This window comes from Arvicanthis niloticus, chromosome 4 (genome assembly GCF_011762505.2).
Source record: "Arvicanthis niloticus isolate mArvNil1 chromosome 4, mArvNil1.pat.X, whole genome shotgun sequence".
NCBI lineage: Eukaryota > Metazoa > Chordata > Mammalia > Rodentia > Muridae > Arvicanthis > Arvicanthis niloticus.
The window spans coordinates 15,169,548-15,451,619 of record NC_047661.1 but is presented as its reverse complement, the minus strand read 5'-3'; the positions used below and the strand labels follow the sequence as shown (position 1 = coordinate 15,451,619).

The following is a 282,072-nucleotide window of genomic DNA, read 5'->3' as shown; positions in this document are numbered from 1 at the left end:
TTGAACACTTTAAACAGGTTTAAAAATCAAAATGCTTCCTCTGTCGTCTTCAGAGTCTTTGTTGGCTAACTAACTATCCTGGAGTTCGAGTATGGAAAATTGTTTACAACAGCCAATAGAGTGGTGACGCTTAAAAAGGATTTGCCATGCTGCTGTAAGTAGAAGCACAAAGCTTTTGGGTAATACAGGATTTACTATGGAATGTGTGTACATTGGCCTATGCAGGATTGAACTAAGCAAGGGACTGAGTCCAGATGGAAGAATAGTGCATATGTGAACTTCTCAAAATTAACATGTTAAATAGGGTGCTTTTTCTTTTCCCTCCTATAGAATTCTTTAGTTCTTAAATTATAAGGCCTTCTAGAGAATGTTAATTGATAATTTCAATGAATACTACCCAGAAAATAATAAATTTTAATATATTACATTGAAATATACAGTAGTGATGGATTTTGGTGTTTTCTCTTTTTGGTTTTTTAATCAGGAATACCAATTAGATTCTACCTAGAAAAATCATATTATTTGTAAGTTTTCTTTTTCAAAGCTTCTAGAAATTGAAAAGCAGTATATACAGTTGGTTTTCATTGTGATTATATTTTGTGAAGTCTCTGGAACTCTGGAGTAACAAATCCTGAACCACCACATCTAAGGGAAGTATCGGATAAAGTTTCTACAAGCCTCTATTATCAACATTTAATCAACCAATATTGTAAACTTGTTTTAGCTGTCTCTATTTAAAAGACATGTTAATATGTCGTTGATTCCTTAACATTGACAATAGAATATTAACTTCTGCCTGAATGAAGATTTCTAGTACATATTTCCTCCATGAATCAAATCACTGCATTTATGCCCTTGAGGAACATTAGATGGCATTTTAACTCTACCTTTAGTGACCATTTTAAGCAAAATCACAAACAAAAAAGCACAAATGTGAAAACAGACATTAAACAACAAAAAAGCAGTAAAAGAGCTAAAAGACAGCCTTGTCCAAGCACTGCCAAGATGTGTACTGTGAGCAATCGGGTTTTGCTGCTTAACACTTGGCCATCAAAGTACTGCAGGCATTTAAACAAGTTCTCAAATATGTATTCTCAGAACTTAGAATCCAAAAAAAAATGAAGATTGGCTGCACTTGAAGTTATGACATTTGATCTGTGGTGCTCAAGAGTCTTGCTGTATAGCTCTGACCAGCCTAGAACTCTACAGAAGCCAGACTAGCCTCAAACTCAGAGAGATTCTCCTGCCTCTGCTCCCAGAATAGAATTTATGGCCAAATCATGTTTCAATATTGAGTAATGTTTTAAATAAATAAATAGTTCCAAAAATAAATAGTTCCAAATTATATCATTGGTAAAATGCTTTTTCTCCATTACAGCAGTATTTCAGGGCTACCTGTTGATTCAGTACTACAGAGCACTTTTGTATGTCAGAATCTGCTGAGGCACTCTGAAGGAAAGTCCAGTCTGCCACCGTGGAGCAACAACCAGTGAGATGAGTTCTGCGTAATGGTTTGCCGAATGTGCTAGGTGTCTCTTAGTCCCAACTCCTCTTTTGTTGCTGCCCACTGAGGTGGGCCTGAGTGGAGATGAGCAGAAGGCTCCTGTCCCTTCTGGTATCTGAGTGGGTGTGGCCCAGAAATCAAATGATGACCTGTTTGTTTCCCATCATCTCCACAGTGAGGCTGCCCCAGCTGTCAAAGGTCACCACTTTCCCAAATTTTCCTTCCCTAACCTAAAGATGGTGTCTGTTCTGACGCTGCCTGCGTGCAGTTCTGAAAACTACAGTTCTTCCTCTGCCTGTTCCCACACTTGACAAAACCGCTAGTGTCTTCAAAGTATTGATACAAAGCTGTCTTCTATTAGAACCAGAGCCAGGCAACTACCTGCTTGTTAGGTCCTCATCATATTGAATATTAGAAAGGAACCCGGAAACTTTGAAAGCATGCCCTGTGCATTCTAACTGCCATCTCTGCAGGTAACTGCAGGGAGTTTCATTTGCATATTCTACCATCAGCTGTGCAAGTCTATATAAGTCGATGTACACTTGAACCTAGTTCGGAGTACCTTAGAAACTTAATCACATGGCTCTCCTACCCTGCTGTTTTCCATATGAAGAGTACATCTCTAAGTTTGCCATTTTAGAACTGGAGGAAGAAAACACTTTAAAAGATTTAATTCTGTGTGTTCGAGGATGCCAGGTGTGGGGTGCCTGTGGAGGCCAGAAGAGGGTGTCAGATCTGGAGCTCAAGTTACAAGCTGAGCTACCCAATGTGGGTGCTGAACTCAGGCGCACCACTGAGTTCCCAGCCCCTGTGATCTCTGCTATCATGATGTTAAAGGGAGAGGATGGGATATTTCTCTCCAACCAATTCATCATACTTTGGCCTCATTTTTATTTTAAGGGAATACCTAGACCACCTTTTTTGTACCATAGACCCTGTCTCAAAATAAGGTCGGTTTGTTTTTTTCATTTGTGTGTTTATTGTTTTTAAGAGTGTTGCATGTAGCCACAGGTGGCAAAGTATGGGCTTTGAATATGATTATGATCTAAGTAATTAGATTTGTCATCGTTCCATTCCAAAAGCCAACAGTACTTTATTTAATGTAACTTAATCCTTAATATTCACACAGAGTTTTGTGTGATACTAAGAGTATCTGTGGCTTGCCTGTGCTATCACATGCATGAATGCCAGCTCAGATGGGGGATATGGGAAGGCTTCCCCTGGGTGTTTCTGAAAGAATGAAATAGTAGTAGTATGTCAGAAACAGAGAAAATGCCTCAAGATGTGTATCTAGTTAGTGTTTCTAGTGCTGAAATGAAATGAAATAGGGAGGAGAAGGTTGGTTTTATCTTATAGAAACCCGTTACTGAGGGAAGCCAGGGACGGAATCTAGAGGCAGGAACTGAGGGGTCATGGCAGAATGCAGCTTACTGGCTTTCTCTCTTGCTCAGATTATTATGACATCATTTCCCCTTCCTCACTCCAGACCCTCCTCTATATCTCTCCTTATTCTTTTTTCAAATTCTTAGCCTCTGTTTTTATTAAATTTTGTTATATAAATACATAACATACATTAAGCCTGCTGTCTATATAATATTACTTGTATATATGATTTCAGGGCTGACCACTTGATATTGAATAACCAATTGATGTGTTCTTTGCTAGGGAAGACCAGACCTCAGCATACCTCAGTTGCCTGTAGTTCTTTGTGTAGGCTTGAGACCTTATGGTCTGTTCTCCTTGTTCAGTTCATGTTTAGACAGTCATATTTGTGAGACTCGATGGTGTAGCATCTGACCTTACTAGGAGATGCAATCTTACAGCCAACTCCTAGATCCTCCAGCTCTTAACAGTCTTTCCAACCCTCTTCTTCAGTGATCCCTGAGCTTTCCATTGGAGGAGATGTGCTGTAGATACAGTGTTGGGACTGGGCTCCACAGTTCTGCATTTTGATTGGTTTTTGTTTTTTGTAACGATCTCTGTCACAAAGAAGATTCCTTAGCTATGGGCATAAGGACAAATACTTAAGACTGCAGTTAGGTATTCTACTCCTTTATAAAGGCAGTGTGGGTTCTTTTCCAAGATCCGTGACTTCACTACCCTTAGGTAATTGGTTAGGTTTCTGGTACCAAGCATGATTTCCCTCTTCTTGAGGGGGTCTTACATCCACTTAGAGAGTGGTTGGTTACCTCCGAGATATGCCTACCACTGCTGCAGCCTTAAGTGCCCTGCCATCCATGCTGGTTACAGTGGTTCACAGGCATCATAACTGGGTAGGACTGTTGGTTGCTTCCCTCCTTTGGAAGCTTGCATGGCAACTTCTGGTACCATGAAAGTTAGTCCTCAGGGAGAAGTTATTCAGGTTGATTCCAGTTCAGGGGCCTCTGAGCCCTGTGTCTGAAGTGCATGCTGTCTCAGCAATAGGGACTTACCTTCCACCTCTGTTGGGGCGACTAAAAGTGATAGAAATAACTTATAATGTTATAACCTAAAGGTTTGTCTTTGAGAATAGGCTTAATGACAGGTTGTTAATCAGGGCTGTCTTTATTATGGGAACAGAGCCTAATAGCTGGTGAATCCTGATGAACAAACATTTACATCTTGGAATCCTGACTTTTACATATCTCTAACAGGCCTGGCTAGCACACTACTTACGTTTTTGGTATTTTGTAGCCAGTACTCCTTAAGCTAAGTTCCACTTGTATGACTTAATGTTTTCTAAGCAAATCTATTAGTCATTTATGACATGAATTTTATTTCTTTGAGTTTCTTGGAAATCTCCTCCGTCTGTAGCAATCATACATTCCACTCTGCACTCCCATCCCAAGACAAAGGTGCCCCAACTAAGCCTCACTTCCTCTGCAGTTCTTCAGTTCTAAGGACCCTGTGGACCTGAAAACAACAGTAGTTATGCTGCCTCCCATGAGTGAAGCTTATCCAGAAATAAACCGAGCACAAAGTGGAGCCAACAAGAGATCAGGAAGACACAAGGCGGAGAATCCGATCTTTGAGCCTTCAACTCTAGCTCTGCCCAAAGCCAACCTAGGCTTTTCAGTCGTGGAAGCCAAGGAATGGTTCATTGTTTTCAGAAGCTACTTTGAATGAAATTTCCATTTGGAACTAAAAGATGACTTGCATACACAGTAATAAGTACAAACTGAAAATTTTGTACAATCAAATTTTTATCTTAAACCTCACATGGTTATCCTAGAAATCCAGCTGTCTTGAGGACAATCTATTTTTGTTTTGTTTTGTTCTAATTGTGGTTTTTGACAAGTTTCACTCTCTAGCCATGACCCTTAACTAGCAATCCTGTCTGTCTCTCAAATGCTAGGATTACAGGCGTGGTGTGAATCCTGGAAAGGAAACAACACTAATTTTAGTAATCACTAGTTTATACATTCTAACTACAATAACTATTCTTGATTTTAAGACTTTTAAATATTATTACAGAAAATACTTGTAAGTGAAAAATAAACAGGAAACTCTTAACCATCCCTCTAGAGACAACCACATGTATTTTTAAATGCCTGTATTATGTGTGCCTGTGTTTTCACAAAGATGGGATGAGGCCATATTATGTCTACCTTACTCTTGGAGTACTGAAAAGTGATCTAGAAAAATGGCATGTAGGAAACCAGAACTTCAAGCTTTGAAATGTAAACTCAAATTAACTCTGAAATAAATACATGCCAAATATAGACTATTGCTACATTAGATAGCGTGTGTGTGTTAATCAGCCTAGAAGGATAGAAGAGGAACATTTTATGACTCACTCTTGAACACACATTTTGCTATTGTGGTATACTGCCAGGAACACACAAAGACGTGCAGTAGGTATGTTCTTTTGCAACTGAAGACGAGAGCTGTAGAAACTGACCAACATTTACAGGGTCCAGACAACACCTGTGAGACACCACAGCTGTGGACAGCTGTTGTGTGTTAGCAAAGCAAGACACAGCTGCATCTCTGCTTCTACTCTGTAGTTGCAAACACTCCACAAAGGTTTATAAAATTGCAACTATTTATTTCTAAATACCTTGGGAAGCCTAACAAGATTAATGGGTTTTATGACATGGTTTCATACTACTGCTCCTGGTTTGTCTACCGCTCTTGGTTTGGATTGTTTTTGGTTTTTTTTAAAGCTCTTTAGGAACTTCACCAGGTCATTTTAGGTATGATTTGTTAATATAAATATAGATAACCATTTTTCTAAGGCCTGCCTCAGCTGTATTCCAATGGCAGGTTGTACTTTCATAAGTATCATTTCATTCTAGGAATTTTTAAACTTCCTAGCTGATTTCTTCAGTGATCGATCCACTAGTCATGCAAAAGTAAATTGTTCAGTCATTAAGCATGTATGTAGTTTCTATTGGTCTCAGAATTTATCCCACTGCTCTTTAATGAGGTATAAGAAATTCTTTTGATTCTTTAGTATTTGTTAAAAACGTGTTCTGTAGATTAGGATTTCTCTATATTAGAGAAAGTTCCATGGGCTACTGAGAAAAATGTGTAGCACCGGATGTGTTAAGTGAAATATTCTGTAGATGCCTGTGAACGCCATTTGATCTGCGATGTAGTTTAACTCTGTCTTGTGAATATAGGGTGATCTATATTAAGATGAGAGTGGGTATTAAAACCATCTGCTATGACTGTATCAACACCTATCGTCACCTTTATGTATTCTTTGAATTGGGAGATCCAACACTGGGTATGTGTACACTTAAAATTATTATATCTTCTTGATAGGTTATTCTTTATTACTATGCAGTAGACGTTTCTCTTCTAAATTTTAGCCTGACATCTAATTTATAGATATAAGAGCAGCTGTCCCAGCTGTTTCCCTTTCATCTGCTTAGTGTAAGCCTTGGGTTCTCTATGTCTTTGTCAGTTGTCTCGTGTTCCGTGATTCTTGGAGATTGTGCAGTCATTTGGATTTTACTTTTAGTCTAGTTAGCTAACTATGTGTTTTGATTAGACAATTAAGATGGCTTTTATTTAAGGTTATTGTTGAGAGAATTTTGCTGATTTTTGTGATTTAGTTGGTTGGACTATTTCTCCTTTTTCCCTATGATGGGGTTTGCTGGTTTACTGGGTTGGATATTGTTAGCATTCTGTCTAAACTCCACCCCCACAGTTACCTGGCTACAGCCAAGTAGGCCTGGCCCACTATAAAAGGGGCTGCTCGCCCCCTCCTCTCTTTCTTGCTCTCTTGCTCTTGCTCTCTTTATCCCTCTGTCCCCTAGTCCCTTCCCCCTCCCTTCTCCCTCTCCCTATGTGCTTATGGCCAGCCTCTACTCCTCTGCTTCTCTACTCTCCCTCTCTCTCTTTCTCTCTTTCTGCCTCTACTACCCTCCTGGCTCCCCTCCCCATGCCCTGAATAAACTCTTTTCTATACTATACCAGTGTGTGACTGGTCCCTCGGGGGAAGAGATGCCTCTGCATGGGCCCGTTGAGACATCCCCTTCCCCCACACATCTCCACACACCCACAGAATGTACTTTATCTCTTTATTTTTTAAAAAACACATCAGATATAACTGATTCTTTTCTAATTCTGCATTGTTTGTCTTAGGAGATTGGTTTTCTCCTGCGTTCTCATGACTGACACTACCTCTGTGCTTAGTACTCCCTTAAACTCTTCCCTTAAACACTCCCTTAAACATCTTCGCAATGCCAACTAAGGTCATGAACTGTTTTAATCTGCGCTTGTCCTAAAATGTCTTTATTTCCTCACCAGTTTTAAAAGATAGCTTTGCTGGTTTTAGTATCTTGGCTGGAAATTATTTACTTTCAGGACTTAAAGTATTCACCAATGCTTTCCTGACTCTCAGGATTTTTGCTGTGGAGTTTACTGTCATTTTGCTGTGTTTGCCTTTGTGGATGAGTTGGTATTTTCCCTCAGACCTTTTTATATACTTTCATTTTTTAGGACTGCTTTGTAGAATCCGCATATTCACTGTAATGTGTTCATGTCTGTTGGAGATTCTAAATGTCTATTATGCTTTAATATCCATTTATTTCACTGGATTTGGGGAATTTTCTGCTCAGTTCATTGATTAGACTTTCTATGCTTGTAGGTGTGTGTGTGTGTGTGTGTGAGAGAGAGAGAGAGAGAGAGAGAGAGAGAGAGAGAATATGTATACACATACAAAGGTATGAGTGTTCATACATGGTGATACACTTGGGGTATGTATGAAAATGCATGTAGAAGCCTCAGGTGCCACCCACTCTTATATTTCCTTTGAGACAGGCTCCTTTATGGGCCTAGAACGTGCCAAGCAAGCCTGACTCGCTAGCCAACAAGTTCCTGGAACAGCTTGTCCCTCCCTCCTACAGCCGACTACTTAGCTTTGTCTATCAGCTTGGCACAGCCTGGAGGCATCTGAGAGGGGAGTACCTAGATTAGATTGGCCTGTGGACATGTCTTGATTGTAAATTGATACAGGGGCCCAGTTCACTGTGGACAGGACTGTTCTGGACATCTGGTTCTGAACTGTATAAGAAGACGTGCTGGGGAGCCAGAGCAATGATGGCTCGGTGATTAAGAGCACTTACTGTACTTCCAGTAAGAGGACCAGAGGACCAGAATTTGGTTCTTATCACCTCTATGGCAGCTCACAGCTCTCTGTATGTCTAGTTCCAGAGGTCCAATGTCCTGTTTTGGCCTCTGAGGAGGGCACAGGCACACATGTGATGCACATGCATGCATTCAGTCAAACATTGCCATGCATAAAATAAAAATCAATCTTAGAGTTAGAAAGAATGGGACTGAAACTGAGGATGACACAGTATCCTCCATGGCTCCTGCTGTACTATTGGCTTGGACATGAGTTCCTTAGTTGAAGGAAATGATGTGCTAAATAGGCCTGCCTTGGGCTCCTGCTTTAACTTCTCTCAGTACTAGACTATGACTTTTCCTCTCCTAAGTTGCTTTTGGTAACGGTGTTTGTCACAGTAAGAGAGATGAAACTAGAATATCAACACTGGGATTGCAAGAACACACTGACATGCCCAGCCTTGTTTATGAGCTCTAGAGATCAATTTTTTCCTCATGCTTATGAGGCAAACACTTAACCAACTAAACTATTCCCCTTCCCCAGACATACACACGTGCACACACAGGTGCACGCACACAAGCACACACTAGGACTATAAATGCCAAGCCACAGTTATATACTTGAATAATTTCCTGATAGCAGAGAACCAGCTCCTGACACATGGGAACAAAATCCCCACCCCTTTGACAGGTCATGTTCTCATTCTACCCTGTTCACCTTGAGAGGTATGATTGACAGATGCTAAGTCTTGTATGGCAGCTTGCTACTGGGAACCTGACTGGGACGGGGCTGGGATGAGGAGACAACAGACACACATACAGAAAAGCTAGGATCAGGTGGGCTGTGCTTACTCTAATGGAGGCACTTGCTCTGAAACCCAGGAACCCAACATTTATTATATACCGCATGAGGAGGTGGGGCTAGCCAGTCTCAGTGGGAGGTCTCTGGAGGGGAGCAGTCTCAGCTGTGACTTTTCCTGAGTAGGAAGCTGTGGTCTACACACTGGTTACACGTTTATACACTGGTCTTGACTAATGGCCAATTGTTTGTCAGTAATACTTAGACTAAAGGAAGGCTTTGTCATTTCTACAGATATGAAACATTAAGGTTATTGATTGTGCCCATGTCAACAGTACATATTCTCTCAGGACCTCATCCACTCCCCACAGACAGAGACAAAGGGGTATTAGTTAGACTCCCAGTATAGCCCACAGGTTGATTTTTCAGGATACAGTTTCAGCTCTGAAACACCAAGGCACAAAGTGTCCTGGGAGAGATGCTAGGAGACCACCCTTTCCTTTCTTCATTCAGCCAGTACTGATTGAACCTCTGTTGTGATCTGAACCATAAAGCTAGAAACATGCATGTCGCATGTAATTTTAAAAACCCTGATTGCTATGGCTAGACTATAAGCGACTCACCTGCCATCTAGTCAGCCCCCATGGCTAGCTAACACTTGCCTGAGATCCTGATTATGCTCTGAGAACAGCCACCGCCTGCATTCCCAAGAGTGCCACCCATTCCCACAGGCCCAGCTCCCACAGCTAGCTGGCCCATCAACCTTCCCTCCTGAGAGCCTGGAGCTACCACTCGAACTCCACGGACTGACCGCCCCTGGTCTCCTGCAGTTTTATACCCTTTCTCTTGCCCAACTGAATTATAGTGAATGGAAAACACCAGACAATCTTCATATTTTAAAATCAGCCAGATGACACAACCTCTGGGCTCACAATCTATTGTTCTAAACTGATCAGCTATTCTATATTAGAATTCATCCAGCGGTGGAGGCAGCCACCGGTTGTAATAGCCCCCAAGGCCCACATGGTGTCTTGTTTCTCCCTTCAAAGCCTGGCCCAAAAGCCCTTTCTCTATCTCTTCTCCTCTTCCTCCTGGAACCTGGAAAACCGGCCTCTATATCTTCCCCCAACAATTGGCTTCTGCCGTTTTTTTTATTTATCCAATCAAGAGACAATTACGGAACTTCTGCCTATGCATGAGACTTTGTAGTCTCTAAAGCCAGACAGCAATCCGGGAAGGAGCAGGAGCAACAACCTCGTGTGCCAACAAAACAGCTGTCTTTTGCCCAGAAAGCTGTCATCCCTGTCATCTGAAAGCTCTTCTTGTTAAGGACACGGTAAGTCAAGTGCAGAGCGCAGCCCTGAGTACGGTGGTGCCTTTGAGAAAGAAGAGGAACATGAAGGAGATCTTGGACAGGCGGGAGAGAACTCTGAGTAGCTTCTTAGCTGCTGCTACTCCTGACGCCCTATGCTTCCTTCTTAGAAGTGACAGGAACACTTTCCCAAGCTTGGAATGTTGCCTTCCAGGCAGGAGTTTACAAGCCCAAGTGAAAGACACCCAAGAGTTGTTATAACAGAAAGCAAAGGTACAGAAGAGTAAAGCAGACGGGCCTCTTGGCTTGAGAGGCTCCAGCAGAGTCTTATATCTGGGACATTATCAGATAACAATTGGTTTGTCTCTTAAATATCTAGGGTTTTATCACCATTAAAGTTAAGCATGTGTAAAACAAAGTCAGAACTTCAGAATAGACATCTGTTTACCTTCCTTCTGCCACATTAAAAAAAAAAGAAAGGGCAAGAGGAAGCACAGAAGATAATGTTCTGTGTGGCTGAGAATAACCCCTTCTCCTTCCTGCCGGTGGGGGGGGGGGGTGTGGTACAGCATCTAATTACCGAATTTTTAAAAATTTCCAACGGATGTGTTCCAGGACTTGTACAACTCAATGTCTCCAGTAGAGTGCATCAGTCTCTTCACACAGACAAAGGCAACCAGAAGCCCACAGTGAAAGGGGCTGGCTGTACTGTGTACAGCTCGTTTTCTGTTGTCTTCTGACATCCTGCTGCTAGCCCAGCTTAAATGGGCAGTTAATTAAGAAATGCTACTTAATATTTGTGTGGTGTTTGTTTTATCTTGTTCAAAGTAAAGCATTTAGAACATCTCATTGATTTTTGTTCTTCATTATAATTTTAAGTATATGACACATATATTGCTTTTAATATGTATTTTATGTTATTACATTTATTTGGTTTATTCATGTGAAGTGGGGTGTGCACATGGCAAGGCATGTGTATGATGGTCAGAGAACAACATTCAGGAATCAGTTCTCTCCTTCTACTTGAGTCCCAGGGAATGAGGTTGGGGTTCCAGGCTTCTCTGCAAGCACCTCTCCCCATGGAACCATTTCACTAGCCTTAAAGAAACTCTTAGGGTAAGTTTGGCAAATTTAGGTAAACATGCACAAATAATATTCATAGTATGATGGTTTGTATATGCTCGGCCCAGGGATTGGCACTATTTGGAGGTGGCCTTTTTGGAGTAGGTGTGTCACTGTTGGGGCAGATTTTATTTTATTTGTTTATTTATTTATTTATTTTAGTCTTTTATGTCATTATCAAAAGGTTTTCTTCTTTTAAAATAAAGGTGCTAAGTCTAAGATTTCTTTGAGCAAAGCAAAACAAAGAAAACAATACACACGATCTAGGACAGTGAGCTTACAAAATGATGCAGCATACTTAGGCACACGGAGTAACCCGGAAGTTCAGCTCAGAGAATCTGAAAAAGGATGGAGACCGTGACGGAACACCAAGCTCTTTACTTCAATAGCTACTTCTAATGTCACAGGAGAAACTGGACAGGAATGAACGCCATTGAGCAAACACAGAGACAGAAATCCCGCTGGCTCCTTCTTCCCCAGGTTCAGGAGACCTTAAGCTCTTGTTTCGCTGAGCGGAGTGGCTTCTGAAAGGAGGGGGCTCTCTAGGTAGGCGGTTCCTGCACAGGGCTTTCCTGTGACCAGGTCGATAACTCGGCCGACTTTGAAGAGGATCTCAGCCAGTTTGTGTTTCACGTGCTTTGATCATGGGACGGGCAAAGCTCTGAGGAGCACGATGTCCCCGACGCTGCACTGCTGAAGGGCATCGTGAGCAGAGTAGGTTTTCCGCTTATTAAAGTACATCAGTAAGTAGGGATCCAACACAAGTCTGGTCGCTCTTACTCTAGCAGTTTTTACCATTGCTGTACCAATCACCTTCCCCACAACCCATTTGGCGTGGACGGATGAACGGACTATTGACATTATGTGTCTGTGAGCACCTCTGGAGTCTACCACTCGGACCAAGTGGGGCAGATTTTAATACCCTTGTTCTAGCTGCCTAGAAGTGAGTATTCTGCTAGCAGCCTTCAGATGAAGATGGAGAACTCTCAGCTCTTCCTACACCATGCCTGCCTGGATGCTGCCATGTTCCTGCCTTGATGGTAATGGACTGAACCTCTGAACCTGTAAGCCAGCCCCAATTAAATATTGTCCTTGTAAGAGTTGCCTTGGTCATGGTGTCTGCTCACAGTAGTAAAACCCTAACTAAGACACATAGCTTCAGTGAGTTATCACAAACACATCAGCAAGACTTTGTCTGCCCTCCCAGTCTCCCACTGCCCTGTCCCCACCACACTGACTTTTGAAATCATGAATAATGATTGCCTCTCTCTGAACTTAGTACAAATGGGATTGTTTTAAGTAAACCATGTGTACTTTTGCTCTTGTTTGGTTTTGGTTTTGTGATGCTAGAATTTGACCCTAGCAACTTGTGCATGGTATGCTCTGAGCTCCATCCCACCCCTCCATGCCCCCAGGAGATTGAACCTAGGACCTCTTGATGCTAGTCAAACATTCTACTGCTCAACTACCTCCCCACCCCCTTTTGCACACTTTTGACTTTTAGTATTATAAGATCTATACTGTGTGTAGAAGCATTTCCCTCATTATCTTGGTACTGAAAATTACCACTTCCTATATGAAAGAGAACTACACAGATGGGTATTCGAGTCCTCACAGACTGGGGCTCCACTTAAACCTCCATTTCCTTATTTCCCCCATTCACAAGAGCGTATAGAGCCTCCACTGTCTGCGGAGGGTCTGATTCCATTTTAAGTCTGCTCACTTGCACAGGTGTCTGTAGCACGTGAAGAGCAGCTCCATCATCACAGAGTCGGGGGATGAACAGGAATGGAGACAACGAGCTCAGTCTTCAGAGTGTCTGAAGTTGGGTCCTCAGATTCGGCATAAACTTTTAGTTACAGTACCAAGGCACAATCCACAAAAGAAAATTTTGATAAGGTGGATGTATTGGTTAATTTTCCCCTTATGTTATGAGATAAATAACAAAAGTGGGTTAAAGAGGGAAGGGCTTATCCTGGCTCACAGTTCGAAAGGTCCTCTGTGGTGGGGCATTATAGTAGTAGCAACTTGAGGCAGCTGGTCACGTCACTTCTGCAGTCAGAAAGCTGAGAGAATGAATGGTGGTGCTCCTTCTCATTCATCCCAGGACCGCGGCTGTGGAATAGTGCATGCCCACTGTGAGGTGGGTCTTCCCTCACAGACACGCCCAAGAGCTTGTGTCCTGGCTTCTTTCAAGTCACTGGCTGCTATTAACCATCACAGTGGGCCTCATTCCACCAAAAACTCCTCTACAGAAGGCCACTGTTAAAGGATAAAACCCCAACCCACGGCCTGGGAGAAAATGTTTGCCAAGTTTCATCTATACAGGGCTTGATCACAAATAAACAAGGAACCCTTAACACTGAACAGTACAAAAAGAGAAATGGACACCTCAGCAAGCAGAACATAGAGTCTAGACTTATATTTTTTCAAAGCCTTCTTTAATAAGTGCACTTAAATGCTTTAACCTCCCTTCTAGCCCACCACCCACCAGAGGTAGTGGGAAGGAAAGGTTAATAGGGCAAAGGAGGGCGTGGACCTGATTAGAAATAGACCTTTGGAACAAATATGCATTGTCAGGATATCAGTTTAGTTTACACAAATAATCAGTGGCAGCTTGATCCACTCGAAAACACCATTCACGAATCAGCAACGACAGGTCAGTCCAGAAGAAATGGCGAGGTTCTTGCTAATCATCCTGAGCCTGAGGAACCAGCAAGAAGCTGCCTAAACACCACTAAAAGTTGTTTGGTAGTGTTTCTCTCTATGAAGTCACAGCAAACGATGACCAGCTGTGGGTAGTTGGCTGGGAACGCTCTGGGTTCCTCCAGCTGGAAGTTAGGCTGTGGCTCACTAAAGGCCTCTCCACGGCTCCTTACAGTGCAGCCCCAAACACGAAAAGTCCATGGGTTTTTACAGGCTTTAATGTCATGGTGGATGGTGGATGGATCTGGATGCACCGCCCCCGCCCCCGCCCCCCCCCAAAACCCAGGGCAGTCCTGAGTTAAATAGCAGGGAGAGAGGGGGTGGGGCTGGGGAAGAATGCTTAATTGACTCCACCTCTGGCCTTCAGGTACTTCATTAGTATGTAAATCTCTCTAGGGCCCAAGGCCTGTTCCTCCTGACTGTTGGCCATAGACCTCTCTGTGGGAGTGCTTGTGGAGGGCTGGAGCTAAATGAAAAGAACCAGGGCCTGGGAGCAGAGCTGAACTCCTGCTGTCCAATAAAGGTTCCGGGGTTCCCAGCTCGTTCTCAACCAAGCACCCAGCTGCTTCTCACAGCCCACAGCCCCACAACCAGCAAAGACTGGTAAGGCAAACAAATACCACAAAGCACCATCATCATCATCAAAGACCAGCATCAGCAAAGCCCAAAGATGACCAGCAAAAAATGGCAAGACGAACCAATGCCATACAGCTTTGTCCACTGTCTGTTGGGTTATATTTATACCCTTTCCAAACATCATGTGTTCTCCCAAGCATCTGCTCTAGCAAAATATCACATGCCCTTTTTCTGGGCTGCTTTCAGAAAAACGCCATGTGTCTGTTTTCAGCAAAACATCCTCCCACAAGTTTGCTTCACCAAAATCATTCTCTCATAAGACAGTTTCCAGGAAAACATCACATGGCACAACTGAGTCTCTAAAGAACTCAGAAATTTCCACTTCAATAGAGATGCCAAATAAGCACTGAAAAGATATCCCCATTATATGATGTCACAAAGAAAGTGAGATAGAGTCTCGTCTATTAGTTATTAGTGTCAGCTTTGCGTGGCACAATGAAATACCTGCAACAGCTGGCTTACAAAGACAAAGGGCTTAACTCAGGGTTCTGGAGCTTCCAGCTCATAGCTAAGTGAATGTCACTCTGGTCTCTGCAGAGGATGCCACATTGGTGTAGGAGCATAGCATCATGCCCAGCCTTTTACACGGCTGTTTGGGATCCAGACTCAAGTGTCTGACCTTGTGTATCAGGTGCTTTGCCAACTGAGCCGTCTCTGCAGACCCATTACCAATAGTTTTAGCAGTTTGGGAAAGCACATAACTAAAGCACATAAGTGCTGCTATTGTAGAATGGCTTATCATGGAAAGTTCTTTGATAAAGCTAACTTAAAACGAGGGTCTGGTGCTGCCTGGAACCCTTAGAAACCAGGGAAGCTTCAGAAATTGAGGCTGACAGAATAGGGCCAGAAAACACAAACTGGAAATGAGAACACCAGAGAGGGGCTGCTGAGCCTCGAGGAGCTCCATTCTGGGGTATAAATCATTTACCTGCTCACATGAACCAGTTGTGCCTAACAAATACAGCTGCCTGGCAACCTTAGTGATTAGTTGTTTCAGACACAGATATGACTGTAGACTGTGGTTATGTGAGAACAAAATTTGAAAGCAGCATTGTAACAATAACAAAAATTCATGGTCAGCAAAGACCACCAACAATTTGTTAAATATAGTCATAATAAAAATATTAAGCCCCTGCAGGGGCAGGGTGACAAAAAATAAAGGCATGCAAGGGCGTGCCCAGACAAGTCCAAACAAGCCCAAGTGAGTAATGGGCTATCTGGTGTTTACTTCTCTCTCCCTCCCTTTTCTGGGAGGTCCTAGTTTCTACAAGTTCTGCCAGTTCTGCAAGTTGCTGATGTTTGAAATATCCAATCATGTGTAAGCGCGCGAAAATGCCTTCCTCCCCCCACCCCATGCTATAAAAGACCCTTTAACCCACCACACGTGGCCAAAAACCCTGCTCTTGGAGCTAAAGAGCATGTCGTTTTTGACCGCCGGCTCCTCCCCTAATAAACCTCTGCTGATTGCATCCAGGTATGGTTTCTTGTGATTTTGGGGGGGTCGCGATTCCGGAGGCTTGAGGAAGGGTCTCCCGAGTATGGGGGTCTTCATTTGGGGGCTCGTCCTGGATATGCGACCACCTTAATCCAAGAACCACGCTGGGAGGTAAAGGGACACCGCGGTTTTTTCTGTCTGGTTGTTGTGTGACCTTTTGTCTAAATCGTCTGATTTCTCGTGTGCTAGGGTTGCCTAAATCGTGTGCTGTTTTGTCTAGGTTTGTTTAAGTTATTTGGTTTCTAAGTTGTTTGTGCCCGTCTGTCTGAATTATTTGGTTTCTGAAAAGTGCACTTCGGTTTGGACTGGCAGCTGTTTCTGTCTCGTGAGGGGCAGTAAACCATTTTTGTTTCGAGAGGAGACAAATGAGTGATTAGCAGACGTGCTGGAGAGTCACTAGCTGCTGCACCCCCAGAGACGTTTGGGGGTTCATCTAGGTGCCGGGGAGGACGTGGAATCCCTCTAGGCTGGCACAGGTTTGCATCTAGGTGCCGGAGAGGATGTGGAATCCCTCTTGGCTGGCACTGGCGATTGAGACGGGTTTTTTTTGTTAGTCTTTTTGTGTGTTAACAATGAAACTAGAGAGAAAAGGTCAGAAATGGCCACCGTGGTTGTTATGCTCTCATGGCAGTGTGTCTATTTTTGGTTTGTTCATTGCTGGCGTGTTAGAAATCTGGTAGACTTGGTCCAACATAGGCTGACCAAGTTGTCTGAATCTGTTAAATCTGAATCTGTGAAGACTGACCGCGTTGTCTGGTTATTGGAGTCTTACTTGGAAGACGAGAGGCCTTCCAGAAGGTCAGGAGATCTGACCGTTGGATTTCAGGGGGAAGGCGAGAGGCCTTCCAGAAGGTCAGGGGATCTGACTGTTGGATTTCAGGGGGAAGGCAAGAGGCCTTCCAGAAGGTCAGGGGATCTGACCGTCGGGTTTCAAGAGCCTGAGCGCTCCTACTTGGGGAGAAGATGCGGAATCCTTATCCATCTGGGGTCGTAACAAAATGTGGTTAAGTGTTATTTGTGCCACCCGTGGCAGGGGTGAGCTATCTGTGTTTTATGTACCACCCGTGAGAGGGGTGAGCTATTTGTGTTTTTTTTGTTTTTTTATATGTGTGTGTCTTTTCTTGGCAAATCATCTGTGTGTTAGCTGTTAATCTACTGTGTTAAACATCTTGAGTTAAAAATAGGTAACATGATTGCCGGCAGAGAGAGAAATGAAGCCGCCGGTACAAGAATACAACTGCAGAAAGGCGGGCAGGTCCTTTAATAAGGGGCAGCTACCTCGGTTCGTGCTTGCGGTTCGTGTTCCTACAGCCCGCCTACCGCATGTAGGGTATGCTTCAGGTAACAGCACATGGAGGGTGGCCTCACCCAGCCCGCTCACCCAGCCCGCACTTGGCGGGCGACAACTCGTGGTTCCCCAGCACAGCAACAGCATGCAACAGTTACCTAGTTTAGTATTCCTGGCTGTACTGGGTACCTTGAGGTCACTAGTGCAGAAAGCAGAAAAAAAAAAAAGGGGGGGGGGGGCAGCAGTTTTTTAGCTTCTGTAATGAAAAAGTTAATAATGATTTTTCCCAGTTTTATAAATAAAGGAGTGCTTTTTTCTAAAATTACAGCTTAAAAATTATAGGCTGCCCTGAGTCAGAAATATATATATATATATATATATATATATATATATATATATATGCTTCAGTTTTGATAAATTTTCTAGCCATTACTGTTTGAGTCAATTTCATTATTTATATGAGATTTTCATTAAGATTTGGTTCAAAGATAAGAGTTTTGACGATATAAAATTAAAGAAGTGGTAAAGATTTGTGCTCTTACGTTAGACATAAAAATATTTACTTTGTTGTTCTTGTATATCACTTCTACCAAAGTTTCTATTTTGTTAAAAGTTAAATTCAAATAAGTGTCAAATGTAACTCAAGTTGCCTTTTAAAAATTGTTAATAACTGTATAAACCTTTAACATCTTAATAATCCTTGCTGTGAAATGCTATAGATAAGGCTATTCATTCTGATTTGGTTTCTTTCTTAGAGCTTCAGAGGTGAACTCACATTACACCTGTGGACAAGGTACTGTTTGCAGACTGAATTAGGTTATGGTCTCTAGTGTGATGTGAACAGCAGTCATGCAGCCTCACAAATGCATCAGTCTACACAGAGTTCAAAGCAATAAATAAGGTAAAAGCCTTGCTTTCACAAGACCTTTGCAGGTTCTGGTCTTCAGATTGGGGACCCCGTCAATTGATCAGGCCGTGGTCAGCAGCAGGTCAATTTAGAGCAGATGTGACTGAGACCTCCATGTGACAGAAGGTAAGGGACACCCAGAGGCCCACGCCAGATTCCGCTGATAGGTCTTGAGAGAGAAGATTATATGAGACCCCACTAAGTTTGATCAGGACACATGAGGTTAAGCAGAGATCAGATAAGTTACCCACAGCCTTTCTAGACTAGCTCATAGAGACATTCTGTCAGTGTAGACAAGGCTCCAGAGGCTACAGAGACTACAAGATAAGTCATTGAAAGATTTAGGAAATATACTACATATTAAAATAATTGATGGTAATAGCAAGTGAGAGAAGATTTAAAAAAAAAAATAGAGAAGAAGACTAGAGAAGATTTAATATAAGTCTAGAAAAAAAGAGTAGAGAAGAAGAATAGAGATAAGTTGCTGTGAGTCCAGAGGAATAGAGAGAAATAGAGGAGACTAGAGAGAGGTGAAGAAAGAAAAAGGTGACAGGAAAGAATTTACAGAAAGCAGAAAAAAGGGATTCCAATCAAAGAGAGATAAAACTCTTTGAAAAAGACCAGTGTGCGCATTGCAAGTAAAGGAGCCAGCTTCAGGGTCCAAGAGGGCTCTAACAAATAGAAGCAAGGGCCAGAAAATCCCAGGCCTCGAAAAACACCCCAAGTGGCGAAGATAACAGCTCTGTGTGAAGACGGCTATTGAGATAGACGGGGCAGCTTGGAGCCACCCAACCTTTGATAGACACAGGGGCTTCCTCCAGGCCAATGGGTCAAAAGGTATTCATGGGCTACCCGAAAATGGTGGACTAAGAGATGGGCTGGGTATCCCATTCATTTATGGTCATCCTAGACTGTTCCTACCCTCTGTCGGGTTGAGACTTACTCCCCAGGATTGGGGCCCAGACAGGCTGCAACTAACTGACAAGAACTCACGGGTAGAGGAAAGGCTCCTCCTACTGACTCCAGCCGGGAGCCGAGGTAACGTGCTTTACAGACGGGAGCAGTTTTCTCCATGCTGGTCAGAGACAAGCCAGCGCTACTGTGGTGGACACATGCCATCTGGACTGACTCCCCACCCCTGAGATCATCGGTGCAGAGAACAACCTTGGAACTTGGGGCTGACAAGAAAGCCAACATCTGCATGGACAACAGGTATGCTTTTGCCACAGCCCATGTCTGCAGGACTACATACCAAGAGAGGAAACCCTGATGAAGCCGGCAACTGTGAGTACTCGTTGCCCAGGACACCAAAAGAGAGGAGACTCAGTGGCCTGAGGCAATAACCGGACATATCAAGTGTCTTGTTCCAGCCTGTTCCAGTTGTGGGCCTAAGAGATGGCCTCACTTAAAGCACAGAGTAAGAAAAAGAACTCAGATTGCTAGCCATCCTGCCAGATACTATCTAGAGAAAAAGAGACAATGGTGCACACAAGAAGGGAGAACTATACTCCCCAGAAAGCAAAGGATTTACCAGGCTAAATACACAGATGGACTCTTAAGATATGAGTACAACCAAGTAGCCAAGAGACTTAAAGCGTATAAGGGACCTTAGGTTCTGAGCCAGAGAAATAATAAGACTTAGAGTAAATAAGAAATACCTAGGAGAAAACAGCCTAGAATAGGGACCTTCCCGAGGTTTCAAGTGTCCTAGGTAATTAGATCAGAGAGCAGTTTTAAGGTAAGTCAGGAATTGTCAGAGATATTAGAAGATCCACTGTTTATACTGTCTCCAAAGCTCAGGACAGGTAGAGAGAATATACAGAACCCTAAAATTAAACTACCCTTGGGAACTGGCGCTGGCTAGAGTGTCCCTTGTCCTTGCTCCATACCCAGAATGCCCATTTTGTGTGAGAAATGATTTTTCAGGCTACTAAAAGACTGTTCCTGGTGCTGTGGACCATCCGTCCTCCTTGAAGTTCACCATCACCACCTGTGACTGATGCCAACTGGAGAAGATCCAGATGCCTGAACAACCCCCTACTCTTTGGCTCCAGGTCTTCTGCTATTCTACAAGGCTAAAGAAGCAGCAGGCCTTGACTCCTGAGACCACCCCAGAGGCACAGGGAAAATGCTGCCTTGGAGGGTGGGACTTAGTGTGTGTACACCCAAGGTTAAATGACAGCTTGTGATTATATGCCACAAAATATAGAAAAGTCAGAAGACAACTTTAAAAGTGTGTTACAAAGAAAAAAAGTGTTTTGAGACCCCTAGTCAGTAAAATGGAGCCCAAGGAGTCCTGATAACAGATACTTAGTGCCTAAAAATAATAAATGGTGAGTTTACAGTCCAAGATTAACCCTTTATATATCTACTTCTGTCTTTGATGAGGTCAAAGATTATTGTGTACTTGTCTAGCTAGTCTCCTAGGTTTATTACCACCCTGAAGACACCTTTAAATGTGAGTTTGAGATACGCCTAGACACTTCTGCAGAGAGCCTATTTCTTTGACCCTAGCTATCATACTGAGACTTGGAGTGGCCGCAGGAATGAAAACAGGTACTACTACACTAATACAGACACCCTGTTATTTCCAATAGCTAAGAGCTGCCATTGATATAGATTTGAGAGCCTTAGAACAATCAGTACTTCCCTTTCAGATATTGTTCTGCAGAACAGAAAAAGATTAGACTTGCTGTTTCTTAAAGATAGAGGACTATATGCAGCCCTCAAAGAAGATTATTGTTTTTATGCTGATCACACTGGGATAGTCTAAGGCTCAATGCAGAGACTTAGAGAAAGATTAGACCAGAGACAGAAAGATAGAGAGACACAACAAAGTTAGTTCAATAAGTGCCCTTGAGGTTGATGACCCTACTCTCTGCTGTGGCCGGTCTCTTGATAATAATTATTTTTTTACTTTTGGTTTTAGGCCCATGTGTCATAATTAGATTGCTAGCTTTTGTTAAAACTAAAATAGATACTGTTCAATTAATGATGTTAAGACAAAGAGATGAGATTATAAGAAACAAGATAGAAGATACTGATCGTTAACTTTAAGATTAAAGTTATTCCAAACTAAAGGAGTAGGGAATGTGAGAACAAAATTTGAAAGCAGCATTGTAACAATAACAAAAATTCATGGTCAGCAAAGACCACCAACAATTTGTTAAATATAGTCATAATAAAAATATTAAGCCCCTGCAGGGGCAGGGTGACAAAAAATAAAGGCATGCAAGGGCGTGCCCAGACAAGTCCAAACAAGCCCAAGTGAGTAATGGGCTATCTGGTGTTTACTTCTCTCTCCCTCCCTTTTCTGGGAGGTCCTAGTTTCTACAAGTTCTGCCAGTTCTGCAAGTTGCTGATGTTTGAAATATCCAATCATGTGTAAGCGCGCGAAAATGCCTTCCTCCCCCCACCCCATGCTATAAAAGACCCTTTAACCCACCACACGTGGCCAAAAACCCTGCTCTTGGAGCTAAAGAGCATGTCGTTTTTGACCGCCGGCTCCTCCCCTAATAAACCTCTGCTGATTGCATCCAGGTATGGTTTCTTGTGATTTTGGGGGGGTCGCGATTCCGGAGGCTTGAGGAAGGGTCTCCCGAGTATGGGGGTCTTCATTTACATGTAATAATGATGTCACTTAAATTGCATCTGGCACTTGGGAAAACATCCAAATCCCTTGCGGTATCATTATCCACAGCCACTGTGTATCCATTCTACTTACAAAGAACGTGCTAACTTACAGAAAGAAAGAGTAGAGCTTTGGGTTCAGACATCACTAGATGCAGAGCCCTGCCTCACCCACCTCCATCTGGAAGGCACTTTGCCTGGAAAGGGCAGGGTGCTACACACACACACACACACACACAGAGCCCCTATGCTGTGTTTTAGTATCGTCTTGGACCATCTGGCTGCTCTTAGAATTACCCAAAGTCTTGTGAAAGCCAGCTTCTCACAAGGCTTTAGTAAGGTTTCTTTTATGAAAGTGGGTGCTCTTGCATTTGGTGCATAGATGTTCAGAATTGAGAGTTCATGTTGGTTGACTTTTCCTTTGACGAGTATGAAATGTCCTTCCTTATCCTTATTGATAGCTTTAAGTTTGAAAGTTGATTTTATTTGATATTAGAATGGCTACTCCAGCTTGTTTCTTAGGACCATTTGCTTGAAAAATTGTCTTCCAGCCTTTTACTCTAAGGTAGTGTCTGTCTTTGTCACTGAGGTGGGTTTCTTGTATGCAGCAAAATGCTGGGTCCTGTTTACGTATCCAGTCCATTAGTCTATGTCTTTTTATTGGGGAATTGAGTCCATTGATGATAAGAAATACTAAGGAGAGGAGATTGTTGCTTCCTGTTATTTTTGTTAATAGCAGAGGCATTGTTTGTGTGGCTATCTTCTTTTGGATTTGTTGGAAGAGGGTTACTTTCTTGCTCTTTCTAGGGTATAATTTCCCTCCTTGTATTGGAGCTTTCCTGCTATTATCCTTTGTAATGCTGGGTTTGTGGAAAGATATTGTGTAAATTTGGTTTTGTCGTGGAATATCTTGGTTTCTTCATCTATGGTAATTGAGAGTTTTGCTGGGTATAGTAGCCTGGGCTGGCATTTGTGTTCTCTTAGGGTCTGTATGACATCTGTCCAGCATCTTCTAGCTTTTATAGTATCTGGTGAGAAGTCTGGTATAATTCTGATAGGTCTGCCTTTATATGTTACTTGGCCTGTTCCCCTTACTGCATTTAATATTCTTTCTTTGTTTTGAGCACTTGGTGTTTTGATTATTATGTGACGGGAGGTATTTCTTTTCTGGTCTAGTCTATTTCGCATTCTGTAGGCTTCTTATATGTTTATGGGCATCTCATCCTTTAGGTTAGGGAAGTTTTTCTCTATGATTCTTGTACTGTTGAAGATATTTATTGGCCCTTTAAGTTGGGAATCTTCACTCTCTTCTATACCTATTATCCTTAGGTTTGGTCTTCTCATTGTGTCCTGGATTTCCTGGATGTTTTGGGTTAGGAGCTTTTTGCATTTTGCGTTTTCATTTTCTCTGGTATCTTCTGCACCTGAGATTCTCTCTTCTAACTCTTGTATTCTGTTGGTGATGCTTGCGTCTATGATTCCTGATATCTTTCCTAGGTTTTCTATCTCCAGGGTAGTCTTCCTTTGTGATTTCTTGATTGTTTCTACTTCCATTTTTATGTCCTGGATGGTTTTGTTCAATTGCTTCACCTGTTTGGTTGTGTTCTCTTGTAATTCTTTGAGGGACTTTTGTGTTTCCTCTTTAAGGGCTTCTACCTGTTTACCTGTGTTCTTCTCAATTTTTTTGAGAGTGTTATTTATGTCCTTTTTAAAGTCTTCTATCATCATCATTAGAAGTGATTTTAAATCTGACTGTTGCTTTCCTGGTGATATGGGGAATTCAGGACTTTCTAGTGTGGGAAAACTAGGTTCTGATGATGCCATGATGCCAAGTACCCTGGATTGCTGATGCTTATGTTCTTGAGCTTGCCTTTTGCCATCTGGATCTCCTTAGTGCTACCTGCCCTGTCTCTGACTGGAGCCTGACTTTCCTATTATCTTGGTTGTATCAGAACTGTGTGGGGTGGGTGTTTCTACCGGGGTTAGAGCTGGGGCCCAAGATCTGCTCAGTGCTTGGGCACAGACCAGAAGGAACCAGTGCTCCAGGCCAGGAGTGAATTCCTGGGTCCCGGTGGGTCCCAGTTACTCCCTGTTTGGAGTAGGTGTTGCTGTCTCCTTACCTGAGATACTGCCCGGGTTAGAGCTCCTGGGAGCCCCACTTCCTCTCGGTTTTGTGAGGTTGCTGGCAGAGCTGCCGCCCAGCATCTGCTCAGTGCTCAGGCGCAGACCAGAAGGCCCTCACAAGTCTTAAAGGTGTGTGTGTGTGTGTGTGTGTGTGTGTGTGTGTGTGTGTGTGTGTGTGTAATTCCTTCTTACTGAAATGGGTGAAGCTCCAGTTTCTCCCACATCCTCACCGGTGCTTCTTTTCTCTACATTCTTCATTACAATTATCCCAGCCAGGGTTGATGTCCACTATTTGCAGCTAAGGTAAGCATGAATAATCTCAAAATACAAGAATGCTAAGCATTTCACATAACAATCCATCCCCCTCCCCCCATTGTTTATAACACTTCAACCTTAGGCAAAGATCACATCTATTCTTTGACAGTTTCATACATACATATAATGCTGTCTGCTCACACTTGCCCTCCATTCCCTTGTTACCCAGACTAACCCCACCTCCTCCCAACAATTCCCCCTCCAATTTTCATGTCTTTTTGTTTTGTGACTCCCTCAGTTTTGTAGCAAGGGTCACCCACACGAATATGGGTATGGAGCCATCCACTGGAGTATGGACAACTCAGCAGGAGTTACACCTCTAAATACACTGACTCTTTCTCTCCACGGCATCCGTCAGCAGCCAGCAGTCCCCTAGGAAGGAACATGGTACCAAAAGCCCATCCATTATTTTTTTAAGTCTAGGAACTACTTTTTGACACATCAGTGCCTCAAGAAGTCACTATTGTATAACCACAGAAGATGGAGCCTACACACCACAGGAAACTGTCCTCAGTTAAAATGACTAGTTCCTGATTATATCTGGGCACTATTTACAAATCTTAGCACCAAAAGTTTACACCCAAATCAAATCACAAGCCCTGGGGTATTAACATATCTTAGGGAAGACTCTGGAGCCCAGACTACTAGGAGGCAACCGGTAGATAAACACCCCACTTCTTCTCTTAGGAAAGTACTTTTCAAAAATACATTTATCTCTTTCTTAAGTAGAGAAAATTCATATAGCATAAAACTTACCTTGAAGTGTTGACATTGTCTTAACACATATCCACACAATTATATGATTACTATCACTCTGAACTAGCAAACAACAACAGCCGAAAGCCTGCTGCCCACAGAGACTGCTCCTGTACTTTGGATGGGTTGTGCATGCTGGAAATCTCACATAGATGGAGCCGTGTGTTATGTGGCACTTTAGGCTTTCTTACTTCACTTCCCACGCTGTCTCTCATCACATTGATAATACCTCATATCATCAATGCCTTCCTTTGTACCACTGAATCATATTTCAGAACTACGTGGACATTTTACATTCCACTCACTCGTCAGCTCATAACATTTGGAGTTTCCCACTTCTGATAACTCTGAGTAAGGCTGCCATGAACGTTCTGGCACAAGTTTTTCTGTGGACACACGTCCCCAGTTCTCTCAAATATGTGGAACTAGGAATGACTTTGCCAGATCATAGCTGGGTGTGTCTGCTTGGTTTTCTGAAAGTGGGAAACTGTTCCCCAAAACAGCTCTGTAGTTTTCATTACTACCAGTGAGGAGTGAGAGGTCTAGCACCTCCACATTCTCAATACCACTTCTCATAATACTTTTATTTTTATTATTTTTATTTCTCTCTCTCTCTCTCTCTCTCTCTCTCTCTCTCTCTCTCTCTCTCTCTCTCTCTCCTCTTTCTTATTAAGACAAGGTCTCCCTATGCAGTCCTGGCTGGCTTCAAACTCACTGTGTAGACCTGTGTAGAATACCAGGCTGCCATGAAATTCACTGAAACCCATATCTTTGCCTCCTGAGTGCTGTGATTAAAACTGTATGTCACCACAGCCAGAAGCATTATAAAAACAAAACAAAAAAAAACCAACCCTCTCTTTATTATACAGTAGGTGAGAAATAATTTCTGAGTCTTATGCTTGGTGTAAATAAAAGGTTACATTCTGGCTCTCATAGCCATCAAGACTGAATCTGGGAACTGAGGAAAAATGAGACAAGAAAGGCATCAACTAGTGTGCCTACAATGGTCCATTCCATTCCAAGATGGTCAACATTCCATCTTGACCTTTACTTACTAAAGTTTATTTCAAGCATCTGGTTGTAGTAGTGGAAGATAAGAGATTTTATCTTCTGAGACAAGAACACAGAGTTTACAATTCTATACACACCTTAAGCTTGGGGTGAGAGGGCCTAGTTACCAGGAACAAGGAAGTTTCCTTTGCAAAAATTAGCATTGTAAAACAGAGTCTTCCTGAAAACACCTGGATGAATATATAGAAATGAAGGTTAAAAAAAAAAAAAACAGCTGGGGAACTGCAGGGTTCCTCTCTCGCCAGGCTGTGTGTAGTTGGCTGGGAACGCCCTGGGTTCCTCCAGCTGGAAGTTAGGCCTGGCTGCTCACTGAAGGCCTCTCCACAGTTCTTCACTGCACGGCCCCAACACACGAGAAAGTCCTTGGGTTTCCAAAACCGGTTTATTGGCATGGCAGATGGTGGATGGATCTGGATGTGCACCCCCTAAAACCCAGGGTGGACCTGAGTTAAATAGGGAGGGGAAGAGGGGGGAGGGGCTGGGGAGGAATGCTTTATTGGCTCCACCCTCTGGCCTTCAGGTACCTCATTAGTACATAAATCTCTCTAGGGCCTGTTTATCATGCCCTTCACCTGTGTATGTGACTGAAGGGTGACTGTTGAATGGAGATTAGACATCCTGTCAGGCCAGACATAGAAAGAAAGCCCTCTCCCAAGAAATTCACAATAAAAGTTATATTTCAATGGTCATAAAATTAAAATTTTCAAAATTCCACAAAAAAAAAAAAAAATAGACTCTTGCCTTTGGGGAAGGGGGGTGGGGTGGGGAGGAACAGGAAAATCAAACTCTATGCCACAGGAAGGGACCATGGTGATACAGTTAATCATTCCCAACCAAAATTCAGCCAAGATTGCTGGTTATGCTTAGACCCAGAGGCTCTGTACTTCATGTGGGTAGGGACTACACAGACTGACAGTCCGTTGACTGGCAAAAGTCATTGTGATTTTGGGCAGCCCACATTAACATTAGAGGACCTAACCTAGGCACTCCCCTTATACTGGTACCCATTACTCTGCATTATGGGTTAATTCACCTGAATAACAGCAACATTTCAAACCCCTGAGACTGTAAGGTGGGTGTGTACTAATGTTTTGACCTTACATGACTCTTCTGATGCTTTTCAAACTAAGTAGAGAGGTTGATTAGAACCTAGAGATACTAAAAGTTTGTTTCTGAATTAAAGCAGCAGTTATATTCCCTTACAGAAATGGTTCTACAAATGGGGACTATGTATGACTTTTGGGGAAAAAAAAAAAAAAAAACAAACACCTGTTGTTTCTATGCTAATTGATCAGTACTTAGAAAAATCTTGCCATGGTTAAGGAAACCCTCAAAACAGAGACAAAGAAATTAATCAAATAATTGGCACCAGTCTCTGTCTACCTAGACAACTACTCTGCTAACAGTACTTGACTGGACCCTTAATTTTCATTCTGATTGGATGGCAGGGCCCTCATCTTAACCTACGTAGTCAATTATGTGTCTGCTCAGTAAAATTATGGTCCTTGGGACCAACTACGCCTCTTTAGAGCAGGATGAGTCCGTGATTTGACTCAGTCAATAAGACCAGTAGGAAATTGTAACAGGGCTCCAGAACTTAGTAGACCCCTTAGCAGAACCTCAGCATAACTAACTCCATGAGGGAAGTGCCATTCAGGCTATAAACTCAGCACATAGACAGCACTGTCAGCCAAAAATGAAAACACAGACTCAATCATCCAAAGTTCTAGGAGTGTACTAACCCTGCTTTTTGGGTCTATAGTTTTGCTTCTGACTAACTGTTCCTGTTAACTGAAGTATGTCAACCCAAAACATGGTTTTTGTGCTTTAAAGCTCACCCTGAGAAGGGCTTGGTGCTCCACTGTGATCCCCATGTAGTCACTGGCCAGCTGATGAAGACTTTCTATTGGTTTAAAGCCATATCTGAATAGCCTTCTCTGGCAAATACCACACAAAAATATGGTAAGTTTTCAAGGCATAAGAATAACTACAGATGAGGTGGAATTTTAGGAGGAAAGGTTTAAGGCAAATTTATGTAAATTGGATACAAACCCTTACCACACAAGTTAGCTTTTTGGACTTCCACAAACACTCCAGGCTTTTGTAAGTCTCAGTCCATGCTGTTTGTCTGCCAACCAACTACACATGCTCTTGCTTTCTTTCAGTTTTAATTTAGATGTCACTTCTTCTTTTAAGTTATTCTCAAGTGAGTTTAATCAGGGAAATCCAGGAGTGATATGGGAGCTGGAGGCTTCTAGATCCTGTCCACCATCTTACTAAGTGTATAACCTGAGCATTAAGCCAATGCACAGAAGGGCAGACACTAGAGAGCATTAAGAGAAGACTTCTGAGAACTTCTCTGAAATCTCTGAGTCAAACTGTACCAAACTCTGTCACTTCCTTCCTAGTTTACTGCTGTGTAGAAACAGCAAGATTACTCTAGAAACATTGTTTTCAGTATATAAACACTGTTTATATACTGAAAACACTGTTTATAACAGCAAGATTACTCTAGAAACACTGTTTTCAGTATATAAACACTGTTTTCCCATACCTAGGTTTGTGATGTTCCTTGAAAAGAAGCTAGTGTTTTTAGTTTTCTTTACTGTCATAACATATTAGCACTAGATCAACGGATTTATTTATGTAATTATTTTAAAATATTTACTATTATGCCAACCAGAACAGGTAAGAGGCCCACCTGGCCTCAGAACCTTTCCATGCCCCTGGTTCAGGAGAGACCCAAGCCACGGACTCTTCCATACAGACCTCACCCCCAGCTTATCATTTGCCTCTGATGTCATGCCCCTGCCCCTACATGGACAGATAACCACTGCTCAAGTAAAAGCCATGCCAGTCAGAAGAACGAAGATCCACTGCTAGACCACCACTAGCTAACAGAATTCCAGCCCTCAACTCTAAAGGATCAGATTGACCTGATGGACCAGAGGTCACTCTAGCCACTTGAAATACAGACCACAAAGACCAAAAGACCAAAGAAGAAACAGAAACCAAGGAACTAAACACCTATGCAACAAAAACAAACTCATAAATCAGCTCCTAGATCTGTATTCATCCAAAAGTCAGATGCCTAGACACCAGTGTAAGAACACAATCAACAATAGCCAGGGCAATATGGCACCACCAGAGCCCAGTTACATCCTACTACAGCAAGCCCAGAATATTCCAACACAGCTGAAGCACAAGAAAATGATCTTAAAACCAATTTTATAAAGATGATAGAGGTTCTTAAAGAGAAAATTAGTAACTCCCTTAAGGAAATCCAAACAACAAAAAACAAAAACAAACAAAAAATGCAAAACACAATTGGAGACCATGAATAAATCCCTTAAAGAAAGCCAAGAAAAAACAAACAGGTGAAGGAAATGAATGAAATTGTTCAAGACATGAAAATGGAAATACAAGCAATAAAGAAAACACAAACTGAGGGAATTCTGGACAGGGAAAACCAAGGAAAGAAAATAGGAACTACAGATGCAAGTATCGCCAAAGAATACAAAAGACATGAAAGACAGAATCTCAGGCATAGAAAACATAATTGAAGAAACTGATACATCAGTAAAAGAAAATGTTAAATCTAAATGTTCCAGGAAATGTAGGACAATATGAAAAGATTAAACCTAAGATTAATAGGAATAGAAAGAGAAGATTCTGAGCTCAACAACCCAGAAAATATCTCCAATGAAGTCATAGAAGAAAAATCTCTTACCTAAAGAAGGAGATGCCTATATAAAACACAAGAAGATTATAGAATGTCAAATAGATTGGACCAGAAAAGAAAGTCCCCCTGCCACATAGTAATCAAACCACTAAACATACAGAACAACAACAACAAAAAGAATATTAAAAACTGCAAGGGGGAAAAGCCAAGTAACATAAATGTTAAACTTATTAGAATTATACCTGACTTCTGAATAGAGACTCTGAAAGCCAGAAAGGCATAAATAAATGTGTTGCAGACTCTAAGAGACCACAGATGCCAGTACAGACTACTATACGCAGCAAAATTTTCACTCACCATAGATGGAGAAAACAAGATATACAGTGACAAAGTCAAACTTAAACAATATCTATCCACAAATCAAGCCCTATAGAAGGTACTAGAAGGCAACTCCAACCCAAGGAGGTTAACTAGACCCATGAACACACAGGCAATAAGTAATCTCATATCAGCATAATAAAGAAGGGAAACATGCACTTACACATGCATGCACACACTATCACCACCACCACCAACAAAAACAAAACTAACAGAATTAACAACCATCGGTCATTAATACCTCTCAATATTAATGAACTCAGTTTCCCACTGAAAAGGCACAGGCTAACAAACAGAATGGATGTGAAAACAGAATCCATTCCCCTGCACACAAAAAACTCACTTCAACATTAAAGATAGTCATTACTTCAGAGTAAAGAGTTGGAAAACTATTTCCCAAGCAAATGGACCCAAGAAACAGGCTAGTGTAATCCATCCTAATACCGAACAAAGTAGACTTTCAACCAAAATTAATTCAAGGAGATGGGGAAGGACACTTCATACTTATCAAAGGAAAAATCTACCAAGATGATCTCTCAATTCTGAACATCTATGCCCAAAACATAAGGGAATCCACATATGTAAAAGGAACATTACTAAAACTTAAATGGCACATTGAACCCTATGCATTAATAGGGGGAGATTTCAATACTTCATTCTCATCAGTGGACAGGTCATCCAGACAAAAACTAATCAGGGAAATAATGGAGCTAACAGATATTATGAATCAAATGAACAAAACACAAAAGAATATACCTTATTCTCAGCATTTCACAGAACTTTCTCCAAACTGACCACACACTCAGTCACAAAGCAAGTCTCAACAGACACAAGAAAATTGAAATAACTCCCTGTATCCTCTCAGACCACCACAGATTAAAACTGGGCCTCAATAACAATGGAATCAACAGAAAACCTACAAACTCATGGAAACTAAACAACTCTCTACTGAATGACTACTGTGTCAAGACAGAAATAAAGAAAGAAATTAAAGCCTTTCTAGAATTCAGTGAAAATGAAGGCATAGCATACCCAAACTTAGGGGACACAATGAACGCAGTGATAGCAGGAAAGCTCATAGCATTAAGAACCTTCATATCGGCTCATATTGGAGCCGATAAGAGACATTGGAGAGATCTCATACTAGCAGCTTAATCACTAACCTGAAAGCTCTAGAGCAAAAAGAAGCACACACACTCAAGAGGAGTGATAATAACTCAGATCTGAAATGAATAAGATAGAAACAAAGAGAACAATGCTGTAGTTGGTGTCATCTGTAACCTTGTGATTTTCCACTCAGCCTCTGTTCCCTGAAATAACAACTCTGAGACTTCTTATATATGAATAAATACCTAGGCAAATAGCGTGCCTTGTTCCCTGACTAGTTCATAACTTAATTACTCATTTATTCTAATCTAAGTCATGACACATGGCTGGTTACCTGGTCCTCACTTTATTGTGACCATCTCCACCATCGTACAGAGCCAATTTTCTGTGCCCCCTTCTCTCTCTCTCTCTCTCTCTCTCTCTCTCTCTCTCTCTCTCTCTCTCTCTCTGTCTCTCTCCCCCAGGTGTCCCACCTTCTAATCCTGCCTCAGCTCATTGACTATAGTTTTTTTTTTCTTTTTTAATGACAAGTGATGCTTCTGTACTGTGCAAAAGATTATCTCAACACAATACAAAGAATAAATGAAACAAAGAGTTGGTTCTTTGGGAAAATCAACAAGATAGACAAACCCTTATAAAAACTAAGAGGTAGAGAGAGGATATTTAAATTAATAAAATCAGAAACAAAATAGGGACATAACAACGAACACTAAGGAAATCCAAAGAGTTGCTAGGTCATACTTCTAAAACTGTACTCCAAAAAAATTGGAAAGCCTAAAAGAAATAAACTATTTTCTTGATAGATACCACTTACCAAAGTTAAATCATTATATTATATAAACAATTTAAATAGACCTATAACCATTAAGGAAATAGAAGCCATCATTAAAACTCTTCCAATCAAAAACAAAACAAAACAAAACAAACAAAAAAAAAAAGACACCCAGGGCCAGATAGCTTCAGTGAAAAGTTCTACCAGACTTTTCAAAGAAGAGCAAATACCAATAGTCCTTAAATTATTCCACAAAATAGAAACAGAAATACCAAATTCATTTTATGAGGCAATCGTCACCTTGATACCCAAACCACACAAAGACTCAGCAAAGAAAGAATTGCAGATCAATTTCTGTCATGAACATTAATGCAAAAATACTCAAATATTGAATCCAAGAACACATCCAAAAGGTTATTCACCATAATCAAGTAGAGTTCATCTCAGTGATATAGGGAACACACAAAAATCTGCCAGTGTAATCCACCATATAAGCAAACTGGAAGAAAAAAAGAAACATGTGATCATCTCATTGGATTCTGAAGAAGCCTTTGACAAAACCAACACTCCTTCACGATAAAAGTCTGGGACTCAGCACAAACCTAAACACAATAAAGGCAATTTACAGCAAGCCTATAACCAACATCAAATTAAATGGAGAAAAACTCAAAACAATTCCACAAAAATCTGGAACAAGACTATGCTGCCCACTTTCTCCATATTCAATATAGTACTTGAAATTCTAAGTAGAGGAATAAGACAACTAAAGATCAAAGGAATAAAGTTGAAAAGGGAGAAGTCAAAGTATTGCTATTTGCAGATGACATGATAGTATACATATGGACCCCAAACATTCCACCAGGGAATTCATAGAACTGACAAACACCTTCAATAAAGTGGCTGGATACAAGATTAATTAAAAAAAAAAATCAGTAGCCCTCCTATATGCAAATGACAAACAGCTTGAGAAAGAAATTGGGGAAACAACACCCTTCACTATAGCCACAAGTAATGTAAAATATCTTGGGGTAACGCTATTCAAGCAAGTAAAAGACCTGTATTACAAGAACTTCAAGCCTTTGAAGAAAGAAATTAAAGAATATATCAGAAGATAGTAAGATCTCCCATGCTCATGGATTGGTAAGGTTAACATAGTAAAAAAAAAAAAAAAATGATCATTTTACCAAAATCAATCTCAGATTCAATGCAGTTCCCCTTAAAATTCCAACACAATTCTATACAGAGCAATACTCAAGTTCATGTGAAAAAACAAAAAACTCATGATATCTAAAACTATCCTACACAACAAAAGAACTTTCAGAGGCATCACTACCCTAGAATTCAAGCTCTACTACAGAGCTGTAGTAATAAAAACTGCATAGTATTGGCATAAACATAGACAGGTTGATCAATGGAATTGAGCCAAAGACCCACGTGTACATACACTCACCTATAGACACCTGTTTTTGTTGATGATGTTTTTATAAAGAAGCCAGAATTATACAATGGGGAAAAATATCTTCAACAAATGGTGCTGGTCTAATTGGATGTCTGCATGTAGGAGAATGCAAATAGATCTATATCCATCTATCTATCACCCTGTACAAAACTCAAGTCCAAATGGAGCAAGGACCTCAAGATAAAACAAGAATATACTGGCCGGGCAGTGGTGGAGCACGCCTATAATCCCAGCACTTGGGAGGCAGAGGCAGGAGAATTTCTGAGTTCGAGGACAGCCTGGTCTACAGAGTGAGTTCCAGGACAGCCAGGGCTATACAGAGAAACCCTGTCTTGAAAAACCAAAAAAAAAAAAACAAGAATACACTGAACCTGCTTCAACATAGAACCAGAAACACTGATACTTGATAAAAGAAAAAGTGGGTAATAGCCTTGAACAGTTGGCACAGGAGACAGCTTCCTGATCAGTACACCAATAGTACAGTTACTAAGACTGATAATAAATAAATGGGACCTCATGAAACAGAAAAGTTTCTGTAAGGCAAGGACACCATTGAAAGGACAAAATGGCAGCCTACAGAAAGGGAAAAGAGTTTTACAAACTCCACATCTGACAAAGGACTTACTTTCAAAATATATAGAGAACTCAAGAAACTAGACATCAACAATCCAAATAATTCCATTTAAAATGGGGTTCAGAACTAAACAGAGAATTCTCAACAGAGGAATCTAAAATGGCTGAGAAGCACTTCACTTCTTTGGTCATGGAGGAAATGAAAATGGAAATGGCTCTGAGATTCCACTGGAGTGGTGAGCATGGAATGGCCTGTTTGAATGGCTAATATGGAAAACTCATGTGATGGCTCATGCTGCCAAGGATGTGGAGCGAGGGGACACTCCTCCATTGCTGGTGGGAGTGCAAACTTGTACAACCACTTTGGAAAGCAATATGGTGCTTTCTCAGGAAATTGAGAATCCATGTACCTCAAGTCCTATCTGTACCACTCTTGGGTATATACCTAAAGGATGATCTACCCTACCACAGGCCACTTGCTCAAGTATGTTCACAGCAGTTTTATTCATAACAACCAGAAACTAGAAACAAGATGTCCTCAACCAAAAGTGTGATGCATTTACACAATGGAATATTACTTAGCTGTTAAAATGTAACATTATGAAATTTGCAGGCAAATGGATGGAACTAGAAAAAATAATCATCCTGAGTGAGGTAAGCCAGACCCAGAAAGACAAACATGTATGCACTCACTTATAAGTAGACATTAGCTGTAAAATAAAGGATAGTCATGCTACAGTCCACAGATCAAGAACAAGAGGGCTAAGTAAGCAAGAGGGCTCCAGGAGGGATGCATGAATCTCCCTGGGAAGGAGAAACAGAACAGATATCTCAGGTGGGCACAGGACCAGGAGGAATCAGATGGGGAAAGATGGAGAAAGAGAATCCTGAAGACACAGCATTTCAAGGGTGAGGAAGTAACCAGGTGCAAGGGAAACCCCAGGATATATGACTTTCCCAGAAAGTCTTTGAACTTTGATGGACGTTGATGGATTAGGTCTTTGCTTTTATTTTTGGCAGATAGTACTGTCTAAATGCTAAGTTTTACGACCTGAATGGCATTGCTATCATGGAGTCAGTTGTGCTAAGGTTGAGGCCTACTAAGTTATGTGGCCCTACTAAGTTACATTCCCCGTAGTTCTTAGTGAATGAATGATCCAAATCATGGACTCATCCTATTTTGGTTTAAGATGTGGAGCTTCGATATTAATTCAATCAGACTAAAGGCCCAGCCAGGACTGATAGCACAGTACTCAGCCAAGGAGGACCAAGAGAACAGAGGTTGGTGCCAACTCCTTCCCCAAATAGAACAAGAGTTTTTCTCATTACTTTTTATCAATTAGCATAGAAATAACATATTTATCCCAAAGCCATACATAATTTTCTTTATCTCATGAGAAGTCTAAACATCTCCAATTATGTAGAACCGTTTCTTTTTCTTTTCTTTCTTTCTTTTTTTTTTTTTTTTTTTTTTTTTTTTTTTTTTTTTAGGGGGGGTCGTTTCCAGACAGGGTTTCTCTGTGTAGCCCTGGCTGTCCTGGAACTCACTCTGCAGACCAGGCTGACCTCGAACCCAGAAATCCGCCTGCCTCTGCTTTCCAAGTGCTGGGATTAAAGGCGTGCGCCACCACTGCCCAGCTGTTATAGGACCATTTCTACAATGGAATCTAACTGTTGTTTTAATCCAGAAAGAGAATTCTAATACCTCTAAACCCTGATCAACCTGTCTATTTAGTTTGGAAAGCATTAGAAGAGGCACCTTCTGGCTGGAGAGATGGCTCAGTGGTTAAGAGCATTGGCTGCTCTGCCAGAGGTCCTGAGTTCGATTCCCAGCAACCACATGGTAGCTCACATCCATCAGTAATGTGATTCGATGCACTCTTCTAGTGTGTGTCTGGAGATAGCTGCAGTGTGTACTCATATAAGTAGAAGAGGCACCTTCAGTCAAACCATTAGTACATGCCCACCAAGTAGTCTCAGGGCTTTGGTCATATTGCTGTTATTCAGGTGAATTAACCTGTAAGGCAGATTATTGGGCATTAGAATGAGTGGAAGTGCCTAGGTTAAAAGTTTGGATACTAGCCCCTTGTACGTTCTCAGTCAGAGTGAGTTTTATCAGTCATCGTGCTGACAGTTTGATTAGTGCCTAACCCTAAGTGGTAAGAGGGCCATGGGTATAAGCATAAGCAGCAATTCTGGCCAGTTACTGCCTGGGAATGACTAAGTGGTGGACCTTGTCAAGAGTGGAAAAGAAGGATGGGGAATCCCTCTGCTGCCTGACAGTGGGAGATGGGACTTTGGCAGTGGGTGTGTCAGATGCTTTGGAAAGGAGAAGTTGGTCAGAACTTTGACACCGGTATAATATTTTTATTAGTGACCTGGAGTGGCAGGGTTTGTTTTGTTTTGTTTGGGGGTAGGTATTAAACCTATACCCAGGGTCCATTCTTGTGGCATAGATCCAACTCCTAGGGTTTTTTTTTTTTTTTCCCCATTTCCCAGAGGCCAGAATCTTTCTTCATGACTTTTAATTTTATCAATGTGAGTTACATTTTTAAATGTGCATTTCTTGGGTGGAGCATTCTTTCTATATATGTGTGTTTTCTTCTGTGCATTTCCAGGGAGACTCTGTTTCACAACCCCAGTTTTGGCAATGGAAACTCTCTTGTTCTTGGCAACTAGGGCATGCATAGAATTGTAAACTCTGTATTCCTACCTCAAAAGATAAACTCCCATACCCCCTTTCTCCAATACAATCAGACACTAAAGTGAACATCAGTATAGGCCTCTAGTCATGTTAGCTATCACCTCCCCTATAGATAGAGGGGAGTTTTTCCTCAGTTCCCAGGTCCAGGCCTGAGAGCAATGGGGATTAGACCATGACCCTGTATTCATAACAAACACAAGACTCAGAAGGAGGTAAAGAGGCAAGGACTGGAGGGGCCCGAGGCTGTATGAAACCTTAATGTTTATGGGGCCATAGTCTGGGAGACAGTCCATTTGGCAGCAGATTCTGTGTCTTCTGCTTTCTTGACCTGCTGTGGTGGATCCATGGTGTAATACCAGTCACCTTCACTGCCATAGGAGTGGAGAGAGTCACCCTGTAGGGTCTTTTCCAAGTCTGCTCCAGTGCCCTTTTGACTACTCTCTTGATCAAGACAGTATCACTGGGCTTGAACAAGAGGAAACTGGTCATGGATTCAGAGGTCAGCTGGGCCTCTGGGATAGTCCAGTGAATTAACTGTCCAAGGAAATTAACAGCATATACACTGTCTGAGAAAAGATTAAATGGTCCATTGGCTTCCTTTAAAGCTAAATAGATATAATATCATTCCTTATGTTGGGGGAGTGATGGGACAACTCTCTGACTCGGATAATGGGGGATTCATTCCCCGAGGAGTAGTGTATTACTGCCTTAGTTCCCTTCTTTTCTCCATTAGTAAATACCTGAGGGGGTCTTAGTGATGAGCTGCTTTGAAAGTGGGGGGAGAGCCACCACAACAGTGGTAGGGTGAAACCCGACTTTCATTAGAGTAATGATTATCCATTTATCCTGGGAATCCTCTATGCTAATTTTTTAATATTTATTTATTTTATGTATATGAATACACTGTAGCTGTCCTCAGACACAGCAGAAAAGGGCATCGGACCCCATTACAGATAGCTGTGAGCCACCATGTGGTTGCCAGCAATTGAACTCAATACCTTTGGAAGAGCAGCCAGTGCTCTTAATCTCTGAGCCATCTCTCCAGCTATCCCGAGAATCCTATTATGCTAATTGTAACGCAGGCGTGACTTGAGTAGCCATTGAATGTCAGAGAGAAAAGGCGGTGACACGGTATCTTTTCCCAAGGCTTGCGGGGCTCTATCCCTGCCATTTCTAATCGTAATAGCGAGTTCATCAGGCTCAGAATTTTAGATCCACAGCACACTGGGATCTGGAGCCATTCCAGTGCTCCCTGGGGGCTGATACAGTACCCTCAGGAGAGAAGGGGAGGAGTTAAAAAGAAGATGTTACACAGGCATTGGTGGACACGTCTTATAGGGCTGCTTTAATGGCGCCTAAAACCTCAAGTGGTTCAAAGGAGAGCGCTCACAGGGAGGAGGGGGGTTTTTAATCACCTTTTAGGAGACCAAAGAAAGGCTATAGGGTACTGGTGGGGAGGGAAAGCCACAAAGCCAATTAAGTTTTCCCAAAAAGCTTTGGAGGGAGGTGAGAGATAAGGTTTGAAGGAAGGAAGGGGTGGGTTTAAGAGAGTGTATTGAGGTGAGGGAAAATTCTCTTCCCAAGAATGTGATGCATGGAATAAGCTGTATTTTGTGAGGAGCTATTTTTAAATCCTAGGGAGAATATGGAAAGTATAATTGGAAGGGGAAGGTGGAAGAGTCTCCTCACCCCAAGATATTAGTCATATAATAATAAATGTGGAGACATGGCCTTCTGGCAGATAGTGGGACTGTTTGCCGTGCCTTAGGGGAGGAATGATCACTCATATCATAAGACCAGCCCAGAGTCGTTCATGGGGGTGGGGGGGAGGGTATTGGGAACACAAACTAGTGGCAATCCGTTGGGTAGAAAGAAAAAGCAATCTTTAACATCTATTGCTAAGAGATGGATGTTGACAGGAATGGCAGAGATAAGGACTAGCCCCCTTTGGGGGGGACCCTAAACCCACATGGTTTTATTAATTGCACTTAAATCTTGTAGCTCTCCTTTATAGTGAACACAGAAGGGTTCCATGTGCAGGAAGGGCAGATATGGTGAAGCCAGAGCTTTGACTAACTGTGTGAGCTCTTCAAGTTTCTCCCTTGATAGAGGCCACTATTCAACCCAGATGGGCTCATTGGTAAGCCAGTCAAGGCAGGGAGTACTATATTTAACAGTGGCCCTTGTAGGGTAACCTGGGGAAGGATTTTTTTTTAAGTTTTTATGAGTTTAATTATTACTATGGGTATAATCATTTACTCTACTGTAATTTGGCTAACTAGTGAGAGTAACTTTCAGAGCCTCCAGGATATCTCTTCCTAGATGACTGGTGGTGATGCTGGCCAGAAAAGGGTGTATCACACCTGTAGACCCATCAGGGTCCTTTCCTTTGTAGGCTTGTTTGGTGGTAAAGTCATGAGAGCATCCTCCTATGCCTAGAAGCTGAGGCCCCAGATTTGTTCCCAATCTTGTGGGATCTCTTCTTGTCTTAAAATGGTTTTATGTGCTCCAGTATCAGTGAGCCATTTCAATGATTTGTCACATACTTTCAAGGTAATCTTCAGGTAGGAGCCTTCTGAGATGCTAGAAAACCCATAAAGCCTCTATCAGAGCAGTTTTCTGTCTTACTGCTGGGGCTGAGGGCTGTCCCATTTTAAACTGAAAGGTTCCAGTTGCTTGCCTTCCTTGTCATAATGGGAGCAACACTCTGTCTCACTATGGCATTGAGGAGAAACTGTTTTTGGGGTGGTGGAGGAGGCCCCTTAGGGCACTCACCTTCCTGGTGTCTCTTTGTTTCACATTTACAGCAAAACTTTTCTGTTTTATCGCTGCAGCAAAGGCCTGGGCAATGGAAGCAGCCTGAAGGATGATGTCTTAACATTCTGAGTGGCCACAATCCAGTGTTCATCATTGAGGCCTTGACTGGTGAGCTTGCACTAAGTAGTCATACCCTCCCAAATGATGTGTTAAAGGGCTTTGTCTGCAGGGTCAGAAATTTTTCTTTATAAACTTATTTTAGTTCTAAGAATAAAGTCAGAGAAAGTCTTTCAGTTTTTGGTAGAGGAAAAACAAGTATGTGAACTGGAAGGTGGAGTGATTCTGTCCCAGGCTTGAAGTGTGCAGAGGCATCCTGCTGGCTGGGCTGCCTGCTGGGCTCCTGTGGAAAAAGCTCCCTGGGCTCAAAAGCTTATCATAGACCCTTATGGTATCATCTCTTTGTCTCTGATTCCACCTCACCTGCTGGAGGCATTTGTCTCTGTAGAGAACCTCTCAGTGTCAGAAAAGCAGGCTGGCTAGAGAGACACAGCAGATATCTCACCAATCCTGGGACATGTTTAAAATGGAGATTTGGCTTTGGAGAAGAAATTTAGTCCAAGGGATGTAGTCCTCCTTTACTGTCTACCTGAGCTTGTTTAAGTCTCAAGCCTGGTAAGGATACCAATTTAGGGGCTTAGTCTGGGTGGGGTGGACATTAACTGGAAATGCCTTGGTCTCTGGACCCACAATGGAGTTCTGGAGGTCAAAAAGCTGCTGGGTAGTGGAAGGAGAGATGGAGAGAGGACTGTCCTGTAGTGTAATGTCCCCTCCTTCTACTGTTTCTCTTCCTGTACCCCGTCCCACTTTTACTTTCTCATCATTTGTGTGTGTGTGTGTGTGTGTGTGTACGCCTGCATGTTCTTGTATGTGTGTGCATGTATGTGTGTCTGTATATGTTTATGTGTGTACACACCTGGATGCTTCTATATGTGTGTGCATGTGTGTGTGTGTGTCTGTGTGCAGACAGAGGCCTGAGTTTAGTATAAGGGGTCATTCCTTGGGTACCATTCACTCTATACTTTGAAATAGGGTGTCTCACTGACTGGAAACTCACACAGCAAGCTAGACTGGCAGGTTGGATGGCACCAAGAATCCACCTTCCTGGTGCTGGCATTTCAAGTTCATGCCACTATACCCAGCTTTTTAAGCATGCATCCTGGGGCCCAGGCTTCGTGCTTATACTGCAAGCACTTTAGTGGCTGGGACAATGTGATTATCTGTCTCTCTATGTCTGGCTTATTTCACTTAACATGATCACTTCTGTGTCCACCGTTCCCCAAAATGCAGTGTTGTCTAAATACCAGAGCCATTTCTTGGAAAATGTCTCCACAAACCAGTCTCAGGAAATGTTTGACAAAACAGTTAGCCCCTGAAAAGCCTTTATCTTTTAGAGACACATAGTGCAATCATTAGTGGAGTTGGCTTCAGAACAAAGTACAAGGGAGGAAGTGTGTTGCATGGAGCTGAAATGAGCAGGTGGTGAGCTCACTGCTGGAACTGGAGGAGGGAGCACTAGTCCTAATGTACACTCTGTTTGCACATTTAAAATTTCCGTAATGGAAACAGGTAAGAGATAACGGCTTCTTACATTTTATCAAACATCATGGGGAGACATTTAATGGCTGAAATAATTGCCTAACTTTAGTAAGTCAATGTAGGTTTATGAGTATGGATGAGTTATTTTGAGTCAAAAAATGAGGAGAGAAAGAGAGAGAGAAAGAGAGAGAGAGAGAGAGAGAGAGAGAGAGAGAGAGAGAGAGAGAAAGAGTGCTGGGTATTAGATCTGCTGACTGCCTTGAAACTATACTATTCCTTTTCTCAAAGGGGTAAAGAAACACACAGAAATATTGAGGACACTTCCAAAAACTTGAACTAAGGTACTAATCAGTATCTCTTCTGAAGGAATAGTTTAACTTACTAAATAATGACTGTGGCTTCTTGGGCTGGAGGTGAGCAACTGGTTTAACTTGTCTTCAAAGTTCATATGTTAATTTCACAGCATGATCACTGGTGTTGTGTCATGGGACAGAAAGCAGAGCAAACCTGAGGGGAAAAAAAACCATGGATGGATAGAATTTTCTTTGGAGTGTCTTCATTTGGGTGTTCAGCCCTCTCTTAGGTCAGCACTGCATGGTGGGAAGACCACATACTGAAGCCAAAAAGGAACTTGACTTCCATCTCAAGTAGAAACTGGTGGTTTTCTCTTGCTTCCTGCTCTGATGACAAACTGAAGACAGACACTAGTGAATGGGGCAAGCTTACCCAAGATCAGCTTCAGGAAAACAGAACAAACAGTTCTGTCCCAAACTGCCAACTGGGCAGAGGGTAGGTAGGAAATTTTAAGCACTGAGGCATTGAGGGCTGGAATGGTTAAACTCAACAGCTTGAGTAGATCTAGAATGCCACAGAAACACGCTCCTGGTGTTGCCAGATGGTTCAACCGAATAAGGAAAGCCTGCCATCAATATGGGCAGTCCGGCTCCACCAGCTGCCACCCGGCTTTCAGTTCACCCTGCTTCCTGACTTCGAGCACAATAAGATTAGCTATCACCCCCTCCCTCCCAATGTCAAGTTCTCCCTAGTGTGATGAAATGTATTCTCAGAACCGAGAGCCAAAATCAACCTTTCCTCCCTTAAGTCACTGCTGACTGGTGTTTTGCCACAAAACAGTAAGGACAGATAACCATTTACAGGACAAGGAGTGGAAAATGCTTCCCACCCACGCTCATACACCAAATAAAAAGCTAAAAATAGCTGGGCATTGGTGGCACATGCCTCTAATCTCAGCACTCTGGAGGCAGAGGCAGGAGGATCTTTGAAAGTTAGAGACGAGCTTGGTGGTCTACAAGGTGAGTTCCAGGACAGCCAGGACACAGACTCATTCAGAGACACTTGTCTCAAAAAAAAAAAAAAGTTAAAAATAATTGAAGTGTGTGCTTTTCCTTATCTTAAGCTCCCTAATGTTGCTTCAGTCTTACTGAACTTCTGAATTTCTTATCTGTTCAGGATAGTGAAGGATCCAGCTTTCCCTGAGCTCAGGTTGGTAGGCAGGAAGGAAACTCCTCAGGCTACTGGTGGCAAGCTGGGCTGGGCTTGCCTCTCCACACACTGAACTGGTGAGTGAGCCTTACCGGTTCAAGGCCTCTGTGTTCCTAGAACCTATGCCCTTCTATGAAGCTCTCTCTGCAGCTACCCACTCGGTTCAAAGCCTCATTTTTTTTCTCTCACTTACCTGGTTTACAGCAAAGGCTGGACTGCTCACATCTGTGCCCAATCCTCCACGGTCTCTTTTCTTCACCAAAGCTGGAGGAATGTTCTAGTTGATACCATCTGTAACCTCATTTTTTTCCACCAGTCCTCTTTGTTTCCAGAAATGATGACCCTGAGACTAAATATTATGAACAAAGGCCTAGGCTATAAGCATGGGCCTGTTTCTCCAACTGGCTCATATATTAATATCTCATATATTCTATTCTAGGAATGTCACATGGTTGGTTACCTGATCCTCAGTTTCATGAGTCTATCTCCATCAGCGTTGGTAGGTGAATCCCCCATGTCTGGCTCTATCCCAGCATGTTCTCTCTCTCTCTCTCTCTCTCTCTCTCTCTCTCTCTCTCTCTCTCTCTCTCTCTCTCTCTCTCTCTCTCTGCCAGATGTCCAACCTTCTAATTCTGCCTCAGCTCTTTGACCATAGGCTTTTTTTTTTTTATTGACTGGCAAAGCCTCCATTCGTTATACAAAAGATTCCCTCAGCAGAATGTTTTTCTGATTTACTCTTGTCAAACTTTAACATACTCACAAAACCGTGTAAAGAACTCACATGTACCCACAACCCAGCTTTAACAGCCATCTGTGAATGAATGACCCACTCTGTTTCACATAGAACCCACTTGGTTTATCTGATTTTTTTTTTTTTTTTATGATTTGAAGTTAGTCCCACGAATCAATTGTCTAAGGAATGAAACTGGAAAATGAATATTGTCCGGTCCAAAGGAGAGTCCTCCCTCCCACATTCTGGTGATTAGACAGAAGCCAGCATTCCTTCAGAATTGTGAGGCTCGTTCCTCTCTAACAAAGGAGTCACTTTCCTTACCACTGGCAGAGGGACAAGTGCCCATCTGTGGTGCCTATCAGCGAACCAAAGTACATGCTGGCCTCCAGGCTCCCTCAGGATCACAAGCACCTGGTACAAGTTCCAGAGCCTATGCTAACATCCTAGCTCTCCCTACCTGCTCGTGTACCCCACACTTCACTATCACAGGAACTTGCCCTGCCCCCAGCTACTCATTTCTCTGCTATAACCCTGCTATTCTGGCTATCCTTGAACTCTTGTGCCCCTCTCTTGGTCCTTTCTTTGTCTCTTCCTCTTTACTCCCCCGACCTTCTCCTTGTTAGCCCCCTTATTGCAAGGCCTAGTCTAATGTCCATATTCAGTGTACTACTTTTTCTCTCTGCTCTGGATTCTTCCAGATGCTTCTGGATGTTCTCTCCTTCATACTTACAATAAAAACCTTCCCCTCAACCATATCTTGGAATGAGTCCTGTCCCCAGTTTATAAAAATATGTGATGTGGAATTCTGCTGGAGGAAAATTTGGTAGAGGGGGGAAACTAGATACCAATGATTAATGATAAATCACTTTTATATGCCACATACTATGTATCATGGGCTTTTTAATGATAGCTTTTGATTTACAAAGCCTAATTTCCCAGACGTATGCAAGGTTATTGGCTAACATAACCAGCCAAGACAAAACTCAAGCCTGTCATTTCTGATGCTTGGGGAAACCCCTCTCCCTTCAATGGCACCCTTTGAGGTAAGGTGCCTAGGATAATTGTTAGCCTTGTCTTCTGAAAGAACAGTGTATCTGCTGCTACAGTGTTCATTGCATGGAACTATCCTGACCGTGAGTTAAACAGGAAGGAGTGGTGAGGTTTTTTTTTTTTTTTCCCCCCTGTAAGGAGAAGCCTGTGAATAGCATATCAGGGCGGGTAAAGTCCCTTTTCTTTCTGTGGAGTGTTGCTGTTGGTCTAAGGTTACTGTCTCACTGCTACCTCACAGCAAGAGGGAAAGTCGAGGAGAGAAGAGGAGGTCCATCATGAAAGCCAGGCTTCCCAGGACTTCCTTCTGCGTGTCCTGGGCCAGAATCACATTGATTGTGCTCTCTCCAGCAATGCCATCTGTTACACTTTAGCTTGGTGAATTACCTCCCTGAAGGAGAGTAGGACTTTCCAAGAAGTTAAGGTGGGCAATTATTGAGACAGTGTGTGTCTCTTGTAGACATCTGACAATGGAGAGGTCGGAAAGTTGGGACGAAAACCTCTGATGTAGATTTCTAGGAGCTCTGGGATTCTTCCTCAGTTCATTTTTTTATTCCTGTGATAAAGTACCTCACAAAAACAGCTTCAGGCAGGAAGGGCCTCACAATTCAGGCTACAGTGCCTCATGGCCACCAAGGCAGGTGGCAGGAGAGAAGTCAGCTGCAGTCAGGAAACAGAGAGAAAAGCTCCGCTCAATTTCTCCCTTTCATTCAATTCAAGACTCCAGCCGCAAGGATGGTGTTACCCACATTCAAGGTAGGTCTTCTCACCTTCATGAAGTGTCACCGAAAATGGCCTCCCAGATACATCCAGAGGTACGTTTCCATGGTGACTCCAAACCAATCAAGTTGGAGGACAGGTTATCCATCACGGCACTTTTCTGGACGAATTCTGTCAAAAAGGAAGCAGAAGAGGCCCTTGGGCTCACCTTCAGTTCCATTTTCACAAAATAGAAGAAAGTAGGAGCAATGGGTCTGCCAAAATCTCACCCACAGCTCCTCAGACAGGAGCCTTCTGGGAAGAAATCTGGTATGTAGTTCGTCCTAACACTTCTAGATGGGAAAGGTCTCAGGACAACTATTAATAATACATTTGAGGATGGAGGGAGACGAGTGGGCATGTGGGGATACTTGGGATTTCTAGGAGCATGTGAAGACCAGCTCAACCTCCTGGACCACTGAGAAAGGACACTGGGAGAGTGTAGGCTGGCTCCTAGGAACTACTCTTCCAGCCCTCCGCTAGCAAGGCACCACTCTACAGATGGATTGCATTGCCTGCTCTGTCAAGCCTAACTAACGGGCAAGGTTGTTGTACAGTTAGTTTAGAGAGATGTATGGCTGGCCCTGTTTGATGTCCACACTCCACAGACAGTGGCTACTGTTTTCCTTAGGCCCATGAACTGACTGCACACCTACTATTCTCCCTCCCTCTCTGCAAAAGGGAGCCCCTAGACATTTCTGGCGCTCTCCCATCTCTGCTGTGGGGTGTGGGGGGGGGGGGGAGCTCTGGGCTGAAGCACCTCACAGCCTCACTTGACTTCATCATTTTTCCGTTTTTTTTCCAGGATGTTTCCTCTTTGCTGGGAGGTAGGCACATCCCAATTCCCCTTACAACCTACATTTAACACCCAGGGGGCCTTTATTACCCTGTCAGGCCATTTCTGAGTTCCTGGCAAGGTCGGTTCAGCCCCACTGGGAGGTAGAAAGGCCTAGACTACAATTCTACTCACGGCACCCCTTGCATATGTTAAATGTTTAAATAACTAACAAGCCATAGGCTCTCAACAAGTATTTATTGAATTAACACTGGCCATCAAAGAAAGAAATGCAATGTATGTTATTGCAGATTTTGATTTTGAAAAATCAGAATTTATGGCGCACTAAGGCAACTGCTTAGTCTTAGGCTCAAGTCTTGTGGCCTTGGGAACATACTCATCTGCAGACAGTTGACAAAAGGTAAACTTGAGAAACTGGCTGCAGAGCAAGAGGTGGTGACAAAACAGCATGTTGGGTGCCTCTCAGGCTGGGCTTGGATCCTTAAAGCGTGACAACCAGGAAAGAGTCGTCCCCCACTGCAACTCCTGAAATCTTCTGCCCACTCAATCGGTCAACTCGGTCGCCTCTCGTCGCCCAACCCGCAGGGGGCGTCCTACGGACTGTCAGTTCGGGAGTGCCTGCTTTCAAGCAATTGGAAGCCAGAGGCTGTTTTTTTTCCAGTATGAACCAGATGGGTGGCCACAGTGTGGACTCAGGCACCTGACCCTGAGCACTCCCGGCTAGGCTAGGCTATAAAAGAAAAGAGCATCCGGATTACTCGAGCAGTAATCGAGGACAGGAGGCGGGGCGGGGCGAGCGGAGGTGAGCCTCGCGTGGCCCCGCCCCTCTCCCCGCCCCTTGAGAGAGGGCTCTCACCTGGGGCGGGCGGAGCGTGGGTGGGCGGGGCGAGCGGAGGTGAGCGACGCGCGGCCCCGCCCTTCGGGCAGTCACGGAGGTTGGCTTCTTCAAGCCACTCTCGCTACGCGAGGGCTGAGGAGTGCTAGCTGAGGTGAGCGCACGACCCGTGGAGGCCACTGGCCTGTCGCGTCGCGACGAGGCTTCCCTTCCTAAGGACTCGGGGTGACGCCGCATAGCGGAGCGCTAAGCCCTGCTGACGTCTGAGGGGCAGTGTCCCGCGGGCGCCCGGTCCCCACGCAGCGGTTCCGAGCCTTCTGCAGCAGGCAGAGGGGTAAGATGGGTGTGTGACGTTCGGACTTCCCGGCACATGCCGGGCGGTTGGACCCTGCCCGGGCGCACCGGATCACAGCTGCTCTGCAGGGCTGTCGGTCGGTCGGTACTGGAGCGGGGCGGCTGGCTCGGGGACCCGCCCTGGGGAGCGGGGCTTAAGCAACTTCTGTCTTTTTTTTTTCCTGTGGTGGCCAAACAGTGGCAACCCACCACGTCCCTATTCCCCCTGCGGAGGCCACCACACCCACCTGGCTACAAGGAAGGATAAGGAAATATGCCCGTTTCGTCCCCAACTTGTGCAAATGATCTGATTAGGGCGTTGTTCCTCAGATCCCAGAGGTAGATCATACCCACGGTGACAGAGGACACGCGGAAAGTGGTGCTTTGGATTTCTGAATGTATACTAGCACATATTGACATGGCCCATACCTAGTTTCCTTGTAAGTCAAGTTTTTAAAAGTTAACAGGTTGGCTCCTATGAACATTTCAGGTAAAACGAGAGCCCTAGCAGAGCAAAACTTGTGGAACTTGACTGTGCCCTGGGTTTGGAATGTTCTGGAATTTGAGGAGACATTTTTAATTTTTGAAAGGGTATTATAATTTACGTTTTACCATTTTAAAACGTTCCTCTCTGTGTGACTTGTCTGCGTAGTCTGTGTTCTGTCTTCCCGTGTGCACACATGTGAAAGAGGACAACTTTCAGGAATAGTCTCCTCGTGTGTTAGTATCTCAGGTGTTCCAGCTTATGGCAAGAGTCCTTAGCCCCTGAGCCATTTTTGGCTGGCTCCATAATTACATTATTTAAAAGGTGATCTTTTAGAATTACTGACTGAAGTGGAAATATAAATTGAGAATTTGTTTCATTTTGGGGGTGCTGGAGCACACTGAGCCATGAGAGACTGACAGCCAAAGATGGATGTTAGGCATGCAAGTCCTTACCCTGCCTATTTTTGCATTCATTTGCTATTTCCCTTTAAAAGTTGCAACACTACCTTTTTTCCCCCAGAAGGTGAGTCACCACAGGTGATTCTAGTTCCAAAGCCTATCATGTATAATTATTTTTCATAAGTCGGATATGAATACTATCTCATCAGACTGATCAGAAAAGATCACAGTCTCTGCCTCTCTCTCTCTCTCTCTCTCTCTCTCTCTCTCTCTCTCTCTCTCTCTCTCACACACACACACACACACACACACACACACACACTCACTCACACACACAAGAAGGCACAAGTGTATGTTAAGTGGATCAAGTTGATGCATGTGGGTGCTGGCTCAGCTTTTTACACACACACACACACACACTGAACAAACGTAGGGGTTAGGTTGCCTCCTGTCAGGCAGTTTTGTATCAAATGTGTTAGCATTTTTTCCAATGACTCAAATCCCTTCTAAGTTATACTCAGCAGAAAAACAGGCCCAGGCTTCCGGTGTGGCTCAACAGTAGAGCATTGCCTGACATGCTCCAGAGCCTGGGTTGCGTCTCCAGGACCCCTCCGCTCCCCAAAAGAGACCAGAGTAGTGAACATCCATGTGGTCAGCTTGTATTGTCATATTCACTTCTGTAATGTTCTGTATGTCAAAGTTTATTCAGTGATAAAGACAGCATGAGATGAGTAGGGATATACTTAATCGTTGACAAAGATCTGAACTGTTTTTTCATATTCCACTCTGCTTCCAGGATTATGAAACAAATATTCATCAAAGAGTGACTCCTTCAGTGCTGCATGGTCCTGGCCATGCTTTTCTTTTTATCTGTGTGGAGAGATATTTGTGTTTGTCTAACTTAGTTCCTTTTTCTTGGGTTTTATCCTGTAATTCTTAATGTGTTCTCTCATGTTTGCCTGGTAGATTGTGAAAGTTTAAGATTCCAAGAGGGAAGGGCTAAAGTTTGATAAACAAAGAAGGGGATACAGGCTCCTGAAAGATAAACCTATGGTCTAAGAAACTTCAGTAACTAAGTATGACTGAACATAATATTCCTTTTTATTTAAGAAAAGCACTACATAACACTCTGCCTGTGACAACTGACAGCTGAAGTGTTAGAAAAATTACCTCAAAGGGAAATATGAGACAGCTTATTCTTGAGTCAAAATGAATGACTATGGCCTAAGAGCACAGATTCAGGTTGGCCCAAATAACACATTCTAATGTGAAAATTGTCTCATAATGATTTTTATAGTTATAGAACCAAAAAAGTCATAAATTAAACCATTAAAAAATATACATTGATGGAAACATGAGGAAGGCCATCACAACAAAGAGGCCAAAGCCTTGCTGTGGGCCTCAGATCCTGTCTGAATGTCCGTAACTCTCGGGTGGTGGAAGCTAGTGGTCCTACTAAGTTCATGCATGCCAAAGGACTTTACTTGATAGTCACAAAGATCTTGGGTCAGACAAAACTGGGCAATGAGCAGTTGCTAAGCAGACTAAAGATAGCACAAAATGGTTTGGTTCTCCATGTACAACATTCTAACTCTCCATAGTTCCAGAGCTCTAGTCAGTTAAAACATATATCTCCACAGTCCCAGAGTTCTAGTCAATTAAACCATATACATGTATAGTGGGGTGCTTGTTTTCCTTCTGGGAATTTTTTCCACAGTACCTCAGTAAAATTGTTTGGTGTCTGATTCAGTTTTCATTTTATGAGTAAAATATGCAATGGTTGCCAGACCACAAACCCACTACCTTAGTTTCTGAGAAATTAGGAAAGCATTGGTAGATTTCCTTTACAGTTTTGTCAAAATGAGGTGGGAGGTGTGTTTCATTTTTCACCTCCACTGTTGTGGCCATCTCACAGTTTCTAGACAGCTAGGATGTAAAGGCTGGAACATATGGACATTAGCCATAAGCTAACTAATTCTTTTCCTGAAGGTAAGGAGACCTGGGCCTCATTGTCTCTGTCCTCTGTTTCCTGGCTGATGAAAATGGGTACTTAAAGGATCCCCATCTTTTTTAAAGAAAAGAGTTTCCGTGGTTTTGTGAGGTAACATCATTACCCATTTCAGGCCTGTCAGAATTCTTTGCCAATGGGCTTATTTCTTTGATACAGAGAAACTTTTTTAAAAAACTGTACACAGTTGCTCAAGACAGTTTATCGACAGGTGAATGGATTAACAAATTATATTCACACAAAGGAAAATATCGATATATAATACTAAATAATGTTTATAATATAGATAAATCTTAAAGCATTATGCTAAGTGAATTAACTCACACACAAACACCTACATTTTTAAAAATGTTTTTATTCTGGGAGAATTTCATATATTTTGACCATATTCTCCCTTGCCTCACTCCTCACCTTCACCTCCCTACCCTCCCAACTTCTAGTTCTCTTCTTCCTCCTCTTCTTCCTCTCCCTTCTCCTCCTCCTCATCATCATTCTCCTCTTTCCCCTTCTCCCTTCTTTCTTTTCTGCTCTCTGTCCTCCTCCTTTGTCTCCTCCCTTTTCTTCCTCCTTCACTTCCTCCCTTTCCCCTCCCCCTAACCAGTCCAATTTATGTTAACCTAACTACCCTTGGGTATGGGCTCTGCCCCATAATGTGGTTGACCTACCAGGAGTCACACAATTAAAGAAAACTGACTCCCTCTCCCAGAAGCTACCAAATGCTAGTGGCTCATCACCTAGTAGTGGGATTTTATGCTCTCCTCTCCTTCCTCCATGCAGGAAGGTTTTCTGGCTTGAGCTTGTGTAGTCTTGTGCGTATTGTCACAAATGCTATGAATCACGTGTTATCGTCCTGTGGAATCTTGAAAACACTCTTAGCCACCACCTTTGGTGCTCACAGTCCTTCTGCCCCGTCTTCTTTGAAGATCCCTGGTCCTTGAGGGAAAGAGTTTGATATAAATATCTCATTTATAGCTGAGCACTTCAGTGTATCTTATTCTCTTCATGTTAACAGTTGCAGATCTCTGTATTAACTGCCATCTATTGCAAGAAGCTTCTCTGAAGAGGGTTGAGAGATGCAATAATCTGTGGGTGTAGCCGTAAGTTATTAGGAGTTGTTTTAACACTGAGTCCATTTGGCAAAATAATAGATAGCATCAGGTTCTCACCTAGCACCTATCAAGCCACAGGTTCTGGGCCCAATTAACAGTGCCAGGACCACATGGTCCATCTCGTGGAGTGGCCCTTAGATACAATTATACAGTGGTTGGTCACTCCCATAACTGCTACTCAGTGGGCAAATCTTGTCAGACAGTTTATTATTGTAGTTTTTAGGGAGCATAGCTGGATGAGCTTGAACCTCTGGTAGTATGCATAGTACTCTCTAGCTGTATGAAAGCTAGCCAGTTGGGGTGAAGTTTCCAGTTGAGTACCAGCTGGATTTCCCCATGTTCTATGACTTAGCACATAGTAGCGTTTTCAGCAATAGGGCCTTGAGTCAATTTCTGAAGAGTAGACACGTGCATTGGCAGTAGCCTGGACTGTTTGGGGATCTATGGAACTCCATTGGCCAGTTCAGAGTAGCCTTCTGTATCTTTTCCTTGGAGATCATCAAGCTTAGGATCCTTAAATCCTGTTAAACACACTAATGTTTTAAAAGAAAAAGATGACAGCAGTCTGATAACCTGGGGACACAAGTGTCTCCCTAGCATGAAATCACTTACATGGCTATTCCAAATTAGTTTTCTCCCTAATCCTCTAAAATAAGAAGGAGAGAAAGTTGCCAAGTCTCTAAGTGACCAGGGAGTGGCCTGCTGCTTCCTCTTTTCTGATAGAGGATATTGCTAAAAGCCATTATAAGGAATTACCACAAATGTGACACCATCTTTTACCCCAATTTGTGTGGCTAAAGGGGATAAAACATTAGAAAGGCAGATTGTTCCCTTGTTGGCCTAGAAATGAGAGGAGAGGCATGGCATTCTTGTCAGCAGCATGCTACATTTCTGTGTTTCAATACATAACTCTCAGCTGCCCACATCACCCCTCCTGTGAGTGTGTAGAGGGGTATTTTGGCTTTCAACTAAGGGTGACATTGACGTCTAAGAGAGCCTAAAGTTAGCTTCAAGTCATTTTTTTTAAAGATTTATTTTTATTTCTGCATAGATGTGTATCTCTCTCTGTCTCTCTCTCTGTCTCTCTGTCTCTCTCTGTCTCTCTCTGTCTCTCTCTGTCTCTTCTCTGTCTCTGTCTCTGTCTCTCTCTCTCTCTGTGTGTGTGTGTGTGTGTGTGTGTGTGTGTGTTATGTGGGGGTGCCTGAAGTGTCTAGAAGAGGGTGTTGGATCTCCTGGAACTGGAATTATAGATGTTTGTGAGCTCCATAAGGATGCTGGGAATCAAGCTTGAGTCTTCTGGCAGAACAGTGAGTACTTTAAACCTCTGGGCCAGCTCTACAGCTCTCGTTTTTGTTGTTGTTGTTATTTTTCTGATAAAGGGTCCATGGAGTCCAGGCTAACCTCAAACTCTGCAGGTACCTGAGATGACCTTGAAGGCCTGCCACACTTGCCTCCTGCTATGATTCCCACTGTCACTTTTATCCGGTTCTGCATGGTAGGCAAGAACTCTACCAACGGGACTCTGTTCTCAGCTTCTCAGGTCACTGGAAGAAGTAATTTTTAACTAAGAGCCCATGTTGTTCTTTTTATTTATTATATGCTTTTTTTTTAATTTGTGAGACAGAGTTTTGCTCTGTAGTCCAGGACCTTAGTGTGTATCCCAAGCTAGCCCCAAGCTTGTGTGTAACACTCCTTCCTCAGCCTGCTGAGAGCTGGGATTACAGGCATCGGTCATCTCACCTGGCTTCACATATGTTGTTTGGGAGAGCAGTGGGGTGATTACGTGTATATACAATGGTGTGCTCACCCGTTCATGTCTCTGGAGGCCAGAGGTTGATGTCAGTCATCTCCCTCCATCACTCTCTGGCTTGTTTTGAAAGAAATGATCTTGCTGAACTTGAAGCTCACCATTTCAGCTAGGCTAGCAAGCTAGAAAGCCCCCAGAACCTACCCATTTCTGTCCCAGCTTCAGTGCTGGCTTACAGTCGCACCCAGCCACACCTGGCTTGGCTTTTTTATAGGTATTCTGGGGATCTGCACCTGCTTCCTCATATTTACCCACTGATTCATGCAACCATGCCTCTTACAAACTTGTTTAATTCTCACAAATCTGTCCTACATTGGGTATCACAAACCATGATACCCTTTGGCAGAAGGGAATCGTGCTTGAAAGACGTACTAGTTAGCTTTATGGCCTGTAATTAATGAAGTCGTGTGACTAAAGTTTCAGGGCTGAAACCTGAGCTCAGCAGTTAGGTTTAACACCCCGACCCCCACGCACACACATACACATTCCAATACTACAATTATTAAAAAGCAAGAAGTGGTAAAATAACAGAAAAGGGGGATTTAGGCATCATTTTGGGAAAGGGGGCAAAAGGGTCCAGCAGCCCCAAGTTCATCTTCAGGGAACCATGAACTTTTAGGGTTAAGTGGAGAAGGGATTGGAGCAAAGGGTAAAAGATATGAAAGCATTGCTAAGCCGTCCTGATCAAGGTGTGGTTGACCAGTGTCTCGTCTGGTTCTGCAATGTGGTTCAAAGGACTTGCTATCACTCTTGTTGCTTTAGGGGAGCAGTCTGCTTCCTACAGGGTGATTACTTTTGATCCCAGAGGAGCCTCCCTCTATAGAGACATTGTTTTCAGCTGAGGGTAGTCTGTCATGTGAGGCTTCCCTGTTCCTGGGTGTCTTCAGTCTTGAAGGGAATGAGCTAGGTTAGATGAACGGCTGCTCCTAGAGTAAGTTACATGCATGTGCAGAGTCAAGCTAGTGTTCAAGCCAAAGCAAAGGAGGTCTGGTGCCTGGCTTTCAGCCTGCATTTAGTTACTCTGCAAGTCTTGGTTCCTTTTATCAAAAGTAGAATCTAACTACCTTCTCTGAGAGAAGTGAGGTCCACATTATTCCAGCCTCTCTTCAGTGCCACCCATATTCCATAATCTTCATTATGCACTAGCTGTAATCTAGGTGCTAGCTCAATACTCACCACACTTCTATGGTGACACACTGGGCACATGAATCATAGTCAACCAACAGAAATGTCTTTTTAGACCAGCACAGAGTTAAAAAAGAAAACTGAGCCTGCACTGAACGATCAGATTTGGACTCAAGAGATGGCAGCTCTGAAGGCTAAGGTGGAAGGATCTTGGTTAGGCCCTCCATCTCAAAATGTAGTAATTATATGTAACGATGAGGTGGCGTTACAGCAGATTAAGTGTGGAGCACATGACTAGGATCTCGGCAACTCTGGAGACTAAGGCAGAAGAGTAAACAAATGCAAGGCCAGCCTGGGCCATTTGGCAAAACCCTATCTCAGACAAATAAGTACAGGGGCTGGAGGCAATGGCAGAGCACTTGTCTAGCATCCTCCAGGTTCCACTATAAGACATTGTTTTTATTGTTTGCATGGATGTGCATGTGATGTGTGTGTGTGTGTGTGTGTGTGTTCATGTGTGTATATGCATGTTTTCATGTGTAGGGGCATACTGTGTAATGATGACTGGGCATGCATGTGATGTCAGGACTGATCCTCAATCATTCTTCCACCTTATTTATTAATCAGGGTCTCTCAGGCAAACACAGAACTCCCCCATGTGGCTAATGTAGCTAACCAGGTTGCTCTGGGAATCCCCCGTCCCCACCCTCTAAGGCTGGAGCTGCACGCCAGCTGCCATGCCACCCATTTTTTTATGTGGCTTCTAGAGATTCACACTCTAGTCCTGCTTCTCACTCAGGAAGTGCTTTAACCACTGAGCCATTTCCCCAGCCCTCAGGCGCCAGAAAAAAAAAAATTAAAGGGCCAACCAAAGACAAGTTCAGAGGCTCTTGCCCTTTGAGAATGTGAAAAGGCTTGTGTTTTATACTGCGTGTGCCTGTGTCAAGAGAACATTAGGTTGTTGTGCTGGCTGGCTTTATGTCAACTTGTTGGAAGCTCAAGTCATTTGTAAAGAAGAAACCTTAACTGAAAAAAAAAGCCCCCACCAGATTGGCCTGTGGGCAAGACAGAGGTGTACTTTCTTAACTAGAGATTGATGTGGGAGGTCCCAGCTTTCTGTGAGTGGTGCCAGCTCTGGGCTGTTCAAGAGAACAAGCTGAGCCAGCCAGTAAGCAGCATTCCTCCATGGTCTCTGCTTTAGTTTCTGCCTGATTTCTCTGGATGACTGACTGACTACAAGCTATGAACTGGAATCAACCCTTTCTTCCCGGAGTTGCTTTGGCCATGGTGTTTATCCCATCAAGAGCCCTAACAAGAACAGTGGTCATTTTCTCATACTCATGCTTTTCTGGTTTGCACAACATTTTAGTTTTGCAGAGGTGTAGTCAGTGTTGGAAGCCTCAGAGTGGGAAAGGAGTGGTCACAGTAGCTCATCAGAACCTCCTTGTAAGTTAGAAGGTAGGCTTGTATGCCTTGGGAGATGCAGCTTGAGTTTGGGAGCAACATGGATGCTGAGACTGGGTTCCAGAGTTGCCCTGAACTAGATTCCAGGCATGCCGAGGGACTGCCAGGATTTGCCTTCTCCCTATATCTACTCTGCCCACCTGACTCCTGCTAACTTCGAGTCTGCTTCTATATGATGCTTAGGCATGGCTTCTCAGAAAGCTCAGCTTGAATGAGGAACTGAAGCACTTTCCTAAAGCCCAGTCTTCAAGATGCTTCAATTTCCTCAATTTGAAACTTTCTGTTAAGGGTCATGGGGTTGATGTTCTCATCTCTGCTGAATCCGCAGTTGCATCACAATTAATGTTTGGTTGAGAAAATGGTTTCCTACCTCAGAGTCCTTGGGTCCACAGGCCTGGGCACCCACAGATGAGTCTGTAGAATGGTTTGGGGGGAAACAAGGTGCTGCTTTGAGGACTTTGTCAGTAGACTGTCACTGTAGGTGTGTCCTAGTGGATAAGCAAGAGCTGCAAATGGAATGCCTCGCTTAGGCCTAAAGACATAAGCCTATAGATGTGAGTTCATCTTATAAACACAGACGTTTTGTAAATGGCAGGCCAGCAGGCTTCTGGTGGACCTTTCTAGAATTCTACAATTCAGCTTTGACTGTGTACTCTGTTATGATCTTATTGCCCAGATAAAAGAGGGCTGACTGACCATTGGCTTGAGCAAACAAAAGCAAGACAGAACAGTCTGGAGCAAGAACAAGGTGTGTGGGGACTGAGTAACATTGCCTTACTGTGTTTAGCCTCTCCACATCATTCCTCTCTATAAAACAGAGATAACAATACTGCTCACCGGGCTGGTGAGATGGCTCAGTGGTTAAGAGCACTGACTGCTCTTCCAGAGGTCATGAGTTCAATTCCCAGCAACCACATGGTGGCTCACAACCATCCATAATGAGATCTGATGCCCTCATATGGGTGTCTGAAGACAGCTACAGTGTACTTACACAAAATAAATAAATAAATTCTGTTAAAAAGAAAAAAAAAAAAAACAATACTGCTCACCTTGGAGATGAGCCGCATATGGAGTGCATATATTGTGCTCACAGGGGTAAGAGATTCCCTGTTGTTCTCGACAATGGAGGTTTCCTGTTACTATTGATGACTGAGCCTGCATGGCATATTTACCCTGAGTCTTAATTAGAGTTTCCATTGCTATGAAGAGATATCATGACCGAGGCAACTCTTATAAAAGAAAACATTTATTTGGGGCTGGCTTACAGTTTCAGAAGTTTAGCCCATTATCATCATGGCAGGAAGCATGGCAGCATGCGGCAGACATGGTGCTGGAGAAGGAACTAGGAGTTGTACATTATGATCCGCCTGTCACCAGGAAAGACTGGGTCACACTGAGCAGAGCTTGAGAATATATATTACCTCAAATCTCACCTACACAGTGACATACTTATTCTAAGAAGGCCACACCCCCTAATAGTGCCACTTCCCATGGCCATATTGAAACCACCACACTTGGTGTAGACTTTGTCCACCCCATAATGCTAGAAGGAAGACAGAAAATTACAAATGCTATCCATCTCTGACCTCTCTTTCTAGGGGGATCTGTGGGCTGCCCTATGACCTGGTTCTCCCTGACAAATGGTGTGTGTGCTTCATGTGTTGACAGCTTTGAAATGGGTAAGAACTACACCTGGGTCCTTGACTCTGAACTCAGACCCCTGGCTCTGTTATTTGGGAATGAAAATCCTCTCTGACTATGAAAGTCATGGAACACCCTAACCCCACCCACAAACATGCATTCATGAGGATGTAAATGCTCCCTAATCCCCACTGTGGAAGTGCAGGCTGTCAATAGAGAGCAAGAGCTGGACACAGGAGCCTCTGGCGTACTCCTGCCTGGCAGGGCCTTACGGGTTGAGTTGTCTGGGTTGCTGGTGACTCCTATACCAGCTGGGGCTACACATACTTCACAGGTGTCATGAGGGCCAAGAGCATTCTATGAAATCCTGACATGGTCACAGTGAAGACCCCATTCATGCCTCTGTCAATGAGAAAACCCAATTCTTGCCTCAAAGGGAACAAGAGAGAGTTTATTCTGGAGTCAGATATGAATGATTTGTTTTTTGGGAACACAAATTCTGTGTTCCAGTGTGAAAGCAGCTTTATGAAGCTTTTATAGTAACAGAACAAAGGAAGCCAGAAACCAAGATTCCTTTCAAATACTTGAGTGGCTGTCAGGTAGGTGGGGAGAACTCTGTCATTATCAGCATCTGCTATCAGATCCTGTCACCATCCGAGGCCCTTTATTGCTGAAAACTCCAGGTCTGTTCATACATTCCAAGGTATTGTTTTCTGTTAGTCACAGGATGTTAGACCAGACATAGAGGTAGACAAGGAATGGCTATTTAGGGGCTAAAGATAGCCCCACATAATTGTAATTAGTTCTGGGTCTGCAGCATTCCAACATGTCCACAACACTAATCAGTCCCACAGGCTCTGTAGACAGCTTGTTCCCAGAAGTCCTTGTTCACTGTCTGTCGCAGGAACTCTGGAACAGTTGTGCAATTTACTTTTTAACTCAGAAAAGTATTACATTATTAACTAATATTTATACTTTAAGTATTAAACATTTTTCTATCCTCTTAGAAGGCTGTCTGGTTTGACCGTCATCCAGTAATGGGGCTCTGCGAGCATCTGTCACTGTTGCCTTTGGGTGTCCGTAAAGAGGGAGAGGAGAGAGGAAAGTGAACTGAGTTTCTGGTGAGAAGTAACCCTAGAAATGGGCACACAAACTGGGGACAATCTTCTCTATCAGAGATAGTGGTGTGAGTGCCCATTCCTTATGTCTTTGAGGAGTCCATGAGGAGTGCCTGCTTCTGGGGACTGAAGATCTTGCCAGCTCAGAGGCTAGAAGCATTGTGTGAATGGAGGAACAGCTGGCTCGCTCCAGTCAGCAGAGCCCTTCCCTTCACAGCTGGTGCCCCGGCCCAGTCAGCAAATGCTGAGGGAGGAAAGAGGCATGTTCTGAAACTCAGCAGTGCCTCAAGGTCAGACCCAGAGCATCGGCCATGCAGCACATCTCACTAAGCCTTGGCCTTTGCCCCGAACCCAGCCAGCTGATCTAGGAAGCAATCCTCCTCCTCAGTTAACAGAACCAAACCCGCTCCTATCTTCCCAAGCTTTGAATGATTTCTCTTCTCTCCCCCTACCCTGCCACACTCCAGGGGTATCCTTGTCTCCCAATCCTAACCCTGCTCTCCTTCAATTCTTTACTATTCTATAAATTTAAAAAGAGGTGATATTTATTTATTTATTTATTTATTTATTTATTTGTAAAATGCTTCATGAATTGGTGTCATCCTTGTACAGGGACCATGCTAAGCTCTGCCCTTCCAGTTTTAGTGTATATGCTGTTGAACGGAGACTTTACACCTTATGTGATGATTAGATGTAGGGATGCCTAGGGATTACCGAAGCGTGTCTCTGCTGTGACTGTGTTTCCAGAGATGACTGGCATGTGGGAGAGCAACCAAGTATGGGCTCGGGGACCAGGAAGATCAAGAGCTAAAGAACAGGGAACCCATCAGTGGCCTCCTATATTATTGTCATCATTTTGTATGTGTGTGTGTGCATGAGTGCCCATGTTCGTGTGTGTGTGTGTGTGTGTGTGTGTGTGTGTGTGTGTGTGTGTTTGTGTGTGTGGTGTGAGTATATGAGTGCCAGGGAGCATGTATAGAAGTCAGAGGACTAGAAAGCCAGTTCTGGGATTTGAACTCAGATCGTCAGATTTGTATACCAAATACCTTTACACTCAGAACCATCTCTTTCCTGCTAATTTTGTCCAGCAACAAAGTCTGACCAATACACATGCCTTACCCTCCCCCACGCAGGGATCCACAAATACTAACATTTTGGTGTATTTACTTCTTCATTTTCTTTTGTTTTGAGACACTTTCACTCTGGAACCCATGTGAGCCTCAGGCTCAACCTTATGCTTTCACATCTGCCTCCGGAGTCCTGGGATTGCAGGTATAATCCAGCTCTCCCCTAAGCTTAGTGCATTTAACGTTTTACAGACAATGCTAGCATTTTAACCTAGTTGTCATGCTGTGACTAAAGTTTACCATTTTGCTTTCCCATGCCTTTGTAAATGGTAATAGTATCATGTTCTTCCACCAATTTTCAATCATTCTTTTAAAAACATAGAGGACTGGGGTTGTAGCATAGCAGCAGAGGTGTCTCCGCATGTGCAAAGCCCTAGGTTTGAGCCCCAGAACTAAAATAATAATAAAATAAAAATCAGTTAACTAGGCCATTGCTCATTTTTATTGTAAATTATTCTGTATTGGATGTAATAAACCTTTGATCCAATTTCACAGTATTCATGATGGGATGCCATAAAAACCATTAGAATCAAAGTTTCTGAAGAAAGAAGTTTTCTTCATTATTAGAAAAGTATTGTTAATTATGGCAAATGTAAGATGGTGTAAAAAATAAATGTGTACCTGTGCTCTCCCACCTGGAGGTGGCTGTCATCAGTATGTGGCAGGGGAGCCTTACCTGAGAACTTGCTGGAGTGTGGGCTTCTGGTACAAACTCAACATATACTGAATCATGACTCTTCACTTGACTACGCCATGTTCAAGCCTGAGGATTATGGTGTGCACAGCTATGATCCTACCAGTGGGATAGGCCTTTCCTCTCAAAGATTTATACAAATATCTTTATTGTCTGGGACTCTAGGGGAATTCTGTCACCCCTGCCTATGAGTGGCCCTGCTCTTCATGGCTTTGTCTTTTGTCACTGAACACCATGTGACAGTGCTTTCCTGTTCGTCCACTTTCCCCCAGAGCATGCATCTCATGGCTTCAGGGACTGTGTCATAGTTCATTGACTGACTCCTCTTGTTATCAGGTTGTTTTGATTCTTTGCAGGGAGGGTGTTTTATGGCTGTTGGAAATACACCAGAATGAGTGGGTCACATTTGTTACAAAGAGGTTTCTTACTTTCTTCTTTTTAGTTAATTCTTGGAATGCTGCTATTAGGCCAAAAATACGACTGCTTTAATATGTGCCCCAGGTGTGCAAAATGCTCCCACACTAGCCTAGGCCTGTGTGACATGCTCTATGGCAAATGTTACAGCAGAGCCTATGACCTCTACTTTCCAGAGCTGCCTCATTCAAAGGTGATCGGAGGAGGGGACATATGTGTCAGAGGAATAGGCAGTTGCCTGTGGTGGCTGAGTCCTTGCCTGGCTGAGTCTTAAGTGGTAATAGATACCACTGACTAGGAAGTGGCCTCCTTCACGGTGTGTGTGCTGTGTGCACAGTTTAGACTTTACTCTCATGTCCTGAGGTGCAGGAGTAAACCTTGCCTACAGTAGTTATAGATGTGAGTTACTCTGTCATCCGCAAATCTGTAGGACGTGATTGGGACCAGACTTGGTTTTGCTTCATAAAGCTCAGACTGTTGGGTTATAGAACACAGATTCTTGTTTAAAGTAAATTTTATTCTCGAAGGTGTCCTAAGATTTTGTGTGTGTGTGTGTGTGTGCGATAAAGAAAAAGTGAGCTGTCAGATCTACAAATGTGATTCAGTTAGAGTTTGAACTTCAGTGCATGCAGAGAGAGGGGGGAAGGGGAGGAAGAGTGTTATGCTTTTTGAAATTCATGTCTGTGGCTGTGGAGTGTACCTGTGGGTCAGTCACAACCCCTTTGGGGGGTCAAATGAGCTTTTCACAGGGTCACCTAAGACCATAGGAAAACTCAGATATTTACATTACAATCCATAACAGTAGCAAAATTATAGTTATGAAGTAGCAACAAAAATAATCTTATGGTTGGGGTCACCACAAGGTATTAAAGGGTCATAGCATTAAGAAGGTTGAGAATCATGGCCTATCACTTCCTGCCTTATTCTCCTGATTCACTGAACCTAGAGATAGGTTAGGAGCCAGTAAACCCTGAGCAAACATCCCACAGTACTGCCCTTACAGATGTGGACACACCCAGTGTTTTACATGTTGGCTCAGGGTTTGAACTTGGGTCTTTATGGTTGATCAGCATCTGTTCTTAGGTCTTTCCCACTGAGCCAACCATCTCTACATCACTTAAGTAGTTTTTACGGACAGTTGATATTGTGTTCCGTGAATAGATCATAATTTGTTCATTTGTCTTTTGTGACCCTTTTAAGAAGCTATTATGAGTAAAGCCGCTGTGAACGTTCTTGGATAAATCTTTAAAACTGGTCTTATTAAGATACAATTTATATGCCATTAAAACCCACTCATTGTAAGTTCACAAATCTGTGTTTTCCAAAGGTTTGAACAGCTGTCACCATAATCCAGTTCTGGAAATTCCTATTGTCCACAAAATTTCACCATGTCAGCTAGTCAGCTCCTAGCCTGAAACAGCCAGTGATCTGTTTTGGCTAAATGGAATCTCAGAATACGGTTTTGGGGATTTGGCTTCTTTTGGTAACAGAGCATGTGAAGATGAGGGTGTTCATGGAGGCCAGAGGACAATCTCTGGTGCTCTTTTCAGGAGCTGTCCACTTTGGTTGTTTCAAGACATGCGTTTTTTTGTTGGCCTAGGAATAATCCCACCTTCACCTCTCTAGCTGGGTTGCAAACACTCATTACCAGGCCTGGCTTTTTTGTGTGGTTCTGGGGCAGAACTCAAGTCTCCTTGCTTACATAGCAAGTACTTTATTAGTGGAGACATCTCCCCAGGGTTTACCTCTTAACACCAGATTTTGAGATTAAGCTGTGTTGGAGAGTTTGTCAGTAATGGGCCATTCCTTTGTATTGTTAAAGGATTTGCTCTTTTGAAATGACATAATTTCATGTCTATTTTTGAACTGAAAGGCATTTGAATTGTTTCAGTTTTGGTTTTGGTTATTTATATAGTTTTGGTTATTACAAATGGTGCTTCTGGAAGAGATAAAATGCTGCTCTGTGTATGTGTTTGTATAGATTCCATTTCTATGTCTCTTGGGTAAGTTTCTAAGAGTGTGCTGTAGAATCACGTTTATGTCTAACTTTTAAGAACCTGACAAACTATTTCCCCAAAGTGTCTGCATAGTGCTAGAGTCCAAGAAACACTGTATAGGGATTTGATTTCTCTGCTGTCTCAGCAATATCCAGTGTTGTCCATCTGTATTACAGTCTCTCTCAGTTACTGTTCTATTGCTGTTCTGAGACTCCATAGTTAAGGCAACTTACAGAAAACAGCATTTAATGGCGCTTACAGGTTCAGAGGGTGAGTCCATGACCATCATGATGAGAGGCAGGAGAGCAGGCAGGCAGGCAGGCAGGATACTTGAGCAGTAGGTGAGAGCTTGCATATTGAGGCAAAAACCACAAGACAGAAGAGAGCTAACTGGGAATGGCTTGGCCTTTTGAAACCTCAAAGTCTGCTCCCAGTGGCACACCTCCTCCAACAAGATCACATATCCTAATCCTTTCCAGAAAGTTCTGCCAGATGGAGACCAAACATATGAGCCTATAGGGGCTATTATTCAAACCACCACACATCCATTCTCTTGAGTGTGTGATAGTGTAGCATTACAGTTTTAATTGGCAGTTTCATAAAGATGAATCATGGGAGGACATTTTTATCTGGTTATTAATCATTTTATGTGGTAAAATGGCTATCTAAATCTTTTGCCAGTCCCTTAAAAATATTTTTAACTAAAATATAATTACATCACTTCCTGTTGCCTCCCTCTACCTGTCTCATTCCTCCCAGCTCCTTCTTAAATTTGTGGTCTCTTTTCCTTTAATTAATTACACACACACAAGAGTACAGGAGGTGGGAGAGGGGAACCTGCTGAGCCATTTAGTGTTGCTTGTTTGTGCATGTGTTTAGGGCTGACCACTTAGCATTGGACAAGCATTTAGGAAACACATCCCTGAGGAAAACTAATCCTTCCTCTCTCAGAAGTTATAGATCTTCATCTATTGTTGGGCTCTCAGAGACTTCCCCCATCCCCATCAGAGACTTTCCACATCACCATGTCAGCTGGTGGTATCACCGTTCAGGTCTTGTTTAAGCAGCCATATTGTGATTTCATGGGTGTAGCTCCGTGTCCTATCTAGAAGACACAGGATTTCAGCAGACTTCCTAGTTCTCGGCACTTACATTCTTTCTGCACCATCATCTGGGACGTTCCCTGGCCTTAGGTAGAAGAGCTGTGTTGTAGTTGTATTGGTTAGCATTGAACACCCCACGGCCAATTGTTTTCTGCATTTGACCAGTTGTGGATTTCTATAATGGTCTCCTTCTGCTTTGTAAAGAAGCTTCTTTGATGAGGAGAGGGGTGAGAGGTACACTTACCTGTGGGTATAAGTTTAAGTGTTTGGGATCAAGTTAGGAATTATATTGGTTTAGAAAGTGGTACTAGTAGATTCTCCTTTAAGGTCCATGTCACTAGCCGTGGGTGGTTGGCTGGGTTTCTAGTAACAGGCATGGTTTCCTTCCTGTTGATCAAGCCTAATACCCAGCTAGACAATCTTTGTTGCTGCCAAGATTCACTATTGCACCTTTAGGGGTATCTCTGATGGTCATTGTAGTGATTCATAAGCATTCTTCCCTTGGCAGCTTCCATAGCACTTCTGGGCTCAATGAAGACTAGTCCTCAGGGAGGAAGCCTTCGGGTCAGATCCAGCTTAAATCCTCTGAATCCTGTGCTCTAAAGTGATTGTTATCTTCGGCAAAAGGAACTTACCTTCGATTCTGGGAGACAACCAAGGGCAACAGCAATAACATACGTTGTTTGGGGAAATCTTTTGAACTCTTCTGACCAATGCTCAAAAGGAAGATTCTCATGCCTGGTATAGTTACATGGTCTATGGCTCTTGGGAAGAGCATGTAGCTTACAGGGGTGTGTGTGTGTGTGTGTGTGTGTGTGTGTGTGTGTGTATCACTTTGTCTTAGTTACTATTCTATTGCTGTAAAGAGACACCATGACCAAGACAAGTCTTATAAAAGAAAGCATTTAATTGAGGTTCTTAGTCCATTATCATCATGGCCGGAAGCACAAAATTATGGTACTGTAGGAATAGCTAAGAACTTTACATCCTCAGCCACTGGCAGGAAGCAGGCAGAGAGGGAGAGGGAGAGGGAGAGGGAGAGGGAGAGGGAGAGGGAGAGGGAGAGGGAGAGGGAGAGGGAGAGGGAGAGGGAGAGGGAGAGGGAGAGGGAGAGGGAGAGGGAGAGGGAGAGGGAGAGGGAGAGGGAGAGGGAGAGGGAGAGGGAGAGGGAGAAACAGAGAGAGAGAAACAGAGAGAGAAACACAGAGAGAGAAACAGAGAGAGAGAAAAAGAGAGAGAAAAAGAGAGAGAAAAAGAGAGAGAGAAACAGAGAGATAGAGACAGAGACAGAGAGAGCTCAAAGCCCTCCCCAGTGACACACCTCCTTCAACAAGGTGACTCCCACTCCAACACTACACCTTCTAATCCTTCCTAAACAGAAATGTATGAGCCTATTGGAACCATTCTCCTTCAAGCCACCACACACTTATATGTACTATATATAAAATAATGTTCCCAATGGCTATTACAAACATTTCCCATGTTGTTATCCTCCCCCTCCCTCCCTCCTTCTATACTGAACCCCCATTTCCCTGTTTGATGTTTCTCTTTCTGTTCCCCCTTTAAATCACCGGTGCCCTCTATTCTGGTCTCTCTCGAGCTCCTTCTCTACCCCGAAGGTCCATTTCTCACTTCCCTGGCTTCTGTAGTTATTCTAGGCTGTATATTCACATCTGAAGAGTTCAAGCTGGGAGCCCCAGATGAGAGAGAACTCCCAGCATTTGTCATCTTGGATCTGGGTGACCTCAGTCACTGTAATATTTTCTAGTTCATCCCTTTGCCTGTAAAGTTTATAATTTCCTTTTCTTTACTCTGAATGGCGTTCTACTATGCATATGTACAAAGTTTCATTATCCAGTCATCAATTGAAGGGCATTTAGGTTTTCAGTCTTCTAAGCTATTATGAATGCAGTGGCTTCATTGTCTCTGGACCTATGGTAAGGGTAAAAGAGCACAGTGGAGCAAAGCCCTTCGCCTTATGGCAGCCAGGCAGCAGAGAGAAAGGAGGCAGCTGAGGACAAAATAGACCCTTCAATCCCAGTGGCCCACTTTCTTGAAACAGTCCATACCTTCCTCAGTTTCTGTCACCTCAGTTTCAGTAACACCATCAGATATGAATCCATCAGTGGATTAATCTATCGATGATATCAGAGCCCTCCTAATGCAGTCAATTCCCACAATCCCACCAGACCCGGCATTCATAACATGAACCTTCAGGGGGACATTTCAGAGTCAAACCCTAAAATAAAGCGCCTGTTGGACCTCTTGTCTTGCTCGTCTTTGGTATTACTGATTTTTAATTCGGCCATTCTGGGGAATGGGAAGGTGCACAACATTGTGGTTTTGGCTTTTCTTAGTGACTGATGCAGAGAGCTTCTAGATGCTGCTGGGTGTTTATGTATTTTCTCCTCCAACTGTCTTTTAAGTTTTGCAACTTCTGTTGTGAGTTCACTTTTTGCTGTTGATCCAGAACATTCTATATACATAGTGTGGCCATGTGTCATTTGTTAGATATATGTGTTGGAAATATTTTTCTCTGTTGTTCTTTTTTTTCCTCTTTCAATGTTCTATGATTAGATTTTTATTTTAATGAGTTTTTAGTTTCTGTGCTTGTAAGTGCATTTTAAAGAATTTTTCTCTTTTTTTACCTGTTCTAAAGGCTGCAGAGATAATCCTCCTGGCAGAGGAGTAAACAGAGATGTTCATTACTTAACTCCTCCACGAAGAGGAGCTGAAGATGCACAATTGTGTCCAGAGGTGAGTGATCACTGGGCTCCCGTGAGAATCTGAGACCTGGGACAACAGCAGAGGAAGGGAAACAGAATTGTGATGCCTGCCAGCCCACAGCCACAGATAGAGAGGACAAGCCTCCCTGTAAGGGTGACAGGCCCAGCACACTGCCAATGTGTGTGCTGGTAATTTTTGATCCTGGAAGTTTTCATAATGTTCATGTTTGCAGCTCACTGACATTAGAAACCTGGAATCTGTAAGTATCACCTCCTTTCAGAAAAGGAGTTCACACATCCTGTTAACTGCCACGCCTGCCCTCAGGACACTGTTCCTAAAGCCAGCTTGAGAAGCTGGTGTGGGAGACACAGTCCTCACTCCACAGACATTCACCATGCCCCGAATTGTAGGGACAGGCACAGTGACACAGAGAACAGTGTCACCTTCTTGAATCAAGAGATCAGGGTGATTTCCCTTTGAGAAAGTCTGGCTGCTAGGACCATGACAGCCACATGCATGTAGGCTCAGTGAAGACTCTTGAAGTTCCTGCCACAATACAAGTGCCTCGTCCTCATCACTGTGCCATACCTGCTCTGCTCACAGAAGACTCGGTGGGTTTCTACTTCAGTACAGCACACGCTCTACTCACTGTGCATAGAGTCATTAATCATAACCAAAGACAATACAGGATACCATTCTGTGGCGGCCATCTAGAATGAAAACCAGCATTGCACCAGTACTTCAAGACACATCTTCACGAGAAAGCTGCCTAGTAAGAAAATTACTTCATCAAAATGATAGAGCTATCTGAGCCATCAAATGTGTAGGAATATAAAGACTGATGCCTCTCAAAGAAAATCCTAACTATGGCAGTAAGTTCCAAATAAACTAAAGGGGTAAATGCCTGGTAGAGAAATGGAATGATTATTTCTGGGCAGAGGAAGGAACCAGTGGAAAGGGGCAGAAGAAGCTATTCCAGGGGTAACTATGAACCAATAAAGGACCAAGGTCTCCAAGTGAAACCCATTCTTTTATTATACCAATTTACAAAGAAGCATTTGAAAGATAAAGGGATGATTATATTTTTAAAAGTGAGATCCAATAAAATACAGAGAGATGAAATTAAAGCAAACAATATTCTCTTTAATACTATGAGTAAGAAATTCCATAGAGAAGTATTTTGAAAAAGAACCAGACAGCAATCTGGGGTTAAAGAAACAAGGTAAATTAAATTTAAAAAATACAGTTGGTAGCCTCAACAAACAATATAGATAAAGCAGAAGAAAAACTATCTGAATTTATGACCTTATCCCATCTCCCCACATTCCGTATTCCAGGAGCAGCAAGCTGGCACACCGCATTCCCATCCAGGCTGATGATCCAGCCTGATTCGTATAGCTCTCACTCCTTGTCGCGGTCAGTGCTTATTGCGGTGAAGAGACACCATGCCCACGTGACCACTATGACCGCTCTTAGAAAACATTTACATTTAACTGAGGCTTAGTTTCAGAGGTGGAGTCCATGACCATCATGGCAGGGAGTGTGGTGGTAGGCAGGCTTGCTTGGTGCAGGAGCAGCAGGTAAGAGTTTACATCCCAGTCTTTTTCTCCAAAGAGAGAAAGAGACAGGCTGGGCCTGATTTGGGCTTTTGAAACCTTGAAGCCCACTCACATTGACCCACTCCCTCCAACAGGGCCACACCTCTTAATCCTTTCAGATAGTGCCATTCCCTGATGACCAAACATTCAAATCTGTGAGCCTATGAGGGCCATTCTCATTCAAACCACCATACTCCTTGTGAAACAAAACAAAACAAAACAAAACAAAAAAACAAAAAACAAAAAAAACAAAACTCCTCTTTGTAGAAATCAGAGACCATCACTGAAAACTACAGTTGGTCAAAATGAAGAAAACAACTAACCATGGGGTGCCCAGCCCCAACTGATAACATCTACAAGTCCTGCACCTAAGGCTCAGGAAACAAAATCGGAGACGGGTAGAAAGACTGTGAGAGCCTGAGACTCAGGAAGTCTGCTGTGAGAGTGTGTCTTCTAGAAGTGACAGGGAAGCCACACCCAGGTCACCTCAGCAATACAGCTGCTGAAACAAGACTCGAACAATGAGAACGCGAGACACTCTAACATCCATTGAACAATCTCCTGTAGCCCCACCCCTAGACAAAGAACCACAGGTAAATAAGGACTATGGTAATCTTCCCCAGGCATGAGCCCCCTAACGGGTTATCCCATACCAAGTGGACAGGTCTGAAATGGTAAATATACAGCCAACATTAGATGGACTCAGCAGGTTATATTTATATGTTTATGCATTGTCTTCATGTGTAACAATAATAAAGAAAAAGAGACCATGAATTTGAGCGGAAATAAGCAGGAACATAGGGGTTGAAAGGGGAAAGGAAGAAATGATGTAATTGTATTTTAATTCAATTTGTTTTAAATTTAAGAATAATATTTGAACTTGAAAACAGGCATTTTGAAAGCTCAGTGAGGGAAAGAATGTGAAACAAAATATTCAGAGCCAGGCAGTGGTGGCACATGCCTTTAATCTCAGTACTTGGAAGAGGTAGACAGATCTCTGAGTTCAAGGCCACCTTGGTCTACAGAGCCTGAGGGCCAGCAAAATGACTCAGTGGCCACCTGAGTTCAACTGCTAGGACACACATGACAGAAAGAGAAAACCAACTCTCGGAAGGTGACATTTAATCTACACACACAACATGGCACATGCATGCCCACATATAACACACTTATATGTGGGCATATAAATAAGTGTATGTTAAAGCCGACTTGAACTTGACGCATCCAGTATGCACCATGCTATGATACCTGTGTTAAAAGCATATGTAAATATATTTATTCTTACTTTGAGAACAGATACTGAGAAGAAAACCAGAGAGAGTTACTAAATCTGTCAGCAGTTACCGGGCAGAAGCTAGTTACAGGAGGAAAGGTAGACTTGGTTCCGCTTCAGAGATGCTCAGTCCATCACAGGAGGGAGGGCCAGGTGGCATTCATGAAGGCAGAAAGACATGGTCAAGTCTCACATCTCAGGGCAATCAGGACACAGCATGGCTGGAGGGTGAGCTATAATGATAAAGGCCCACCTCTAGTATCCTGCTAGTGACCACCTAGCTCTCCCTTCATAAGGCTCCATAGCAAACCCCATCTCCTCCAATAATACCCCAGCCTGGGGAAGCAGTCACAGAAAAATGCAAGCTCATAGGAGGTAATTCCAGAATGAACCATAACATTTGCTTTACTGCATTCTACATAATGTACCTACTTCTGTATCATAATGCCCCCTTTCTGTGAGTCTGGTCATGGTTTCCCCTCTCTCAGCTCTTAAAAGATTCTCCCAGTCTCCCTCCCATTGAAATTCATCATATCTTAAGCCTTTTAATCTTTCATACTGTTGTCTTAATTTACTGAAGAAACAAGCTGTCCCATGAGCTGGCTTTGTCTTGATTTTCCTGCTTCTCATGGGATGTTTTCTTCCCTGTCCTGATTTTATGGTGAGCTATCGCTGAGTTTAAAGGCTTTGTTGGGTTATAATTTCTCGGCAAGTCTATGTAGTGGGAATGATGGGATCTTCCCCACTCCTTTGGAAGAGATGATGACCAGTGGCTTGTCTTGGTTTAAGATGTTACTTTTCAATTTTATCATTGCTTTATTTTGTCATTGCTCATCTCTGCCTCTTACTGCTTTATCCCCAGGGGGTGCAGGTAGTTCAGGAGAGGTAGCAAAAAAATAGGCCTCTCGCAGGATTTCCCCACGTAAGAAGAATCAACAGCTTGATTCTTTAGTATGTCCTCCAGTGTCACAGTAAGATTTGCTTCCTCATTTTTTTCTGTGCGTGTGCGTGCACACCTGTGTGGAGGAGACTAGTCTTCAGGAAAGACTGTGCTCATGGAATCACCCCACACTTTCTCTGAAAATCAATTGACCACAACTTTTTGGGTCTATTTCTGAATTCTTTTCTTTACCATTGACATATGGGAATATCTTTATGCTAATACCGTGCTGTTTTAACTTCCATATCTTTACAGCAAGTCTCAATTCGGGTTATATAAAATGTTATGAAAAATCGTTCCTGTCATCATTTTCATTCTCCCAGGACATATGTCTTTCTAGATAAACCATAAGTCAGTGTGTCAGTTTCTACAAGATTAGCTTTTTAGTCTTTTAGTCTCTTTCTCTTTTCACTGATTCAGGATTTCTCTTCTATAGTAACTGGCTTTTCAGAATATTGTGCTTTTATGTGCTTTGTCTATTGTACCCTTAGGTTTTCCTCTTTTTTTCTTGCTATCGTAGATTCATTTCCTTTCCAGTACTTTGTTGTAGTACATATAAATATAACTGTTAATTGGTCTGTTTTATTTTGGCTTCCTTTGAACACGGTCGTGTTACCCATGAGTAAAGATACTTTCACTTAGTCTATATTCCTTTCCTCTGCTTGCCTGTCACATGGGTGAGGATCCCCAGTGAAACACTGGGAGTGGACATCCAGCCTGATCTAGGGGAAATGGCTTCTCTTTGATCACTAAGCATGAGGTTATGTCTGTCTTACATCTTGCTTGTCTGGTTAGGGAAGTTTCAGTCTCTTGCTTGTAAGCTTTTATCTTGTTTGGTTTTGTGAAACACTTTCTGCATTTGCTCAGTTCATCTTGAGATTTCCTCTTCCCTCTGCTAACATGGTAAGTTGCTAGGTTTTTTTAAACTAAGTCTGCACTGGTTGTAATAGGATTTTTGTATGTTTGTGGACCCCCATTGCTTATGTTTTCTTAAAGGGTTTTCCTCCCATATTTATAAAGTATGTTGGTTTATGATATGCTTTCCTTAAACTACCTTTGGTTTTGATGTTAGGGTAATTCTGGTCTTGTGACATGAGCTAAGGTCTGTACTAAGTTTAGTACTTTATTCTTTGTGAATTTTATATCATACTTCAATTCCACTCATCTCCCTATTTCTCCATATTAGCCCTGTGCCCTTGCAACCTCCCCCAAAGGAAAAAAAATTAAAATCTCACTGAAGCTGTGGTGTATCCAGGTGTGTCACACAGTATACACTTTTGCCCAAACAGATTTACTTGCAAATGTTCATTGCAATGAGTTGCTGGTCTGGTTTGAGGTCTCTGGCTTCTGCTACACCATCAATACTAGATCCTCAAAGGGACTCCTCCTGGCTATCCTCTTGTTCACCTGTGTCATGGAGACCTTACACCTTTGGATCTATAGGACCAGCCCCTTCATGTGTTCCAGCAGACCATAGATGTAAATATTGGGGTGGACCCACCCAAAGGCCTGGGTGGTAGCTGAGTTCATCAGCTTGACAGCATACCAGAGCTAGGTCTCTTGCTTTGCCCCGGCATGGAGTAGAGCCAGCTCTCCTGCTTGCAGCATCCAGACCAGATCTCCCTACGTACACACCATCTGAGTCAGCTAGCCTGCATCAGAGTTAGGTCTCCAGCACTGTCCCAGTGAAGGGCGGGGCCAGCTCAGCTCTGTGCAGCCTTCAGACCTAAAGATGGTCCCAGGCAGCAGCCGAGACCAGAAACGTCCCACGTGGCCTTTGGTGGTAACATGGGCCAGGAGCGTTGACACAGACCCCTGCTGCTGCAGGGCCATGGTCCCAGACATGGCCCTCAGCAGCAGCATAGGCTGGGATATCACTATGGCCTCAGGTGGCAGCACAGCCTCCGCACGTCAGACTGTTCCTACCACCTTCACGTGTCTTCTGCCCGCCCAGGCCTTTGGGTCAGTACTTTATTCATAATGTTTGGTGGAAACAGTCAGAATTATAATTTCTTTCTATGTGTATGGATGTTTTTGCTTGTATTGTTTATGTGCACCACAGTTGTGCCTAGTGTGTGCAGAGGCTGGAAGAGGGCATTGGGTCCCTTGGAGCTAGAGTTACAGAAGTTCATGAGCCACTATGTGGGTGCTGGGAAACAAACCCAGGTCCTCTGCAAGAGCAGCAACTGCTCTTACCTGCTGAGCCATCTTTCCAGCCAGAGGCCGATTTCTTTAGTGGAGATATTTAACATTGTTTTGTGAATGAAATTTGCTAGTATCCATAAACTATTTCATCACAGATGTTTAAATTATTGGAAAAATAGTTCCAAATAACCCTTAATTACATTTTACCGGTTATAGACTCGTCAGTACGGTCCTGTCTTTGCTAATACTTAATACCGTCTTCCTTACATTGTTCAGTTTTTCATTGCTACTGCCACCCTCCAACCAAAACAGCCAGTTTGCCTTACTAATTGCTCTGTTTGGTTTGGTTTGTCTGTTTCCTGCAACCCATGCTGTACAGTCTTACTGGCTCCACCTCCTGAGCATCAGATGTGCCCTGGCTCCACCTCCTGAGTGTCACGTGTGAGTCACAGTGCCCTGGCTCCACCTCCCGAGTGTCACGTGTGAGTCACAGTGCCCTGGCTCCACCTCCAGAGTGTCACGTGTGAGTCACAGTGCCCTGGCTCCACCTCCCGGAGTGTCACGTGTGAGTCACAGTGCCCTGGCTCCACCTCCTGAGTGTCATGTGTGAGTCACAGTGCCCTGGCTCCACCTCCCGAGTGTCACGTGTGAGTCACTGAGCTCAGCTCTGTTGCGGTTTCTCGTTCTGCTCTTTATTATGTCCTTCCTCCAACCCCTTTTAGGTCTAAGTCACTCTCATTTCTTGGAGTTTAAAATCCCTATCACTGAATTGAGATATTGGTTTTCTATATGAATAAATATATTCGAGTCAGAAGAAAACCTAAAAGGTTCCAGAATCCCAAAATTAAAACCAAATAATTTTAACCAGTTTCCTTAGATTTCTGTTGCTGCTTTCCATAGTTAGTTTCTTCTACAGCTTTTCTGCTGTGAAGTAAACAACATGTGAGGTTAAAACATTTCAAAGGACACAGAACACTGGGGAATTGTACTACATACATACATACATACATACATACATACGTGTGTGTGTGTATATAAACGTGTGTACATGCGTGTAGGTGTGTAGGTATAGGGTAATCTGAGGAAATGGTCTGGGGGTTATTAACAGGTAATATGGGCTATTGGAGGACTAAATAAAGTGGGTAATTTTCATTGTGTGTATTTCAGTTTTGTACCTAATCATTTATAACAATTTTCAAACCACTATTTGTCTATCATGCAAGAACTTCATCTTAAAAGGGTTTGCATCTATGTTTTGGAAGAATAGTTGTCTTAACCAACAGCTAATGGCAGTCTCCACAAGTAATAGCAGTGACAGGATTTCTCACATTTGGATTGTACCTGTGTTTAAAGGCTCTTTCGTGTATAGACAGGGCCCCTTCATTTCCACTTGTGATTTGGGTCATAATTATGTGCTATATGTTTAGAATTGATCTTAGGACTTAGGTATGTGCAATCTTGACAAGGCCCAGTATAATGTTCTGTAGTATTATTGAATCAACTCTGGTGTGGGGTTGCTTCCCACCTCAATGGTTTACGTTCCCAAATGAAGCACACAGCACACACAGCCTTTATATTTAATATGCTTTAAGCAGCACAATAGCTGGACAACTGTCTACCCTCCATGCTGCTAAGATCTACCTTGAAGTCTGACATCCAGAAACCCTAAATCCTGCCTTCCCCCCGCCCCCCTTCCCCAGCTACTGGCTGCTGGCATCTTTATTACCAATCAGAACCATCTTGGGGCAGGTTCCCAGAAACTCTGTGCAGACCAGCTCCTACAAACTATTTTGGGGGACACAAATTAGCATTAGAATTGAAGAAGCTCCAGTGCTCTTCACAGGCTCTTCCCTGCAGCAGGCTCACACAGACAGACGGCATACTGACTCGTTTCCTGTGCCTGAACTTACCCGTTTTACTCTCCAAGTCTTATGAACGGACAGAGTTTGCCAGAAGCCATGTGGTAGGTGTGATATCTAGGCAGAGCAAATGCAGAGAAGAATTTAGGTATCTGATGTTAAGCTAGACACTAAAGCACCTGTGAAACAGTGGAAACTTGCTCAATTTGTTCTGTTTGGGAAAATGTAGTGATTTTTTTTAACTTAAAATATTATTTAGCATATAAGTATTAGGAGATCCTTAAACTATGAACTACAGGTTTAGACACTGGGAAAACTGCAATATACTACAAGAGTTCTTTAAACAGATGCTGTGTTAATTGTGCCCAACTCTCAGCGTTCTCTGGTGGACTATCATAAGAACAGCCCTCCTCAGTGCTTCTCAGAGAGACTGAGATGGTAAGCAGTTGGGCTGGCTCTGGTCCCAAAGGCTTGTTCTCTCTGCAGGGATGCATAGATGCTGTTTACGAAATGGGTCTTAATCATAGTAACCATTGCTTCCTGTCACAGAGCTCACACACTCATTTTGGTATATAGTGAAGTGACACTCGAGGACCTGACAATGATGCCACTGAAGGCCATAAAATGAAAAGAAGCTCGTCAAGAGAGACTAAGTGTAACAAGCTGTAAGAAGGCTGGGTGTGGTGTGCACACCTTTAATCCCAGCACTCAGGAGGCAGGGGCAGGTGCATCTCTGAGTTCTGTGCTAGGCTGGTCTATAGAGTGAGTTCTGGGACGTCCAGGGCTACATGGTGAGGCCCTATCTGAAAACAAGAAGATATATATAGATAGGAAAGCACAGAAGGGATCTGCCCATGCTCCCATGTTGGGCCAGATCTCAAAGCAATCGTGGTCTGGAAAGGCCTTTCACGGTGTGCTCTCTAAGTTACACTTGAGGCACATGGATCCAGCAAAGGACATTATTCTGTACACATGTGAATCCCTGTGGACACTTCAAGGGAAATTCTGGACAGGTAGATTGTAAGATGATTTCACCTCGTCTGGGAGCCTATTTAAAGGAGAATATATTGGAATTTTAAATATTTGTACTAGATTGTGGGAGAAGGGCCTACATATATAAAATCCTCTAAGAAAGGCCCCGTCTTAGAAAGCCCTGATTTCTGCAGCCACGCTCAGAAGCACTGTAGAGTGCCCCCTTGCCCAGCCCCTTTAACTGCTCTTCCGGCCTCCAGTTGCCTATCTTCCCTGGGTCTGAATTTTCTTTCAGTTGTATGGTTCGTCCACATACTCTGCTTCGGCTCTCCTTCCATTCCCCTTCCAAGCAGTTCTGTGAGAACCAATCCTTTCTTTACCTTTCCGAACCCCTGGGAAGCACCAGGTCCTCCAGACATTAGCCAGCTCTTTCTGGCCTTCCTGCTGCTTCCCCACGTGAGGGAGGAGCCAAATGGAACTGGGATGGGGGGGGGGGGGCACACCTTCAGGGCTGCTTCTTAGCTTTGCTAATTTCATCCTGGATAAGCGATGTAAGCAATGGAATCATGGAAGACAAAGCACGGCATTCTCTTGCTTCTTTTACTCCAGATGCATACTTTTAAAGCTGGATTTAAAAAAAAAAAAAACATTTGTTTTGGGAGGGGACATATCCTATGTCTGGAGGTCAGAGGACATCCTGAAAGTCAGTTTTCTCTTTCTACCATACAGATTTGTGGGTTCACCTCGGGTCATCACGTGTCAGCAGACACCTTTACCTACTGAACCATCTCATCAGCCCTGGAGTTTTATGATTTCTTTTTAGTCGTGTGTTTGTACACACGACTATAGCAGCCTGTAGGAACCAGAGGCATAGGCTTCCTACTGTAAGCCATCCAGCACAGTGCCGGGAAACAATCTTCAACAGTATGTGATCCTTACCACTGAGCCAGTCCCTGACCCAGGAGTTTTATAAACATGACCCCTCAGGATTTTCCTCCCTCACCTCCATTTTAACCAACGTTGGCATGTTTAAGTGCCAGTTTGTCTCTTGGTCCAAGGAGGGCTTTGTGCGATCTGTCCTTCCATGCAGGCTTCCTTATCCAGACCACCACCCATCAGGCGTGTGCTGACAGTCAGGTGGCAGCTACATTTCTTTGTCCTTGTATACCAGATCCTGAATGGAACTTTTTCAGAGAGAGTCAAGTTAAACTCAAGTGAGCATAGGAAGAAGAGACCTTGGGTGAGGGAATGCTTGCTCCTTTTGTTTCTTTTATACCTAGAGCTGTAAAATGCTGTATTTTATCACAATTTTTAACCTTCATATAAATAAAGTATATACCTTAATAGGCTGATGGCACAACAGCCTGATGACCCTGAGGAGGAATGATCTACATCGGACAGACTGACAGCCGCCTCACAGTGGCTTCTTTGTCCTCGGTCTCATTAATCACTTTAAGTTATTTGATCATCAGGCAACTGAGTTGTCATTTTTCTTTGTAGTTTACAAAACACTACTAGTGATAACTAGTAGTTACAGAAACACTACTAGTGCTAACTACCATATCATTTTTCTTGTCTACCATTTTAGTATTTTATGAATATGTAATTTCACATGAATTTGATAATGTATCACTGTTACTGTTCTAACATTTTTCTTTGAGAATCACATCCAGTGCATTTGATCATTTCCCTCCCCATCTCCCTATCCACACAACTTCACATGTGTGTCTTCTTTCCCTCCCTCCCTCCCTCCCTCCCTCCTCTCTTTCTCTTCCCCACCTCCTGCTATTAATTAAAAATTTAAAAAAAAAAAAAAACCTTGAATTAGTTGGTGTGGGCCAACTAGTTCTGGGCATGAGTCTTGCCTTGGACTACTGTAGTGTATCAGGTATCATTTCACAAAGGAAAATGGACTTTCCCTCTCCGGTCACCAATAAAGTGAAGGTAGCTCCTCAACTAGAATTGAGCCTTAGTGGCCACCTTCCCTCCTCCGTCCTGGGATTTAGTGTACAGATCTTGTCGGTGTCATCACAAGCTATGAGCTAATTTGTGCATCTGTCCAATGGTGTCTAGAAAACAGTTTCCTTGAAATCATTCACTGGCTCTGGCTCATAAAAATCTTTCTGGAATCTCCTGCCTTTCTTGACTTCTTCCTCTCTGACCTCTTTCTCACTTGCCAGGGTGAGACAGGGTTTCTCTCTGTATAACCCTGGCTGTCCTGGAACTCACTCTGTAGACCAGGCTGGCCTTGAACTCAGAAATCCACCTGCTTCTGCCTTCCAAGTGCTGGGATTAAAGGCGTGCACCACCACTGCCCAGCAGTTGAGAGATTTTTAATTACTGCTTCTATCTCATTAGATGTTATAGATCTATTTCAATTTTAACTTTGATAAGTTATATACATACAGAAAGTCATTCATTTCTTTTAGGTTTTCAACTTGGTATAATATAGATTTCCAAAGCATGTACTTATGATTCTGTGAATTTCCTCAGTGTCTGTTGTGATAGACAACACATCTCATATAATTTGGATCTTCTCTCTTTTGGTTAATTTGGCTAAAGGTTTGTCAGTACTGTTAATTTTTTGAAAGAACTTATCTTTTCATTAATTCTGTGTAATATTTTTTGTTTCTACTTCATTAATTCCTGCTCTGAGTTTATTTCTTCCTGTTTACTCCTTTTGGGTGTTGTTTGTTCTTGTTTTTTTTGTTTGTTTGTTTTTTGTTTGTTTGTTTTTGGAGACAGGGTTTCTCTGTGTAGCCCTGGCTGTCCTGGAACTCACTCTGTAGACCAGGCTGGCCTCGAACTCAGAAATCTGCCTGCCTCTGCCTCCCAAGTGCTGGGATTAAAGGCATGCGCCACCACCACCCAGCCTTGTATTTCTAAAGCTTTCAAGTATACTGTTAGGTTATTAATATGAGATCTCTGGAGTCCTCGCTAGGGCTTTTATGTAGACCAGGCGAGCCTTGAACTCAAGAGCTCCACTTTACTGTGACTCCTGGGAGCTGGGATTCTATACACATATTAGTATGCCTGTAAGTTGAACAACATTGTACCTTGCAACTCACATAAAATATTGTAAAATTTATTATTACTTTAATGTGTGAAAAATTCCAACAAGCATAGAAAAATTGCTTTTCACTAGGAAACTAAACCTTCCTATCTGAACAAGCTTTTTAAATATTGGTTTTGTATAGGGATCAAACCCAGAGCAGTGAGCATATGAGGGAGATGCACTACCACTGGGCTACATCCCAGCCCTCTTAATGTGTTTTGAATGGCTTCATGGAGCACATCTTAACATGCCTACCATGTGCTAGTTTAACCCATCTGATTGTTGACATTCCTTAGATTTGTTGCTAGAAATTGGTTGTTCTTGCTAGCGTGTGTGTGTGTGGGGGGGGCATTTTGAGGGGATGGGATGCCAGGGATCAAACCCAGGAACAGTTTGCATATGCTAGGCAATTAACTAACCCACCCAATCTTATTTTCTTGAAAGGCTGTTTCTGGAATCTCCTGCCTTGCTTGACTTCTTCCTCTCTGACTTCTTTCTCACTTGCCAGTGCATTTGATGCCTAGGCTTCAGCGCTCTCTCCTTTGCTGTCATATTTAGTTCACAGGTACCCATGCTCAGTCCTGTTCTTCCCTGGATTCTCTCTCCAGTTACCATATCTAAACAAGCATATCCCAAAGAGCAATCTTGCTGTTTCTTTTTCAAATGGGCTCCCACTATTCTCAACCCAGCTGTGGTTTTGTTTTGTTTGTTTGATTGGGTTTTTTTATTCTTATTTTTTGAGCTCCAGAGAATGCTAGGCAGAAAAATGTGAAAATGGCTTTCAAAGTGGCCCCTAAACATAACCCTTAAATTTCACCTTTAAATTTCAAAACCTGTATTCCACCTAATTGGAAACCTAAAAGAAATGGATGAATATCTGTATGTATACACCCTATCAAAGTTAAAATTGAAATCAATCCATAACATCTAATGAGACAGAAGCAGTAATTAAAAATCTCTCAACTAACTTTAAAATATTTTGTCAAAAGAATGAAAAAAAAAAGGTTGTCTGGAGCTATTGGTAACTGCCCTGAGCGTCACTATCTAGCCTGCTTCTTCTAATTTGTTTTGGCTGAAGTAAATACAAATATCTCTTGTATAAGTTGTTAAAAACCATAGTTAATATAGAATTTACACTTTTATGTAATATTTCACTGTAGAGATGTCAGAGTTCTGGACTGTTTGGGGCTCAAAAACTGATCCCATGTTTGATCTCGTTCTCTTAGTCATAGTGTTAGAAGAAGGAAGATCATATTATCCATGTACCCATCTACCAGCTAGGAATGCTTCATTCCCCTGAGAGTCATGAACTTGTGCAAGTGGAGACACAGGCGAAGTTCTAAAGTAGAGAGACACTGTAGTAACGCCAAGGTTTTTCTTCTTTTTACAGGGAAAGAAAACAAAGGGAAGCTGTTTCTTACTTTGTGCATCATCAGGTCGTCTTGAAATTTAACTAAAAATATGACAGCTCTTTCTTCAAAGAACTGCTCTTTTCAATACCAACCACATCAGTCTCAGCAGCCCCTCGATGCCTCCTGTCTGTTGTTCTTGATCATACTTGCGAAAGTGTTATTAAATATCCTCATCCTAAGAGTGAAAAGGAAAGACACCTGTTGGACTTTTATGGAGTATTTCTGCTTTTCAGTTGCATTTGTTGATCTCCTGCTGCTGGCAAACATCTCCATTCTGACCTACTTCAGGGACTTCGTAGTTCTAGGTATTAGGTTTACTAAATACCACATCTGTCTGCTCACACAAATCACTTCCTTCGCTTATGGCTTCTTGCATTATCCAGTCTGCTCACTGGCTTGTATAGACTACTGGTATAATCTGTCCAGAGCCACCAAGCATCCATCTAGGTGGCAAAAGTTACTTTATTTCTTGACAGTCATTTTAACTTGGATCTCAGTCCTTGCTTACGTTTTGGGTGATCCGACCATCTCAGTAAGCCTAAAGACACACAGGGCTAATGTGTACCAGTGTCCCTCCTATGTCAGCACTCAGAGTCACTGGCTGTCACTGTCTATGCTGATGGTTTTATTTGTGGCCTTTCTGATTTCATGGCAAGAAGTTGTTGCCTTGTTACAGGCTATGAGGATAACATCCTATAAGAAGAAGGCCGTCCTCTATTTTCCTTTCCCACCCCACTTCCGTTACACTGTGAGCTCCAGAGAAGTGCTCTTGCCCAGGCTCATCGTGTGCTTTCTTGGTACCTGGTTTCCCTTTGTAGCACTTCAGGTCCTCATCCTCTCGCTCAGAGTTCAGATCCCGGCATACATCGACATGAACGTCCCCTGGCTGTACTTTGTCAACAGTTTTCTCATTGCCGCAGTTTATTGGTTTAACAGCCACAAGCTTTATTTAAGAGGCAGCACATTACCTGTGGATCCTTTCATCAACTGGAAATGCTGCTTTGTTCCAGTCCATAGACTTAAGCAAGTGGAGAGGCCCATGTCCATCATCGTCTGCTAACATCTGTGCTGGAGGACCTCCAGAAGCTCCAAGATCAACCTTACAAGGACAAAGGTGGCTCAGGACATGGGACTGAAGCTCTTGTTCCCCTTTTATCTTTTCAGCACAGCCTCTGTGGGGCGGATATCAAATAGTGCTAAGGACACATGAACACAGCAGAATTTTTATGTCTGCTCGCCAACATTGTGTATTTGCTATTAATCCAAAAGTAAAATAAACACATTAACATGCGGCCAGTTTTATGTTTTACTCCAAAAAAATACCCTACTAGGTGCAAAATGTTAAATACATTTGAGATTCTATTTGCCAACTTTTTAAGATCCGAGCTTAAATATTTTATAAACCTTAGAACAAAATAAAAAACATGATTTGGTATAAATAAAATTTATGGGGGAGATTAGCTCATTTTAAATACAGCTAAAGTATTTTATTACAAATATTCCTGCAGAGTTTCAGCTATGGAGCTGGGAACCGTGAGGGCTCTTGCCTCGACACGCCAATTGCTTGTTCGCTTCCAGCATGTGCTTATCAGATCACAATCATGTTAGCAACATGCACTAGAAGCAGCCTTGGGCTGTTGAGATTTAGGGCTGGATAATCAATCCTGTCTTGTATGGATAACCCTACACATTGTGTAGATACCAGTGACATCTTCCCCAGAAGTGGCAATCAAAAACATCTCCACATATTCCCAACACTCCTCTGGGCACAACTCCTACCTACACTCCCCAGGGGCGGGGGGGTGGGGAGAAAACCTGAGCAAAGCACTATGAGCCAGACTAATCTGAGCCTACTTTATGAATTAAGCTACACAGCTATCTTGGCTGGTATTTACAAATAGTAACATGTGTTGCAAGAACCACTGCTAGCATTCCTAAAATGAGCAGCTTGTAGGCTGGGGCTGTCGCTCATCCGTGGACCGCTTCCCAGCATGCACAAAGTCCCAGCACCACAGAGACTGAATGCAGTAACTTATGCCTATAATCCTGTACTTAGGAGGTGTAAACAGGAAAATCAGAAATTCAAAGTTATCATTGGTTACCTTGAGGTCAGCCTGGGCTACATGGGATCAAGATGGCCCCAAGATGACTTACCTTTTAACATCACAACTCATGTATCCATTTATGTATATACTTAGGTGTAAAGTGTGTAACAGATTTAGTTTTAAAGAGTAGTTGTGACCTATCAAGGTCATAATCTGCAGAAGGATCACATCCTACATCTGTGGCACATCGCCATGGGAACGCAGGTCTGTGTGCCTGGCGCTGCGGAGGCATCTGTATGTGGAGTCTCTGCTGCGTTCTGCTCACATCCTCTTGCAGCTTAAGAAAATTAAAGCAACAAAGTTAAGCAGCCTGCCCCAGCTCACTCAGATGCTGGCTCTGGAGTCCCACTCCTTCCACTCTGCTACACAGTCATCAGTCCCACCACTGTTTCTCAAGACAATGGCATCTTAAGGAACATCTTAAGGAATTGAAATCCCGATTCCTTGAGCATGCAGATCTTCAGGTTAGCACCACCTACCCAGAGAGACAAGATGGCCATGCTGCTGGATAACCAGGAATTCTCTGAGTGAGCTGCAAGCACAGGTTAAGCATTCCAGGTCTAAAATGCTTTTGGATAAGGGATAATCAATATTGTCTGAAAATGTAGGTCTCAGACATTCCAGATGACACCTAACTCAAGCCATTCTAAGGAAAAGGGTACTGGGACAACAACATGGTAAAATAAACTAGGAGACTCTCTGGGGTGTCAAGTGTCATTTGCTAACACAAGAGAGCATTCTGGCTGCCAACAAGCCAAGCTTTTAGTATCCCAATTTAAAGCTCCAACCTTCAGATATAAACCCTAGGACATGATTGGCCTGACCTGAGTCATATGCTCTGTGGCCAGTGATGCTGCCAGGAGACACTGGAAGGAAGGAAGCTTAATCATTAGGCCGTGAGGCACAGTATTTAAAATGTTTAAAAATTAGGTCTTAAGTTTTAGAAAGGAATAAAAAATTATATTGTTCTGTTTTTAAAATGCAAATAGAGATACAACTATATCTAAAGCCAGCACACCTGATTTGTGCGGCAAGCCCTCCACTGACCGAGAAGCTCAGTAGATGCACCTAGGTTGCAGTGAGCACTGCAGGTGCTTGTGCAATTCAGATGTCCAGAGCCAGCCCTTTAATTCACTGGTGTACATTTCCCTCTCCATGTTTTGTTTTGTTTTTTTTTTTTTTTTTTTGCCTTCCAAATGGCCATAACATGAGAATAAAACATACTTAGCTATACTGAACTCAATATACTCTTTGTAGATTAGACAGCAAGAAATTTATAGACAGTTCAGCCCTCCGTTAAGATCTTTATTAGATTCCCCTGTCTCTCAAAAGCATAAAGAAATAAAAATTCAATAACCAGTCAGGCTTTTATTTGTAAAGAACTGAAGTTACAGTTGATCTACAATATATTATTGTAATATAAACAACATAAATAAAAGATCCTGTAGGCCCACCGCTAGCCGTCTGCCCAGACCCACTCGAAGCCATGTTACAATACTCTATGTGAAAGTGTGCAGGTAACAAAGGTGCAATCCAAGCAAGGTTAAGCAGCAGAGGATAAGGTGCTTCCATTAGCAGTTAACATCGCCAGCAAACGTCTGATGCTCCTTTAATTTCACTGACTAGACACACAGAGGAAGTCTAAAATTCACACACATGCTACTTAATATGAAAGTGCTTTCTCTTTTCTTAAAAAAATACATCAAATGAACACTTTTTACATAGATAATGGTGTGCTCTTATAATGCAAAATTAACTTCATTTTCAGGTTATACACTGTAAAACTGTAGCTATGGACGCCAGTCTAGGAACTCTATGCTAAGGCTGCTAGAACTACATCATTTCCTGTGAGGAGCGCTCTAATACAACACCCAATGTAAGACACATCTATTATAACCCTAATATTTGCTTTCTCTAAGATTAACACATGTTTTCTTTCCCCCTTGGTGATGCTTTTTTCCTTCGTGAATCATCTTTTGAGATTTTTTTTTAATTATAAAACTTTGATTTTAGAACAATAGTCAAAACCAAAAGGAAGATTTTTTTAAAAATGGATTTAAAACATTAAAAAATACAGTTAATCCCAGCAACCTGCCTTTGTGAAACAAATCTTAAGTGGTGAAAAGGGAAAGCATTCTAACCAAATCAGAGGCCTGAAGCAGCAGCCCCCTGTGCATGGCTGTCTGCAGTGTACAGCTCGCATTCTAACCAAATCAGAGACCTGAAGTCAGCAGCCCCCTGTGCATGGCTGTCTGCAGTGTACAGCCCACATTTCTAGCACAGTCCCTGCACTTTCCAAGAACTTCTGAATTTTGATGTTTAATCCCCTACTGTACAAACCAAGACCCATCTTCTGAATGAGGTGATTGGAAGTTTACTCCATCAATGTGGGAGTCATACACAAAAATTACACTCTGTATTCTTAAGTTCTAAGAATACAGACACAAGAACAGCATAAATCAACAGAAATCTAATCAGCACAGGATATTTTACAACTTAGGTATACTTTCAAAAACTTAAAAAAAAAAACCTTAAAAGTAATCAGAATCATGGGACAATTTACAAAGACCAGATTAGTGGGCTATTTAGATAATTGTAACTTAAAAAAAAAAACTCAATTTGAAAGCATCTATTATAAATTGTAATTTAACACTTTATTTGGGCATTTCCCCACTTTAAAAACCTATAGTTATGATACATAAAAGTTTTTAAAATATATTTTTATATCTTTATAGAGAATGTGAGTAACAACTGATGTTAGCATTTAAAGCAAGAATTACAACCTGATTAACAAGAACCACAGAGTGACACAGGGAATTCACCCCCATTAAAAGTGACTCTTACTCCATCTTCACTTCTTAAATACTTGCCAGCACAAGCAGGATCTGCTTTTTGGTGGTGGTAGTAGTGGCTTTTGAGACAGGGTTTCTTTATGTAGCCTGGCTCTGTAGGAACTTGCTCTGTAGACCAGGCTGGCCTCAAACTCACAGAGATCTATCTATCTGCCTGCTTCTGCCTCCCAAGGCTGGGATCAAAGATGTGAGCCTAGCTAGGAACTGCCTTCTGTCGCCAGGTCTGCATTTCCTTTCTGGGTCTTCCTTGTCTTTGAGAGGTGGCTGTCTCTAACACACTGCAGTACAGTCAGTTCTGTGGAGAAGGAGATGATTGTTTTGGAAAACTGTTCCACTATCAATACTGGATATAAACTTTTGCAACTAAAAATGCACAATGATTCCACATGGGCTTCTTGCATCTGCCACCCACACACCACATACAGGGGCGGTCCTGACTGCCTGTCACAACAGTCTCACAGTCGGTCATGGCAGCCAGTCTGACTGTTGTTAACAGTCAAGGAGATGGCCCACAGATGGAAGTGTGAGAGTAGCAGTATGATTTGGCCCTTGGATATTATTAAACCCCAGTTCCCAGACAGCAGGGCAGTCCTGGTTAATTAATTACCATTAATTACTGGTTGTAATTACATACATGCTTAAGCAGCACAGAATTTATTTGGGAAGACTGTTAATTTTTTGAATGTATATTCCATACATAAGCCAAGTGTTCAGATAGTTTACAAATGAATGAGGAAGTGCATGAGTACAGATATTCACTTGTCATTCGGTCAGCCCAGTGGTAATCCCAATTATGTACCTCAGGACTGTAACTTTAAAGCTCGGGCCGAATGTTTCTTCAAAAACACTTTAAGCCAGAAAAAAAAAAAAAAAAAAAAAAAAAAAAAAATTAGCCTATTTAGTAGTGCAGTATCACACTGTACACTGAAATAAGATTAAAAGCCAAATAGCTGCCCAGCGTGTCCCAGGGCTGGCCTGCCATCTGGAGTAACACCAAGTCTCCCAGGCTCGCCGTTTCCTCTCCACTCAGCACAGTAATGCAGCAAGTGTATTTATCTGTTATCACTGAAGAAAGGTTGTAATTTGCTCACTTTTTAATACTACCAGAACATTTAACACAAACATTATGTATAAGGATTTAAACACTGTACATATTTCGTTTACTTGAGGCAAGATTTAAAAAGTCCCTTCCTTCTTCAGTGGGTTCATGTTCCCTTCAATGATGTTCTAATTCCCACTACTCGTTCACCACTGTCAGAGAAAGGTCCGCAAAGCACTGCTGTATTCCATTAAGCCAAACAGCAATAGGTACTATGAGTATCTAAGATGATGACTGGAACTAAGCTAGACAGTATAAAGGACTTAGCTACATCCCTCTTACATTTCATTAAACCATGCCATGCTAGCATAATGATGTTTTAGATTTATACTGATTTTAAATTAAAATTCATTCATTACATACTACTTTAAATTTTCACATTCTAAAGATTTATGCCCAATATCAGGAATATCGTAGACAGCAGTATGTTAACACTTGAACAGCAACAGAAAGACCTCTGCCTAAAACACAAAGTGTTATAGAGAAGCTCATTTTGTGCCTAACGTTATATTTAAATTGTACTTTTAAATAAAATGTCCACAAGCTATCAAAGGAGAAAGAAAATAAAACCCTGTGGAAATAATTTCCCTTAGCTATGGCGCTTGCCAGAGCGCGTGCTGATGACACTGCTGTAGAGGAGCTGTGTGTCGACAGAGAACCAGGGCCTCCTGAGGTTTTTCTCTAGAACATGGTGGTAATAATTGTAGATAAACTGATATCTTGTAACTTTCAAAAAGAAAAAAAAAGTTTTGTCTTAGTATAACGTTAAAGTAGACGTTGGCTCTATAATCTCAATCAGCTGAGTGCACAAGTGATAAGGCCTTACCATTTAAGGCTACTTTTTAAAATGTCAATATCATTTTTAACATTTTAAACTGGAAAACAGCTTTTATTTCAACTAGAAACTATTTGGCAATGCATTTTATAATCTAACACCAGAAATACCTTCCCAGAGGATTCCTTAAGGGGCTGGTTCAATGAGTTCCAGTTAAGTTTGAATAATACAACACATGTACTCTTCTTAGTACTGGTGTGTGCTCATCTGAAGTCCAAACCCGTGTCTGAGATGAAATAAAACACTGAACGGAGTGATGATATCAGTACTGATGACTGCTGAGTTCAAGCAGGTCATGTCACGAGCCATTCTGCTTACACCAAGACAAGAGGCAGGCTTGTGCTGACTAGAGCCCACCAGTCAGGAGAAAATTGCAGCTGCAGCCAGCAGGGCTCAGAATGGAACACAGCATGTCCTAGAGTGTCTTCCTTTCCTTATGACTGACTAGCTGCAAGACTGTGGAAGTGCCTCTGTATTCTGGCCACTCAATCAATCATAACAAACTCTTACATTTTGACAGATTCTCTCCCTCTGACTGATTATCATCTTCAAAAATCCAGTCATGCTCAACTTGGGCACTTGTGGTACTATTAATATCAGCACTCCTCAGAGCAGGGTCAGGTGATAAAGAGAAATAACTAATTTGATTACAGCCAAATCTTGACAATTTAAAACCACAGGGGCTAGGTTTGGCATGGTGGCACAGACCTTAAAATCCAGCACTTGAGAGGTCAGAGGATCACAATTCCAGGTTAGTCTAGGCAAACAAGCAAAAAATACAGTATGCAATCTCAGAGGTGGAGTGTGAGTTCCTGACTCAGTCCCTAGTAGCAACAACCAAAACAACGAACACACCTTATCCAACCATCCATCACCAAGGACTATGCTAAGCTACTAAGGACCACCGTTGTGATAAATGTCAGTTAGCTAGCAATATCATCTTCTCATCTGTTTCTTACTCTACAAGGTGCCCCCCCCCCCCAAAAAAAAAAACCTTTAAGAAACAAGTCACACAGTTACACATATGGTACACAAGAAACTAGGAAACAATTTGCATAGATAGACAAGACTTTCATTGAAATACAACTGGTGAAGTTATAAAGGTCTGCCCCATTACAACAGCCTGAAGATCTCCAAGCCAGGATACTACCCAACCCCAAGTAAAGAACTAAGAAGAAAATCTGTAGTTGACTGGAGGTGGGATTGGAGCAAGACGAGACTCAGTGAGGAAATAACGTGAGGCCATCCCATGCCAACTAACAGTACCAGTCAGCAGCAAGTGTTGCTGGCATTCCCCAAGTCTTCAAACTATACCATTTAGCCAGCCTCTCTAGTTGAAAACATTTCTGAAATGCTTTAGGAGTATTAGCAGTCAGAGACTTCATATACTGGACAGAGCTGCTGAGACACACAACCTAACAAGCTTGTGAAAAAAACAAGTCCTGTGAAAGATTTCAATCCAACATGTGTTTATAAATAGGCATGTGACCGAATTCTGCACTTAATATCTAAAGACTGACTGTGAATAGTTATCCAAAGGCATGGTAATAATACAGTTTCACACACCAGCCTTCCAACACAAGAAACAAAGGGGAAAGCAGCAGGATTCCTAAACCACAGAAAATCTCTTCTATGTATTCAGGTAAATCATGAGTTGTAATCTCCAGAGTGCAGAAGTGTGTTCAGGGTTGCACGGGGGAACTGAGCGAGTAGGAGGTCCATCTACTCTGCCATTCTCTAGCTACTTCACTAACATGCTCCCCTTTTGTTCTGGCATCTCTACTCCCAGGTGACAGTCCTTTAAGCTAGACTTCACAGTTCTGCAAAAGTGACTATGCCCATCAGTCACTGTCACTGAAGGTGTCAGGTATGGAGGCAGCACTCCCTGCTATGCTGATGAAGCTATGTCACTGTGCCTTATATGTATCTATGCAAAGTGTCTAAGTATTGTCATATAAAGTAACTTTTACAAGCCAGCTGTTTATTTTCCTAAAAACACAGAATTTAAAACAAATAACATGTGAAAAGCGTGTCCCACAGTAGTTGAAGGGTTTCAAATCAGGAAAGGCAAACTCAGGAAGCAAAAATAGGAAGAAGCCATGTTCCCTTCCTGCTTGTCTTTTTTTTTTTTTCCTCCAAGAAAGTTCTTAAGTGCTTAGTAATACAAAAGGAACTGAAGTCAGCGTTCTTCCTGCCAATGTCACACTCAACAGCCTGATGCTTGGGAGACGAAGAAACATGGTGTGTGTCCCCATTCCATGTAATTGAATTTTCAAGTTAGCATGATTGAAAATTACCTAGACAGAAGTACCTGCAGCAATGGGAGAACTACCAAACACCAAATGAGCCACTTCTAAATAAACCCACTTATAAGAAAAAAGTGTGTTTGCTAGTTAAATTTAAGTGCAGACAACAGAAGATCTGGACCACTTCTAAGATGAAGGAGAAGAAGGCATTCTCCAAAGAGAAGCCCTTGTGTGAACTGTTTAGGGTGCTTAAGGACAGTGCCAGGCACAGGGTTCTCATAAGCACACAGTGGGCAAGTGCAGAGTCAATGCCTTAAAGGCTACACGTAGGCATTTGTGGGAGGGAAGCATTATTGCTGGAGCTCTACGGGACAACCCTGTATTCACTGTGGGTCACTACAGCACAGTTTTAATCCCAGACCTCCTTCGGCACAGCAGGCAATCTCTTAGTGCTTCTTAGCCTCTGCTAGGAGAATGAGGACCGTCCGTGACAACTCCGCCAGGATGACTCAGTACTGATAGATGCAGATGACTGTACCTGCCTTCCTTGAAACATTAATAACCAAAGGTAATACAAAGAAATATGTAACGTAGACTATACTACTGTAGCTGAAACAGGAGCCTCAGCTACTCACACATTGTGGTCTACACAGGACTACTAGTGAACAACTCTTACAACTAACTACTGTATCAACAACCGCACAAAGCATACATTCAAACAAGAGGCATCTAAAGATTAAAAAAATTATCTGCTATATTTCTGTATAAAAATAACCAACATTTTCTAATGTACACAAAGCCAAAAGATAAATTTATCTGTGATGTCTCTGTGACATCTTTTAGTCTTCTGTAACTCAACACCATCTCTGAAAAGTGCTGTAAAGATGACTGAGTTCAGACTCCTGCTGTCTCTTCTGTCTGTGCCAAGGACATGTACATTCTCTTCAGTTGTTCAGATTTTGCAAACATGTAGTAAAGATCGAGAAAGCAAACAAAGTCAGCAAGTCTTTTGATGCCCAGCACTGTAAAGACTTCAGAGCATCCACAGACAAATGTGGCTTAATGTCCTAACAGAAAACTGCTGAATGAAAACTTCTGATTAAGAGAAATCACTTTAAGTACTTTGTGGGAAGAATCCACAGCCTTGTAAGGGAGAAAGAAATACGCACACTAGGCAGACTCAGCAGGGCTGCTTCATGGAAGGGACCCCATCTCCACGGCTCTCGGCTGCCGGAGAAGGCTCCAAGGCATGACTGCGCCTAGCACCTTCTCAGTGCACACAACAGTCAGGAAGAGGTGACCATGGGCCAATACCACACCAGAGTCACATGGTCTATGAGTTAGCCTAGTTCTATAGCCCAAGTTTATGGATTTCCTTTTCTTTCTAGTATACAGTAAAACTAAACCCTACTTCTACAGAACTCTGGTGCCACTGGCTAATCCTTCACTGCACATCCCTCCTCGACATAGCCCATCTTTAAGTATGTCCCTGCAGGTGAAAAGAGTAACATGCAGCTCTTTGCTCACCCAGACTTCTCAACCATGGAACCACTGGCATCTGTAACACGTCACTCTTGGTGACAGGGACATCCTATGTGCTGCAGGATATTCAGCAACATCTCTGCTGGCTGCCACACCTCAGTCCTGTAACAACCCTCGCCAAAACTCAACCCCAAGCTGTAGCAACCAGAATGTGTCTAGATATCGCCAATTGTCCCCTGGAGGACAAGTTCTCCACTGAGAACAATTGCTCTTAATGTACAGACCAGGAGGAAAACTGTCAGTCATGCCAACCTGGGTAAAGGCTAGACTAAGAAACTCTTGAGAACTTCAAAAATACTGCTTGTGCTAAAACACAATCCCTTTTCACAGCCAAAGCATTTGTCTGGAAGATACGCTTTTTAAAACAGACTGGTATTTCATTGCATTCAATTCTGTCAATGGGTTCCTAAATTATCCTATATCTCTATGACAACATTTAGAAAACTAACAGGGTAGAAAAACATATAAGAAAAGAGAATTAAAGGAGGGGGAGTGTAAATCAATAATTATTTTAAAAGGATTCCTTTATATTAATGATAAACATTACCTTTAAAAAATTATCTAGTATAACATGTTTCTTTGAAAAATATGGGCCTCTGTAACAAGTCTTTCAGTGTAGCATGTAACTGGTAAAATTAATGTCACTGATGTTCGCTAATTATGAAAACGCACGATGAGTTAGGACATCTGAAGAGAAATGTCGGCACTGGCCATGGCTGTCCTAATGCACTCGGCCTTCCCCCATCAGTCTGATATTCTCAGTCCAACGAGGCTTTATCTTCACCTAGTAAGAGGAATGGACTGAGAGGCACAAAGCCTCACTCTTGTTAAGAGTCCTTCAGAGAGTTGATTCGTGCACAAATCTTCAAGGCTGGGCCCAGCTTCATGTTCATTGCACTCATGAGATGGTCTTCTTTTAGCAAGAGCAGGGCCTGTCCATCAATCTCTTGTGCCCTGAACTCATCTGCAACATCCTGGCAGCCTAGAATTCCATGAGAAGACAGAGGTACACACAATTAGATGGAGTTCTGTTGTCACTGGGTGTGAGAGCTTGCAACACAGGCTGAGAAGCCAATGTGCTACAAGGCCTGGGGTTCACCCTTGAAGAAGTCAAAACCCAGGAGTTTACTTGGTCATCTTGCTCTAAAAACATTACACAAATAATAGCAAGAGGGATCAGATAACATAGCATATTTCCCATTCAAAAGAACTGCATTACTAGGTCTTACACCTCATGGACTCATCTTTGCATAGCATAATTCCACCAACAGATAGAGAGGAATAAAATGTTTTGCTGTATTTGCTCTCTCTCTCCCAGCTTGAATCCTGGTCTCCCCGTGTGACTCTGCCCGAGTCTTGTGGGAAAAAAAAATGTTTTGCTGTAAGTAATAATCTGAAAATATTTTCTCAAATTTCAAATTAAACTTTTATTACCACCCATTAATTCTCTGAATTTGCATAACCTCAGGTACATCTGAAAGTATTTTCACTGTTCCCTTGGGACAGAACAAATCACCCAGGTCTGCTGGATTAACATGTTAGAATGCTGCTGACATACGTCATACTGTTCAACTTCAAACATCAACTTCAAAGCTTAATATCACTAGACTTATTTCTATTTTTCATTTCTGTTTTGTAACAGTAATGTAGCCCAGGGTGGTCTTAAACTTATTCTTCTATTTTCCCAGTACATGCTGCGATTACAGTAAAGTACCGTAATCCACACACAGCCTTCTTTAAGTGGCGCTGGGAACAGAACCCAGAGCCCTAAGGACTGCAGGCAATGCTCTCCTCCTGAACACATCACTCCTCACCTTAACTTCTGGTAAGAAAACAAGTTGCCATTGTTATTACAAAGCTGCAGGGCAGCCTCCTGCAAGTAGACAGAGTCATTTCCCTATCATGGTAAAGAAACCTCAAAGTTAGGTAATGAACTACGAAGTCCAAGGAAGGGATAATGCAAGAACATGAAGCTTCCTTACAAATAGGAAAGTTATAAAAGCTAGCTTAAGAACAGCACCTAACAGCTTTAAGGGTTTTTTGGTTTTTTTTTTTTTTTTTTTGGTTATATTCAAATCAGTATTCCACAGGAATCAGATGCGGAGAGATAGAAGCGGCTAACCTGTACCCTGGAATACAGCAGTTTTACCAGGATGAGTCTCCTTTCCATTGTAAACTCCCTCTGGCTTGTGTTAAGATAACAAGGCTCAAGCCCAGGAGCATCTTGAAGCACTACAGTGTGGCACCATCCGACTACAAAGGCTAAGTGAAGAAATGAGAAACTGAAGAAACGTAAGGCATTATGGAGACATGATGGGACAGTGTGACGATGGAGAGCATCCTGTGGCTGACACCCTTCAGTGGTGTGCTCCATTGTGGCCAACACTTTCCTTAGTGTCCCTCAGTGACTCCATTCTTTTCTCTTCACTGCCTTCTGACACAGCAGCTTTTCAGTGTCTCTATTCTGGTAATTTCTCAGACTTTCAAGAATTTATATTTCAAAATCTTGTATAAAGTTTATATGGCTTTGCCCATGTACCACACATAAGAAACCATATGGATGAAACAGGATTACTCACCATTAAAAAAGCCCTTTTTCTTTTCCCAGAAGTAGCTCTCAACAAAACTGACTAATCTTGCATCTAGTTGTGACTTCATCCTTCTTTTATGGAAGAACTAACGTTCTTCTTTCCAGTCTTATTTATAAGAACTCAGGAAAGGAAAGAAGAGAGAGAGAAAGGATAGGGCTTACTTAGATTCGGAAAGCAGGAGAGCAGGTAGTAAGGGCCACAGGAGCTGCACATAGGATAGAAGAAGGAGCTCCCTTGAGGAAATACCCAGCATGCTCTCTTGTTTCTCCTGACTGAGATTCCCTTTCAGATGTAAACAGCAAGAAAATTGGCAAAATATCTCTAAAGTGTATTGGGAAACAGAATGATTAAATAGTATACATTACTGTCATATTTTTGGATCCTGATTTTCTCAAGCCAAACACAAAAAAGTATCATTATATTAGGACAGAAAGGGCGGGGACAAGCAAGTATACATCTAGAAACTTACTGGGGGGGGGGGGACCAGATTTTTTTTGTTTGTTTAAGTATTCAAAATACCCTGAGCAGGAGCTCTGTGAGTTCCTGACATCCCACCTGCCTGCCTGCCTGCCTGCCTGCCTGCACCCAAGCACTGATACACAGGTAAAGCAGCAGGGAGCGAGCACCCAGGCCAGGGCATACACAGCTCTTGGAAAGGTGCTGCCTTTGCCCTCCACCCCCCTCCCTGCCTAAAACCTCCAGTGTCCACAGTCACTTTGCCCACTTTGAAATCCAAATCAAAACATTTTATGTACAAACTGACTTCACTAAAGCTACAGAAAAGACACTAAGTGCCACTCAATACAGCAGAGTAATCTCATCCCCAAAGACAGCACAAAGCTGTACTTTAAGGGGGAATTCCTCTTTGGCCTTCCTACAGAGAGAAACCTATGGAGACAAAGGTCAATACAGAATAGTCTTTCCAAAAGGGCAGTTCACTGAGGGTGCTAAAGAAGATGACCTGCAACTGTTGGAAACAGAAGTGTTCTTGTGGAAAGTGTTTACTGCACACAAGGCTGTGTTCCTTTTCCATCTGGGAACAGCTCTGAGACGAGAGTTTGCTACTTGGAGGCTTTAACATAGTCCCAAAGGGACGTTAACATGACACCAAAATAACAGGACCCAGCAGGAAAGAGAGGCACCCTAACTACAAGACAGCACATCCTATCTGGAAGAAACATGTAAGAGAACAGAAAATGGATCAACTAGTTCCTACTGAGAAAAGCTTGCAGAGAGACTACTCAGAAAAAAGAAATAAGTCAGAAAGTTATTTAAAAATGCCAGAGAAGCAGAAAGAATGGTAAACTCATTTTTCTCGTGTAAGATTTACCTTGAACTATAGAGCATTACTCTGAGGAAAACCTTTAGAAAGGTAGTAACGGAATTCACAAATAGGATGATTTCATCAGCAAAAATAAGTAGAGCCAATCAAGTCTTTCTCTTTGTAATGACATATTATGTTCTTCAATGCAGATGAACTCAGTGAGCCAAGAATGTCCAGTTTTGGGAATGGGTGTTGACCTCAAATGAAGGAAGAGCAAGACACAGTCCATGAGACCTGATCTACTAAAGCAGTCAGAGGAGGCACAGACACAGTCCATGAGACCTGATCTACTAAAGCAGTCAGAGGAGGCACAGACACAGTCCATGAGACCTCGGATCTACTAAAGCAGTCAGAGGAGGCACAGACACAGTCCATGAGACCTGATCTACTAAAGCAGTGCAGAGGAGGCCCAAGCACCTGGATGCCAGGAAACTCCATAAACAACAGCTCTTGAAGTGACCCAGCTCAGCAGTAAGGGAGCCGTGCTGGTTATCTGGGACAACTAATTGCATCAGGTCTAAAACAACTCCCCTGCCCAAAAGAAAAGACATCTCTGCCCCAGTCAGAACCCACAGAGGCAAAACGCAAAGCCTCAGGTGATCAGTTTGGACTTCAGTGTTAATCTCAAGACCACTATGCTGGTCTGAAACTAAAGTTTAGTTTTGTTTACTTAAATATTAAAACAATCATCAGTGAAGGTTCACCACCCTAACCTTCGCTAAGAGACCAAGTTTAGAGTCTAAACATACTGGTCTGCTATTAACATACACTTTGGTTTTCTTACGCAGGTGCTTACAAACTTACATGAAACATTCTTCCTTTAAACATTTCTCTCTTCCTATAAACAGGACTGTACCCTGGGTTTGTTAAAAATTAGCATTTAGAAAAGCTATGATACAATAATAAAATTTCAGAGTTCAGTAAGTGAAGTAAAATTTGTAACAGCAATTTTTAAACTACTATTTCTAGATGTATTCCTTCAACTCTAACTTTGCTTCTAAAATGTTGGTTACCTTCACAGGAAGACAGTGACATCTCAATAGTTAGCTCAATTTAAAATCACTTTAAAAGTGTCTAATGAATAGCCCAAGTGAGATGTATGCCTTTAAGTCAACTCACAACACCACCAGAACGAAACGTGGCTTTAAAATCTCATTTTCTAGGTTTATAATACCAGTGTTTTACAAATTAAATAAACAAAACAAACAAAAAACCAATGTCCTAACATACATTTAGTGTGGATCTCACTGCAAGCAAAGGCCCCATTCTCTTTGGCTGCCAACCCCTTAAAGGAATGCAGATACAAAAAAAAAACCTGTTGCTTAAAAAAAAGAAAAAAGGAAGCTGAAGCCGGTGAGAACAAGAGAGAGAAGTGAAAGCATAAGGCTACCCTCAGCATTAGAATGAATACGGCTTTCTAAGAAGAAACCAAAAGTTTACCCTATTCTACAGTATTGACTAGCTTTCAAAAATAAATATGCACAATATGGCCTTCCTTGTCTCAGTTTCAAAAGGAGTTAGCTGAAGAAATACAACAGCAAAGCAGAGAGGGGAAGTGTCTGCTTCACAATGCTGACTCCAAAGAGTCAGGCAGAGAAGACAGCACCCTAACACCCACCTGCTGTGGTGCCCCAGAAGAAGCAGGACTAGTCAGTCTTCACTCGTGTTAGGGGTATGAAAGAATACACAGTCATGCTGAGAGAACAAGAAAGAGGAAGACAACCGCACTTCAAAAGCAATCATCCTTTAATTTTCACATGCGCTGTTTCTCTAGCCTTTACTGCCAAAGGTGTGGATAGATTTAACATCATTTTCTTGTGAAGGCACAAGAAAAATTTCCAGGCTCGTGTGGTGAGTTACATACCAGGCAAAGAATGGATGAAGGCCCAGACATCATCAACCGTCCATATGGAGGGCTCTGTCTGTGTGACTGGGAGCAAGTCACTGTTCTCCGGCATCTTCCTAATCCTCACATCACGAAGCTCACGTTCTCTTTCACGCTCACTCTGCCTGCGCAGACGGGTCGTCATAGCAGAGGGCACAGGATCTTCATGAGGGGCCAAGTCTTCTTCTGCAGATGGATAAGTAATTGGAAGCTGGAAAATGTAGTACAAGTAAAATACAGCATTGCACTTCCCTTGCATTTCTGAAAAGGACATTGTACATTGAAGCAAGCTTTCTACAGACCTGCCTAAGGATATGTTCTCTTGCTGCCCCTTCAGGACCACTTGGACGACGGCCCCGATGCCCAAGACTTTGATTATCAGGTTTACGATTCCAACGACTAAGTGCAAATTTTTTAGAACAGCTAACGTTGTACCTAAGAAATTCAAGAGAGAAAAAGTAAGCAATATATGGGACAGTCCATAGTGTTTAACTGTAACTGTAAAGTACAATTATGACACAATAAGTACTAGGTAGTTATTATCCAGTACTAGCACCTCACACCATACATCCAACTTAATGAATGGATTTACTTATGCTTCAGGTCAAAAATGGCCTCTGTGTATATCATAAAATATCCCTTAACCTAACACTAGATACCTATAACAAGGTAATGATATTTTCTCCTGATTATACAAGAATAATGCGAAACCTGCAAAATGCAGAAAATAATTTGCAAAGCAGCAAGAAAGTTCATCATTCCAGAAGAGATACTTTATTATTATTATTATTATTTTTTTTTTTTTTTTTTTTTTTTTTGGTTTTTCAAGACAGGGTTTCTCTGTGTAGCCCTGGCTATCCTGGAACTCACTCTGTAGACCAGGCTGGCCTCGAACTCAGAAATCCGCCTGCCTCTGCCTCCCAAGTGCTGAAGAGATACTTTATAATAAATAATTCCAATGCTTATTTAAACTATAGTTCAAGTAATATATTTAGAGTTTTGTTTTGTCTCATTCTTTTGAGTGTGTGTGGAAAGGAGTATGCAGATGTGCATCACAGACATAGTAGCACATATGTGTGCAGATGTGCATCACAGATACAGTAGCACATATGTGTGCAGATGTGCATCACATAGTAGCACATGTGTGCAGATGTGCATCACTGACATAGTAGCACATGTGTGTGCAGATGTGCATCACAGACATAGTAGCACATGTATGCAGATGTGCATCACAGACATAGTAGCACATATGTGTGCAGATGTGCATCACAGATACAGTAGCACATATGTGTGCAGATGTGCATCACATAGTAGCACATGTGTGCAGATGTGCATCACAGACATAATAGCACATGTGTATGCAGATGTGCATCACAGATACAGTAGCACATATGTGTGCAGATGTGCATCACAGACATAGTAGCACATATGTGTGCAGATGTGCATCACAGACATAATAGCACATGTGTATGCAGATGTGCATCACAGATACAGTAGCACACATGTGTGCAGATGTGCAACACAGACACAGTAGCACATATGTGTGCAGATGTGCATCATAGACATAGTAGCACATATGTGTGCAGATGTGCATCACAGACATAGTAGCACATATGTGTGCAGACGCATGTTCACATGTGGAGACCAGGGCTTGGTTCTCAGCACACAATGGAGGCTCACAACCATCTGAAACCCCCATTGCAGGGATCCAATGTCTTCTCTTCTGCCTTCCACATCAGGCACACACATGGTGCACATATATTCTTGGAGGCAAAACACTCACACACATTAATTTTGTTACTGATAACTATTCTAGAATAATACAAGTAATTTTGTTTACCTATGTTTTATGAATATATCAGAGATAGAAATAAAGAATACGATGAGAACTAATAGACTATTTCTCCTCTAAAAATGCAAATGTGCCGAGAGCTACTAAAATACCTGACACTCCTGCTGTGTTCATTATGGGCTTACCTGTGGGCTTGGCAATGTTTTGATTTCTAATTAGTACATCAGGTGACCAAACTTACTACTGGGGAAAAGAGAGAACTAGTTTTAAGCCTGACTAGTCCTTACATAGTTACATAGTTAACTCTCCAAGACTGATAGCTAAGTGGCCAGGTAAAGAACAGCAGTGACTCAGTGACCTAACAGCCTCTCAGCCATGCTTCACTGCTGTGCTAGGGCCCCAGTCCTCTAAGGAGGATCATCTGAAGTATACTATGTGCCTAACCAGTCATCATCTCTGGGAGAAGGGTAATGAGAGGTAGTATTAAGTGTCCTGATATATTCTAAATAGTCAAGAGGTTGAGAATATCCTCAAAGACAATTTCCCAAACTCCCAAGTATTTTAACCAGCATTAGAAAACTACTTTTCTTTGATGTGTTTTATGCAAACTAAAATTCAAGTTAAACATAAATCCAAATAATCCAATTATAGACCTGCCACTACTCATGAATAAACATTTGAATAATGGACTGAAACAGTGAGCTCACTTTTGAAGGAAACTTACTTCTATTCTACTCACTAAAGGTAAGCTCAACTAACTAGTTCTGCAGCAACTATACAAAATGATATGTTCAAGCAAGAAATTCACTGGCTTCTTAAGGAGAATATAAATTTCCAAATAATCAACCTAAACACACCCACATCTTCCAAAAGAGCATCAGGTATTCCTAACTGCTAGGCTATCTCTCCAGCTCCTATATTAATCTTTATAGACTAGTATTCTCTCTAGTCATGCTGGTACCTGGCTATGATCCCAGCACCTGAGAGGCAAAAACAGGAGGATCACAGAATGCTAGAGACCAGCCTGGGCCACATAAATCCAGGCCAAGGAAGGCTATACATCAAGATCCTACATAGAAATAATTTATAATTATAAATAGTAATGACCGTAAGACTAAGATTCTGTAACATACTAATCATGCTACAGGAGAGATTCTGCATATCACATTCTTGCACCAGATGACTGCTGCTTCGTTGCACGATATTATGAAACTACATTATTATAAAACTTACTAAGGAGCAAACTCTAGTAATGACATAGCAGACAGAGTGCTGCAGATGGCACCTAACCTTCCCTGTGTCGTCAGACCTCACTCTTACCTATGCTCAACTGTAACCTGTCTTGACTTTCTGCAGAAATTACTAAGCAAATCCAAGCACACCAACATACCTTTTGGCACAAGACATTGTACAGAATCGTTTGGACCGTAAAAATTCATTAGGATATCCCATTTTTCCACAGAATTCACACTTGAGTAACTCGCTATCCATTTCTTCCAATGTCTCTAAAAACGGAGGGAAAAAAGTCAAACATTTGAGTGTGTCAAAATTTCTTTCGGCCTAATTCTAGTTATGTAACACAGTCAGACCAATATGTCTTCAGCTTTTTTGAATTCAGAGCTACTTGGCTAGGTTCTTACTAATTCCTTGTTTCTACATAAACATTATGGGTTTTCCTATATAGTAAGTATACTTATATAAGTAAGTATACATTAGTTTTGCCAAGAGTCCAGCATGTCTAAAATGTACAAACAACAAGTTATGATTTATAATCACTGAGAAATCCAGGTAAGTGCCATATACCCACTGCCTACCAGATGGTGCATTGCAGATAGCAGACTCGAGATACGCTATGAAGATTTAGAGCACAGAAACCCTGTAAATCCCTAATGGAGAGGAGATGGCTTCAAAGTGTAGAAACTTATATTTATTTTATTGGCACACATAAAATATTTAACTAAGGAACCTGTGGTGTATAACCAATATTATAAAGATAAGTATAACCAATTTACAAAACTTCCTTTTAATATTAAATACAATTAATTCTGCTTTTAAATCTCAAACAGACTCATAAGTCCAATTACTGGTGTGTTTTCTATGGTGTTCCCTACTAAGTAAGAATCTAACCCCAACCCCAACCCTCGCCTTCACTCTTCTCGCCTGCTTCAGGAATACCACCTAAAGCTCAATCTGCAGCACCTTCCCAAAGAACTGAAGCAAGTAGAGAAACAACTGGCTCTGGGAGGGCTCCAAGTACGTCATCTCTACTGATGAAATCACAGGGCAGGAAGAAGTGGCCTTCTTGGTTTGTATTTTGTAGCAGGAAATCAGACTTAGGGCTTCTCGCATCCTAGGCAAATGGTCTACATCTTCAGCCCAGGAGTAGCCATTTAAAGGAAGCTCTCTACCTCGCTATGTTTGCAAGTATGTATGTAAGCAGGTATGTGTGTGTATTCAACTACCTTGGTCTGTATTCAAGGATATTTAGTTACAATGTGGATACAACTGTAAAAAGTAAAATAAAAATGCCTCCTTCACAGGGTCCCAGTTGTAGAGCTATTGTCAGCAGATAGTTTCTGGAGAAGGAGAGTCATTTTCCCTTAGGTTTGTGGCCCCTAGTAAGATGTCCATGCTCCAGTGGACCCCAAACCCATGCACAGACTGGTAGCAGTAACTGAACTCAGTGGAGGTGGGGCACAAAAGTGGGAGAAGAAAATGTCAGGAAGCTGTCTGGGAAAAGCTGAAGGGGACCACGCAGAGTGCATTTAATCAAAACTCATATACATGTATGATCTTTTAAAGAACAAATTTAAATGTAGTTTCTAAAAAATGAAAAATTCTGCCCCTTCCTAGAAACCTAGAGATGGCTTCAACAAAGTAGCTTGTCAGTCCTAACCTGTACTGTTTGGAAAGCCTGGACCAGAGACAGAACTCACTCAACCACTACCACTGACAGAACTACCATAAGACCATCTGAAAGTTGCTCAAAGCTTTGCTTCAGAGACTTTTAAAAAATTAACACAACTGTGTAAAATACCTGATAACATGCTACTACTGTTGCTGTTGAGAAAAGGAAAAAAAAAAAAATCAAACAGACGCTGTTTAAGAACAACATATCCGTCAAGCAGAACACCAGTTTATTCTTCATAAAGAAGTAACAATTGTGAATGTCTACTCTAACCTGGGCTAGTGGTGCAGGCCTGTAACCCCAGCTACATGGGAAGCTGAGGCAGGAAGGTGTCAAGTCAAGGCCTACCTGAACAACTTCATGAAACCCTATCTCCCCAAATTAAAATACAAAAAGACTAGGGATAAAACTAAGCTGTTAGGTACCTGCCTAGCACATGTAAGCCCCAGGTTCCAACCCCAATACTGGTAGAGAATAATAATTCCTATCCAAATGTTTGGGTATATTTTTAACATTTGGGAACAAAAGCATAAAAAAACAAATAAACAAGATAAACCTATCTAGGTGTAGCTAACAACAACGGGCTTCTACCTACAGACACTTGGTCATTCTTCACTTCCTCCCAGAGACAAATCCTAGAAGCATAGCCACTCAGGGTGAAAACTATTTTCTGCCCTAGGTGTGCTTGACCTCTGACCCCTGACCCCTGAGATGTGTAAGAAGAAATCCCGGCAAATCCAGACAACACTTTTCTCTGTCTCCCCAGTGTGAGTATGACTGAAAGTGGTCTATACCGGAACTGCACTGACAGAAGGCATAGAGCTAGGATGCCCACCATCACCTAGCATCAGACTGAAGATTTGTGGACTATGTCAGAGAAATCACACCTGTATCATAATACATGCAACCCTCCAGTTTCTTTGTGTAAAGCATCCCAACAGACTTGAGATCACAGGAGGATCAGCAGCAAAGAGGGGAAATTACCTGAAAACTATGATCAATGCAATGATTTACCAGGGAAGATAACACACTATTTTGATAAATTACAAGCTATTATTTTAAAATTCTGAGCCAGGCAGTGGTGGCGCACGCCTTTAATCCCAGCACTTGGGAGGCAGAGGCAGGCGGATTTCTGAGTTCGAGGCCAGCCTGGTCTACAGAGTGAGTTCCAGGTCAGCCAAGGCTACACAGAGAAACCCTGTCTCGAAAAAACCAAAAAAGAAAAAAAAAAAAAAATTCTGATTATAGAGCCAGTCTAAATAAAACAACAGTTGATGCTTGTGCTGGTTAGTTCTTGTCAGCTTGACACAAAATTGAGGGTTTGGGCTACCTGAGCCCTTTGAAGCCTATGACATCATGGTAAGTCTCAGACATCAGACATGAGCCCAGCACTGCTGGAGTCTGGTTTTGTTTTGATCTGTTACTATGTCCTGGTTCTTCCCTTCTAGAATCAAAGAGAAGGTAACTCATTTTAAATTTTATAAGAGCCCATAGATGAGACTTTGGACTTCTGAAGTACTGAAATATTTAAAGACTGCAGGACCTTATACACAGTTGGACTATGTTTTATACTGTGCTATTAACATGGGATCTTGGGGATGAACAAAAAAGAAAAGGTTACAATAGAATGAGTGCTTGTGAGAAGTTACCAAGGGGTCAACTGTACTATTTTTTTGTCAATGTGACAGAAACTAGAGTCCTTTAGGAAGAAGGAATTCAAACGAGGAACTTCCTTCATCAGACTGGCCAGTGGACACATCTGTAGGACATTTTTTAAATTAAAGATTGACCTGGGAGGGTCCAGCTCACTGTGGGCAGTGTGTGCCCTCCTGCTCCTGGGTTTTATACAAGAAAGCAAGCTGAGCAAGGTCTGGGGAGCAGGTCACCAATCAGTGTCTTTCATGGCTCTGTTTCAGTTCCTGCCTCAGAACTTCCCTTGATAATGGATTGATAATTGTAAGGCAACTAAGCCTGCCAAGCTGGTTTTGGTCAGTGTTTATCACCATAACAGAGAAGCAAATGTGGACAATCCTTTACAAAGAGATTTATACGTAACATGAATTTTAATAGTTTGCCTACCTTAAAAAAAAATGAGTGTTTTTATACTGAAATTATATATTCAAAAGCCAAAGCTACTAAGTGAATGATCTCACCATTTTACTCTGTGTTGTACTGCATGAACACTGTGTACACTGTAATAAAAATGCTGAAATGACAAAACGGCCTTGGAAAGTTAAAACTATCAAGTACTTATAAATTCTCTATACTATTTCTAGATCTTCCTGCCCCTCCTGTGGCAGCCTGTCCTGCTAAACTGTTTACTGCTTTGATCTCTCCTTCCTCTTTATACTCTGACTACAGATATCAACTATATGCCAACTTCTAAACACACCCAACAGAGAGATGGCCAGCAAAATTCCAAAGCCCTTTCAGTTTCTGACAACTGCCAAAAAGCTTCAGTAAAGTTCCCTCAGGTCCAAGGTCTTCATCCCAGGTCCTGAGGCCCTGACTCTAGCTGTCTTCCACGGTTCCTCATGTTCATCCCGGGTCCTGCGGCCCTGACTCCAGCTGTCTTCCTCAGTTCCTCACGAATGCCCTTTGTGCACCATTCATGTCCTAATCAGAGCTGGTTTTCGTATTATCTTAAGTCTATGCTCGCCTCATTGTTTCTTTTAAGGCAAAATGTAGTTCAAACCTCATCAATGTAAGAAATTCACCAAACTCTAAATAATTTCAGCCAGTTCTGTGTTCTTCTTGTCTGGACATTCACTGAAAATTGAACACTTGCTGTTCTGTAATTCCTTAGTTCCCAAGTAATCACAAAGCTCCGTAAAGGAGAGAGGGCATGCTTTCACTTCTTCCCGTGTGTGCCCTCCATGTGCCAGCACACTAGCAATGTTAGGTGTTGTCCATTATGAGCTACAACTATCATGAAACATGTTATAAAACCTCCCAGATTCCCATGTTCCTCAGGTGTGTTCACCAGTGTGATATGATAAACACATTTTAGCATGGAACCTTCATTTACACATGTTTTACAGATAAGAGGAAGAAAAAAGAATACCTAAACATTCTTCTTTAATCTTTTTCATCTTCGATAAGTGTCCTCACATATAATCACATGTAGAACTAAAAACATGTATCTGAAAATTAAATGAAATTTAATCCTAACAATGAAAGCCACCATAGTGACCTTGTTTGGCTCCTGATTTTAATCAAATAACTGTGACAGAACATGCTTCGGGTAAATGAGAAAATATGGATATGGATCAGGTATTATACCAAAGAATTAATTTTGCTATTTATGTTAGAACATAGCTGCTTTTAAGATGTCCCACTGTCTTGGTGAAATAAAATGACAACAGTTCAGAGAAGACAGAGGACAAAGGTGGGAGGGAGGAAAGCAAAGGATGCATGAGGGACCGTGGTAGAGCAACTGAGCCGGGCCACAGCACTGCATGGTGTGAGCCTGGTGACCACGGCTCAGCAGACTGCTCTCTACAGGTATCTGCGGAATGTCTCATGGTTAACAACCTTTTACATCAGAAAGAACCAAACTGAACTTGAAATAATAAAATATTATTTGACTTTTACTATTACAGGCTTGGTTGTTCAAATAAGAAGTAAAAATGATGAATACTTTGCAAAAGTTTATAAGATACCAACTATGACAGGTGCCATCCTTTAAGAGCCAAAGGGAATGTGGGTATTTGCTAACTCGCCATTTTGCTAAACTTAGCAATGTATAGAGATACACAATATAGTAACACAAACTCAATAAATATTTGTAAAAGAATAAATTAATTTTAGACATACTAAGGATAATTACTAAGAGAAAGATGTTAATGAGCTCACTATTCTAAGTCCTGATTAAATACATCAAACAAAGCAACAGCAACTGTAGGACTATGATGAAAACTATCAAGAACAATCTCTCATGAAGAGCCTCCTACATGATACAGCCAGTTTGGTTTGTTGGATAATTATTTTAACCACATTCGGAGCCTCATTAAAAACAAAACAAGAAACACAGTACAGGCATTTGCTGACTTTAAACAGGAAACTCAAGGCAGAGAACATCATTTTTGTACCAAACTGTGTTTGTTTTCCCTCAGTCATTTTATCACTTCAACTTAGAAGGAACATTCAGTATTAAAAATAGTCAGTTGAGGAGGAGTCTTTGACAGTAAGGAGATTAACAGTACTTTTCTCTTAAACAGATGTCATCATCTATTGACTGAAGAGAATATCCTTAATGTAATTGGAATATCCAACTGTTTACAATAAAGACATCACCCTTGCAGGATATTTGATCACACTGTGAACCCTGAGGTTGTGAACTAGAAAAACCTGTTTCTTGTTGTGGTGTGGCTCAACCCCAGCACACACCTCAACCTAAGAACTTCCTATAAACAAGAGCGAAATAAAGTCAAGATAGGTCAAGAGGTGGAGCAAGCAACTAGTTGACAGAGAATGGACATAAGAGAGCCCGGGAAAGGGAAAAGAGGGTCTTTGAATTGAAGTGTATTCAAGATAACATGGAAGAGGAGGAAGAGGAAGAAGAGGAGGAGGAGTTGTTTCCTTCTGAGACACTGGTGGAGTAGGAAAGTTACCTGGGTGCTTTCTCTGCCTCTTTGAGCTAGTGGGCTTTTACCAAAGCATCTGGCTCCTAAGTCTTCATTTGGTAAATCAGATTATTTGGGATTTTGTTTTAAAAACAACATTTTGGCACTCAAAATGTGAAGCTTGAACCCATGACCCTGAGATTAAGAGTCTATGCTTTACACAACCCACACATGCTTGTCAAAGAAAAACCTAAAACTTTCATCTCATATCAGACATCACAGTAAGAACAAGTCTAAAACTAAATACACAGATGTTCTTTATTTTTAAGCAAATTCAATAAAATATTCATGTTACTTAGGTCTGCTTTTTAAAAGCAAGAATTGGTTGTCCTGACTCAAAAAATGTTAAAATACTTTCATATATGATAGAACTTGCCCTACCTAGAAATCAAATCAACACCAATGTTGTTGGTTTTGTTGTTGTTGTTTAATTATAAGACTAATTGCTTGCCCGTTATTCTAGTCAAATACATACAGTGAGTATGCAGACAAATCTGAATTCTTTCCAAGTGAAAATCTATGGAGACTAAAGAGCCACACCCATTTCGAGAAGCAAAAGCAAGGTTAAATAAAAGGGTTTAGGAGATCCACAGACCTTCAGCAATCATGTCTTCCATCTCTGTGTCAGATGAGTTATCTGCATGCTTTGTGTTATTCTCTAACTCTGGCTGAACACACACAGAGTTTACCACCTGATTATCCAAAAGAGGCCTTTTTTTCACAGGTTGTTCTATCAGCAATGATGAACGACTCACCTTTAAATGAAAAAGAGAATAAAAAATAATATCTAAAAATAATTCAGAAATAAATTAGTTTAATTTTAAAATGACCCCTTTGGAATGAATGGTATCATTTACTTAACCGGTGAGCAGATCCTAGTCATTAAAGGGACAGATTATCCCTCAAGTAAAAGATCGTCTATACACACACACTACTGCTAGCCAGTAGAATATATGCTGCAGGCTCTGTCAAATAGACTGTACTGCTGCTTTAGGCATGGAGCTTTAAAGAAGTCTTACAACCTAATGACTCTGCATTTGTAACATTAAAAGAGAAGTGATCGGATTAGCCCGCACCAAGGGAAAGCAAAGGCCCTGACTCTCAGTATACTTGGGACTTGAAGGGAAGGCAGTTGCTGTTTGAATTGATTTATTTTGCAGTTAAAGGAATTGAATCCAGGGTCTTGCACTGACCTATACCCTCATCTGTTGCCTTAGAACATTTTCAAGCTCACTTCTCACTAGGCAGATCCTCTTGCTCAGCCTCTGTCCAATGGTGGGATTCTACTCCTATGCAACATCCATGCCCGGCCTAATGCTTCACAATACTATTCAGTTCAGCAACGATCTCTTTTTCCCAGTGCCTTGAACACATAGACTAGCACTCTAATTTATGGCTGTATCCACAGACATTTTGTAATTTGGTGGTGAAGATCGGGATCACTCATGAGTGTGTTCATACTTGCATAGGGAATACTTTACCTACAAGCTGAGCCTTCTCCCCAATTCACATTGCCCCCAGACTTTTGTTTCCTATATTTTTTCTGTATTAATTGATTTTGAGAGATAATATAGCTAAGTTATCCAGACTGGCCTTGAACTTGAAATCCAACATCAACAGCATAAGTAACTAAGGTTACAGGCATGTGCCACTAGGCCCAACTTAACATTTTACAATTTCTATTATTTTGATGATGATGGTGGTGGTGGTGGTGGTGGTGGTGATGTGTGTGTGTATGTATGCATGTGATATGTGAAGGGGAAAGCATGCACTACAGCACACATGTGGACAGCAGGGAACAACCTTATAGAGTTAAGTATGCTGTTTTCTACCTTTATGTGAGTTACATGGACTAAACTCAAGTTGCCAAGTTAGCATGGAAATGGCCTTTACCTGTTATGCCATCTTGCTGGTGGCTTTTAAAAGTACAAGAACACTAAACAGACTGGACCAGAAAACAAAACCCCTTTGGCACATAAAAATCAAAACACTAAGTGTACAGAACAACAAAAGAATATTAAAAGCTGCAAGGGAAAAAGACTAAGTAACATATGAAGGCAGACCTATTAGAATAACACCTGAATTCTCATTGGAGACTCTAAAAGCCAGAAGGGTCTGGACAGAGAGGCTGCAGACTCTACAAAGAGCAAAGATGCCAACACAGTCTTCTACACCCAGCAAAACTTTCAATCACAATAGGTAGAGAAAAATAAGACAACCCATTATAAAACCAAATGTAAGCAATATCTATCTACAAATCCAGCCCTACAGAAGGTGCTAGAAGGAGGATTTCAATCTAAAGTGGTTAAAACACAGACAAGGAAACACAAGGAATAAATTATCCCAGACCAGCAAATCAAAAGAGCCAGCCTGCCCCTCCCTCCCTCCCTCTTTCTTTCTCTCATTCTCTCTTTCACACACAACAACAACAGCAAAATAACAGGAATCAACATTGTTCATTGATATCTCTCAATATCAAAGGTCTCAGATTTCATAATAAAAAGACACAGACAAAACATATTAGAAAACAGGATCTACCCTTCTTCTGCTGCATCCATGGAACATACCTTAATATCAGCAATAGACATCACCTTAGGGTAAAGGATGGAAAATACATTCCAAGCAAATGCATGTAGAAAGCAGCATTTTAATATCTCACAAAATAGACTTCAAACCAAAACTAGTCAGAAGAAATACTGAGAGATACTATATACACAGAGGAAACTCTACTAAGAGGGCATTGCAACTCTTAACATCTATGCATATGAAAAATGAGGGCAACTAGGTTTATAAAAGAAACCCTACTACAGCTTAAATCAAGTATCGCCTGTCACACACTGAAGTGGGAGACTTCAACACTACCTTCCAATGAGTGGACAGGTCATCCAGACAAGAACTACACAAGGAAAACGCTGGAGCTGACTGAAGCCATATACCTCAGGGACCTAACAGATACTTATAGAACATTCCATCTAAACACAAAAGACTGCACCTTCTTCTTCTTAGCACCTTATGGAATTTTCTCTAAAACTGGAGATACAGTCAGACATAAAGCAAGTCTCAACAAATACAGGAAAATTGAAAAAATTCCCTGCATTTGACCACCACAGGATAAATAGTGTCTACATTACAAAACAAAAAACAAAACACAGAGAGATCCATTAAACTCAGGGCTGGAATCAGTAAGATAAAAGCAAACAAAAATACAAAAAATAAATAAATAAACAAAGAGTTGATTCTTTGCAAAAATGAGTAAAACTGACAAACCCTTATCCAAATGAACTAAAAGGTAGAAAAAGAAGTTCTAATTTAACAAAGTAGAGATGAAAAGAGGGACATACCCAGAGACACCAAGGAAATCCAGAGAATCATGAGGAAGGCTTTAAAAACCTATACTCCATCAAATAGGAAAATCTAAAATGGATGGTTTTCTTGATACAAAACACTTACCAAAGTTAAATAAAGATGAGGTAAGCAATTTAAACCTATAACCGCTAGTGAATTAGAAGGAGTAATTAAAAGTCCACCAATCAATGTAAGCCCAGGGCAAGAATACTACCAGACTTTCAAAGATTTAATGCCAATACTCATCAAATTATTCTACAACATAGAAACGGCGTTACACAACTCATTTTATAATGCTACAGTCACCTTGATACCTAAACCACATAAAGGCCCAATAAAGAAAGAAAATTACAGACCAATTTCCCTTATAAATATAGATGCAGAAATTATCAATAAAATGATTGCAAACAGAATCCAAGAACACATCAAAAAGATCATCAACCATGATCAATCAGACATCATCCCAGAGATGCAGAGATAGTTCAACATATATAGTTCAATAAATTTAACCCACTATATAAACAAACAGACAAAACCATATGATCATCTTATTAAATGCAGAAAAGACCTTTAACAAAATCTAGCACCCCTTCATGATTAAAGGTCTTGAGATATTAGGGATACAAAAATGATACCTAAATATAATAAAGGCAGTTTACAGCAAGACCACAATCAATATCAACTTAAATGGAGAGAAATCAAAATCAATTCTAAAATCAAAAACATGACAAGTTTGTCTACTCTCTCCATACTATACAATATAATTGAAGTCTTGAAGTCTTACCTAGAACAATAAGACAACTAAAGGATATCAAGAGGATACAAACAGGACAGGAAAAAATCAAAGTATCTTTATTGGCAGATGTATATACATACAGATATTATACAAAAGTGACCCTAAACATTCCAGCAGGGAACTTCTACAGCTGATAAACACTTTCTACAAAGTAGCTACATACAAAATTATCTCACAAAAATCAGTAGCCCTCCTATATACAAATGACAAACAGGCTGTGAAAGGAATTAGGAAAACAATACCCTTCACAATAGCCACAAATAGTATAAAACACCTTGGAGAAACTCTAACCAAACAAGTGAAAGACCTGTAGGACAAAATATCAAGCCTTTGAAGAAGATATCAGAAGATGAAGCTCTCCTATGCTCATGGATCAGTAGGATTAACATAGGAAAAATGGCCATCTTACCACAATCTAAAGATTCAATGTAATTCCCATCAAAATCCCAACACAATGTTTTTTAACAGACCTTGAAAGAAAAATACTCAACCTCATATGGAAAAACAAAAACCTCGGGGTATCTTTCACGTCCTACACAATAAGAGAACTTCTGGAAGTATCCCCATCCCCCATCTCAAGCTTGACTCCAGAGCTACAGTGATAAAAATGCATGGTTACTGGCATAAAAACAGATAGGGTGGGGCGGGAGAGATGGCTCAGTGGTTAAGAGCTCTGAACTCAATTCCCAGCAACCACATGGTGGCTCACAACCATCTGCAATGGAAAATGATGTCTCCTACTGGTGTCTCTGAAGAGAACTACACTGTATTCACTATATACATAAACAAACAAACAAAAAAAAAAACCAAACAGGTTGATCAATGGAATAGACTCAAAGACCCAGATATAAATCCACACATCTATGAACATCTGTGGTTTTTTACAAAGAAGCCAGAATTATACAATGGAAAAATAAAGCATCTTCAACAAATGGTACTAGTCTAACTGGATGACTGCATATAGAAGAATGCAAATAGATCTCTGCACAAAACCCAAGTCCAAGTGGATCAAAGACCTCAACACAAAATCAGATACACTGAACCTGAGAGAAGATTAATGGGGAATAGTCTTGAACACACTGGCACAGGAGACAACTTCCTGAGCAGAATACCAATAGCACAGGAGATCAACAATTAATAAATAAAACCTCATGAAACTGAAAAGCTTCTGTAAGACAAAAGTCACCTTTAATAGGACAAAAATGACAGCCTACAGAATGGAAAAGATTTTAACCAACCTCACATCTAACAAAGGCTAATATTCAAAATATATAAAGAACTCAAAAAACTAGACACCAATTGCAGGGCAGTAGTGGCACATGCCTTTAATCCCAAGCACTTGGGAGGCAGAGGCAGGCGGATTTCGGAGTTTGAGGCCAGCCTGGTCTACACAGTGAGTTCCAGGACAGCCAGGGCTACAACAGAGAAACCCTGTCTCGAAAAACAAAAACAAAAACAAAAACAAAACAAACAAAAAAAGAAAAAAGAAAAGAAAGAAACTAGACACCAACAAATAAAAAAGTTTAATTTTAAAAATGGTGTACAGATCTAAACAGAGAATTCTCAACAGAGGAATCTCAAATGGCCGAGAAGCACTTCAAGAAATGTTCAACATCCTTAGTCACTGGGAAAATGCAAATCAAAATGACTCTTATACCTGTCAGAATGGCTAAGATCAAAAACACTAGTGACACTTCATGCTAGTGAGGATGTGGAGCAAGGGGACACTCCTCCACTGCTGGTGGGAATGCAAACTTGTACAGCCACTTTAGAAAGCAATTAGGCAGTTTCTCGGAAAACCGGAAATAGATCTACCTCAAAACCCAGCTATGCTGCTCCTGGGCATATACCCAAAAGATGTGCCACTATACCACAAGAACATTAGCTCAACCATGTACACTGCAGCTATATTCATAATAACCAGAAAGTAGAAACAAACTAGATGTTCCTCAACCAAAGAATGGTTAAAGAAAATGTGATACATTTACACAATGGAGTATTACTCAGCTGTTCAAAAAAAAAATTAATAACATGAAATTTGCATGCAAATGGAAGGTACTGTTGGGAACAACCAAAAGAGACTTATTCTCAGCACTACCACTTCATTGTTAGACTCCATTTAATCATAGGAAGAAACTAAATTCAAGGTCTCAGGTCCAAGAGAAGCTGGGGACTTTCCAACAGCTAAGTTTCTGTTGTAAGAAAACAGTTGTCTAAGTCCAGGTAGCTCAAGGACAACTTGTAAGCAGCCATCTGTCTGAGTCCAGACATCTCAAGGGCAACTTCTCCATCTTGATGGCACGGTCACACAAGCTCATGCTCCCAGACCACTTGATTGGTGAAAACTCCCGTGCTCCACCCTTTATATCACAATGTGACTGGACAATACTACAGCCCACCCTGCTCCCCTGCTTCAGTCTCTAATCCTTTAAACATGCTGTGCAGCATTTCTACAGGTTACAGTTTAGCTCCTGGGTCTGGTCTGCGGCCAAATTTTTGTCACCTTCATTGAGCTGGCATTTGAGTTATGTTGGAGTTATATTAGATTAAAGCAAACCCCACACACTATAGAACTAGAAAAATTCACCCTGAGTAACCAGACCCAGAAAAAGAAACACGGCATGTACCATAGTGTTCATCAGCTGTAAAGTAAAGGGTAACCATGCTCTAATCCACAGACCCAGGGAGGCTAACTACCAAGGGGGTTCAAGGCGGGAGCACATGACTCTCTCTAGAAAAGGAAACTAGAAGACTGCAGGTAGCCTACAGACAGAAAAAGGAGGGGCAAGGTGGGGGGAAGAGGGAGGGAGAGACGACTAACATTGGGCGGCATTTCTGGGGTGAGGTAGAAACCTAGTGCAATGGAAACTCCCAAGAATCTACAAGGGTGACCCTAGCTAAGACTTCTATTAAGAGGGATACAGAGCCTGAACCTCCCAACCTATAACCAGACAAGACTTCCAGTGAAGAGTCAGCCACAAAACCTATAATCTGTCCTGCCTACGAGGTGTGCTGTGTTAAAAGTGGCACAGAAACTGGGAAAGTGGACGACCAAAAACCAGTTCAACTTGAAACCTGTGCTATGAGAAGGAGCCTACCCCCAACACTGCCTGGATGACCAGGAACTAATAGCTCACACACCTAGGATAGAACCAAACATGATTGGGAAAAAAAAAATGTCAATAAAATGATTCCTAATAACAGTCCTAGTAAACAGGAGCCTAGCACTCTTCATCCAGCAACTGATGGAGACAGGCACAAAGACGCACAGCCAAACATCAGGTGGGAGTGCAGAATCTGTGGAAGAGGAAGGATGGAAGGACCCAGAGGGGTCAAGGACACCACGAAAACAAACAAACAAACAAACAAACAAACACAGAGTCAACTAACCTGGTCTCATAAGGGTTCATAGAGACTGCACTGATTCAAGGAGCTTACATGGGCCTGACCTAGGTAGGTCCTCTGCATATATGTTACAGTTGTGTAGCTTGGTCTTCTTGTGGGACTCCTAACAGTGGGAGCAGGGGCTGCCTCTGACTCCTTTGCTTTTGGAACCCTTTCCTCCTCCTGGGTTACCTAGTCTAGCCTTAATACAAGGTGAGGTACCTAGTCTTACTGCAACTTGATATGCTATGTTTGTTTGATATCCCTGGGAGGACTGCTCTTTTCTGAAAGGAAACAGGAGGAGTGGGTAGGGGTGGAGGTGGAGGACTGTAAGGGGAGAAGGGAGGAGAAAACGAGGTCAGGATGTAATATATGAAAGGAGAATAAACAAACAAACGTAAGTAGAAGAAACAGTGAAGCTGTAATTGACACTACAATGGTGACAATCAGTAATAGCTATGGCTGGTAAATGCTAGGTACACTAACATACTTAGTTCTGACACACCCTAAAAGCATCTCCATCAGACAGATAAGCAAAATTAAGATCAAAAATGGCTAGTACAAAATGTCTCAGGCCAAGCAGTGGTGGCACATGCCTTTAAACCCAACACTTGGGAGGCAGAGGCAGGTGGATCTCTGTAAGTTCAAATTCAGCCTGATCTACAGAAAAAGTTCCAGGACAGCCAGGGCCACACAGAGAAACCCTGTCATGAAAAACCAAAGGGGATGAAAAAGTCTCAGAACCTTTATAGAGAAATACATAAAAGATTTGACAGTTAAAATTCTACATTTAAAAACAAATCAATCTTTAAATTTAAAATTATAAGCATTTTCTTATAGAATGATAGTAGAAAAAAATTTTAAGATAGTGTTGTGTGACTAAAAATAATTTTAAAAACACAAATAAGCTTCGTACTTACAGGAAACGGCTCCAGTCCCTCCTGAATCACAAAACCTTCTATAACATGGGTCAGAATCTGCGGTTTGACAATAGCCTGTGGAGGCTTGTTTTCCAGGCTGGGAGTGCTGCTGGCCAGAGAGGGGCTGCTGCTCCGGGCCGAGGCTGCAGGCATTAAGAGTGGAGGTGCAGGAGCAGAGACATGGGTGGGGTCTGACGGAGACTTGATCACCGAAGCACTGACTGAAGCCACAGCAGGCAACTCCACTTGCTCTGAAAGAAAAGGGATTTCATAGTTAGCCATTGCCCTACAGACATGAAAGGGCTTAGGAGTGAGCACAGGACTGCATAACTACTATTCTCCAAGAACATCATGCTGCTGTCTCACTTCGTCTGTACACTATCCCCATTCTATAGACATATGCTAATATGCTCAAAATTATCACCTACACATTTTTAATGTCCCCATAAAATCTGCAAATGCCCTAAATATCATCTCAAGAATAACTACAAGAATTGTCAATTGAGTTTGTCTGCTTTTAAGCTACAGAGATAATAAATGTCTCACATTTCTGTTTATTCCACATAATTCAGATGGACATATATTCACTTAAAAAATTCAAAAGGACCCCCAAATCCATAGAAGTAGGAGTTTCAGTGATTTGGGCTATAGCCTCAAAGCAGGAAGCTCTTCCGAACCCTCTCAGAAGGCATGTTGCTCTCTTTCAACTTCGTGTTGCTGAGTGTGCTGACTGGGGAAATGCCGAATGCCACATAGAGCACATAGCAAGCCCAAGTAAGGTTCCGCTGAAAATGTCTACTGAAAGGAGTCACTACTCACAGCAGCATCAGTCCTTGACTGTCAGTGCTAACGCAGAGAGGTGAAACAGCTAACATGTAGGCATATTAGTGAGAACAGAATTCTGAAGAAAGCAGAAGGCATGCTGCAAAGTCACTTCCTGACCTCTCGGTTGTCTGATGTCATGGTCAACGCTTTCATGTTGTACCTCATTTGCTGCTGAGATTCGAGGCACCTGCCATCCTGCCTGGGGCTTTTTATATGGTGCTAGGGACTGAAACCAAAGCTCTGTGAGCATCAAGTACGCTATCAATTGAGTTACATACCCAGCCCCTAACATAATCTCCTGCCAGTCTAATTTATACTAATTGTGTGCGCACATGTGTGTGCAAGCACATACATAAAGACACATGTGATGGTCAGAGGACAACCCAGGATGTGGATCTCTGACTCTACTTATTTTTAGACAGATGTTTTTGTTATTTGCTGATACATACATCAGGCTATCTGGCCCTCAAGTTTCTGGATACTCTCCTGTCTCAACACTCCTCTAACTATGGGAACATGGGATTATAGGTATATGCTATTATGCCTAGCTTTATGTGGACTCTGGGGAGTGCTTTACATACTGGGCCATCTCCCCAGTCTCTTATTCTATGAGTACACTATCTTCAGACTGCTATCTTCAGACACACCAGGAGAGGGCATGGGATCCCATTACAGATGGCTGTAAGCCACCATGTGGTTGCTAGGAATTGAACTCATGACCTCCAGAAGAGCAGTCAGTGCTCTTAGCCGCTGAGCCATCTCTCCAGCCCTATTCTAATTTTTAAATAAGAAATAGCTAACACAGGAATGTGAATAGGCACATGAAACACATCTGTATAAGCCACTAATAATTATAATGCTTAAAACATCATGTTTTCTTTGGGTGGTGCTAAAAGTTTTATAAACCAGTAACTTTCCACTGCTATTAAACAATTTTCCAAGAAAACAAGCAATTTTTATTCTTTAATAAGACAATATTCTTCATACATTTTAAATTTTTAAATATAATCTATCTTTTGCTACAGTTAACAATAGTATACGTTAGTTTAATGCTATCTCTAAAAAAGGAAAAGTCTTATTACTGACATCTATCAAATAGAATCTTGTATACTTTGTACCTCCTCACCTAACAATGGGTGTTCAGCTGTCAGGTCCTCTCCTCTCCCCACAGTGATCGCTGCTGGAGACAAGGTGGGGGGTGGGGGGGTCCGGTCCATCCTTGCACACTCATCGGACTCCTCTGGCATTTCCTCCTCACACACGTCTTCTACTTGATAAACCTGCAATGACAAGCCATACTACCTTGAAATATTTCCAAAAATACATTTAATGTAAAAATACATTAAAGTTTTAATTCTAAATGCATTAAATTTAAAAGCAAAGCAAACGACAATGCTGACAACTTGAAAGGAGAACTCTGGAAGTTTGGAAGCACTCATAAGAATGTTTTATAAGACCTTGTAGTGTGTCACTGAAAGCAAGCTGTGGGCCAGCTAGGTAAGCTTTCCAAAATGATACTGGCCACATCTGAACAAATTTTTTTCGAATGAAAAAAAGGTATATTGCTTTACCTAATCAAATAACTATTTCAAAAATACCATTGCTTTTGTTCATTTCTACCTGTCATGAATCAAATAGGTAATAGTGCTTTTTACACTCCAAGTAAACTTCCAAAATAATGTATGTCAGGCCAATACACTGCCAAGGAAATTATATATATTACTCATTATTATAGACTAAGTTATGAAAATTACTGTCTATGAAACCGCAGGAAAGCCAGCAATGATATTTTTATTCCCTTTCTGTTGTATTTAGGAATCAAGTGAACGCTTAGAAGCTAGTATGATATATGCAGAAAACATCTTTCTCTAACACAGTACACACACCCTAAGCTATACAGACTCTATTTTGGGTTCCCATGGGAAGGTTTAGTCCCTTTTATCCAAGTATAAAGATTTCCTGAAGTACTGTGACATCAAAATCATGGAGAGGGAGCCATGAAATTACAACAAAATGACTCAGCTAATACTTTGTTAAACCTAAGGAGTAAGTTTCAGAGTGCTTCTGGGAATTAGCAGATGAAGGACTCTGACGGCTCGGTATTTATGAAAGATGACCCTCTACTAACACAAAGCTGGAGAGCAGCTCATGTCTTTTCGTGTGCCAAAGCTTTCACCTTAATTTACAAAGGATGAGGATTTCTTTAAAAAAAGATTTAACTAATTAAAATGGCAATAAAGCTTAACAAAATTAAAAAAAAAAAACCTGAACACTCATAAAATAAAATAACTTCAAGTGACATCCAATATTATATTTTTAGTTAAATTGCTGAAAAAAGTTTGATAATTTTAGGTATCTAGAATTTAATATGGAAATATTCAGGATTTCTGAATCTGGCATAAACCATGTAAAGTACTATGGAGTTTCATTTATGAAGATATACATGACAATAAGTAATACTAGTTTAAAAACAAACACTAACTCTAAGCATCTATTTAGAATAAAGTAAAACATCTGTCCAGGAATGGTGGCACAGCCTTGTAATTCTAGCATTTAGAAGCCTGGAACAAAATACTGAGCTCACAGCCAGGCTGGGCACACAGCAAGACCCCATGGAAACAACAGCAAAAAAAAAAAACAAACATGAGCCCCCATCACAAAAAAAAAAAATCTTTCTAAAATTCCACTAGAGTCATTTTATATTTAACATAATATCTTGAACTATTATCCAAATTAAGTTCTAAATAGGCAACATTTTTTTTTTTGTAAGACACTTTTTCACAACCCAGAAACTAGAAAATGGTTTCATCACAAGTGGAAGCAGTCACTGTCACTTTTATACCACACAGTGGATGGTCACTAGTGTCTGTCTGTTCATGGTAACAGCAGTGCTTGATATGAGGGTAAAGGTCAGCATAGGATAAGTCACTGCTCCAAATGTCTAGGGGTTAACAAAGATGACAATCAGCAAACATAAAGTAGACGTTCCTGGTACTGACTGGTAGCACAGTGCCAGCTCACAGGAGGGGTAGCAGAGCTGCTGGGGAAGCAGACAGCCGCTTTATTAAGCAGTCCAGTTTAAGCCATTACATTCCCTTTGATAGACTACACAGTCCCTACAAAGAACATGACTACTAAGCTGCCACAGCTCTCTCCACCCTTGACCCTGCCATGCACTGCTAAACAGCTACTTACAGTATCTTTTAAGCAATCAAAGCTTGACCATGAACAGAATTATGGTTTTTGAAAAGTATTTTTTTTTTAAATAAAAGGCTTCATGAATAGCATTGTTTTTCAAATTTCCATCAAGGAACACTATAAAATAGTTAACATTCTTAAGATGGGCTTAAATATAGAGATCTCTTCACAGTCTCCACATAGAAGAAAACAAGTTAACAGGTAAATAAAGTAGGCAAAAGAAATTTGTCACACACATCTGGGACAATCAGCCCAAACACCATCTAAACACAACAACCAAAGTACTAAGAAAGGCAGGTAACTGGAGGTTTTGCTCACAAGATCATCACAAACCACCTGCACGAGTTCTATTTATCTCAGAACTATAACTATTGTAAACATAACGAAGACCACCAAACTTAACTCAGTAAAGTCCATATTCCTATCTGTCTCCCTTTCCTAAATAAACTGAGGAACATTTGTTTATTAGTTCTAAATTATCTACCCTCAACAGGTCTTATTTATACCTAAATCTCAACTTAAAATATATATATCTTTTTTAGAAATATCTTTTCTGGAAATATACTGACTTAGTTTGATAATTCACATTTTTCATTCAAATGTTTATATCTTCTTATTGGAAAGAAATAAGTACTTGAAATAATAAAGGGTGGTTTTGATGAATTAAAAAAAAAAAACTTTTGTAACAACAACAACAAAACAGCCGCTTAATCAACAGCTGATGTGAAAAGAATGGAAAGGAAACTAGCAGGCAGACAGCAACGGAGGAACTTTCCATAAATGACAGTGGCCTTGCTTTCAAAACAGGGGGCAAAATCAGCAAAATAAATCCAATCATATTTCTAACTTAATATTTAAAGTTTTTTATTTTTTGGCAATTCTACCCTAAATATGTTAACCCAAAGTCCTCTTATAAAAAAAAATTTAAAAAATATGGATTATAGAAACTTTCTTATTTACTCGTTGAAAACCAAACACTGGATTAAATGTTGAGAAAATTAAATTATATTTGATTCTTTTGAAAGTACTATATTTTTTCTATATATTTCCTCATTTTTCATGGTTTTGTTTTGGCAGTGCTGGGGATGAACCAGGGCCTGACGCATGCTAAACAGGCCTTCTACCACTGAGCTACATCCTTACAGCAAAACCTGTAGTTAAGTGCTCTAAAAACTCATCAAAAGAAAATACAGAGGCGTAATTAAATGGTTAGCTTCTCTAATACTTGTTTCTCTGAGCTCTGGCTTTCCAGGGTAGTAACAGGTAGGACTGAGCAGCAGCTCTGAGCTCATTAACATCACTTAGGATAGAACTGAGTCTATGAGTCAAATGTCTCAACTAGTGAAGACAGTGTACCTCCTTTCCTTCCTGAGATCACCATTATTTAAATCTACTCTGTGGGAACTCTGAAACCAGGGCTGCTTCTGAACTCACTGGACAGCTCAGGATGACCCAAACTTATGATCTTCTCACTGCAGCTTCCCAAGAATTGGGATAACAAGAGCATCAAACCATGTCTGACACTGAGTGATTTTCAAAGTTTGACACAAAACTTCCTTTTAGAAATTTTTTTTTCTCAGTGAGAGATTGAATTTAGTCATTTTGATTAAACTCATAAAGAACTTATCTCAATTTTTCTATAAACCATCTTCTAAGTTTTAGTAAGTCCTTCAGAGAAAATTTTGAAAAAGAAAAATACTTTCAAGGTACATTTTAGGCACCATGTGGCCGTTTCTAGATGTCCATCCTGACACACTCTCTGAAACCCCATCACTCAAAACTTTTACTCCATGTGTTACACTTCTTTCATTCTTGGTAGCAAAGTCAGAAACTCAAGCTTTTAGCCTTTTAACTGAGAACTAATTTAAGTATATATTTTCTCTTAGTAGAATAGAAATTTTAAAGCCAATTGAGTTTTACAAAGTTGAACTCTACTGTAGAATAAAGTTCTTAACAGTTTTAATTACAAAACATAATTTCATCAGAAAAGTTACATCATACAATCATACCTCTTACATCACAGAAAAGATGCTCAAGGCCCAGGACTTCTGAGTGCATACAACTAAACGGTCAGCTAGAGAAACCATGGCGTTTAAGAACAGACAAGCCAACAGAAGGAAGGGGGCTATGAAGGATAATCACCTTAAGAGAAAAAACTTTGTGCAGATGACACTGGTTCAAATGCATTCCCTTGGGGAAAAAAAAATCAACTCTGTAAAGATAGCAGATGGGTTTGTTTAAATAGTAATAAATTAACGAGGGACTTTAATAACCATCACAAATTTAAAGCATGCAACCATACCACAACAAATGACAGTTTTTCCTTTGCTTATACAATACATTGTCAGAATCTGACACAGGAAAAATACAAGCTTAAAAAATCATAGGCATTGAGACTTAGCAGTATAGCATAGTGTGGGAGAAACAGATTTACGTTCAGTTCAGCAAGAAAGTCAAAGAGCTGCCGAGGGCTTACCACTGGTGGATCAACAGGTGCCGGCGGCTGCACTTGGAGATTTACCGCAACAGTCTGTGGAGGAGGAAGAGTCTGAAATGGCAACTGGACCAAAGCTTCTGCAGCAGGTAGCTCCTCTTCTGACACCAAAGCATTCTGCACCAAAACCTGGCCCTGGGATAGAATTTCAGGCTGCACTTGTAAAGACTGCATAGACTGCAAGGGCAGTGGTGGGATCTGAGCTGGAGGAGATGCCGACATCTGTGGAGGGGTTGCGATCGGGATTGGAGATGACTGTAGGGTTGAATATTGCTGGTGTGATGTTGGGGACACTATCTGCTGACCAGGGGACACCAAGGCAGACTGCTGGACAGGGCCAATGTGTACAACAGGGGATGCTGGAAGTGGAAGATGGGATGGAAGATTCAGCTGTGCTGTGGACTGTACCTGATCAGCAGTAGCCTGCTGCAAATTTGGCCCTGTTTGAAGAGCTGAAGACACAAGAGGGTGTGGCTGGATAAGTGCTTGTGGATGGATAATTATAGTAGGAGACTGACTTGGGGAATGAGGTGGGGGAGGAGACACCACTACAGACTGCTGTGCAGACTGTGCCTGATTAGGAGACACAGTTAAAGGTGGGGGATGGCTCTGAATTGGGGAGCAATGCTGTGACTGGGCATTACTGGGAGCCGGAGAAAGGCCATGGTTTGGGAGTGGGATACAGTGCTGGGATGGGGGAGGCTCTTGACTTGGACTCTGAAGGGTGATTGGCTGAATTTGCTGTTGTTGCTGTTGTAATATCAGCTGATGATGGGAAACTTTAGAAGGTGGTGAATGAAGAGGAATCTGTTGATGTTTGATTAAAGAATGAGGCTGAATTGGAGAATATGAAGCTGTGAGAGAAAAAAATGACAATTAGTACTGATTTCAAAACAAAATAGTTTTACATAAACCTAAAGGAGGAAACTTTGCACATCAGAGTCATAATCACTAGCAGTCTACTGTAAGTCTTTCAGGCATGAATAATTTGAAATTCTGTGACAACATATTTTCCCTGCAAGGCTAAAAATACTAGATGAAGTGAACTATATTGTGAAATGCTGAAGGGAAAACAACCTAACCACATATGTACAATCGCATATGTACAATCGCATATGTACAATCACATATGTGCAATCACATGTGTACAATCACATATGTGCAATCACATGTGTACAATTACATACGTAGGCCTGCATTTGTTCTACTCCTCCTGTCATCAGAGCAGCTTCATTAGCTTTGAGCACTTAGGTCTATGCACTGGAGTCTGTCTCTTCTCTGCAGGAGAAGGATCATCATTCAACAAGTACAGTACACATAAGGGTGACTTCAAGACCAAAGATCTCATCCTATCTATGACAAAACATGTCTCAAACTAATAGCAAAATCAGTTAACTAGAAAGCTTCCCAAGTAAGCATTTCAGCTCAGATAAAGTCTTAATTGTTTGATCAGAAAGAAAACTGTCTCACATAAAACTCCAATTCAGCAAAACACATGACTGAACCTTATAGTGCTCAAGCCAGTCCAAATCTCAGTGAGCAATCTATTTCTCGCAGAGAAGGAAGAAATGAGATCATGCTACCTAAGTGAGGATGGTGTTTATCCCTTTCCACTCAGTGGAAATCCCAGAATGAAGGATAAGGTGACTGGTATCAGATCTCCTCCACAGAGATGCTCACAACAGTGATACCTTTAGACAGGGTCACCCTCAGTTGTGAAAGGTCACCACCATGATGCCTCTTTACAGAGTAGAAGCTAATGAAACCCTACCTATCTAGAACTGGAAACTGAATGTACTGGAAGATAAACAATTGCTTCATACTGCACAAGAGTAAACCCATCTAAGCTGGGCGTGGCAGGCACACCCTTAATCCTAGCGCTGCGAAGTCGAAGGTGCACAGATTTCTGACTTAGAGGCCAGCTTGATCTAATAGCAAGTTCCAGGCCATTGAGGGCTATAAGGAAACTCCGTGTCAAAGTCTCTACCCGCCCCGCCCCCAAACAAAATAGTCATCTATATCAAATATAAAAACAGAATTTTTTAATCCTGCAATGAAAATATAAATGTTATATAACAACTTACATCATTTTATTTATATTCATCATTTTATTATTTTATTTATATTCATATTATTTTGTCATTTTATTTATATTCATATTTATATTCACCATTTTATATTCATTTAAGACAACAGCATTATATAAACTTCTAATAACTTTTTTTGTTAAACATTTTTATAGTTGATTAAAATTTAGAATTTAGAGATCAGACTGAAAAGACTTCTCAACAGTTAGGAACACTGGCTGTTCTTTCAAAGGACCCAAATTTGGCTCCCAGCACCCACACAGCTACTCATAACTACCTATAACTCCAGTCCCAGGGGATCCAGTGCCCTCTTCTGCCTTCCTCAGTTACCAGGAACATGTGAGGTACACACATACACAGCCAAAAATCATATAAAATGATTTGTTTAAAAACTATAGCAGTCCTTTAAAGAAATTAGCATCTAATTAATATCTCAAAAAGTATTTAGAAATGTCAATAGATATCTCCTAATTATTTTTAGACAGAGGACTGAGGTTACAGCTCAGTGTTAGAACAGATGCTTAGAATGCCTATGTCACAGATTCAAATCAACAACTGAAAAAAATTGGTCTAAAATTTAATCTACAAATATTTTCACATAATTCAAACTAAGACGGTCAGCCCTTTACCAATGTGGTGACAGCTCTGCTACACAGTATTCAAAAGAGAACAGTGAATGAAATCCTGCAGTTCTCTAAGTGCTCTCAAGTCTCTCATCAATACACATACAACGGCTGTGGAGGAAGTGGCTTCCTCCTTCTTTCAGATAAGGAAATAGATCTTTTTGCCTCCCTTTAAAAGACAAAGTCATAATTTAATTTTATCACCTTTCCCAAACACTTTATTTTTAATTATGTGTCCATGTGTGGTGTGTGCACCTGAGTGTGAGTTACTGGGAAGGCCTGAAGACGGCATCAAGAATCTCTGGAGCTGGAGCTACAGATGGCTGTGAACCATCCGCCATGGGGTCTAGGAACAGATGTCTAGTCCTTGTAAGAACAATCATAATTAACTACTAAGTGTCTCCAACCTCATATGGATCATGCTCCTGAACACAGGTAATGCATCCACTAGAATAAACGTTTTGTGATCTAGTAGGTAATCAATCTGGTATTTTAGTAAAGTAAAAGTCTATTATTCATCTAAATTAAAATCTTCTCAGATCAAAAGTCAGAGTGCAGGGACAATCCTAAAATAGAGGACAAGGATTGTGAACGAGGAAAGCTGACCATGTCTAGAAAGCTGTGCTTTACTGGTGACTTTCTCCAACTTTAATGAACACTTTATTATTGACAGAGTGGCCTAATACTTAAAAGATTAATGACTGACATAATTGCTCATTATTTACAATAATATATCATTTTATTCAGTAATTACTACAACTCCATGAAGTATACATGGTACTAAACTAATCCAATATTTGCCAGATTAACTAAAATCACATATCAAGTCCTGAGTCCAGGGCTATATTGTAAACTGTTTATTCCCCTTTCCCCAAATTCACATGTTGAAACCAAACCCACAAAGTGGCAATATTTAGAGATGGAGAGGCCAGGAAATTAAGGTCACAAGAGATCCTGGGAGTAAGGCCGTAACACAGCAGAGATTTGTATACCAATAAAAAGAGATCCAGGGCTGACAATGTGACTCAACAGGTAAAGCCACTTGCTGCCAACCCTGATGACCTGGTTCAATCCCTGGGACCCACACAGCAGAAGGCAAGATCCAACTCCTACATGTTGTCCTCTGACCTCGACATGCACTCTGAAATGCTTGTGCTGCCTACACTACCCTACATACAAAATAAGCAAGTAACCCCCAAACAAAGTTTATACAGAAGTAGCAGAGAGACCCCCCTCAACACTGTACACTCACAGGAAAGTCCATGTGAGGACAAAGAAGTGACAAGGCAAAAAGACACTCTAGTTCAGACTTTGACCTGGGACCTCCAGGGTACCTAGATAAACCAATAGAGGACTTTTTCACTAAATGTTGAATTACTGTCTAAACGGGAAAAAAAAAGATTAAAAAAAAAAGACAAAAAAGCACTCTTAAAAACTGCTTAAATGTGAACTTTTACATATATATATATATTTTTGATGCTACCCACATCCACTTGGGTCTTCCTTTTTTTTTTTATTGAATATTTTATTTACATTTCAGATGTTATCCCCTTACTCCATTACCCCCGACCCCGGCACAGGAAACCCCTATCCCCTCCTCCCTCCTCCTGCTTCTATGAGGATGTACCCCTACCTAACCCCACAATCCCACCTCCCCACCCTCAAGTTCCCCCACACTCAGCATCGAGCCTTCATGGGACCAAGGATCTCCTCTCTCACTTTTGCAAAACAAGGCCATTCTCCCCTACATATACAGCTGGACTCATGTGTCCCTCCCTATGTGCTCCCAGGCTGGTAGTTTAGACCCTGGGAGCTCTAGTTGGTTGTTATTGTTGCTCTCCTCATGGGGCTGCAAACCCTTTCAGCTCCTCCAGCTCCTTCTAATTCCTCCATTGGAAGCCCCTTGATCAGTTCAATGGTTAGCTGTGAGCATCCACCTCTGAATATGTCAGACTCGGGCAGACCTCTGAGGAGGCAGCTATATCAGGCTCCTGTCAGCATGCACTTCCTGGCATCCACACCAGCGACTACCTTTGGTGACTGCACATGGGATGGATACCCAGGTGGAATGGTCTCCAGTCTGCCCCTCCTTCAGTTTCTGTCCCACACTTGTCTCCATATTTGCTCCCTTGAGTATTTTGTTACTCCTTCTAAGAAGGACCAAAGCACCTACACTTTGGTCTTCCTTCTTCATGAGCTTCATGTGGTCTGTGAGTTGAATCTTGGCTATTTCAAGCTTCTGGGCTAGTAACCAATTATCAGTGAGTGAATACCATGTATGTTCTTTTGTGATTGGGTTACCACACTCAGGATATTTTCTAGTTCCATCCATGTGCCTAAGAATTTCTCAAATTCAGTGTTTTTAATAGCTGAGTAATACTCCATTCTGTAAATGTACCACATTTTCTGTATTCATTCCTCTGCTGAAAGACATCTGGGTTCTTTCCAGCTTCTGACTATTATAAATAAGGCTGCTATGAACATAGAGGGGCATTTGTCCTTGTTATATGTTGGAGCATCTTCTGGGTATATGCCCAGGAGTGGTATAGCTGGGTCCTTAGGTAATGCTATGTCCAGTTTTCTAAGGAACCAACAGACTGATTTCCAGAGTGGTGGTACCAGCTTGCAATCCCACCAACAATGGAGGAGTGTTCCTCTTTCTCCATATTCTTACCAGTATCTATTATCATCTGAGTTTTTGATCTTAGCCATTCTGACTGGTGTGAGATGGTATCTCAGGGTTGTTTTGATTTGCATTTCCCCAATGACTAAGAATATTGAACATTTCTTTAGGTGCTTCTCGGCCATTCAAGTTTCCTCAGTTAAGAATTCTTTGTTTAGCTCTGTACCCCATTTTTAATAGGATTATTTGATTGTCTGAAGTCTAATTTCTTCAGTTCTTTGTATATATTGGATATTAGCCCTCTATCGGATGTAGGACTGGTAAAGATCTTTTCCCAATCTGTTGGTTGTCGTTTTGTCCTATTGACAGTGTCCTTTGCCTTATAGAAGTTTTGCAATTTTATGAGGTCCCATTTGTCAATTCTTGATCTTAGAGCATAAGCCATTGGTGTTCTGTTCAGGAACTTTTCCCCTGTGCTCAGGTATTCAAGGGTGTTCCCCACCGTCTCTTCTATTAGTTTCAGTGTATCTGGTTTTATGTGAAGGCCCTTTAACCACCTGGACTTGACCTTTGTACTAGGAGATAAGAATGGATTGATTTGCATTGTTCTATTTGCTGACCTCCAGTTGAACCAGCACTATTTGTTGAAAATGCTGTCCTTTTCCCACTGGACAGTTTTAGCTCCTTTGTCAAAGATCAAATGATCATAGGTGTGTGAGTACATTTCTGGATCTTCGATTCTATTCCATTGATCAACTTGCCTGTCTCTATACCAATACCATGCAGTTTTTATCACTATTGGTCTGAATTACAGCTTGAGGTCAGGGATAGTGATTCCTCTAGAAGTTTTTATTGTTGAGAATAGTTCTAGCTATCCTAGAATTTTTGTTATGCCAAATGAATTTGCAAATTGCTCTTTCTATCTCTATGAAGAATTGATTAAGAATTTTGATGGGGACTACATTGAATTTGTACATTGCTTTTGGCAAGATGGTCATTTTTACTATATTAATCCTGCCAATCCACAAGCATGGGAGATCTTTCCATCTTCTAAGATCTTCTTTGATTTCTTTCTTCAGAGACTTGAAGTTCTTGTCATACAGATCTTTCACTTGCTTGGTTAGATTCACTCCAAGGTATTTTATATTATTTGTGACTATTGTGAGGGGTGTCATCTCAATTTCTTTCTCAGGCTGTTTATCCTTCAAGTAAAATAAGGCTACTGATTTGTTTGAGTTGATTTTATATCCAGCCATTTTACTGAAGTTGTTGATCAGGTTTAGGAGTTCTCTGGTGGAAGTTTTAGGGTCACTTAAGTATACTATCCTATCATCTGCAAATAGTGAAATTTTGACTTCTTCCTTTCGTATTTGTATCACTTTGACTTCCTTTTGTTGTTTAATTGCTGTGGCTAGGACTTTCAGTACTATATTGAATAGATAGGGTGAGAGTGGGCAGCCTTGTCTAGTCCCTGATCTTAGTGGGATTGCCTCAAGTTTCTCTCCATTTAGTTTGATGTTGGCTACTGGCTTGCTGTATATTGCATTTACTATGTTTAGGTATGGGCCTTGAATTCCTGATCTTTCCAAGACTTTTAACATAAAGGGATGTTGAATTTTGTCAAATGCTTTCTCAGCATCTAGTGAGAGGATCATGTAGTTTTTTCCTTTGAGTTTGTTTATATAGTGAATTACATTGATGGATTTGCAAATACTGAACCATCCCTGCATTCCTGGGATAAAGCCTACTTGGTAACAATGGATGACTGTTTTGATGTGTTCTTGGATTCGGTCTGCAAGTATTTTATTGAGTATTTTTGCATCAATATTCGTAAGAGAGACTGGTCTGAAGTTTTCTCTCCTTGTTGGGTCTTTGTGAGGTTTAGGTATGAGTGTAATTTTGGCTACATAGAAAAAATTGGGTATTGTTCCTTCTGTTTCTATTTTCTGAAATAGTTTGAAGAGCACTGGTATTAGGTCTTTCTTCCTTGAAGGTCTGATAGAATTCTGCACTAAAACCATCTGGTCCTGGGCTTTTTTTGATGGGGAGACTTTTAATGACTGTTGCTATTTCTTCTGGGATTATGGGACTATTTAGATGGTTTATCTGCTCCTGATTTAACTTTGGTACCTGGTATCTGTCTAGAAAATTGTCCATTTCATCCAGATTTTCCAATTTTGTTGAGTATAGGCCTTTGAAATATAGGATCTGATTATTTTTTTTTAATTTCCTCAGTTTCTGCTGTTATGTCTCCCTTTTCAGTTCTGATTTTATCAATTTGGATACTGTCTCTGTGCCCTCTGGTTAGTCTGGCTAAGGGTTTATCTATCTTGTTGATTTTCTCAAAGAACCACCTCCTGGTTTTGTTGATATTTTCTATAGTTCTTTTTGTTTCTACTTGGTTGATTTCATCCCTGAGTTTATTATTTCCTGCCTTCTACTCCTCTTGGGTGTATTTGCTTCTTTTTGTTCTAAAGCTTTCTCAAGTGTGCTGTCAAGTTGTTAGTGTATGCTCTTTCCAGTTTCTTTTTGTAGGCACTTAGAGCTATGAGTTTTCTTCTTAGCACTGCTTTCATTGTGTCCACAAGTTTTGGTATGTTGTGTCCTCATTTTCATTAAATTCTACAAAGTCTTTAATTTCTATCTTCATTTTTTTCCTTGACCAAGTCATCATTGAGTAGAGCGTTGTTCAGTTTCCACATGTATGCGGGCTTTCCACATACATTGTTTTTGTTATTATTGAAGACCAGCCTTAGTCCATGGTGATCTGATAGGATGCAAGGGATTATTTCAATATATTTGTATCTGTTGAGGCTTGTTTTGTGACCAATTATATGGTCTATTTTGGAGAAGGTACCATGAGGTGCTGAGAAAAGAGTGTATTCTTTTGTTTTAGGATGAAATGTACTGTAGATATCTGTTAAATCCATTTGGTTCATAACTTCTGTTAATTTCACTGTGTCTCTGTTTAGTTTCTGTTTCCATGATCTGTCCATTGGTGAGAGTGGGGTGTTGAAATCCCCCACTATTATTGTCTGAGGTGCAATGTGTGCTTTGAGCTTTAGCAAAGTTTCTTTTATGTATGTGAGTGCCCCTGCATTTGGAGCATAGATGTTCAGAATTGAGAGTTCATGTTGGTAGATTTTTCCTTTGATGAGTATGAAGTGTCCTTCCTTATCGTTTTTGATTACTTTGGCTTGAAAGTTGATTTTATTTGATATTAGAATGGCTACTCCAGCTTGTTTCTTGAGACCATTTGCTTGGAAAATTGTTTTCCATCCTTTTACTCTGAGGTAGTGTCTGCCTTTGTCACTGAGGTGTGTTTCCTGCATGCAGCAAAATTCTGGGTCCTGTTTATGTATCCAGTCTGATAGTCTATGTCTTTTTATTGGAGAATTGAGTCCATTGATATTAAGAGATATTAAAAAAATGATTTTTGCTTCCTGTTATTTTTGTTATTAGAGGTAGAAATATGTTTGTGTAGCTATCTCCTTTTGGGTTTATTGGAAGATTACTTTCTTGCTTTTTCTAGGTTGTAGTTTCTCTCCTCATGTTGGAGTTTCCCATCAATTATCCTTTGAAGTGCTGGATTTGTGGGAAGATAGTGTGTAAATCTGGTTTTGTCATGGAATATCTTGGTTTCTCCATCTATAGTGACCGACAGTTTTGCTGGGTATAGTAGTCTGGGCTGGCATTTGTGTTCTCTCAGGGTATGATAATGATATCAGTCCAGGATGTTCTGGCTTTTATAGTCTCTGGTGATAAGGCTGGTGTAATTTGTTGTTTTTTGTTTTGTTTTGTTTTGTTTTGTTTTGTTTTGTTTTTTTGGTTTTTGGTTTTTGGTTTTTGGAGACAAGGTTTCCAGGACCTTGGCTGTCCTGGAACTTACTCTGTAATCCAGGCTGTCCTCCAACTCAAAAAATCCACATGCCTCTGCCTCCCAAGTGCTGGGATTAAAGTTGTGCACCACCACAGCCTGGTGGCTGGTGTAATTCTTATAGGTCTGCCTTTCTATGTTACTTGACCTTTTTCCCTTACTGCTTTTAGTATTTTTTCTTTGTTTTGTGCATTTGATGTTTTGATTATTATGTGACGGGAGGTATTTCTTTTCTGGTCTAGTCTATTTCTTTTCTGGTCTAGTCTATTTGGAGTTCTGTAGGCTTCTTATATGCTTACGGACATCTCTTTCTTTAGGTTAGAACAGTTTTCCTCTATAATTTTGTTGAAGATATTTACTGGCACTTTAAGCTGGGAGTCTTCACCCTCATCTATGCCTATCATCCTGAGGTTTGGTCTTCTCATTGTGTCCTGCATTTCCTGAATGTTTTGGGTTAGGAGCTTTTGGCATTTTGTATTTTCTTTGACAACTGTGTCTGTGTTTTCCATAGTATCTTCTGCACATGAGATTCTGTCTTCTATGTCTTATATTCTGTTGGTGATGCTTGCATCTATGACTCCTGATCTCTTTCCTAGGTTTTCTATCTCCAGGGTAGTCTCCCTTTGAGATTTCTTTATTGTTTCTACTTCCATTTTTAGATCCTGGATGGTTTTGTTTAATTCCTTCACCTGTTTGTTTGTGTTTTCTTGCAATTCTTTAAGGGATTTTTATGTTTCCTCTTTAAGGGCTTCTACCCGTTTACCTGCGTTCTCCTGTATTTCTTTAAGGGAGTTATTTATGTCCTTCTTAAAGTCCTCTATCATCATCATGAGAAGTGATTTTAATTCTGAATTCTGCTTTTCCGGTGTGATGGTGTGTCCAGGACTTGCTATGGTGGGAGAACTGGATTCTGATGATGCCAAGTAACTTTGGTTTCTGTTGCTTATGTTCTAGTGCTTGCCTTTCACCATCTGGTCAACTCTAATGCTACCTACACTCACTGTCTCTGGCTGGAGCCTGTCTTTCCAGTTATCTTACTTATGTCAGAACTCTTCAGGGTCCAGATGTCTCTGTGATCCTATGATCCTGAGCTCCTGAGTGGAAGAGCTCCTGGGACTCAGGCCACCTCTGGAATCCTGAAATCCTGCTGCTCTGAGTGTAGTGGCTCCTCTAGAATGGCTCAGGATATAGTGTCTTCACAGGAACAGACCAGCTAGGTGTCTGCCCCAGCCAAAAGGACCAAGTGAGGGGCAGAAGGGGAGTGGTATTCTGGAGAGGCAGGGTTTGGGTAACTGAAGGATCCTGGGCACCCCAGTTACCTTTATATATTAAAAAACAAAACTATCAGAATTATCAGTTGGGCTGATATCAGAGGATGAGACCGAAGATCTGTCATGAGTTCAAGACCAGCCTGAGCTACTTCTAAATAAATAAATAAATAAATAGAATTACTAACAAGGAAAGGCTTCTACTCTTAAGGACAAATGGTAAAGAAAATCAAGTGATTTTTACACCCTAAAAATACATGCAAGAAAACAGTAACCATGTCTACTATAGTAACTATTAGGCAACTATATTAGAATACAAATAGAGGGTTTAGTCTTTTTCTCTATTTAAAATGACTGTTGGCATAGTTCTAGCTAAAGAAAAAAATAAGATGGCAGGTCTCACTAGAAACTATACCCTCAAGTACCCAGTCACTTCAGGCTGAGGAGGCCAATGGTACTCCCCACTGGCTCTCACAGTCCTTTTGATGTTACTTTGAGGCTGACAATACTCCAGACAATGCTCTGCAAAAACCCAATTATCTGGTCATAGAGACAACACAGACAGGACATAGAGATTTATAAAAATGAAAACACATCTAATTACAGCATGAAAGGATTTGTTAGCAAAGTTTATCGTACATATCTAAGATTTAAGCACTGTGATAACTAAATAACGCTAATGGGAATCACTGTGTGATAATTTCTAAAGTGTAAGTGTGGAAAACTGAGTGGCTGATTCACCAAATACATAGCTGCCTACCTTTCACAGACAAATGAGTATAAAGCACAACTTAGTGCTATCAAAACTAAAAGGTGAAGCTGAAAGAAGATTATGACATAATCAAGTAGTGTGCTAAAAATCAATGCTATCACAGCAGAAATGCTCAAATCACTACTGGACCACCTGCAAGAAATTTGCTATCTAGTAAGGAAGCTTGAGTTCAGGAAGCATATAAACAAGGCCTGTTGTGAAAGTTCAGAGTCAGGACACATTTCAACTTAGAGAAATCAGACGATTGAGATTTGGTGAAAGAAAGAACACTGACAATAATAACACAGAAGAAATATGAAAAGAAGTTAAAGCGATATAACTCCATATTAGAACACTTGTGTAGAATGCATGTGAGACTCTAGATTCAATCCCAGTACCAAACACAGAGAGTCTAGATGGGGAAAGAAGTAGATTTCAACAGTATAGAACAAAAAACAGGGACCTGCCTCTAGAAAGCCCAAGGTTTTGACTTTATGAACTAGGAAGCAGGGTTACCTGCAGAAGAGACCATAATAGCCTGGTAAGAGTGGAAAGATGAAGTCCCACACTGGTGGTGGTGGTAGATGAGGGGTTGAAAATCATGTCCTTATTTGCAAAATCTTTTGTTTTGAAAAGTAACAAATTATTCCTACTAATGACTTACACAAAATACACTTAATTTTTTTCTAAAAACTTTTTAAAAATGTTCTACTAAAGCTAAGACATACTTTTTTAAGAGCTAAAAGGTTTTACTGACTTAAAGGGAGACCAGCACAACATAAAGATGTTAGTCAAGTGGCAAGTAACAGCAATGGCAGACCATCTTCTCAGCTGTCATAATCTGTTTTAGCTACTAGGCATTCTTCGTGTTGTTCTCAAGCTACTCAATGAGGTCTTCTTTAGCTGACAAACCTTCTCGTTTTAAAGTGCTTCAACAGTGTCAGTCTTACTCAGGTAGCAGACACCCTTTGCTATGAGACAGCTCCTTTCCAAGACCATTTACCCACCTGGTGCTATTAACTGGTGAATGCTTGATGTCCGTGTGACGGCTGTGCTCCGAGATTCCAGACCTGGGCTTCCTCCCTTCTTGCTCTCTGGAGAAGGGTCTCGTTGGCTGATTTTAGAACTGGTCACTGTTGTTTTATTATGGCAAATTGTCAAGGACTGGGTTTGACCAGTGCTTTTTGGTGGGCCATTCTGTGAGCTAGATAAGACACCCAGCTTCTGGCTGCGTAATGTTAAATTCTGAACCTAAGAACCACATAACAAAAAGTAAAGATAAAAACAGATGGCTTTAGCTCATATGGGAAACATTATAACAATTACAGCAATGACTATTATGCCTCTTACACAAGGAGAGCCAAGCTCCTTCGACAACTCACTGATCCCTAGGGAAAGGAGAGCTGCCCATCTAAGTGAGCATCTTAAATGTTATGTGGCAGGTTTTAAAGGTCCTAAGGGCAGGTATGGGCCGGTGTGAGTGATGAAGAGCAGGAGGATGGGAAGAACAAGAGGGGCTAAATGAAAACCAAACAAAGACTGAGGGGAGGGCTGTCAGCAATGATCTGTAACTGTGAAGAGAGAGCTCTGCAAGCCGCTGCACTGAAAGTGACTAACCGTGTTAGGGCAGTGCTGCCAGACTCCTGACTCATCCAATCAGCTACTCCATCGTGATACTCATGGGAAGCATATCAGGAACTTAAATGTAAATAAGGTTACAGATCATTCCTGAGAACTGGCTTTTCTGAGCTGAAATATGATACATAGCTCTGAAAGGGGTCTGTGTGTCCTGCCTACACCAGGGCCATTCTAACCACTGTAAACTGACAGGCTTATCCCATTTCATCTCGTTTGAGCTTATACCGTTCTCAACAGAAAAGCAGAAAATGCTTCACCAAAAGCTGCATGGCTTCTTCCTATCTGGAACACCCACCAAATACAGTTAATGCTAGCAATGGTCCTCGGAGAGTCAAAGGAAGTTCCAACATAGACATGCTGCTGAGTTGTACCGTCTGCCGTCTCGGTGTCCTGACTCTATACCCACCTTAGCTAGTACTCAAGGCTATAATCCCTGTCAAATGCCAAACAGTGTCAACAGAAGGCAAATAAATGTTCATGACAGGCAAGCTTCAACCAATTCTGTAGCTACAGTTAATTTGAAGAAATGAAGTACCTCTCCATTCAACATCACAAAAGACACATGTATTAAAAGCTTGGTGCCGTATGCATGTGTTTGGAGGCAGCTCCTTTGGGAATGATGGAGGAGAACGCTACCTTCCTCAGTGCTTACTCAGCAAAAGGACTTACAAATTTGAATAGACTATTAGGAGGCAGATCTGTAAAAGAGGACATCTGGGGCCTTGGTCCTTTCCTGCCACCTTCTCTGCCTGTCTGCCAAAAAGTAAACAAGTTGGTCTACCATACACTCCCTGACATGACAGTCTGTCTCTTTGGCCCACACACTCCCTGCCATGATGCTCTGCCTCTATGCCCCAGAAAAGGATAGCAAGGGCCCACCATGAACTGAAACCACAGGACAAAAGAAATTTCCCTCCTTTTATATTGTTTCTCCTAGGTTAGTAGTCATGGCAACAAAAACTGACTAATACTACCATCGGAAAAACTTTCTGAGTGAGAGCATACTGAGCTTCTCAGATGTTCCTCACATATTTCCCATTGTGTGCCAACATATATTAATAAACATTAGTATTAAAGTTTTTCACAGAAGTAAAATGTACTGTATTCCTTGGGTTGCCAATCAGAAGCTCATGATGTAAGCCCGATCACACTGAACCCACTTTCTCTTCTCCAGTCTACAGTTCTCATGTCCCGGCCAAACTGCTTTCACTGTGCTGTAAATGCACCATGTACATCCTTCATTTGTTCTTGCCCTGCTTGTTGAAATGTCATTCTTTCCCAAGCCCTTATTCCTAGTCCAATAATGCCCTTCCCTCTCTCAGAAGAGCTTCCTGAAGTCCTTTGTGAGAACTCTCTTTCCTCCACTCCAGGATGTTCCCACAATGTCTAGCTGGTGTGTGCATTACTGGTGGGAGTATCTGTGAATGGTGAGACTTGAGCTAACAGGCTCTTATCCTCAGCGATGACATTTCCACTCCTCGTCATTCAGAACCACAAAAACGGGACAATTCCTAAGTCTGGGATATTCTCTTACATCTGATTTTGAAATACACATCATATAACTATTTGAAAGGTCCATTTAAGTTTCTTATGCTAACACTAAAATTTGTTCATATTTACTAACAAACTCCATCAAGTGTCTGGGTGGAGGTACATTAAAATGTCTCTGGGAGAACAGGGATGTAGCTAGGTGGGAGAGCCTTTTTCTAGTATGTCCAGTATTACAAGAAGAAAAAACAACTGTATCAAGGATAGTGGGTCCTAGCACACAGAAGGTAGAAGCAGGAGGATCACAAACAAGTTCAAGGCCAGCCTAAGATACATCATTAATTCCAGCACAATCTTGGCCACATAGCAAGACCTTGTCTCCAAAACTATGTAAATAAATAAATAAATAACTAAAAAAATAAACTCTTCCAGGAAAGGCTACATAATAGAGAATATAACATTTTCCACGAATGATCCATGCAGTAGACCATATGATAATGACAACCAGGAATAAATAACCTGGAAATCTTGAACGAGTCCTTCAGAATAAAAAGTGTGTAAGCAGTAAATGGAGACTTAACACCTGCACTGCCCCCCCCTTCCTGCCCTCCCCCCAATTTCTCTAACACTCTTGCTGTTTCCTGCAATCCTGGAAGAGAGTATACTTTTCTCCACAGTTAAGTAAGATATTGTCAATATGAACTTTTAGACTTTAACTAACCAGCTGCCATCCTCACTCATGTATCAACTTGATATAACTAAATTACAACATAGAAACCAAAGGTAATGTTTATTTACTGTTGGGGAATTACGATTCCTTTGACATTATCACTTTTGAGGGGGGAAAAAAATCCATGCTAAGACCCTGGCTTTAATTTTCATTCCCCCTGAACCAAGCCTATGACATTATAAAAACCTTCTGACATTGAGCATGAGGTTTTTGTTCCTAACTTCACTCTAACATTTTATGATATATAATGAATATATCACTGCCAAAATAGTCTTAAAATCCTTTAAACTTGAATCAAACACTGCAGACATTGTCATGGCGTCCTGTCTCTGCACAAGAGACGGGGAGTCAGTGTCACGCTGTTCACAGTAGAGCTTTAGCTCCCAGGTTTTTAATCAATGAGATCACGTCTCTTCACATCAGCATTCCCCACAGTGCCCTTTCCTAAGGACGATTTCTTACTCTTCTACACACGCCTTTGTGACAGTCATAGTGGTGCACACCTTGAATCTGAGCACTCCAGAGCAAAGCAGCTGGATCTGAGGCCAGCCTGATCGATATATTTTTCCAGGTCAGCTAGAAGTACACAATGAGACTAGGCCATATGTATGTGTATATATACATACATACATACATACACATACATACATACATACATGTGTGTGTATTTCACTGAGGAAAAATTAACTGATATACTGACTTTTGTAGTTTAAATTAGATTATTAAACTACAAATCTTTTTAAAAACTAGAAAGTTTGAAAAGCAACAGTACTGAACCTGGAATTACACCTTCACTGGGTCAGCATCACCAACCAACCACTGCCAGCCTCAAGAGCATAGTATTCACAGAAAAATGCCTAAAGACCAATACTCCTCCAGTTCTCCTGAAAGCCTTAACTAAATCAGACCTCACAGAGCCACTCAGATACGTCACATCCAAGTGTACCAGAAGACAACTTTCATAAACTATATTAGCTGAATTAAAGATTTGTAAGAACATTTTCAGCACGAAAAATAGGTAAGCAAATTGTGCTCCAGACTACATTAAACAGTCATAATCTCCTAAGCAAGTGGTTTAGTGTAGAAACTATAAATCATTTAAGTAGTTATGTTCCTCTCTTCATTTCTAGCCTCTTGAAAACTAAAAACCAAATGTGTGATTTGTCTTCAGGCAATGTCAAATAAAAACAGTAATCAGTAGATATGATATTCTTGTTATGTGGCAGGCAGTGTGCTAAGTAGTTTTACAAGGGGCCTCATTTGTTCCTCGTAACAAGCAAAGTATCACTTCCAGTGTAAGTAAAAAAATTGGCCAGGCAGTGGTGGCGCACACCTTTAATCCCAGCACTTGGGAAGTAGGGGCAGGCGGATTTCTGAGTTCGAGGCCAGCCTGGTCTACAGAGTGAGTTCCAGGATAGCCAAGGCTATACAGAGAAACCCTGTCTCGAAAAAAAAAAAAAAAAAAAAAATGGAGCTTAGCATCTACTGATTGCTACTTATCAGGAGCAAGTTAGGAAAACTGTGGTCACACACTTTACAACTAATGCATGAAAATTAGTTTTTATTATTAAATGTGTTAGTTAATACACAAAGAGGTTCTCAAAAAAAAAAAAAAAAAAGTAAAATAAATAAATCACACAATACTGTTACTACCTCATTTCTTACATTTTACCAGAAACTAAAACATGAAATGAAAACACAGTGCAGCAGGGACAGTGACTCAAGCCTGTAACCCCAGCACTGGGACAGACACTGAGACAAGAACACTGCCTTGAGTTCAAGGTCTGCAGCCTGCATCAAGTGCCAGGCCAGCCAAGAGTACACAGCAAAACCCTGTCAAAAGAGAAAACTGAAAACACACCCCAAATGAACAAAAGATATTATAAATATGTAATTAAATAAGAGGCCAAAAATGACACGATATGAGTCTGCCATTAAGTCCAAAAATAGCATCACATAAAATCTACTCAATTGTTTTAACTGAAAGTTTACTGAATCTAAATAACTTTATGGAGTTTATTGAGGTAGCACGTACAATGGGTGCAGCTGTTCCATGAGTTCTGACAGCAAGTATACACCACATAACCACCGTCCCACCAACACACAAAACATCCTCCTCCATCTTTCCGCTCTGCCTCGAACACCGTTAATCTCATGTTTTCACTATGGAAAATTTCCCCTATTCTGGAAATTTAAAAATACAGAATCCCAGGTGCATTTCTTGTGTCTGGCTTCATGCCAACCACGCTGTTAAGTGTTTACCTGTGACTTGCTCCTCTCACCTGTGAGTATGGTCCCACTGTATGAATACGACACCATCTGCTTACACATTTGGCATTTAAAGACTATTTAGCTGTCATAAACTATTGTAGCTCACCAGTCCTTTCAGACATGCAGGTGAGTGTGTAATAATGCTCATTATGGTTCTGATTTGCATATATATAATGATCTATGATGTTGAACATGTTTTCCATGTGCCCATTTTTTGTTTGGGGTTGTTGTTGATGAGACAGAGTCTTACTTACTGGTTCTGGTCATTGTGAAATTCACTACATAGACCAGGTTGGCCTCAAACTCATGGAGACCTATTTGCCTCCTAAGTGCTGGGATTAAAGCTGTGTGCCATGCCTGGCCTATATATCATCTTTTTAAAAAAAACTATCTCTTCAAATCTTTTGTCCAAACTAACCTCATAATCAATCATTAACTATAGGCTTTTTAAAGATATTCTAGGTACACTCTCTGGTCAGATACATTTATTGTAAGTAGTTTTCCCATCCTGCAACCTGGGTACTTATTTTTTTGTAATGATTCTGTAAAGACTGTTTAGTTTTAATAAAATCCAATTCATCACTATTTCTGTTTCTAGTTAAACTCTTTTGTCCCCTAAGAAAGCCTTGCCTACCCTAGGCTTGCAGAGATGCTGTCCAGAGTTAAGTTTTTACTTTTATCTTTAGGTTTATATTCTACTTTTAGTTTATTTTTGTGAATAAGATACAAGTTAATATTCAGTTTTCCATACTATCAAATAATGAAATATTCTACTTACGTTTTTAACTTAAATTTTGCCTGATTTAATGCATTTTTAAACTTAAAACTATCATCCATTTTGGCTTATGTTTTATATAACTGCTTACAAAGAAATCTACAAAAAATATATAATTCCCATAAAAAAGGAATCTAGTATACAATAAAAGTAAAAATATAATGTGATTAATAAAACTCTCATTAACTTTGGTGAACACCTAATAACCTAAATCTCTGTTCAATTACATTGTCAATTCTATAAAACAATCATGTTCTCAAAGCTCTCGGTGTCATATGAATTTCACCTGAAAGGCATGGCCATGCCCTCTGCAGCAGAGGCTGAACTGAGAGTGCAGTGCCCGTCCCTCCGAGGAGACACAGCCCTCAGGGCACACTGTGAAGCCAGACAGTCTCACCTGAGCAGCTGCAGACTGACAGGAAGGTGACGGTGACGACGAGACAACAGGGATGTCAGACTGTACAGCAGCCACAGTGGTAGCAGGTGTGAAAATCAGCTGTACAGACAGAAAACCAAAAGTAACAGCCTGAGACTAAAGAACATGTCCCACACACAATGTGCAGCAAGCAGGCAAGACACTGAACCCTGTGACAAAGAGACAATGCCAGTTAGGACTACCTCCTAAGCAAAAGGCTTCACATGACAAAGAGAAGGTTGTGATCAAAGAGCTCAAAAGAACCATCGACAGCTTTAAATAGTTCACAATTCTGAGAGTAGGAAAAAAGTCTACTCAAAGAAAAAAAAATGTGTTTTGAAGATATAAAATTCTCAAACCAATTTGTTCCAAATAAAAGCTCCTATCCCAGGATTCCTAAGATGTTAAGTGAAAATAAAACTATGTTAGGATCTAGGTTAATTTCTGGTAAGAAACAGGAAAAGAAACACCAAAAAGTCTCTTCAGTCCACACAGATAACAATGCCACATACTATACTACAATTTCTCCACTACAAGGGACCTAGCTATAGAACAAAGTAAGGTTGCTCTTGATTAAAACTGTCTGTAAAAGGCTATTTATTCTAAATGTAAATGTAGGGTAGTTTTCAGAGTGCTTAGATACACTATTCTAAAGTCATTCCAGGAAATACTCACCTTACTGCTACTTAAACTAAAGTCAATGAGGAATATTTTCTAATCTTGAATATTTACGAGTGGGTATTAAATATACAACACTTGCTTTCACTGTGACTCTCATGCATGTATATACATAATGATCATAGTCACTATCCCTGTCCCATTCCCCTCCACCACTCCTGAGCCCCTTCTTTCCTCTAGATCTTTTACTTTAATTCTTTACTCGCCTACTGAGTCTAAGTAAATTCACCCACAAATGTTCTTATTTTCAGAGCATGCAGTCTCAAATCACTCCACTCCAAAAGGAATATGTTCCATTAGACTGAGTTATATGAATTGCCCATTTTAAAGGTCAAAATCATCACACACACACACACACACACACACAAAATCAAATGGTTCAACATAATTTTAAACCATATTATGAAACACAGTATTAAGGAGAAAAACAACCACAAGAGAAACATGATGTGTACCCCACAATCCATGGGCAGAATAAGAGCTGTGCCCCATCACTTCCCACCAAAAATACCACTGGGAACTTCCCAGCCAACTCCAAATGAAGACCTGGGATCAGATGTATATCCAGTTCATTGGCCAGAAACCTGTATATTAGGGAGGCTGAAGATGCTGAATATCGATAGGATGCTTGCCTGGTATGCCTGAAACCCTGGGTTCAATCTCTAATACTGTGAAATTAACTAATACATATATATATGGCTTATATAAAAACACATATATATGCTAAAACATTTGTCTAACTTTGTCTACATTCCTTCTAAAAAGTTCAACAATTAAATCAGGAAATCAGTAGGAAACTAATTATAATCAATTAACATTTCTATATTAATAAAAAAATTTGAATTACACATAAAATACAATATCACAGAATCTGAGACAATAATAACCAAAGCTATGAATTATCTGAAAAACTGTCAAACTCCAATCCAGATTCAAGAAGGTCCGAGGACAAATCCCTACTTATAGTTAAAAACTAAGGTTTTAATATTTCCAACTATTTCCTCAAATTTTCAATGTCAGCAGAATAAATGATTTTATATATACCTATAAGTACTAAAACTATAAAATTATTAAAAGCGCTTCAATTGTTGAAATGGCAAGAAAGTTTTTAAAATCAGTTACTAAGTATTAAAAAATATTTTTACCAAAAAGGCCTACAATTCAAAGTGGAATTTTTATACAAATTTTAAATGTACAAAGGCTGAGCATATGCGCACACACTTACTTGTTACACACACACTTACTTGTTAAATACTGCTCAAGTATTTAAAATGCCTCATTGCATCAAGTCCAGAAACACTGAACCCTCCAGTAGTTAGACTCTGAAAAGCTGGTGTTTTGTATCTTACCATTTGAGCTCGGAGATACATTTGAGCTTGGCTGGCCGTTAAGGTGGGAGAGGTACTCCCTAGGAGCATAGTCTGCTGGGTAATACTGCCGCTGGTAGAACTGGAAGTCTGGGAACGGTTCATCAGCTGAGCAGGTGTAGGAGAAGTGGAGAGGTTGATCTAAGGAAGATAACGTAACAGGTCAGATGCTTCCATGTTTTGCCTCTGTGTTCTTCAACCTCACCAAGCTGAAGCAGGCAGTCAGTAGTTGAAGCCTCAAAGAGGGGCTCTGATCTTTAACAGAACCCTTTACTTTGGGCAACTATTTTCATAGAAGCAAAAAACAACAGACTGCTTAGTAACTGGAACAACTCTTTAACATATCCACATTTCAGTAAGACTTCTAGCATCTTAATATCTCATTACTACTACCTCCCCGAAATTAGGGCTAATGTTCAATTATTTTAATATACTACAGAGTAAACAACTTTAAAATTCTAATTTTAATATACTATTTTCTCACACTCATATTTTAAGGAGCTCCTGAAGTGAATAAAAATTAAAATACAAATAATCCATTCCTATATAGAAACCATACAGGTAACATAAAATTAGTGTAGTGTTTTCTCAAAACAGAAGAAAATGTAATTGCTACCTGTCAAACAGATGGAAAAATCCTGAATATTGGCTACAAAATTAATGTATAAATACTTTAAAGTTTAGAGTCACTCCTTAAGAATTAATTAGAAAGATGTGGTAACTCATATAATCCAGTACTCAAAAGGCTGAGAAAAGAGGCTCATGGATTAAATGCCAGCTGTGGGCTGTGGAATAGGTTCTAGGCCAACCTAGGGTATATGAGATCTGGTCTAAACAAAAAAAGGAAAAAAGAAAAATTACTATATGGCTGAGAGGGTGGCACAAGCCTGTAATCCAAGCACAAGAAATGCTGAGGCAGGAGAATTGTTAGTTGATGGTGAGTCTGAGCTATGCTACACTTCAAGTTGCTAGATAGCCTGAGTTGATTACATATTATTATATAATAAGATACTAGCTCAAAAAAAGTAAAGACTAATGTGCAGTCTAGTAAATTCCTGGAAATACATTAGACACTAGCCAACTTGCTTGGATCTGTAAAGGGGAAATGGAATGGGGAGGTTGAGAAGCAGAGAGAGACATATCCCCCTTTTCATCTTTCCAATTCACAACTATGTTCATGTATCAGTCATTCTTAATAGTTTCAAACAGAATATAACTCAACCTCACCTTAAATCCTTTTTGTGGAACAAAGCAAAAATAAAATTAAGAAATATTAGACTTCTGATTCAGGAAGTGAATACACATCCATGTGCTCAAAGACACTCTCAATGCCTCCTCAATATGAAGATGAGAGTGGAGTTAAGGTAACCAAGGGGCAGGGGAGGAACTGCCCAGGTATCAGTACGAAACCCAAACCCAAGAAGTAAGCAACAACTGACACCAAGGCCCCTCTGTATCTATGATGCCCACATGGATAGAAGGCCCACATTTGGCCTGCTATACTGTAAAGCTGGAAGTGAGAGCCTATTTTTTGAGACAAGATCCTGAAACAGGCTAATCAATTTGTAAAAAGCTGAGAGGCAGCTATGAAGCTGTTACCAACTGCCCTGACATACTGGAAGGCTGGAGGGAGACACCTCTACAATCAGAATTTCAGGTGTGCCATGGGTGGTCATAATATCCAAATTCACACTCCCTGCATAGCTCTTGAACACAGTCCAGTTATTAACATTTGATGAAACAAAATGGTGAAGCAGGCTTTCCAGAAATCTTCCACCAGAGGAAACATCAACTTGAAGTATCTACACCTGAAATTCCTTTCATGAGGCCAAGGATATCAGATTCTTGTTAAAATAATTATAAAAGCTATGAAGTAGAAATTTTCAGGCATACTAAGGATTCAAGTTTATTACCAATGTCTCACTACAAGTAATCCATCAGAAAGTATCCCACCAAACAAAGTGGTCACCATAATGTCCTACCACTATTTATTTGTCTGTATCCTCAGTGTGCTCTAAAATCTGTTTTCTTTCGCTTTTTGGTACCCAATACTGTGCCTGACAGTACATCAACATTAAAAAGTTCTGAAACATGGGCTGGAGAAATGGTTCTGACAGTAAAGTGCTCATCACACAGAAGGAGGACCTGAGCTTGGTCCCTGTGCCAACATAATGGTGGGGCACAGTGGCACTCATCCATAACCTCAGCACTGGGAAGGCAGAGACACGAGGACCCTGGGCTTGCTGGATGGCCACTCCAAAGTAGGCAAGGAGCTCCAGGTTCAATTAGTAACCCTGTCTCAAAAAAACTAAAATGCAATACAACTACAGCAGACACCCTACGTGGACGTCAGTCTTCCACATGCGCACAAGTACACAAGTACACACGTACACACACACACACACAAGTACTGAACCACACTTTCCTCATGAGGGTGGAAGACTAACACAGAATCTAACACAATAATGGGTGCCTGAAACTAGGCTGTTTCAGAATGAGCTCTGAAAACGTTTTTTTTTCTAAACACTAACATCCCATATAAAACTAATGTATCTATCACAATCTCCTCAAATTCTTTGCTGTTCACCACCATGCCAGTTGTGGAAAGGAAGTCAATTACTACTTGATTATATGCTATTAAGATACTTGCTATGTCTATATTCAAAGGAATATACTGTCCATGAAGGAAGGGTCTGTAACTCGTGTACACCTTCAGGGAAACCAGCACAATGTTTAACAATAAAAAAACTGTCTCCTTTCCCATAGCCACCATGCCAAAATCTCATTATTAGCTCAGGTTCAGACACTATTCTACTGACAATTTCAGGCAATTGAACTGTATCCTAAAAGGATTCTGTTTACAGATGACCTTCTAACAACAGGTTTTTTTGGTTTTTGTTTTTTTGGTTTTTTTTTTTTTTTTTTTTTTTTTTTTAATTATATTACAGGCTGTTGTGGGGCATGCCTTTAATTCTAGCATTTGGGAGGTAGAGGCAGGCTAGCCTGGTCTACAGACCTAGTTCTAGGATAGCCAAGGGCTATACAGAAAAATCCTGTCTCAAAGAAGAAAAAAAAAACCCACCCTTTATTAAAATTATCTGTTGCATATTCTAGCCGATGCTCATCCTGCAACATCAGTCACACATATTTTATTACACATGTAAACTATTCAAGAAACTCTCAAAGAGTTATAAATTAACATCTAAGTCACTAGTGTTCAAACTGTTTAACAAACCCTCTCTTCAAATACATTATTACTGAATAATTCAAAAACTGATTTGTCTGGCCAACTTTAAGTTGCAAAGCCTCTTCCATCTTAGTCTGCCACAACAGAAAACCACAACCTGACAACTCAAGCAACAGAATCATAGGGCAGGCCTGTGTTCAGTGGTAGATCTGCACTCAGCCTGTGTGAGGGCCTGCATTCAATTCCCAGCATCACAAACTTTAAAAATGGACATTGATTTTTCACAGTTGAGAGGAGTGAGTGAGTACAAGCCCAAATTTCCAGTGTGGGGTCTCTTCCTGGCTAACAACCCACTACCTTCTCCTAATCCTCCCATGCTGGAGAGATCACTGAGAACTTCTCTTCGATAGACATCGGTCCTCTCAGAGGAGGACCCCACCCTTAGGATCTCCTTTAACTTTAAATCAGTTCACTTACAAAATCTATTTCTAGTATAGTAACAGGGATTAGGTTTTCAACATATGAATTTTGGGGAGACACAATTCAGACCATATCATCATTTACTGAATCTTCTCTCTTTATTCTAAATATAGATATATCTGGATGAAAAGCTAGAAGTCTAAATAGACAACATCAGAAAAGCTTGGAGTGCAGGCAACCTAATGGCTTGCTTGCCCTAAGTTACATCATTGGCCACTTACAGAATTTAACATGAAAATATGCATGCAATCAAGCTCTCAGAATACATCATAATAGCAGTGATATCACTGGATATTCTCATAACTTAAATTCTTTTTTAAAAGATGTTTTAATTATGTATCTATATAGAGGAAGGGGATTGCAGGCGAGCCCAGTGCCTACAGAAGCCAAAAGAAGGCATCGGGTCCCTGTGCCCAGGAGGACCCAACCAACAGGAGAACTCAGTCATGGCTCTGTGTACTTTTTGTTTCATTTTGCTTTCTTTGGTAATTTTTTTTTTTATTACTGATCTTGTGCTTGTTTGATTTTCATTTTTGTATTTTTTTACTTCTTGTTTTGGGGGGTTTGTTTGTTTGACTTGGGTTTTTTTGGAGGGGAAGAGAGAATATAAAGTTAAATGACTGGAAAGTAGGGGAGAGCCTATGAGGAGTTGTAAAGGGGAAAAACATGCTCAAAGACCTCAACATAAAACCAGACACACAGGCTGCAGAGATGGCCAGCGGTTAAGAGCACTGACTGAACTTCCAGAGGTCCTGAGTTCAATTCCCAGTAACCACATAGCTCACAACCATCTGTAATGGGATTTGATGCCCTCTTCTGGTGTGTCTGAAGACAGCAACAGTGTACTTATATATAAAATAAATAAATCATCAAAAAACAAACAAATAATAACAACAAAAACAGACACACTGAACCTGATAGAAGAGAAAGTGTGGAGCTGCCTTGAACACACTGGCACAGGAAGAGTTTCTGAACAGAACACCAATAGCTCAGACACTAACATCAACAATTAACAACTGGGACGTCAGGAAACTGAAAAGCTTCCGTAAGGCAAAGGACACTGTCAATTAGACAAAATAGCAGCCCACAGAATGGGAAAAGATTTTTACCAACTCCACATCCAATAGAGGACTACTGTCTAAATATACAAAGAACTCAAGAAACTAGATGTCTAAAATGGGGTTACAGACAATTCTCTACAGAGAATTCTCTATAGAATCTCAAATGGCTGAGAAACACTTAAAGAAATGTTTAACAGCCTCAGCCACCAGGGAAATGCAAATCAAAACTACTTTGAGATTTCCTCTTACATCTATCAGGATGGCTAAGATAATAATACAATACTAACAGCTCGTGCTGGTGAGCATGTGGAACAAGGGAAAACCTCCTCCACTGCTGGTGGCAGTGTAAACCTGTAAAGCCACTTTGGAAATCAATATGGCGGTTCCTCAGAAGATTTGGGAATAGATCTACCTCAAGACACAGGTAAAAAGAGAACAGTATGTGTGTGTATTCATAGAGTATTAATTTTTTTTTCAGTAAGAAAAAATACTTTTTAATTATACATATGTACAGCGAGTGCTCTTAACCACTGAGACATCTCTCCAGCTCCCATAAATGTAGATTTAATCCAAAACATTATTTGTTTGGGGGAGGATGGTTCTTCTAGTCCTAGGGGTTGAACACAGAGCCTCAAGCATACTAGCCAAGTATTACCACTCAGCTATGCAGTTACTTATGGTGCTGTGTACATGTAATTCTAGCACTTGCAAGTGGAAGCTCCTCCTTAGCCAATGACAAAGACCAGCCTAAGCTAAAGGCCTTGTCTCAAACAAATAAAATTCTGAACTAAGTTATCTTGTGAATGGTCATATTCATCTTTCTATGAATAAAGAACCTTTTGTATTTTAGAAATGTAAACCATTTTAACATACGTGCAAATTTACTTCTATTTTGTTGGTTTTATTCTGATTTTGGCAGCAGAGTCTATTATTGATTTAATTTTCATTTCAGCAATCCAAATTTAGTTAAATCTTGCCCCTGTTCTACCGAAGGGCTAATGACAGCAGCCTGTAGGCTCCATTGCAGTTACTTTTACAATGATCATAAGGCCAGCACAGGAAGGAGTAAAATAGTCTAAAGTTCAGTATTCTGTGCCACAGATAGAGACAGCTGCAAGCCATCAAGTGGGTGCTGGGAACCAAAGCTGGCCAGGTCCTCTGTAAGAGCAATAAATTCTCTTAACCACAGAATCAACTCTCCAGAAAACTAAGTATATGCTGCCTAAAGCACACACTTTAGCAAACACACACCCTTACATAAATACAAGTTCATCTTCAACTCCATAAACCTACAGACTAAATTTCACTGGAGTTAACTTTGCAGAAAAAAACTAACTAAAAAGACTTTGTTAGGAAAACTCAATGGTTTTCAAGTACAGAACGTTTGCCAAGCAGAAGACATTTTCAGTTGTTATGTTGGGAAGGAGGAAGCCACAGGACGCTGCTGTTATCTAGCTGGGAAAAGGACGGTATGCTATGTCCTGTAATGCCAGTCTCTGACAGCCCCTGACAACAGAGACCTATCTGGCTCATACTATTTTTGATTAAAAGTTTAAGAATGACCTGCATTGTACTGATTAAACTTGTAGAATTTAATAGCTTTCCTGTGGCTTCATAAAAAATGACCTTGTTCTTAGAAAATATATTAAAGTATTTAAGAATATACCTCAACTGACTTCTAAATAGCTCAAAAAAATGTGTGTATACACAGAAAGACAATGTTATGTGCACAAACAAAATCAGTGAACCTGAGTAGACAATATACAGAATTTTTTTATTACTGTTTTAATTTGAATTATATCAAACTAAAAAGTTGACATGTGCTAACATGTCTATACAGATTTCTCTTATCTAAAAAATAATACATATTTTGGGGGAGGGGGTCTATGCTCTTGTTCTCAATTCTATGATCTGTTCCTAGAGCTGGTATCTTATGACCTGGTTTCTGGGTGATACACTGTGTTAGTTGGGGTTTCTACTGCTGTGAAGAGACACCATGACCATAGCAACTCTTATAAAGGAAAACATTAAATTGGGGCTGGCTTACAGGTTCAGAGGTAGTCCATTATCATCATAACAGGAAGTATAGCAGACAGACCTGGTGCTGGAGAAGGAACTTCGAGTTCCACATCCTGATCCACAGGCAACAGGAGACTGCTCCACTATGCCCAACATATATAAGACCTCAAAGCCCACCTCCACAGTAACAAGCATCTTCCAATAAGGCCACACCTCCTAACAGTGCCGCCACACTCTATGGGCCAGGCATTCAAACACATGAGTCTTTGGGAGCTGTTTCCATTCAAACCACCACCTAATACAGAAAAACGGCGCTCTCTCTTTTATTTCTTTCTCAAAATAAACTGCCCCCCCAATCTCAAATGGAAACTTGGAAGTTTATTCCAAACTACAAACTACTCAAAAGTATCTTTCTTGCTTTGCTTTGCTTTGTGTGTGTGTGTGTGTGTGTGTGTGTGTGTGTGTGTGTGTGTTTATTGTTTGTTGTTTTTAAGTCATTCAAAGATATGACATACTTCAGGCTTTCAATAAATTCTGAAACTAAAAAAAAAAAGAATTGAGAATCACAAGACATTAAACATACTCAGTGGGAAAGATGTGTAAAAATACAAAAAAAGCTTTCTTAACATTCAGATTCTCAAGAGCTGGAAAGACAAGTCAATGGCTGGATGGACTACTATAACAGAAAACTAGAATGTTTAAAACTAAATTCCCAACACCTACAGTGGGCAGCGCACAGCCACCTGTAACTTTAATTCCTGATGGAATTGATATTTCCAGCCTCCTTAAATCTGCATATACAGGCTAGAGAGATGGCTCAGTGATTAAAGCCACTGACTTCTCTTCCAGAGGAGTGGGGCTCAAATCCCAGCATCCACATGGCAGCTCACAACTGTCTGTAACTCCAAGATCTGACATTCTCACACAGACATACATGCAGGCAAAACACCAATGCTCATAAAATACAGATAAATAAAATTTTAAAAAGATTTTTTAAACCTGCATAGCACAGACGAACACATAATAAAAATAAAAATAAACCTTTTTAAAAACCTCAGATTTTTAAAAGTTTAATTACTCCTATTTCCAGGCACTCGTTAACTGAACAGAAGCTTTATATAACAAGTTTACTTTTGGAAAACAACAATTAAAATTTTTAAATCCAGGAGAAATTTTAGTATACTTACAGATGTCTGGGACATACTTGACTGTTGTGTAACACTGCCTGTGGGGGATGTAGATGGTCTTCCACTGGACAAACTTGCCTAAAATAATAGAACTATTGTAATATGTCTGTAAAAACATTAGGTTGAAAACTTCCTTGAGCGATCAGAACCTTGACAGAGACAGCTTGTTGACAAACATCTTTATCTCCCTTATGTTTCGAGTGCTTGACAGTCAATAGAAAACATGGCAGGGGAAAAGAAATCAAAATCAAAAACCACTTTTTTGAGCCACAATAATTTAAGAGTACAATAAAAATTCTAAAGTTATGTATGAAACAAATCACTTTATAGACAACATGGCTTGATCCTGGCTTTTTTTTTTTTTTTAAAAAAAAAAAAAAAAAACAAAGCTGAAAGGTTTAAAACAAAGCCCTCCCCTCCCCTGCACTGGCTACTCTTATGTCTACATTTCTATATGTACTTTTTGTTACTGTATGCACATGCTTCACTGAATACATGTGGGTCCCAGGGATCAAACTCAGTCCATCAGATCTGTTGGCACACTTAGCAGCAGGAGCCTTGACCCTCTGAGCATCTCACTGACCCCATTCTTCTTTTATTAGCTGCACTCTCATAATGCAATTATGCTGGTAAACTGTAACATGTTATTTGAGCTCACTGAGCAGCTGGTAGTAGACATGGGATTGACACCTACACACACACACCTCAGCTCCAAGCACGTTTATTTTGTCAAGTGTCTACTGAGATACCTTGCCTGGGAATGCACTAGACCCCACTAGCTCTGTGACACAGGAATAAAGCAGAATTGCCCAAAAATAAAAATATCATGTCCTGGAAAACAGCTAAAAACAGCTAGAAAACATTCCTATCTGATATTATTATTGTCTAACCCATGAAATACAGGTGCCTGTACTTGGGCTAGAAAGATGGCTCAATGGTTAAGTTGGATTCCCAGCATCCATGGCAACTGGCTCACAGGTGCTCCAGGAGATCCAATGTTCTCTTCCGGCCTCCACAAGCTCTAGTACACAGGTGTGCATACAAACACACATACATACACATAAGTAAATAACAAAATATTTAAGTAAGTAAATAATAAAAGGGAAAGGCTGAAAGTTCAGCCTTGCGGGGGTAGGTATAGATGGAGCTCAACCATGCAGAGAAAGCTCACTTGAAAACTCTAGATAACTGACTCAGTTCGCTGTTGGTTTTTGGCTGGGGAATTAAGCACCAATTTGATCATTTTACCTCTAAACATTGCCATGCATTCTATGACTTGAAAGCTTCACCCAAAGGGATACAGCTTCAGCTGGGCATGTCCACTGGAAACAAGAGCTAGCTAACTTAACAAGGCTTTCCCAGTAGGGTTCCTGCCCCACATTTGCAAGCCTCTGGTTGGATGGTATCACTTTTCCCAGTTTTTTGTGCTGATCTTTGGAAACCTTATCCAGGATACTCATCCAGGAACTCCAACCAACTGCCTCAATGGGCTTGGACTGCTGTCTGTTTTGACTACCTGATTTGATGTTTTTCTTTCTATTAATTTATTCATTTACTTTCACTTGCTATGTACTTAATAAACTCATTCATTCAAAACAAAAAATATGCTTGGTGGTGGTGGCATATGCCTTTAAATCCCAGCACTCAGAAGGCAGAGGCAGGTGGATCTCTGTGAGTTTAAGACCAGTCTGGTCTATAGAGTGAGTGCCAGGACAGCCAGAAGAGAGACCCTAGCTCAAAAAATTAAAAGTAACAAGACAAGAAAAAAAAAAAAAAAGACAGACTATGGTAGATCATTCTCCAGGCTGTAAAAAAAAAAATTTGAGGTTTGTCTGTTGCTATGTATTGTAATGGTAAATATTGACCCTCAAGGATTAGTTTCCCCCAGGCATGAGGACATCCTCACATACACCATGTGATACTAAGTAGCCTTGCTCCTTAATTAAAAGTGTTGGTAGAATAAAGGGCAGAAGAGAGGTAGCAAGGTTTCAGTTCCCAGGGTTGGGGCAGGAGGTAGGACCAGGAGAGAAGGGAGAAGGGGAGACAGAAGATGCCCTGGGGTAGGTGAATCAAGAAAATGAGGCAAAGAGGGCTAGCCAGTTGGAGCAAGAGTGCCCCAGGAAGAATGTAGCTAGTAAGAGCTCGGGATTATTAGCAGGGAAGTAGACATAAAAGCACAAAGGGTAGATACCTGTCCAATTCTAGTGCTGATTAAAGCTTATCATAAGTATAGAGGCCTTGTGTCTTTTATGGGAAGTGGATGATCTAAGGCAGGGCAGAACCCCCCCCCCCCCCCACTGAGATTAATTATTACCACAACAAAACACTCACCTCAGTCTCACTCTTCAGTTACCTTTGAAGTGGGGCTGCCTACTCCATCAGGGAAATGAAACTAAGGGGGGGGGGGGTGGATGGGGCGCGCAGGGGGATGGCTGTGGGTAAGAACTTGCTCTGTAAGCCTGCTCAGAGTCTGCTGCACCCCTAGCATTCCTATGAAAAGCCACGCAAAGCTAAAGTTTCACCTTAAGCAGAGCACTGAAGGACAAAGACAGGGAGGTCCTACAAGCCGAGCTGCATCAGTCAGCTTCTGCCTCCTGACACACCCTGTTTTCAAGGCAACCAGGAGGGAGAGCTGCAGAGAAAGACCATGAAGAAAGACAACTGGCATCCTGCCCTGGCCTCTACATGTGCACACATGGGAACACACATTCACACACACATGTAATCACACACAACATAGCAAAACCATTAATAATTTTGTTTTAAAAAGAAAAAAAAGCAGGCTGGTGGCAGTGCACACCTTTAATTCCAGCACTCCGGAGGCAGAGGCAGGCAGATCTCCGAGTTCAAGGCCAGCCTGGTCTACAGAGTAAGTTCCAGGACAGCCAGGACTGAAACTTGAGCTATTTCAATAGCCAATGGGTTTCCATTGCCTTAAATCATAAACATAACTATTACTTAAAATATTTTTTAATTCTCTATTGAAGTTGGCATATTGGTACACACCTCTAATACCAGAATTTGCAAGGTAGAAACGGGTGAATCTCCATGAGACTGAGGCCAGCCTGGTCTAGATAGTAAAGTCTAGGCCAGCTAGAACTAATAAGAAGACCCTATCTTTCTTAAATAAATAAACAAATAGTACACTATTAAAAAGAAGCAAGAGCTAGTATCTATAAATAACAGAAATACATTTTTTCAGGTTCTGCAAATTAAGATTATTTTCTGGTCAGATTTAAGATTAACAACTAAATCTCACAAAAACTTTAAACAATATTAATTAAAATTGCTTTTTCTTCTTTCTTTCTTTTTTTTTTTTTTTTTTTTTTCTTGGACCTGGCTGTCCTGGAACTTGCTCTGTAGACCAGGCTGGCCTCAAACTCACAAAGATCTGTCTGCCTCTGCTTCCCAAGTGCTGGAATTAAAGACCTGCACCACCAGTGGGCTGAAAATATTTTGTTTTTTAAACAAAAACATTAATCATAAAATCAAGTTATTGATAGGTCTAATTTCAGATTTTAGAAAGGCACACACACACACACACCCGTGTGCCACCATGTGGCACCTCTAAAACTCAGGCGTTGACAAGTGTAGAAGAATGAACAACCCTATTTCATCAACCATTTGTAATTTTATCCCACTTGATGTTCTTTATGAAGATACACTACCTATGTAAGAAAAAAACTTTCTTTTGGTTTAAAATATGTAATTCATGTAACCTTAAATATTCAATGTTGTACCTAAAATTTTGGAGACAAAAGTACACCACATACAGAGCATTTACCCAACTTAAATAAAGAACAACACAGCAACACGTCTACTCTCTTCCTGGTGAGCTTGTATGTGTCAGCCTACGACCCATCTCCTCAGGGACAACAAGCACAGGACTCCAAGAGCCAAGAGCTCCCCGAGAAGCCCGCCTACAGCCGTGCAGTAACCCTTGTGTGACACACACCGACCCGTCCCCTCGCTCTCACCTGGACGGCGGCGAGGCTCTGGAGCTGGGAGCTGCTGAGGTGCTGCTGCTGAAGAGCGGCCGTGTGCAGCATCAGGTGCTGCTGCTGGGCCGCGTACATCTGCTGCAGGTACTGAGCCGCCGAGCTGGGGGGGCGGTGCAAGGCCTGCTGAATTACCTGTGATAAGGGAAGAGAGCCTACGTCAAACCATCCTCTCAAAACTTTACCATGCACCATTACAAACGGTAATACAGACAAATGCAATGACCACCAGCCACAAGTCTAGCAGGTACATAAAAGTGGCTAGGGGAAAGAGTGGGTTTTAACTTTAAACTAAAGTTGAATTTTAAATTTAATGTAAATTGCTACAGGTATACCTACTGTATTATACAATGCAGATATTAAGCTATATAGTAAGTACCAAATACATCACAAAGTGAAGAAAATCATTTTGAATAAGATACTACTTAGGGCCGGGTGGTGGTGGCGCACGCCTTTAATCCTAGCAAGGCAGAGGCAGGCGGATTTCTGAGTTCGAGGCCAGCCTGGTCTACAGAGTGAGTTCCAGGACAGCCAGGACTACACAGAGAAACCCTGTCTCGAAAAAACAAAAAAAAAAAAAAGATAGTATTTAGGAGCTAATAAGGCAAGGCTATTGGAGATGACTGTCAGTGTTTGGCTTGTCCTTTCTACATATGTCTGAAAGTTCTACACTGTGTATTATATTAAACGTTATATAGAAGTAAAGAGGTATTTCTCTTTGAAAATGATTCAATAATTTTTAAATTTCTAAAAAATTATCTGATTCTTTGTTTCCACATAGGAATACTCTTAATTGTTTTTAAAATGTATGTATTTATTTGTGTACTGGTATACCATGACATGTGTGTGTGAGGCCAGAAGACAACTTTTAGGAGTTGGTTCTCTCCTTTTACCACGTGGGCTCTGGAACACAAACTCACAAAGCCAGGCTGGAAGACAAACATCTTTACCTGCTGAGCCACCCTGCCAGCTCCTGGGACTTCAGTGAACTATTTTAAAAACTCCTAGAGTTGGGGAGTTGGTTAAGGACCTAAGCAGGATTCCAGCACCCATGTGGCAGTTCACGACTGCATGTAATTGCAGTTCCAGGGCACTGGATGCCATCTTCTGGCCTCTGTAGGCAAGCAGCATACACATGGTACACATACATACAGGCAAAAAAACACATTAAAATACATAGAGAACTGGAGAGCTGGATCAGCTGTTGAGAATATTTGCTCTTCCAGAGGATCGAGATTCAGTTTCCAGCACCTACATGGCTCACAACCATCCATAGCTCCAGTTCTAGAGGACTAGACGCCCTCTGCTGGCCTTCATGGATACTGCATCCATTTGGCTCCAGAACTTTTTTGATAAAATAGAGTAATTTTTAAATAAACTCAAAAATCATTAATTATAGTGAGTAATTATTAATAGGTGTAGAATCTGAGCCTAAATAGAGAGATCAATATTTCTAGAAAGACAATAGAAAACTCCTCCCTCTATCTGTTCAAATCAAGTCAAAGTGTCTGAGCGTGCCACTGTGACTGCAGCAGCACAGAACGCTAATCTCAGCATCACACCAGAGTTTTAAACATTCTAATATGGTAGGTATAATAAGTCAGGGTGACTGACATAACGCCATGCATCCCTTTACTCAGAGTTCCATGAGTTACTGTTCACTCGCAAGTGTTCCTCTCTTTCCAGCTACAGAACTGTTCCTGTTCTCTTCTCACAGATTTCCAGTTGATTCCTCATAGCAAAGACGATGGATGAAACCCTGAATGACTCAGACTACACTATTCCTCTTTGGTCACATAAATCCATATATGATCTAACTCCATAGCAAGAGAATAGTGGACTCAAGGCTTTTCTGTCAGCATAGTAATTTCCTGTGTCAGCAGGATCTCCTGTTCTCTACCAGATACCTGGCAAACCAGATACCTGGCACTGAAATTACAAGCTAAGGGCACAATATAGCATTCTTACTTTGTTTCTCTATTGAAACCAGGGTAAAGAAAATCCACTTGACTAAAAAAACAAAGTCTGAAAGTTAAAGAAATACTTAAGTGGTTCAATGAACATAGCTTTGAAAATATTTTAAATGGGAAAATTCAATGACCTACAATAACTAGAGTTAAGGCTTCTAATGAGACATATCGGCACCTGCAATGTCTCTAGTAACATTACATTTTTTAGTTTATCCAGCGTAAGTGAAAGTGGAAAATAAATGGCATAGTCAAATATCACCCTATCTGTATGTTCTTCAAGATAATATTCTTCCTGTGCACTCAAGTCTGCATTTCTGCTGAGCTGACAAGGTCTCCCCTCCAGCAGTTCTCCACAGTGACTTCAGAACTGAATTCTAAACCACAGAAGAGTGACATAGATTTTACACTGAATATTTACCATGAGGAAAAAAGCACAAGGATGGGTGTAGTACAAAGAGTGAAGAATGAAATAATAAAATAATATTTGGATCCCAGTCTTTAAAATGGGGATGAGAGGCTGGAAAGATGGCTCAGCAGTCAAGAGCACTGGCTCTTGGTACTCCCAAAGTACCCAGGTTCAGTTCGCAGCACCCACATAACAACTCACAACTGTCTGTAATTCCAGTTTCAGGGGATCTGACAACCACACAGAGACATACATGTAAGCAGAAAAATCAATGTACATAAAATAAAAATAAATAAATCATTTAAAAAAAAAACTTTTAAAATGCAATTACAAGCCTGGAGGTAGTGATGTACACCTTTTGTCTCCAGCACTTGAGACTAAAGGCAGAGGCAGGCGGATCTCTGAGTTCAAGATCTAGGACAACCAGGGCTACACAGAAAAATCCTGTTTTAAAAAGAAACCAAACAAAACAAAATGCAATTATAAGAAATGAGAATTCTAAAAAGTGAAGGCAAATAAGCATATAGCAGCAAGAACTCAGAGTAGTTACTGGAAAAAGCAGAAGTCAGAACACCTATCAGCAATGTGAATTTGGAAATATTATTTAGCTTATTTAAAACACTGGTTTTCCTATTTGTAAAATCCCTACTGTACAGAGGTCTGGGAGGATTAAACAAAATAATCTACATAAAGAAAGCATTCATTAAATGCCTGGCACATAAAAATTGTTCAATGGATCTACTGTCATTTATAGAGGCCAGTAATGTCTCCCACACAATTCTGGACACTTCTTTTAATTCTTACAGTAACTGATCAAAAGCACACAGTGTTATCCACATTTTACTGTTGCCTGGGACTTCTTTCACCCAAGGGCACACAGAAACAAATAATGACAACTGAATTCAAACAAAGAGCGATCAGACCGCAACACGCATGTCTTTCTACAACAATGCCATGTTGTCTCTATTAGTATAAAGTTCAACTAAATCAATTTTACTTTCTCAACCAAGTGACTATACTAAAACCTTTCAAACTATTCTCTTCCCTCTCTACCCCAAGAGGCTGTAGAACCTTCCTGCTTACTGTTCTTATTCCACTTGAATGTGCAAAGTTTTCTGTAAATGTATATGTTGTACTCAAATATAAAGTAAGTCAGAAAAGCAGCTGTTCTAAATATCCCACCAGTAATATCTTCACTCTTAAAGCTGTATTTAGAGGCATTCAATCATAATTTTCCTGGCACATAATCTTATAAGCTTCCTGTTGACAACTATAAGTCCCCTGAATAGTATAATTATTAAATAACTTTATTGGTTTTTCAAAAATTAATGCTTTCTTTCTTTTACTTGATTTTTCACAACGCTAGAGATCAAACACAGACCAGCAAACATTCAACCACTGAGCTCCATTCCCAGCCTGAACTTTTACAATCCTATTATCCGAGGATATAAATCAACACATACAGCAGACTCGGGCACAAAACAACATGCCATCTTTGGCCTTAACTCCCCATGCGTGTGGCTGAAATACCTGAACAGCATGTCGGTCTGACCCACTATACACAGAGATCTGTGGCTGCTGCATTCGGGAGGAGGACGTGGTGATGGTGGTGGTGGTGGTGCTGCTGGCTGTTGTTGACACAGACGTTCCGGAGCCCGGCTCACTATCCATAGCTGTACTGTGGTCCTTAAACCTGGTAGATAACACAAACGATCAGTACTGGGGAAAACTGCTACCTGTGAGCTTTGATGAATACTCGCTACAAAGAAATGTTCAGTTAAGAGCCTAAAGTTCTAGGAAGGCCTCAATAAACAAAGCTAGCACTCAATCAGCAAACAGAAGAGAAACATACTACATACTTCCCTTACAGATACTTGATAGTTACTATCTGTTAATCTGAATTCAAATGACTGAGACAGTAACTGAGATGAACCCTAGATTGAAGTTTATGTTTGCATGATTGAAAACGGGCAGGTTTAAGCAACGTGGAAGTGGGCACGGGGTCCTACTCCTACCAAGAAGCTATCTGCAACTGATGCTCATTGACAATGTGAAAAATCAATTTTCTCCAATGAAATCTCACTAGTTATATCAACCCACACTTCAGGACAACTCCCACACTTAGAAATAATTAACCAAAACAAACTGAACTAAATAGTATTTCTGTAGACTTTTTGCTTCATTTTGCTTTGTTTTTTGACAATTTTCTTTTGCTTATTTATTTGGATTTTTGTTTTTAATGGAGTTTTCATGGGGAGGTGTTTCTGGGATTCTCTTTTCCTTTTCTTTTCTTTTCCTCTCCAAGACAGGGTTTCTCTGTGTAGCCCTTGCTGTTCTGAAACATGTTCTGTAGACCAGGCTAGCCTCAAACTCAAAGATCTGCCTGCCTCTGCCTCCTGAGATTAAAGATGTGGGCTGTCATCACCACCACTAAGGTCTTTCTGTAGTTTTGTTTTTATTTTTATACTTTCTTCTTTGTTTAAAAAAAGAGAAATGGAACTTAAAGTTGGGTAGGTAGGGAGGTAGAGAAGAAATTGTGGGAGAAAAAAATAACCAAAATATGTTATATGAAAAAAATTTTTCAATAAAAAAAAAGACAAATTTAAAACCAAAAGATAAAAGAGTAAGAGAATATTAAGGGGTGGGGCTTAAGCAATATTAGAATTCTTTGCTTATTTTTGTGCTCTTGGGTATATGGGGGGAAGAGAGTATGTGTGTGTACCTGTGTGCCCTTTGTACATACATATAGGGAATTAGGGACAGTTCCTAACTACCATGTGGGTGTGGGGAATTGAACCCAGGTCCTCTGCAAGAACAAATGCACCTGAGAGGCATCTCTCCACCCCTCAAAGTCAATCTTAGAAGATTCCTAAGGACTAGCTTCCTACTTTACCTGTAGCTACTATACAGTTATTTAAGTAAACCTGGTATAGTGGCACATATACATTCCAGCACTTTCAGAAGGTTATCCTTGGCTACATATTAAGTGAGAGGCCAGCCTGGGCTACACAACATCCTTGTCTCTAGAAATTAATTAATTAATTAAGAAATAAAAATCAAAAATAAGATCCTAACATGTGAGTGGGCCTAAAGAGATAGTTCAAACGGTTGAGAGCATTGGCTGTTCTTGCAAAGGACCTGGGTTTGATGCCCAGCACCCACACAACCCTCCAAAGCCCAGTCCCAGGGGCTCAGATGCCTTCTTCTGGCTTCCGAGGGACTGAGCACACACTATGCACACACATATATGCAGCTACCTATACATAAGAAATTTTACATTTTTTTTTCAATTTTCAGTAGCTCTTATTAATCTACACCATTGTTCTTTTTTTCTTTTTTTTTAATTTTATTTTATATTTTATTTACATTTAAGATGGCATCCCCTTTCCACATTTCCCCTCCCTAGAAAACCCCTGTCCCATGCCCTCCCTTTCCTTTTTGCTTTTATACAATTTTTTTTAAATGATAATCAAAGGATTTATAAGTTTGGTAATGCTCAATCAGAAGCGTAACCCAATACCCAACCTAGATATAAAAACTATCTTTGACTGGTGGAGACATGTGAACATCTGCCTCCATGCCCCCTCTCTCTTTCTCACTCTCATCACCTAGCTTCTCCTCTCCTTCATCTTCTCTCCTTACTCCATCTCTTCCTCTCAATACTCCTTCCCACTTAGCTCCTCCTACATATCACTCTTCCTGTTAAAGTAGAACTTTTCTCTCAAAATACAATTAGAGCATACTTATTCCTAATTGTACCAGTGAGGTACAAGATAGTCCTAATACCCAGTCCATCATTTTGTTGACTAACCAGAACCTCTGCCATCTCTCCTAACTAAAACACTTAGTTTTGATCCTGGCTTTTTTTTTTTTTTTTTTTTTTTTTGGCTTTAGAATGAATGTCAGCTGAGCCACTGTTCTTACTAACTCTAGTAACACAAGTTTAGCTTAATAACAGATTAGTCCACTTAAGGAAATAAAGTAGGAAATAAAAGCAACTTCTTACATCTTTACAAAAATCTTTTTTTCCCCCATAGAAAATTGCTCTAAATTTGGGGGTGTGGAATATAAATTTATTCAGTTTCCTATGTACAATTAATAAAGTACATTTTTAACCAAACTTTCTAATCTTTTCTCTCCAACATTATGATATTATGTCATTTATGTTGTGGTTCCCCCATTAATAAATCTATACTTTAATAAAGTCAAGCCTCTAAGGTCAATTCTAAAGGCTTCCATGCTGTTACAAACTAAAACCACAGTAGTTGTCACCCCAGGATCAGAAATCCACATGAGATTTTACTAGGTTCCTCCTTCCTTGTCTTTTTCTCCTGAGAAATAAAAGTTGAACCACCTGACATTCCCACCTTTGACAAGACTATAACAAGAACGTTTACTTTTCTTTCTAAAAAAAAAAAAAAAAAAAAAAAAAAAAAAAAAAAAAACAGGTTAACACTATGTAGCTCAGGCTGGCCTCAACGAGACTCAGGAGTCTCCAGCCCACCACCCCTGAATTAACATCTCCAATTTACAAGGGAGAAAGGTGAAAGCAAAAACAGATGGGACCATTAACTTCTTTTACTAGACGCTGAATTCATACATTATTAGATTTTTTTCTGCTATTCTTTTTATTTCCTTCCAAACAGCAAACCACAGTATCACATTACCTGCTCCTATTTCCTTCCAAACAGCAAACCACATTACCTGCTCCGTATTACACACAAGCAGCAATAAGGTCAAAATCTTGATGAAACTACTGTGTGTCATAACACTTTCGTTCCGTGTACCAATGACATCCAAGATACCACCGTAAACCCTGGTCTTTCAAAATCTTACGCTGCTCAGCTGTGCTCTCCAAGCCCACAGGCGGCGGCGGCGGCGGCGACAAGTAGTTCTGACTAACCAAAAATGGTCAAGGAACCTAGACATTAATTCTAAACATTGGTTGAGTGCAACTGGCCCAACCATCGCTTTACATTTCCAGGCCTGGTTCCAGAAGAACACTTCGGGGAGTGCAGGGGCTTGGCGTGGAAATACTTGCCGCGTTCAGCTCTGGCACGCCAGAGGCCTACCCGGGAACCTGAAGTTTCAAGTCGCTCGCGGAGCATAGCATCACTGCGCTACCCAAGAAGGCGGCCCTCCGGGGAGGGAGCCCGAGCCCGGAGGGGGACTGCAAGGAAAGGCCGGGGGTGGCTCGGCCTCGCGGGCCGCGGCCGCTGTCCGGACGCCTCCCCGCGCTCCCGCCGCACGCACGCACGGACGGACGGACGGACGGACGGCTACGGGCCCGCAGGAGCCAGCGCGGAGGCCTGGCGGCGCCTGCCCAGCCCAGCACACCTCGGCGGGGCCCGCGGCTGGAATGACAGCCCCGGGCAAGCGCCGCAGGGCTCGTGTCCGGGGAGAGCCCGGAGGCCCGGGTTCCCCGGGGTAGCTGTGCGCTTAGGACCACGCAGCCCCGGGACCGGACCTCGCCGCACGCACTCCCGAGGGGAGGCTGACTGGACCAGCCATCCTCCTCCCCCTAGCCGGGCTTCTCCACCACGCCGTGGCTCCCGCCTCTCCTCGGCCCTGCACTGCCAGCCTCGGAGTCCTAAGAGCTCCCTCAGGGGAACGTGTCGCAGCCCTCACAGGCCCCCCCTGTTACGACATCAGTCACCAGCAAGTCACTCACTCCGCTTCCGCCATCTTCTCTCCTCCATCACTAACACGGGGTGCGCATGCGCCTCCTCTTCCCCTCCCACCCCACCCCCCCATCGCCAGAGCGGAGGGGAGGGATGGGGGGGGCGAGGTCACGTGAGGCCAGCGACTGCCAGGCTCCCTCCCACCTCAGCTCTCCATGAGAGGTGGCCAGTGTTTCCCTAAGTGGCCCTTCCCAGGCACCCTCTATTTCTATGGCTCGGAATCTTTGTCTTAGCCTGGGGTCTGCGACAAAAATAGAAAAAGTTCTGCTTAGCGCCGGAAATGTAGAAGTTGCTAGAATACTTTCAGAAACGTGCATCAAGTCTTAGGTTCAATACCCAGTACCACATAAACCAGGCATGGCTGGGTCTTTGGAAAATGTGAACAGGAGAATAAGAATTTTAAATCATCCTAGGCTATCTAATGTAAAACCCCAAAACCGGGGCGACATTGTTATTAAGTCCCCATACCTTACAAGGGTAAGTTTCTGTTTCCTAAGCCTAAGGTATCCTGAAACCATGTTTTTCAACCTATGCTGAATTTGTAACCCCCTGATGTATACCCACACCTTTACCTCGCTAAACTCCTGAACACCTATGATGACTCCCCTTCCACATCGTGTATTCTTACCCTTGTATATCTCACAGGCAGCCTTGAGCCCTGAGTCCTCCACTCTTCTGTCCTGGTGCTAACAGCCAGTTATCTCAACAGCTGTTATCTGTCAACCCTAACCCTTCCCCCACAAAAGAGACCTCAAAAGCCAGTGAGAGGCTGCTCCCTCAAATCCCAATTTAGGGTGAGGCAGCCTTTTAGCCAGTCTAAATAAAGCTTGCTTCATCAGACAGTCGTGGGAATGGTTTTTTCCTCAGGTCTAACAATAGAAATTTTAAGGCTAGCCTGGGATGTGTAAGACTGTGTTTCAAAAAAAAAGAAAGCAAAAATTGACTACAACCACAAAACATTAAAGATATGTGTCCAAAGTAGTCTTAATCTGAAGAGTGGATTTTGTAGACACCCATACACAGTATGACTTTGCTTCATAGATCCAAGTAAATCTTTGCTGCTCTTGACAGAAAAAGAAGCAATAGTGCATGTAAACAATGCCTCCTGTTTCCTGAGATGAAGTACACTAATCTCAGCGTCTTAGGGTTCCATTGTTGTGATGAAACATCATCCCCAAAGCAGGTCAATGGGGAAAGGGTTTATTTGGCTTATACTTCTACAACACAAATCACCAAAGGAAGTTAGAACAGGAATTCAAGCAGAGCAGGAACCTGGAGACAGGAAATGATGCAGAGGCCGTGGAGGAGGGCTGCTTACTGGCTTGTTCAGTCTGCTTTCCTATAGAACCAGGACCACCTGCCCAGGGCTGGCCCCAACCACAGCGGGCTGGGCCTGCCTATACTGATCACTAATTAAGAAAACGCCCTACAAGCTGATATTATGAAGATATTTTCTCAGTTGGAGCTCCCTCCTCTCCAATGACTTGTGTCAAGTTGACATAAAACTAGATGATACCACTGACCCCTTCTGCAATTTGACACAGAAACACATCGCTGTGAAGCCACAGCTCTTCCTTTCTTTTCCATCCCTGAGATCACACATAAAGACATCGCAATACAAAACATTTGTGGAACTTAAAAAGTCCCATGACCTTTAAAAATTCAAACGCTTACAAATCCAGGCTCTTTAAAATACCCAGTCTCTTTTAAAATCCAAAGTCTTTTAAAATTCGAATGTCTCTCAACTATGGGCTCCTATTAAAATCAGAAATAAGTTTAAAACCTCCTTACTTCAAGAAGGAAGAACCAGAGCACATTCACAATCAAATCAACCAAAAGCAAACTCCAACTGTATAAATAATACAGTGTCTGATGCCTGGGAGCCACTCACACTCTTCTACGTTCCTCCTGAGGGTTTGGGTCAAGTCTCTGGCTCCAGCAGCAGCACAATCTGTTTTCCAGTATCCGGCTGACTCCGAGGCTGCTGCTGTTCTTGCTGATCATCTCATGGTACTGGCATCTCCAAATGCTGGCATCTTCTACCACAACTGGCCTGCACTTTCACCAACAGCCTCTCTGAGGCTCTCTTAGTGCCAAGCCTCAACTTTTCTGCATGACCCCTTCAGACCTGCTGAGGCTGCACCTTCACCAATGGCCTCTCCCTGTGTCCTGACCCCATCCTGCCTCAAAACCAGTACCACCTGGGTAAACCCTACACTACCAAGTTCAGCTGTCCACATGAGGCACAACCCTTGTGACTTCTATGTATGTGAAAGCAAGGGGATTTCTTAGAGTGGCTTACAGGCTGTGGTCCAACAATGCTGTCTACCAACAGAGATTCCAAGAACCCAGTAGTTGTTCAGTCCACCAGGCTTGATGTCTCAACTGATCACCAGTATACACTGGAATCCCAAAGAAGTAGGCTCTAATGCCGGTGAAGGAATGGACTGGCCAACCAGACTGAGGACAAAGCAAGCAAAGAACTTCCTTTGTCCTTGTCCTTTATATAGACTTCCAGCAGAGGGTGTGGCCCAGATTAAAAGTGGATCTTCCCACCTCAAAGTTCCAGATTAAAAGTGGGTCTTCCCACCTCAAAAGGTTTAATTAAGAAAAGAATAATCCCACAAAGGTGTGAGCAGCCACTGGGTTTTAGTTCATTCCAGATGTGGCTAAGCTGACAACCGAGAGTAGCCAAAATACTCACTGACTGAGAAGCACAGTCCTACTATAAACCCATCTTAAAGCACGACATGGTTGAATGTGAATGATATTTAACCTCAGAAGGGGGAATATCATTTCCTGTGTGGGCTCAAAATGTCCTTTTTCATCCTTTTCAAATCTGATAGCAATTTTTAAAAATCATTTTGTGTCTGTCTCAGGTCTACTAAAACTCCTTAAGACCTTTTGGAAATCTTTATATACTAGTTAAGGGGCATGAATAACTGTATATTGGAGTGAATGCCCCATAAAATGTCATATAAGTTCGAATAAAAGCATATGGACTTGCCTTCTCTTACTTGAAAGGAACGTGCCGTCACCAAACACTTTTACTAAATCAGATACTATAGAAACTGGAAATGTCTCTATAGCCTGCTACCTCTCACCTGCTCTTGTGAATGACCAGCCTGTCGGTCACATGCTTCTTCTCAATCTTATCTTCCTCTGCATACATGTGGGTGGCAGTACAGACAGTTAGCTGTGTCTCTTCAGGTGCTGAATAATGACAGCACAGAGCAATGAAGCTGCAAGGGCACTTAGACGTCATGTGATCCATTAGAGCAAGGATCCATGGGAAGAGCAGAATTTGTACAGCTATCTTCCTCACCCCCTTCGAAGGTGTTTTTCACATGTGCCATGAGACCGCAGTGCAAGTAGGTAAAGTTCTCAAGGGGCTCTTGAAGATGCTGTGAGGCCTTGTTTCTACTCAGTCTTTTTACGTGGTGTGCATTTATCACTGTGGCTTCCCAGAAGCAGAGCTTAAGAATGAAGCCAATTTCAGTTCTTAATCTGCTGTACCATCACCTGTGAACCCCAGAAATTCATTCTGCTCCACCCTCAACTGATATGCTCAGCCCTGTCTCCACCACCATTGGCACAATGAATTTACCAAAATGCAAATCAGTTGTCATTTTATACCACCTCCACCACCACCAGTATGGTAGCTATAATTGTCTACCTGACACAACCTAAATTGTGGTAAGAGAGCCTTCAGTAAGGAATTGTCTACTTTAGGTTGGCCTGTGGGTATGTCTGTGGGCTGTCCTAATTAAATTAATTGATGTGGAAAGCCCCAGCCCACTGTGGGCAGCACCATTCCCTAGGCAAGAACTCCTGAACTATATGGAAAAACTAAGCTGAGTGCAAGGAAGCTAGTAGGTGTGTGTTTACTTCTCTTGGCTCTCGACTGTAGATATGGTACAACTAGTTGTTTGATATACTGCCTTGACTTACCTATAATGACAGATTATAACCTTGAGTTGTAAGCTAAAATAAGCCCCTTTCTCCATTAAGTATTTTACCATAGCAATGGAAAGGAAACATTCACCAGCCTAGACCAGGCCACCATTCTCTTTCTCTGAGACCACAGGAATCTATCTATACCTGGCAGGTCGCCCTGCTTAAATCCTTGTTCCTCTGCAGCAGCTCAAAGATGAAACTACAATGTGGCACTGCCCTGCTAAGATTCAACAAGGGTCTTTCTAGCCTGCTCCTCAGTCTGAGCCTTGTGCTTCACCACTGCCTTGTGATGTTGTGATGTGAATGCTTGCATTCTCTCTCTCTCTCTCTCTCTCTCTCTCTCTCTCTCTCTCTCTCTCTCTCTCTCTCTCTCTCTCTCTCCCAGTCAGGACCTTCACACTTCTGCCATGATATTCCACCTCACCACAGACCTGAAAGCATATGTCCCAAGTAAGCGTAGTCTGAAAGGTCTGAAACCACAAGCCACTTCCTCCTTTATAAGTTATTTATCTCGTCTACTTTGTTAGAGTAACAGAAAACTGGCTTAACCAGATTATTCATTCGACAACAGATTTTTGGGCCCAAGGTAGTTTTGTTAGAGCCCAGAAGCAAAGTACTCTTTGTAACAGGAATGGAATATGTTCCAGGAAACTCAATATTTGGAAAAGGGTAGCTGGGCGTGGCATTCCCAGAACTCACGAAGTAGAAGTGGAAGGACCAGAAATTCAAGGTCATCTTCAGCCAGCATGTATTAAAAAAAAAAAAAATAAAAGTAAAGGTCTGGAGAGATAGCTTGACAGTTAGGATCACTGACTGCTCTTCCAGAGGTCCTGAGTTCAATTCCCAGCCACCACATGGTGGCTCACAACCGTTTGTAGCAGGACTGACGTCCTCTTCTGTTGTGTCTGAAGACAGCTACAGCATACTTATGTATACATACAATAAATAAATCCTTAAAAAATAAAAATTTAAATAAAATAAAAATTTAAACAAATAAACAAAAATGCCAGGCACTGGCTTGTACTCAGCAAGGTTAAGAAAGCATATCCTCTCATGAGGTCACACAGAAACAGTTAGTTCATTCTACCTCTTCAGCTTTCATGTAAAGAATCAACTCTCTATTCCTCCCCCAAATGTCAGCTGATTTCTGCATCTCTCAGGAATTAATCCTAAAAGACCTTTTCTAACATAGTCTTTTTATTCAAAAACATCTTCCAGTGTCTGCCTCTTGCTACCTTAGACTTCAGTCTCGTCAGATTTCTCACCATTCAGACACAAAGAACACCTTCCCATTAGGCTACCTTTACGGCTACCGTCAGTTCCTCCGAAATTAGCAATAAGAAAATAATGAAGAGGGTCTTTCCCCTGCAGGCCGACAGCTATCATCGTGAAGGTCAAGCTGTGCAGTTTCAGCAGGCGTAAGATCTACCCTGGACATGGGCGGTGCTACACCAGGACCGACTAGATGGTTTTCCAGTTTCGCAATGCAAAACGTGAGTCTGCATTTATTTCCAAAAGGAATCCTCGACAGATAAACTGGACTGTCCTCTACAGAAGAAAACACAAGAAAGGACAGTCAGAAGAAATTCAAAAGAAAAGAACTGCTGTGCAGTTAAATTCCGGCGAGCCGTCCCTGGTGCATCTCTTGCTGATATAATTGCCAAGAGGAATCAGAAACCAGAAGTTAGGAAAACTCAGCAAGCGCAAGCTATAAGGGCTGCCAAAGAAGCAAAAACAAACAAACAAACAAAGCAAAAAAAAGCTAAGCAAGCATCAAAGAAGACAGCAATGGCTGCTGCCAGGGACGCTTCAAAGGTAGCACCTAACCAAAAGCTTGTGAGGCCTTCGGAAGTCTCTGCTCCCAAATTGGTGAGAAACGCTAATTTGGTAGATCAGAGTTTAAAATAAAGACCTGTCTCCAACTCAAAAAGAAAAAAAGAAAAGAAAAAGAAAAAAAAATACTGAAGAGGAAACGGCAACTTGTGTTGAACTCCCATTGAGTATTCTACATGTGCCATACCATCTAAGGTACACAGCAGTCCGTGAAGTAGACCTTAGTCTTCATCTTGCAAAGGAGGGTAGTTACGATAGCAAGATCAAGTCCTCTGAACAAGGCCACAGTTACTCAATGGCAGGACTGGCATGCATGTTTTTTCTTTCAAATTTATTTTATTAATTATTTGTGTGTGCACACATGCACATGATGCATGTGAGTGTGAGCTCACAGATGCCATGAACTGCATGTGGAGGTCAGAGGTTAACCCTCAGCTCTCAGTTCTTTCCTACCATTGTGGGGTCCAGGGATCAGACTTAGGCTGACCCTGACCTCTCACCCGTGCTCCAACGCAGATTGACCCACTTTCTCCGCCTACCGGCTTCTTTCGGTATTGCGTTTCAAAGTCTTCTTTAGATCTCCCAGACTCCCAGATGGAATCAGCTGCTTCTGTAGTATTCAATACTTATAGTAAGCACCAAGTGTTTTTTTTTTTTTTAATTGAGATATAGTTCACATAACATAAAATTTATTTATTTAAAGTATATGCTCAAGTGTGTATACGTGAGTATATATACACACTGTTGTATAAACATTAACATTTTGTAATTTCAAAATTTTGTTATCATGCCCCCACAAGTGACCACATGGTGATTATGTAACCTTCTTCTCTCCACCTTTCCTGCTACTTCAGGTAACAACTAACATGCTTTCTGTCTCTATGGAATGCCTATTCTGAACATTTAATATAAAAAAGGATTATATAATATATAGCCTAGGACGTAAGATCTCTTTGATGTGATGTTTTTAAGATTTGTGTACTGTTAATGTGTATCAGCGATTCATTCCTTTTGCTATTATATAGATGTACTAGATTTTTTTTGTTTATCTATTCATCACTTGAAGAACATTTGGGGTTTTGTTATTATTTTTGTTGTTTGGAGGTTTGGAAGCCTTGTATATATGTGAGCAAGCAGCCTTCCAAGGCTGGAATTACAGGGGGCTATCATGCCTACCTGGCATTTACATGGACACAGGGAACCCAAACTCTGGCTCTCCTGCCTGCATAGCAAGCTGCTTAATCACCGAGATATCTCCCAGCCTCAACTTTTTTTTTATTGCTTTTCTTTTTCTATTTATCTTGTGTGAGCTTTCCACACGTCTGGTGGTCAGTGGACAGTTTGCACAAATTGATTCTGTCTTTCCACCTGAGGGTCTCGGGGATCTGGTGCGTGTCCTCAGACATGGTCGCAAGTATCTAAACTGGAGAAACAATTTCTCCCACCCTCTTCTTTTATTATAGCTCAAACTTGTGGGTGTGGCGAGAAAAAAAATCATCGGGATTTTACTAGCATTTCGCTGATAACTAATGGATTTTCCTTTATGCACTTGCTTTTTTGAGAACTGTCTGTTCAAATCCTTTGTCCCTAAGTTTGTTTTTCAATTGGTTGGTTTTGTTGCTGTTTCTTTGTTCATTTGTTTCTGGCTCTTCTAGACAGGGTTTCTCTGTGTGCTCCTGGCTGTCCTAGAACTCACCCTGTAGACCAGGCTGGCCTCGAACTCAGAGATCTGCCTGCCTCTGCTGGGGTTAAAGGCGCTCACCACCAAGCCCAGGCCTTCTGGCTTCTTTTGTTTCTTATGTTTTGGAATCATATCTAAGAAATCATTCTCTACTTCAAGATCATAAAGACGACCTACATTCTCTCCTAAGTATTTTATAATGTTAACTCCTACATCTAGGTCTTTGACCTGTTTTAAATTAATTTTTATTAACAGTGTATAAAGAGTTCTAGCTTCGCTCCTTGGTGTGTGGATGGCTAGCTGATTGTCTCCGAATCATTTGTCTAAAAGCAACAGTGAAACTCGTCTTTCCCTCACTGAATTGCCTTGAACTTTATCAAATGCTTTTGAGCAGATATTGACAGAGCTTTTCTACTGTGAGCTACTGAAGAGTAAGGTTTATGTTTTCCTGCCTTGATCTCTACCGCAGAAATGTGTGTGTGTGTGTGTGTGTGTGTGTGTGTGTGTGTGTGTGTTCAATAAAGGTACTCGATGGGTAAGAGGCTGACTCAGTATTTTTATTGCCAACCAATAAAGACTAAGCTATGCGAGAAAGGCTTTAAACAGGAGCTGAAAGTTAATTGAATTTCTCAAATCAGAGGTTCCCAGTGTGGGAGGAGGGAATCTGAATCTTATAATTCTAGACTGTCGTGGGTCCTGGAGATCATGAATCCTGCCTTCTGCTGGGGAAAAGCATGGTTGAAAAGTTAATTACAGCCCTTACCCTATCAGGTGTGAAATGAGGGTCCTGGCTGTTTTTGAACTTAGGTCGGTACCACTGCATTTCAGCAAGGGCTCTGGCTCTTTCAGTTAGCTCCCAATAAGGTGTTTGAAAGGGGGTTTTTATGTTTGTCCCAAAGAACATTTCTTCTAAACGAAACAGACTGCTTCTGTTTCAGGCCACACAAACCTATCTTCTGAGATTACTTATCAAAGTGTTTCTGTTTCATTTTTCTTTTTTAATTCTCTAACCTAGCGATGTGTAATCCCCTCTCCCTTTCTACATAGATTAATGTATGACTTGGTGTCAGGCTATTGCTTTGGACTGTTACATAATCTCAACTGTTGTTTTGATGTGTGACCTTTCCAAGGGGACTGCATCAACTAGGGGGAAACATTGTTTTTCAGTTTAGTAAAAGAAGGTTGTATCTCTGACAGAGAGCCAATATCCAAAAAATGAATAAAGAACTCAAGAAGTTAGATACCAACAATATAAATAGTCCAATTTAAAAATGGGATACAGAGTTAAACAGAGAATTTTCAACAGAAGCATCTCAAATGGCCAAGAAGTACTTAAAGAGATGTTCAAAGACCTTCGTCTTCAGGGAACTCAAAATCAAAACAACTCTGAGGTTCCATCTTAAACTCATCAGAATGGCTAAGATCAAAAACTCAAATGATAGCGCATGCTGCCAAGCATGTGGAGGAAGGAAAACACGCCTTCATTGCTGGTGGGAGTGCAAACTTGGACAACCACTTTGGAAATCAATTTGGTGGTTTCTCAGAAAACTGGGAATAGTTCTACCTCAAGACCCAGATATACCATCCCTGGGCATATATCCAAAAGATTCTCCAACATTACAGAAAGACCTTTGCTCAGCTATGTTCATAGCAGCTTTATTCATAATAGCCAGACACTAGAAACAACCAAGATGTCCCTCAACTGAAGAATGGATAGAGAAAAGGTGGTATAGCTACACAATGGAATACTAGTCAGCTATTAAAAAAAAAAAAAAAAAAAAAAAAAAAAAAAAAAAAAAAGACATGACTTCTTCCTTTCCTATTTGTATCCCTTTGACTTCCTTTTGTTGTCTAATTGCTATGGTTAGGACTTCCAGTACTATATTGAATAGGTAGGGTGAGAGTGGGCAGCCTTGTCTAGTCCCTGATCTTAGTGGGATTGCTTCATGGTTCTCTCCATTTAGTTTGATGTTGGCTACTGGTTTGCTGTATATTGCTTTTACTATGTTTAGGTATGGGCCTTGAATTCCTGATCTTTCTAAGACTTTTAACATGAAGGGATGTTGAATTTTGTCAAATGCTTTCTCAGCATCTAGTGAGATGATCATGTGGGGTTTTTTTGTTGTGTTTATTTAGTAGATTACATTGATGGATTTCCGAATATTGAACCATCCCTGCATCCCTGGGATAAAGCCTACTTGATCATTATGAATGATCATTTTCATGTGTTCTTAGATTCAGTTTGCGAGAATTTTACTGAGTATTTTTGCATCGATGTTCATAAGGGAAATTGTTCTGAAGTTCTCTTTCTTTGTTGGGTCTTTGTATGGTTTAGGTATGAGCATAATTATGACTTCATAGAAAGAATTGGGAAGTGTTCCTTCTGTTTTTATTTTGTGGAATAGTTTGAAGAGTATTGGTATTAAGTCTTCTTTGAACATCTAATAGAATTCTGCATTAAACCCATCTGGTTCTGGGCTTTTGTTGTTGTTGTTGTTGTTGGAAGACTTTTAATGACTACTTCTATTTCTTTTGGGGTTATGGGACTGTTTAGATGGTTTATCTGATCCTGATTTAACTTTGGTACCTGGTATCTGTCTAGAAATTTGTCCACTTCATCCAGATTTTCCAGTTATGTTGAGTATAAGCTTAGTAGTAGGATCTGAATTGCAGATGATATGGTAGTATACTTAAGTGACCCCAAAAATTCCACCAGAGAACTCCTAAACCTGATAAACAACTTCAGCAAACTGGCTGGACATAAAATTAACTCAAACAAATCAGTAGCCTTTCTATACTCAGAGGATAAATGGGCTGAGAAAGAAATTAGGGAAATGACACCCTTCACAATAGTCACTTTATAAAATATCTTGGAGTGAATCTAACCAAGCAAGTGAAAGATCTGTATGACAAGAACTTCAAGTCTCTGAAGAAAGAAATCAAAGAACATCTCAGAAGATGGAAAGATCTCCCATGTTCATGGATTGGCAGGATAAATACAGTAAAAATGGTCATCTTGCCAAAAGCAATCTACAGACTCAATGCAATCCCCATCAAAATCCCAACTCAATTCTTCACAAAGTTAGAAAGAGCAATTTGCAAATTCATTTGAAATAACAACAACAACAACAACAACAAAAAACAGGATAGCAAAAACTATTCTCAACAGTAAAAGAATATCTAGGGAAATCACCATCCTTGACCTCAAGCTGTATTACAGATCAATAGTGAAAAAAAAAAAACACAAAAAACTGCATGGTATTGGTACAGAGACAGGCAGGAAAATCAATGGAATAGAACTGAAGACCCAGAAATGAACTCACACACCTATGGTCAGTTGATCTTTGACAAAGAACTTAAAGCCATTCAGTGGAAAAAAGACATCATTTTCTTTTCCTTTTTTTGTTTTGTTTTGTTTTATTTTGTTTTCCTAGCCAGGGTTTCTTTGTATAGACCTGGCTGTCCTGGAACTCACTCTGTAGACCAGGTTGGCCTTGAACTCAAGAAATCCACCTGCCTCTGCCTCCCAAGTGCTGGGATTAAAGATATGCACCGTCACTGCCCGGCTAAGACATCATTCTCAACAAATGGTGCTGGTTCAACTGGAGGTCAGCATGCAGAAGAATGCAAATCGATCCATTCTTGTCTCCTTGTACAAAACTCAAGTCCAAGTAGATAAAGGACCTTCACATAAAACCAGATACACTGAAACTAACAGAAGAGAAGGTGGGGAAGACCCTTGAATACCTGGGCACAGGGGAAAAGTTCCTGAACAGAACACCAATGGCTTATGCTCTAAGATCAACAATCGACAAATGGGACCTCATAAAATTGCAAAGCTTCTGTAAGGCAAAGGACATTGTCAATAGGATAAAATGGCAACCAACAGATTGGGAAAAGATCTTTATTAATCCTACATCCAATAGATGGCTAATATCCAATATATATAAAGAACTCAAGAAGTTAGACTCCAGAGAACCAAATAATCCTATTAAAAATGGAGAACAAAGTTAAACAGAAAATTCTCAACTGAGGAAACTCGAATGGCCAAGAAGCACCTAAAGAAATGTTCAACCTCCTTATTCATCAGGGAAATGCAAATCAAAACAACCCTGAGATACCACCTCACAACAATCAGATTGGCTAAGATCAAAAACCCAGGTGACAGCAGATGCTGGTAAGGATGTGGAGAAAGAGGAACACTCCTCCATTGTTGGTGGGATTGCAAGCTGGTACAACCACTCTGGAAATCAGTCTGGCAGTTCCTCAGAAAATTGGACATAGTACTATCTAAGGACTCAGCTATACCATTCCTGGGCATATACCCAGAAGATGCTCCAACGTGTAACAAGGACATATGCTCCACTATGTTCATAGCAGTCCTATTTATAACAGCCAGAAGCTGGAAACAACTCATATGTCCCTCAACAGAGGAATGGATACAGAAAATGTGGTACATTTACACAATGGAGTATTACTCACCTATTAAAAACAATGACATCATGAAATGGGTGGAACTTGAAAATATCATCCTGAGTGAGGTAACTCAATCACAAAGACACACAGATGGTATGCACTCACTGGTTAGTGAATATTAGCCCAAATGCTTGGAATACCCAAGATACAATTCACAGGCCACATGAAGCCCAAGAGAAGAAGAAAGACCTAAGTGAGGATGCTTCAGTGCTTCTTAGAAGGGGGAACAAAATACTCACAAGAGAAAATATGGAGACAAAGTGTGGAGCAGAGACTGAAGGAAAGGCCATCCAGAGACTGCCCCACCTGAGGATACATCCCATATACAGTAGGCAAACCTGGACGCTATTGTGGATGACAGGAAGTGCTTGCTGACAGGAGCCTGACTATCTCCTGAGAGGCTCTGCCGGAGCCTGACAAAAACAGAGGCTGAGGCTTGCAGCCAACCATTGGACTGAGCAAAAGGTCCCTGATGGAGGAGTCGGAGAAGGGACTGAAGGAGCTGAGGGGGGTTGCAACTCCATAAGGGGAGCAACAGTGTCAACCAGCCAGACCCCCCCCGTCCCCAGAGCTCCTGGGGACTGGAATGCCAACCAAAGAATACACATGGAGGGACCCAAGGCTCTGGCCTCATATGTGGCAGAGGGTGGCCTTGTTGAACATCAGTAGGAGGATTGACCCTTGAATGTGAGGGGGTTCAGTGCCCAAGTGTAGGGGAATGCCAGGGTGGGAAGGTGGGAATGAGTGAGTGGGTGGGTGGGTGGGTGGGGGGAGCACCCTCATAGAGTCAGGGGGAAGGAGGATGGGATAGGGGGTTTCTGGAGGGGAGACCTGGAAGGGGGATAACATTTAAAATGTAAATAAAAAAAATATCCAATTAAAACAATTCTCATATATCTGAAATTCAATAAAGAATTTACAGGGGGAAAAAAAAGACATGAAATTTGCAAGCAAATGGATGGATCTTGAGACTATCATCCTGAGTGAGGTAACCCAGTCCCTAAAGGACATGCGTGGTATGTAGTCACTTATGAGTAGATATTAGCCATAAAATACAGGAGACCCGTATTATAATCCACAGACCCAAATTAGATAAAGGCACAAGCAAGGATGCTTGAATATCAGTTAGAAGGGAGATAAAATAGTCACAAGAGGCAAATGGAAGGAGGGAACTGGGAGAGAGCGGGATGGGGAGGGGAATCGAGGATTCAGGACCAGGTGTGGGGAAGGACAGGCGAGATGGCCAGATGACCATGAGAATGAATGGAAAGCAGCAATGGACAGGTGTGAGGGGGCATCTCATCCTGGAGATCCCCCCACCTCCTCACCCCGTCCACTGTTGATTTCCATTCATTCTCATGGCTGCAAAGAATACACATGGGCTGGACCTAGCCCCCACCCCTCCCTGCTCCACATGTGTTACAGATGTGCAGCTTGGTCTTCATGTGGGTCCCAAACAACTGGAACAGGGGGCTATCCCAAAAGCTGTTGCCTGGACCTGGAATATCTTCTTCTAGCCAGGCAGTCTCATCTGGCCTCAGAGGATGCTCCGAGCCCTGAACCTTACAGAGACTTGTGAATAAGTAAAAATAAATTTTAAAAAAATCATATAATATAAAAAATTGTATCTAGTGAACATACAGTAACTTAATTTACTTATTTATTTATAGAGTCTTACTACGTAGATCAGTCTGGCCTCAAATGCACTGATATCTGCCAGGAACTGATATTTCTTGATATTATCTGTGCATTTAAACAATTCCTTTTTTAAAGTATGAAATTCAACTAAGGATATAGACAAAAAAAAAAAAAAAAAAAAAAAAAAAAAAAAAGCATATAGACCATAGCATAAGCAAGGCCCTGGGTTCAATTCCCAGCACAGGGAAGAAGGAAGGAAGGAAGGAAGGAAGGAAGGAAGGAAGGAAGGAAGGAAGGAAGGAAGGAAGGAAGGGAGGGGAAGGGAAGAGAGGAAGGCTACCTGCCTTAAGTTCCATTTTTCCCACCTGAGCACAGGAAAGGCTTCTAAGTTTCTAAGTTTACAGCTGTTCTTCCCTAAATGGCCTATTTTCTGCTCTCAGAAGCTGACCAGAGTCTAAATTTCAAATTTATGCCATTTTTACTTCTTTATTTTTTTCTTCTGTTTGTTTGTTGTTTTTAAAAGACAGGGTTTCTCTGTATAGCCATGGCTGTCCTGGAACTCACTCTGTTAGACCAGGCTAGCCTCCAACTTAAGACATTAGCCTATCTTTGCCTCCTGAGAGCAGGATCTAAAGGCCCGTATAGCCACGCCCTGCTTACTGTTACTTCTTTACATTATTTAGTTTCTGTTTTCAAAGCCATGAAGATAAGAGCTTATGTATTTAACTATGTTTAAACTGTATTGAAGAATACACTATTTTATAAAAGATCAGCCATCTGGCAGCTCTGGACTTTATAGGTGGATCTTTTTTAAAATCCTTCAGACTGTAATGTGTAGACGGGCAAATTAGCATCAGGTGAAACTGGTCTGAAGTGGAGAGTTTGAGACCCAGCTCTAAACCCTCTACACTGAGATGCACAATAACGTTGAAGAAGTGACCTAAATAATACAAAATAACTTCCAGCTTGTTTGAAAGACCCCAAACAGGCTGGGAGGCAGCTCAGACAATAAAGTAGTTGTCTTGCAAGCATGAAGTTCAATACTCAGAACCAATATAAAAAAGCCAGACACAGTGGCAGGACACACTTGTAATCCTAATTCTGGGAAGATGGAAACCATCAGATCCCTGGGATTTATAGGACAGCTAGCCTAGACTATTGGCAAGTTCCACTGAAAATCCTTGTCTCCAGAAAGAAGGTTGAAGGTGAAGGTTGCCCTGAGGACAAGCTCTTGAGGGCATCATTTTACCTCCCTGTGCACAGGAGCACACACACAGAGAGAGAGAGAGAGAGAGAGAGAGAGAGAGAGAGAGAGAGAGAGAGAGAGAGAGAGAGAGAGAGAGATCTGCAGACTCTACATAAGGTAAATAAAGAAAGTGAGTTAGGTAAAATTCTCCATTCTCAGTGGGATCTGCCTGTGTGTCTTGATTCAGCCGGTCTACTATCCCAGAGAAAAGGACTATCAGCTCTCTTTTAGTCAACATTTTTAATTAGCTTAGACAGGCCTGGTGAATGGTCACAGCCAAGTTGGCTCTCCACAATCCTTAAGGTAGGAGGAGAGAATTGACTCCCACAGCCTGTCCTCTGATCTGCACGTGCACACAAACACTCATGAGCCAGCCCCAAGGACATGAGAGCCGGAGAGCTCACCCTGATGGTGTGGGCACAGGAGAGCTGACAGGCTGACAGGCTGACTGGCTCAGCTACTTCTCAGGCCCAGATCCAGGGCTCTGAGTTGGCCTACCCCAACGTCTGTCCCATCTGTGATCTGATGGAGCTCCTGAAGGGGTCTGTCCTGCAGACCAAAAGCTGCAGGATCTGCACGACACAGAGACACAACAGGACATCCTAGAGGAATCCCAGAGTCCCAGTGAAGATCCAGTATTGATAGTGTAGCAGAAGCCAGAGGCCTCATACCAGACCAATGACTCATGCAATGAAGATTTGCAAGTAAAGCTATTTGGACAAAAGGGCATACTGTGGGACACACTTGACATACCACAGCTTCCATAGCGAGATCTTGTTTGTTTGATTTTTTTTTTTTTAATTTTCTTTTTGTTTTCTTTTGGGGGTCAGGTTTCCAAGGTGGAGGGCAAATATGAAGGGCCAGGGAGATGAGTGGGATTGGGGTACATGATGTGAAATTCACAGAGGATCAATAAAAAGTTAAAACATAATACAATGCAGTTTTTTATTATGAGGAAAGCAGAAAGTTTTATTTGTAAAATTTACATTTGTCTTATTTGTGTGTGCGTGTGTGGGGGTGCCTTCATGTGACCGTGAGAAGCAGCTTATGGTAGTTGGTTCTCTTCTACCACGTGGGTCCCAAGCTTGGCGCAGGTGCCTTAACCTATTCAACCATCTCACTGGTCCTAAATAGTTCCCTTTGTTAATGGCAGATACCCACAGCTCTTTGTTAATATTCAGAAATATCACTGAGAGGCCAAATCTTTTAAATTTAGACTCCATTTTAGAGAATTTGAACTCAGACAAACTAACAGGCCAGTACCTAACAGCATTAGTTTCCAAGTTACCCCAGCCCCCCAAAAAACTCCAGCCTAGCTCCAGTCTCTAGGCTAACCCCAAACAAAACCAGTGTCTCCAGGTTATTCCCCCAAAGAAATCTGCACCCCAGGTTACAAGCCTGCCCCCTGCCTAACGACCACCAATGCAGAGGAAAATAGAAATGAAGTTTATGATTTGATTCCCAACACCAGCCAATTATATTAGAGGCCATAATAGCTTTCCAATTACATGCTTGCACACCCACCTCCTGCTTGCTGCTTTCTATAAAGCCTTGCCCCAATAGATGTTTGGGGCTCCTCTCCACCAAAAACTGTCCTGTGTATTGGTGGTGAGCTGAGAGGCCCAAGCTAGCTCTAATAAAAAGACCCTGTTGTGATTTACATCAGATTGGCTCCTGTCTGTTTTGGGGGGGCTCACTAACACTTTGCTGGCATTACATCACAGTAGTGATATTTTTTTCTGCTTGGTTTGTGGATTTCAGCTATTATCAGAAATTGCTTATGTGAACCTCCTCCATCAGATCAGCAGAAATTGCTTATGTGAACCTCCCTCATCAGATCAGCAGAAATTGCTTATGTGAACCTCCCCCATCAGATCAGCAAGCCCACATGTTTGCATCCACTGTATGCAGGACAGTTGGTGGCTTGAACATGCTTGCCGCATGTAACCTTGCCTGCTGTGCCACAGACTCAGCCTATCCAAACTCACTTCAGTAACTGTACCTTTGCATATGATAACCCAAGGTTCATGTAGTAAAGACAGGTGATGATTTTTCACACCAGGTACCAGCAACAAAATGATGCTTTCAGCTCAGGGTGCACCCATGGACCTTCTAGAAAAGCAAGTGCATTCCCCCTAATAAATCTTTCATATGTAGTGGGTTTTCTAAAGTTACCTCCAACAAAGCAGATTTTAGCAACTATTCTCAATGGTGCCTTCTCTCTCTCTTTCTTGTTTGAATCTCTACATGTGCATGTGAGTGTGTGCATGCATGTTCACAGGTATGTGAAGTCTTGTCCTAATTCTTCTGGTTAGTGTTTCTAGTTTTCTCTCTGTGTAGCTTGCTAGTTTTATTTACATTTTTCAGCATGTAATGTTTTCATAAGGATTTTTTTAATGTTATGTGTATGTGTATATGCCTGAATGTACGTATGTATGTATACTAGGTACATTCGGGTGTCCACAATCATCAGATGCCCTGGACCTGGGTTACAGACAGTAGTAACTGGATCACAGGCAGTTGTGAGCTGTGTTGTGTGGGTGCTAGGAACTCAACCTGAGTCCTCTACAAATACAATGATTCACTGAGCCATCTCTCCTACCCCTACTACCTCATTTTGTTTTTGAAACAGAGTTCTATGTAGCTTAGGATGGCCTCAAATTTCCTATGTAGCCAAGGCTGACCTTTAACTTCTGATCCTCCTGCCTCTCTCTCCCAAGTGCTGAGATTACTGGCCTTCTCCACCACACTCAGTTTACTTGGTGCTAAGGGTCTGTAACAGTTAATCTCAGTTGTCAACTTGGCAGGATCTGAAACCACTTGGGGTTGGAGTTCCACTGGAGGGTGAGCCTGCATGGGTTTTTCTTTATCGGCTTTATTTTGGTGGGAAGACAAAGCTGAAATATAGGTGGCACCATTTCAGAGGCTGAGTCCACGGTTGAGTAAGGAGAGAGAGAAAGATGGAGGAGGGAGCCCGGCATCCATGCCGCTCTGCTTTCTGACTGTATGGCTAGCCACCTGGAGCTCCTGCTGCTGTGGCTCCCCCAAAATGGAACTACTAGCCAGGATGATCCCTTTCTCGCCTAAGTTTATTTTGTCAGAATATTTTATCATAGCAACCCAAAAAGAAATTCAGATAGGCTCTAATCCAGGAGACCCTATACGCTAGGCAAGCACTCTACCAGAGAGCTACCTCCCCAGTTCCATCCCCAGCCCAGCATGGACACTGTTTATGGGAGAGCTTAGCCTTCTGCTTTCCTTAGAGTTCTACTGCTGTGAAGAGACACCATGACCACGGCAACTTTTACAAAGGAAAATGTTTAACTGAGGCTGGCTTACAGTTCAGAGGTTTAGTCATGGCAGGAAACATGGCAATTTGCAGGCAGACGTGGTGCAGAAGGAGCTGGGAGTTCTACATCTTGATCTGTAGACAGTAGGGAGAGAGCTGACTTGAGCTTCTTAGAACTCAAAGCTTCAAAGCCAGCCCCCACAGTGACACACTTCCTTCTGCAAGGCCACACCTTATAATAGTACCACTCCCTATTGACCAAGCATCCAAATCAGCACACCTTCAAACCAATCTCTTTTTCTTTGAAGGTTCCTAAGCCCCCTCTACTTTCTTTTTGTAGTCCAAATGGTGACCGCAGCATCCACACTGTAATTCAAAATAGATTAATTTTGTGTAGCCTTCACACACAAAGCAGGTCTTAATTTGAGGGGCTGAGAGATCCGAGAGCTGGCTAGACACAGCCTCCAGTAGGAGGCCCGATAATTTTCTAAGTGTCAACAAGGTAGCACTTCTGCTCCATGAGACACCTAGAGAAAATGGCAGCTTGCTTCAAAAGGCTGAGTGTGCAGCTCTGGGTTGATTTAATTATAGGCTCCTTCCTAGTGGGTTATTTTCTGGAGTAGGAAGCTGTTCAGTAACAGTCACAAGCTTGAGTCGCGGGGTGAAAAGCAGAGTGTTCGGGTGGCGCGGGTGACCTTATCTCCCAGTGCCCTTGCACTGGTGCTGTGTAGGAGGCAAGCAGCCAGAAAACATCCTGGACTGGGAACTTCTCCTCTTCCTCAATTTATCTTGGGCCAGAAATAGAGGATGGTTTAGTCTCACTCAAGATAGGTAGAAGATCAATATGGAAACACTGCAGTCTAAAAGGAAGCGAGCAGAGGTGACAGAGAGCTGAGCCAGTCTTCTGGGAGAAGTCCAGCGGCTTCGGCTTCATCAGGGAGCTTCCCTGAGGCTGGCTGGGTCAACGCTGCAGGAACAGAGACTTTATCAGGGGATGTTTACATTTTGAGTGCTGTAGGGTATCTTCAAGGAAAGGTCTGCTTTCCTACACTGGAAGGTACCTTGTATTTTAAGTTAGTAATAGTATAGTTGATGTGCAAATATCATTAAATAATACTAAGCAGTGCAACTTCTCTGGGCTCTAAGGGTGTAGATTATTGGTTCAGCATGGGCTTAGCGTGCGTAAGGTACCGAGTATTCCAATTCAAAGGGAAAAAAAAACTTTCAGAGGAAATTTCTGTATTTTGACAGAAGCTCTTGAGGCATGGCACCTAAAAAATTATTTTATTCTTAAGTGTGTGTGTATGTGTGAGTGTGTGTGTGTATGTGTGTGTGCATGTGCATGTGCGTGTGCGTGTATGTGTGAGTGTGCGTGTGTGTATGTGTGTGTGCATGTGCGTGTGCGTGTATGTGTGAGTGTGCGTGTGTGTATGTGTGTGTGCATGTGCGTGTGCGTGTACGTGTGTGTGTGTGTGTGTGTGCACACACTCATGCATAAATTCAGTATCCACAGAATCTAGGAGAGGGTGTTAGGTCTCCAGAAGCTGGAGTCACAGGAAGTTATGACTTACCAGAAGTGGATTCTGGGAATTGAACATGGGTCCTCTGTAAGAACAGCAACCACTCCTAACTACTGAGCCCCCTCTCCAGCTCCAACATATCATTTTAGAGTCAACTTTGTGCCATTGGTCTAACTAGAAACAAATATGTTGTTTGGTTCTCAAAGAAGCTAAACGCCACTGTAAGTCTCGTTACTGTTAGCAACAGGCACTGCTTTGCATTTTTCATTTTATTAGTTCATGTCCTAATAACACATCTGGACCACACATGCAAAGCTTAAGGAAAACAAAATCTAGGCAGGTGAATCTCTGTGAATCTGTGGCTAGCCTGATCTACATAGTAAGTTTCAGGCCAGCTGAGGTTCCATAGTCAGATATTGTCTTAAAATCAACCAACCAACCAACCAAAACCTCTCTTCTCAGTCTTAGTTTCTTGAATTAAAGAGGTTGAAAATTATTCTCACCTTTAATCCCAGCATTTGGGAGGCAGAGGCAGGCGGATTTCTGAGTTCGAGGCCAGCCTGGTCTACAGAGTGAGTTCCAGGACAGCCAGGGCTACACAGAGAAACCCTGTCTCGAAAAACCAAAAAAAAAAAAAATTACAAAGACTTGTCTCAGCATTTCCATTACTTTGTTACTAAAAATGATATTTCTATGTTCCATGCATCTGTTTGTATGTTACAGTAACTATTTTCAACTACATTACAGATATAAAACCACTATCTGAAGGTTTTACATAAAGGAAACCCTATGGACGTGCTTCCCCCACACACAAGCAAAACTATAACTAAACAAATGAAGGAAGAATGAAACAAACAAACAAAGCCGGCTGCTTCAAGTCTGTAATACTAGCCCTTGGGAAGCTGAGGTGTGAGACTCAGCACGGGCTTTGTAGACCAGGCTGGCCTTGAACTCATAGAGCTTCACCTCTGCCTCCCTGCTGGGATTAAACACATGCAACCATCACTGCCTGTGAATAAAGACATCGTTGCATCCACGGTCAGAAAGCAGAGGGGAGATGAATGTCGGTGCTCAGCTCACTCTTTCCTTTGTGATCTGTTTAGGACCCTAGACCACAGGATTGCACCACCCTTACTACAGGTGGTCTTTTCTATCCTTCTCAGTTAAAGCTTTCTGGAAGGACCCTCATAGGTACCATCAGAGGTGTGGTTCCATAAAGATTCTAAATCCAGTACAATCGATAATCTAGATTAACTAAGCTTCTACCTAGTACATAATTGGTATAAGCTTGTGAAACAGATGATCAATATGCAAAACTTAATTGCATTTCTAAGTATTAGCAATAGATGCTCCCAAACTGGCATGAAGTAATTCTATTTATAATAGTATTAGAGAGATTAAATATTTAAGAATAAATTAAACAAAAGAAGTGCAAAACATCTGGGAGAGGCAGCACACACACAGTTTTAATCCCTGCACTCAGGAGGTAGAGGCAGAACTCTGTGAGTTCGAGACCAGCCTGGCCTACAGAGTGAGTTCCAGGACAGCCAGGGCTACACGGAGAAGCCCTGCCTTAAAACAAACAAACAAAAAACCAAAAACAAAACAAAAAAAATCAAATAAAAAAGGAGCACAAAATATATATTCTGAAAAACACAGAATAGCAAAACAAATCAAAGTGGACAAAAAAACTGGAAAGCCACCTCACTTTTATTGATCAAGGGGGCTTTTATTGCTGGCAAGATCCCACAAACTAATCTGGATATTTAGTGAAATCACTGTCAAGATCCCAGCTGACAAGTTAACCCTACAATCATAGGAAAATGCAATGGGACCCAGACTAGCCCAACAGACACAGTTGTAAAATTCATGTTTTCCTCTTTTAAATAGTTGAGCTGATTGTGGTAGCACATGCCAGTATGAATTGCTGAAGGAGGCAGATACAAGAGGATTTCAAGTTCAAGGCTAGCCTGGGCTAAACCTTTTTGCCTGGTGGTGACAGTGGTGGGTGCATACCTTTAATCCTTGCATTTGAGAAGCTGAGGCAGGTGGATCTCTGAGTTCAAGATAAGCCTGGTTTACAGAGTGAGTATCAGAACAGACAGGACTACAAAGAGAAACCCTGTCTGGAAAAACAAACTAAACCAAAAAAAAAAAAAAAAAAAAAAAAAAAAAAAAAAAAAAAAAAAAAAAAAAAAAAAACAACAACAAAAAAACACCCCAACAGAACAAACAAAAAACAAAGCATAAGCAACAATAGCAACAGATAGACAACTATGACTCTGTTCAGTATTTAAATAATTTGTGTTGTATATTATACCATCAAAAAGTGAAGATACTGAATACAATGAGAGAAGTGTATAGAATTTAATATTTGAAAATCATCCAATAGAAAAAAATTGTAGAATATATTAAAAACAATCTTACAGTTCAATGAAAAGAGGTAATCTGATTTTGAAGTGGCTACAGGATCTGAATGGAGCCAAGAAGCTATATAAAGGGCATACAAAAACATGAAAAGATACTAAACATAATTATATTGATGGATTTCAAAATCACAGTAAGATGCTACTTTATAACCACCACACTGTTTATACTAAAGAAAGACGTAAAAGGCTGCCAAGATGGTTCTCCTGGTAAATATGCCAAGCTGGGGGACAGCAGTTCAACCTCTGGGACCCCTGAGGTGGAAGAAGGAACTAACTCAAGGAAGTGGTACCTTGATTTCCCCACTGCACTCCATGAAGCATGCACACACACACACACACACACACACACACACACACACACACACACTACATATACACACAAAATAAATAAGATGCAATAGAAAGAAGGGGAAAATAGCCAGGGTAAAAAAGGGTATGGAGAATAGGGTGTAAAACTGCACACTTTGCGACACAGCTTGGCATTCCCTTATGATGTTAAACAGTGGTCATGTGACTGGGGCTTTCACTTAGGGTGTTGCCCAACAGGATTAAAAGTGAATCCGAATGGAAAGCATAAGCAACAGTAACAGCAGAATAGGGAGTTGGGGCTTCACCAGTCTTAAAAACAATGATAGCATAAAGAAAACCACAATACACAAATGTGCATATAAACATTTGTTTATTATACTCTGACTGTTGAATAATCATATAAAGGAAGTACAGGTACTTGGTACAATGGTGAACAAGCCTCAGAAATATTAAACTAAGTGAAAGATATAAAAAAAACTACATAGTCTATGATTCCCTTTGTATAAAATACACAGAACAGGAAAAATCCACAGCTGCACAAAAGATATTAGTGGTCCTGAGAGGCTGAGGAGAATGGACCCAAGTTATTGCCAACGATATGCAGTTTCTTTGGGGTATGATGAAGATATTTTGGATTTCAATAGCAATGATCACTGTCTACCTTTGTGAACATACTGAAAAATTGAACTATGTGCTTTAAATGTGTGATTTGTAAGATATGTAAAGTATAACTTAGACTTTCAAAAAATGCGAATGTTATGCTTTCTGTGATCAGCACAACAGATGGACTTGTCCTGTTCTCCTAGCTGGTCGGCCCCTCTCTTCCCTTCTTCTATTTCTATAGACTTTGAGGTAAGTTGGTCTTGAACTCATGGTTTCAAATGATCCTTCTACCTCATCCTGCAGTAGCTAAATCCTAACCATATGCCGCCTGCTTGTAAAGCTGTTATCTTGGCAAAATAGTAGTAATGGTTTGAATATGCTTGGCCCATGGGAAGTAGCACGATTAGGAGGCGTGGCCTTATTGGAGTGGGTGTGGCCTTGTTGGAGTAGGTGTGGTCTTGTTGGAGGAAGTGTGCTGAACCAACTGCTTAGTATGGAAGAGAGCCTCCTCCTGGCTGCCTTCGGATCAAAATGCACTTTCAGCTCCTTCTCCTGGGCCATGTTGGCCTGCACGCTGCCATGCTTCTCAGCATGATAATAGACTGAAGCTCTGAAACTATAAGCCAGCCCCAATGAAGTGTTTGCTCTTAGAATGTTTGCCTTGGTCATGGTGTTTCTTCACAGCAATGGGACTCTAACTAAGATAATAGTTCAACTGATAGCTGCTGTCAAGGTCAGAAACCCAAGTTTAATCCCCAAGACCCATATGGTGGGAAGAGAAAACAAACTCTCCTAAATAGTCCTATGGTCTCCACATATGCCCCACCCCCAATAAAAGGAATGTAACTTTTTTAGTTAAATTTAATCTTATGCATATGGCTGTTATGTCTCCATATAAGCATACTACCTGTGCCTGGTGCCCACAAAGGCCAGAAGAGGGCACCAGATCCCCTGAAACTGGAGTTACAAACCACTGTGAGCTGCTATGTGATTGCTGGGACACAGCCCCCAGGTCCTCCAGAAGAACAGTGAGTTCTCTAAACTCTTGAGCCATCTCTCCAGCCTCTGTAATGATTGTTTTTAAAGTTATCATCTTTAAGAAAAGGTATTTGTGTGTGTGTTTTGTGTGTGTTGCTATTTATACAAATTATAGTTACAGATCTGTATAGCTAACACAGTAAGTAGTTAAAAAGTTCTTGGGTAACAGTGGCCACCTTTAAAACCATATTATGAAGCCAATGATGACAGATTTTTCAAAAGTGGTAAGGTATAAGGCTTTTTAAGAAGAATTTTCTGTGAATTACTTTTTATTTCTTTATAAATATCTACTTCTTATATGTCAGTTAATTTTTCTAGAGCTTTATATAATTCTAAACTTGTCACGAAGCATAAGAAAGTTTCAATAATGCAATTAAAAACTGACCATCTCAGACTGGAGCAATGGTTCAGTAGTTAAGGGCACTGGCTGTTTCTCCTGGGAACCTGGGTTTGATTCCCAGCACCCAAACATCTGAAACTCCAATTCCAGGATATCTGGCGCCCTCTTCTGGCCTCTGCAGGAACCAGGCGCATATGTGGTGCTCATACATGAAATAGTAAAAATGACCATCTTATTTTAGATATTACAGTTGATAGCAATCAATCCATATTGATGATGCAGCCTCTAATTGTTTTAAAAAAATGATGTTATTTAGTGGGAATTTTCATATACTCCAAATTTGTGGATGTTGGTTGAAGCTATACCAAGCTAAGTGTCATACATAGTAACTCTGATGAGACAAGCAACCAAATCTAATTTATAATTATAAAGAAAGCTGCTGGGTAGTGGTGGTACATGCTCTTAATCCCAGGACTCAGGAGGCAGATGCAGGTGAATCTCTGAGTTCGAGTCCAGCCTGGTCTACAGAACGAGTTCCTGACAGTTACACAGAGAAAACCTCTCACAGACCAAAAACAAACAAACAAACAAACAACAAAAAGAAAGCCATATCTTTGCTAATTTCAATTCTATGTACATGTTGCTATCTACGCTGACCTGGTGGCTGAGATTCAAGCTACTTTAAAGGGTAAAGTTAAGTGAGACACCCAAGATCCGAGGTAAAGATCTGAAAGTAAGTTACAAGGATGGATTATTTCTAATTCTCGACAAGTAAAATAATTACTAATAAACTGATAAGCTAGTTAAGGATTCACTGGGTATACTTTGTTGTATAGAATGGCAGTATACGGGGTGGGGTGGGGTGGGGACGGGAGCCTGGGTATGGGGACCTTGAAGAAGTCTCTCCTGTGGTATCTCCCAACTGAGTTTCGTCTTTCGTTGCATTTCTACCTATATTATTAAATTCTCCCCATTAAAGAATTTGCTGAGCAGGTAATCAAATCTTGTTCCCCCAAAAGGGCACTGTCAATGATCGATGAAATTAACATGGAGAATTTAACTGGAAACTAACTCTATATCTTGGCGAAGCCATGATTCCGGTGGCCTCAGACACTCAAGCTGTTTTCAGGACTTCCATGTCTACAACTCCCTGGAAGCACAAGACAGAAAACGCGGCACCCTGCACTTAAGGAACAAGTCCCAGAATCCCACCGGGACTCCAAATCCCAGAATCCCGCGCAGCAAATACATCCCGGAAGCGTAGCGGGCTAGCTGGGACGAGACCAAATAGAATAATAGGGGAAACAACCTTAAGCGTGGGTGCTCTGTACTTTATATATTGTAGAAAATCTTTCGTTTAAAGATCTCTTTTTATAATTCTCTAGATTACTCCCAAGGATGTCTCCATTTCAGGGCGTCTGGTGGTAGGCCGGCGGGTCTCGTTTCCTTTGCTAGCCTCTCCTCCCCCCGTGAGGATGAGAGCTCCGAAGCTCGGCGGCTCCTGAGCCCGCCCTGCGGCGGAATGCGGCCTTGGGAGCGAGCGTGGTGGGAGGAGCCGTGGCGGGAGGCGTGTTGTGCAGGGCGGAGGGAGGAGCTCCGGGCCTCGGGCTGTGGCGGCGAAGCGACCCTTCGCTCGCTCCGCGCCGCGGGCTAGGCGTGTTGGTCGGCGAGGAGGGCGGCCACGGCTTCCCGACAGGCTCGGGAGGCCGAGACCCTCGCGGCGCCCGGCGCTGCCCCGGCCCCCTCGGCCTCCAGCGGCGAGGCGGGGGAGTGAGGAGATGCCGACCCAGAGGGACAGCAGCACCATGTCCCACACGGTCGCGTGCGGTGCTGGCGGGGACCATTCCCACCAGGTCCGGGTGAAAGCCTACTACCGCGGGTGAGTGTTGGCGCTCCGGGGCCCGAGCGATCGTGGGGGCGCCGAGGGGCGCGGTTGGTGGCACCCGGGACGAATGAGTGTAGGTCGCCCAGGACTCGGCGGAGGAGAGTGGGTGCAACCGGAGGGGAGGACAAATCAGCTGACGGAGAAATTTGCAACTGTTTCGGGACTGAGTGGATTGAGGATTTCGAGGGAAGCCTCCGTTCACGCAATACTGTGGGCTCGCAAGCCTGGACTGCTTCGTTAGCTGGCTCCTTTCATTACAGACAGGCCTGAAGCCTCCAATTTTATAAATCAGGTTTATATCTATCCTTCGCCGCGGGAGAGTTCATGAAATAAGTCTGGACTGTGGTCAGAGAGCCGGTATAGGTGTTTGAGTTAGTACCAAAGGCGATACTTTTTAAAGGATGTGCACTGGATCCTTAGTCGTGGTCAGGATTAAGGGGCAAATGTGCTGACCCACATTTTGGAAGTTAGGGCGAGATACCGAGAAAGGTGAGTAGCCACGGCTTTGAATTCTAGAAACGGTCTTTACTCCACTTGATCACCAAACGTTTCTACTAACGTCTCTGCCAAAAGTAATCCAGTTCTTAGGTCACAGCCAAATCATTTTCTATCATGACTTGTCATAAAGTTCTTCCTCTCCTTTGAATTCAATTTGTGGTTTGAGATAAATTTAGGATCCCTGCTGAGGTGAAAGGCTAGCGTGAGCATGAAGACTGGAGAGTAAGGATTAACAGAAGACCCCACTGCTTGTCTAGGCAGAAATAAATTGCTTTTAAAAGCTTCAAGTACTTAAGGTTAAGAGCTGTACGTGCTTTCACATTCCTGAGAGGATCAGTGAAGATAGCAAACCTTCACAGTTCTTTCCTGTTTTCCTTTCAAGGGAACTGGAGCTCCACATGTCTTAATGTGTACATGGAAGGCCTTGGGTTTGTGTGTTACCTTCCAGCCTCAGACGTTGACTGATTCAGGACTACTTTGTAGAATTTTCAGTAGACGATGTTCTTTTTACTTAAAACAAAGGGAAAAAGAGGTTTTGACTTTAAAATAGTCTCCGAAAATGCATTAAAATTTTTTTTCTTTGAATTTTTTTAAAAAGTTGGTAGTTGTCATAAATAGCTGCTTTAGCCATTTTGGTTTATGAACAAACTGCAAGATTAAAAGAGCCACAGCCCCCCCCCCCCCAAGGGCAAACACACGACTTTCTGATAATTTGAGAGAGATTTATTTTAGAGCAGTGGTTCTCAATGCTGCAAACTGTTTAATACCTCATGTTGTGGTGACCACAAAATTATTTTTGTTGTTACTTTATAACTGTAATTTGCTACTGTTATGAATTGTAATGTAAATATCTGTGTTTTCGGATGGTCTTGGGCAACTCCTGCTGGATTCCCCCAAAGGGGTCTAGATCCAGGGGTTGAGAAATACTGCTTTAGAGTAGGTTCCATTTTACAAAGTTAAGAGCCTGTGGCTTATTAGGTATAGAGGAGGAAATACAGTGGATTTTTAAGAAGCTGTCTAGTTGGCAGGCTTACAAATTGGAGTCCGGTATAAATACATGCACATGGTAAGAAAGTGCACATTGTATACAGGTGTAAATGTGTGGCTTCTCAGCCTTCAGTCTCCACAGGCTCTACTGTTGGTGGCTAACTTGTGGTTCTTCTGCAGGTTGCATTTATTATTTTAAAGGATACATTTATGGGGCTGGAGAGATGGCTCAGCCATTAAGACCACTAGCTGCCCTTCCAGAATATCCAAACTGTGTTTGAAGAACCTGTGTTAGGTGACTCACAATTTCCTGCAGCTCTTGTACCAGGACCCAATATCCTCTTCTGGTCACTGTGGCACCCCGACCCCACCCCCATACAGGTCACAACACACACACACACACACACACACACACACACACACACACACACACACACAGAGACCTCAAAAAAGTTGCATTTATGTTTCTTTCTCTTTTAATTACTTATTTATTTAATTTGTATGAGTACACTGTAGGTGTCTTCAGACACACCAAAAGAGGGCGTCAGATCTCATTACAGATGGTTGTGAGCCACCATGTGGTTGCTGGGAATTGAACTCATGACCTCTGGAAGAGCAGCCAGTGCTCTTAACTGCTGAGCCACCTCTGCGGCCCTCATTTATTTTTCTTGAGGGATCATCTTTAGATAGTATTTATGGATTACTTCCACGGGAAGGGGAACGTTATGGTGTATAGTACCTCTGTCTCCTGTCTTCTGTGTGTCTTCATCTTGACTGGTCAGCCATTCTTTTTAGTTTTTGACTTACTATACTTAGCTTCCAGTGAAAGAACGAGGAATCAATGCTTTTTCATTTTTCCCATATTTTTATTAGTTTGTCAAGTGTAAATAGGCACATCATGTAAATCATTCCCAAAATTTCTTTAGAAAGAAATCAATATGTTGAACTCTAGAAATGCAGGTATTCCATATGGATTTTCTTTCTTTATTGCTTGCTCTAGTTGTTAAAGTAAAGAAAATTAGAATATGGATATATGATGTATCTAAACATTTCTCAAGACACTTTAATTAATATTATCATTTAAAGTTTAGGAAATTTTACTAAAGGTAGGCACACATAACCCCATATCTTTAGTGATCAATGGAACTGTCCTAATACTCCTTTTTTGTTTTTTCTTTTTCAAGCCTCCTCTGAGGACAACCTCAGTACTCTCAACTGTGCCATTTTCTTTTTTCTGAGTTGGACGTTAAGATTACATGTTTATTAACAGTAATCTAAACTGGTAATTATATTACAGTCAGCTGCTTATTAGCATTGATGAGACGAGAATGAGTCACTAGCAAGGAGAGTTAATAAATATGTTGGCTAACAAATCCCATATATGATTCCAAAGTAGACTCCCTTTCCCTGATACTGGGAAGGGAAGGAGGGTTTGCAATTGAAAAAGATATTTCTGGGCTGGGAATCTAGTTGGAGGAGTGCTTGCCTCCTGCACAGGAGGCCATAGGTTTCACTTCCAGCACTGTGCAAACCTGGTACTTGGGACACTGCAACCCCATCACTCAGGAGGTGAAAGTAGGAAAGTCAGAAGTGTGAGACTGGGACCAGCTTGGGCTACATGAGGTTTCTTATCCCCAACAGTGAGGTTTCTTATTCACAACAAAAACAACCCCGCAAAGAAATTTTCTTTTCATTCACTCTTTCGAAAGAACACTATTCCAAAGCTTTACCCTTCTCCTAACAGTATTTCTTCCCAGTGAAGGTTGAATCTTTGGCTATTTTCAGTGAATGAATTATCCTTTCCTTGCAAATATGTTTCATTTTTAAGGAAAGTTAGTGTCCTCCTAGATATAAGACACATGTAATTTGACTTTTTTCTAGTTTGTGAAAATGCTGAGAATCTGGTTTGAGCAGAGTGCCCATTTCATGATCTGCACCCCTTTTTCTCAACACAGGAACTCTTGAGTCAGTAGCCTTTTCAGCCCTCACAATCATCTTAGCTTGGAGGAAGAGAAACAGGTTTTTTTGGTTAGTGATAGATTGCCATTGTGTGCTAATCCTTGTATAAAGGTACTGGCAGGTAATGACTGGGCTACTCATATCTTTACATTGTATGTGTACAGGACTTTGGCAGAAAGCTTGTAAAAATCGAGTTATAAGCCATTGTTGTTGAACAGTGATTGCAGCCCAGAGGATTCCTTCTGTGAACAATAATTGGTTTTGGCAGTGCAAGGGATCATACCCCTGTTTGCAGCCACTCCACTACTGAGCCGTGTCCACAGCCCAGGATTGACTCTGCATATTTGGAATGTAGAGCTGCTTGCATTTTTTCCCCTTACAGTGAACAAGTCCTGTCAGGTCTTGTTTTTTAACGTGTTGTAAAATTAGTTTAGTTGTGTGCTTTGAGTTGTTGGAGCAGAGTGTAGTTCGGCTGGTGCAGTGCTTGCCTAGTGTGCACAAAGCTGTGGGTTCAATCTAAACCCCACTTTAAATCAAGTATGGTGGTGCCTGCCTGTAATCCCAGTACTCAGTGGAAGCAGGAGTCTCAGGACTTCTCAAGCTCATCCTTGGCTACATAGTCAGTTAGAGGACAGCATGGACCATGCAGCCAGCTCCAAGGGGTAGCTGGCCCATAGCCTGCCCAAAGAGAAAAGATTCCTCAGAAGTCTTGAATTTGTGATGCTGAGATCAACAGCTAGTCAGCACTGAGGCCTGAAGGTGAGGAGCTGGAGGGACTGGGGAGGCATGAGATGAGCACAGGCACATTGAAAGGCTAAAGAGGAGCAGAAGGCAGCAGCTGCTTAGAAACTCTCCTTAGAGGGAGAGGTGCTTCCCTGCCCCTCTGCCCCTCCCCACCTTGATGGTCTCTGGGTGTTTGGCTGGCCTCAAACTCACTAGTAACCCAGGCTGGCCTTGCCCTGTCCATCCTCCTGGCTGTGATGCCTGAGTGCTGGCATTATAAGGTGTTTGGTCACATTTTTGGTATGTGTTCTCTCTCCTTCCCTCCCTCCCTTTCCTCCTTTCCTCCCTCTACCCCTTTCTTACACAGGGTCCCATGTTACATGCCGACTCTGGATCACATGCATGCCAGGCAGTCATTTCACCACACCAGCTTAGCTATTTTTCCTTTAAATTTGTTGATGAGACATTGACATTTTGCCTATTAAAATTGGAAGGCATTTCCCAATCTATTGTTACCTGAAGATTTAAAGATTTGTGTAATTATATCCGCCCTTTTTCTGTATATGTGGCTCCATGGTTTGTTGCCTTAGGTAGATGAATTTTTCATTACAAGCAGTCTACAGTTCTGTACTGTGCAGAGGGTTTTTTTTAATTTATTTATTTTTTATGTATATGAGTACACTGTAGCTGTCTTCAGACACACTAGAAGAGGGACATCGGATCCCATTACAGATGGTTGTGAGCCACCATGTGGTTGCTGGGAATTGAACTGAGGACCTCTGGAAGAGCAGTCAGTGCTGTTAACCACTGAGCCATCTCTCCAGCCCCTTGTGCAGAGTTTTGTTTTTTGTTTTTTTTAAAGATTTATTTATTTATTTATTTTATGTATATAAGTACACTGTAGTTGTCTTCAGATACACCAGAAGAGGGCATCAGATCCCATTATAGATGGTTATGAGCCACCATGTGGTTGCTGGGAATTGAACTCAGGACCTCTGGAAGAGCAGTCAGTGCTCTTAACCACTGAGCCATTTCTCCAACCCTCCTGTGCAGAGCTTTAAGTAATCATCTTCTCAATATTATATTTTGAGGTATAGTCGTTAGTAGTTTTCTGATACAACTTACATTTTAAAATTCTACTAACATTTTTAAAAAGAGGTCTTCCTTTCACTACTTGTTTGAAATAACTTTTACACACTGTATTTCTCATTATGCATATAGATAATGGTCTACTCTGTACAATTGGCTGTGACACTCCTAACCTCCTGTAACTTCTTGCCCCAACTTCCCAAGCAGCTGGAATTGCAGGGCATGACATTGTGCTGGCTTTATGTCAACAGCTTTCTGTTTTGTTTTGTTTTTCTAAAGACAGTGTCTTACTGTGTTACAGTGCTGGCCTCAAACTATCAGAGATCTGCCCATGTCTGCCTCCCCGGCGCTGGAAGTAGAGAAGTAGAGAGATGCACCACCAGGCCTGGCCTTCTATCAGTTTTGTATGCTTAAACTGAATCGTCATTGATTAACCATTCCTTGGTTAGCTATCCTGGAGTTTATAGGGTAATGAAATATAATTGCTACTGAGAACGTTCATCAACTACTTTAAAAATGTAGTGTATCTACACCTTTGAAGAATCTCAGGTACTTTGTCCTCACTGTTTTTAATATTCACAACAGTATTGAGGGAGGTTGTGGTGATGTCCATGTTACAAGATGGAAGCTGAGGACGCCGGCACAAAGCTGAGTGTAACTTACAAAGCTCCTTTCCCTTTACGTGCTTGTTTGCTTTATGCTTTTCTTGTCAACTTTTAATTTCACAGTTGCTTTTATGTTCACCTTTCTGTCTTATGAAAAATGGAAATTGTTTGGAGAGTTTTTACTTTTTTTTTTTTTTTTAAGATTGATTTAATTTTATTTTATATGTAAGATGTATGCCTACATGTAAGTATTTGTACCATGTTTGTGTCTGGTGCCTGTGGAAGCCGAAAGAGAGTGTGAACTGGAGTTATAGATGGTTGTAAGCATCCGTGTGGGTGCTGGGAACTGAGTCCTGGTCCTCCGGAAGAGCAGCTGGTGCTCTTAACCACTGAGCCTTCTCTCCAGACTCCTTTGCTTAATTTTTAAAGTTAGGATTCAACAGAATGGATGTATCATGGCATTTTCATACAAATGCTGTCTGGGTTCTTCTCACTGGCCTCCTTCACTACCCTCTTCCCTTGCCCTTGCCCTTCCTGCTCGTTCCCTTCCTACAGTCACTGCCTTCCCTCTCATCCCTCTCGACTTCTGTGACACACACCACCCCACAGACCACACAGATTAAAAGTAAGTTCTTAATATGGGAGAAATTATGAGGTAATTGTCTTGACTTCTTCCCCTCAGTGTAGTGACTTCTACTTCTGTGTACTCTCCTGCAGATGTTGTTTTGGCTTCCTTTTTCTTCATGGCTGAGTAAAATTCCATTATGTGTATGTTTTCTTTATGCATTCATCTGTTCTTAGATGTGGTGGTGGGAGTAGAAATGGCCACTATGGGCTCAGAAATGCATGTCTTTGGGGAGGGGCACTTTCCTAATCCTAAATCCACATTCCTCCAAACAAAAACATGGTCAGGCCTATCACAGCAATACCCCAGTTCCTGGCACCAACTTCTGAGACATCATGACCATGGCAACTCTTTCTTTTAAAGTTTCAGGGTCTTTTTTTATCTTATTCATTTATTGATTGATTGATTGATTGATTGATTGTATATGAGTACACCACAGCTGTCTTCAGAGGACATCGGGTCCCATTAGAGATGATGGTTGTGAGCCACCGTGTGGTTGCTAGGAATTGAACTCAGGACTTCTGGAAGACTACTCAGTGCTCTTAACCTCAGAGCCATCTCTCTAGCCCCCAAGGCAACTCTTACAAAAGAAAACATTTAATTGGGGCTGCCTTAGTTTAGAGGTTCAATCCATTAGTATCATCATGGTGGGAAGCATGGAAGTACGCAGGCAGACGTGGTGCTAGAGGAGCCGAGAGTTCTACATCTTGATCAGCAGGCAGCAGAAGGGGATTGTGAGCCCCACTGGGTGTAGCTGGACCATATATAACCTCAGAGCCTGCCTCCAAAGTGGTACACATCCTCTGACAAGGCCACACCTTCTAATAGTGCCACTCCCTGTGGGCCAAGCAGGCAAACCCATGTGTCTATGGGGGCCATATCTATCCAAACCACCACTGGCACAAAAAATGCGGTCCTTAGGGAGTGGCACTACTTGAGAAGGATTAGGAGATATGGTGGATTGATTCGAAAGCTTTGATTCAGTTGGGAATGTGTGTGTCCAAATGCTAAAGGTCCTTGTCCCCAGTTGGGTTTTGATTGATTAATAAAGATGCCACTGGCCAATGACTGGGCAAGGGGTGGGACCTTTAGAGTTTTGGACAAGGACACAACAGGGGAGAAAAAGAGGATCGGTGTGAGACCGATGATATTTATTTAGAACTGCAGGAGAGAGCCAACGAACCATGTAAGAATTTGGGTAAGTGGCTAGTGGCTACTTTCTTTTTTTTCTTTTTCTTTCTTTTTTTTTTTTTTTTTTTTTTGGTTTTCGAGACTCGAGACAGGGTTTCTCTGTGTAGCCCTGGATGTCCTGGAACTCACTCTGTAGACCAGGCTGGCCTCGAAACTCAGAAATCCGCCTGCCTCTGCCTCCCAAGTGCTGGGATTAAAGGCGTGCACCACCACCGCCCGGCGTGGCTACTTTCTCAATTGGACTTCGGATAGTAGGGGCAGTTTTAGGGTGGGGGGTGTGTGTGTGTATGTGTGTGTGTGTGTGTCTGTCTGTCTGTCTGTCTGTCTGTCTGTCTGTGTCTGTGTGTGCGTGTGCGCGTGCACGTGCGCTCTGCCAGGAGCCAAAGTGGTGTAACCCAAACTCACTGCTACACGGTGTAGCAGTGAGTACATGTAGTCTTATTGGAGGAAATGTGTCACTGGGGGTTGACTTTGGGGGTTTGAAAAGCACAAGCCAGGCCTAGTGTCTCTTTTCCTGCTACATATGGATCTGGTTGTAGAATTCTTAGCTTCTTCTGTACCATGTCTGCCTGCTTGCCTCCATGTTTCCCACCATGCTAATAATGCAATGAACCTCTGAAACTGTTAGCCAGCCCCAGTTAAATCCTTTTCTTTATAAGTGTTGTCTTGGTCATGGTGGCTCTTCACAGCAGTAGAACAGTGGCTCAGACAATGGACATCTGAGCTGACTCCCTCCCTCTGTGCCTTTGGTTTTTTCTGATTCATAACTGTTGTGAGTAGTGTGCTAGTGAACGTGTAGGTGCTGCTGTGTCTGTGGTGTGCTGACCTAGATGCCTTTAGGTATAGGCTCAAGAATGGAAGAGCCAGACCACACCTAGTTCCCTTTTGAGTTTTTGAGGAACATACACACTGATACTTGTAGTAGCACACCGGGTGACAGTCTTACCAGTAGTATATAAGGCTTCATTTTCCCCCATACTCTGACAGCAGTTGTTGTTGCTTTTTTTTTTCTTTCATTTTTAAAATTAATTATTGTTATATTTGAGACAGGGTTCTGTAGATCAGGCTAGCCTTGACTCTGCCTGGCTCCACATCTCAAGTTCTGAGTGTGGCATATTATAGTGTGTGTGTGTGTGTTACTAAATAAATATATACATTTATTTTTATTTTATGTGTGTGAGTGTTTTGCCTGTATGGCCCCACGGAGGTCAGAAGAGGTCATAAAGATACCTGGAAGCTGAGTTTACGATGATTGTGAGCCACCATGTGGGTGCTAGGACCGGAGCCCAGGACCTCTGTAAGATCAACAAATGCTCATAACCACTGAGCTATCTCTCCAGCTCTATTGTTTGTTTTCTTGATGGTGGCATTGCTGACTGGGGTGACTGGGATCTCAAAGCAGTTTTAATGTGCATTCTCCTAATGGCTGGGGATGTTGTGTGTTTTCTATGTACTTATTGGTCATTTTGATTTCTTCTGAGAACTTTGTTCATTAACTCTTTGTTCATTAGCTCTTTTCTTGATGGAGTAAGTTTTTTGAAACATAATTCTTGTTTATCCTCACATATTCTAGGTATTAATCTCCTGTGCTGTCTGATGTGTTGTCTGCAAAGGTGGTTGTTTTCCATTCTGTGGGCTGTGTCTTTACTCAGGTGATAGTTTCCTTTGTTAAGGAGAAGGTTTTTCATTTTATGTATCCCTGCCTATCAATTTTGTGTGTGTGTGTGAGAGAGAGAGAGAGAGAAAAAGAGAGAGAGAGACAGAGACAGAGACAGACAGAGAACACATGCTGTCGTGGGTGTGAGGAAGTAGAGGACAGCTTTCAGGAGTTAGTTCTCTCTATCATACGGGCTCTGGGGATGGAATTCAGGCTTGGACTTTGCAGCAAGCCCCTTTACTTGCTGAGCCATCTCACAGGCCTCCATTTTCAATTGACTTTTGTGCAGAATTAGATAGAGATCTTAGTTTTCTACTATATATTACATTTTACTGTAGTGGGAGATATTTAAATCTCCAACCCAATCAGGACCAGCCAATGAAAACACGACTCAATAATTATGAATATATTCTGTAAGCCTAGACTGGGCAGATCTCCTACACTACTCTGTTCCCCTTCTATGAGACCCTTCTACCCCCTTTATCCCAGTCGTCCTCTCTTCCCTCCCCAGCCTTTATTTCTCCACCTCCCCTTCCTCTGCCCAATCACTGGCTCCAGCCTTTATTTTACAAATTAAGATGGGCAGAAGGTTCTCTAAAACTCACCTGTGTAATGACTCACACCTCCTCTGCAGCCCTTCCCAGGAAAGGGGAATTAGTATCAACATACTAGGCCGGGGCCAGCCATGACATTTTACTATATACTAAATGTGGAAAGCCAATTTTCCTAGGACCATTTTAAAATCTTTTTCTTAAAATTAAAGTATAATTGCATCATTTCCTTTCTCTTTACTCCTTCCAGCCAGCACTGTGTTTTCCTCCCCTCTTGCTCCTTCTCTAATCTATGGTCTCTTTTTCTTTGTTACTGTTAAACACACATGCACACATGTCCGCACACAGACACGTGTGTATATAGATGCATGAATATATAATAGAACCTGCTGAGTCTGCTCAGTGTTCCTTGTATGTGTGAGGTTTGCAGGCTGAAGGCTGACTACTTTGTTGAGGCCTCTGCCTCTCTCCGCAGTCCTTAATTGCCTGGTTGCCTGTAGTTCTTTGTCTTGGATGTGCTCAGGTAAGATGTCCCTCTTCCATGTTATCATGTCTGTTGGTGGTGTCCTTTAGGTCTCCTTTGGTCAGCCATATTATCTGAGGTATAGTGGGTCTAGCTTGAGCTGTCATTTGTAGGAAGAGTCACAGCAGTCCTGGTTCTCTGGACCTCGCAGTCTTTCCACACTCCTGTCTTCTGTGGTGGTGTTCCCTGAGCCTTGTCCCAGGACCACTTGTTGAAGAGGCGTCCTTTTCCCAGTGTATGTTAACACGTTGTCAAGAGTGAGGTGGCTACTGCTGTGAGAGCTTATTTCTGTCCTTTGTGCTGTCCCAGTGACATGTGGCGTGTTACTGTGGCTCTGTGCTGTATGGTAACAGAGGTCAGACACTGTGATGGTTATCATCACTCTTTCTACTTAGGGCTGATTTGGCTATTGGGGGATTTGTGTTTCCACATGAATTTCAGGATTGTAATTTCTAGTTGTGTGAAGAAATGTAGCTGGAATTCTGAAATGTAGAATGGGAATTCTGTTGAATCCGGAGATTATTTTTGGTGATAGACTCATTTTCTCATTGTTAATTCTGCCAGTCTGAAGATGGAAGTCTGCCTGTCTTCTCAGGCCATCTTTAGTGTTGACAGTAGCGTTGACGTGACTGCTTCACGTCCTTGGCTAAAACTACTTTTAGGATTATTTATTTGTTTACTTATTTAGAAGACACTATGAATGGGATTTTCCCCTCCTGATTCATTTCTGATATGTAGAAAAACCACTGATTTTGTAGTTGTTTTTCTTCTTTTAATTTCTGCTATTTTGCTGTGGAAATGCTATAATTGATATGATTTTGACTCTTGGTTCTCCTGCTCCGGTCACCTTTTTGTGCAGTGTGTACAGTTTACCCTTGCGTTATTCAAATGCTGATTTCTCTGCCCTCATGCCTTGCTGCAGTCCAGACACAGCATTGTGATGCTCCTGTTAAGAATCTCCTGTCTCAAGTTTGTGTAAACAGTTCTCATCATTCTCTGCCTTGTCAATAAAAGCTGGAAAAGCCAATAACTATGCAATATATATAATAGGGCGGGACTTCTGCTGGACAAGGGAGGCGGGAGAGAAAGAGAGAAAGAGGGATGTCACCATGAAGAAGGGGTCCAGAGAGTCATCAAGGCAGAACACACCTGAAGCCCAGAGGAACAGACCATTAAAAAATGCCAGTATCCCGGGATTTTGGCTGGGAGGTAGCCAAATTAGATTAGAGGATTAAAATAGAATTATAATGCCTAGTTATTGTTCTTTTAAGTTGAAAATAAATCTTGGTTGTTGAAAGTAAATCAGAGTTATTATTGGGGAACTAGCCAGGATAAAGAAAAACAACTACTGTATTAATTTACTGCACACATTTATATTAAAGTTACCATTCCAGCTCCAGCTTAAAGATTGAATATTACTGAATAGGAATATGAGCGTATGTCTTGTTCTTACTTGTAGAGGAAATGCTCTCAGTTTTTCCCCACGTAGTATAATATCCGATGATTTGTCATACGCAGCCCCTTTTCGTTCTCTTGTGTGTGTGTGGTGTGTGTAAATGTGTGTATGTGAGGGTGTGTTCACCTGTGCATGTATACATAGATCCCGTGATGTCAAGTAGCTTCCTTGACTGCTCGCCACCTCATTTTTGAGTCAGAGTCTTACTGAGCCTGGAGCTTGTTGCTTTGGTCGAGTAGTAGAGTAGCAGACACATGGACCCTCCTGGCGACACTTGGTCCTCTTCTCCAGAATGGTGGAGTTACAGGTGCTTACTGTCATGCTCAGGCTTTTGTTTCATTTTGTTTTGTTTTGTTAACATGGGCTCTGGGTATTAAAACTCAGGTCCTCTTCCTTGCATGATAAACACCACTGAGCCATCGTCACAGACCCCATTTACAGGCTTTATTATGTTGGGATTTGTTTCTTCTACTCCTGGTTTCCTTGGGGCTTTTATCATCAAGGTGTGTTGAACTTTGTTGACGGCCCTTTTTTTGCATCTATTGAGATGATCATGTGACTTCCATCCTTAAGTCTACTTATGTGTTGTATTATAGTTAATAATTTGGGTTTGCTGAATCAACATTGCATCATTGGGATTAAACCAATGAGTTCATGGTCGCAGCATCTCATCTTAATGTGTCCTTAAATTTAGTGTGCAGCTATTTTGTTGGGAATTCTTATGTCTGTTTTTAACAAGGAAAGTGATCTGTAGTCTTCGTTGTTGCATCCTGGTTGTCAGGATAGTACTGTAGTCCTGGACTCCTAGGATGAGTATGGTAGTGTCCCAGATGTTGCCATTTTGTGAGCAGGCTCTAAGAGTATGGAGGGCTTCCATCCTTAGAGACTTGATAGAATGGAGCAGTGAATCCATCCACTCTTGAGCTTTTCTTTACTGGAGAACTCATATTACTGCTTCAGTCTGGTTGCTTAGGGCGTTTGTATCTTCTTAGTGGTGATAGGTCATGATTGTCTAGTTAGCCATTTCTTGTAGGTTTTCCCTCTTTCTTGAGTGTATGTTTCAGAGTATTCTCTAATGATCTAGATTTCTAGGAGAGTCTTTAACACTGTGCTGTTTTATCTCGGTTTTGTTAATGTGAGGCTTCTTTTGGTTATGTTTTCAGATTGCTCTGATTTTTTAGCTTTTGTTTTGTTTTGGTTTACTTTTTATTGAGTCAGTTTCTTTGTGTAGCCTTGGCTGTCCTGGAACTCAGTCTGTGTCTAGGCTGGCCAAACTCACAGAGGTCTGCCTGCCTCTGCCTCTTGAGCGCTGGGATTAAAGGTATGCACCACCATTGTCTGGCAGATAGTTCTAATTTTTAATGTAAGTATTCATGGCTATAGATTTCCTTATGTCTTTTCTGAAGGTTCTGGTAAAATGTGCTTTCATTTTTATTTGATTCTAGTAATTTTTAAACATCATCTAGATTTCCTCAATATCTCACTGGTCATACAAGAGTATAGTGTTCAGTTTTTAAGTAATTGAGTAGTTTTTGTAGTTTCTCTTGCTACTGATTTCTACTTTCTTCCACTGTGATATAAAAAGTAAATAGTATCGTCTTTTCTAAGCCTTGGTGTGGTCTAGATTGTGGTCCATTTCTGAGAATGTGTTTCTCAGAATGTGTTCGATGGGATAGTCTGTACATCTGTAAAGGACATTTGTTCTGTAGTCTAGTTTAATTGAAGGTTATTGGTTATTTTTCATTTGGATGTCCTCTCTAAAGATGTGATTGGCTTAATGAAGTCATCCTCTATTATTGTATCAGGACTTCTGGGACCTTTTATACCCAATATAGTATTTTTTATAAAATTGGGAACCCCGGTATTTAGTGCATATGTGGCTACAATTTTTACACTCTTCCATCTGTCCATCGGTCTGTCTTGTCTATCTATCTATCTATCTATCTATCTATCTATCTATCTATCTATCTATCTATCCTCAGTTTCAGGTATCCCAGGGTGAGCTGGAAGCCTGCTGTAGCTGCAGGTGACCTTGACTCTGACTTTCCTGCCTCACCCACCATGCCTTGGTTTGTGTGGTGTGGTTACCAAATTCAGGGCTTTGAAAACTATGCTTTTAAGTTTAATGTGTATGAGTATTTTGCCTGCTTTGTACGTACTACACACCACCTGTGTGCCTGTTGTCCAAAGGGAGGCCAGAAGAGGGTGGTGTCAGATCCTCTAGATCTGTGAGTCACCTTATATGGCTATTAAGAACTGAACTCTGCTCCTCTGAAAAATCGGCAAATGCTCCTAGGGCGGAGCCGCTTCTCCACTCAAGGCTTGGTGTATGCTAATTAAACACTACCAGCTCAACTACATACCCAACCTTGTTTTATCCTTTTGATGAGTTATTCCTTTTACTAATATGTAGTGGCCTTGTTTATCTTTAATTTTGCTTTGAAGTCTACTTTATCTGTTATCAGAACAGTTGCACCCACTTGCTTTCAATTCATTTGCTTGTTAGGTCTTTCTCAGTCTATGGGAGTCTACACACACACACACACACACACACACACACGAGAGAGAGAGAGAGAGAGAGAGAGAGAGAGAGAGAGAGAGAGAGAGAGAGAGAGAGAGATCGAGTTCATGGCCATCAAGTGTCTGACCTATTCTCTTTGTGAAATCTACATTCAGAGTGGGGCTGTGTCTTAGCTTGACAGCATCCAGCCTTCCTGCTTTCCACAGCTGAGTCCTGGGTCCTGAGGTTGTGGTAGGTTAGACCCAGACTTTATGATTGTGGTTGTTCTCAATTGTCTGATGTAGATCCCCAGGGTAACCCAGCGATAATCAGCAGATTCCTTCTTGAGGCAGCGTCTTGCCTCTGCCCTCTAAATCATGCAAACGCTAGAGTGAGAAGCGGGATTTCTTTCCACAGCTCACCTGTCTTGTTTCACCAAAACCTGCATGTGAATTTGAGCCTGTGAGTGAAGCCTGTGGGCAAACAGCCAGTGTTTTCTGAATGGAGCTTCTGTTTCCTCTCTTCCTGTTAAGAGTGGCACTAGCCTCCATACCTTTTTGCTACTCTGTCACTATTTGAATTTTTGAAGAGACTCTTCCACTGTTGGAACAGAGTAAACTTTATTTTGTGTGTGTATTTTGCCTGCTTGTATTATGTAAGTTCACCACATGTGTGCCTTATACCTACAGAGGTCAGAAGAGAGCCGGGCAGTGGTGGCGCACACCTTTAATCCCAGCACTTGGGAGGCAGAGGCAGGAACTCAGATTTCTGAGTTCAGGACAGCCAGGACTACACAGAGAAACTCTGTCTCGAAAAACAAAACAAAACAAAAACAGAGGTCAGAAGAGGGCATCATTAGATGCCTTGGAGCTGGAGTTATGGTTGTCTGCGAGCTTCCAGATGGGTGCTAGAAACTGAATCTGGGTCTTTTGCAAGAGCAGCAAGTACTTTTAACTAATGAGCTATCTTGCTAGCCTCTTATTTTTTTAAATTTGTGTGTATGCTTGCATATCTATGGGTATATGCTACAATACGCCTATTGGGTGTCAGTATTAAATTTCAACCTCATTGCTGACAGGTGCCCCCCATGCTGGTCTTGAATTGACAGAGATCCATCTTCCTCTGCCTCCAAGTGCTGGAATTAAAGTGGTGCATCATCACACTTAGGGAGACAGAGTCTCTGGATCACTCCTGTGTACTCTGGATCCTGCCAGCTTCCAAGGTTTCTCCCATCTTCCCTCCAGTCTCGATATAGGTTACCATGACCTGCTTTAGGTGGGATCTGGCCATTTGAACTTGGTCTTTATCTGAGCCATCTCCACAGCCCTAGTCTGTTGTCTTAACTTAGAAGGCATCTATGACTTTTTAAATAATTACTAACGAGATTATGTGACTCTTCTCTACCTCTGAACCTTTTTTTTTTTTTTTTTTTTTTTTTTTTTTTTTTTTTTTTGGTTTTTCAAGACAGGGTTTCTCTGTGCATCCCTGGCTGTCCTGGAACTCACTCTGTAGACCAGGCTGGCCTCGAACTCAGAAATCCACCTGCCTCTGCCTCCCAAGTGCTGGGATTAAAGGCTTGCAGCCACCACCGCCCGGCCCTCTGAACCTTTTGATCCAGTGGTTTTACCATCTGTGGGTAATCCTGTGAGGCCAATTATTACTGATAAATTCAAATAAAATATTTTCTAAATAATTTATATTTCAGAAGAAAAGTTTATGTTTAAATAGCAGAACTCAGTGTTGCTTCTTCTTGCATTTACTTTTAAAATCAGCCCCCAGAAAGCTTTAAATTGTATATTTTACAAATAGTTTTGTCTTCTGAAGCCCACCCACACAGTTAATGATGTCCCCCTTTTTTCCTTTAAAAATTAAGTCAAACTATGCCTAAATTTGCCATTTAGGGACTCTTTGCAGTAAAACATTGATCTGTTGGCCATTAATAAAATAATTTATGCTAATGACGGAGTAAAGACAGAAGAATCATGTATATAATTTGTTTTCCATCGTCTGAATGCAATGTCTTCATCCTCAGCTTATTTTTAACTTGGTTATTGTAATTGTGATCTGGTCATTATGGAGTGTTGTAAACACGGTGCTTTCCCAAGCAGAGAAGTGTTTACACAAACGTTCCTTAAATGTTTTAGTTCCTGGAACTTAAGGCATGATAGTTGATAAACCACCACCTTCATTTAGTTTAAGGAAATGTGTACTTAGGCTTTTTAAATATTACACGGGTAGTATGTAATATTGTGATTATCCTTTCACTTGTGAGGCTAAGCAGGAGGATCAAGAAGTCAAAGCCAGCCTGGGTTTTTTCTTAACATGATTTTAAAAATATATTGAGTGATTACGTTCTGCCTTCTGAGTGATGATGTGATTTACTGAGTGGCAGGAGTTCTTTTGTTTCGGTGAAGCCTCTGATTCTTCTCACCTGGATGGATGCTTTGGCCTGGTCTAAATCTGGGTTGAATGTTCTGGCTGGCATGAGTCATCCAGATCTATCTCATGCTCTGCTCTGATGCTAATGCTTGTAAGTTTACTGCAGCCTCGCTGATTATTGTCTCCTATTTCTGTCACATGGGTGGGCTCTGAGGGGAAGGGTGGGGAATACATACATTTGCATTCTACTACCTTAAGTAGGTGCATGCTTGTGTTTCTGAAGGTGGGGTACTTTTTCTAATGATGTTTCACATCTGTTTAAAGTACTATATGGATATGTAATTAAAATTATTAAATACATACATAGTATGTTATATCTTTGTGGTATTTTAAGTACTAACATATTAATTATAGGTTGAAATTTATACCCAAGTGATAGAGTACTTGTCTAACATATTTGAGACCCTGGGTTCAAACCCCAGCACAATAAACAATGAAAAATACTCACTAATTTAATCTATTAAATCTGTAACATCATCTGTTAAATCTGTAACATCATCTGAGGTATTATTATCCCATTTTATGGAGAGACAAGGCACAGGGAAGGCAAATAACTCACTTTAGGTCACAGCAATATGGAAAATGATAGAACTTAGATTTAAACATAGTATCCTGGGTTTGCATGTCAAGGCCTTACCTGGCTTACTGTGACTACTTACTATCTTCTGTTCATTCACTATGGAGTACTGACACCTTTGTTCAACGTATATTCACTGGAGATCCAATGTAGGCAGATATTGCTTCAGGTGTTAGTAATATACAACAACATGTCTGTTGCCCCGTCCAGCAGGTCAGTGAACAGGGTCCAGGGGACCACCTGAAAGAGAGAATGGGGGAACAGGCAAACGATGGCTTGTCTAGAGTCTTATTAAACCATTGATTTTAATCTTTTCACAAAGAGGCAGAATGTGGGGAAGGGGATGACGCAGGAGCTTAGGTATTGGGGGGGTGGGGGGGGGGAAGGGGATGGCGAGTACAGATATCTTCCAGAACAGAGTGTTGGCTGGTTGAAAGTTTACAGAAGAAGCAGGGAACAGGTCACTATGACTCTGTCTGTGATTCATTTGTTCTAATCTAAGCTGGTACTTTCCACCAAGGCTACCTAGCCACAGGTCTGTGACTACTAGTTCTTATCCAGGCTGGTAATTTTCCACTAAGGCTGCCTGTTTACAAGATCTATAGCTATCTGTTCTAGGGTCAATGTTTTTCCACAGAAACCAAGACTCTGTGTTGGCAGGCATATATGACTTAGGCCTACGGCTGATTTAGGCCTTCAGAGTATAAGCAAGACTGCTCCTGACAGTCTGTCCTCCTGGATAGTATATTTAGTAAGGGGAGACACTAGAAACTCTGATATATATATATATATATATATATATATATATATATATATATATCCCAAGAATAAAGATTAGCATTATGTATTTAAGTGAACTAAATTATTTTTAAAAAAAATTTATTTGTGCCCTCTTTTGGTCCCTTTGGCTAGGGCAGACACCTAGCTGGTCTGCTCCCGTGAAGACACCATATCCTGAGCTATCCTAGAAAAGGCACTGTACTCAGCAGTGGGTAAGAACCCTCTCCCACTACCCTACGCCCTAGAGCTACAGTTGGGAGGCTGGGATACTCAGGACCCATCAGCCACCCAAACCCCGCCCCTCTGGAATACCACTTCCTTTCCGTCCCTCTCTTGGTTCCTTTGGCAGGAGCAGACACCTAGCTGATCTGCTCCTGTGAAGACACCATATCCTGAGCCATCCTAGAGGATGCACTCAGAGCAGCAGGATTTCAGGATCCCAGAGGCAGCCCAAGTCCCAGGAGTTCTTCCACCCAGGGTCTCAGGACCAAAGGATCACAGAGACATCTGGACTCTGAGGAGTTCTGACACAGCAAGATAGCTGGAAAGACAGGCTCCAGTCAGAGACAGTGAGTTCAGGAAGCACTAGAGTTAACTAGATGGTGAAAGGCAAGCACAAGAACATAAGCAACAGAAACCAAAGTTACTTGGCATCATCAGAACCCAGTTCTCCCACCATAGCAAGTCCTGGACACCCCATCACACCAGAAAAGCAGGATTCAGAATTAAAATCACTTCTCATGATGATGATAGAGGACTTTAAGAAGGACATGAATAACTCCCTTAAAGAAATACAGAAGAACACAGGTAATCGGATAGAAGCCCTTAAAGAGAAAACACAAAAAATCCCTTAAAGAATTACAAGAAAATGGAACCAAACAGGTGAAGGAATTAAACAAAACCATCCAAGATCTAAAAATGGAAGTAGAAACAATAAAGAAATCTCAAAGGGAGACTACCCTGGAGATAGAAAACCTAGGAAAGAGATCAGGAGTCATAGATGCAAGCATCACCAACAGAATACAAGAGATAGAAGAGAGAATCTCATGTGCAGAAGATACCATGGAAAACATTGACACAACTGTCAAAGAAAATGCAAAATGCCAAAAGCTCCTAACCCAAAACATCCAGGAAATCCAGGACACAATGAGAAGACCAAACCTAAGGATAATAGGTATAGATGAGAGTGAAGATTCTCAATTTAAAGCGCCAATAAGTATCTTCAACAAAATTATAGAGAAAAACTTCCCTAACCTAAAGAAAGAGATGCCCAGGAACATACAAGAAGACTACAGAACTCCAAATAGACTAGACCAGAAAAGAAATGCCTCCCGTCACATAATAATCAAAACATCAAATGCACAAATCAAAGAAAAAATACTAAAAGCAGTAAGGGAAAAAGGTCAAGTAACATATAAAGGCAGACCTATAAGAATTACACCAGCCTTCTCACCAGAGACTATAAAAGCCAGAAGATCCTGGACTGATATCATACAGACCCTAAGAGAACACAAATGCCAGCCTAGACTACTCTACCCAGCAAAACTCTCAATCACTATAGATAGATGGAGAAACCAAGATATTCTATGAAAAAACAAATTTACACAATATCTTCCCACAAACCCAGTACTTCAAAGGATAATTGATGGAAAACTCCAACACAAGGAGGGAAACTACAACCTAGAAATAGCAAGAAAGTAATCTTCCAACAAACCCAAAAAAAGATAGCTACACAAACATAATTCCACCTCTAATAACAAAAATAACAGGAAGCAAAAATCATTTTTCCTTAATATCTCTTAACATCAATGGACTCAATTCTCTAATAAAAAGATGTAGACTGTCAAACTGGATACATAAACAGGACCCAGAATTTTGCTGCATATAGGAAATGCACCTCAGTGGCAAAGATAAAAACTACATCAGAGTGAAAGGATGGAAAACAATTTTCCAAGCAAATGGTCCTAAGAAACAAGCTGGAGTAGCCATTCTAATATCAAATAAAATCGACTTTCAACCAAAAGTAATCAAAGAAGATAAGGAAGGACACTTTATACTCATCAAAGGAAAAATCTACCAAGAGGAACTCTCGATTCTGAACATACTAAAGCTCAAAGCACACATTGCACCTCACACAATAATAGTGGGGGATTTCAGCACCCCACTCTCAGCAATAGACAGATCATGGAAACAGAAACTAAACAGAGACACAGTGAAATTAACAGAAGTTATGAACCAAATGGATTTAACAGATATCTATAGAACTTTTCATCCCAAAACAAAAGAATATACCCTTTTCTCAGCACCTCATGGTACCTTCTCTAAAATAGACCATATAATTGGTCACAAAACAGGCTTCAACAGATAGAAAAAGATTGAAATAATCCCTTGCATCCTATCAGATCACCATGGACTAAGGCTGGTCTTCAATAATAACAAAAACAATGGAAAGCCCACATACATGTGGAAACTGAACAACCCTCTGCTCAATGATGACCTGGTAGAGGAAGAAAATAAAGACTCTGTAGAATTTAATGAAAATGAGGACACATCATACCAAAACTTGTGGGACTCCATGAAAGCAGTGCTAAGAGGAAAACTCATAGCTCTAAGTGCCTACAAAAAGAAACTGGAAAGAGCACACACTAACAACGTGACAGCACACCTGAGAAAGCTCTAGAACAAAAAGAAGCAAATACACCCAAGAGGAGTAGAAGGCAGGAAATAATAAACTCAGGGATGAAATCAACCAAGTGGAAATAAAAAGAACTATACAAAGTATCAATTAAACCAGGAGGTGGTTCTTTGAGAAAATCAACAAGATAGATAAACCCTTAGCAAAATAGATTAACCCAGACTAACCAGAGGGCACAGAGACAGTATCCAAATTAATAAAATCAGAACTGAAAAGGGAGATATAACAACAGAAACTGAGGAAATTCAAAAAATCATCAGATCCTACTACAAAGGCCTATACTCAACAAAACTGGAAAATCTGGATGAAATGGACAATTTTCTAGACAGATACTAGGTATCAAAGTTAAATCAGGATCAAATAAACCATCCTGGAATTCTCAACTGAGGAAACTCGAATGGCCAAGAAGCACCTAAAGAAATGTTTAATATCCTTAGTCATTAGGGAAATGCAAATCAAAACAACCCTGAGATTTCACCTCACACCAGTCAGAATGGCTAAGATCAAAAACTCAGGTGATAGCAGATGCTGGCGAGGATGTAGAGAAAAAGGAACACTCCTCCATTGTTGGTAGGATTGCAAGCTGGTACAACCACTCTGGAAATCAGTCTGGTGGTTCCTCAGAAAATTGGATATAGCATTACCTGAGGACCCAGCTATACCACTCCTGGGCATATACCCAGAAGATGCTCCAACATATAACAAGGACACTGCTCCATTATGTTCATAGCAGCCTTTTTTATAATAGCCAGAAGCCGGAAAGAACCCAAATGTCCTTCAACAGAGGAATGGATACAGAAAATGTGGTATATATATACAATGGAGTATTACTCAGCTATTAAAAACAGTGAATTTGAGAAATTCTTAGGCAAATGGATGGAACCAGAAAATATCATCCTGAGTGAGCTAACCCAGTCACAAAAGAACACACATGGTATGCACTCACTGATAATTGGATATTAGCCCAAAAGCTCACAATACCCAAGATGCAACTCATAGACCACATGAAGCTCATGAAGAAGGAAGACCAAAGTATGGGAGCAAATATGGAGCAAATATGGAGACAGAGCGTGGGACAGAAACTGAAGGAGGGGTCGTCTGGAGACCGTTCCACCTGGGTATCCATCCCATGTGCAGTCACCAAATGTAGTCGCTGGTGTGGATGCCAGGAAGTGCATGCTGACAGGACCCTGATATAGCTGTCTCCTTAGAGGTCTGCCAGAGCTTGAAATATACAGAGGCAAATGCTCACAGCTAACCATTGAACTGATCATTGGGTTCCCAATGGAGGAGTGAGAGTGAAGACTGAAGGAGCTGAAAGAGTTTGTGGCCCCATGAGGAGAGCAACAATACCAACCAATCAGAGCTCCCAGGGTCTAAACCATCCTGGGAGCACATAGGGAGCAACCCATAGCTCCAGCTGTATATGTAGGGGAGGATGGCCTTGTTGGGCATAGGTGGGAGAGGAGATCCTTGGTCCCATGAAGGCTGGATGCCTAGTCTGGGGGAAATTGTGGGTGGGGAGGTGGGTGGGGGCACATCCTCATAGAAGCAGGAGGAGGGGTGATGGGATAGGGGGTTCCTGGGTGGGGTTGGGGGGAAATGGGGAAAAGGGATCACATCTGAAATGTAAGTAAAATGTCCAATAAAAAAATTTTTAAAAAGATTTATTAAAACACTTATTTACTTCATTTTATGTGTATAAGAGTATATTTGCCTGAATGTATGCATGCATGCATACATGCATGTATGTGTATTATGTGCATGCCTGGAGGTCAAAGAGGACATTTGATTCCCCTGGAATTTGAGTTAGAGATGATCATGTGGTTGCTGGGAACTGAACCCAAGTCCTTTGCAAGAGCAACAAGTGCTCATTGCTGAGCCATCTCTGAGCCCTAATATTTATTTGATTATTTATTTATATATACATGCCTACAGGAGTTTACGTGTGCCCATGAAGAGGCCAGAGCCATCAGATCCCCCTGGAACTAGTTACCTGCAGTTTTGAGTCCTGGGAAAACAACCTGAGTCTTCTGAAGAGCAGCAAGTGCTTTTAACCACTGAGCCATTTCTCCATGCCCCCAAACTAAGGTTTAAATCAAGGATTAAATTGTTCACTAGCCAGGCTTGTAAAAACAGAGCTGTGCCAATTATACTTTTTGTTGAAAACTATAAATATAAATCTTTCATATACTGTAGTAGTCTGAATATTTTTGTCCAACCTGCTCCCTGCCCCAGAATTTACTGTTGAAATTGCCACAAAAGGTGTTAGAAGATGAGGAGTCTACTGGAAGTTGCATTGGCTCTCATGAATGGGATCAGTACCTGTGTGAAGTGATGCAGTTAAGGCCTGTTTCTGAGGATACAAGTAGAAGCTGCAAGTCTTTGCAACAGAAGTTGGAGCTGACCAGATAGTAAAGCTAAGGCGCTTTCTTCCTAAACTTCAATCTCCAGACAGAGAGACATAATAAACTCATTCTTGTTGTTTGTGAGTATCACATGCGTAGAGCTTATTAAATCAAACGGAGAGAACTAAGCATTGCCTGGCATCTGCTGTGGAAAGGCATCAGGCGGGGTATGAGCATGGGTGAGTGCTGCTATGACTGACAGTTATGGAGGAGAAGGGTCAAGGGAGGAGGCTTTGAGAGGCTTTCTGTGCTTCTGTAGCAGTATTACAGAAAGCATAATCTACACAACACAGTAGTGTCTCAGTTCAGAAGCTGGAAGGTATGGCGTAAACAGTTTTGCTATCTAGTTAAAGGTCTTATTTCTCTGTCCAGGATGGCACTGGTTTTTTCTGTTTTCCAGTAAAGGCTCACATTTCACAGTAAAGGCATAGAGAGAGGGCAGAACAGAGCCCCCGGTAGTTTCCTCCAGTCTTGTAAACGCACTAACTAATTCATGAGGACCAAACCTTAATCAAACTGAACCTTAATCACTTCCCTAAAGACCCACATCTCTTCTTTTCTGTTTGTTCTTTTCCTTTTGACTAGGTCTCATTATGTAGCTCTGGCTTGCTTGGAACTTACTATGTAGATTAGGCTAGTATTGAACTCATAGAGTTCCCAAGTAGGGTCGAAGGCATGCAACACCACACCCACCATGTTCCCTCTTCTTAAAACCACCACAGTGGAGACTAAGTTACATGATAAATTTTGGAGGGGACATACAGTCAAGCTAGGAATAGGTAGAAAAAAAATCAAGCCACCCTGAAGTCGCAACTGGAAACTGGCATTCTCCGGGACATGTACAGGATGAGTGGACCCTTGAGGAGTCTTCTGAGTTGAACCTAGGACCTTCACGTTCCATAAGGCTGCTTAAGAATGGGGTTTGTCTGTGTCTGCAGTCAAGGACTCAGATCTTTGAAGGGGCTGATAACAGGAGGTAGTTTGGCAGCACCAGCAGCACTGAAATCCTCGGTCCTCCATTGCTGCTGGGGGCACAGTAGTGCTCACAGCAGGGCACACAGGGCTGTGGCTGAGGAGAAGAGCAGGTCAGTACAGACTCAGTTTCAGGATCCTTTAGATTAGGATTTGGATTTGAGTTCCTTTCTCCTGTCAAAAACACCGTCATGACCCTGTGATTTGCCTTTGAAATTCTTTCAGGTGAGATATACTGTTTAGATGGACAGTTATAAAGTTTGAATAAGATATGATTACTTAAACACTTGTGACATATTGTCCTACAAAGCTGGACATAGGATATGGTGGGCCACACCTTTGATCCAAACACCCAGGAGGCAGGCAGTCACATCCGTGAGCTCTAGGTCAGCCTGGTTTACATAGCAAGTTCCAGGGCGGGCAGGGCTACATTATGCGACCCTAAAATAAAAAGCAAAACAAGTCTATGAATATTTATAATAATGATAATAATAATAAATACTCCCTTGTCAAAGTGTATTTGATGGAAAATGGCTTTCTATGGAAACTTCTTTCTGCATATCCTGCATTTCTATAGTACAACAAGCTTGTGCCCTTGCTGTGTTAATAGAAATATGAATGTATTTACATGTAAAGAAGTTTAGCTTTTAGTTGCTTATAACTTAGTTATAGATGTGTTACCAATAGACTAATTAATTAAAAGAATATAAGACAGGTTTAGAATTAGAAGACATCGTGTGGTTAGCAGTTGAATGGAATGTGATGTTGATGGTGCTTCTCTCTGTCTGTGTAAACTGAGCCTTAATTTGAGGGACTGTCAAGAGTAGACTCCTATAATCAAGACCTTAAGGATGTGAGACTGAGTAGATTAGAGTCTATAGTAGATTATTTGTATTAGGTGGTATGATTGAGTTGAAAAAAAGAAGTTAGAATAAGATATTTATTTGTTTGTTTGTTTGTTTGTTTATTTATTTATGTCTTCTGAGACAGGCTTTCTCTGTGTAGCTCGGGCTGTCCTCAAACTCACTCTGTAGACCAGGATGGCCTCAGACCAACAGGGATCCTCCTGCCTCCTCCTGAGTGCCAGAATTACAGGTGTGCTCCATGACCACCCCTCGAGATCTAGAGTCCTAAATATAACAGTTGTAACATAGTAATATCTTTATGTAAGACAATTTGCATATAGAGATAAAGAGTAAGCACAGAATGTGAACTTAATTTCAGAGGTGGTGTGGGGAGGAGGGGAAGAGGAGGAAGAGACCATAGCAATGGCACTGAGATTGTCTTGTGTCAGGATGCAGAGAGGAGGAGACTTTGGAGCACTCACTTCCAAAATATCTTCATCAAACCCCTTCCCTCAGGGCTCAGGGACCTGTGTGGAAGAGGACACAGAAAGATTGTAAGAGCCAGAGGTGGTGGATGAATCCAGCAACGCTGATGCTCAGACTGGTTGCATGCCTTAGATCCGCACAGGGTTACCCTAGACAAAATCTCAGCACTGAGAAGGGGAGTGGACACAAACCCTACCCCTAACGAGAAGCTGTCTGCACCTGACAACTGGGAAGGAAAATCAGTTCCCCCAGTGGAGCATCAGCAGGCACTGCAGCAGCGCTCCAGGCCAGCCCCATGCTTAGGATAGCTGAATGAGTAAGATGGACTTCATGACTGATTTGTGTGGAGGCTTGTTGTGGTAGTTTGTCTTACTGGTTTTTGGTTTTGATTTTGATTTTTGTTTTTTTATGTTGTTGTTTGGGGCAGGGGTGGGAAAGGAAAAGAGCGTGAAGTTAGGTGGGAGGAACTTGGGAGAGGAAACATGATCCAAAAATAATGTAAGAAGAGCTTTTGTTAATTTGTTTTTCCTTGATTGAAGATACTCTTTATACAATGTACTTTGATATAGTTTCCCCTCCCCTGCTCCTTCCAGTTCCTTCCCTCCTTTTATCCATAACCTTTCTGTCTCTCAGAAAACAGCCATCTAAAGAATAATAATATTATAATAATATAATACAGTAGGATAAATCAAAAACAATAATAATATAATACAGTAGGATAAATCAAATATAATAATATAATAAAAAATATAAAAAATAATAATATAATACATAGGATAATATAAAAAATAATAATATAATACAGTAGGATAAATCAAAAACAAACAAATCAACTATGACAAAACAACCAAGTAAGAGAAAGTACAAGTACATAGATGCAGAGACACCAGTGTTGGTGCACACAGAGATCATCAAAACCCAAACCAGAAGCCATGATAATATACACAGAGGATCTGGACGTGTAAACAACAGAGAGCCCTGACTTAAAACCTCCAGAGCTGCCCTTGAGTTCACTTGTATTCCATCTACTCTATGAGGCCCACCCTTAAGACGGGCTTTCCCTGTGAGACTCCTTTTGGGAAAACTGACTTTTCATTTCCAAGCAGCTATGAATTGGAGCTAGCTTCTGGGTTAGGTTTGGGGCAGTGTTGACCCTTCCTTCAGCTCTAGAACCCTATCTGGTGCAGATCCATGCAGGCCCTGTGCATGCTACCGTAGTCTGTGAGTTCATGTGTGTGCCAGTCCTGTTGTGTCTAGAAGGTCTTGATTTCTTTATTATCCCACCCCTCACCCCCTCTGGCTATTACACTCTTTCTGCCTCCTCTTCCTCAGTTCTCTGAGTTCTGAGGTCAGGGATTTTGATGGAGACATCTCATTTAGGGCTAAGAGTTCTAAAGACTCTCTCAGTGCCTAATGTCTGGCTGTGGGACTCTGCCTCTGGTCCTGTCTGCTGCAGGAGGAAGCTTCTCTGATGGTGACTGAGCAAAGTACAGATTTAGGAGTTGGGGGAGGGGAAAACATGACCAAAATATATTTAAAATATTTAAGTAAAAATAGTGTCTTGTGTTTTGGGAGTAAAGACAAAAGGAGACTAGGTGTTTAGATCACTAGCTGGATTGCAAAGAAGCAAGCCTATTGTTAGGAAAGTTATGGCAAGAGACGGCTTGTGAGAACTTAAAGTGACCACCCCTGAAGAGGCCATCCAGGTTCTGTGTCTCCTTGGCTCTCTGCTGGCTTTCTGTAGCTCCTGAAGACCACAGCTAGAGCTTCTTTTGGCAGATAACACGTGGCTGTTCTGTGGTTCTTTGGAGGCAACAGCAAGCCTTTGCTTTAAATTTCTTCTTAACAAAATATGTCCTTTGTGTTCTGTATTTCAACTACCCAAGTCTGTTTTTCATGGTTCCTTTCTGTCCTCACTTCCCTCCTTTCACCAGTGAACAAGTATCTATTGTGTGCGTGAGAGTTCCTGGAAAGAACAGTACCTTCCACCACACCTTCTGCCAGCCTGTTGGTTGAAGTGGGGAGGTTGAAACACTGCAGGTGCAGAGCCTAATAACAGTTTATCTTGGGCTCTTTTTAGCTCCCTAAACAGCCACTCCTTGTCCATCTCTGTGTCTGACCTCACATCCTGTGTCTAGCAAGTGAAACATTTTGGAATGTATTAACTTGAGTGACCACTAGCTTTGATCATCCAGAAGGCTAAGAATGTCCTCAGCTGGCATCTGAGGCCTAGAGAAGGGGTTTCCCCATTTTGTTGTACACTGTCTCTCTGATGGTCCTCTGGTGTATTTGAGAAGTGCATTTGATTGAAGGTTTTTGTTTTTTTTTTTTTCTTCTATTACTATGAGAACTTCACAAAAATACTACCATGTTGAAAAATGGAGTTTGGGGTAACTTGACTCTGTGACTCCTGGTCATGGCACTCATATTTAGCTCTAGAATAAGGATCTCTTACCTATTTTGAGGTGAGATCTATGTTTTGACAGTAAAGTATCATTCTGTGCTAAGATTGTATTGACCTCTAGGAGTATAAAGGAAAACAAAAAACAAGAAAAAAAACCCATGTCTCTGACATCTCATTGTATTCCAGTTGGGACAGAGGGTAAAAATACAAGCATGCATTTGGCTGCAATTGGAGAGGTAGGTCTGCCAGGTAGCCGGTGACAGCTTATGAGGGGCCTGTAGACCCCGATGTTCTAGCTTTCTTTCTAGTTGCTGTGATCAAATACCCCAATAAAAGCAACCTAGGGGAGATGGTACTTACTTAGCTCAGTTTCAGGTGTAGGCCATTGTAGAGGGGTCATGTTGAGAGAAAATACCACACAGATTTATCCCCGACCAACCTAAGCTAGACTGTCACTCACTGCACTCTCCCCAGGTGATTCTAGACTGTTACCACATCCAAAATAAAGCTAGCCATCCCGCTTCCCTAAGGAAGTTAACGTTTACTCTGCTTGATAGAAGCCTGTGTGTTTACCACAAGAAGGGCATAAATTATGTTGATTTTATCAAGACCTTGAAGACAGTCCAGCACTGGGAGTGTTGTGTAAAAGTGGCCTTGTGTGGAGGTTAGAGCTTTGAAAACCCTTCCTTCCAGGGCTGCTTAGGTGGAACGCCTGACAGCTAGAGCTCACTTAAGAACAGTACAAGTTACACTGAATAGCTGCTTATTGGATTTATTTAATTTGTTCATCTAATGCTGTCAAGGGAAGTATGCATTAACATATTATTTACATATTTATTATCACTTTCATTAATAAAAATATATTTCTGTGTTTGAGGAGGAAGATTTATACTAAAGGAAGCTACTTTAAAGCAGAAAGCTGAAAATGAGAAAAGAGATGTTGAACTCATGCTATACAAGGATGATTGACAGATTGGCAGTGGGTTATTTGTGAATTCAGGGCCAAGAGAGCCAAGGAGCCAGGGTACCAGAAGCAGTGACTTAGATGAACGGTAGATTATGAGGGTGGAAAACGGGGGACAGAGGTCGAAACACATTTTCAGTGAGTAGAAGCAAATGCTTGTAGGGAGTGGGTGTGGGGTTGCAAGGCCTCCTGGAGGAGACACAGCAGTGAGGTGCTTCTTCAGTGAAAGGACATGGACTTGGGCTCCTCAGGAACCTGTTGGTGTTGTTTCCAGCTCATTTCCTACTGCAAATTTATTTTGTTAACGTTTTACTGTTTCATGCAGCATTGACTAGTCTGTCACAGCAGGCATGTAGTCACATGTCACATGTAGGTCAGTATGGCTTTAAACATGAAACCCTTTCTTTTTCAGGGATATTATGATAACACACTTTGAGCCTTCCATCTCCTTTGAGGGACTTTGCAGTGAGGTTCGAGATATGTGTTCTTTTGACAATGAGCAGCCGTTCACCATGAAATGGATAGACGAGGAAGGTGAGTGACTGGGCCGGGTGGGAGCTGGGGCGGGGTGTTCCTGAGCTGTGCCTTAAGATAAAGCAAGACTCCTAGGAAATTCAAGGGAAGGATAAAGTAGAAACTTAATGCCATGTACATAGATTAAGATAGAAGATTGAAATCAAAGCATACAATCTTTGGGTTTTGCCTCTGCAAAATGGAGCAAAACTAATGCCTTCTCCTCCAGTTAAGACCAGGACTCCCCACCCCCAGTTAAGGTGAATGTTTTATCAGTGTGTCATTTTAATTTACATTTTAATATAAGAGTTTTCCTGTTCTTGATTGAACTGTAGACCAGTCCTAGTTCATTTAGGGTGATATTAAGGTCAGAGCCTTAATCACCTAGAGACATGTGTTCACAAAGCATTGATGAACTGTCTGAGGATAGACAGTTCTCAACTCAAGAAGGGCATCACAACTGGACATGTATGTTTGTTGGTGTTCTTTTAAGGACTAGGACTAACAGAATGATAGAACGGGCAGCTTCCTCAGTGAGAAGACATTAAATCAGGGCTTCTCTCAGTCCACTGTTTTTATTTTCAGTTCATTTCATATTGTAATTGCATTAATATTTTAATTTTGGTGTACACACACATATATATAAATGACGTTTATTAGAGCGGCTTACAGGCTATGGACTGGGTAGTCCAATGATGACGAAAGGCCAAGGATCTGGTGCTTGTTGAGTCCATAAAACTGGGTACTGAGAAGTCCTGATCTGGCTCTGGGGTCCTGGGGAATTCCTAGAGAGCTGCTGGTCTTCAGTGTAGTTAGAATACTGAAGATTCTAATACCAGAGAAGGAATGCTCTAACATCAGGGTAATTGAACTTGCTAGCAAGAATGAAGCAAATGCTTGTAGGGAGTGGCAAAAAACAAAAGTCTCCGATTTGTATGCTCTTTTATGTTGGCTGCCCCCAGAAGATGTGGCGGCATCTTCCTGATTTAAGGTAGGCCTTCCCACCGCAGATGATGCAGTCAAGAAACCCACACAGATGTACCAGCTGCTTGGGGTTTTGTTGATTCCAGATGTAGTCGACCTTGGCTACATGACAACTGAGATTGGCCATCGTGTGTGTACTAAATGTGATGAGTTCTGGAATGCAAAAACCCAGGGGCCAGGGAATGAAGAAAGCAGCACCTGTGTCTGCCTGAAATGCCAAAGTTTGAACTAAACCTGTCAACAAAGAGTAAACTTTTTGAGGTGGAAGACATAAGGAGAAAAACATATAGGCTGAAGAGCAAGATGGAAAGAAAGGCGCTGGTGGCCTAGGCATGGTGGCATACTCCTTTAATTCCAGCACTCAGAGGGCAGAGGCAAACTCTGTGAGGCAAACTCTTGCTCTGTGAGGCCAGCCTGATCTGCAGAGCAAGCTCCAGGACAGCCAGAACTCCACAGCAAGACCCTGCCTAAAAATGAAAAAGGTGCAGACCATAGGAAGAACCTTGAGAGTAGGCCATGACTTCGTCCCTAAAGCTGAAGTAGACAGTGGTGAGCTGTGAACTTGGCTGGGGCCTTGTTGCTCATAGTTGGGAGTGTGGAACATTTCAGAGGTACTCAGTTCCCACCAGTCTCCTCAGTCTGTTTTAACTACATCCCCACTAAGTTATAGGAATATAGAAATTGATAACCATAGGAGAAGATCCTGAAAGACATAAACTCCATCCATTAGTTAGCACTTTTGTAAATCTAGTCAAATGCCAGCACCCATGTGGTAGATCACAACTATCTGTAACCGGTTCTGTCAGGGGAACTACACCTATGCAAGAGCCACAGTGAGCGCTTTTCACTGCTGAGCCATCTCACCAACCCCTAATTTGGCCTGTTTGTTTGTTTGTTTAGTAAAAGCAGGTCTTGTTTTGTGGTCCTGGCTGACCTGTAACTTGGAGTGACACCTCACCCCACCCCACCCTGCTTCTTTGGTGCCGTTGTGTGAGTGAGCTAGAAGGCCACAGTACACAACATTTTAAGTGAACAGTATTCTGTAACCATCACTGCATGCGTTCTTGTACAGGAATGATGGATGTGAGTTATTTTATTTCTTTGTGTAGTTTTAAAGTTTATTTTTAACTGAAAGTATATATGATTGTAAAGTACAGTATGATGCTTTTTTGTTGTGTGTGTGTGTTTAATGTATATGGGTGTTTTGCTTACGTGTATCTCTATGCACCATATGTATATACAGTGTCTGAGCAGGCTAGAAGAAGGTTTGAGTCCCATGGAACTGAAGTTACAGTTTTTAGCCACTAAGTGGTTAATGGAAATAGAACCCAAGTCCTCCAGGAATGGAGCTGTTTCTGTGACAAACCTGCCCTATTTTTTGAAGAATTGTAGAAGACTTTGGGATTTTGAACTAGAAAAGTTACACTTAAATGCTGTAAGCAGGGTTAAATAGGCCATCCTAGTAGGAGCTTGGAAGACAGTAGTGCTGAGATCAGTGTGAACTATGTAGGCCCAGCTCAAAATGTTTCAGAGGAAAGCAGTATTAACAACAGGGCTAGAACATTCCTGTGACTATTTTGGCAAAAAATGTGGCTTCTTCTGTAGTTCTAAGAATTTGCCTGAGGCTAACTTGAAAAGAAAACTTGGAGGATGAGATTTCAGGAGGATCTAATTAATATCATGTGATTATTAGTAACTACTCTGGTGCAGGTCGCTAGTGAAAAAGAACAAGTGAGGCAAGCAAGAGTAATATAAAACTACAGGTTGAAGAGAAAAATGGGAGGCAGTGAAATGTTGGGGGCCAAGGCTTGTGCTGAAAGAGGGGAGTGGATTAAGAAGAGGCCTTATGTGCCCTGGAACAAGGGGATCAGAGCAAGACCCCACCCAACTAAGCTTTCTACTGAAAAGAAAGACCTGAGGAATGTTCTGCTCTTCAAAAGCTACAAGAAGGAATGTTTCTGCTAATATGATTCAAGGAGGGGACCAGGCCCCAAATGGACACCTGAACCTCACTGTTGTCCTTGTGGTTCTAGCTTTAGAGTAATGAAAATTCCTGAGGAAAGGGGTTATGGAACCTTCTCCATGGTTAAGGAGAACCAATGAGGGAGAGCACCTGGCAGGGGTGTTCCTGCATGAAAGCCACAAGAAGCCATCGTATGAAGTTTTGAGAGCAACTGGGTTGTTAGAGACCCCTCAATATTAGACATGCCAGAGCTGTGGGATGTCTGCCAAGGAGATATGCACACCCGGAATGGAACCAGCCCAAGATTATCTCGCAGGCAACAAAGCTAGAAGGAAGGCCATTCAAGACTTGCAGTTTACCCTGCTGTATTTTGGTCTAGTGGTTCCTCTCTATGCCCTGATAACTCCCTTTTGAACGATAATAGATATTCCGTGCCATTGTATGTCAGAAATATGCAAATTTGTTGTTTTATTTTCCAGAGGGTTACAGTTAAGAGTTTGACTTGAGTCTCAGAAGAGACTTTCGACTTTTAAATAGTGTTGAGCATGAAAGACTTTGGGGACCTTTGAAGTTTGATTAAATGCATTTTGCCTTATGATATGACCATGAACCCAAGGAAGCCACAGAGTGGAAAGTGGATTTAAATATAATGAACTATGACCTAAGTTTTGTTTCTGCATCTTGTCAGGTTATTTTACACACAATTGGATCTTTCATATTTAACATCTTTTTTTTTAAGCCTAATGCTTATTTGCTTCTTTTTATAGGTAAAAACAAACAAAAACCAGGGCTGTATTGAAAACAAGAATAGGCCTACTGGTTAATATCCAGATCTTATTAATTCTTTAATTACCTCTAAATTAGCTGCAGTGAGCAAATACTCAGAATGCATTTGTGTTTTATTCTAGACATTTAGAATTTGGTAATAGAGTTAACTTTGAAAAATACCTTTCCTGGTCATTTTTGTTTTATAATGGCTTATATAAACTGCTTTATGTATCAAACATATGGTCAAAAAAGGTCACACATATCACTCAGGCACTCAATCTGTAGAGCCGTGAATGGATGGCTTGGTTTCTGGTGTGGCACAGGCCTCAAACCCCGACCCCAATGGGGCAATGGCAGGTGTTCAGTCACATCCCCAGACCCCAGGCTCCTGACACGCCATTAACCTGTGCCTTGCAGTCACGTATGGCGATGTAGCCCCTCCCAAAGAGGTGTCACCTAACACAAGTAGAGGGTGTGACTACAGGCTTTAGCCTCAAGAGATTTCCATATTAATGAGATACCTAAAGGCCAGAGGGCGTAGCTAATTACATATTCTTTTCCCAGGCCCTCCTCCCTCCCTATTTAAATCAGGTCCCCCTGACTTAAGGGGGGGTGCATCCAGACCATCTATCATCTGCCATGTCAATAAAGCTCTTGGAACCCTGGACTCCATCATGTCTTTTGGGAGCCTGCCATAGAAAAACGGAGAAGGCCTTTAATGCCGCTGCCTCCTCCGTAGCTGCAGCTGCTTAATCTCTTGCCTGGAGAGCTTCTCTGCATTCAGCCATGGGGACCACCGTTTCAATCAAACAAGCTAGCCAAGCCGTTCTAAGCCAAGCGAGTAACCAAAGAATCCCTTTCCCATGGGGCATGGCCAGAGCTCCCCCGCCCCATTTCTCTCAGAGTGTGGGCCAGTCGCGCGCTCACACGTCCCCAGTCTCAACTCTTCCAAGGCTTCCAGTGGCATCTGAGAGCCCAAAAGCTTGAGACCAGTTGGTCCCCAGCTGCCTCCTGGCCCAGGGATCCCCACTCAAGAGCTCTGCCTGTGCACAGAACCAACTCAGTCAAATTCCCGCGCTGCTGTCATGCTGAGCTGCAGTTCCAGGCGACTGAGCCGTGGCAGACACTCAGGAACAATGCAGCCCAACAAGATTCAAGAACCCATGCCCATGTGTGAGCTAATCATTCCTCTCATCAATCCAAGAAAAACAAAAAAAAATAGAACGTATGTAGTGTCTATGCATGAGTAAGTTAATGTATGACTAACTTACCTTCCTGCTTCCTTAGGATTATACAGAAGTGGATGCTCTCACAGACCACCCAGAGCCTAGTCCATTATGACATTACATTCACAGTCCAGAGATGATCTGTGTCCTGTGTCTTGCCCGTCTATGGTTTAGGTTCCTTGATTGCACTCTGCTAGTTCTGAAGACCTGTGAAATGCTGACAGAATAATAAACTAGAGACAGGAGAAGTATAGTAGCTACTCCTAGTTACAAGAAGGGAAGGTGCTACCTAATTCTGAGCTATAATGTTGTCATTCCATCTGGAAAGCTCACTGCACTCTCTAGGAGTGGTTCCCATGACTCGTAACATTGTTGCTCTGATTCATCCTTCTCTCTTCCTAGGTAAGGTTTGTAGTTCAGTAATTTCCCTAGATTCTCTCCCATCATGGGTTTTCATTTTGAGCATTGTAGGCCACCTATGTATGAAGTTGTAACTGTTCCATTGGATAAAAGCCATACTCACATCAATCTCTTCTAGACAAGGTCTACATGTGTCTGAGGTTTGAGGGGCTCTTATAGTTACCTAAGATCCTGGTGTGGGCTGAGAGATGCCTCATAGTTAATAGTGGATACTGCTTCTGCAGAGTGCCAAGTTTAGCACCCATATGGGGCCTCCAGCCCCAGCGGGATCAACAGCCTGTGCAGGCAACTGCACTGCAAATGTGCAGGCCCAGCCCTTCATATTCATAATTTCTTCAGAAGTCTTGGTGTTTATTAGAAACTCCATGCACTGATCTGTGCTCTTAGTGTGTTTCTTATTTTTATGACTTATAGGTAGAAGTGGAAGGGAGATGCAAGTTTATTTTCAAGATTTGGCAGTGAAATGTTTTTCTTTTAGATACTTTTAGAAAACCAAGTTTCACCAAAAAATGATTCCATTTATGACATTTCTCTGTATCCATATCTATATAGGTTGTTGAAAGAAATCATTTGGGGGCTAGAGAGATGGCTCATCAATTGAAGGCACTGGCTGCCCTTATAGGGGACCCAGGTTCGATTCCCAGCACCTTCATGACATCTCACAATTATCTAGAACTCCAGTTCCAGGGGATCTGACACTTTCACATATACCCATCCAAGGAGGCAACACACCAATGACCATAAAATAAAGATAAATTATTTTAGGAAAGAAAAATCCATTTGCTACTTTGAACCTCCTGCCCAGTCTTCTGGTCTTTGTCTTTACAGCCACTGATTCTGTGGGTATGTTTTCTGTTTGCTATATTGCCTTCAGTGAGTGTTAACACACTCGTTCACTCATTTTGTCCGTCGTCCAAACCGTTTTCTCTGTCCTCTGGCCTTCACAAGCAGCCCATGGCTGCTGTCTTCTGCCTGTCGTAAGATGGAAAAGGCCATGTAAGTCTTCTTCCTTTTGTACCAGTTCTGCTTTGGTTATCTGTTTCTGTGTAATCCTACCTTATGAGTTAGTGATTCGAAAACTTACTTCACAGCTCTGTGACTTATCAGAGCTAATGCTATAAATGTCCACACAAGATAAAAGGGGGTGAGGACTCGGCAGTTGAGTTGGAGAAAAGAACAAACACAGTTTTCTGAGTCCGTGTAGATAGGAAATGATTTCACAGTTCTCTCAAGTAGTAAGCTGGGTTCTGCGCATGGTGTAATTGAAGATTAGAGAGTCGGTGGCATCTAGCATGCAGGAATGTTTCCTATAACCACAGGAATGAGCACTAGAGTAGCAGGGGGAGGATCCAGTTACAGCCCCAGCTTTGCTCTAAGTGACTTGTTCATTGAGGAATTCACCTCCTGACTCCCAGGGATGACTCTGCACATCGGCTGCTTAGTTGAGAGGTGTGTCCTCCTCCCCTTCTATGTGTGTAACTAAAACTCACCACTTACATTTAAGAGTAGCTAGAGCGGGTGTCCAGCCCTAAGTAGGACATCCTTCCCACCAAAGGCTCAGGGAACATGCCAGAGGAGGGGCATCTCAGACGAGGGGGGCAAAGAATGTGAGAGATGCAGGGAGGAGAGGAGTGGAACGCTATGGAATGCTGCCTTTGGGCTGTGTCATGGCCTCTGCAGCCGTGGACTCATTGTAGCTGATTACATACACAAGACAGAGTCAGTGAGATCAGCCATCATCCCAGCAGAGAGGACTCAAGGGTATTAACAAAGAAAGAAGCTGAAACGGGGGAAAGGCTCATGAGGTACATCACCAGGATGCATTGTTTATGTCTATGCAGTTGTCAAAGAGTAAAAGATGCTTTGTTTAAAGAAAGAAGAAGAAACAAAAAGTTGGGGGTGGAAATGTGGGTGAGTAGTGAAGAACACTTGCTGCTCTTTTTTGCAAAGGACCCAGGTTTAAGTCTCAGCACCCATAAGGTAGCTCACAACTGTCTGGAACTCCAGTTCCAGGGTATCTGATGCCTTCTTCTTACCTGCCATAGGCACACACATAGTCCACAGACATATATGCAAGTAAAATATTTATCAAATAAATCTAAAAAAAAAACGGTTTTTAGTAGCTCAAACTGGACTATTCTTAATACAGAGTACTTTAGTGGTTTCTTTCTTGTGACCTAATTGACCAAGGTTGTAATGTAAAAGAAAATCTGTGACAGTCACTGCCTGTGTTAGAGCAAGAATCACCAAAGAATGATAACCCAGACTCAAATAGTATGCAAAAGTAAAGAGCATTTTTTCAGCAGAACTTCCTGCATGCAGGGGTCTCCTCATTCAGGAATAGAGACACCTAGTGGACTCACGGGCCCAACTTTTATTGTCAGGGGAATTCCAGGGAGGGTTATGTGCCCTTTTACCTTGATTGGTTAGTTCTATCTCTAGGGGTCTGACTGATTCTGCAATTGGTTAGGGCCCTGGAAACTTTCCAGGGTAGGTACTTACTCATTCTAGCTACCTATTCTTGCTTTAGGCCAAATGACAAAATGTCCTCAGATTGGCTGCCCCGTGGCTGTGGTTGGCTGACCACAGGTTCCTGGCTCCGGGTTCTCATTTCTGGGAAATACAAACTTAGGCCTAGTCTCCCAATCTGTCAGTTTGCAGCCTGCCATGGAGTGAGTCAGCCTGGCTCTGGCTAACTCAGTCCTCTCACCTGGAAACCCTGCCCATCCATAATGTGGCAGTGGAATTGCTTTAACTCCCTTTTTAAAGAAACTAGAAGCCAGGTGTGGTGCTATTAGCTTGTAATACCAGCACTTGGTAGACTGAGGCAGGAAGATTGTGTGTTTAAAGCCAGCCCAGGCTATAGAATGAGTTCTAGAGCAGCCTGAGTAAGTTCCTGAGATCCTATCCCCAAACAGAACAAAACAGAGGTGGGGCTGATTGTATGCACTCGGTGTTAGAGTGCACTCCAGGCCTGGTCTTGGGCTCCATCCACAATACTGAAGATGAGGAAAAGAGAGCTAAGAACTTACTCTTAACCATACCCATGTGAGTGAGCCATGTCTGGCTGAAACTCTTCCCCCACCACCACCACCCGCTGTGTGTGTGTGTGTGTGTGTGTGTGTGTGTGTGTGTGTGTGTGTGTGTGTCTGTCCTTTGTGCAATTAGAAGTGGATGTGACATCATCTACAGAGGGAAGTGTGTCTAGGGCAGTATCTAAGCATCCGTCCTTGTACATGCTCCTCCTCCGTTACTATCTGTAGAATTTGCTTACTGTTATCCCACTCAGAGGGTTTGAAGACTGAGCTTTACTTTTTGTGGTTTTAGGAGACCCGTGTACAGTGTCTTCTCAGTTGGAATTGGAAGAGGCTTTCAGGCTGTATGAGCTGAACAAGGATTCTGAACTCTTGATCCATGGTAAGAGAGCCATCACTTGACTCCCACAGCTCTAATTTAAACATAACTCTTGTTGTTGTTGACCATTTAGAGACAATCTAGGTGTCATTTATTATGTGTGCTCTCATCCCTATGTAATTGTCCTTCAGGTTCTTTTTCCTGTAGTAGAACAGATAAAACGATCGTGCTTTTTATAGTCTAGGAGAAATATTTATCTAGGAGAAATGTTTATCTGTGTGTAGTCTTTTAGGATACTAAAATGTGATCTCCCATTGTTTCACAACTTAAGACATTCCTGCTCAGCTTTAGAAGTCTGTTTGGGGTGGGGGCAGTGGCTACCCTTTTTTAGTGTAAAATTTTAAAATGTTAAGAGAAATGATCAGTTATGCCAGCAAGTAGCACCTGCCTGTTATCCTACAGCTTGAGAGGCAGAGGTCCACGGCAACCTGATCGACAGAGAGACCATGTCTGAAACAAGCGGGGGCTGAGATTTCTCTCAGTTATAGAGTGCTTCCCTGGCATGGTACTGATAACCTGTTTCTGTTCTTCTTCACTGTGGCCCCATAGAGTACGTTAGCTAACAAGATGTTCTGCTTTATGAAATGGTTTATTTGGAAATTTCCAGCATGGAATATACGCTAATATTTGGGGTTGGTACTATTCCTGGTGTTAATTCATTCTCTAATTGAGTGCACATCTTTTAAAAACTCTGATTTTTGTCATTTAATTCTTTGTCACACAAAAATTCTCTACTATGAGAATTTAAAATATAGTAGTTAGTTTCTTTAAGGACCAGAATTTTAAAAAGTGATTATTCACAAGGAACTAGAATTAGTAATTCAAGCTTCTAATGTATTACCTATAGACACATTTATTTTCACAGAAACTTACTTAAAAAAAAAAAAATAAACAAAAAACAAAAAAAAAAAGAGAGCCTTTAGTAGACTAATATTGGCCACATGCTATAATTCTCCCTCCGGTGTCTCGGGGCACTTGAAATTTGTGTTAATTTTAATTTTATATAGTTTGTATTTTATAAATATGCTGTTAATTAATTTCAGTTTATTTTCTTTCAGTATTTCCATGTGTACCAGAGCGTCCTGGAATGCCTTGCCCAGGGGAAGACAGTGAGTGTTTTACTGCTCTGCACACTTGAAGAGTTGCTCACAGTGAAAAAATATGAACTTTTTGTTTTGTTTTGTTTTGTTTTGTTTTGTTTTGTTTTGTTTTTTGAGACAAGGTTTCTGGCTGTCTTGGAACTCTTTTTCTAAGACCAGGCTGGCCTCCAACTCTTAAGATCTGCCTGCCTCAGCCTCCTAAGTGCTAGGATTAAACACGTGTACTTCCATGCCTAGCTTAAGAAATAGAAATTTTAGTTTGTTAGGTTTATTCTGTGTCTTCACTCTAACTTAGAGTATATTACAACTGCCTAAGTTAACTTTTGACAAATGGAACTCACCTGGCTGTAGCTCACCTGGTGGTCTGTTGTTGGTATAGAAGGGCATGTGACTCTGTACCCCATGTTTTAATAGGGTTATTTGATTGTCTGGAATCTAATTTCTTGAATTCTTTGTATATATTGGATATTAGCCCTCTATCAGATGTAGGATTGGTAAAGATCTTTTCTCAACCTGTTGGTTGCCATTTTGTCCTATTGAAAGTGTCCTTTGCTTTACAGAAGCTTTGCAATTTTATGAGGTCCCATTTGTCAATTCTTGATCTTAGAGCATAAGCCATTGGTGTTCTGTTCAGGAACTTTTCCCCTGTGCCCAAGTGATCAAGGCTTTTCCCCACTTTCTCTTCTATTAGTTTCAGTGTATCTGGTTTTACTTGAGTTTTATACAAGGAGATAAGAATGGATTGATTTGCATTCTTCTATATGCTGACCTCCAGTTGAACCAGCACCATTTGTTGAAAATGCTGTCCCATTTCCATTGGACAGTTTTAGCTCCTTTGTCAAAGATCAAGTGACCATAGGTGTGTGGGTTCATTTTTATATTGAGGGATGCTAAAGTTAATTTCCTAAGACATAGCGGTTACATTGTTACGGTGGATGGCTAAAGTGGGTTCCCTGAGATCTTGGTTACATTGTTACTGTGGATGGCTAGGGTGGGTGCCCTGAGATCTTACCTTCAAGTCACTCTGACTAAGACACAGCGGTTACATTGTTACCGTGGATGGCTAGAGTGGGTTCCCTGAGATCTTGGTTACATTGTTACTGTGGATGGCTAGAGTGGGTGCCCTGAGATCTTACCTTCAAATCACTCTGAGGGAAAAAGGACTTTCGTTGGTCTTTATTCATATTTGTTTGTTGAGAAGTTGGATAGACAGAAGAGTAGTAGCTGGGAGATCAGGGGACGGATGCTAGCAGGCATTCCCTCCTTCCTCTTGTTTCTGTTTTTCTCAAACATTAAAGGGAAGTCTCTAAAAGAAAAGATACTAACTGCGGTGTGGGTACCCTGGTGCTTGCCTCATCCAGTCCTTTAGCAAGCCTGTTTTTCAGTTTCAGTTTCTTGTTTGCATCTCTATGTTTTTTTCCAGCAATAAGTATTATGGAAAGCTCAGATTTAATTAGGTGGCTTTTATTCAAACTTGCTCTTTTTAAACTTTAAATGTCTCTTCAGAATCCATTTACCGCAGAGGGGCGCGCCGGTGGAGAAAGCTGTACTGTGCAAATGGCCACACTTTTCAAGCCAAACGTTTCAACAGGGTAAACTTACTTTATTGGATTCTAATATTTGAGACATCTATTTTTATTTTTCTTTCTATGAGAGATAAATAGTTTGTTATTAAGTCTTTGATAGTCCTTTTAACAAGTAAGCAACAAGGCCTTGTGCCCCGTGCTGTGGGGCCTTGTGCCCGTGCTGTGGCAGCGCCTCCAGTTTTCACAGCCCTTCCTCTCAGTGCCCAGCACTCTGCTGCACTCACAGTCTTCCCTCTAAAAATGTCTCAGGTTTCTTAAAAAGGTCAGGACCTTTTAAAATTCTATGAATGAATGTCATTAGTCTTAGGTTAAACTCCTAATATCTGCTCCTTATTGTCAAATGAGTCTGAAAAAAATGTAGGTTTTTGGAATTACAAGAAAATTATGTTTAAATACATTCAAAACAGGCAGAAATTATCAAAGTTTATTGTGTAAGCCCTTGAATCTCACTGTTGTATCTCACAATGATAGTAGCAAACACTTGGCCAGTTCTTGTATCAGGCAGCTTCCCGAGGGCTTCACTTGTGTTTGTTTACTAAATTCTTGCAACAACCCTGTGACATAGGTACTATATATTCCCATTTTATAGATGAGAAAAATGAAGTCAAGTCCTGTCTTAGATGTTTCAGCCAGTAAGTGCAAAGCTGAGGTTTGAGAACAAGCAGTCTGCTGACGTAGCCTGTGTCTAGAACTACCCCAACCCCAACCCTTTTCTGACATAGGTTCTTACTATGTTGCTGTAGTTGGCCTGATACTAAGTATATAGCTGGAGTTAGCCTAGAACTCACAGCAGTCCCTCCTGTGTGCCTCAGTGCTGGGAGTGCCTGGCTTAACTTCTTTGATAACCATACATTTTTGGATTTAATTTTTACAATTAACAGCATGCCCTAAATTCATCAGTGGAATACAGATGAATGCCTGGGGTCCCCAGCTCACTACGGCTTGGGGCGCCAAGCTCTCTAGGAGAGCAGGGCTTTGGTTTGCCCTCTGCTATGAGGCTGCCTGCTTTATTAGCCACTTTTTTCTGTGTTCATCACTGGGACATTTTTGTGAAGATGAGAATTTTTTTGAGTTTGGCACTGAAAGCAGCATGGTTATATATTCACTGTCTCTTTGAAACCCACAGTCTTGTTTATTTTTCACTGCCCTTCAAAAGCCTTTGAAGAAAAATTATACGTGAGGAAATTTTGTTTTGTTTGATTTTTGCCATAGGCTGACAACTGATGTCATGATGAGAGGGATTTAATTAGAGAAGAAAAGCCACTTATTTAAATATCTTAGGTTTATTTGCTCGGCTGTTTTGAGACCAAGTCTCACTCTATAGCCTTGACAGGCCTGGCAGTCACTATGTAGACCAGGCTGGCCTTGAACTCTGTATGCCTCTGCCTCATGAATGCTGGGATTAAAGGCATAATGAGTAAACTGTTGGGAAATAACTGGGAGACGGGTTATGAAACCCTGGCGGGCCTGGAACTCCCAGTGATCCACCTGCCTCCGCCTCCTGAGTACCGAAGGTGAGGGCCAGCACGCCTGGCTGTGATAAAGTCATCTTGAATTTACTCTCTGCAGCGTGCCCACTGTGCCATCTGCACAGACAGAATCTGGGGGCTTGGACGACAAGGATATAAATGCATCAACTGCAAACTGCTGGTTCATAAGAAGTGCCACAAGCTGGTCACAATTGAGTGTGGGCGGCATTCTTTGCCACCGGTAAGGCATGGGGTTTTTGTTTGTTATATACGTGTATAGCTTCTTCACTTAACAAGGTTGAAACAGGAAGGTATTTTATAGAACTACATCTCAGAAAATACAGTGTGTAGGAATTCTTTACATTCCACTTACGGAAGCCATGGAAGTCTTGAAACTCTATAGCCTTATCATTTTGTCATATTAGTATATGTCTCGGCCATACATTGTTATTCTGTTCCTTATGATTGAACATTGAGATAGTTTTCTAGGTTTTCCTATAAAGAAAATCATAGTGAACTTCTGGAAAATGAATTTTAATTCCTTAAAGGTCCAGTTACTAGGTTAAAAGATACACATTTTAGGAAACTCAGAATGTATTTCTGTTGTCCAGGAGGATGATTATCCCATGCTTATTCATAGAACCTCATTCGTTCTTGGAACCTTTGTGTTGTGCTGACCACCAGGGTTAACAGCCACTCGGGGAGGAGAGGACTCACCTGGCTTGTGCTCACAGGTGACGGCTGGTCGGTGAGGGAAGGCAGGCAGGAGCTCACTGAGAGCTCAGAAGCCATGGAGCAGTGCTCTCTCCTGCCTCCTCTCCTAGACAGCCGGGAGAGTGCCATTCACAGTGGGCTGGCCCTTCTGTACCGGCCAGCAGTCAAGAAGAACCCCATGGTGATGTCACTCTGGTGGAGGCAGTCCTTCATCAGAGGCTCCATCTCACCAAGTGTCAAGTTGACAATCAGCCTACCTGGGAAAATAGGTCATTATTACGGGTGGCTCATTTCTGTGAGGATTATTAGGCTAATTTGTTCAAGTTTTAAGAATAAATTCATAGTTTGGAGAGGATTCCAGGTTTTAGGGAAGAAAACAAATATTAAAAATTGTAAGCATAATTTACCCAACTTTCTGTTTGTTCTGGTTATTAGCTGTCAGTCAACACAAAGTAGAACTACCTGGCAAGGCCTAATGAGGAATTATGTAGAGTGGATTTTTGGGTGGTGAGATTGTTTTGCTTGGTAATTGAGGTAAGACGACCTTCTCTGAGTGAGGCAGCACCCACCCAGGAGTGGGCCTGGGTGCATGAGTAGAGAAGACTGTAGGCCTGCCTGTGTCCATTCCTCTTATGCTTCCCCTGTGACTGTCATATCACTCACTAGCAGCTTAGTGCCTTCCTTGACTCTCCTCAATGGTGGACGCAGCCTGGAATTCATTGTTAACCTCGGCTGAGTCGCTCGTTTGTCAGTATATTTTGTCACAGCCACAAAAATGAGAGTTTTCTTGAATAGTCTTAGTGTACACACGTGTAGAAGGAAGGAGGTGGCTAGAGTGAGCAAGTGTCTGAGATGTCAGGGTGAGTACTGAATGCATGCTTAGCATGAAGGCATCCTGAAGTTAGAACTGCGTACCGAATGCTCTTCCTCTAGTTGACTTGTTCTGATGCTTGCTAATCCTGCATCTTACACAGGGCTGGGTAAGTTTTGTCCCTAGGGTGCTCGCAGGGACTTGGTTGAGTCTATGTCCCAGAGATTATTTGTTCTTGTTTTCTGGCCCATTGATATTTTTGAGTATATACAGAAAAATAGGAAACCTACACAATACTGTGTATAGATTTAAGAGGCTTATAGAATCTTAATGCCACCTCTGGATCATACAAGAACCTTCCTGCCAAAGATTGAAAATGCAGCTCAAAGAGAAAGAAGATAATTTTGAAGGTGGAATCACAGCAGATAGTTCAGTTTTATTTTCAGTTGACCTGTGTTTCTCCTTTTTTTTTTTTTTTCTGTAAAAGTGCAATATCACGTCATTCATAGGAGTATTGTGTGGCTTTGTAGAGTTAAGTATTATAACAATAATGTCGTTCATGTCATTTAGACTTTTTCACATTTAAGTCTTAGCATGATACATATCATTGAAATACTGTCATTTCTGGAGGTTTGGGGAACCTCCAAAAAGAGTTTTTAAGTTACTGTCTTTGGAAATGTTTGTAGGAACCCATGATGCCAATGGACCAGTCATCCATGCATCCAGACCACGCACAGACAGGTGAGTGTGAGTGGGGCTGCTTTCTTTCTCACTTTCTTTTGTTCTTTTCCTCCCTTCCTTCTTCCCTTTCTCCCTCCCTCCTTCTTTCTTTCATTTTCTTTTTGTTTAATTTTTTTAAAGATTTATTTATTTATTTTATGTATGTGAGTACACTGTAGCCATCTTCAGACACACCAGAAGAGGGCATTGGATCCCATTACAGATGGTTGAGGGCCACCATGTGGTTGCTGGGAATTGAACTCAGGACCTCTGGAAGAAGAGCAGTCAGTGCTCTTCACCGCTGAGCCATCTCTCCAGTCCTCTTTCTTTCATTTTCTGAGATAGTGTTTCTCTGTGTAGCCCTGGCTGTCCTAGAACTCACTCTGTAGACCAGGCTGACCTCAGGGAACCACCTGTCTCTGCCTCCCTGGTGCTGGGATTAAAAGTGTGTGTCACCACCACCTGGCTCATTTCTTTCTTTCTTTCTTGAAATAGCATACAGAGTATTAGAGTTCATTATAGTCTTTTCAGATAAAATTGGTTACTTCTCCTTTCCTGTTTTTTCCTACATTCCCCCTGTCTTAAGCCCTTCTGCCTCCCAGGAGCCTCCTTTCCACTGTTGTGTGATAACTTTTTTTTTTTAATCTAAGTTTAAAAGTATAATGTACCTAAGGACATTTTATGGTGGTAAAATTTGTCACAATATTTTAATATACATATTTAGCACTTGAAAAGCCAATTATGTAGACTAACAATTGGCTTTCCCAGTCCAAATAAATTCTTTTAAGAATCCTTTAAATTAAAAAAAAAAAAAAAAAAAAGAATCCTTTCAATTCAGCAAGCCTAGTTTTTTTTTTTTCAGAGTGAGAAAGTACAAAGGTGTTTAGAGCCGTACTGATGGTTGTGGGAATGTGGAGGCACAGCTTAGCAGACTGACTGTGTGAGATGAGTGCAGTGTTAAACAGGAACAGAATCCTAAGTACGTATTTGGGAAACTCTGGAGCTAAAAGAATCTTTCTGGAAGGGCAGACAGGTCCATTGATCATAGAAGAAGCTTGGAAAGTCTGAGCTAAGGGCCTTGTTACTCCCCAGCACCAGCAGCTTGGAGGGGTAGGCCGGCATGGGCCTGCCGTCTGTCTTGGGTGTGGAAGCATCTGAGTAGGACTTGCAGTCATGTGCACAGAACAAGCTATTCCTAAGGAGGAAGAGCTGGAGTTGGCTGCCAGGTGGGCACCCTCTTGCCTTTGAGGCCGGGAGGGTGTTTCCCTGGCTGTCCTGGACCTCAGATCTGTCTGCCTCTGCCTCTCGGAGTACTGGAACTAAAGGTGTGAGCCACCACTGCCTGGACCACAACTCTTAATATATAACTTAGGACAAATATTAAGCTTTAATTAACCTTACATGTAAAAATTAAAAAAAAAAAAAAAACAGCAAAAGAAAATTTTTAAGTAAAATTTATCATTGATTGTTTTTCTTTTTTAATATTTGGGTTTGAATTTTCAGTAATTCCGTATAATCCTTCAAGTCATGAGAGTTTGGACCAAGTTGGTGAAGAAAAGGAGGTAAGATAATTTGTCTTACTATGTACAACATCTTTAAGTTTTTAGAAAGACATACTAAGAATCTAACACTATGACCTGCTTAGATATTGATCATGATAGTAAAATATAAGGAATGTACTTAATGATTTTAGAGTTTTATTTTGACTTTTAATTAAATAATTTTGATTATGAAATAATTTGAAAATTTATTTCATTTTAAGATAGCATAAACAAAAAAATTACAATATTTGAAAATAGCATTTAGTAATTGATAATATTATTTGAAACATTGTAGACTCTTCCACTTTGTGGACTGATTGCTTATTTTAAGTGTCAGTGATTAAATGTCGTCATGAGTATCTGAAACCTTGTCTGTGTGATGTGCAGGGGTGGGGTGGGCATGCTGCTCTCTGCTTGTGGAGACGAAGGGCAGCTGTGTGGAGTCACCGTTCTGTCCACCTGTGTCCAGACACTTCGTATTCCGCCTGCTCCACGGCCGCTTACCTTTTTTTCTTTCCTATTAGGCAGTTTGTCGGGTTTTAATATTTTTTTTATGTGTATCTATGTAAGAAAATGCCACATATGTTCAGGCAGTCATGGATGCCAGAAGGAAGGGCGTGTCGGGCCACTCAGCAGGAGTTCCAGGCTGCGGAGAGTTGCCTATGTGGGTGCTGAGCTCGGATCCTCTGTGCGAGCAGCGTGTTCTTAACTGCTGAGCTGCTTCTCCAGCCCACCTGTTTATTTCTAAGACAGCAATTAATTAAAACAGTAACCAATTTAGAAAGGCTTTTGGTGAAGAAGTCATGTCTTACCTATTGGCATGGAGGCAGCCTATGTGGCCATTTCTAGTTGGGTGTATAGTGTGTATAGCTCTGCTTTTCGGATGTGTGTATTTCTGGCCATGGGAGGTGATTCCTTACCTTTTTTTGCTCTTTCTAGTGTTTGATGGGTATGTTATTTTGGGCTTCTCTTGTTTAACTTCCAACTTTTTGTTATGGAAATTATGGACAGAACATTGCAGTGAAGTGGTATAGGCACTGCCCAGTTAAGTTCATTATGAACACACAGTGGGTAGTCTTGTCTACTCACATGCTTTACTGCAGCGCAATGTGAAGTAAATCTGTTGATCCCACACTTTTAATATGACATCTTAGACTCTTTCTAATTTAGTCAATTACTTTTTGTTTGTTTTCTTCTGTTTTTTTTTTTTTTTTTTTGGGGGGGGGGTCAAGTTCTCATGTAGCCCAGGGTGGCCTGGAACTCCCTGCATACCTGAGGATGGCTCAGTCTCCTGATCCTCCTCATTCCACCTCCCAGATGGAGGATTACAGATGTACATCACCCTGCGCAGCCAGCCACACACATATGTCCACTCCGCTTATTTATCTCCCTCCCTCCCTCCCTCCTTTCTCTCTCATTCTCTCTGTTCTCTCTTTCTCTCTTTCTCTCTCTCTCTCTCCCTCCCTCCCTTCCTCTCTTACCATGTTTTACTTTTACAGTGCCAGGGTCGTTAAGGTTGTAGGCCACCCTGCCACTGTAGCAAACCCTTCCCTGTTTTGTTGATAGGCTGAGTGAGTCCGACAGAGGAAGAAAGCCCTGAGACGGCCTGAGACGGCTGTCCTGGGCCATATGTTGCTAATGCTTCTCTCACCGCTCCCGGGCTGTTTTCGCTCCTTTCTGCCCCTGTCAGAAGCTGATGGCGTCTTGTCATCACTGTTATCCTTACTGCTTGAGATGTGTAAGGCCTTTTAGCTGATAGGAGCACGTGTAGCAAACACCCAGACAATGGCATACAGCTAGATGGGCTTCCATACAGTGAGCACTGTAGGGGCTTCTCAGAAGGAAGGCCCACCAGCACTCCACAGCCTGGCTTGTAGCTTCTGGTCACTGGCAGCGCCTTCTCCCTGCCCTGAGAGTAATCATGGTCTGTGCCCCTCGGAGTACCATTGCCTTCATTTGCTCTTGTTCCAGTATAGAAACAACTTTTACAATATGCAAGACTCTGCCATCCTGCATGGCACATAGATGCACATGTAGAACAGTCTCCCTCGTTTTTATCATTTCAATTTGTCTGTCCTACTATTCAGTTTTCCCTCCTGTTGGCATTATTATGATGAGTTATGAGGAAACAAGTGGCTCTGCTGGTGAAAGCCTGTCTGTCGTCCCAGCCACTCAGAAGGCTGAGGCACAAGACTGAGCAGGCTCAGAGCCAGCCTGGGCAGCCTAATGGAGACCTGTGTCAGAGTGAAGACTGAAACATGGGCTGGAGCAGTGTTCGGTGGTAGAACAGTAACCTAGCATACATGAGATCCTGGGTTCAGTCCCCAGCACTGCATGAAAAGGGACTGTGTAATGTAAATAAGCAAGTTAAGTGCATGGCTAGGAGACACACGGAGTCGCATATGAATCCCACTGGAAGAGACAGTGGGCCCATGGCCAGTCTTCATTCGTGGCTTTACACTGTCATCAACAGTAAAGCTCTAGGTGCTCCTGATTCTTGTCCGTACTTTGAGTAATCTGTCTCTTTTAAGCCAGTCTTGAGACAGGACAGTGGCAATGGATGATTTTTTAAAATTGTTTTTAAGCTTGTCATTCTATTACTGGTTTATATATCCTGCAACCTTAAGATTTACTACAAGCTATTAACACTTTGATTATTTTTGAGAAGTTTTTTTTTTTTTTTTTTTTTTTTTTTTTGGTTCTTTGAGACAGGGTAGCCCTGGCTGTCCTGGAACTCACTCTGTAGACCAGGCTAGCCTCGAACTCAGAAATCCACCTGCCTCTGCCTCCCAAGTGCTAGGATTAAAGGCGTGTGCCACCACCGCCCGGCGAGAAGATGTATTTTAAATTAAACTCAGCATTTGAAGTCCAGTCCCTCTCTCTTCTTGTCAGCAGTGTCATGTTTGCCATGTTTTAAGATTCCATTTGTGTGAGTGGGGGTTAAAGCAGCGCTCTTTCTCTAGACTTGCCGGCATTTACCCCTTTGTGCTCTATTGCTGGTGTCTGTCTGTTTCCACCTACTGTCTTATACTCTGGAAGAACTAAATTACTATTTTCTTTAATGCGAGTTTAGTATTAGGACATCTAATTATTCTCATTTTTAAATGTGAATATAATTGATATATTTATTTTATGTGTTTTGCTTGCATGTATGTCTGTGTACCATGTGTGCCTGGTACCTTAGGAGGTCGGATCCCCTAGAACTGGAGTTAATAGACGACTGTGCCTGTCATGTGAAACTGAGGATGAAACCAGATCTTCTTAACCACTGAGCCACCTCTCCAGCCCATGACCATTCTTTTTTAAATGATTTGGTTTTAATTATTTGTGCAGTGTGTATATATGTGTGTGGGTATGTGAGTGCATGAGCCTGCAGAGGCCAGAAAAGTCAAATTTGGAGCATTCCTTTTATTTATTTATTTATTTCCTCCCTTCCCTTCCCTACCCCATCCTACCCTCTCCTATCCTACCTTCTTCTTTTCTTGATAGTTTTCACCAGAGGATCCCTGGGTTTATTCTCGTGGGACGTTTGTTGATTACATACTGATGGCTTTGCAGTGTTGGGCTATAGGCATGGCCCCTGAATGTGTTCTTTTTGGTCTTGTGGCTATCTTATAAAAGATTATCTTCAATGACCTGCATAAATTGACAGGCGCTTCAGTTTCCAGTTTTGAATGAATTATAAGGGTTACTTTGCCATCTCTTCATCTAATATCAAATCTACTGTTAGCAGAATTGCCTCATGTCTGTTTCCTGCCTATAGCCTCTCATAGACCTTGGAGAGTATGCATATATGTGTGTGTGTGTGTGCATGTGTGTGTGTGTGTGTGTGTGTGTGTGTGTGTGTGTGCGCAAGAAAAGAGTTAAGAACTTAAAATGTTTTATGGTAAGAAAATACTTTAAAATCATTATCATTAGAACAGTTTGTTAGAAATACAAAGTATTGGAAACATTGTTGATGTAAATGTTCTCCACAGGCAATGAACACGAGGGAGAGTGGTAAAGCGTCGTCAAGTCTAGGTCTCCAGGATTTCGATTTGCTTCGAGTTATAGGGAGAGGAAGTTACGCCAAAGTACTGTTGGTTCGATTAAAAAAAACAGATCGCATTTATGCAATGAAAGTTGTGAAGAAAGAGCTCGTCAATGATGACGAGGTGAGCGAGGGGTGGATGGTTTGCTGCCTCTAGACAAACCTCTCGTGCGTGAGGCTCTGGGTGTAATCCAGAGTACCACACATACGTGTACACACACACACACACACCCCATACTATTTTAGTGTTTGTGGGTTATTTTGGTCTACTTTTCTAAGCACATGTTGTAGGTAGATATAAAGTCAAAGCATATTAGTATCAAGGGAAGTACTTGAGTTTCTCTTGGTTTCTAGACTATTTCATAATACTGGACATTTTGTTAATGGTATTTTCTCTTTGTATAAGTTTTGTTTCAGGACAGTGAGTAGTAATATTTGATATTTAGTCTATGTACATAACATTTGTGATCATTGACTTGCTAAGAACAAATTTACTATAGTTTTGGTCATTTTATTTGACATAGATTTCTTTGATATTTTAAATAGGATATTGATTGGGTGCAGACAGAGAAGCATGTGTTTGAGCAGGCCTCCAATCACCCTTTTCTTGTTGGGCTGCATTCTTGCTTCCAGACAGAAAGCAGGTAAGGTTAAAGAATAACAGATGTCATGGGCTTCATACTTTTTGGCATGTTATATAAGAAGACTCTGTTTCCCATAATCCTTGAAGTAGGACGACTACTTAAAATTTCCTGCTACAATCAGTGATACCAGTTTAACTCCAGTCACTCATAGACATACAAGGAAGAAAAAGGGAGAGAGGGGAGGTTCTTGAGAAACAGCAGTAGCTAGCCAGCCCTTTAAATATCCTCCGTATTCTCACCTTATGACATAATGTCTCTTTACCTGAAGTGACATGTAAGCATGACTCACCTAGTTCCTGAGACTAACATGGCACTACTCTAGAGTGGGATCAGTGTTGAATGGGTCACGCTGGGTGTCGCTTGTGTCCACTAAGGTCCCACTAAGGTAACAGGCTGGGTCGTCTTGAGCGCCTTTGTGCTGTTGCTATTGCTGCTCCATTGGAAATGCCGTAAGCTGTACAACTCACAGTGGTGTGTGGCTCTTGCCTCTGTCGTAGGTTGTTCTTTGTCATAGAATATGTAAATGGAGGGGATCTCATGTTTCATATGCAGCGACAAAGAAAACTTCCTGAAGAACATGCCAGGTAAGTGTTTTGTTTGAGGTGTATTTTTTGCTCAGGGCTGCCTGACCTCGTATGTCTACTAGTTGAAAACAGTATATAAACAAGTTATCTTGTTACAGTTTATTCTTTGTAAGTCATGAGGTGGTTAAGTTACATAATAACTTAAATCTATCACATATTTTGTGCTCATTATATATTTAGGGTTTTTCAGATGGTTATTATTCATAGCAAAGCCATGTTTTGTTTTTGGTTTTTTTTTTTTTCAATCTAAGGTTCTACTCTGCAGAAATCAGTCTAGCACTAAATTATCTTCATGAGCGAGGGATAATTTACAGAGATTTGAAGTTGGACAATGTACTGCTGGACTCTGAAGGTCACATTAAACTCACTGACTACGGCATGTGTAAGGTGAGAGAACCTCCAGACAGCTCGCAACCTGTCAGTTAAGTAACTTTACATACGGATGGGAAAGGATCACTGCCTTGCTTAGGGTGTTTGAGAATTCTAGTCTGAAGACAAGTGCTCTCCGGCCAGTCGGCCATTTGCAGAACTCCATGTCTTCTGGGATGTGTGTGATAGATATATGGGTTACTTTTTTTTTTTTTTTTTTTTTTTTTAATTGGTTGTAGCTTTTTCTGTTATACTTCTGGAGAAACTTTGGAAGTAAATATTACCTACAGTCCCATCATGTTAACACAGTATTTGCATATCGCCTTCCAAGCTTTTACCACTTACTAGACCCGAACCGACTTTCAGATGTTTCCTAGGAGTGCTTTTATATTTAAATTTCAATTCTGTGACATACAGTATGATAAAAATGAAGTAAGCATTTTACTTTATCTCAGAATATGTCTATTAATGGTGTTTTATTCCTGTGGCAACAGTGTTTTATTTAGAGGTCTGATGTTTTCCCACAAAATGTCTAGAGAACTATTCTACTTCTTAACCCTGCTCTAACCAAACATCCGCAAGTGTGAGTGTATACCCTGCATTCCTCTCCACCAGGGGGTACCATAAACACTCCAGTGGTACTGAAGATTTAGGGTTACGCCTGCACGCCTTATAGTAGGAAGTAAAGTCGTCGTGCAGTGTGTAAAACTCAAGACGATTTTCTTATTAAATCATCCTCTGTGCGAATAGTGAAAAGGGTTGCTCACTGGATCCTCTGCAGTCCTCTCTTATATTCATGATACCTTTGTGCTCTGCCATGGTTTTTCCTAGAGTGTTCCTCTCTCTCTGGTTTTAAAATTAAACACAATAGTAATGGATTGTTACAAGTTCCAGGAGCAAATGAAAATATGCAGAATGTTAATCTGCAAATTAGAATAGTGGGGTTTTTTTTGTTTTTGTTTTTGTTTTTGAGTCACTATCTGAATATTAGTTAAGATTTCGGGTAGCATGAGGAAATAGGCATGGTGACACACCTCTGTAAAGTGAATCAGGGTGGTCATGAGTTCAAGGCCAACCTGGATTAGACAGCAAGAGTTTATCCACTGAGCCATCTCCCCAGCCTGGGAGAAGCCTTTATGACTTTCTGTCCTTCTCCTGTTCCCCAAACATATATGGCCATATTTATACTGTGATGTAAGTATATGTGACACATTTGGTGGTTGGCTTGGTTTTATTTTGTCTTTGTTTTGGTGGGTGTTTGTTTCTGTTTGGCTTGGTTTTATTCCTTTGAAACAAAATCTTGGTATGTAGTCGAGGTTGTCCCTGCATTAACAATCCTCCTGCTTCAGTCTTCCAAGTGCTGGGATTACACGTGGACTACCATGCGCTTTTAATCTGAAAGTTTCTCTATTTATTAGTTTTTGGTATATAGGATATGTTTTCTGAATGTTAAAATCAAAGACCATGAAATTTTCCTGTTGTGTTCATTTTTATTCTCTCTTAGAAAATATTTTAGCAGGTATACAGAAACTTATATTTGTTACAGCTGTTAATGGTTGTTCTATTTATTATTGGGTATTTTCTCTACTTAGCTTATTTGCATTGGGCCTTCATTGTTCACCTTCCTACAGCTATTAAAATACCAAAGCAGAAGACACGCTCCATAGGAAAAATGACCAGAAACAAAGCATTGCAGTGTCAACAGTCATGAAGTATTTGTTTTAGTCACATGATCTCTGATTTTGTAGTAAACTTTAATGTCATTTTGTTTTGTTTTGTTTTTGTTGTTTTGTTTTTCAAGACAGGGTTTCTCTGTATAGCTTTGACTGTCCTGGGACTCACTCTGTAGACCAGGCTGGCCTCGAACTCAGAAATCCACCTGCCTCTGCCTCCCAAGTGCTGGGATTAAAGGCGTGCGCCACCACTGCCTGCCCTTAATATCATTCTTAAAACAGTTTATCTTAATTGAATTGACTTTAAAGTTTTCTGTATTCTATTTAGTAGTAATCACTGTTCCTGTTGACTCTGTGCAGGTTTGACATGCTGCATATACATGCTACGTTTAGGCACATGAAATGGAAGAGGTAAATGTAAAATAGTTTTGTCACTTATCTTTTCCCCTTTTTCTCCTTTCCCTTTTCCCCCATGAAAGGAAGGATTGCGGCCTGGAGATACAACCAGCACTTTCTGCGGCACTCCCAATTACATTGCTCCTGAGATCTTACGGGGAGAAGATTACGGTAATAAATAAATAGGTGGTATTTTAGCTATTACTATAATTGGTACCAACTACAACATAAATACTATATATATTAATATTCATTAATATATAAGCTTTTCCTTGTTCTGTTAACCTACATGGAGACCCTCAGATTCTGAAACTGGACCCAAAAAAGGTTTGGCATTTGGGGGAGTTACATTTAAATAATATTTTACTAGTGACAAACACTGAAGAGTGGCAAGAACTATTGTAAGCAATTCACTCTGAGCTCCCTCTCAAACCTTCTGAGGTACGCATTGTTGACTCATTTCACAAAGGAGAGAAGCAGTGTAGAGAAAAGCTTAAATTATATGCCTGAGTCACAAAAGCCAAGGAAGTGCCCGGGGAGGTAGGTACTTACGATCAGCTATGTGAATACAGTGTCACAAACTTCAGAAGATTGTGCGTATTCTGGGCATATTTTCCTTAGTGTTCTAAAAGTTCCTAAAGGCTAGGTGCTTGATAGGTACCAAGAAATACTTTACTTTTCTTTTCTTTTCTTTTTTTTCCCCCTCTTTCTTTCTTCATTCCTTTCTCCCTCCCTCTCTTCCTTTCTTCCTTCCTTCCCTCTTTCTTTTTATAGAGTTAGGGTGTCTCTACATAACCCTGGAACTTGCTCTGTAAACAAGGTTGGCCTCTAACTCAGATCCTCCTGCCTCTGCCTCCTTAGTGCTGGGATTTAAAGTTTGCACCACTACCCCTGGCTTCTGTTAATTTCCCTTACATTTATTTTTATTAGATTTATTAGTTCTCTGAGACTCCTATACAATATATTTTGATCATATCTACCCTTTCCTCTTCCTCCCAGATTCCCCCACCCCGACTTCCCTACTCACCCAGCTTTGTCTCCTCCTTTTCCCCCAGCTCGTCCATGCTGCCCTTGTGTTCTTGGATCTGTGGGCTTCCACGGGAGCATGGTCAGCTTGCAAGGAACAACTCTCAGAGAAAAGTTCCTCTGCTGTAGCTGTCACTTACCATAGCTCCTCCTTCCTGTCTGTCTGTCCGTACCATGCTGGGTTTGGTCTGCCTTGATTTTACACAGGGCTTATGCATGCTCTCCCAGTTATGAGCTCATGTGTACAGCTGCCCTACTGTGTCTGGAGACTGTTGTTTGCCTGTGTCCGTCCTCCACCTCTGGTTTTTACAGTCTTCCCCCTTTTCTATAACGATCCCTGTGCTTGGGAGGAGAACATACAGCTATTCTCTTTAGGGTTGGTTGGACCAAGTATTTCTGTAGTTTTTAGTGCCTACCATGTTATTTATAATCTAATTACAATTTGCTTTTCCATTTTGTTTACATTTCCATCTCATGACAAATAAGTCTGACTCGAGTTATATAAATTTCTGATTGCTGGATTTTTCACACATGCAGAGATTTATTACTTTAAACTTCTCTCTAAAGGCTTCAGCGTTGACTGGTGGGCTCTTGGAGTCCTTATGTTTGAGATGATGGCGGGAAGGTCTCCATTTGACATCGTTGGTAGCTCTGACAATCCTGACCAAAACACAGAGGATTATCTATTCCAAGGTAATTTGCAGTACTTTGTAGAAATACTATGTGAATAACCTAGAGCAAAGCAAAGGCTCTCAAATTACTCTTCTCGGTAAGAAAAAGAATAATTTGGACACGCTCCTGACTTCATGATAGTTTGGAGAATTTTTAGATAGTTCCTTCCCTCTTTTCTAGCCTGTAGCTTCATTGTAGTTTCCTTCCCATGCTCAACTCATAACAAAGCATCTAAGTGTGTCCATCGTACATAGTAGAGCGGGGATCTACCGGAGAGACTGGAAGCGTCTGTTAGACAAATCTTTGCACATGAGCCACAGACTTGGTGCCCGAGGTCAAGGAAAGTGGATGGGAATGTGATCAGAGGGATCAGAGTGGTTCTAAGAGCTCGGGGACAGGGTGTCATGGTGAGGATGCTGAAAGTCAGCAGAGCAGAGGGAAGAGGCCAAGCACAGGACCTCAACCATAAAGTGTGCAGCAGCCACAGAGTTCTGCACTTAATAATTAAGACCCGCACAGAATACAAGGAAGTGTTCCATACAATAAGGAACCAAAGTGCCATTAAGCTTATGGAAAGAGAATACAACTAAGTGTTAGTGAGCTGCTGTCTCATACCTGTGCCTCTGACAGAGACTTTAGACTGAGAAGTGCCTGCTGCTGATGAAGGACTGGAGCAGTGGGCGGTCTTCAGGACTGCTCGTAGGGGTTGAAGTGGACAGGAGCTTTGCAGAGTAATTTCACATTTCCCAGTACAATTCTGTGTTACACATATATGCAAGCACTTTACAGTACTAACTTTTATACCTCATAAGAGCTCTGTGAAGCAGGTATTGTTTTTAATTTCTATTTACAGAGGAAGAAACTAAGGCACACTAAGGTAGTAAAAATAAAACATGCTTGTATATAATAAATGCAATACTCAGGCAAGGGACCAGCTCTAAGAAGGAGAGCCAAGGAAAATGCATGAAGTGTTTCAGATATGTAGATGATGTACATTCTGCTAGAATGCCTTAAATATCTTGGGATTTAAAGAAGAAACTTAAAGATTCAAGCCACATAAAAACTAAAAATGATACTGTGATTCTTATCTTTTTAGTCATTTTGGAAAAGCAGATCCGCATACCCCGTTCTCTGTCTGTGAAAGCAGCAAGTGTGCTGAAGAGCTTTCTCAACAAGGTATGAGCTGTGGGGAAGGTCTCCTGTGCTTTCTTTCCTGAGTAAGCAAAAGTGCCTGGTAAGTGGAGGCTCAGGCGCTGTAATGTTTCAGAACACGAATATGTAACTTTTCAGTTAGAACTGGAATTTTGTTTCATAACCAGAGACGAGATCAGATCCTGACCTGATTATCCTTGTCACATGGCCAGTATCATTGATTTACCCCCAGCTTGAGACTGCATTTGAACCTTTAAATGTAAATGATACACACATACGTTCTCCTCAGTGAAGGAAAATGGAGTCTGTAATTCGTTATAACTGCGTTGTCAGCTGTGTTTCTGTATCATTATCCATAAAACTCATTTCTCATCATGTGGCCAAGAATGTTTTCTATCCATTTCATAATAAGAACTCTGTATTTTGATAAAATTCAGAAGAAAGGAAATAACATCTTTAAAATGTAAGCATCGGTCAATTGCCAGTGGTAGTTGGTAAGCCAGAAGCATTTAGGTTCTAAGATTGTGAGTTTGGGATTCATAAAATTTATTTCAAATAAATGAAGGTAGAAAAAGGGTTGCCTCTGTGGGCACATAAGGATGAATTTAACAAAACTAGAAAATTGCACTTAGCTTAAGATGGCTATTTTTATCTTACGTGTGCTGGTGTTTTGCCTGTATGTATATCTGTGTGCCCAAGGAAGGCGGAAGTGGACACTGGATCTCCTGGTCCTGGAGGTGGAGATGGTTGTAAGCGGCTGTGTGTGCTAGGAATCCAACCTGAATCCTCTGCAGGAGGAGCTGCTGTGCTCTTAACCACTGGAGCTCTGGCCCCTGGATAGCTCTGACCCCTAATAGAACGCCTTAAGTATCTTGGGATTTAAAGAAAAAACTTGAAAGATTTAAGCCACATAAAAGCTAAAAATGATACTGATTTTTAGTCATTTTAGAAAAGCAGATTTGCAGATATCGTACACAAGGGAGTACTTAAACTGGAAAGCTTATGATTTTTTACTATAAACAGTGAAGTTGATAGATGCTAATATATAAAATAAAATACCTTTTATCAGAAAGAAAAAAAAAAAAAACATTGTAATACATAGTCAGAACAAAAGCCAAGGCATTCTGAATTCCAGCCTCCGTCTCTCAGTCCAGTAATGAGATAATTCTGTGTTACTGTCTTAGACAAACTAGGTTTGTTGCTGCAGAGGCTATAACAATGAGTTAAACATGAGTGTGTGGTAACGTTCAGAGGTTTCTGTATTTAATTACTAAATTCTGGCCTACAACAGAGACTAAACGCTGCCTGTATTTTTCCATATTCTCTCTTTAACAAAGAGTGATGAAGTACTCTACCATTTTAAAAGCAGGGTTTTATGTCACCTAGGCTGCCTTGGATTCTGGGATCATAGGTACGCCCCACCATGGCTGGGGCAGGGTCTCTGCTTACTGACATGGTGAGCCAGAAGAAAACCTTACCTGCTCTGACCTCTAGATTACTCACTTGCGACTGATCCATGCTTTCTAGAAATAACTGGACATTTCAGCTTCACAAATGAATTATAAAACAGGAATTACACTTGTCTAGTTCTTGAAACACTGCTTTTGCCATAGGACCCAAAGGAACGATTGGGTTGTCACCCTCAAACTGGGTTTGCTGACATTCAAGGACACCCATTCTTCCGAAATGTGGATTGGGACATGGTATGTAAATGTTATTTTCCCAGCTTGGGTTTTACTATAATCAAAGTTCAATTTTTATTATGTTTATAAATTATTGAGAAACTAAGATATAATAGCTTAAATAACTTAAAACTACTGTATAGCACTTATAAAAAGCTGTAGAAACAAACAGAATAATTAATGTACTGGAGAAAGTTGTAATATTACTGGGGCCCAAAGCAATGTTCTGCTTGCTAAGATGTGGCCTGCTGATACCTGGTGAGCCGTCGGAGAGCAAAGGAAAGTGTGAGGCCAGTGTCCTGAATGCAGACCTCAACTCTCACCCACATGTCTTTTAGATGGAGCAGAAGCAGGTGGTCCCACCCTTCAAACCAAACATTTCTGGAGAGTTTGGTTTGGATAACTTCGATTCGCAGTTTACTAATGAGCCAGTCCAGCTCACTCCAGATGATGAGTAAGTCATTTCGCACACTAAACAAGTTTTCAAGCTTCTGAAATCTCCCAAACCTTCAAGCTACTTAATTGTTTATGAAAATATTCTATGATTTATATGTAACCATTACATCGTTGGGTGTTTGAATCCATTATGCTGTTAAAACCTCTGTGGCAACGATTATGTCTACCAACTTTGGATGGTTGGCCCAGTTCACACAACAGCCTTGTCAAGTGGGTCATCTTCACTTTACAGAGGAGGAAGCACGGCTCGGAGAGCGAGCAAGAGCACATGTCAGGGCTCATCCCCTGGCTGACCGACCAAGGCTGCACAGCTCCATTTTAAATATGCCATCCCTCTAAGTTTCCCGGTATTCTTTGTAAAAACCACAGCAAGTTTCTAGTCTAGCCAGCAGGGGTCAGAATGGTGTCTGTGTCACATCTTTTAAAAATGTAATTTAGAGTGATTTGAGATCATTTTGATTCATTCTCTCCCTCCTTCTCGTCCTCCCTTCCCCAAAGATATATTCTCTTATCCTAAGGGGCCTTTGCTCCTGGACATTCATTTTACTAACATCTTAGTCCTAGCATTCTTCAAAGCTGTTCTTATGTCGGGCAGTGGTGGCACACGCCTTTAATCCCAGCACTTGGGAGGCAGAGGCAGGCGGATTTCTGAGTTTGAGGTCAGCCTGGTCTACAGAGTGAGTTCCAGGACAGCCAGGGCTACACAGAGAAACCCTGTCTCGAAAAAAAAAAAAAAAAAAAAAAAAACTGTTCTTATAGTCTCAGGTTCTAAAGCCTTCTCTCATTGCACTAAATGTAATCATTCCTTGACTTTAACTGCAAGAATTGAGACCTCTCAGATGTAGCTTGCACCCTTTTCAGATGACCTCAGGCAACTTTGTGTCTCAGGACTCTCTGGACTGTGCCTTACTCTTCTGGGCCTTATTTTGCCTCCTGCTGGGGAAGACCACTCTTCTGGACCTTCCCCCCTCCCGACCCCTTCCCCCACCCCAAGCCCTGGTCTGCATCTGCCTTCTCCCTTGCCAGCTGTCTCATTGCTTTACCTCTGAAATTTTTTTCAACACTTTCCTCCTACCTAAAAGCACACTTAGTTTTGCTTTTCCACAGAATCTTACTACTTCTTTGAGGTACTTTTCATGAAATGGTTAGTGATGGTCGTACTAAGGGAGGGGTAGGCAGTGTCTGCCAGACTCATCAGGGCAGTGAGCGCTGGCTGCCTTGTATGTTCTTAACACAGACATTTGCTTCTTAAGCTTTGCCAGGTCAGGCTGACTTCTTAATTTCTAAGTTTCCAAGCATTGTTTGGCTAGTCCTCTTCTCCCATGACATCTGTGGAGGTTTGACATCCTGAGCAGTGCCAGTTTCATCTCTATAAGAATTGTCTGTCGTCTTTTTCCCCTTTGTGTGACACCAGGGTGCTCTGGGCTCAGTGTCTGCTGACCCTCTTTGCAATATTCAGTTAGTGCCTTAGAGACTTCAGCAGGCCCTGTGCAGTAGATATTAGCTGTTTACTGACTGACTACTGAGTAGGCAAATGAAGCAGAAGACATGCTAAACTCTGTCTCGAAGAAAAAAAAAAAAGACATTGTGCTAAGTGTTGGGTGTTCATGGATGATCAAAATAGTCTGGTTTCACACAAAGCTTTCTGTCTACTAGGAGAGCTATAGCAGTCACTCCTTACAGAGCCGTGTGTTAGGAAGAACAGAGTTCACCAGAAGAGAGATGCTCAAATCCATGTCATTCTTAGCAGCTGTGCACCCTCCTGTAGACCTGTGTGACTTCTCTGAGCCTGTTCCTTCTCACTGTGTCTCCCTCACAGGGTACCCATGAAGTGAGTGCAGGATGGCTTCTGAAGCCTCCCTCTGCCCTCCAGGGCATTTCTGCCTGTTTAGTATCTTCCTGAGTTTGTCTACAAACCCCTCAGATAACTGGAGTCTAAAAACCAGCAGAGTAACCTTTGTCTCTTTTTCTGTGCTTTGCCAGCCTCATGTCTGCCTGTTGCCCCGCCCTCTGCTACCTGCTTGTTGATGTCTTTCACGCCTCAGAGTCTGCAGTGCCCACTACTGACGAGGCTTTGCATGGTTTTCCTTTAACACTTGGATCTGAACTTCCTTTTCGTACCCTGTTGCGTTACCCCTAGATCCAGACTCTTGCGAATCAAACCAAAAGTATAGTACCTGCTAGCTGATTGCGTCATCCCTTCACCGTGTTGCTAGGAAGTATACATCCTAGACAGCGTACCTCATGAAGGACTGCTCCAGTTCTTCAGCCCTTAATCAGAAACCTTCCAGGTAACAGCTGTCCTCTTGTCTGGCATTTTAAACCCACTCACTCCAGCACTGCTCCTGCCTGACTTTTAGTCATATCACCAAGAGACAAAAGCTGTTTGGAGCAGTCTGACATTTACCGTTCCCTGACAGCGGGTGCCACTCTTGTGTCTATTTTCCTCTGTTGTTTTTATCAATTGAAATGATCTCACTTCAGGCGTACCTGAAATGCAGCTAGATCTTTGATTGGCAGTGACATACCTTCATGTAAACGTCATTAGCGTTTTAAATCTGGCCATGGTTCCTCCCAGTATCACCTACTACTTAGCACCTTCCCTTCCTGAACTTCTTGCATTTCTACCAGTCTTTCAAATTCCACTTCTATAATGAATCTGATTCCCAGTCTGATTCTGGGCCCTCTTGGTTATAAGGTTGCTTGTGGGCTTCTTAGTCTTCCTGTGAGGCTATTTTTTTCCCTGATTTTTCTAGAACCCACTTTGTGATTAAGAACCTGTCTTTTCACAGTTAATGTTATTTAGCCCTGTTTTTTCTTTTTAGTTGTATTTCACTGTTGAAAGGGTGAAGACATCTTGATGATGGTGGAAATTTGTATTTTTCTTTCAACAGTGACATCGTGAGGAAGATTGACCAGTCTGAGTTTGAAGGTTTCGAGTATATCAACCCCCTCCTGATGTCTGCAGAAGAATGTGTCTGATTCTGCTTACTGCCATTTAGTGCATGGATCAGCCCATTAGCCTGGTCACAGTTCGAGTTTTCTGTTGTCCCTACAGAGATCTCTCTCGATACCCTGTTAGAGACTATGGGAATCACACAGCTAAGCAGAGCTAAGAAGCAGAAACCAGCTTCCTGACAGTCATGTCAGGCTCCAGTTATGTTGCTCTCCAGAGGCTCCTAATGAGGAAGAACAGTGTCTTTGTGTGAAGGAAACAACTCAGCTTGTCAAAGAAAGACTCTGCTGCTCTGTGACACTCGGTGGGATGACATCGTCAGTCTCCCACAGTCTTGTCACTTTGGGTTAAGTTATTAAAGGCTTAATTGTGTAGTGGAGGGCCACGCAGAGTAGTGCATCTGCTAGTGTTACTGGTTTCCGAGTTCCCTCACTTTAAGAATCCTCCTATAAATCTTCTCATTACTTTGGGTAATTAAAAATATTTAAAGAAGCAGTTATCAAATTCATACACAATTGACTTGTTTTATTAAGAATTGGGTTCTAGCCGGGCAGTGGTGGCGCATGCCTTTAATCCCAGCACTTGGGAGGCAGAGGCAGGCGGATTTCTGAGTTCGAGGCCAGCCTGGTCTACAGAGTGAGTTCCAGGACAGCCAGGGCTACACAGAGAAACCCTGTCTCGGAAAAAAAAAAAAAAAAAAAAAAAGAATTGGGTTCTAAATTCTGTGTTTTAAAAACCGGTACAGTGATTTATTTTTATTTTGTATTTTTTTGTTGGTGGTGGTTTTGGGGTTTTTTTTGTTGTTGTTTGTTTGTTTGTTTGTTTTTACAATAAGGGGTTAACTTCTGAGCTTGCCTTTTCAGTGAAAACTAGCATGGTAATACATGTTCAGAGACCCAGGATGCATATGAATGGACAGCTGCTCATGTAAAGGAAAAAGTAGACGTTTAAAGTAGCTGCAGAAAGAACAATGGTAGGAATTTACACGGGAGAATAAATCCTACAGCTTGGTGTTTACCATTTGATGTAAATAATGAGGAGGCTCTCACTTCTTACCCAACTTAATAAGCATTCCGTTTATTCAGGGGAGGCAGAGTGAATAATTTATCTTCTAAGTAGAATGTCTTAACTACTTTTGGTTCCTTGTTCAAAATACATTATCTATACTTTGACCTTTTCGTGGAGTCTGCAGTGAAATTCAAGACCAGTAATGATGACCATGGATAACTATGCAACACGTACACACACACACACACACACACACACACACACACACACACACCACAGTTCTAGCTCTTCCTGAGCTCTTATGTCATAGCTAACTTGTGATACAGAGTAAAGTCCATTTCGGGGCAGAGTTCTTCAGTTCTCCACAATATTTTTATTAATAGTAGTATTTAGCAATCTCTTATTTAAAGAAGTACCATTTTAAGCACCATTCTGTTTATTTTAAATATTTTTATATAAAGGACTTTAAAATATTCATCTAAATAAGCTACAGTTGTCAAATCAGTAAATTTCGTTTTAGGAGTGCTATATAGTGTTGAGCTTATGATGATTTGAAACATGTAGGCATTTGAAAATATCTTTTTTGAGGATGCTACATTTCATTAGAAGTGTAAGTTGTGTCAAGTTTGTGTCATGTATTTTCTTCACATACTGTAAGACTGGGAGCAGTGAAAACCTCCATTGATTAAAGACAACTAGGGACTATCAAGGTGGCTCATCACTTGCCAAAGCCTGATGACCTGATGCCTAGAACCCATGTGCTGAGAGGAATGGACCAGCTCCCATAGGCTGGCAGCCATGGCACGTGCACAGCCCTCCCTGCAGGGCATACATGTGAGGGAGCAGACAGAGAAGTGCAGTGACTGCACATTGATAGGCAGATGCTTGTATGCATTTCATACATACATACATGTTGAGAAGTGTATGTTTCCCCTAAGATCTCAAACGTATCTTATATATCTTAAATCGAAAGGCAGTATTCACATCATAAGCTGGTAGGGAGTCTGAGGTGTTGATATGCCTATGACCTAAGTGGTGCTTCTCCCTGGGGGCATTTTAGACTGAGAGTTGTTGAAGTACAGTGTCCAGCCTGCTTGGGACTCTTTGAGGATGTCATTTTGAGAAACATTTTTTTCAAGTTATTTTTTTTTTCTGGTGGCCATATTTTTTATTGGAGTGTGAGTCTGTTTTTTTGTGATAAAACATTTTAAGAAGAGGCAATCAGTGAATTATTGTGCATTTGCCAACAAATTTAGGTGAATAAATTCAAGTTATATGTCTTCCCTGTCCTCATCCACAAATGAAACCTGTACATTTTCTGCCAATAACATATAAATGATGAGTGTTTTTCTATGATGGGGTTTTGACCATACTTAATTACGGTCTTTGTTTTTAAATCTTTTTTTTTTTTTTGTTATTGTTGTTAAATAATAAGACTTACTATGTGTGTTTTATACAGAATTATTACAAATGATTTTAATTCAGTTCTAGTTTTCAGTCCGTAAGTGCCATGCCAACTCTCTGTATGTTTTGTAAACATTCTCTCAGAATACTCACCAGGGGAATGCTAGTGTGCATGGGCAGACTGATGGGCACTTGGTGTCTTAGAAATCACTTATTTGCATAAGCTTGTGATCAGATCAGTTTATCACAAAGAAATTTGTTTTAATTTTTGTTATGTAGAACACTGCCTTGTTCACTATAATGTAATCTGTATTTGTATAATTTTTTTTACATTAAAATCTTTAAATAAAATGTTTAATACCTATGAGGAGTGGACCATTTTCAACTTAAAAAAAAAAATATTCCAGAACAAGACTGTGAACATTATTCCAGAATTTCTGTAAATCAAACGTTTTGGTGCTGATGACTAAAAGATTCTAGTACATTTTAACCTCTTCCTCTTTGGGTCTTTTCATGTGAAGAACAAGACATCCACTGAACATAGAACATTGTACCTTACTTTGAACTGAAGCTCATCCAATCCTTCAAAGCCGGTCATTCCTGTGTTAGACCTGACTCTGATCTATTGTGTTACAAAAGGCTGGAGCTTCTTCTCTGGGTAATAGCTGGTATTCTCCTCCTCCTCCCATGAGCACTGCATCTTCAGTGCCTCTCTGGGCAAAACAAGGCACTGTCTATTGAAACCTCTTCCCTGTATTTATCCTGATCGCACCCTTGCTCAGAGCAGTTACAGGCGGGACCAGTGAAGAGCCCGCCAGCCAGTTCCACAGCATCGGTTTAGCTGTCTGAGCATTGGTGAGATCTCCAAGCAGTCCAGAGAGGACCTTGGAAGTGTGGGGGAATTTTACATATACATCACTGAGTCGCTGGGGCAGCCAGCTTCCTTCCCCATGAACAGTAAAACAGGTCTCCAGTCCCTGAAGCATTGACAGCTTGTTTCTGAACACCAGGCCATGAGGCATGTGGTAGAGTTGGGATCTTTGCTAGATTTCCTCTAGGAAAGAGTGGAATCAAAGCCCTGTGAGACCATTTGATCCCAGTAGTCAGCCACAAACCTGTGGTGTGTATCATGCTAAATAGGGATGATAATACTGAACCCCTGCCATTTCCACCCAGGACAGGCCAAGGAAATACACATGGGGGACCATGTTGCTATCCTGTGACTTAATGAAGCAGATGAGTTTTTATCTCTAAGTGATCTGTGGTGGACACTTCTTAGACTTAGAGTAGGTTCCACGAAGCTTTCCTTGTGAATATCCACAGGAAGGTCAGGACGTGGCTGTTCCCTGCCATACTAAGATGGCTTTGCGTTTGCGCTGAGAAATGGCGATTGGCTTTCACCAGTGCGATTAGAGAGTTAAGCTGCCAGAGATGCTCCTGTCTGGACCAGTTTTGTGCAGCTCAGAATGAGATTTTGGGATATGAATGTGACAGACATCCTCGCATGGCAGTTCAGACCCTATTGACACCAGCATACATTTTCTCCAGTTGCTTTTAGTACTGGAGAAGCTGAATTCATACATAATGAAGAGGTGTTTGGTATGATGTTTTCTAGAGTATGGGAAATTGAAAACTACCAGATGTGTCCACTAAACTTGACAGTTGGTTAGCTCATTTCCCCTCACAGTTTAGCCTATCAGTAGAAACAGAAATGTGACAAGGAGCCTGGGGAAGGGTTTCATTTAGCAACAGCCTTGAAGTAGTTGAATGCCATTCTTTTGCTTTTCCCTGTAAAAAGATAATAAAACTGCCAGTCAACATAATGGGCAAATGAACTGGCCAGATCGCCTTTGGAAAAAGGAACAAATGGCCAGTAACTATTTTAAGAAGACTTCGATGTCCCTAGCTCTTAGGGAAATGCAAATTAAAACTACTTTGAGTTACCGCCTGATCCTAGTCTAGTCGGCATGGCTGTTAGAAGTCTGACAGCAAATGATGGAGAGGATGTTTAGAAAAAGGAACCTTGGGCTGAAGAAAGAGATGGCTCAGTGGTTAAGAGCACTGGCTACTCTTCCAGAGGTTATCAGTTCAGTTCCCAGCAACCACATGGTGGCTCACAACCATTTGTAATGAGAATCTGAAGCTCTCTTCTGATGTGACAGCTACAGTGCACTCACATAAATTAAAAAAAAAAAAAAAAAAAAAAAAAAAAGGAACCTTTATTCAGTGGAAATGCAAAGCAATTTAGCTGTTACAGAGATCAGTTTTGAGATTGCTTAAATAATTAATATAATTGGCATATGACCCCGCTATTTCAGTGCTGGGCATATACGCAGAGAACACCACACCCTACTGTAGGGATTTGTACCCCATGTTTACTGCTGCTTTAGTCACTGTAGCAAGTGATTGGAATCGACCTGTTCATCCATCAACAGATGATAATGAAAACTTGGGGGTAGTAGTGAATTTGATTCAGCTCTAAAGAAACATGCAATCACAAAATGTATAGGAGAATGGATAGGCAATGAAGTCACAATCTCAGAAAAGAACTGCGTCTTTTCCCTCAGGCGGAATCTGACCAATATGCCATGTAGAGGTGCAAACAATGCATCTTTAGGTAGAGACTAGCATGTAGTAAGAGAACAAGAGGTTAAAATTTAGGGGATGATGGACTGAAGGCAATGAAGATGAGTTATGCAAGAATATAAATCTTGTTTTTCTAGTTCTTGCCATGGATTTTTTTTTTTTTTTTCATTTTCGGTGGTAGGTAAGTGAACAAAAAATATACTCGATGGTGAACAAAATCCAGCTTAAAGCAACACTGTTTCTGTTCAAAATGGCTATTCTAAATATAGAAGTTCATTTGAGTGTCATGCTCTGGGTCTGGTTAATTTCAGCATTTGATGTATTTTATTTGCAGAGTTTTCTGTAATGTAGTTTAAAAAAAAAAAAAAAAAGGAAGGCATTGGGTTTCTAGAACTAAAACTACAGGGCTAGATTTAAAACTTAACACAAGCTGGGCATGGTGGCAAACACAAAATCCCAACTCCTAACATGGGAGGCCAGAGGATCAAGAGTTCAAGATCCTCCGGCTGTACTGAGAGTTCCAGATCAGATAGAAGACCTTTTCTTGAAAGAAAGCTGGGGGTGAGATGGTTCAGTAGTACAGGCCCTTGTCAACAGTCCTGACAATGTAAATAGGATCCCTGCGATCCACATGGTGGGAGAGGGAAGACACGCCTGAAAGTTGTTCTTTGACCGCCATACAAGTGCCAGGCATCACTGTCTCCTGATAAATAAAAATCTGAAAAATTTTATAAGAACTTTCTGTGAGTAGTTTTGTGACTTTATATTAATAGTTGGGAATAAAATGTATATTACAAGACCTTAACTTGGAAATTTTGGGTGTGCTTGTGGGAACGCAGGCATAGCCTCAGCTGGTCCTCATATTCATCTTTTTGTTTGTTATTTTTGTTGTTAAGCTAGAGTTTCTCACTGGCCTAGGGCTTGCCCAAGTAGGCTAGTCTAGTTGGCCAATGAGCCATCCTCCAGTCTCCATCTCCCTGTGCTGGGATTACAAACACATACCACTTCTGCATTTTTATGTGGTTTGGGCACCAAACTCAGGCACTCACGCGCGCGTGCGTGTGCGTGCGCGTGTGTGTGCGTGTGCGTGTGCGTGTGCGTGCGTGTGCGTGCGTGTGTGCGTGCGTGTGTGTGTGTGTGTGTGTGTGTGTGTAAGCCAGCAATGTATGGCTATTTTCCCCAGCTCCTTAACTTTACATTTTAATGGACTCAAGAGAGGAAGGGAGGGAGGGAGAGAGGGAGGGAGGGAGGGAGGGAGGGAGAGACTGAGAGAGAGGGGGGAAGGGAAAGAGACTGAGAGGGGGGAAGGGAGAAAGACTGAGAGGGTGAAGAGAGAGAGAGAGAGAGAGAGAGAGAGAGAGAGAGAGAGAGAGAGAGAGACAGACAGACAGACAGACAGACAGACAAGAGTCGAGGGGGGTTGAAACCAGGGCTCACCTCTTAACTTTGAGCTGTACCTAGCCTGGAGAAAATGTAAACAACTTTTTTTCCTCATGAGTGAGGTTCTACTTAACACAAATGTTTCCGTGTACCGAAGGGTCTGTATTTGTGAGTGGTTTGACTCAGTTTTACTGTTTGGTTTGATTTTTGTTTATATTGTTAAGGACTGAGCCCACAGCTTCATACATACGAGGCAAGTGCTGAGAAGAAGTAGGTCAGCCTTGATGTTTTTCTAAACTTTCCTTATGTTAAGCTTAGAAGTATAATTCATGCATTGATTGTGTAATATACTGTTTTTATTTGAGAATTTCATGCATGTATACAATGTATGTTGCTCATCCATTTCAGCTCTAACTGGACCCCCCTCCTTGAAGCAGGCAGCTCCCTACTTGTCTTCCTTCCCCCTTCATAACTCGTAGCCAATCAGCTCCCTACTTGTCTTCCTTCCCCCTTCATAACTCGTAGCCAATCAGAGCTGCCCATGTGCACACGGCTGTGGAGCCATCAATAGTAGCCAGAAAAATGACCACCACCACCCCCCCCACTTCCCTCAGCTACCAGTAGCTCCTCCCCTAGGCTGGGGACCTTGAGCCCGCACTCTGCCCCCCAGCCCCAGCCCCAGCCCCAGCCCCAATTCATTTTGGAATTTGGCTTCATTTTGTGCAAGTCTTACAGACAGGCAACCACAGCAGCCGGGTGCATGAGTACGTCATGTTCAAAAGACAGCATTTCACAGCTCTCCTCCCCATGCCCTGGCTTTACCTCCTCTTCTAAGGTGTTTGCTCAGCCTTGGGATAGGGTGTTGACATAGATGTCAAATTTTTATGGCTGAGCCACCTATTCTTAGCACGATTAACTGCTGCCCACTACAAAAAAAAAAAAAAAAAAAAAAAAAAAAAAAAAAAAAAAAAAAAAAAAAAAAAGCTTCTCAGCCAAGGTGGAGAGCAGATACATTTACGGAGAGAGTTGCTGGCACGGTGGCACTGAGCCGAAAGTGGAAGATCCCTCCGGCTCTAGCAGGTTCCATGTTGTGCTGCGTAGGGAGGGAGGAGTGAAAACTGTTTTTTCTCAGCAGCAGCAGCAGGGTTCCTGGGGTTCTGGTGTGGGGGAGGGTGGGAGGGGAGGTGTAAATCGGCACTCCACTCTGGCCCTGCAAGTCTGAGTGGCGGCACCATAGTTCTACGGGAGTTGGAAAAGTGTAATTTTAAGGAATTATTTGTTTGATATTATGAACAACTGTGTTGCAGAAAAGTTGGCTTGGAATTTTTTTTTTTTTTAAGCATACGCATGTGTTTATGTAGGAGATAGTTCCTGGGTTAAAATGGTCTCTCCCTAGCAGTGTGGTTTGGGCTTGTGGGAGATCGGAAGTGGGGCAGACAACTTTGGTCCTGGTTGGCTGAATGATGATGCTATGCTTCACCACTAGGGGTCAGTCTCTTGCCTAATGATGGTCTGAGTTACACCGCAGAAGCGGATTGTAAGTTGCCAGTGACCAAGAAGTTCAGGATTTTATTGATGTTCATCTGTGTCTCGATTTTAATCGCGTCAATATATTATTAAAACTGTTCTTCAGAGTGAAATCTGCGTTATTTGGGAGTTTGGCTTAAGTAGGATTCTTTCCCTCTGTAGATACTGTAACTTCTAGGTTGTCTTTATGGACAGTGAATGTGTCAGGCAGTGAGGAAATATGCTTGAGGGTTTAATTATGCCATGTTTCCCCAAGAAAGAATACTTCTAGTTGATAATGAAACTAAGGGTGGGCAGAGACAGCCATGGCAGGTACCTCTAATCCCAGTCTTGGTTAAATGAGATCTCAAATAAATATAAATAAATAAATAAATAAATAAATGCAAATAAAATTAAAGCTGACTTGGTTATTAATGAGCACAGGAATTTAGTTGTTTCTGTATCAAATGTTACAAGACATTAAAAAGTGGTGTCCTTTATTGATTCAACCTATAAGACACTCAGATTGTCAGTCATAAACATAATATTAACTGGAGTTATAGTGTGCATGAGGCCTTAGTTTGACTCCTAGAGACTGATAGGGAAAAAAAAACAATCAAACAATTAAATGAAAACAATATGGTTTGAGCTGGAGAGATGACACAGTGATTGAAAGCACTTATGGCTCTTACAGAGGACCTGGGTTCAGTTCCCGGCACCTGCATGGTGGCTCAGGGTCATTCTCAATCCCACTTCCAGGAGATCTGATGCTGATTCTGGCGTCTCACCTACACGCGCGGTATTGATAGGATGGACATGTATAAGACAGTCATACACATAAAAATCTTTTAAAACTTACAGAAAATCCTGTGCCCTTCCCCCCACCATGAGCAGGCCTGAGAGACCTTGTTTACCACAACAAGGTCAAGTGACAGGATCTAGGTGGAATTACCCACCTTGGCTGCCCAGAACACAGAAGCAGAACTGCCCCTGGGCTTGCCTTGAGACATCTCTGGCCGTGACCTGGAACGGACTATGGATTATTCCACCCATCCGAAACCAGGAGGGGTTGTGGGTTGGGTCTTCCCCTTTAAATTGAGAGCTGAACATTAAAGCTTGGGGCCTTGATCATTGAACTTTGTCTTGGCCTCATCTCTTCTTGCCCTCCTTCCCCCTTCAATTCCCAGCCCCCCTTTCAGGTGAACCCAGTTGACTTGTGGCTGCAGGCGGCTACAAAATCCCACGTGGTTTCATAAGCATTGACTGGGGTTTTAAATTTGTATTTAATCATTATGGCGAGTGGGTATGGGTGTGAGCATGCGTGTGGGCGTGAGCAGCAGTCAGGACAACCTGCAGGAGATGGTTCTCTGCTTCACTCTGGCTGCCAGGCTTGCCTGCCTGATGACTTGCCACCTGGGCTGCCTGTGTTAACAGTTGGTAAGTGTGTGATGCTGGTGTGGAGGGGGGAGGTAAATGGTTTAAACCAGCTGCCAAGAAATGATATTCTTCTTTCTAACCCTGTTGGTGATTATTTCTGCTGCTTCTCAATTCAGAGCAGTAATTTACTTCATTGCCCAGAATAACTGATTGTAAAACTCGGTTCTCATCAACAAAGCTCAGGGTTTGCTGTGTGGCTGACACCACTTTATGATCGGCACTTTGTGGGAAGAACCACTGAAAAATATGAGCCGCATCCCCTTACAGAGGATCCCCGTAAGTATGAAAGGTTTTGTCCTTTAAAAACAGAGGATATGCTTGTGTTTTTACTAACAGGGCCTGGGATTGTTGCTTGTATTTGATTTTCAGAGATACTAAAGAGATGGGACTTTCCCAAAGGACTTCGAGCCTCCTGTCAGGGCCACCCAAGTAGAGACATGACAATAGATGATCCCTGCTGACCTGACCCCACCCCGAATGTGTTAGACGTCTGTAAACATCCTAAACAACTGTTCAAACCCAGTGTGAGCCAGGCACAGAAAAGATGGCCATATGTAACCCAGTAAAATAAGGGGAATTTTTATCCCACCTCCACCTAAACCTCCCTCCCCATTATCTTCTATCCCCCCCTCATGTCACCTGTGTTCTGTCACCAGCTATCTTCCCTCTCCCTCCCCACCAGCAGTCCCTTTCCAGTACCCATCATTTTATTTTACAACTACTCTGAGTTAAAGACAGGGATCTGAAGACTCAACACCAAGATTCACACAGGAGTGATGACAGGTGGGCAGAAGGGTGGGAAGGACGACTAGGGATGTAGTTACACAAGAGAAGCTGAACTGGGATCACTCTACACTGGACGATGTTCCTCCCAGAAGTCACGGTTGGCTGCCAAATAAAAGCCCAATGTGGAGATACCTCTTTTTGTTGGTTAATGGTGTCCTGGAGACACACACACCCCGCACGCCCTGATAATACAGGCTCTTGCAACTGGTATTGGTTGTCCACCAGAACTCAACAGTAAAGGTAAGACCCTATCGCTGAAGACATCACACCGTGGTCATAGGACATGAAGACATCAAGTTGGTACTGGCCGGAAAGCTTCCTCCCTGTGGCTAGCTCTCCCAGTAATGGAAGATGTTTTGTTGGCTACTGGGGTTGGGAAGCATCAACAGTCTTACCCAGCTACGAACCCTGGGAGCCACAATAATGACCAGGATGCTGAGATAAAAAAAGGAATATTTTAAATCAAAGTGCCATTTGAAATGCTCTTAGGAGGAAATCTCCACCCGTCCCAGGAGGTTTGCAGAATTACTTTGCCTTCGTCATTACAACATGTGCCTTGCATTTCATTCCATCCTGTATAACATCTTCTCTCCATACAAGTACTAACCAGGCCAGATCCCGCTTACCTCCTGAGAGTGTTTGGGGTGCCGGACAGCTTGCACTTAACATAAACATAAACAGTTTGCACTTCTCTTTTAGTCTTAAAGATCCTGACAAGTACCCTTCACCCCAGGACTACTGAATCTTCGCTGGGTACTGGGCCTAGTATCTCAGACATTGACATATATATCCTGGTATTCCCCTTGTATACATGAAGAAGCAGAAAACTGTCACCGACTCGGGGTCAATATGGCTCTAGTTATGCCCAACAACTCTCAAAAGAGCATCTAAAGTTTGCTATGGAGCATTTTATCTGTCTTTTCAAGAGTGCAAGACACAACTGGACCACAGTCTTAAGGATTTATTTATATATGAATACACTGTAGCTATCTTCAGACACAACAGGAAACGGCATCGGATCCCATTACACTCATCGGATCCCATGACTGTGAGCCACCATGTGGTTGCTGAGAATTGAACTCAGGACCTCTGAAAGAGCAGTCAGTGCTCTTAACCGCTGAGCCATCTCTCCAGCCCCAGACCACAGTCTTAAACCCACACTGTTTGATCTTGGTTCCTGTTCCTATGGGTCTGCGCAAACCTCAGTCCTTTTGGAGCTGCATCGCCTCAGTCCTGCCTGCCTTGTCCCACACCTGATCTTGAACTCGTTTGAGCCTCCTGTGTCATATTCCCACAAAGCACATCTTGGACAGTGCGTGGGAAGAGATTCCACGTCCCGTGCTTCCACCATGAACAGAGCTCAGCAGAGAACCCTTCGCTGCTCCGGCTGGGCTGAAGCTGCGGAAGCAGCAGTCTCGACAGACCACCCAGATGGTTTGGATAATTTGATAATGCTTGAGGGGAAGCTGCACAAAGGAAAGGCATTAAGTGCTGACCTAGGCTAGACCTGCCTCTGCCCGGAAAGTGAGTCATTGTGGGTTTCTGTGACATTCCGCAGCACTGAGGCAAACGCATGTCCAGGCCAAGCCCTGACCTTCCAGGTAAAGTCGTGGAAATCAAGGGAAAGGAGCCTCCTGCCGAAAGGCAGCTAGTCCTCGCTAGTTTCCTGTTGTGCCCTGTGCCTGTGACGTTAGGGGCTGTTAGTTTCTGTTTTCTTTTATAATAAATGAATCTTGGAGCAGAGCTATTTCAGGATCGAGATTGCCTTTGACGTATTAACCAGATCAGTGCGTTTGAAACTCCTCAGCGGCAGGTGTTTCCTCCGTCAGCGACAGATGCGGTTCTCAGAAGGCTGCAAAGCCACTCCGACTGAACCCGATATGGGTAGAACATCTCGGGAATACTGGCTTTTGAGATTTCCACATAAGTCCTTCTCCCTCCCGCTGCTCCCGCCTGTGTGACTTCTTCTAAAAGTACATCTTTTTTTTTTTTTTTTAAATTTATTTTTAATTCTCGTTTTACTTTATGTGTATGAGTGCTTAGCCTGCATGTACACAGGTTGTGTATGCAGTGCCTGTAGCGGGCAGAAGAGGGTGTCAGACCCTCCTGGAACTGGAGTTATAGACAAGGGTGGGCTGCCATGTGGGTGCTAGGATTGAACCCAGGTCCTTTAGAAAGGCAACCACTGCTCTTAACTACTGAGCCATCCCTCTATCTCGCCAGCCTCCACCCTCCTGTGGCTTCTTGAGATGACTTCTGAAGGTAAACCAGGTCGCCTGCTCTTTGGCCTTAGCCCCCAGACTTCATTTCTGCTTAGAGAGTAGATGTTGACCCAGAAAACGTCTGTTTCCTCTAACAGTTACTCTCAGAAGCAGAGCCGATGTCTCTACCATTAGCCCACTGGAGATACCTTGCCGCAGGAGGAAGAAAGGGAGGGCGGTTGTTCTTCCAGGCCAGCCTTCACCTAGTATATCCACCTAGTCTCTACTCCAGGGCTGGAGTCACCGTGTTGGAAAAGGAAGCTTTGCACATTGGTTCAGCATCCTTGTTTCTAGAAGAAAAGCGTTAATCCAGGACTTGGGGTTCTCACAGGGATGCTGTCTAAGATAGCCTAGACCAGCAGTCCCCTTTTGGGGGACAGAACGACCCTATCACAGGGATCACCTAAGGCCATCAAAAAATACCAATGGTTTACATTACAGTAGCAAAATTACAGATATGAAGTAGCAACAAAACTAATTTTATGATTGAGAGTCACAACATGAGGACCTGTATTAAAGGGTCTCAGCCTCCAGCCCAGAACCTACCCCCTCCACACTGAGTGCCCCTGCCCATGGCCCACCCTTCCTGTTCTCTCCCTACCCACCTCTTCTTTCTTCTCAGGGTCTAACCTAGCACCTTGTATAGCCCTGAGCTTGTGATTGTGCTGCCTCATCTCCTGAAGTTCTGACATTACAAATATGTCCAATCTCTCACAGTCCACCTCTCTGCTGCCAGGACAGGTAGAGTAAACTGTCAGACTGAAAAGGGGAGGGGAATCATGGAATTGCCTTAGTTTTATTTGTGATTTTTTTTTTTTTTAATTTTGTCATTCATAAACTTCTTTAAAACCACCTTGCATCATTGGGACACGGATCCTATGCTAGCTCGTGCTGCAGCTGTATTTACAATTTAAATCCACACTTGCATGATTCTTGCTGCCTCCTTTCACACAGGGAGAAATGTGCCAGGCAGTGGTGACACACACCTTTAATCGCAGCACTCAGAAGGCAGAGGCAGGCGGATCTCCTGAGTTCAAGGCCAGCTTGGTCTACAGAGCAAGTTCCAGAACAGCCAGGGCTGCACAGAGAAATTCTGTCTCAAAAAAACCAAACCAAACCAAGAACCAGGAGAAACATTTTGACTTGGCAGAAGTCGATTCTGATCGTCCCTTCCCGTTTTCAGAAAGACACACATGTACTGAAGAGTGCTCTGAACCGCTGCCAGGGGCACAGAAACAGGAACCCACTAACCCCAGCTACGTGGTAAACAATCTTCTGAGTGTTCCAAAGACATGAGAAACAGGGACCCAGCAGGATGACTTACGAGTAAGAGGTGGTTACCACTCCTACCGCCTTCAGTTGTTCCCGGACCTACAGAATGGACAGAGAGAACAGACTCTCACTTGTTACTCTCTGTCCTGCCCCAGTTTGGCTTCCTTCTTCAACTCCTCCCTTGCCTGCCCTGGTGAGCACACCTACATCCTGGACTGTAGTCTCCACCTGCTGCTCGGGATCCACCAACCATTTCCAGGTCTCCTCTTCAGCTTTTACCACTAGCTGCCTTGACTCTTGGCTCGCATGTCTGTCTGTTGACTGCAGTGCTCAGTCTGTGTCCTTGTTCTGTCCGCACTCAGGATGTGTCTCTTTAGAGCATCCCCAGAACATCATCTCCTGTTTCTCTCACCACCATCTGACCTTCTTTCTGCCTGGCATTGGACTTCACTTTAATTAGTTTTATTTTAACTTTTAGGATGCTAAGGATCAGACGCAGGGCCTGTGTAAGATGGGCAAGTTCTCCATCCCCAACTACGTCCCCCTAAATTTCTTTTCTCGTGTGTGTGTGTGTGTGTGTGTGTGTGTGTGTGCGCACGCACGTGCATGTGCGTGGCACACAAATAAATGGTGACATATGTGTGTGTGCACATGGAGACATGAGGTTGATGTCCAGAATGAGTTTTGATTGTTTTCTGTCTTAATTAGGGTTTTACTGCTGTGAGCAGACACCATGACCAAGGCAACGCTTATAAAGGACAACATTTAACTGGGGCTAGCCCTCAGGTTCAGAGATTCAGTCCATTACCATCATGGCAGGAGCATGGTGACATCCAGGCAGGCATGGTTCAGCAGGAGCTGAGAGTTCTACATCTTCATTTTGAAGGCCACTAGCAGAATACTGACTTCCAGGCAGCTAGGATAAGGGTCCTAAAGCCCACACCCACAGTGACACACCTACTCCAACAGGGCCACACCTAATAGTGCCACTCCCTGGGCTGAGCATATGCAAACTATCAGATTCTTCTACCTTATTCTTTGAGGCAGGGCCTCTCAATCAAACCCAAAGCTTCAAGATATAGCTTAGTCTTGCTGGCCACCTTGTTCTCGGGATCTTTCATCTCTGCCTTCTGAAGCTAGACTTGCAGGCAGGTCTCCATGCCACTTGGGATTCTTTCAAACTCTGGGGATCCAAACTCCAGCTCTCCCAATTGCTTGGCAAGCACTTTAACCACTGAGCTATCTCCCCAGGTTCTCTTGATGACAAAATGCCATAAATGATCAGTTTAAAAGGAAGAAAGACTGCCGGGCAGTGGTGGCCCACGCCTTTAATCCCAGCACTTGGGAGGCAGAGGCAGAGGCAGGCGGATTTCTGAGTTCGAGGCCAGCCTGGTCTACAGAGTGAGTTCCAGGACAGCCAGGGGAAAAAAAAAAAAAAAAAAGGAGACATGTCATAAATACAACCTAAACCTTGGTCTGACAAAGAAATTCTTCAAAGCCTTATTTATGTCATCTGGAAAACAGGACCTGGAGACGAAATCCTAAGTTGGTAAGGAGAGTCAAACTTTGAAAAGAGAAATCTGTTAGGAAAGAAAAAAAAAATCCTTCTTCACAGGACCTGACTCATTTGAAATGAGAGAAAAACCTGATTGAAGGGTTTAAATAAAACGAGTCGAGCTTGCATGTTGTACCCATAGCTACCCACAAGACCGTCGCTCCTGGAGACAGCCGCACTCATTATAGAAAAGCAACTGAAGATGAGTTATGTAAATCTACATGGACTGAGGATCCCACTGGAACAGTCGGAACCTTGATTACTAAAATAAAACGAGGGCTTTCTTACACTGAAGAGCATCCATAGGATGAGGCACAACGCTGTACAGCCTCAGAGAACGAAGCATGGTCAAAGTAACACTGACGTCACTGTAGGGTTTTTGTTTGTTTGGTTGTTTTTTTTTGTTTTTTGTTTTTTGTTTTTGCAGGTAAGGGCTATTTTGTGAAGTTGACAGGAAATATCAAATGGCTTTTGGGCTTAAATTTAACTTTTTTTTTTTTTTTTAGTTTTTTCGAGACAGAGTTTCTCTGTGTAGCCTTGGCTGTCCTGGAACTCACTCTGTAGACCAGGCTGGCCTCGAACTCAGAAATCTGCCTGTCTCTGCCTCCCAAGTGCTGGGATTAAAGGCGTGCGCCACCACTGCCCGGCTTAAATTTAACATTTTTATTTGTAAAAAAAAAAAAAAAAAAAATCAATATGTACCAAATTCACACTTTTCATAGATCATCGTTGGTAAGTAAAATGAAAAAAAAAAGTCCGTGTGTTTTCTGCCTCCTTTCAATCAGTTTTCTTATTTTTTAAATGTCAACCTAGTTTAGAAACTTTATTAGGAAATAGGAAACAGGAAAGGGTAAAACGCCTTCTTAGAGAGCCAGGCTTAGCGTGTACATTTGCAAAGATGGGCTACTGAATCAGGTCCCTTATTAAGGATGCATAACACAATTCTTTACACATTGGAAAATTTAATAAAGCCAATCTCGGTGAGCATGCTAGCAGAAGCAATTGAAACTGGGATCTAAAATGTTTCTTGATGAAGCATTATTCAACATGTAATTGAACATGCTATGATTTAAAATGAACCTTTTGTTGTTGTTGTTTTTCTTCTCAGACAGGTTGGAAACGTAGCTATGCTGTACCCTCTACCCATCCATCATCCAGAAACACAAAGCACAACAGGAAGATCAGTTAGACATTGCTGTGTTTTGGGAAGGGTAAGGACCAGCCTTAGATGCAGCACCCTCTCAGGGGATGCTCCTTCTTCACTCCCTGCCTTATCCGGGTTAGAAAGCCACTTCGGGTTAGAACTCCACTCTTCATCCTCAAGGATGTGTGTCAGCAGTCTATAGCCCAGTAGGGGAATGCCAAAGCTTCCCTCCAACTCCGATCTCTCAGGATTTGTGATGTACTGGTGCAGACTGATAAAGGTCAGAGACAGTGTCTGCACTTAGCCCTGACATAGCGCCAAGGTCTGCATGGTGCCTTACAAACATGAAGTAATTAAAAGCAATGACACTGCTTTGAGATACTTAGCAAGTTGCAAAAAGGAAAATCTACAAGCAAGACAGCCAGGGTGCACAAACGGAGCGTGGTTAAAGCAGAGTGGCCTAAGGCTACAGGTCACCCTTCTCTCTTCTTGCACTGAGGTCTTTAGGGAAAGGCATGAAGTTCTATTTTATGTCAAGGTGTGTGTGTAGGGGGAGATATTGTTGCCTACATAGAGATAACTCAGAGGACCAGGATGAATCCAGGTATGACACTTGCAAGGAGGAAATGTCCTACTAACTCATATTAAGAGAATTCAAGGATACAACCCTTTTAGAGGCGTCCCAAAGGGTGCAAAATCAATACATGGTTTAATTAATCGACTACAGAGGGACTTCACACAGAGAAGACCAAGTAGGAAAGTGTCGTGCTGGGAAATCAGACAGGGCACACAGGTGGACTTAGGAGAAGGTAAGGAGTCCAGGGATAATCTTTATAGATCGATTGATTGATTGATTGATTGTTCTCCTAGGAGGACAGGACATAGAGGACACAGTGACCTCCCAGTTTAGACTGCATAGACTTCTTTGGCCCTTTTTTTTAAAAAGTGTTCTCAACAGGGAGCAGCTGAGACACAGTAGTCAGTGAACTGAGTCCTGTAGCTTTTAGAGGAGGCAATAGAAGTCACTCAAAAGATGCAGCACTTAGCCCTTAGCTACCCAAAAAAAAAAGCATTTGTTTAAGATGTAATGTTCATATTTTCATACTTGAAGTTCATCAATTTTTAAGGGTTTTTGTTAGCAAAGAAATAATGTACTGGCCACGCTTGTCTGATGCTGGTTTTCACAAGGAATCAAGACCCTGTTGTTAAAAGGAAATAAATTAGGGTGACGGGGATAGTTTCCTTAGTAAAGTCCTTCCAAGCAAGCGCAAGAACCCAGTTCAATCCCCAGGGCATCGTCACCTAAATTTGTAAAGCCAGCACTGGGGAGACAGAGACAGGACAATCCCTGGGGCTAGCCAGTCAGTTTAGCCTAATAGGCTCCAGACAAACAGCGATACTATCTTGAAGCCCAAGGTAGATACTTCCATGGGGATGACATCTGAGTTTGCCTTCCAGCCTAAGCCTGCATCACACGCATGCCCAGGGCAGGTACACGCAAACAAACACACCCGTGTCGAAACAAAGCTGAACAAATGAAAAGGATGTGAATACACCACTCTTTATGTAATTTACATTTTACAAGTTACAGCTGGAGCTGGAGCTCACTTGGTAAAGGGCTTGCGTAGCGTGCACAGTGCCTTGCACGGGTGTCTGTGGAAGGTTTAAAGTCACATATAGAGTCACTTGATAGCTCACGAATTTATTGACAAGTATTGCCCTCCGATATCTCTGGTCTTCACAAAGTCTAAAAACACACTCACAAATACAGGATTTTATGTTTGGAAATGTATTTTATGTACATTAGAAAATCTGGAATCGAAAACAAAAAAAGAAGGAAAGGAAATATAGGAGTAGGCCTCATCTCTTCCTACCCTCTCCAGAATCTTCATGTGTACCCCTGGGGTGTCTGCAGACCACTTTGGAGATTGCTCCCTTAGAAGGACTCTTGAGGAGGCCAGGGCCCTATTTGTCACACTCTATTTTGTGATTTGGTGATTGTAACTGGAGAGAAGCACTTACAGTAACAACTGGGAGGGACTGTAAGTCGGCTCAGCAGGTTAAGATGCCAAGCGCCAAGCGTACAATCTCAGGGACCCACATACTGAAAGGAGAAAACTATTTTTTGTTTGTTTGTTTGTTGTTTTTCCAAGACTGGGTTTCTCTGTGTAGCCTTGGCTGTCCTGGAACCCACTCTGTAGACCAGGCTGGCCTCGAACTCAGAAATCCGCCTGCCTCTGCCTCCCAGGTGCTGGGATTAAAGGCGTGCGCCACCACCGCCCGGCTTGAAAGATGAGAACTGACTCATACAAGTTGTCATCTGACCACAATTTGTGTGCACGGCATGCTTCTCAATAAATAAATAAATGTTAAAAAAAAAAAAGTAAGTATAACAGCGTGTAGATCAGTCAAGTACAACTGAAGCCAAACTGTAAATCCCCAGTCCCCTCCGAGACACTTTGCTGGGGAGGTGAGCAAGGACTGCACAGGTAAGTCGCTCTGATCTCTGTAAACACCGCGCTGCAGAGGATCAAGAAGGGACCGTGCAAGGCAGGACAAGAGGAGACTCACAGTACCTTTCTACCTTTTATGCCTTTTTCTTTCCTCCATTTTCTTTTTTTTTTTTTTTTTTTTTTTTTTTTGGTTTTTTGAGACAGTGTTTCTCTGTGTAGCCCTGGCTGTCCTGGAACCCACTCTGTAGACCAGGCTGGCCTTGAACTCAGAAATCCGCCTGCCTCTGCCTCCCAAGTGCTGGGATTAAAGGTGTGTGCCACCACCGCCCAGCAAGGAGATCTTCAAGAGACAGCTTGAACACTGAACTCTAAGAAGAAACATGAAGATATTACTGAGTCCTTGTCAACTACCGTAAGTAGCACTGGCCTTGTGTGTGTGTTTGTGGAGATTTCTTGCTCTCTGGATATCACAGAGTTCAAAGAAGCTAGTGTGGCCTGACACTCTGGTTCCACCAAGTGTTATCCATGGGGTGGGCTCTTTTCACAACAAAACAGGAAAACTGTCTTGAGTACCCAGGCCCTCTGACCTGTCAGAGAGTTTGTTCTGTTGGCCTGCAAAGATAGAGGCTCAGTCTTAAGCCTGCAGAGCCTAGAAGATCCAGAGTGGTTGGCTATTATGGTTAGTGCTAATTGCCAGGTATGAACATGTCTGCCTGGACCAGTGACAGGGATTGGTGGGGCCAGGGCAAATCAAAGAACTATCTCCATGTGAAAGCACTCAGGGTTAATGGAAAGAGGAAAAGGAAGAAAAGGAAAGAGAGGGACAGATAGGCTGGCGATAACACAGCCTCAGGCTATATCTTCTAGCCAGATTAAGATCCCTACTTAGGGGGCTGGAGAGATGGCTTATCAGTTAAGAGCACTGACTGCTCTTCCAGAGGTCCTGAGTTCAATTCCCAGCAACCACATGGTGGCTCACAACCATCTGTAATGGGATCTGATGCCCTCTTCTGGTGTGTCTGAAGACAGTGATAATATATATATATATATATTATATATATGACAGTGATATATATATATATATCATCCTACTTAGACATAAAGTTATACTTGAATTAAATCTGTATTTTTTGGAAGTACAGCTGTTGCATGCATTCATCTTTGATAGTTACTAGAACGCTCCAGTGCCTAGTCAAGGTGGCATTAAAAAAAAAAAATTAGCACACTTATCAATGTGACAGAGTAAGAGCCGGGAGGAAATGCTCCTACCAGGAAAAAAGCTGTCCCTTGGGGAGCCTGGCCGTGTTGATTTAGTGATAAGAATCTGTACACTAAGGTTGTCAGCCAGCACAGGAAATTTCTCCTGGTGGAGAGCAGGCTCTCAGTCGGGACAGACGGCCTCCAGCCACATTGATTGGATCCAAAGTGCATCTCTTAGACACAGGCAAAGGGCAGCATATCTGGATTTCTGGGTCACAGAAGGCCTTCCTGACTTCCAAATGGGAGCAGGGGGCAAGGACTGAAAGTGGAAGACAGAGGCTGGAACCTTACTTCTTCATGCCTATGAGTGGTTGGTTTTTCCATTCATTTAAGACGATTCTGGGCCTACAAGATGGCTCAGCAGGTACGGGTGCTCACTGTCAAGCCTGACAACCCAAATCGAATCTCTCAGAGGTAGAAGGATGGAACTGATTCTAGTCATCTCTACTTGTCACACATCAGTTTGTTTGTTTTTTTTAGAAAAGGAAAAGCAGAACCAGAATTCTTTCAAAAATCCTAAATAGCAGAATGCAGGCTGGAGCCACTGCAAACAAATTAAGATTTTTGCTGTCTTACCAGATAGGAATTATTATTTGTGTCTTGGATTTGCAGAGAGACTGACTGCATTATATTTTGCATTATCAAAACAAAATACATTATTGAGAACAGCCTGTAAAGGAACCAGGCCAAGCCTATGGAGGGCATGGTTGTAAAGGAGATGTAGTCTTTGCTCTGGCAAATTTTCATACCATAGTGCCTGAAGAATTACATAAAATAAATCATTTACATAAAAGACCCCCCTTTTATGCAGGGTCTTGAGATACTCAAGGTCATCAGGCTGAGACTTAGAAGGGCTGAGAATGGACTCTAGCCTTACAAGGTAGACTGAAAGTTTAAACTTGGATTTTTTTTTTCTGTTTAATTTCTTCACAGTAATGGGGTGTGTCCAGTGCCTTGCTCACCTGTGTTCCCCCCAGAGAAACTTCTTTTAAAAAACTGTTTTCTTGCCATGCTGGGGGTCAAATCCAGGGCTTTGCACAAGTTAAGCAAATGCTCCATTGCTGAGCCCCTCCTCGGGTGGACACTACCACATTTTTCATGCCTATACCCTCTTATTCCGATGGGTTAGGCAAGAGGTGGCCCAGAGTCTACCAGTTTCTGACATAGCAATGGTCTGATATGGCAAGTTACATTCCGATCCAATCAGAGTCTCTTTGACAGTTTAACTTTAGGGGCACAGACAGAACTTAGGTCCATAGAAACCACATACAAATGAAGAGAAGAAGGGTCACTGTGAGCCTGCAGACTTTCTGGTTCCAGTTACGAGTCTCTTTATGATCCCACGCCCCAAACTGACTTTGACCGGATTATCTCATTACATTATATGGAGATCATGAGTGGAAACAGTAGTACACTTTTGTTTGTTTGCTTCTGAGACCCTTATGCCACGAGACTTCCTTTGACATTCTTCAGAGATACCCCTGCCTTGAAAATCATTTTAGCATTTACAAGGTGGACATTGTCCTCCGTTTACATGCAAGAGAGTCCAACAAATAATACATTAACCAGCAGCTCAAGCCTTCCTTTCTTCTACCTTGGACTTTCCTCTCCCTCCCTCCCCCTCTTTATCCTTTCTCTTTACTTTGTGGATAAAATGAGCAACAAAAATTTTATTTGTAGGAAATACAACCTTCCCTGGGTAGAGTGGACACTTAACTGTTGGTAGGAGATGACCCAGGAAGGGAACCATCTCAGCCTCAACCCTTTGAGTAAGGCGTAGGACAGGAACAAAGTAACTGAAAAACCAAAGGAAACATTCCCACAAGCCCTCATAAAGGGACTAACTGTGGAGTTATAGGCAGATGTCCCTTAGAAAGTCCCCTCACCAGACAGATAACACAAAGACTCAGATTCTCTTCTAGCAGGGAGGGAACTTTCGCTGGTTTAAATAAGAACCTCTTGGATGTTCTGAGAAAAGACTCCAGCCAGGAAACTCTTATGCCTGGAGGGGAAGATGGCTTTCTTCAGGACATTCTTGATGAATCAAATAGTGTTTCCCCACAAATGTGTGTCATAAGATTTCAAAAGCAAGGGCCGGGGACATGGTTCCATGGATAAAGTTTCTGCCACAGAAGTGTGAGGCCCTAAAAGTCAGCTCCCCAGAACACATGTAAAAAAGCTGGGCATTAAGGTGAGTGGCTGCAATCCCAATACTAGGGAGACAGAGACAGGAGGATTCCTGGACTTGCTGGCCAATCAGTCAAGCTGATCAGGGGGCTCCAGGTTCAGTGAGCAACTCTGCTTCTAAAGTGAGGCCGAGTCCAAATGGTGGCACACACCTCTAACCCCAGCACTCAGCAAACTCAGCAGAGTGAGAGACTGCAGCTGTGAGGGGACAGGTGCCCCACCCACCCACCCCCTCCCCGTAGTGTTGTAGCTGTGAGGGGAAATCCCCAATGGAAGCCTTACAGCTCTGAGGGGAGAGGTTTCCTGGAAGTCGAGCCAAAGGATACCACAAAGTCACACTGCACAACAAATCTCACACTAGAGATTTATTTCTAAAGACACAGAGAGTGACTGCCTCCAGCTGGGAGCTGAGGCAGAGAGATAAGCTTATATACCAAAGAGTTTCTTGAGTAGAGATTTCCAGGGTAAGATTTCAAGCCACATCTAGAGACTGGTGGGTTTGGGGGCTTGGGGATTGGTGAGTTTTTGTACTCATGGATTGGTGGGTATTGGGGCTTAGGGATTGGGGTGGGGTTTGGTAGGTTTTCGAGCCTGGAAGTGGGTTCGGACTTATTACCCTCTAAGGAGGCAGAGACAAGAGGATCTCCATGCTTTGGAGGCTAGCCTGATCTACAGAGAGAATTCTACCAGCAAGTTCTGGTAGTAAGACTGTGTCTAAAAAGCAAACAAATAAACGTTGGAGAAGTGACTGAATAAGATATTTGGTATTGATTTCAGCCTCCCACTGTGTCACACCACACACACACACACACACACACACACACACACACACACACACACAGAGGAGCACCCACCAATCCTGAAAGGACAGAGACGAACCCAGCTGATCAGTGGCAGCTGCATGTTTCCGGTAGCTTGGCATCTGAACACTGAGTGCAGCGGTCGTTCTGGCTGGTATTTTCTGGAAGCAAGACGGTAAACTTGGAGAGGTGACAGCAGAAGAACTTTATGTTAGGAAAAAGGTCTCAGTGGACACTGAGAAGGTGTGGCATTGCTGGTGAAGTCACAGAGGTCTGTTGGGAACTGACCACTTCAACTGACCACTTCTTTACTGTTTACTCTGGCTGGGTGTGATCTCTGCTGTGTACATTTCATGGATGGCCGTGTGTGTGTGTGTGTGTGTGTGTGTGTGTGTTAGTGTGTTACTCAGTACAGACAACTGTTTACAGCTAAGTAAATGTTAACACCTATTAGCAAGTTCTCCACATTCTTAAAATTATGGCAATGCAGCGCTTATTCTATTTTGGAACATGTTAAAGGTTTAAGTATTGAATACTGAATGCCTGTCCCTTGTCCCTCCAAGAGAGGGTGGCCAAAGCAAATAAGGAAAACAACATACAGAGCTTTGACAGACTGATTTATTTTAAGAGTCAAATAAATCAGGGGGGGATTTTCAGGATATTAATTTCATAGTTTTATTAAGTTCTAATGAGTCCATGTGGTTTCTTTAAACTCTATATCACCTATGTAAAGAAGCCTATTCATTAGAAATTGGGCTTCTGATCTGAGTACAGAGCCAACATTCATTTCCTACAAAGGCCATGCTGAGTGAGGGTAAAAACCCAGTACAGTTAACTTCACGAGTGGAAGACCTCATTTCCCATGCATATTCCCCATGCTGTCCATCAAAAACGGAGCACCCACCATTACTAATAAGGGATGGAAAGACTGACAGATAAAGTGACAGAGCTGTTAGTATCTTCCTCAGTAAGTTTTATACCTATACCAGACATATATATTGACAAGTAACTACTTTACTTGTACATTAATAAGCATGCAACCTGTTTATTAAAAAAGGTATACTACATGCTAGGGAGATGGCTCAGTGGGTAAAGTACTTGTTGAGCAAGCAGGAGACTGAGTTCAACCCCCAGGACTTGTAATCTTACCACTGGAGAGTTGGAGACAGGTGGGTCCCTTCGAGCTCTTTGGGCAGCCAGCCCAGGCTAGTCAGGTAATCAGGGTCTGGTGAGAGAGCTGGTGGACAGACAGCTCCTGAAGAAAGAACAATATTGAGGTTGACCTCTGACCTTCATATATATGCTCCCACATATACCTACAAGAGTACAGACTCAAAAGAATATACATCCACATAGAGAAAGAAAGGAGAAAGAGAAAGAAGTGGTGAGGGGAGGGGGGAGAGGGGAGGGGGAGAGGGGCTGGGTAGAAGGGAGGGGGAGGGGGAGAGGGGAGAGGGGAAGAGGGGAGGGGGAGGAGGAGAGGGGAGGGAGAGAAGGGAGGGGGAGAGGGGAGGGGAGGGGGAGGGGAGAGGGGGAGAGAAATCAATTTCAGTAATTAGGTCATGAAGAGCAAGTCTAGTGGCTGACTGAACCCTTTGGCTGGGCTTTCTGGGTCAGACTAAGTCCTGGTTGCTGGCCAGCTAGGGTTCAGGTCCCTTTTCCTGACCTTTTCTATGCCCATTCTTTACTGTGCAAGGGACTGTGGCCAGGCTGGTTTCCTCTTGAGGAGGAGTTGTGAGCATTGAGGGTGATGTGCTCAGGGAAACACCACCAGTGTTTCTGCTCACCTGCTAACCTTGTTAGGATGAATTCTACAAGAGCAATCACGGAACAAAGGGTGGAAACATGTGATACCTACCCCGTCAGATTTCTATCATTATATTTTTCTTAATTAATTTGTGTGTGTGGTGTATACACACGTGTGTACCGATACAGAAGTCAGAAGAGAATGTGGGAATTCTGTCTCATCACTGTCCAATCTTCTGAGACAGGGTCTCTCACTGAACCTGGAGGTGGCCAACAAGCCCCAGGGATCCTCCTGTACCCACGCCCAGCATTGGGTCTATAGGGAGTTAAGTGGCCACATCTGACTTTTTAGATGGTGCTGAACCGGAATTCAGCTCCTTGTGGGTGTGTGTAGAAAGCCACTCTGACTCACTGTGTTGTCTGCCCAGTCCCTATATTTTTCTTGATTTTCTATTCACATTCCACTTACCATATACCAAGAGTATGATATTCCTTTTTATCCATGTAAGAAAACATGTAGAAAATGAAGTTTTAGCTTTCCTTTCCTCCTCTCCCTATGACCTCCTTTCTATACTGAGAATCAAACCCTGGGTGTCACATATTTTAGGCAAATACTCAGTAACTACACCACAGCCCAAAAGTTTCACTTTGGTAATCAACTTGCATATGTATACATAGTAGTTCAACCTTACAATCTGGGTTGGGTTGTTTGTTTGTTTGTTTTGAGACTGTGTCTCTCTGTGTAGCCCTGGCTGTCCTGGAACTCACTCTGTAGACCAGGCTGGTCTCGAACTCAGAAATCCAGCCTTGGGAGTGTTGGGATTAAAGGCTTGCATCGCCACTCTGACTTGTTCTTTGTTGTTCTATGGACTTGTTTAGGAAAAAAGTTTAATACTATTTCTGGAAATATTCATATTTCTAGAAGTTTCTATTCCGAGGAGAGGTTAAGGCAGCTTGACTGCTCTGTGGAAGGTAAGATTCCAGGGCAGGGAGAGAATGACTATTCGGGGCCTCTTCTTACTTAACTGTCCAGTTCTGTGAACGAGTGCAGCAGATGCCATTGGGCAACTTAACTTCAGACAGAGCACCAATGTGGAGACTGCCCCTACCCTCAGGGAAGTCTGTCTCTGCACTTCCATTCTGCCAGCCCAGGTCGCCTGTCTGAGAGTGGTCCTGTGCCTCAGCCTCCTCCATCAGACTTCAGGTGGAGCACGTGCTCTGCTTTTTCCTCATCGCATATTTTATATTTTTATTATATTCCTTATTATATGTTCCTTCCCTTGGCGCCGAGTCTCTCAAGCTAGAGGACAGTAAAGTATCTGAAGCTAACGGAATGTACAGATTCCTGCATCCTGACCTTGGAGGCTCTAATCTGGAATTCCTGGCGCCCGAAGATTCTGATGGGGGTTCTTGGAAAATCTCATTTGGGGAAATGTTGTTTTGGAAACTCCATAGTTCTTTTTTTCCCCATCCAGATGAAATTCTACTTTAAAACATCGGGTTTCAGCTGGGTGTGGTGGTGCACACCTGTGCTCTCTGCTACGCAGGAAGCTGAGGTCTCTCAAGAGTTGAGTTCAGGAGTTTGTGGGCTGCTCGGGCGATATAGTGAGACTCTGTTGCAAAATATTTTTTTAAAAAGATTTATTTTTTTATTTTATGTAAAGAAGTACACTGTCTTCAGACACACCAGAGGAGGACATGAGATTCCATACAGATGGTTGTGAGCCACCATGTGGTTGCTGGGGACTGAACTCAGGACCCTCTGGCAGAGCAGTTAGTGCTCTTAACCACTGAGCCATCTCTCCAGCTCTCAAAATATTTAAAATGGGGCTGCAGAGTTTGCTCAGTCAGTAAAGTACTTGCCTTGCAAGCACAAGGACTTGAGTCCTATCTCCAGACTCCAGGTTAAAAAGAGCAGGGTGTGCTGGCCTAGGCTGGAAACTGTAGCTCTGGAGAGGCCAGGGCAGTCCTTGAGGCTCACTGATTACTTGGGGGAGTTCAAAGCCACTGAGAAGTCTGTCTCAAAATTCAAGGTGGGTGGCTCCTGAGATTGTCCTCCGGCTCCCACATAAGCACATATGTGTAGACACAAATTTAAACACTGGCTGTGATTCATTGGTTCTCCTTCTTTCTCTCCCCTCCTTCCTCCCTTCCATCTTCCTTTCTTCTTTTCTTCTCTTCCTCTTTCTCTTTCTCCTCATTCTTCTTTCTTTTCTACCTCTCCTACACATGTTATCCCAGCTGGCCACAAATTTCTAGACTCAGGGGTGTGTCCACTGTACCACCTGGTAGTTTTCTGTTTCTAGCTCCTCCCTCTTAGGATCTTCCAGAACACATCTAGAATCTTCCCCTCTGACACATTAGGAAGCACTGATTTGAGGGTATGTCTCTGAGAGACAGGTCGAGGAGTTGGTGTGGAAATATTTGGCCATCTGCCAAGGGTTGGCAAAAACAGCATTCCATGAGTTAATTGGGACCTGGCTCATTGCCTGTTAGTTTCTGATACCAGATTCTGTCAACAAACAAGATTGGGTCTGGTCTGTGACCGGGTTCACATTAACCAAACTCATAGTACCATGAACACCGGAGCCTCACAGCACAGAAGCTACATGTCATTAATGTGGAATCTCCCTGCACACAAGTGGTTTGGGAAGCCCCATTACAATCGGAAGGCTGCACAGTGGTCAAGAAGTTAGAAAAGGGAAGTTAAATACACAACTTGCTTTCTGAGCAGATTGGGCCTGGTTCGTAAATTTCCAAAAGTGAGATAACATTCCTGATCTTGCTGACTGACTTAAGCCTTCTGAGCTGTTCGCTCACTCATCTTGTGAATTTGTTAAAGCGACTGAGTAAAATTTCACTCAGAGAAGAAAATCATCTTTTTTCTTTTTCTTTTCTTTTTTTTTTTTTCTTTTTTTCTTTTTTTTTTGGTTTTTCCAGACAGGGTTTCTCTGTGTAGTCCTGGCTGTCCTGGAACTAGACCAGGCTGGCCTTGAACTCAGAAATCCGCCTGCCTCTGCCTCCCAAGTGCTGGGATTAAAGGCGTGCGCCACCACCGCCCGGCATCTTTTTTCTTTAAAGTGATTTTTGCAGGGTGGAGAGAGTGCCTGAGGACCAGAGTTCAAACCTTAGAACTCATATAAAAAAGATGGGTGTGGTAGTGCTCACTTGCACTCTCAGTATGGGAGGGAGAGAGGAATCACTAGGGCTCCTGGCTAGGTAGGCTAGCCTTCACAGCACGTTTCAGATACGTGTGACCCTGCATCAAACACCAAAATGCTTAGTGCCTGAGGAACTACGCCCAAGGTTGATCCCACGCCTGCGTGCACACATGAAAAAGTGACTTTCCCACCCACTACCCTGCGCCCCGCTTCTCCTTCCCTCCCTTCCTTCTTTCTCCTGCTTTCTCTCCCTTTTTGCTGGTTTTACTGGTGGCTCTTAGAGACCCATCTCTTTTAACATACTCCCTGTTAGGAACAGCACACCACCACAGGCCGGATAAATCATAAAGAAAAGGGTTTTCAGTTGAACACAATGGTGCACATTTAAATCCAGCCCTCTGGAGCAGAAGGTAGGGGTACTGGAGCAGGTTTGAGACCAACCTGCCCCAATTTCCTCGTGGCAAATCCTAGGCCAGAAGGAGGAGAAACAGAGGGGAGTGGACTTATCTATTTTGGCCTTAGTTCCAGTCAAGGGCATCTAGTTGAGATGTTCTTCATGATGGCTGTGATGGTTTGTATATGCTCTGCCCAGGGAGTGACACTATTAGAAATTATGGTCCTGTTGGAGTAGGTGTGGCCATGAAGAGATCAAGAGGACAGCCTTGTGGAGCTGATCGACCTTCACATGGGTTCTGGGGATAGAACTCAGGTCAGGGTGTAGATGGTAAGTGCCTTTATCCCCTGAGTAATCTCATCTACCCTGTATCATCTTTGAAAATATAACCAAATTTGTCTTGCCTATAATTCACATTTGAAAAGCAAGGGTAAGCCTGGCGGTGGTGGCGCACGCCTTTAATCCCAGCACTTGGGAGGCAGAGGCAGGCGGATTTCTGAGTTCGAGGCCAGCCTGGTCTACCGAGTGAGTTCCAGGACAGCCAAGGCTATACAGAGAAACCCTGTCTCGAAAAACCAAAAAAAAAAAAAAAAAAAAAGAAAAAGAAAAAGAAAAGCAAGGGTAAACCTTTCTTATATTTCAAGGGTAGAAGTTTACCAAACTGTACAATCTTGAGTATAACTCTGTGCCACTTTCCTGATCTGTAAAATGGGATCATAATAGCTATTACTTCATGGGACTGTCATGGCAATTAGATTTGTTACTATATGTAACATGCTTAGGATAGAGCCTAGCAAAAGTAAACACCATATAAATGTTAACAATTATCATTTTTCAATGTATGGTTTCTTAAACTTTAAGTTGTAACGTAATGAAATGCAAAGATGCAGAATTAAAAAAAAAAAACCAGCAACTACAAAGCATTTAACAAGATAAGCATTACAAGTGGCTCACACTTGTAATACCAGTTCTTGGGGAGTCAGAGACAGGAGGATTATTGCAAGGCCACCCTAATCTATATAGCAAGTCGCCTTCCACCTGGGGCACCACAGTGAGATACTGTCTTTCATTTTAATTTTTTAATGAAAATCAATTTATTGCCAAAAAATTGTGAATAAAATATCACACTACATTAACCTCGCACTTCAAACAAGCACTCACACTCAGGGTCTACACATTCCAGTGAACATCTATATAGGCAGGAAAAAAAATGCAAAAAAGAACTCAAACAAAGAAGTGCATTGGGCATAATAAGGGTACATCTCGAGGGCGATGACCCCGAGCCCGACCCAGGAGTTCCAGTATTTGTCTTTTTGCCTGGTTCCAGTCAGTCCTTTTCACCTGTTTGAATGCTCACCAAGAGAGCAGGGATGAGAAACAGAACCAGCCCTGTTGCTGGTTGAGAGCATATGGTTCTAACTCCTGTTTTTACCACCAATGAGTGGTGAGGCTCAGTGTAGAGTGAAAAATTATAAAGGCCATCTTATCAAATATGTATAAATTTTTCACCTTAGACCTTGGGCAGAAAAGCACCTGCCAGCAGGTTTGGGTCCATCTAATTAGTTACAGAGGAGGGGGGAGTTACAGTACAAAGGCCTGTTAAGAACATCCCAGAAACTGACTGGCCAAGGGAAGAACTACACCCTGCCCCCATGGTACGGCCTACTAGTGTTCAAAAAAGGTAAAACAACCAATCCTGTGCACCCGCGCGAAAGTTCGATTTTTCCCTACCCCGCCCATATATAAGCGCTATGCCCCTGAGCCACGAGGTCAGTCCCTCTATCCCCTATGTGAGATATGGGGATATGGGCTGGCCCAGAGCTCTGATATAATAAACCACCTCATGTATTTTACAGCAAGACGGTCTCTCGTGTGTCCTTTGGGTGCGTGCTATCCTGTGACTTAAGTGGACCCCTTTTTGGGGAGTCCCGGACCTTTCATCAGCAGAAGACCTAACCTCTCCCTCACCTTCCTCTTGGTGTGAGGAGTACAGGAAAGTGCGGGGCACTCTGAGCTACTCACTGAGTCTGGCTCCATTAACCAGGAAGCTCATCAACCTGCAGGTGGCATGTAATAATGTGGGACTAGCACAGGGCCCAGTATCATCTCCCTCTTTTTCAGATAACACAACTCAAGGATACATGTTTGACTTATGGGGCTAGAGAGACATGTAGGTCAGGGAAGTGCTTTCCTTACATACAAACACAAAGACCTGAGTGTATCTACAGAACCCATCTAACGACAAACACTGGTGTAGTGATGTGTATTCTAAGCCAACAAAGAAACCCTGTTTCAATAAACAAGGTGAATGACATCTGATGCAAAACAGCTGAGGCTGACCTCAGGCTTCTACACACAGGCACACACACATGTACCTGCACACAGGCACGCACACCTTGCCAAGTTTCTTAATCGCTTTTGCAATTCCTATAATTGACTTGTATTTATGTTTAATGTGACTGGTTTTAGACTTTTTTTTTTTTTTTCTCAATTTAAAAACTGAGACGTTAGAGGCTGGAGAAATGGCTCAGCAGTCACTTTCTAGAGGACTGGGGTTTGATTCCTAGCACCAACAAAGCTGCTTGCAACCATTTGTAAGTCCAATTCCAGGGAACTGATCCCTTCTTCTGGTTTCTCCAGGCGCCAGGCCTGCATGTGGTGCACAGATACACATGCAGGCAAAACACTTATATGCATACAATAGTAATTTTTTTTTTAATTGGGAAGTAACATCTAATAAGGCTTCTCACTTTTTGGTTCTTTCTTCTTTGTTTTCTCCTCTTTCCAATCCAGTTTTATAAGGTTTAGTTAAAACCTGGAAAATAAAAATGAAATGCACATTGTGGCACTATCCGGGGGAGGAGGTCAACTTTTCAATCATCTGCTTGTTTTTAAGGCGTGAAGGTAAGAACTGGGAGCTTGTTAATCCAGTACTGACTTGGCAGGCAGGAGGGCGAGGCCATGCAGGGAAGAAAACCTGGGCAGGGACCGGAGGGAGGAATTTCCTGTTGCTGAGGACTGGGGCACTGCACAAATGTGGGAGAGAGTAAGGGGGAAAGGATGGGAAGGGGAGGACTGCAAGGGAGGCAGAGCACCCCTCCCTCCTCTTACTTATTTTAATCCTTCTCTTTCCCCCTTCCTCCTCTCTCCCTTCTCTCCTTCCTCCCCTCCCCCTGTAAGGAAGCTGTCAACAACAAGCTACAGGAAAAGTCAACTAAAAGGAAAAGGCCATGGTGAAGGGCCTCCCAGGTGTGCCCCGCTCCCAGGTGTGCCCCGCTGCTAACAAGTCTTTCAAATGGGTTCTGCTGTCCTTTGGGAGCAAGGAAAAAGAAAGAGGTTTCGAGGATCTGTAGTAGAGACAATTTAAACTTGTCCCTGGCTAGTTTACAAAGAAATGAGACTCAGACTATGGTTATTTGGCTTTGACGATTACTCAGGGGTCACCCCTAATCTACTCTTCTAACTGCAGGCCTGGCTACCTCCCCAGCTCTGTACCCCAGATACTTGTTGCTTCTCCTGGCCACGTGCTCATGGTCCATCTCCTCTCATCTCCCCTTCTCCTGCTGGTCTCTCCTCACTTCTCTCTCTTCTCCACCCCCAACCAGGTAACTCAAAGCCTCTAATCCCTCCAGTAACTGGTTGTAACCATTTATTTAACCAATAGCTTTCAGTCAAGGAATGAGGTTTGCATAACAGAAGTTGGTAAATGCAAGAATTCACTCCTAGGCTTAGACCTTCCGGTACAGAATTTAACATTACAACACATAGCAGCACACCAAACCTCAACAGAGGTATATTTAAAAATATACCTTCATTACTGTTTGCTGTTGTGAACATTTACTTCTCTCCCCCCACAATTATAAAAATAAAATAATTTCTATCACACTTGCCCCACCCTTTCTCACCTTCCTATTCCTGGTAACTAATATTACTAGGTCGTTAGCAAAATGGTGGGAGAGTTGGGGCGGAGGGAGGCATGACTGTGGAGGTGGAGTTTAGACAGAATACTAACATCAAGAGTTATGACAGACCGACTGATGACTGAAAACCACAGACCTCTAGTTACAAGTCTCAGGATACTCAAGAGCCCTTGGGACCTGGAGGAGGCAGTGCTACGTAAATGACCTAGAAGGACCTTCCCTTCCTCTCCAGCTCACTTCCATTTTGGAGAGCACTTTTCTCTCATTTAATACTGTTTCTACCAATACCCATGTGTGTCCTTGATCCAAATTTTTATTCTTGGACACCAGATTCTGGAAGTTTCAGTGAGTGCCCCTTTGGACTCCGACCCTCATCTATAGCATTGATAGATCAGTATGCTTGATCTTAGCTAAAAGGCCAAGCAAAAGTGATAATGGATCAGTTAATGAAGACAAAGGAAAGCATTTGTCCCATACTGTTGAATAAGTCATAGTGAGGCAGGGAGAAGGACTGTCCTTGAGTTGCCCTGAGACTCTCTCAGGTGTGTGTGACTCAGGGCTTAGAGTTCTATGCTCAGGGTCAGAACAAACTGGCTTTGAGTCAGTGGCTAGAGTTCTTATCTCCCGCAGTCAAACAATGAAATTCACAGAGATTAAGGAGAGTGAGTTTAAAAAGTACTTTTTATTAT

The 282,072-nt window shown here is 41.9% G+C and overlaps 3 protein-coding genes, 1 long non-coding RNA gene and 2 pseudogenes across 16 annotated transcripts; 3 read left to right on the top strand and 3 right to left on the bottom strand.

The window, feature by feature from the left end:
• Window positions 1-11,787: 11,787 nt before the first annotated feature.
• Window positions 11,788-12,287, bottom strand: LOC117706812 (small ribosomal subunit protein uS17m pseudogene; annotated as a pseudogene).
• A 34,715-nt stretch (window positions 12,288-47,002) lies between these two features.
• On the top strand, window positions 47,003-81,021 carry Gpr160 (G protein-coupled receptor 160). Of its 5 annotated transcripts, none has more exons than XM_076932221.1 (4): window positions 47,003-47,258; window positions 66,409-66,506; window positions 72,812-73,079; window positions 79,709-81,021. In XM_076932221.1, the coding sequence occupies exon 4, from the start codon at window positions 79,780-79,782 to the stop codon at window positions 80,788-80,790; it is 1,011 nt and encodes a 336-aa protein (XP_076788336.1). In that variant the 5' UTR covers window positions 47,003-47,258; window positions 66,409-66,506; window positions 72,812-73,079; window positions 79,709-79,779; the 3' UTR covers window positions 80,791-81,021. The 5 variants fall into 5 exon arrangements, with proteins under 5 accessions (XP_076788336.1, XP_076788333.1, XP_034356159.1 ...); XM_076932218.1 differs by lacking the exon at window positions 72,812-73,079 and adding an exon at window positions 57,254-57,334; XM_034500268.2 differs by lacking the exon at window positions 72,812-73,079.
• On the bottom strand, window positions 67,585-79,898 carry LOC143441953 (uncharacterized). Its single transcript, XR_013109755.1, has 5 exons — window positions 79,823-79,898; window positions 76,267-76,447; window positions 75,767-75,888; window positions 74,343-74,408; window positions 67,585-69,580 (listed from the first exon to the last, which is right to left on the bottom strand). It is a non-coding gene; the product is annotated as an uncharacterized LOC143441953 (long non-coding RNA).
• Window positions 81,022-81,536: 515 nt separating the features above from the next.
• On the bottom strand, window positions 81,537-161,137 carry Phc3 (polyhomeotic homolog 3). 9 transcript variants are annotated; one of them, XR_013109753.1, is made up of 17 exons: window positions 160,437-161,051; window positions 156,926-157,088; window positions 152,999-153,154; window positions 149,022-149,099; window positions 141,070-141,228; window positions 139,025-139,123; window positions 132,733-132,976; window positions 120,479-121,350; window positions 120,145-120,192; window positions 115,931-116,084; window positions 113,980-114,230; window positions 106,130-106,289; window positions 99,392-99,506; window positions 96,512-96,644; window positions 96,189-96,420; window positions 90,957-91,391; window positions 81,538-82,112 (listed from the first exon to the last, which is right to left on the bottom strand). XR_013109753.1 is itself a non-coding variant. In XM_076932216.1 (16 exons), the coding sequence occupies exons 1-16, from the start codon at window positions 161,078-161,080 to the stop codon at window positions 82,000-82,002; spliced, it is 2,991 nt and encodes a 996-aa protein (XP_076788331.1). In that variant the 5' UTR covers window positions 161,081-161,137; the 3' UTR covers window positions 81,537-81,999. The 9 variants fall into 9 exon arrangements, 4 of the variants coding, with proteins under 4 accessions (XP_076788331.1, XP_076788330.1, XP_034355835.1 ...); XR_013109750.1 differs by lacking the exon at window positions 160,437-161,051 and adding an exon at window positions 161,067-161,137 and having other exon boundaries at window positions 81,539-82,112; XR_013109752.1 differs by lacking the exons at window positions 139,025-139,123; window positions 160,437-161,051 and adding an exon at window positions 161,067-161,137 and having other exon boundaries at window positions 81,537-82,112.
• A 3,227-nt stretch (window positions 161,138-164,364) lies between these two features.
• LOC117706811 (uncharacterized) lies at window positions 164,365-187,089 on the top strand (annotated as a pseudogene).
• Window positions 186,968-249,831, top strand: Prkci (protein kinase C iota). Its single transcript, XM_034499979.2, has 18 exons — window positions 186,968-187,314; window positions 216,667-216,788; window positions 225,456-225,545; window positions 226,601-226,651; window positions 228,149-228,234; window positions 229,798-229,938; window positions 231,909-231,963; window positions 233,446-233,504; window positions 237,461-237,637; window positions 238,060-238,157; window positions 238,655-238,741; window positions 238,993-239,128; window positions 241,263-241,350; window positions 242,773-242,898; window positions 243,974-244,053; window positions 245,643-245,732; window positions 246,050-246,165; window positions 249,062-249,831. The coding sequence occupies exons 1-18, from the start codon at window positions 187,214-187,216 to the stop codon at window positions 249,147-249,149; spliced, it is 1,791 nt and encodes a 596-aa protein (XP_034355870.1). The 5' UTR covers window positions 186,968-187,213; the 3' UTR covers window positions 249,150-249,831.
• The last annotated feature ends 32,241 nt before the right edge of the window (window positions 249,832-282,072 follow it).

What these genes read in the sequence shown, in the direction of transcription:
- Gpr160 (XM_034500268.2), top strand. Translation starts at nt 79,780, where the DNA reads ATGACAGCTCTTTCTTCAAAGAACTGCTCTTTTCAATACCAACCACAT.
- Phc3 (XM_076932215.1), bottom strand. An exon ending in CAAGTATGTCCCAGACATCT is followed by an intron (nt 141,229 to 149,021) that starts GTAAGTATACTA and finishes TATCTTCCTTAG; the next exon opens with ATCAACCTCTCCACTTCTCC. An exon ending in GGAAGACATGATTGCTGAAG is followed by an intron (nt 99,507 to 106,129) that starts GTCTGTGGATCT and finishes CTCCGTTTTTAG; the next exon opens with AGACATTGGAAGAAATGGAT.
- Prkci (XM_034499979.2), top strand. Translation starts at nt 187,214, where the DNA reads ATGCCGACCCAGAGGGACAGCAGCACCATGTCCCACACGGTCGCGTGC. An exon ending in AAGCCAAACGTTTCAACAGG is followed by an intron (nt 228,235 to 229,797) that starts GTAAACTTACTT and finishes TACTCTCTGCAG; the next exon opens with CGTGCCCACTGTGCCATCTG. An exon ending in TGAAGAGCTTTCTCAACAAG is followed by an intron (nt 244,054 to 245,642) that starts GTATGAGCTGTG and finishes CTTTTGCCATAG; the next exon opens with GACCCAAAGGAACGATTGGG.